Source organism: Phalacrocorax aristotelis, chromosome 7 (genome assembly GCF_949628215.1).
Source record: "Phalacrocorax aristotelis chromosome 7, bGulAri2.1, whole genome shotgun sequence".
In the NCBI taxonomy this organism is placed as follows: domain Eukaryota; kingdom Metazoa; phylum Chordata; class Aves; order Suliformes; family Phalacrocoracidae; genus Phalacrocorax; species Phalacrocorax aristotelis.
This window is the reverse complement of record NC_134282.1, coordinates 24,596,589-24,870,794: the sequence shown is the minus strand read 5'-3', so window position 1 is coordinate 24,870,794 and position 274,206 is coordinate 24,596,589. Positions and strand designations below refer to the sequence as shown.

Genomic DNA, 274,206 nt, shown 5'->3' with positions numbered 1-274,206 from the left:
CTTCCTGGGGCAATGGTTGTGGGCAGCAGCTCACAAGGGGCTTTGCTGTGCACGACTCTTTCTTTGCCATCAGCAAAGCAACATGTCCGTCCCCATGTTTGCCTCCCTGAAGGGGAATGAAAACCCCAAGTGTCTGCTCTGGCACCCTGCAGTGCGCCTGTGGCCATGCGTGCCTTGGCCACCGTGCACCGCTTTGGAAAATGGGCATTTTCTGAGGCTCAGGGGAAAAGCTGGTTGCCTGACATGCATCTAGGAGAAAGGGGACTACAGACATCTGGCAAATATAATAGTTCTCCGGTCTCATTCCTGCTGATCTAAACCAGTGTGAATTTGCACTGAAAACGATGAAGCAGTGCTAGCATGGAGCCAATGTATGTGAGAGGAAACTCAAGCCCCGTGTCTGCAGCTTGTATTTAAAATGTGTTGCCTGCGTGGATTGCTGTGTATGACATGATTAAGATAACACATCGTATAGTGCTGGAGCAACATGAAACAGCGTCTGCCCTACCTGACCTTTCCTGTGTTATTGGAAGCTCATTCATACCCAAAGCACATACAGTCTGAAACAACAAAAGCATGTGTACTGCTATTCTCCCGCATGGGCTCAGTTTACTGCTGAATATTGTCACCTACAAAATATTCCTGAGCAGGAGAACAGCTTAGGTGATAGACAGTACCTGACCATTTTCTCAACACAGTTAAATAGTTATAGGCTCTGGTCACAGCTGTTCAGCATTATGCTGCTGTAGAGCTTCTACTTTTCTCCCTGACTCATCCCATATGAGTTCACTAGATCTGGAAGCTGGAGAGGCCAATAGCTATATATTTACATGCTATCTGTCATCTTCTTCAATGAACAGCCTTAAGCCATCTGGAAGAGTCACTAAATTACTGCTTCATATCATGCCAAAATCCTCAACAGATCAGAAAAAATGCTCAGAAGTGCATCCATCCAAATGGTCTCAATTCTGCAAAGACTTATTTGTTGTGAATACTTCTATGAATTTGTCTTTGAAGTGTGTAAAAATCTATCTTCTTTCCCTCCTTCCTTCCCACCCTTCTTCCCTCCTTCCTTCTTTCCTTTTTCTCAAGATCCAATTATAACTGATGATGGGAAATTCTTGCCTACAGATATGACCTTCAGGCCTAGTGTCCCACATAGGCAGGGCACATCTAGGACTGTCATTGGAAAGCAAGGAAATGTAGCACGTTTTAGCAGCTTTCAAAATGTGTCTCAACTTTGGGATTTACAATTGTGGCAAATGCTACTTGCTATGATGACAGGCTGGGTTAAAAAAGTGGTTTTTCCAAGAAGGGAAGTGTACAGAGCATGTCACTGCTACAGCCCAGACAAGTGTCCTTTCCAGAAGGGTCCCACCACCACCCATTTGGACACTTGCTCCAAGTTGGGTGAGGTCTGGGGCAAATTGCCAGTTGCTGATGAAACCTGTAACTTTCTGTCGCTCTCAATTTTTTTTTGTGTGTAAGAAGAACGAAAGCTGCAAAAGATTTTATTTGTATTCAAAAATATATATTTTTTACATCCCCAAGCAGTTGAATGAGAACATGAAACATAAAGACATAAAGAAAAAGAAAAAGAAGCAGAATGCAACAATTTAGGTGAAACCAGAGAAATCAGCCTAAGTTCGGCATAAACACATTGGCAGAAATGTACCCCATCCTAGATCTAAGGAGATGACTAAAGATAGAAATGCCTACTCTATCTTTTAATATTACAGTTATTACTATTTAAATCAAAGCAGCATTTTGATCTTCAATTTCCCATGGTTAAAGAGAGGTGCTTTTTTATCCCGATCTGTGAAGAGATTGGATAAGAGGCTTGTCTCTCTTCTACTTAGTAACAGGAAAATGATGTATATTGAAAAAATATTTTTGAAGCCAAGTTGTCAAAGTTTCAAATTTCTCACTATGTAACCAAATCTCGCAAGATCCCAGACCTTGGAAATAAGGGTCAGAGACTTTTTTAGGTTTTCCCACCCTTAATATTTACATTCACAAATGCTTCTCAGTGTAAGATTCTGAGAAGTGATCGGAGTGATTTTCCCGTGTTTGTTTATCCATGTTGACACTGTGGCAAGCTAGCTTATGAAATAATAATGAGGCTATTTCAGTGTAACACACAAGGAATTGCACTTTTCATATAGTTCCAAGTCAGATGGGGCTATTTGTCATTTTTGTAGCTGAGCTGAATCAAATTGCTGCAACTTTAAACCTCTATTGCCTTTTCCACTCTGAATTGCATTATGGAGTTAATTTAAATTACTTCAGGAAACAGCAAAGGTATTGGTGGTGCTTCTGTTGACAAAAATGTACCTTGGAACATTAGCCAGGTTGCACACATATGGAACTAAGCACTGGACCCATACAGAAGATGAAATCCTGGCTTCAGCAAAGTTAATGGCAAATCTCCTTTTGACTGCAGTACAATCAGGCTTTCTGTCTGTCCTTCCAGAGAATGAGATAGGAGGTATTAACAAAAATAATAAGGTGCTAAGTCCTGAGTACACAGTCCCCAAATGTAATTTGTTACATGGTGGCAGCAAACTTGAGACCTTCACATAGCCGCTTGTTTTGCATCATAAGTTTACCCTTTTTCTGTAGGTCTTAACACAGAGTTAAGGTCTGAAAAGGGGGTTTTGATGAGAATAGCATAGCAATATATTGAATCTTGAGAATAAATCACATCAAATAATTCTGAAAGTACTCTGCCCATTACCAATTTCACCCACAAGAGATGACAATATTCTTTTTTTTGGTTTATAGCCAGCACCCATGAAATCACAGACCTTAGAAAATGCCCTGTGATTTATGTCACTCATGCAGAAAATGCAGGCAGCAAGCTACAAATGTTCCTTGCCTTGCACCTGTGGGTTACTCAGGTGGCATGGCAAAATGGCTGCATAATTGCCCAAGGGAGTGAAGAGAGTGGGGATGAGAGTGGGGATGACAGCAGAGACCAGGGTCTCTGCTCTGCACCCCTTGTTTGCCTTAAGTTCCTGTTTGTGCTTCTTTGAACTTCCCATGTGCAACTTTTTAGAATGAAAATCTACAGGTCCTAGAGCTGTCCAGAAGCTCTGACTGTTCTTCTCTGTCTTTGATGCTAGATGCCTATTCTGACTGGTTTCCCACATTTCCTGAATTTGGTCACATCAGCATCAGGAGGACACAAGCAATCACAGGGGTGTTCAATCTTCTCCAATGGCTGAACCGAATAATGAAAGGCATATGTATTCCTGTTGTGAAGTTTTTCCCAGCCTTCCCTAAGTAATTGATGTCAGCATTGATACACCACTTTTTGCTGCAGTGTTTATGGTAGGTTTCCTTTTTAACTGTGCTTTCATTTTTCCAATTTCCTGCTCTTAGAATCTTGTCCAGTAAATTCCTTGTTTGGGCTTTATGGACTTTTTGATCATATTTCTTAGAAGATAATTCTTCTGGGATGTCACAGGTGTGGAGAAGCTCAGAAGAATTATCATTGTTGACAAGATGTTTGACTATGGACAAGTGTTCCTCATTAAGAACAGGTTCTATTTTCTACTTATAATAACAAACTTCCTGCACACTCCAGTTACAAGGAAATGGCCTTATTTTTATAAGCACATGTTTATGTTTGAAGCCAGCAAGGGGCTTATTCCTTCTCTGGCCTTTTATCATGTTCATGCTTGCTTTCCCTTGCCCTTGCTGAGCTTTAGAGAAATTCCTCTCAGTACATCATCAACCCCTGACGCACAACAAAACAAAAATACCTTAAAAATAATATTGTGTGGTTGCTGCAGACTAGCACAGACTGCTGATTCTACCATACCTCCACATCAGAATCACACAGAATCACAGAATCACAGGTTGGAAGGGACCTCAGGGATCATCCAGTCCATCCTTTCTGGGAAGGGCACAGTCTAGACAAGACGGCCCAGCACCCTGTCCAGATGACTCTTGAAGGTGTCCAATGTGGCCGAGTCAACCACTGCCCTGGGGAGATTATTCCAGTGGTTGACTGTTCTCAATGTGAAGAATTTTCTTCTGGTGTCCAATCAGAACCTCCCAAAGAGCAACTTGTGTCCATTCCCCCTTGTCCTCTCCATGTGACTCCTTGTAAAAAGGGAGTCTCCATCTTTGTAGCTGCCCCTTAACTACTGGTACATGGTGATGAGATCCCCTAGAAGCCTCCTTTTCTCAAGGCAGAACAAACCCAGCTCTCCCAGCCTATCCTCATATGGCAGGCTTCCCAGTCCTTTGATCATCTTGGTGGCCCTTCTCTGGACCCTTTCCAGCCTGCCCACATCCTTTTTGTATAGTGGGGACCAGAACTGTACACAGTACTCCAGGTGTGGCCTGACAAGCGCTGAGTAGAGTGGGATAATGCCTTCTTTATCTCTGCTGGTGATGCCCTTTTTGATGCAACCCAGCATCCTGTTGGCCTTCTTGGCCGCAGCAGCACACTGTTCGCTCATGTTGAGCTTCTTGTCCACCAGGGCCCCCAGGTCCCTTTCCACAGAGCTGCTCTCCAGCCAGGTGGATCCCAGTCTGTGCTGCACTTCTGGATTATGTTTTCCCAGGTGCAAGACCTTACACTTGTCCTTGTTGAACTTCATAAGGTTCTTCCTGGCCCCCTCTTCCAGCCTATCCAGATCTTCCTGCAGAGCAGCTCTCCCTTCTGGAGTGTCTACTTCCCCCCTCAGCTTGGTGTCATCAGCAAACTTCATCAGGCTACACTTGATCCTGTTATCCAGATCACTTATAAAAATATTGAATAATGTTGGGCCCAATATTGATCCCTGGGGGACTCCACTTGTGACAGGTTGGCACTTGGAAAAGGAGCTATTTATCACCACCCTTTGGGTGCGGCCTGTCAGCCAGTTCCCCACCCACTGTGCAGACCACTTGTCTAGGCCATAACACATTACTTTCTCCAGGAAGAGACTGGGGGGGACTGTGTCAAAGGCCTTGGAGAAGTCCAGGTAGACAATGTCCACCGCCCACCCCATGTCAACCAGGCAAGTCACTTTGTCACAGAAGGCCACCAGGTTTGTCAAACATGATCTGCCCTTAGTGAAGCCATGTTGGCTTTTCCCAGTCACATGCTTCATTTGACTTGTGATGGCCCCCAGGAAGATTCATTCCATAACTTGCCCAGGGATTGAAGTAAGGCTGATGGGCCTATAGTTACCCGGACCCTCCCTCAAGCCCTTCTTGTAGATAGGGGTAACATTTGCCTTCCTCCAGTCCTCTCAGACATTCCCTGTTCTCCATGACTTCTCAAAGATTATGGAGAGGGGCCTTGCAATGACGTCAGCCAGCTCTCTCAACACCCTTGGTGGACGGTGTTGATCTGTAGAGGTCAAGCTCCTGTAGTAATTCATGTACTAACTCTTCCTTCACTGATGGTGGGTCAGTGTTTGGATCAAATGGCAATTTCGTTCCCAAAGCCTGGGACCCAACAGCGTTGGTAAAGATAGAGGTGAATGACGACTAGAGTCATCATCCCACACATCCTTGGTTCCTGCTGGCTTTGTCCTTGCCTTGCTTTATTAATAATCATTCCTGGTTCTTCTGCCATGCTAATCATCTTGCAGCACTTACACCGATGCGTATCTAATGCCTAGAGCTGTAGCATGAATTGCCTGTGGTTACCAAGAAATGCTCCCACAGAGCTCTAAATACAGCCTGTGTCTCTTGGGTCTCATTTGAACTTTATTTTGTTTTTCCTCTTAGTGCCATCTTTACCAGCCTCCCTAGCTGAAACTTGGTGCAGGTAACGGCAAGCAGCTGGCACGCAGGAGCAATCCAACTGAAGTGAGTGGAGTTGTGGGAGAACCAATTGTCCAGATAAGTTACCTGATGACACACAGAGTGAAGACAGTGGAAATCTAGACTTCAGTCATTTCTGGCTTAAATCCTGGCAGAAGCCATGATTCAGTAAATATTGAAGCATGTATTTAAACATCCAACTTATCCCAATCCCTGGTCAATAAGGCATGTGCCTGTGCGTTTAACTTTTTTGCCATGTTGTCAGAGATGGCTGTTGGTTGCTCTGTTACCGACCTAAAGCCAAGTACTCCGCACACTTTCTGCCTGGCTTCGGACCACTGTGGTGGTGTTTTGGAAGAAATTAAGATTTACAGGCATGCTGCAATGGGAAGATTCTGAGTCCTGGCCATGCTGGCTGCACCCTCTCCCAGTTCTGGAAGCCGTGCTCCCCTCACCCCTGGGTCTCTAAGCCTGGGCATTATCCCCTTCCTGCCACCCACCCTACACACTGTGTGCTTTCAGAAAGGTCTCACCTGCTCTTAGCAAGGCCAGTGTACAGAATTATAAAATATTTTAATGCAAAAACCTCAAACTCCTGTGATTTTTTCTCCTTATTTTCCATAAATCATACTCTAAGATCCCTTTGTTGTAAACAGAATCACAGAATCACAGAATGGGAGGGGTTGGAAGGGACCTCTGGAGATCATCTTGTCCAACCCCCCTGCTTCAGCTTGGACACCTAGAGCAGGGGGTACAGGAACACATCCAGGTGGGTTTTGAATGTCTCCAGGGAAGGAAACTCCACACCATCCCTGAGCAGCCTGTTCCACTGCTCCGTCACCCTCACAGGAAAGAAGCTTTTTCTCATACTGAGGTGGAACTTCCTGTGTTCCCACTTGTGCCCATTGCCCCTTGTCCTGTTGTTGGGCACTATTGAAAAGAGCCTAGTCCCATCACCCTGACACCCTCCCTTCAGATATTTATAAGTCTTGAAAGGATCCCCCCTCAGTCCTCTCCAGGCTAAACAAACCCAGGTCTCTCAGCCTTTCCTCATAAGGGAGATGCTCCAGTCCCCTCATCATCTTGGTAGCTCTCCACTGGACTTGCTCAAGCAGCTCCACATCCTTCTTTAACTGGGAGCCCAGAACTGGACACAGTACTCCAAATGTGGTCTCACTATGGCAGAGTAGAATGGGAGGATAACCTCTCTCGATCTGCTGGCCACACTCCTTTTAATGCAGCCCAGGATATCGTTGGCCTTCTTGGGCACAAGGGTACAGTGCTGGCTCATGGTCAACTTGTTGTCCACCAGCACTCCCAGGTCCTTCTCAACAGAGCTGCTTTCTAGTAGGTCAGCCCCCAGCCTGTACTGGTGCATGGGGTTGTTCCTCCCCAGGTGCAGGACCTTGCACTTGCTCTGGTTGAATTTTGCTAGGTTCCCCTCAGCCCAGCTCTCCAGCCTGTTCAGGTTTCGCTGGATGGCAGCCCAGCCTTCCTGTGTATCAGACACTCCTCCCAGCTTGGTGTCATCAGCAAACTTGCTGAGGGTACGCTCTCTCCCATCATCCAGGTCATTGATGAATATGTTGAACAGGACTGGACCCAGCACAGACCCCTGGGGAACACCGCTAGTTATAGGCCTCCAACCAAACTCTGCCCCATTGATCATGGCCCTCTGAGTTCTGTTGTTGAGCCAGTTCTCTATCCATCTCGCTGACCACTCATCCAGCCCACACGTCCTAAGCTTGTCTATGAGGATGCTATGAGAGACAGTGTCAAAAGACATGCTGAAGTCGAGATAGACAACATCCACTGCTCTCCCTTTGTCGACCCAGCCAGTCACGCCATCGTAGAAGGCTATCAGCTTGGTCAAGCATGATCTTCCCTTGGTGAATCCATGTTGACTGTGTCTGATAACCTTCTTGTCCTCTACATGCCTGGAGATGACCTCCAGGATGAACGGCTCCATTACCTTTCCAGGGATGGAGGTGAGGCTGACTGGCCTATAGTTCCCCAGGTCCTCCTTCTTGCCCTTGTTGATTATTGGAGTGACAATATATGTAAACGTGAGGGGTTTTTTTTATATTTTATATATAAAATATATATTTTTTAGGTATTACTGTGTTTTGCGCCTGAAAGGGATGATAGGTTGACAAAATCTTAGTTTCCTCTTACAGCTTCAGAATGGTTAAGAATGGTCACGGATTTTACATTACACCCTGTTTATTTCCCTTGTATCAACCACCATTACTTGTTTTTAATCTTTTGTTAGGGACAAAGAGAAGAAGGCTGGGAACTGGAACGAGGGGGGATGCATTTAAATAATATATAGTTTAAAGTGTTAAATGAGGCTTTTATTTTATTGAAAGCCCACACTCATTTTGCCCTTAGCAAAAAAAAAATAATCAAATAACAGAATTTCCCACAGAATGGCATTTCCACATTTTGAGCAGCTCTCACAGCAATATGTACCTCAAAGCGGCATTGTGAGCCTGAATTAATTATGGCTCCATCCTCACACACACTGGGCTCTCTGGCCCCAGTCCAGCAGAGCACTTAAAGCGCGTGTTTCTCGCTAGGCATGTGAGCCGGCCCGCCGCTTTCATAAGGTCCCTCTGCCTACCTTTAAAGTTAAGCATGTGCGTAAGTGCTGTGCTGGAGCAGCGTCAAAGGAGGCAGCACCTCACAGGCTGAGCCCTTCATATCTCCAGAGCATCTTCAGTCTTCAGAAAAAAGGCAGTGCTGTATCAAAGAGGCATATGTTTACACATGGAGCTGTATGTAAACCTTAAAATGTAACCATGTGAGCCTCCACAGATTTGATGTACCCACACTTGCTTTTTTTTTTTTAATAAGCAATATTTAAAATATTAGCGCTTCAGAGTTGAGATAAAAATAACAGCTGTGTCCTTCCAGATGGGAAGGAAAAAACAGGCAAACAAGCTCACACACACACAGAGAGTGAAAAATACTTTATGTTAAATGATTTATAGACTATATCTCAGGGTGCCCCTGTTTCGTGCAGATGAAAACGGGCATTTTATAATCAGTGTGATGATAAAAGCATAAAGAAGCATGTGAGAACAAGAAAAAGGGAGAGAGAGGTGGGCCTAACTCAAAGCAAAGGGAAAAAGCACTGATGCGAGGGTGGGCTCACATTAACAAGATGATGGCAAAGGTACAGGAGTGAGAGTCATTTGAGGAGCAGTATTGCTGGTTCTAACTAAGCGGGGGGGTGAGGAAGGGAGGTGTGCATGGTGGGTATAGCTAATCATGTTCACAGTGTTTTGGTGATGTCAGGAGTGGATTACATGTATTGGGCTGCAGCTTCCCCTGCAGCTTCAGAGGGATTAGGAATTGTGCTGGCTCAGGTACTGGGGAGGTGATGGGACTCTCTACTGTCTCCCAAACTTCTGTTTTGTATAATGAGGGCAGAAATGACACAGGATCTTTGCCTCTGGGCTAAGTGAAAGGAAAGCCGCATAGTGAGCAGGGACATTTTATATGAAAGGTGAGGGATATTCCAGCAGCTTGTTCAGTGGGAGTCAGAAACTAATGTACAGGCCAGCTAAGCTGAAAAAGAGAGGTTTGTGGTTTAGGGTAATCCTTGCAATACCTCCTGGTGGTCAGCCTTCCTCCAGGCTGGAAATGGTGAAAGGAGTAGAGACACCAACTGGGTTGTACAAACACCAGGCAACATGCAGTTTACAGAGGAACCCATGCCTTGCACTAGAAATCGGGAAACAAGCCTAACTGACAGAGATCTTGAAAGATGCCCCCAATTATTAAGAAGTACAGTAAGGAATGGATTCTCCTTGTCCCTTTATTTTGCCCAAAATACTCCCTCTCTGCTGGATCTTGAGCATGGCCAGCCTGAAAAACAAGTAAGCACCACTTGTTACCTGTTCCTGTTTTGGAGTGCTGCTGGGAGGAGCACTGGACCGTCAGTGCATGCCCGCTCCCCTGTGTTGGGGCCAGAGCTGGGCTCAGATGGGTTGTGGATGGGGACAACAGCATGGGACAGGCCACCAAGGAGCTGCTGGGAAGGCACAATGACATGTGGAGGCAGGTGACAGCACAGTGCAGGTGAAGCCCTGCTCAGAGGGAAGTTATGTCTGGACCATGTGGGTCAGTGCCTTTACACATACTTATGTGTGAAGCGATGAGTTGACTAAGCTGTAAATACTCAAAGAGCTGTGCTTTACATGTGCTTGTATTGGAGTCCCCTTTATCTAGGCTCATCCTTTACTGAAGGAAAAGGAAAGCAGAGCACTTGGGCACCAGCTGCCTTGCACAAAGTGGGAGAAAACAGTGCCCTTGGGAAGGGAGATTCGGGATGCACTGCCATGCCATGTGTCACCCAGACCAGGGAAATCAAAGCACTGGCAAGAATTCAGCAAGAGATGAAAACTCCTGCCCTTTTCTCCCAACGGCATATGACAGCGCCTGCCTGGCTTCTGGAGGCTGACCCTAAATGCTGCACAGTTCTAGCACTGGGTGAGACAAGCTGCCACACGCCTGCAGCCATGGGACCTGGTCCAGTGCCACTGCAAAGGCTGATGCTGAATGAGAAGGGCACAGGCCAGGCAGACAGCACTGCCTGTCTGTATTTTGTACCGTTTGCCTTCTAGTGGAGGTCACAGGCATTTGCCTTGGAAAGCTTACAGCAGGGAAGACAGGCAAAGAAAGCTTGGGCCACAGAGAAATTGCCTTGGTTCAGCCTCCAGGCAGTGTTTAGTCTTTGTTCCTGTCCTGAGATCCCACAAGCACTAGAAGAGCCACAAGTCAAGGTGGGGCTTAAGTTCATCATGTTTAAAAGGGTTAAAGATAGATATGATCATGATTTTAGATTAAACATATCAATAGATGTGTAAGCACCTTCATGGTTTTCCAGGATTGCATGGGAAGACATCAGCAATGCCAGGAGCTGAACTTGACTTTGCCGAGGGCTGCTCTGGGGCTTTGGCAGCGCCCTCACCCTTTCTCTCCCAGCTCATCCCTTGCCTCCTTTGGACAGATGTCAGCAGTTTGTTTCTGTTCCCTTTGACAGTCAGACGTGTTGTCAGGGCCCTGAGGGCACTAATAGATACTAAGGTCCGTGAGCAGCTTCACCTGGAGGCTACACCCACACCCCTGCCCATGGGCCCAGGAGTTTACTTAAGTTCAACTCAGGGCTGTAAATCCTAGTCTGAGCTCTGCTGGGTTGCTGCTTTCTAGTTCAGCTATAGTTATGCCTGTGTCTGCTCTGTGGATCCTACCTGTATGTTTGGGACCCTGGCCCACAGTGGGCTCAGGTGAGTCACTGCTCAGCACTGCCTTCTTATAGTGGCTGATGGAGCACAACTGGAGGGAGCAGGGCGTCTGGGAAAGTGGTAGTGGCTTTTCTGCCCCCTTGTTGCCATAAAGGTGAACAGTGCCTGAAAAGATGATGCAAGATGTTCCTGGTTTCCTTTTGGGTAGGAAGAAACTGTGATGTCTCCTTCAATCGCAAAACCAGTCTGCTGCAATACTTGGTAAAATGTATCTCAGGAAACTAGAGTGGTTAGGCAGAGGAGACAGCTCATGGCTGAGTTTGACAGCAAAAAGGTGGTGTGCAGGAGGAGGCTGCAGGGAAAAACAGAGGATTATAGACTACAGAAACCCTGCCTGGGTATGTAGGGATGGTGTTGGGAAAATGAAAGCTCATCTGGTCTGCAAACTGGCAAAGGGTTTCAAGGGTGACAAGAAGCTCTTCCACAACTGTGTGAACAGCAGAAGACTCCACAAGGAAGATGTGGGTCCAGCTGTGAAATGAGGGGGGTGTTTTAGTGATGGTGGATATAGTATGATGGTGGTGCTTGGACCTTCTCTGTCTTGGTCCTTGCTGAGGAGGTCTCCTGGGCCTTTACCCTATACACAAGGCATGGGGCAAAGAGGTCCTGGAGGCAAGGGAAGGAGGATGCAGACAGGGATCCCCAGCTAGGCAGGAGGGAGAGTTTAGGTGGAGCTGAAATGGTGATGATGGAGTACCTGCTCCAAACCTCCTGGGACCCGAGCTCCACTGATCACCTTTGGTTTGAATTTTAGCCTGTCCTTGGCACTTCAACCTCAGCTTCTCACATATTCCCAGTGACACCCTTGCCTAGGTAAGCACCTCAATACTGAGGTGAGCTGTGGACAATGTGCTTAGTGTCTGTGTGATTTCCATGCTTGCCAGGCTGGTGATGACCACTCTCCTCCCCATACCTATGGCTCTGCTCCTGTGCAGCACTGTGGTTCTGGTGCTCAGGAAAGAGGGAGCTGGGGTGCAGCTCCCTCCTGTGCACATAGCATCCCACAGCTGCCTCCCTAGGTGTGTGCCCTGGATCACAATGGGCTAGGTGCTTGTGCCTGCAAGTAGTGTCAAAGCCGTGATGCTCTTCTGGTGGCATTCCTGCTCCCTGGGCCAAAAAGAAGCTGTGTATGTGTGTGCAGTGGAACATCCCCTGGGAAGGGGGGTGCTCACCCCGACTGCAGAACTTGGCCTCTGGAGCATAAGAGTGGGAGAGAAAGGGCAAAGGGGGTATAGTGTTCTTTCCATGGGATGAAACTTGCAGTGGAGGGTATCAGATTAGTTTAATATATCTGGTCTGGTTTAGTATTCAGAATACCCTGTGGAGTTTCTGCTTGGGGGTGGGGGAGAGCTAAATACTGCTTTCAGTTAATACTGCGCTGGATTCTGCCAGCCTTACTCATGCTGACTGGACCTGCACTTGGTACTTATCTGTCTGAAGCATCCCACCCAAGGTGTGAGTCCTTCTGTAGTATTTTTACCTTGTTTGATGGAAAGAGGAGCTTTTGATCGTTGAAGCAATAGAAATAATTTGCAGTGACTCAGAGATGACTCAAATTTGTAGAAAGGAACTACCTAAATCCACCTTTTGAATCTGTAGTGCACTGTAACCTTGACAGTATGACTGGGTGTCATGATGGTGACACTGAGCTGTACTGGAGAGACTAGAAATTGGGGCTGACTTTTATTTTTTAATTAGAGTCTTAAATAGAGCACTGACCCAATAGTCCCGCCCCCCCCCCAAAAAAAATATTTGGGGGCTCCCCTTCTGCTGAGCAAACAATGTCAATGCTATAAAACAAAGCCTCTTGAGGTAACATCTTCCCCACACTTCCGAGATGGAGTTATCACCATTGTGATTTTGGCTCTGTTTTTTGTTATCTCCTGATGTAGCTTAGGCTTCGCCCTGATTCTACTCAAATTAAGTCTGTGACCAACAAAATACCAAACGCGAGAAAAGTCTGAATACCTGGAAGTGTGAGCAAATCCTGCGCTTCTGAGTTGGCGGTGCTGCAGAGCGGGGATCCCGGGCCGTGGACAGCAGAGGGTGCCAGAGCCCCGCGGCAGCAGCCCCGAGCTGGGCTGTGTCCTGCCCGGGAGCCTCCCGTGGAACCGGGAAAGTCCACGGCAGAAAACACATCGCCAGCAAATACAGCTTCCCTTACTTCATGCGGACTGTCTTGCTCCACGTGAACGAAACGAACTTCCATACCAGGGCTGTGGTAAAGCTGCCCCGCAGATACATGTGGCTTGATTTCAGTCAATACTGACAAAAAGTGGCATTAAACTGAATACTGAGTCATATAATAGTCTGGACTGTCAGTCAAGTTCAGACGCAAACTGATTGCAAAGCAATGTGTCAAACACGGGCTACAGGGAATGATCATCAAATGGTGAACTACATAGCGATAAGTGCTGCAGGCAAGAACTAGTTAGGGAAAACAGTTTAAACAGTGCCTGTGTTTAACTGTAAGCATCAAGGAATTTCAGTGTGTCAAAGCCAACAAAGCTGTTTTAAAGATTAATTTATTCCATTTGGTAACCTATTGTACTAGGTTCAGTCTTGTTCAACCTCACTAGAGTTTAGCACATTACTCCAAACTAGAACCTTAAACCTCTAATAACTCCTCTCTGTGAAGTGGCTTGCACAGCTTGGTAAAACCACTAACTTCAAAGGCTAACTGCCTGATCAGAATAAATAATACCTTAAAATAGGCTAGCTATAAGGCTAAGCTCTGTCTCTAATATATAAGGCAGTGGCTACCTGGGTTGCTACAACTTACAAGCTCCTAACGCTGTGCAGGGTTTGTTCTTCCCCTCCAACTGCAGTATTAGCACTGATCACTGTTTTCCAGATAAAACTGGGTCAGAAAAGAACTGCCTTTCATTTTGGGATGGTGACTGATAGTCCTCACCCTTTCAGACTTTAAAACAGCAAACCTTTAAGATGGAGAAAGAGATTTATTCCCTCCTGACAGGCATGTGACCCTCCTTGGCTGCTTTGCTTACCTTGAGGTAATATAGGACCCAGGAGACAGAGTGTTCCCAAATCTGCTCTGCTCCACAGCTGGGGATGCTAGCCATGTGCCATCCTTTCCATGGCACTGGCATAGATGGGCTATGGTGAGTCATAGGTGTGCAAAGAGAAATGATGGGCACTGCTCTGTGGTTGCATTCCTGACTGCAGATGTGACTCTTCCTCTGTGCCCTTCAGGTTTACTCCTTAATGCCCAGCAGAGTACAAGTTTCCAGTTATAGTGGCACTTGCAGGTGAGTCACAGCCCAGCTCCCCCCATGGCAGAGTGGGTACAAAGCTACAGAAAGGGCAGCATGGCGTTTGTGGTACCCATGGTGCTGGCTGGCCAATGAGAGATGAGGCCACATGCTGAGCCAAAGTGGGACTCTTGCAGTTCTTGGGGTTTTTCCTCCCACTGACCAGGCAGGGTGACTGTTCGAAGCCATGATAACATCCCAACCCTACTGCAGGCTTCACTGAAGACTTCTTTCCCTCTCTTGCAGGACCAAGAGAACACAAGTGCCTGAGCCTTGTCCTGGAGTAGCATGAGGGACACTGTCTCCCTGGTGCAACTGCTTCCTACGCTGGCAGGCAGTTCCTCCTGGTCCATTGTTAAACCTTGTTTACAAATTGAGTTTGTTTCATGAAATGCTGGAAGTCTGAGGGGAGGTAGGATGTGGATGCTGCTTGTAGTGCTGAGCAGCATCTCCAGCAGTGAGCACACTCCGTGACTGCACTCTTCAATCATATAGTCCAGGTCAATCTATTGAACTTGATAGAAGCTGCCTCCTTGATAGAAGTCTTTCAAATGTAGACCTCTCCATTTGCAGCTGAAACAACCTCTTGATAGCTAGATGGTCTTCCTGGGCTATTGCCCTGCTTCTGGGTAGCCAGGTCACTGTCAGCATGGCAGGGCACTGTACAGCACTTGTTCCCTTCACAAGTGGCTTTTGGTCTGGCAACTGCTACAATGATACAGCGCCTAATGCAGTCTCATTGATTGCTGGTATCAAATATACTAGCAACTTGCTCAGATTTCCTTAATGAATTTTTTTTATAATCAAGCCCATCTCTTCATCAATCTGATTTAATCAACTTTATTGTCCATAGGGCAGAGCTGCTCATAGGCAGGTATAACTGGTGATATTGAAGTAGCCCCAGAGCACAAAACAAAAGGAAGAAAAGAGCTGGGGTGTAAAGAAGCTTCTGCCCATCCTACTAAAATCTTTACATTGTTAGGTAACAAAATATTTATTGCACTTTTATTTAAAGAACCATCTCTGACAAATGAAAACAATAAACAGCTGCTGATGACTTAATAGCTTAAGTGTAGCTGGGGCTTTCAATTAATCTGAAAAGTGATTTATTGTGAGTATATTTCACAATGGTGGAACTTATTGCTATGCTACATCTAACCATAATGGTAACGGGAAAAATACATCCTCTCTTGAGAGCTGTGAAAGGGCTCAGTGACCAGTTTGTTAGATTCCCTGCTGAGTTCAGTCATCTGTGGTTGTGCTGAATAGCTGAGTTTGGCTATAGCAAGGAACTGACCAATTTTTCAAACAAAAACAAAAAAAAAAGTGCGCCTTGGAAACAAACTTAGGCCTGAGGTGGGTGCAGGAAGGGAGAGGACAAGTCCTGGATGCTCTGCTACCAGAACCTGGGTGCTGCTGCCTCTTTCTCCCTGCAGCAGAACTGCTTGGATGCAAACATTCCTCGTTGCAACACCTTCTGTGGTGCTAAAAGGCATCGCCAGCCTTGCCTCCTGAGAAAACAAGATGTAGGCAACCAAGTGGACTTGCTGGATCTAATATTCCATTTTGCCTATAGCAAAAATAGTTTGAAACCATTAGCAAATTCTAACCCACTTCGGTGGCAGCCTAGATGTGAAGTTCCTATAATTCATGTGAAAATTTGCGGATGGACAGTGGAAAAAATTTATTGGTGTCAGTGGTGGTAGGAAGGGAGAAGTCTGCCTGTATCTGTTCTCTGCTTGTGAAGGAGCAGCTGCTTGACTGGTGAGCAAGTGCAAGCAGCCTTGCATGGATGCTTGAGAAAGCCAGACCTGGTGCTTGGAGCTGGCAGTGCTGACCTGGGAGGGAAAGGGGCAGTGGGGGAGAGCTAGAGCCCCTTGCAGGAGCTGAGGATATCAGGGTGCTCCTGGGGAGAGGCACTGGGACACCTGGCAGGAGCATCTCATTGGGAGCCAAGCTGCACTAGTCCTGCTGCCAGTGGAACTGGTCCCTTGCTTTGGTTTCACTACCTGCTGCTGCATACAGCACTGCCTGCTACCTATGAACATCTGGAAACTCATCTGCATCTACAAATATAACCTTTCTTCAGATAGAGGTTAAAATGATAAGTTGAAATAAATGTGGATGGAAACACTTCGTTCTCAAGTCTGATTTAAGTGTAGAGCTACTCCTCAACTCTATGGTTTGTAAATATGACCTTCACCTTGACAGCTAGTTCTAGTACATGTGAAAGTGGTTCATTTTAACTTGGCTATCTCTAACTGCACCACAGTTATTCTGTTAATTGATTTGTAACTATACCAATCCATCTGTTGTGTCTATCTTCAATTGCTTCCAAGGACTACTATAATCAGTACGATCAACCCAGTTGCTGGCAGGAAAAGTGTCTGTTCACAAGAACTGGAAACACGCAATATTTCAGTAAAACAGTCTGGGTCAGCCTGGGAGCTCACCTGGCCCAGCAGCAGAGACACTTGAGAAGAATAAGACAGAGCAACAGTGTGGTGCTACTTGGTCATGCTCCCAGGCCAGGCTCAGGCACTGTGTCCTTGATGATAATACATTATGATGAGACATGCCACAGCTTAACTGTATTGCAGCCCACTACCTTTCATTTTGAACAAGCCATTGCCAGACTAATTTAATGTTTCTGGTTGAAGTCAAGGTCTCTTCATCCCTTTGCTGGCCTGAAGAGTTCCAGTCTGCTTTAGCTGGTCCTTGACTGTGAGGTCTCCTCACCCCCTCCTCTGTGTCTTGTCTTGTTCTATCCTGCCGTTCCGTGATGGCAAAACCAAAAATGCACGCAATATCCAAAATGGGAGCAACTGTGGCACAATGGCATAGTGATGCCTTGTGTTTTTTTCCCTCTCTTCCTATTTGATTTGCCTTTTTGTCTGTGACTGAGCACTGAACAACATTTTACTAGAACTATCAGTTGTAGCCCCAAACCTAGTTTTTGAGTGGGAATGATCAGATACCATGGGCCTTCAAAGTTGGAGGTATTTCCCCAGATACCTTATTTTACATTTACTTTTTATTGGCCATTTTGTCATTCAGGTGTTTGGTACTGTGAGGTCCTCACCTGATTCTTCCTTGTCTGCCCTGGGCTTTACTACGCTGGGCAACCCAGCATAGCCAGAAAATTTTAGTTTCTGTATTCACAAAAGGGGAAGCAGAGCTCAAAGGAAAGAAAATGAAGCTGTAAATGCCTGAAAGATCTAGAGTAATTCACATCTGTCTGAGCAAAGCACATTCTAGTCACATGAATCTCCATTTGATCCATACTATTTGGGCCAAATTGCTGGAGGAAATAATCAAACATTTGTGTTTCCCAGGGATGGTCTATATATCACTGCAGTTTGTTGTTTCTGATATGCAAAAGTGTTGCAGCCCTACAGAGAACATTTTGCCTGGTCAAGCTGGGACAAAGCACTTCAGATGCAGCTGTAAGTGCTACTTAGTTTTTAAATCAGTTCTTACAGAGCTCTGCATGCATGTGCTTTTGCCTATTGATTAAATAGGAAATATCCTGTTTCTTTAAAATGGAGTGCAGGGTTTTTTTCAGTGCTTGGAGGATTATAGAAATTTTTTTTGTGTGTACTACCAGTCTAATATAGCTATTGAGAAAACAAAGGCATCCATAAACTCACTTTTTTGTATTCCTTCACCTTTGTTTCTAATTAATCAACAATGAGAGCTGAATTGCTCCGCAGGCGTCGGCTCTGAGTAAAACAGCCCATTAGCAATGGGCCCACCGGAAGGCAGGCTTGCAGGGCTGGCAGCTTCAGGACTGTTCCCCATCAGGGAGTAAGTCACACAAAAAACTATGCTGCCCAAACTGCATTCTCCTATTCCCAAGGGAATATCCTCAATGTTCCGATTGCTTTCTGCCTCTGACAGAGCTGACTGATGTATGTGGGATTTTCTGGCTTTGAAAGCCTTCTACAAAAAGTCTGTATTGACTGGATCCTCTTGGGACAGGTGGGTGGGAGAAGGTCACTAGGATCAGCCCCTTCTATAATGTAGCAAAGCTTTCATGAGTCAGTGCCCTTATCTAAAAAACTTTATGCATTCTTTGGAATAAGCTACCTGAGAAACTTGCTGCAAAAACATGACAGTGTTTTGAACTAATAAGCCTTTCTGAAAAAGAGTAAAACAGTGAATTTCTTTCCAAAATTAGTAGAAATTAAAATACTGGACTCTTTCAGCAGCTACTCTGTTAAGTGCTAGAGTATCTACTGAAACATGGTTGCTGCTGAGCCAAATTTGCACTTACGGGCACCACGGCATCTCTAATTACTGCTCAGCAGTGAAGAAGACTGCAGGGCAGCAACTGTTAGTGGAGGGCTTTGCTAACTGATCCATACCAGCACTTGCACTGGGCATTGAGTGTTGTTACTTCAATTGACTGCCTTCTGTGAGGAGTCCAAAAAAAGGAAAGGGGTCCAAGAGCAGAAAGAAAGGAGGATATGGAATGAACGAGCTTGCAGTGTGTTACAAATACTGCAGGTCAGCACACGGTGTGCTTTCTGGTTTGTCACAGATGTGATGCTCTGCTTGGCACACTGAACCCACCATGCGCAGTCCTTTGAGCAACTGGAGCAGTGTTCTCCTGTTTAACATCTTCTGAATTATAATGCTGGATCCAGCTCATCAGTTCTTCTGTAGTCCAATGCTGTGTTTAAGACAGACCCAGTGGGGGGAAGCAGTCATGTACAGCCACAGAAGCCTTGGTAGAAAAGGGATTAAAATTAACATTTAAAGCAACTGTACCTCTTGGCTGTATCCCCTGATATAACTGCTTTAAATGCTAATTCCTATCCTCTTTTTATAATTTCCTAGGCCTCCTTTAGCATGGAAACCCTGAGAATTTATTTCCATCTCCAACTGATGCTTTAGCAAAAAGAAAACTTTGATATGAGTTGAACTGAAAGCCTTCAGGTAGAAGACTGTCACACCTGTGATCCCCCTAGCTCTGGAAGTGGGTAACTCCAAGCTTCAAAAGACAGTAAGAAACTGCAAGGGAGATAGGTGTAAAGGTCTATGTCAGCGTAAGCCTCAACAGTGACATGAATTCTCTTATTCTCTTAAGATCATCCAACGTTGTAGCAGACCACATTGGGATCTGAGTGACTCTGAACCTGATAACCTCTGTGACTTTGTCATCTTCCTACAGCACTCTCAATTCCTCGAGGCGACAGCTGCGGCATGTGGCTGTGTCAGGAATGGCGTTATTTCCCTTTGTCATCTTCTAAAACACATTATCTCACCTCCCACTTGGAACTATACCTCCCCTATCGACTCCCAAAACAAAAACCTACTGATGGATGTGCACAGAAGTAGCTTTATGCTAATTATTTAATTACAGCTAATGACTGTTTTGTGTGTATATTAGCATATGTCACCGCTTCTCATAGTTTATTTGAATATCATATTCAGATTAGGCAGTGAAAGGGGAAAATGCTGTTCGGCTTTGCAGGCAGTGCTGGTGGGTAGACCCGAGTGCATAGCTGCACCAAAGGGCTGCACCAAAGGACTCCACCAAGCAAGAGAAGTGCCTTCTCCCACTGGCAGCTGCCGTAGCCCAGGAGAGTGGGGCAGAAGTGCTGGCATTTTGTGGCTGATATAAGACCTGTCCTGCAGGCCTAGGAAATATTAAACAGGAGGATTAAAGCCTTTAAAAGATGGAACAGGTTCTGCTTTCATAATATTTTTCTTTTCAGCCTCCACAAGAGTTGGCACAGCTTGGTGTGCAACAAAGCATTCTTTTTTTCCCTTGCTCAGAACATCTTTAATTAATTCTTGGCAGAACTATCTAGCTCTGCATGTAAATAGGAATAAACTCCAGCAAAGCTGGCGCCTCCTGCAAGGCCACTCACTTGGGTCTCTCCACTCCAGGACTTTGCGTGAGCGCGCAGACCTTCCCTGCGTGATACTCCTGTAGCAGACAAGTGGATGTGGTAGAGCAAAGGCACCAACGTCAGGACTCACACACAGAGCTAGGAAATGCAGGTGTCTAGAATTGAGATAGATACATGATTTTGTAGACCATAAAGGCAACTGAAAAATCCCAGCCAAGAGGGAGAAGATCAGATCAGCAACTGCATGATCAGATCATCACAGCATGAATGTAAGCAGTAAGCTCTGCACTGATGTTTCAGTAGCTCCTTTCGAGAGCAGAGCCACCTGCAAACAGTTGCCAGTTTTGGCAACATAACCTGAACAGCCACATCTTCTAGGAGCATGGAAATACCCACATCGCCCCATGATTCGCAGAGATCTTTCTGCTACACCTTAGTCCCTGGCCATACCTGCTGCCATCAGGAGTTTTGTGATAAAAGAACATCAATCAAGATGTACACGTTGATTGAATATTCTCCAAACTGTGTCTCATCTCCAGGTTTCTTGAAGTGCTGGATCCATTCAGCAACCTGCACAGATCGGAGCCCAAAGCACATGCTTGGCATTGGGAATCTTTCCAGGAAATCAGCATAATGTGAAAGTGCATTTCAACGCACCTTATTGACCCCCTTTGAAGGCCTCAGTACCTGCACCATCACCATGGCTGAGGTCATTGGGGACCTACTTCTCTGCTTAATGTAAGCCAATTGATTTCAGTGGGCACTCGGAGCTCACATACACTTCAAGATCTCGATTTTAAGGATCCCAAGTAAGAACATAAATCAGTGTCAAGTGTTCGTGGGTTTTGTGACGCAGCTGGAAAGGGAATTCAATATCCTCTTAGCAGTTTGCTCAAATAACATATCTTAAAGTCTATTTTTCTGAAGGGCTAGAAAAAAATCAAGAGGGCAGCAAAGGCAGTAATTGCTGAATTTGTTTCTGGAATTTCTCCCTCTGTCTTCAAAATACAGAAGCATTATTGCCAAAGTTCCTGATTCCTTTGCTGAAACTGTCCACCGTATCTTCCATGGACAGTGCTGAAATATAATGCAAACATTATGCAGTTAAAAAACCTCTATGTGAAGGCAACAAAATCAGATTGGTGTATTAACTTAGTGACGTTTACCTCCATTTCCCCCCACCCTTCTTTAAACAGCGCTGCTATTTTATGGCAGAAGAAATCCTTTTGGAATTTTGTAGCTGGCTTGGAGCTACAGACCTCTACTACTGCAAGAAGAAGAAAAGGGGGGGGAGAGAGGTAATTTCTAAAGCGAAATTAAATTATCCACAAAATAAAATATTTCCAAAGACACTTAATTTCATGTCAGTTCAGTTGCCTTTTGGATTTATGCCACCGAAATATAAAATATCAGTACATACTTCAGGACTCTGGTTCTTTTAATACTCCGTGTTGCAGTTCAGAAATTGTAAGGAAATGTAATTGGATCTTGTTATGCCTAAATTAATAAACAATCTGTTTTGGAACATATTTGTCTAATAAAAGAAGAAATAATAGACTTTCCATAATTATTAATCTCTTGTAATAACCCCAGCAGTACGGATTATTTTTCGGAAGCACGTGCAGTATCTTGCAGAAAAGATGACATTTATTAGCACACTTTTCTTCTGTATGCTGATGAAGATCCTAACAGGTAAGATTACTGCTGAATTTATTCTCATTTATTTTTTCAAGCATCCAGAAATATTTTGTTACTAATACAGCATCTTCTATTTAGTGTCAGATATCGTTCATGTATTAATCACAGCTGCTCTGGCTGTTAGTTAAGGGTATTTGGTTTGTAGCACTGAGTGACTGCAAACAGGGAATTCCTTATTCAGCTGCTCAAGAAATAAAAAACATTTGGCTGTACAGAGGGTCTTCTGAGTGCATTAAAGAACTTGTCAGCTTCTGGCTACACAGCAAACTTTTTATTAACTGAAAGTCATTCTGTGCGGGAGCTGGTACTGATGAGTTTCCTCTTTATCTACAGATGCCCGATCAATCCAGGATGGAGATGGTAATTTTTAATGCTTTTCTTTCCTTTGTATCACTAACAATTAGAAGAGATATTTGTAACTCCCAGACCTGACCCCCAGCAGCAATTTTGTCAGGAACGCTTACTAACCTCAGTGGGTTGTGGAAGTGCTTTCATCTAGTTCAGATGGAGGAAGAAGAGTGAATTTTTAGAAAATTCTTTAAAATTGATTAAAAGCTGACATACTAATGTCTAATAATAGAGCTTAAAGGTTAAAATTTACAAATTGCCACAAATCCAATTAATGTTGGAATAAATCCCTTAGAACAGCTACCCTGTGGTTCATGTCACTTTGTGTGATTAGCCTGTTGGATTAGTATTTGCCTTTGATTAAAAAAACGTTCAACAACCTAATGATGTTTACACTGGCTTACTAATGATTATATTAGTTAACCCCTCTGGTGCTTTCAGACAGAATTCTTTCTGAAAATGAAATTGCATAGAAGTATCTGCAATACAAGGTACGGCTTTGCTGGTGTACATCTTGGTTAGTATAACTAGCAGTATAGCCAGCAGCATCCCAAGTGCACAGATACAAATATGCAGGGAGAGTATTATAACAGATATGGAAAGTAGAAATACATATATGGAATAAAAGCTAATATGATTACTTTTAATTCAAAACATTTTTCCCTATGCTCCATTGTATCTCCTTTTGTCTCTAAAATACTTTGAAAGCATCACCTGTATTTTCATAAGTGTAAGGGCACTATTGTATTTGTGCACAGAAAGTATTTCTGTGGCAACCTCTTAGACAGTCAGTAGAACATGTGTCAATCTAAAAATAAAACAGTGTTTAGGCAATATCCTGTTGCTGTCATAACCAACAGTTATGGTTTTCTTTCACACTGGGCCAAACAGCAAAGTGAATTTAAGGTCAGCTGGTATAAACACTGAATTCTACTCTGCAGACAGCATTTGGCTGGTTCATTTGATTTGTTATATGCCATCTGTGTCTGTGCGCTGCAAACTTTACTCTGTAAAATTAAGCTCTGACAATAGGATTGTTGAAGGCTCTTAATTCCCACTAAAGACCCTGGTCCCAAGCTGAGCCTGGTGAGCGGAATGGCTCCCACTTATTTAAATAGGCTTTAAATGAAATAACAATACCAGGTTTTTTAACTTTGCTGCACAGAAAGACATTTGTAACTATGTGGTCTCAGCAAGTGTTTACATTTTATACATGCTTCTGTGTTTGCCCAGATTTGGGCCCAAGGGTGGTCAGCTCCTGCATTTTCAGAATTGCTTTTGCTTGCCTGCTGAATTAGAAATCTTGTTTCGAGGAGTACCTCATGTTTTCTCAGATATTCCTAGAGCAGGCAGAAATGTCTTCCAAGTTGCAATGCTTTCCTCCTCCATTTCCTCAGCCTGTTTCCTATGGACTGCTGAGGAGAAGCACGACTCTGCAGTCCCAGGCAATGCTGGGGCAGCAACAGACCCAGTCCCCAGGAGCCCCGGGGCAGATGTTGCAACCTTGGTTGCTGCTGTACTCAGCCAGGCTGCCTTTGAGCTGAGATGGTGGGGGAACAACTGCCTGGCTCTTTTTCCTGGCAGAGCAGGCAGCTGCAGGGGCACAGCATAGATATTGGCACCTTATTCCTTATGTTTTTATATTGGGCAGAGGAAATGACATGGAGGAGAAATGGGGTAATATGACTTTAACCTGTAACTGTTCCTTGCTTTTAAATACTCATCTGCCTTGTAGACATTAAAGCAGCCTTAGGAATTCCTGAACTGTCCCAAATGCTGATGGTGTCCCTTCATTCTTGCTCTCTGTCTCATCCCATCCCATCCTTCCTGGTGCAGCTGGAGCAGAGGGCACTGGCTCCATCAGGTGAACAGCCATCTTCTGTGGAGCAGGGCACAGAGGGCTCAATGGCTCTGCCTGCCTCTGTCCTGCCAGAGGAGACCACAAGCCCCCAAGAGGACATAGAGCCCCAAACCATGTTGGCTCGCAGGACCAAGATTTCAACAAAAATTCTTCATATTATAGTAATCTGCATATTTATTTTTTTTTAAGATGTCTACCAGAGATCTGCAGCCTTGCCGTACTGGCCCTTCTCATCCAACGATTTCTGGTCCTATGTGGAGTATTTCCGAACCCTGGGAGCCTACAACAGGATTGAAGAAATGGCCAGAACCTTCTTTGCCCAGTTCCCTTCTGGGAGTCACCTTGGCTATCATGTCCCCAACCACGAGCACTAACTGCTTCGCTCATTTTTGCTAAAGCTGGTGAAAAGATGTTTAAGCAAATACATGGCTGCGCAAATGCACCTGAACTGCCCTGCAGCCACTTATTGATACTCATAGCAGTCACACATAGTATTTCATGCTTTAAATCAATCTTTTCTTTTTTACAATTTATGTTGTGCGAAATCAATAAACTCCTTGATTCTGTTGTGCGGTTTTTGGAGTTTTTTCACACATAATGCTTGCAGCCTTGACTAAGGAAATGGATCAGTATGTGTTCAGCTGTTAAATACCAGTCCACCCAGTCTGGCGGCTGGAAGGACCACCAGTATAATTCACAGCCACGTCCCTTGCAGGGTAACTGCTCTCACCCACCAGCGCCTTAACTGGCCCGGCGCCATTTTCCTGCCTTCAGGCCCGGCCCGGCAGTTGCCGTGGCGAGGAGGGCGGGGTGAGCAAAATGGTGGAGAACTCCTCGCCATGGCAATGGCGGGACCCGCCCCCAAGGCGACCAGAGAGAGGCGAGTCCGCCGACCGCGCAGAGCGGCACCCCGCCGGCCGGCCCGGTAGCGGAAGTAGGTGGCCGGAAACGGCGGAGCGCAGGGAGGGGGGGAGCGGAGGTGCCGCTGCCATGAAGCCGGCGGTGGATGAGATGTTTCCTGAGGGAGCCGGTCCGTATGTGGACCTCGATGAGGTGAGGGGGCGTTAGGGGGGCTCCTAGGCCGGGTGGGTGGTGGCTGGGCTGTGCCGTGCCGTGCCGTCCGGCCGCGGCCCGGCGGCGCTCAGCGCCTGCTTTCCCAGGCAGGGGGAAGCACGGGGCTGCTGATGGACCTGGCCGCCAATGAGAAAGCCGTGCACGCCGACTTCTTCAACGGTAAGAGCCGTCGCGTCCCGGGGGCGGGGGTGTAGGAGGTGGGAGCGCCGTGGGAGCGCCGTGGGCCCGCCGGGTACCCGCTTCAGGAACGGAAGGCTGTCAAAACAAGCCGCGCTGTGTTTCTTTCTAATCTCACGTCGTCGGTGCCTGGTAGTCACTAAAGTTCTCACTAACCACGCTTCTAGTAAGAGCGCTTAGCGTTTAGTGATGCGGGTGGGAGCGATACAGTGCCTGTGTTCCTCCTCTCGCGGACGTTTTGGGGGGTTTAGCCTCTTAATCGCTACAAGGAGAAATGCCTTGATCTGTTTGCGTAACAAATAGCTTATATTAAACGTACAAATACATATAGAACCGTGGACAGGCCTTTACAAATTGTCTTTGGTTGTTACTACTTTATAGATAATTCTTTAATCTCTTAAGGTATGCATGTTTAGGTATTCAAAGCAAAATAAAACTTTCGTTTTTATATGCTTTCTGCATTTGAAAGTCACATCTGTGCACATAAGTATATACAGCTGCTTTTAGAGAGAACAGCTATGCATCTGGCCATTGAGGGGTAGAATATACAACACCCTACTAAGGTGGAGGTTTTTTATGCTTCTTAAGAAATATATTTAGACATGTCAACAGTGAATTTCAGATATGATATTAAATCTGGTTGCTGTGGGGATGTGGATCTCTCAAACTGGTATTCATTCTGAAGTAAAGTAGGTTTCTTGTGTTACTCAAGACCTAGAATACAGGAGAAAAAGGAGGTTCTGCCATGATACACTCTCAACAGTTGTGAGGGACCCAGCTTTTTGTCAGAGCTAGCATTTTCAGGGCTAAGTATTTCTATAAAGTTCTACTGCTTAGTTTGGTATTATATTGAATTGGTAGTTTAGGAACGAGTATTAATCCTCAGTTTGGCACTTATAAGTATGGCACTTACATGTTCCTTCTGTAAGAATAAAGACTTGGTTTCAGTTATGTTGTTAGTTTATGCTCAATATACAAAGACGAAACAAAACCAAGTAGTTACGAGTAGTTCCCAAAGATGGCTAGAACAGCTTTGATTAGCGGGACACATTTCACTTGTCTGAGAGAGAAAAGTTATTAGCACCTTCATGGCAATGAAATGTTTTTTAAGGAAGGGATTTTTTATCAGCAAATCACAAATGCGAATGTCAACCTGCAAAATTTGTAAGCATGTGCTTGAATACTATGACTGAAAGCCAGAATTCTGCAGCAGCGTCTACATCTGAGACTGGCTGTATGCATAAAGCTAGTACTTGTTTAGCTCTGTAGTCTAGGAATCATGTTTGATCCACTCTGAATGTGATGGCTACTTAATCCATGTATAAAAGCCCCTCCTTTGAAGCTTTACATTGCTTTAACAAATTTAGTTGCAAAGCTTGTATTGAACAAGTTTAATTTGTGTGTGGTAGAGCACATATATTTGGGTCTGCCTTTCTTTCCCCTTTCTCTCTTGCCACCCTGATATTACACTTATAGTAACTGATGGTACAGTAACTCATTCACTAATTCATCCTCATTTCTGTATTTAATCCAAATAATTAAAAACTGTACATGTGGAATTTGTGTATATATAACAGTTTAAACTTTTAAGGTTAATTTTACCTTATCTTATTTTTCTGACTAGATTTTGAAGATCTCTTTGATGATGATGACATCCAGTGAACTTAGTTGTCCAGCTATGCAGTGCTGAGATGTGGATTTTTCTCTAGGATCACCTGTGGTGTCCATTATTTATTAAAATAATCAAAACAGGAAAATCACAGAGGGGGAGAAACCTGCATAAGCTGCTTGGGGAATATGAAAACCAGATGGTAAAAGATAACTAAGGAGGGAATTGTGGACTGTTATTTCTAGGAAGCTGTGTTTAGATTTTTCTTAAAATTTTACTTGCTGATGTGCTCATTCAATAAAATACTAACAAAAACTCTCTCTGGGATATTCTTTGAAAGCAGATATTGCTGTCTTCTGAGGTGCCTTAGAGAATGATTTTTTAATTAAAACAGTCACTGTTACTTTTGGATATTATATAAAGATACACAACGGGGCATAATGCTGCTTAGAAAAGTTTTGTTCATCCCACAGTGTTGCATTATCTAGGGCTAAGGTGATTGATGTTAATGAATAGTCTAACTCTCCTTTGCCAGTCGCTCTAAGAAGAGTGTGCCTCTTCCCCTGTTTCATGAGAGATATTCAGCTACCATCAATACTTAGCTTTTAATCTAGGAAGCACAGGAATAAAAAGCAGCAATTTTATCTTGATATTTTATGCAAAGAAACATTCTTCGTCCTGGGTCATGGAAGTGCTTGAGTTTAAAAATGTAGTTTCAATCTTGAAATTGTGCTGTGTAGAAAGAAAATAATTTTAGGATTCTTTTCTCCTGCAGCAGGTAATCTAATTATTCATACTTGTATGTACAGGGTATATGATTCAGTCTGTTAGATACTAATTGAGATTTTGACACAGGTTTTCAGAACACTTTTAGAAATGTTTGATTTTGCATCCTTCAGTGACCAAAGTGAATCTTTGAATGAAAGGAACAGGTGAGTTTTTAGAATATTATTTCAGAGTCAAGAATTTAGTCCTGTCTAATCTTAAGTGCAGTCTGTATTTCATACATTGATCACAAAAACAATACTGTGACTGATCTTCTTCTAAAGACTTTACACTACTTAAATTTTGCCTGTAGTGAAACCATTTCCTCCCATCATTCTGTCACGTGTTTTTGCTTGGTTTTGTATTAAAAAAGGAGATCTTAAATGTAACAGTAAGTATGCTAGGCCCCTGAACTTAAAAATGTAAGCACAATGAAAACAGTAGCACTGTCTTTTTATTGTGTTCCTGTACGTTTCTTGACGTCCTCTGTTTCATCATGCAGTAGATGTTAAATCAGCATTCTGACACATACTCTGCTTAGTGTCTGACATTACAGTGTGTCCCTGAAGGAACAGTCTTGCTGTGGCAGTCTGCTTTTCCTTTTTAGTGCTCGCTTTGCTTAAAGAGGAACGGACTTCAAGCTTTCCTCATTGAAACCAATGTAAGCATTTTGACTGAGTGGTAGCAACTGTGTTTGGACTTTTTCTAGCTTTGGTGCTGTGTTTTCTCCAAACTAGATTTTGAGAAATGTGCTGCTGTCAGTAAACAGAGGCTGCATTCTGGTCAGGTGCAAAAGGTGAAATAGATGTAAGAAGCAACCCTTGTTTCCCTTGCTTTTTGAGCTGCTTTCTTTTACTGATGCCCAGATTTCTTAAGACGGGCACCTTTGGGTTTGGAATACTTCCTCGTCCTTGTTTTGTACAAATTTCTCCTTTGTTTTCCATTTGCCTGCCCTAAGCTGTAAGAAACTCAAGCCTTAAGTTTGATCACAGCAGCAGCAGTGTATTCTATGATACAAATCCATCTTGAATAGTTGCTCTTCAGTATGAATGGTGTTCCAGTCCCATCCACCTTCTTTTTCAAGATAGTCAAAACCTCAGTGAAGCATTGGTTTGAAGGTGCTAATGGTGAATAGTTCTAGTTTTGTAACGTCATGTTGCTTGATCAAAACATGGAACCTATCTTCATGAAACTGTGTGGAGGCCAAATAACGCTTGTGGCCACCACAGCCTAAAAGCCAAGAGTTTTCATCCTGGATAGGATATAGCTAGCCATTGAAGGTAGGTATAGCTAACTCCTATTTGTGAAGCTTTCGCATCGTGATGTTTCATGTTAAAAAGCAGCACAAGTAGTACTGCTGGCACCTGGAAAGTGTGATACGCCTGTCTGTAAGGAAGGAACTTACTCTACGCGGTGTGTAAAGGTGTTTGGGTTAGTAAAATTCTTTATGAAGAAAGCTGCTGAATTTCACAAATGCTTTCATGTGGAGCTGATGCCACTCTGGCTGTAGCTACTGTGAGTTCTCTGGTATTACTTCCCAGCTGCTAAGCTTGCACTTAAATCTGATACCTGATGTGGATTTGTTCTCTCTGGATGAAGTGAAATGAAAGGGAAGTTCCTCAGAGGTGAATGGGATGATACAGAAGGTACGTATGCTCTATATGTCTGGAGTATGAAGTTCTCTCCTTTGCAATGAGATTGGGTGAGTGTGTATATAGCTTTATATTTCTAAAGAGAGCTCTCAGTGGGTAAGAACTCTCATCACGAACTATAATTTGTTTGGGTCCCTTTTGGGACAGTATTAATATGGAAAGGCTAATCTGAAGAACAAAATACCCTTCACCTTCAAATGGTTTCTGTTGTTATCATTTGCTAAGACTAATTAGTCTGCAGGCTATCAGCCTGTTGTCGGGAAATAATCACAAGATGTCAATCTCTAATAAAAATTTATTTAAAAGGCATTTGCCTTCCTTGGCCATTTCATTCACGGAGCTTTGATTTCTGTACTTTTTGTGGAGATCAACACCACTCATAACAGATGTTTCTGAGTGAAAGAATAAGCCTGTTCTAACAGCATTTTGCACACATTTAAACTGATGTATATTTATGAGCTGTTGGGTACTGATCAGTATTTCAAGATCCAAATAAAGGCTCTAGTCTGAATAGATTTATGGAGGTACTGAGGTTAGTATCATGAATTGTCCTACTGACTTCAGTGGCACAGCTGGCAATGTATAAAGCTGACCTTCTGCCTGAGTCTTGGCAGGATGAGGTCCTAAGTACTAAAATGCTTTAGAAAGGGTGCGGCCAGTTGTGCAGCATGGATGAAAAGGAACGGCTTCAAAACACTTAAATGTCAGCCCCTTGCCTTTGATACATTCGCAAGGCCAATTCTCTGCAGGAAACTGCTGTCACAGTATATTCTTGGGAATTAAAATGCACAATCTATTTTGAGCTGAAAATAATCAAGTCATTGTGAAGGAAGGAAGGTTACCGCACTAAAGGAAGCTGGCTGTCATCTGTGCATAGCACTTCTGCAGTGCTTTTTCTGAGCTGGCTACCAGGTGAGCAGGGGAATCCAGTGCTCCATTGTGCTTCATGTGAGCAAGAACAGGCAAGCTCAGACCTAGTGTGGTAGTAGTGGGTTTTCCTTGGTTGCTTTGGAGGTTTTTTCCTTAGTTAACTTCCAGGGAATGAAAAGGTTTTCCGTTCAATATTTTACTTCAATAATTGAATTGGAAGGTGTTTTTATCAATAAAGAAGGAATTGATTTAGATTAATAAATGGACTTCTTGCTGCTTCCCCAGGGTGTTGGGAAGCTAGCAGGCATCTTCCTGCTCTCAATATGCAGTTGTTCAGCACATGAAAACATGCTGGACAGATGACAGTGCAGCCCTGTTCTCTGTGAGTCCCCCTGTCAGTGATGGGGCTGGAATGCAAGTGTCACATCGGGCTCTTGGAAAAGCACTAGCACAATGCAAGTCAGTCCTTGGGAGCAGGGATGGCATTAAGGACAAGGATTTGCTTCCATGTTTTTACTTCGAGATTATTTTTTTTTCAGTTTGACTTTTGCTTGCTCCAGTTGGCCTTTGCCAAGCAGCAGGGTCAGAATGCTAATCCAAATTACAACCTTTTTCTCAAGCTACTACAAGGAGTTCAGAGCAGAGGGAGGGAGGAGCAGAGCCTTCTAAAGCTTTTAATGTTGGAAAATAGGGCCTTTTTGGTGAATACTTTTTTCTTATTTATGGAAAAGGCAGTTTGCACGTAGCAGGTTTCCAGTCAGCTCTAACTTTAGCTGTGTTCACAGCATCTGGTCTGCAGAGATGACATGTATGTACAAACTTCACATAATCCTACGTGAACTCATGAAATTTAAACCTTTTGAGGGAATAGATCCTTTTTTGTATATTGTTATGAATAAACAGACAGCTGAGAATGTCATGTACGAGTTGGATGACTGAGCAAGGGAATAGATATGAACAAGGGCACGTCACAAAGCATCCCTGGTACAGACAGGAGCGGCCCCTTCCAGGGGAGTATCAGAATCCCCCTGGCCCAGCTGAGGATGCTTCATCAAGGACACCTGCAGAGGGGACTCCTGTGATTGGACAGTGATTCTGTCCTGTCGGACAGCTTCCTTGTCAAAGTGTGCCCCCACTCATGGCTCCCAACAAAGCCTGCTGAGCAATGTGCTGCTTCGGTCTTTTGGTCTCCTACTACTTTGAAGTTGCCTCTGCATCGCTGCAATATAGGTACTGTGGTGTGGGAATGCCCCTTCTCTGTGTTTCACCTTGTCTGGGACGACAGACCCACCTTGGCCTTAAAACTAGAATGGCTTCTTGAGATATCCCTGTCAAGGCAGCGGAGAAGCTGTGCTGTCCTGACTCCTTTGGGCAGAGCACTATGTTTTCACAGATGTCCAGGGGATTGGACAGATCTGGGTGTGCTGGTTATACCCCCTGTCCTTCCCTGCCTGATTCTCTAAGGGATTTAGAGAGGAGCTTCAAGTGCCCCCCTCCGTGATGCCTCTCCATAAAGCTGTCTTGCTTCTTGGAAGAGATCCCACATATTGCCTTGTGGGTGGGAATCCTCTGATATGCTACAGAGGAAGAAATAGATGATGTTTAATGCTTCCATGTCCCTGGGAATAAACCTTTCTTTCCCCTTGGAGTGGCTGGAGAGTAACAAACTGCATCTGCATGTGAGGTCACACAACTGTCCTCAAAGAGCACTGGTGTTATGTTGGGCTGGTACCCTGGGATGAGTCTAACGATGAGCTGAGGGTGGGTTTGCTGATTTACTATGCCATTGCAGGCTGAGTCTTTTCATCATGTACCTACATCTAGTACAAACACTATAAAACCATCTGGCAGCCTTGCTGCCAGCCTGGGTATGCTCAGGATTGGTTTCCTCCAGAGTATTTCAAAGGGTAAACTTTAATGGCATTTCCTGCATAGAAGTACAATGGCTGATTAGCTAAATGTAGTGCTTTATCCTGATCCCTCTGCCTTCTTCCATGCTGACAAGCCTCTAGCAAGTTTATACTTCACAAATAAATACAAGTCTTGCAAGCAATTTATCTCTTGGAGCTCTTCATGTTTTAGTGCTGCTGCTATTTGTATTCCAATTAATTAATGGCACAAGTGGTTACACGGGGTTGAGGCACAGTTAGGCTCAGGCTATAGTCGTGTTTAAAAGGGCCACGGATTTTTTTGCACGTTTTCCCTGCTGGATGAGACTGGCCAGTCTCTCCAGCTGTAGTCATGTTATTTCTCCCGAATTGTTAGTGCAGTGGCTCAAATCTTTCACTGGGGGATGTTCTGGCTTTCTGCCTTCAAGAGATCATGCTGCCTTCCTGCTGTGATTCTCTGAGCAGCAAATAGAGGGAGAGAAGAGTCAAACACAGCTGTCAAGACCAAAGGAGCTGAGTGCTCTCTTTACAACCTGTTCTAATTACAAAGTGGCAAATACAACCTCATTCTTCATATTGGTTGTTATCTAATAGGAGATTCTGGCAATGTTTATGCCCAGAGGCATTCCATTTTTGTGCCTGCAGCAGGACATTAGTTTCTAAAAGGAAAACCAGCCATTTAAACCTGCCGCAGCTAGAGAGGCAGTGAATAGCGAGACCTAACTTTGTACTAGCCACCTTTTGTCAGGATTGATTAAAAAAAACCAAAAAAGCCAACCCCAAAACATTTCAATTTGTTGGAGGGCAGGTGATTCTGTGCCCTTTCAGCATGCCAGTGTCATTCTTGGCTCCTTCTTTACAAGATAATCGTATATTCAAAGCACTGTGCAGACCTCGGGAGCCAGCCCAGCCCTTGGGTATGTGCCTATTTTGTTCAGGTTTTCCTACCTCACAGGTTTATGAAGCATGGAGGGAGAGTGAAACCATAGCAGCTCAGTAATGACAAAAGGCTGGATTAATTAGGGACTCCCCTGAGCTTGTCCCCCAGGACCTCATTACCCTCCTGAGCCCTATTTGCAGTTCTCCGCTAAAAGCAGTACAGGGCCAGCATGGTACCCTGCAGCTCCCTGGCCTTGTGCTTCTCTAGTCAGCCTGGCTGTGTGCCCTGGCACAGCAGAGCCAGGGAGGTGGAGGTGATATCCATAACTCATGCAGGGATTCGGGTTGTTCCTGGGCTTTAAGGACTCCTCACTGGCTTACAGTCTGGTGGGATAATTGCTGGCTATGCTCAGCTGCTGCTCCTGAAGATTGTTAGCACATTTTTGGCTTGCTGAGACCCCACATGCAGATATCTGCAGGGGCTGGGCAGCCTCAGGAGGCAGTAACAGAGGTGCTAAGGACAGTTTCAGGGCTTGACCTGAAGGTGGTGTTGCTGAGAGGTTTTTTTGTTTTGGTTTGGTTTTTTTTTTTTTGCCTGTTCTGCCCTGTGGCTGTACTTGCTTTGCTGATGGAGTGAGCCTCTGTTGGGAGCATTTGCCCTAGGTGAGCTAGGAGGGGGCTGATTGCTGCTCATGGGGGTGCAAAGTGGCTTTCTGGGTGGTGGCTTAAACTGGGATTTGGTCCTTGTTAGGGAGGTAAGTGTGTGTCTCTTTAGCTGAGTTCTGCAGAGCAAGAGTCTTACAAAGATTTGAGGTGAAAGACTTCATAAAGTAGTCCAAAACCCTAAACAGAGGGCTTTGATCCCTATTTCCATGCAGCAGGAGCTTGCCTTGTTCACAGACTGCTGCCTGGGCTGCACTAACTGGGGGGCTGGTCTGTTGTTTTGCTGGTTTTCAAGGTGCCTGGCTGGGACATGCATGAGCAATGCAGGCACCCTGCATGGAGCACCCTTTTCCTGAGCGGGGAGCTGGGATGAAGGCAGTCCCTGTGCTCACATCCCAGAGGGTGGGTATCCTGGCAAAGCTGCATTTCAGTATTTATGACTGACAAGGGGGAAAAGCCAGTACACAGAAAGCCTTGATGGTTTTCTTTAAAACCTCCCAAGTGCTTTGTCTTACTGTCTTTACAGAGGTTTCTTGATAAAACACACAGCATCAAAAGGATGTGCTATTCTCAAGCAGGATAGCTCTGTTTGATTAAGATTTTAGCCTGGGATTCAAACCCTGAGGTTTAACCTTTTAAAGGGTGTTTGAAAATATCCTGTAAAAGACAGAAGTCTCTGCTGTGCTTTGGGCAGAGAGGAGATGAGAGGAGGCTTGTGCTGGATCCGCTCTGGTGCCCTCCTGCCCTGTCACAGGCCTGCCCTGGGTTACTGCATGGGCAAATACTCTTAAAAGGCAGGTGCTGCATGAACCAGGCTGCCCCCTCCTTTATGCATCCTTGCTGCTTACAGTGGCAACAGTACTTCTGCTCATCATAGCATGTATTTGGCACGTCACTGCCCTGGTTGTGTTTGGAGTGCTGTGCGGGGTTTGGGAGAGAGTCCTTGCTCAACGTATTTACGTGAGGGACCCAGTGTAAGCTGAAGACTGCATGCTGTGTCATGCACAGGTGGGAGGAACTGAAATGAGGTCCCTGTGTCAGCCCCTGCAGTGGGAGAGTGTGGGGCGGCTCATCAGCCCACAACTGAGGAACAACTGGGCGCTTTTGATAGGAGTCATGTTCCTGTTTTTCTGCATCTATTTTTGGTGAAACAAATATGTCCCTCAGTGAGCAGCCTGACTCCTGCCCTGACAGTGAGAGGTCAGCCCTTCAGCTCCCCATGCTGGAGCCAGAGTCCTCAAACACTTCCAGTGCTGAAACCCTGCTTGATGCTCCCAGGGAGCAGAGCACTGCAACCCCCTGTGACTCTGGTTTTGATGTTCCCACACAGCATGCAAGGAGGCAGGTGACTGCGCATGGGGCTGCTGCTCACAAGGGAATTTGGAAAAGCCATTTCCAGGGTGATAAAGAGGCTGCATATTTAACAAATAAGGTTAAAGACTTCATGTACAGCATTCTTGTGGAGCTTTGTTATCTCATGGTCTGTGATAATGTGCATATATGTACATACAAGACACATATTCTACTCATATATGAATATAGCGGTGACTGCAATATTGGGTAACACTTCTGGATACACAGCCCCAAGCACCCCCACCCTGATGGCTGTGACAGGGGAAGACCCAGGACCAATGCCAGAACCAGGCTTTGAAACAGGGACTTCCAGGCTGGGTCTCTGCTGCAGGGCTTGTTTTGGTCCTTCATGTAGCTCTCTGCCGTTCCACTACCATGGTGGCTAAGAGGCTGACCAGGAGTCAGTGGTGACCCTGGGCTTCTCCAGACGTGCTGATCATCACCACAAGGTCTGACAGCATCTGCAAGCATCCCGAATGGAGTGAATTTTGATGTGGGATGATGCAGCGTGCTAGCATGGGGTTCACTGAGACTTCACCATGAGGGCCAGTGTGGCCCAAGTTTCTAATACGTGCTATGTTTCTCGCACTACAGCCATGGTGACTTGAGGTAGGAGATGCTGTTGGCCTGAGTGGAAGTCGTATCAATGTGGGTCATGCTGGTGATGGGACTGTTTCAGGGGCTGGTGGGAAATCCTGAACTCTGCCCTGGCCTAAAGCACATAGCATCAGATATTCGTGGCAGTGTGAAAAGCCATGTCTAAGCCTCTGAGTCCTGGTCTACAGGATAAAACTGTAAGCATATTTGCTCCTGCTGTGTGGCAGCAATGAAAGGAATAGTTTGTTTTGGCTGCCTCTTGGGAACTAGTCTTTAAATTAGTATTTCCTCCTAGTGTTTATCCTAAATGCCTCTTAGCACTTTGGTTGCTTCAATTTTCCCTGCCTTCAGAAAATCTATCTGAAGATATTTGAAAAAAATACTGCAAAAGCTCTGACTTGCTTCTTTCAATTTAAGCCTCTTGTGCCACTTGATTGAGCAACTGCTGCATTTATAAATCTCCCTTTGTTTACGGATTAGTTTTTTTGAGTTTGTTTGTGCGTGTGTTGGGTTTTTTTGGTGTTTTTTTTTCTTTCTCCCTGTTCCCTTCCTATTAATTCACACAATAGGAGCAGGGTTTTTTCACAGCATGATCAGGGTTTTCCAGCATGATCAGATTGAGCATTAGTTTGGGCCTTGCTAAATCTAGTATGCTTAAAGCCTCTCCCTCTGGCTGGCCAGTCAGGGTGGATTCAGGCACAGTGGTTTTGATGAAACAGTCTGGAAACCAGAGCTCATCTTATCCGAAAAGGAGGAAATACAGTGCAAGGTGGGGAGATGCTGAAGCCTTGGTGAGAGGTAGAGGGTGGGGAGTTTCTTGGGAAAGCAAAAGGAGGGTGTCCCTGTGTGTGCCAGCCTAAAGTGCTCCCACCTTGCTGGCAATTTTTTTTTTTCCTGGGATGTCTGGCAAGGCTGGAATAAAATCCCTTTCTTAAAACCCTTCCCAACGACACATACAAAAATGCAGGCCCATTTTCATTCAGAGGAATCTTTTATTGTTGTTATTTCTAATGTGGTAATGCACTGGAGTGTAGAAAATGCTGCTGCTGTTGGAAGTAATCTCAGTTGAAGCTCTTAAAGCTGTTTTGTGCTTGTAATAACTCATTAGTTCTGATCTGTGTTAGCTTGTTCTGAAGCTTAATGGGAGTCTTCTTTGAATGTATCTGAGAAGCCATCAAATCTTCTTTTAGCTAAAAGTCAAGCAAGCTCCTTGGAGAGCAGTTTGATGGGACTACTGCTAATCTCAGCCTTAATACTCTTTGACCAGTAAGGTAACTTTGCCAAGAGCTGGGGCAGGTCCTGGGGCTGTTCATGGCATGAGCCTGCTAAACAAGGGAGGTTGCACCACTACCTGAAGCTCTGCCCATCTGGTGTGCAAAGCATTGCTTATGGCACACTTGTGGTGTGGAAAAGTAGAAACATGGTTGCTAGATCTCAACTTCTGACTGCACTTGGGGAGCTATTCAGAGGAGAGATGGGACAGGATCCTGCCAGCTTGCAGATGGAAACTGTAAGATGCTGCTTGTGTGACCCATGCTGGTGGCCTCTGGGCGGAACACGTACTTGTGCCATCACCTCCAGTGCCAGGGGAATGATTTGGGAATGGACACCTCCACCCTGGGGTTCCCTCTGCCCAGGATCCTTGAGAGACCTTCTGCTCCCCCGTCAGGCACAGTGTTTGTAGGGTTCCTACTGGCATTTCTGAGCATCACAACTGTGCAGCCAACACATCTGTGACCACCTCAGGACCCCAGAGCCATGCGGTCAATGGGCTGCTTTTGTTGTGTAGCCTCACTGGTGTTCGTAAGGCTTTTCAGATAAATCAAAAGAGTAGATCCCTGCCCTAAATGAGCATGCTATCTACATTAGAGGAAATTATAAGGGATAAACACAAAAGGAAAATCAAAGGATTAAAATCAATGAAAGTTAATAATCTGAATATATTCGAAGATCTGGGCTAAAGAAGGGAGACAATAAACCATGGGTGGAAGTCAAAGGCCATAATAAGACAGGGAGTTACGATGGAAAAAACAGAGCCATCTATTCCAGCTGAAAACAAGAGCAGAAATGGCTTTCATCAATAGTCTTCTCCCTCTTCTACTCAAATTTTAAAATGCTGGCTAAAATGTTTAAATGTATTTAGGTAGTTTAAAAAGGGAAATTTAGAATGTGATATTCAAATTTAAGCTGTTTTTTTTCTCTTTGCAGTTTTAAATGTAAGAAAAGGTTAGCCCATCTTTAGAGTTACCTTTTCATGATGTGGCAGGAGTGGTGTTTGACTTTGGGCCCAGGTTTCCACAAGGAGAGCAAGAGCTGAGGTAGGAGTGAACTCTTGGTCCCATGGAAGTCACTCATGTATAACCTCACTGACTTTTCAGGTAATAGGGTCCACCCTTGGCAATTGTTGCCCCTGCAAAAGGCAATTTTCTTGTAAATACACTATAGCTATAGTTCCAGTGCCCCAGAATGCTGTCTGGGGTTAAGCCACCTCCTCCTCGCCTATGCAGCACCCCTTGCTTTAATGGGCATCCAGGTCTGGGTACAGGAGGAAGCCCATGAAAGTGGAATCATTGATGTTGTCAGCGTAGATGCCATTGTTGTCCCCTTCCCCGTACACCTGAAGCCAGACCTCATCTCCAGCGTTGAGGTGCAGCAAGACGGAGCCACTCGCTTGGTCAACGTTATTCTTCTGGAACTGGTCATAAGTGAAGATCACTGCCTTGTCCTTCTTGTAGAGGCTGACCTTGACATCTGTCAGGTAAACTGTCAGGTGGTAGGCGAAGTAGTACACACCAGGGATGCTGCAAACAAACTTGCCGGTGCTGGTGTCATAGTGGCTCTGCTCGTTGTAGAAGATCTTACTGAAGCGGATGGGGACATTGGGGTGGGGTGCTCGCTCCGTCAGCCCCACACTGAAGGCAGAGCGGTAGACGAAGGCACCTTCACCCTTCTGTCCTGGGTATCCGGGAAATCCTCTTGGCCCTTCCCGCCCTGGGAGTCCTATTTCGCCTTGGTCACCTTTGGGGCCTTGCACACCTAGGGGACAGAGTGGGGATGGGGAGTTGTTTGCACTGTGCTGGCAGCCACTATCCACCAGCCCAACATGTGGAGGGGGCTGTGGCATGAGGATCTGCTCGGCAGCATGGGGCAAGAGGTGGTGTTCCCTGAGGAAAGGCTGGATGACCTGAACACCCCCCATGAGCTGAGTCAGTGAGTGGAAATCCCGCTCACCCCCCGGGTTGTGTGCAGAGCTGCTGAGAGCAGCACATTTGAAAAAAACATCATTAATTGGAAAAACAACCACCAAACCAAACTCTTTGACATGGGATGTGGAATCTCCATCCCTGGAGGTACTCAAAAGCCATCTGGAAAATGTTTGGGCGTGGCCCTACCAGATGTGATTCCTGCCGGGGCTGCCCACAGGCTCCAGCACCAACATACCCCCTGCTCCTCACCAACCTTCCTCTCCTTTCTCTCCCTTTTGTCCATCTTTTCCATCTTTCCCGTCCCGGCCAGGGAGCCCGTTGTGACCAGGGTAACCAGGCGCTCCTCCCATCCAGTTGGCACATGGCATTTTGGGGTCAGGCTGGACCTCCTCGGTGCCCACCTTTGTGCAATGGGGTGCCACCAGCAGCAGCAAGCAAAGGAGGAAGCCTGCTGGGACCCTCATCATTGGTTCTTGATGTGGACAACGGCTTTGTTAGCTCTAAAGATTAATGGGGCGGAAAAAAAAAAAGTTAAGAAAACCCCCACCCTTGAATAATGGAGAGGCCCAGAAGACTAAAGTTTGAATCAACATGTCCAAAGCAAATCAGTTCTGCTCACCCCAAGGGCCCCTCTGCATCCAGCATGATGCTCGTGTGAGCTCCATGAGCCAAGACAGAATGGGGCTCCTGGGAGCACTGTGGACCTCAGCCTGGGAGCACATCCAGCATGGGGAGGAGTAAATGCCAGAGTTACTCCCCTGGGGCTCACAGGCTCTTTGTATGGGCACAGATGTAGCTCCTGACTGACCATGGCAGATGCCAGCGTATCCATGGCCGATTTCTTTGCAAAGCTCTGCTCAATTAGCCATGATATGCTCTAACTTCTGCCTGGCTGAGCGAGCAGCTGCTTGGAAGTTCAGGTCTGGCAGAGTCTGTCTTAAAACCTCAGAAGCCTTTAAATCACCTGCTCAGCTTATCACTGCATGTAGAGCTCACTAACCTGAGCCTATTTAGTGTGAACAGAAACTACAGTCAGGCTTTCCACCTCTGAGCAACTGTATGGAATAATGATACTGTTGGGTTTTTTTTTTCTACCCAAATTATGATTTTGGATTATGGGAAGACAAGTTGCACAGCACTTAGGCACTGTAGGGTCATATTCTTTAATTTAGTCGCTTCGCTAGTCAGAGCAATTAGTGAGGCCCCCCAGAACCAGGTTGGTGATGACACCCTACAGCCAGCCTGGGGCTTTGTTTTGATGCTCCCAGAAATCATGAGGACCTTGGTGGGCTTTGGGTCAGCCTTTTAGGAAACAGATATTTTAGAATTATTATTGTTGTGTGATGCTGCTCCCTGGGCAGAAATTATACCCTGGAACAATAAAGTTATCCTGTTATGAGGATTGTAAGTGGCATAATAGGCAATAAAAAGTGAATAACAGCATGGCCATTAGAGTCCCTCAGCTCTGTAATTTCCAAGAAAAATAATATTTCAGAGCAATTCCTTTGCAGGGTTGATTTTCCTATGCAAGCTATTTAAATATAATATTTTAAATTATATCTTATTAGGTCTTGTGTAGTTGTTTCAAAGGAAGAGGTTATTGTGATTTCAGTTTTTGCAGGATATTGGGGGAGGCTTTGAAGAAAACTTCAAAGCTCTGCTTTATGACCACAACCAGAACCTTAGGCAGTGTTCCTGTGTCTCTGCACTTTGGGAGGCAAAACGTCCCTTTGCAACAAGGGATGTAGCACTCGCCCATGAACCAGGGTGGACAAGTGAAAGAGATGTCTGTAAAATCCTAAAAGTGGCTTGGTTTGGCAAGCAAGGGTGTGCGTATTTGGGCACCCAGTGACATGGCCACTTTGCTATGTCCCAGTGGATGGCACTAAGCAGAGGGACCCCTGACCCCTACCTGGGTCCCCTCTGGCTTGGCTGTGTGCATGCATCCCTCCAAAATCAGCATGGGCTGTCTGGGGGCATCTAACTGCATGAAAACATGCTAGTATTCAATAAAAATCTGCCTCAAAATTGTGTTTCTTGAGTTGTTTTTTCGTGATTTTTTTGGGGTTAGTTCTGTTTTATGCTGCCTAGAACTCAAATATCACCAAAATTTTAGCAATGTGTATCCCAGAGCTAGGTCTTCTGCTGATGCAAAATAAAACCCTCCTTTAAGTTCAAAAGTGGTGCAATTTTGAGGCAGCCCGAAGCAGGGCTGCAGGGAGCTTTCCTGACAGATGCCTGTCCAGCTTGCTCTGAAAGGCTCGAAGCGGTGCCTGTCCCATGGCACCCCTGTGTGGCTTTTCACTGCGGACACATTACACAATCTAGTTTCCCCCTTTCTCATAGGAAAAGTGTTGTGATATGCAAATAGAAAACTACTTCTATTACTACAGTGTGAGTCAACCACAAGTGGTTTCCTTGTTTGAGAAACGAAGCAGTTCTCTGGCATAAGGATGTCTTACAAAGGGAAAGGTTTAAGCTAATACTGCTGGGTCTGAGCTTAAGCTCTGGTTTAGGTATGATATCCCTTTCCTGTATCTTTCCCATTTATTTTTGTCTTTCCATCTGATGCTCAGCAGTGTAAGGCAAAATAATCTGCTATATTTGAATGTCAGTTGTACCTTTTGGACAAGTAATAGATGCACTAAGTGCTCTTGGTGGCTTTCGGTTAATAGAGTAGCTTCCAAGGGAATAAAAGCTCATATGCATTATACAAAGCTTATTAATTTATCAGCAGAAATCAGCATGCCATCCATAAGAACAATGTCATTCATCAGTGGTACATAGTGATTCAGACCATGGTTCAGAATTTAAATACTACATAACTCTATTTAAATATTACATATTTACATATATAAATAAAAGAACTGTTTGCACAAAGCATAAAAAATTCATCTGTTTTCCAACTCCAGTATTTTCTTCAAAGGGTATTAACCAGGGGTTTGGCTTGTGTTGATCTTTTTTTCTTTTTGTAATTGCTTGTAGCATAGTTTTTGCTGAAGTTTCAGCAGTGACTTGCTCCAGGGGGCCCACACCTCTGAATCTGGGTGGTGCAGGTTTCTGGCAAGGAGCTGATATGACCCAGGGAGACTTGGGGCAAACCCAGTCTTCCCGGGAGTCTTTGAGGAAAGAGGTGACTCGAAAGGTACCAGTGCAGTACTTGCTGTTATAGCCATGTAGTTTTTAACTGTTGTTCCTGACTACTTTTGATTTAAGAGTTTTGATCTCTAAATAGTGTTTCCAAAAACAGGAGTATGAATCTAAGGGAGATCAGCTATTCTTGATTTAAAATAGTCACTGGCTGTTCTGAGAATAACTCTAAGAAAGGGAACTTCTCGCGAACAGAAAAGTCTGTCTGTCTGATTCAGCCCAAAAGAAGAGAAAATCCTGAACTTAGTAGGAGAAAAAAAAATCATGCTTACCAGCTGCTTTGAGTCCTAGTTGCCTTGCTGCAGTCTCTTTAGAAATGAAGTCTGGCTACTGCATCACTATCCCTAAGGGCACAGGGAGCTGTCAGCTCAGACACTGCCTTTTCCATTTGCTGTTGCGTGTGCTGACCTAAAAGTTGTGTTTTCCTGTTAATTTTTCCTGGCCATCACTTAAGTTTTGGACCACTTATATAATCTGGTTGCACTGGAATAGCTTACAAAGGTAGCCTTAATGGGGAAAAGATGGGTTTGGGAATTTGGTAGGATCTGAAGGAGCAATGGTTTGCTGGAGAAGCACATGTGAAAACCTGATCATCCAGGGCTGGGCTTGTACAGCACAAAGCTCCTGCTCCATGTAAATTGGGAAATGTTGTTAGTAACTGATGGATAAAGTGTGTCTACAGTCTTGCATGCACTCAAATTTTTTTTTTTTTTCCAATGTGTTACTAAATGAATTATTGTGTGAAAAGTTTTCTCCTTTTAATGGCAAGGGCAATAGTTCCTGCCTGGAGGCTGCTGCCGCACCAAAGAAGGGCAAAGCTGCCTGAGGCGAAGGGTAGTGCTGGGGGAAGAGGTTCATCTTAAGCCAGCCAAGCACGAGCCAGCGCTATTGTAAATCGTCAGAGTAATTTCAGCCCTCTGATAGCTTTCAACCTATCACACGTTTTGGCTTTAGGTCAAAACAAAGTCTTTTTTTTCCCCCTGTGTCTCTCTCCTTCCAAAACAGAGGTTGAACTCAGAGAGTGGAGGTTTTACTCTCCATCCGCTCTGGAGCAGTTCAAGGTTAGCTAAGCGTGCAAACCTGGGCTCGCAAAAAATAGTGTGATGCATGTTGTTACAGCTGGGTGTGGGGAGCGGTGCTGGGGAGCTGGTGTCCTTGGGAGAGGGGAAAGTCATCCAAGTGAATGCCAGCAGGACAGTATCCCAAATTACTGAGTTGATGTAAAGACCTGGCTATCTGGAAAGACTAAAAGGATGTATAAATCAACCCATAAATTATTTCTTACAGGTAGAGCTGGGAGTCAGCAAGGGTGAATTTTGAAATCCTGAGAAGGGTGCAGAAGGGAGGAGCCACAGGACGGCTGCTCGCTGCCTGCCTTATTTTGGTCAAGCCCTTAGCCCAGCATTTGAAGAATTTGATTTTTATTTTTGGGGGGATGATGCTTTTTCCATGCAATGTTGAGATTTAAAACAATCCCTCATGCAACCCCAGTAAAATATGACAGAGATCTATTTGGATCTGTTGTTTTCCTCTAGATGTGATTTGCTAGAACCATGTGTGTGTTTGTGTGCGTGTGGTGCCAATGTTTCTGTTCAAGTCTCATCTCCTGAGCAATGAATGGAGGAGCAGGATCTTGGAACTGAAATAGGAACTTTTTTTGCAGTGGAGATGAGAGGTTTTCAGTTGCCTCTGCCCAGGGTGTGAGCAAGACAAGGCTGGTTTCACTGCCAACTCTTAGCTTGAATACCAGAATGCATGATTGGGGTATTTATTAGGCTGCCAGGACTTTAAAATTGGACCTGACATGCTTAATAGGTAGCACTGCAATTACCTCATGGCCTTTCAATTCAGTTGTTAGGAAAATACCACAGTGATAAATCTTTCAGTGGTCCATCAAACAGCCTCCCAAACGTTATCCCTGCCTCCCAGAACAGGGGTGGAAGTTTATCTCTGTGGGTACAATCAGCTGATCAACAAACCCTGACACACTCGCTTGTGGTTATGTTGTCTTACACACTTGTTTTGCGAGCTGGTGCTGGCTCCTGTTCCCACTGCAGAGGGAGATATTGTTCAATCCAATGAGCTACTTCTGCCTGGGTGATAGGAAAACAAGGTGACATGCAAAACCTGCCACCAAATGCAGACTGGATGGGCAGTGCCCACAGCTGAGGTGCTTAGAGGCAGCAGCTCATGTTGGAACTGGGGGGTCTTTGGCACAGAGAAAGCTGCTGTCCCCAAGTCCTGCAATACCTTCTCCTTTCTGCACCGCAGTCACCAGATCTCCAGGGCAAGACATGTTGCCCATACCTAACTCGGCTACAAACCTTGTGCTGAGCCTGACCTTGCTTTCTCTCTTGGATGTGATACAAGCCTGCAAATAAGAAAAATACGAAACCAACTTGATGGATTGTGGATCACAGCTTTCACTAAGAATTAAAAATAAGCGTAAAGTTATGTTTAGCCATCTGTAAACAGGAATAAAGTAGAGCAGGAGGCTCATTATCAGCTGTGCTTCATCAGTGCAGTCACGATCCCTGCTGGTGCGATTTGATGGGTGAAAAGCCGCTTTGGCTGGGGGAAGTTCAGGATGGCTGCCTCAGGAGGAGGTTGGTGGCTGCCCAGGCCAGCCTGGCTCCATGGGCAGGATCCGTGCTGTGGGGGCCAGATGACACCCCAACTGCCCACTGTTGTCCTCCCCCAGCGGGGTTGAACCAGCACCACCCCGGAGCCCAGCCCATGGGATCCCTTGTCCTACTGGTCATCCCTTCCTGAGGCTGCTGTGCCCCCCCTCAGCGCCAGGGCTGGGGCTCCTCCGCCGGGAGCTGTCCCCTGCCCTGCTTGAGCTCACTGTCCCTCCGGGACGCCTGGCCCGTCCCTCGTCTTTCTGCTGGCCCTGGATACTGCACGTCCCAGAAACAACACACATTCCCCACTTTGCTAAAAATGGCAAAAACTGTTTATGGCATTTAGCAGGCTGGCTGACAGGCTGTTACATGCTATTTTTGTGCTGCCCAAGGCTGTGTGCAGCAGAGGGACCACAGTCTCCATGCCAGGAGCACTGCTGGCTCTGTCCCTGGTCACCACCAGCACTCCTGGGCGAGCCGGCTCACCACTCCATGGCAGCCCAGCCAAGTCGCCTGTGCAGCCAGACAGACCCTGTGCCCATCCCCGCTGGTGCTCCATGGACACCTGCATCAGGTGCAAGATGGTGCTGAGTGCTGAGGAGCCAACTCCAAAGAAAAAGCAGTAAAATGGCCTTTAGCACTGGTGCCGCTGTCAGCAAGGACCTTAGCCAGAAACTGCAATTTTCCATGATCCCATGCATTGCTGTGTGCCCACCCCTTCCCCATATAGCATTGTACTTCCCTTTAGCAGCTAACAATTTATGGGAAAGAGGAGTTCTCTCCCTGCGGGCAGGCTGGAGGGTGTCAGCCTGGTCCTGCATGCCCTTGGGGCTGCTAAGCCCCTTCTCCAGCAGCCTGGCTCCTGTGGGCTCTGTCATGCTGGTGGGTGCACCTTGTGCAGCATGGCATTGGGCTGCTGCAGCCATTTGCATCCCCCACAGTGCTGCTGGGGAGGCACGAGGGCCATTGGCATGGCACATGGTGCAGCCACACCTGTTACAAGTTCATGGACCCTGATGTTCTCACTGTATTATCCTACATGAGCACAGGGAGGTGGCTTAAGTCCAGGGACAGGCCAACCTGGCAGCAGTGGCCAAGGAGGGCTGTGCAGATGCAGTGCAGGTTGTGCTAGCCTGCAGGAGGGGACAAGAGCTTTATGGGGCCATATGGAAGCCTAGAGGAGCTGCACATGGTGGGTTGCTCACCTAAAGCGATGGTAGCACGGATAGGGTGGTGGAGGGGACAGGTGCCCCATGGGTACATGCCATGGTGGGGATGCTGAGCCAGCATTTGGGGCCACTGGAAGCCAGAATTGTGGAGGGGACGCACCCTGCTTGGCCAGGCAGGGGGAGACCTGGCCCTTCCCCGGCTGCAGGACCATGGGACATGCCCAACGCCTTTGCTTTTGCAGGATGAATCCGTCTGCTTCTCGGCAGCAGGGTTACTGATTTTTCAGCCCGTTTCACATGGGCAAACAGGCTCCTTTTTTCCCTGCAATGGCCAGCTCGGGCAGAACAGCTCCAACAGACTTGAGCAACAGCGTGTTTCTCTTCTCCGTGATTGCAAATAAACTTCCCTAGCCTCAGGGGATCCCTGTTTGGCTCCCGGCGAGGGATCTTGGCGCAGCAGGGTTTCCCATACCAAAAGGGACATTGAGATGTATTTGCTAAGGAAACATGGCTCTGTAAATACTGCTCAAAGCTCCTTTTATTAATGTTATAGCTGTCCTAGGACACTTGTTTCTGCACTGGTAGTTTGGGGCGCTGGTTTGGCCTCACTGGATTATGCCAGGGAAACGCAGCCAAGTGCCCATGTAGGGTGTTATGCATGACTCCATCCAGCTCCCCTCCACCCTCACACCAACTTGCAGCTGAGCCAGGTACTGGCTTCTTTCAGTACAGGCTGGTCTTGTTCTGGGACTCATTCTGGGCTGGGAAAAGGCTGGGCAGGGAACAGAGTAACAACCTCAGTGATCTGGTATGCAGAGCACTCCCCTGCAACATCCCCTGCCAAAATGTCCTCCACAGATTTCACTCCCAGCAGTGACTGCATCTTTCCGACGAGGCACCTGAGAGTGTACCTCTGCCCAGCTAGCTCTCCCCTTCAGCCTTGCTCCACAGGTTGAGCTGTTAATGAGGTATTTAAGGAGATTTATACTTGCCAATTAAAATGACACCACATTGCAGGCAAGGAAGGAGAGCTTGCAGTTGATAATCACGCAGCCCCCTGAACTCTACTTGCATTCATCGAAAACACATTTTTACAAAGTAGATAAATTATTTATTAGAAGAACATTTCTGAATGATTCAGGCACGGAGGAGCGCAGTTTCCTTTGCACACATGAATTTCCTCATTATCCAAGTCAGCCAGGCCCCTCGGCTCTGAGGTTTGGATAATAGATCGTGCTAACCACCCTGGCACCGCACGCCTGGCCGAGCACCGCCTCAGCCAGCAGGACCAGGGCCTGATTTACAGTGATACCCCAAAAAGGGCTGCTGTTCACTCAGTGGAGAGCACCAGGAGGACACACCAGGGTTTCCTCCAGGCATCTCAGTAGAGATGTTCCTGCAATTTCCATCTGCTGGACCCAGCCAGGCCCTTTCCCCTTGGCGTGTGTGGGCTGTGGGGTGGAAGGGAGCCGTGGCCCCAGCCAGCTGAAAACAGAACGGAAGAGAAAAACTTCAGTTTGTTTGGGGCTTTGTAGTATCAGTGCAATGTGGTGGCGGTAATCCCAACTCAACTATCCTGGGCTCCCTGGTCCACATTACTCTTCCAGCCTTTTTAAAGGGGTGTTTTCCCCCCAGTCCCCTATTTTTTATTAGTTCTGGTTGCTGAGGGGCAGCACTCACTGCTCTTGATTTGGGGTAACAGTGTTGCTGGGGTGTCTGAAGGAGCTGCACAAACACGACGAGTGTATTTTTTCTGGGTCTGATGGGAAGGGGGAGGGGACATGCAGAGCCCTGTAACCCTGAGCGGTTTTGCAGAGACTGTACTGGGGCACAGTGCAGGCATCAAGGGGCCACAGGATGCTGGGGCCACAGGATGCTGGGGTTTCAGGATGACCCCAGCTCTTCCCACAGCAGCCAGTTAGGATTTAGGACTTCTCACAAGCGGATTTTCTTTCCTTCTCTCTGTCCCTTCCCTCCTTTTGTCCCCCGTTGCAAACAGGACAGTTGCTTTCACTGCAGGCAGGCGTGTGGGTGCTAGTGTACCTGACTCCTCCAAATGTGGCCTCAGGCAGGCAGGGTGCAGGCAGGGCTCACTTGGCTCTGTAAACTGCAGCCCTCGTCTGCTGTGTTTGAAAGCACTGCCTGGTGACAGGCCAGCACCATCCACATGCACATCCACCCCGCCACTGTGGTGAAAGTCATGAGCCAATGAGTGAGATAACACCCTCCATCATGCTTTTCTTTGCTTTATATAAATACAGAAGAATAATTTTTGGCCATTATGGTTTTTCCATTCACTGCAGTATTGATCCAGAGCCCTGCTTTTTGCAGCATGATGGATGTGATCACAGGGCAGTGGGGCAGATGGGGTGGGCACTAGCCCACTGGATTTTGGAGTTGTTTTCCCTGTGCAGGACCTTCCTGCATTGTCATTCAACTGCCAACAAGACTGTATTGTCAGGCCAGGAGACCAGGCCCTGTGTACCTTGCGGAGGGTGTGTGCTCAAATTCGATAATACTTGCTTCAAAGTACCAATGAGGTGCTAAGAATAACAGTTTGCTTGTTTCTGTCATCATTTATAAATCTAATCACTTAGAAGTGAGGGTGTGATTAATTAAAGGTGTTACGAATCTTACATTATCTATAAAATGAAATATTGTGGAATGAGTGATGCATATTTCACCAAGAAATTGTAAATCTGATAAAAAATGATTACTATGCGTTTTTACTCCAGGCATTTCACGGTATAAATCATCATGAAGTGCTCTTTGGGAAGTCGCAGAGAATGATACATCCATGGCACTTTTGATAGGGCATTTCTTTGTGCTTAGAAGAAGGCACTTATGGTTGCTGTAGGGCTAATAAAAGACTTACGATGCCTTCAATTATTCATTTTTATAAGTGCTTGTTCTCCTGACCTGAAGACCCAAAACCACACTGTGACTGGTTTTACCAGTAAACTGTTTTTCTTCCTGGAATCAAATGACTTTGCCTCCGCTGCAGACTTTGCCTCTCTTCCATATAAAAGACAATGTAATTTCACTCTCAGCTATCACAACATTTTATATGTTTCTTGCTTTGGAAAGCACCTTGCCATGTGGCAGCCTGGCCAGCTGACCCGGCAGCCTTTGTTCACACTTGGGCTGCAGCACCTTGCCTCGTGTCTGCCAGGAGGTTTATGTGCAAGCTGGAGAAGCAGATCTGGCAGCCAAGAGCAGACTGAGGGCCTCAACACACTGTCACTGCAGACATGCTGAGGAACTTTGGAGGATGTATTCAAAGCATTGTGTTCACTGCGGTAGGCTGTGGTCAGCAGCCCCAGTTAGAGCTTCCTCCTTCATGCTTGCAACTCAGCCTGGGCAGAGGAGCACTTCCTTCAGCGGCAGACAAAAATCTTTACAAATGCACATGCAAAACATACAGTGGTTCGTGTCAGTGCCCCTGAGCTGGTGCTCAGTCACGGCAGGATGCCAGGGACCCTCTGCTCCAGGTGCACAGCCATGAGACCCTTAGTGTTGCTCATCTGGGCTTTGCAAAAGCCTAGTACCCCAGCCCACACAGAAATTCTGTGGGATTGGGCCCCCAGATGACCCACAGGCAAACTAGATGTTCTGAACCCTCTTGCTATCACACAGCAGTTCCTGCCATGCCCCCATGGCTGCCCTCCCCAGGCAGGACAGGCACCCCAACTGTGAGCCTTGGGGTACCCCGGCATGCCAGGCTGAGATCCTGCTGCCTTAGCATCATGAGAGCCTCCTCCAGCAGAAGACATGGAGCTAGACTGGCAGGCAGGAGTGAAAGTACTTCTGTATTAAACCATATTTTCTGGTGTTCCTTTATAGGTTTTTAATGTGATTCGTATGTCCCCGCCTGGCCCGCTGCCCACAGGCAGGCACTCCCCTTCCTCCTGCTCCTTGCTGCAGTGTTTTCTGTGGATTAGGTTTAACTGGATAAATTAATCTCCTTTTGTATTTATAACCCCTATGAGGGTAGTGTCTTTAACAGGGACTTTCTTCTTGTTGCTTTGGCAAAGCAAGTTCCAGCTCCTCACTGTGTTGACACCGAGATTCTCTGAATAGCAAAGACAGAAAAGGAAAAGGATCTAAGATGTTTCTTTTTTTTTTTTTTTTTCCAGGCAGCTACATGTATCCACCTCACAGAAAATTCCCCCCAATACTTCAGTTTTTTATTTTTCATATGCTTGCATCCTGGAGGATCTAGCTGTGAAGCATGCTGGCTCACTGATGGAGATGGGGACATCAAAGAGTCTATTTGACAGGAGGAGAGGAGCAAGAAAGGGGCTTTTGCTTCTCCACAGACAAAGAGGAAAAATTAAGGAAATTCAAAGAATCAAAATGAGGTATGATATAGGTATTCATCATGGGAAACACCCCAGTACCTGACATCTGGGACTGCAGTGGGTCTATACTGACCTTACAAGTGGTCCAGCTAAAAAGTGTAATTTAATTTCTATCATGGCAAAAGCCATTCCTGTGCCTGATCAAGACTGCTGACTTGAGGCAGGAATGAGTACTTGTGGCATTGCCTCATTTTCCCAAGGCAGGGCAGAGCACAGGTGCCTGCTGACCCTGGGCTCTTTCCCAGCCTGCTGGCTCTCTCAGCAGAGAAACCCTTGAACAGACTTCCCCTTGGTGGCTTTGGAGGCGACTGCTGGTGACACGCAGGGGCTGGGACATCACCAGCACTGTGTGGCTGTGCAGCATTACCACGCCTTCCAAAAACAAAGGTTTTACTTGCCCAGGCCAGCAACAGCTCAGGCAGGTGATGCTGGTGCCATTGCTGTCCCTGCTGGGTTTCTGCTGGCACGGGGCAGAATCTGGCCCCCGACCCCCATGGCTTGTTTGTTTGTTGTCTCTTGGCTTGCTGTCCACAAATATTTTCATCCACTGAACCACAGATAATTGCTTACAGCTCCGCCATTTGGGTTTGTGATGAGCCTGCAAATGCCAGCATGTATTTGCTGGAGATAATCAGGGCACTTTTGTGCTCAGTGGCCTTGTCATCTCTCGCTCTCTCGCTTTTGTTTCTGGGCTTTGTTTGTCTCCCACCTTCCCTTTGGTGTGCAGTGCCTTTTCTGATACGTCTGAAAATAATTGACTTCATATCCTGGTCATTTTTTGTATTTGTTTCTGAAATGTAGGAAAGCGGCATCTCTGCAAGTGTTCCTTGGTGATTGCTGCTCATGCAGCATGTGTCTTTATGATTCAATTAAAAATGTGATGATGTTTCCCCAGCAGGCCCTGCCACCATCCTGGCAAAGCATTTTCTATGTTGATAGCATTTTCCAATTGGCGAGTGCAAAATATTATAACAGCCTTTCCCTTTGGGACGGCGTGCTCAGGCTGCATTGTAATGATTTCAAAATGCAGAGTGTTTCTGACACTCTGAAATGGAGAGAAAGAGTAGCCCCAAGGCCATTGCTCCAGCTAAGCATTTCTCCAAGACTGAGATTACCTGCTTTTTGAACTGGAATAAATACAACTAAATCAACCATAGTGGCTCATCTTCTCTCTTCCCTCAAGAGACCCCTAACACCTCATGCAGGACACACAGGCCCCTTTGGCTATGCAGGCCCATGGGCCCTGGCTCTCCTGCTTCCCACAGCAGCTCTGCCATCTGCAGGGAGGTTTCGTACATGCTTACCAAAGAGAAGCACTGACCATGTTGCATTGCCCTAAAGAAATGTTCGTTCTTTGTCCTGTCAGGTTATGTCTAGGCACCAGAGAGACATTTCTCAGGGGGTGTATGTATGGGCAGGCTGGTTAGGCTCTCACAACCTCCTCCTGTCATGAAGGAGACCTGAGAAGTGGCCCCTGCACCAGCTGCCTTGGACAGCCCACACCAAGCAGGGGGATGTCAGTGGGGCTTGTAAAGCATCTCCTCAGCATCAGACTCCCTGTTCAGAAGCTCCCTTTGACTCCAGCTCAGCAGGGATCAGCAGGAGCTATCTCCCCTCCACGTAGTCTAAGGACAGCTGAGTGATGCGTATCATACCTTGGCATTGTCTCCCCTCACCATATTCCTGCTGTACATTGCTAAGGGCAGAGACCTAGTCAAAGGAGACAGCCATCCCTTCAGCAAACCTCATAAGGAAACCTCTTTTACTGCTGGTGATACCTCTCTACTCATTCATCCCTCCCCATACAGAGCACTACCAGACTCTTCCCTGTGCACTATGTACGTGTGATTTATTTCTCCATGGCAAAATTTTTATTTTGTTCCATGCTTCTGCAAATGAGCCTTGTCACTTGCAAACACAACAGCTCTGCCCACAGGTAGGCTCTGCCGTGGCCTGCCTTTATTCTCACCATCTGCATGCTCCTCCTGACCATTTTCCGCCTTTTTGCTTGGCGTGGATTTTGCAAGAAGCATTTCCTCAGAGGTCCTACTTCTGCCCTGTTTTGACACGTCCCTGTGGTTTCTGTACCAGCCTGCTGCAATATCACCAAGCTTTCCTACCCAGCCTTGCAGCCCCTCTCATTCACAGTGCTTTGGATGCTGCCCTGTTCCAGCTGTGGCTTTCTATATTCAAGGAGGGATATACTGGCAATATGTTCCTCCCTTTTACATTTCTGAGCCCATTACAACTTGAGTGAAGGATTTCCCTGTCCTCCAGAAGAGCACATTTAATTTGGCTGTTTCTGTGCTGTGTATAAAAGCTTCTGCACAAGTTTCCTGCCCATGTAGTTTCTCTTAAATCCAACTTTTTTCAAAGTTTAATTAATCCGTGAAAGCAATATCTTTAAAATCCATGTAGCACAGTACAATAACCTGCTTACTGTTCTCCACTTAGCTTCTGAACAGACCTACTGCCTCTGATTTAGAGGTATTAAATAAAAAACGTGGCTTTTATTCATTTTCCCTGTCAGGCTCTATCTGCCTCCCTGAAAAGCTGAAGTTTTCTCTTTTCCAGCTGTCAGAAGTATTTTGGGGAGGCTGAGGTAGATCAGATTTTATAGCTGCTCTCTTCCACATTCTGCACCTGCCATGTCTGCTTTTCCCACGTTTCTACATTCTGTGTTTACACCCACACCTTCGGTAGGGCGCAGCGTCACAGTCACCAGGAAGGACTTTGCAATGGGATTGGGATGAGTCATAAAATAGGGAAAGATCTGCATGTTTCTCTCAGGCTGCTGCCCCTGAAATAACAACAGCTGCTCTAAACCTGAACCACCTTTTAGCTGGAGCCTTCCAGTGTTTGCAATCCAAACCCCTCACAGATGGGGCTGCAAAGACAGCCCCCTTCTATAAATCTGTACATCTCTGCTAACCCTGGCCCTTTTGCTGGGCCTCTGTGGGTAAATACACATGCATGAGGGAATAAGGCCAACTGCAGGTGGCCTTTTGCCAACATACTCAAAGAAGACTCGAGAAAAGCTTGACTTTTCTTTCAAGGCAGGTGCTGTCAAGGCCAGATCCCTCTTTCCAAATGGACACATGGAGGGGCCTCTGGTGTTCATCCTGCTGTTGTGTGGCAAAGGCTGCTGACCAGACATCTTCCCCTCGGTGATATTTGGCTTCACCACCCCCTGCAGGAAACCAGGGGCTGAGTCTCCTGGCGGAGGACAGCAGGGGATGCACCCTGCCACCGTGAAAACAGGAAGCGGTAAAAGGCTAAATCTTTTTTTACAGCTCAGTTGACTATTGAGAAAATAAACAGATATCTGCTGTTCTTATCTAATAGTAAGTCTTTTGCTTCCTGTGTTATTGTAGGTAATGCAGAAATCATCCTGTGAACCTCATTTCCTTGAGATCTTTTCTTAATGCTCAGCTTCTGTTTTTGCACACGCTTATGTAAAAAGCTCTCAGGTCATATCCTATTCTAAAGTCATGTCTTGCAAAAGAAGAGATGCAGGAGATGTGGGCTGAGGGGGATCAGGGATAACTCCCATTTAGAGCCGCAGTGTTTGTGGATTAGCAGTTGGTGTCTGTACAGCAACAGATGGAAGGATAAAGCTCCAAAACAGGTGGAAAGGACAGTTACCATGAACAGTCTCATCTGCACTGACAAATGTGTTGAGGGGCAGAGCCTGGCCTGGGGACAGCACACCTCACTGTGCTGGCATCAAGGGAGTGGGTGTTGTGCACGGACAGACCGCTGAGACGGACAGCTCCTGCAGGTCTGCAGGCTTTGCAGGTGGAAGAACACCCTTAAGGATACCCTTGCAGACTGGAGTAGCTGGGTGTAGTCTGAGCTTTTCTCTTGTTAAATGTTCACAAGCATGCATGTTTTCTTCCTCTCTGGTCTGGGAGATTTCTAAGCAAATAAAGGTGGTGGAGGATGCAGGACAAGGGAGGGCTGTGTTCCCAGTTCTCTGAGCTAGGCAGCCTGCAAGGGCAGAACTTCTGCCCTTCTCTTCTAATTATAAATTTAGTTATAGCATTACCTTTTGAGGGGAAACTTCATCCTTGGGGGTCCTGTGCTCGTGCAGACATGCTGGGAGGGTTGGTGGGGAGCATCTGCTTGGCACTGGGAGCGGTTCATGGTCTGACATTTCCTGTGGCACTTGGATCCACGTCACTGCTCTCCTCCCTCCTCCTTTTAGACTTGCAAGCCATCTCCCAGCAGGAAATCTTCCTTTGAATGGCAGCCCCCAATTCAGGATGAACTGCTGTGCAGATCTTACAGGGATCACAAGTGTGAGTGGTGAAGGCTGACACTGGACCAGTCCAATCTCCTTCCTTGCCTTGGTGCTGTCTACATGCAAGTACCTCAGGAAGGGTGTGCTGCCTTTGCTGCCATCCTGCCCTCAAGAGTGGGAGGAGAGGACTTGGCCTGAAGCGTGCATACTTCTGCATCGGGTGTATAGCTGTGGGAAGTGGGAGGGGATGAGGAACTCAGAGGATCCCGAGCTTCTGAGCTGGCCATGATGGAACATCACACTAGAGAGTCACCAATTCTCACTAGACAGGGACTTGGCCTATGTCATTGAGGGAAATTTTGTGGCAGTGATTCTGCCGAAATGGAAATGGGGCTGTTCTCAGGTTGAAATGGGCCATGAGCAAGCAGTGAAGCCAACCTGGCAGGGAGACCGTAGGCAAGAGGCAACAAGCTGCATGGGGCAGGAGAGGCATCGCTGAGGAACTGCAGGAAAGTGCTTTAGAAAGCAACATTCACAGCTGAAGGGGGTGGTAAGAAGGCAGGCATAAAAATAACATGCAGAATGGTTATGTGGCATGGAGGTAGGATCAAGCCACAAGCAGCTGAGAAGCTAATGGTGGGCAAGTCCAGGCAGTAAAGGAAGAGAGCAAGCATCAGAGATATGAGAGAGGCACCTTGCAAGACAGTGTGGGTACAGGGGCTGAAGCATCCCTTATTAGAGGAAGTGGGAAATATCATAAAAGAGAGAGTAGAAGGTTGCTGTAATAACTGTAGGGATAATTAAGGTGTTAAATGCATAAAAGACAAACATTGACATGGCATTAAAAATAAAATACATCGAGAAAGCATGGGCCAAGCAGGGAGCACCAAAAAAAATGGTGAAAGAAAATAGGTACAGCAGTCATGAAGAACTATGATCCTACACATTCAAATGGTTATTGTTAGCACTATGAAAACTTAAGGTGAAAATAACTGGGACTAGTCTTGCAGAAAGCAGTGGGTAAGACAGACTGTTTTAAGAATAGGCTAAAGCTCTTCTGATGGGCCATTCATGCTCCAGTGGCTGGAGAGTGAAATGGGGTAGGAAACAAGCAGGGAATTAAAGATGTTTGCCATCCTCCTCAGCTTTAGAAAGATCCCTCTTTTGGTTTCCAAAGAGGGATTACAGTGAAAGCAGCAGCAATCACCTGGTGTTGCTAGTGTGAGAATTATAATCAGAGACATGCAGGGTGGGAGGCTCCTGCAATGCTCAAGAAGTTGGAAAGAAGGTGGTAGTTTTAAGTCAACACCAAGAGCAGCTGGTATCTTTGTTCAATTTTCCATGATGTGTTTAAACCTACTGCATCAGGTGGTCCCTCCTCTGTATGGAGAGGTACATCCTCTCTGCATGAAAGCTGCCAAGGAGGACACAAGGCGCATCCTCACCCTGCCCTGCCGCAGGTCCCCGGCAAAACTGAGTGGGCAGCTACAAGTGAGGGGATGAAGAGCAAAGGGCTGTTGCTTCAAACCAAGGTGTGCAACTGCTTTGCAGGGATGGCTGTCTGAAAACAGGTAGTAGTCATGCTCCCCTGTGGCATCCTCTCACCTCCTTCAGGGAGCAGGGAACCATGCAGGGATGTGGGAGGACCAAGGCATGGGCAGCATGGCCATCAGCCTGTGGTTTGCAGGGCGATGGGAAGAAGGAAGGTCTTCTTTGGATACTGGCCCGCAGGTGTAACCAGAATAACCTAGATTTCAAATATTTTATTTCTGTTACTTTGATTAGCTCACCTGCTGGTGTCTCAACGGGAAGCGCTGGGTATCTGCTGGGTCTGTGCTGCACCAATTGTATGGCGTTAGTGGACCCACACTTCTGACAGGGGGATTAAAAATCTCTCTGAATGCGCTGCTCCTTTTTTTTTTTCCTGCTTTTGCCACCTTCTTTTGCAATTCTTTTCTGAGAAATCCAGCAGTCACATAATAACAAGTGCTATCGTGTGAGTCCATCGTAAGCATGGTGAAGGACTACTATTTCTGTAAAAAAGCATCCATGCTTTGAATCTTAAAGAGAGAAAACTTTAATCAACCCTGTCATATAAGGGGCAACGATGGGGAATTTTCTGGGAGTGGTGGGCAGGAGGGTAAGCACCTCGCAGCAGAGAGGAGCCTTTTCTTGCTGGTGTGAGAAGAGAACAGCAGGGCCTGGCTGCTCCTGCAGCACTGGCTGGGGAAGTGCCAGACCCAAATTGGCTAGTAATGATGCAATGTTGAAAAGGTATTGAGGAAAACCCTGTATTCCCTGCTGCTGCTGGTAGAGGCTGAAAAGGAACAGCCATTGGCTTGGGGGATGCTACCGCCTTGTGTAAATCAACTGCCATTTGCCTTGGACTCTTAATTGGCACCACACAGTCAACAAACCCCACAGGAGAGGTGGGTACCGGTGGCTGGGAAGGTGTTTGTGTGCTTAGGTTTGTTTCCTATGATCAGACTAGGGCAACAAACATCTCTGCAGCTGCATGGTGTTTCTTGTCAGACACACAGGAGTTGCATGGTTGGCAGTTACTGGAGTGACAACAGACTTTTCGTCTTGGAGTATTTTGGAAATCAGGCCCAAAAAAGTGTGTCTTGATATTAAACTACGGTAATAGGCTGGCAAGATGTCCTGACAACCTCCATGCTGTGCTTCTAGTAGAAAAAAACCTCTAGGTATTTTATTAAATTACGAGGTTGCAGGGCTCAAGTTGAGCATGGTCTCAGTCCCAGTCCTCGCTTTGTCATATGGGGGTTCATTTGGAGTAAATTCTGCTGTGGTGCTAAAAGTGCAGCCAAGTGCCATGAGCATCGACACTCCTGGAGAGTGCCTTTCCAGGCACTGCTGAAGCAGGCACTGTGTGAGCTTTTTAATCCTGTTTTGGATGTAGAATAAAAAGCCAGCATGTCTGACAGTTGAGTCCTGTTGGATATCTTGCCTTCCCTGCTGTACTTTCTCAGCCAGGGATTCAAAGTACCTGTCATCTTGTGCATACCATGGGCACAGGACATGCTGTAATCAGCATTTCCAGCACCCTTGCAACAACCTCTTCTTGCACTCCTTCAGGAAACGAAGATCAAGACTGAACATGAAAGAATTTTATTTGTATATCTTAAAAATCCCTGAATAGCAGGCTCCAGAATCTGAATGGAGTAAACTTGTGTTTCCAATGACTCATCACAAAATGAGAGACCGAAGACCTCTCACTACACCACCAGTACTCTGGAAGTCTTAAAAATGCAGAATCTGTGGCATGTTGCTGTGTTGAGCAATACCTCACTGTGACTTCAGCAGAACTTCTCGCACATGTGAGCATGGATCAACATGGGTAGGGCTGTAAAATCTGTCCCTGAAGTTCCACATTTGCAACTTGAAAATGCAGTTAATTAGTTCGCAGCTCAGTTCAGGATCTTAAAGTGTAAAGTGTATTAAGGATGCAGGTATGATAATTAAACTATACCCAGTGAACGACACATGGTGAAAACATCCTGCTGCCTCCCTGCTAGGGATGGTGGAAGAGCAGTACTCTTTCCAGTGCAGCATTGCACAACATCATGTAGCTGATAATGAAAGTGTAAAATTTCTTTCTGAAGTAAATTCAAAGCACCATTCTTGATTTAAAGTAAAGAAGGCTGTCACAGAGTAATATAGGGTTTGAAGAAACAGGCAGGAATGGCATACATTTGGACCTTTTAAGGTCAGTTGGCTTGTCATGAGTTCACTAAAAAGGAAGGTAAGCAATGATTTCCTTTCTTAAAGCTTGTCTAATACATCCTTTAATTTCAGCCCTGCTGTAGGGAGTCAGAGAACTCAATTAATTGGCATGACAACACCCTGAAGTATGGAGGCTGGTGCAATGCCCCTCATCTCTGGCTCTCTTTTCTATGGATGATGAAAGGGGAGAAGCTGATGCCTTCTGGTAAGCAGAGCCAAAATCTCTGGTTCAACCCAAAGTACTCCTATACATTGTGGTCGCATGAAGGGTACAAAACCACTCTACAGTCCAGATGAATCTGGAAATGGTGGTTTCTGCTGAGGCTGCCTTTTTCTGCTCATTGTGTTCTGAGTTTTGATATATCTTTAAAGGTTTCTTAGATTTACTGCATTGAGTTCAGCTCAGATAAGGTCCTAATTCTTCAACTCTGCACATATAAACACCAGGTAGAGGATGAAGTAGCTATGCTGGATCCACTGTTTCTTAATTCTGAGGTGGAACATCCCCTCTATAGGAGGCTCATAGAGCCCCCTTGCATTTGTCTGGGACTCTGAGGAGTGGTGGGGAGTTTTATGTTCTGATGAGAACTACTTGAAAATGTTTTGTTTAATTTATTTTTCAGTTAACTAAGTTTTTTTGCTGGGTATTCTGTTTTGTTTTGTTTTGTTTTTCCCTAAAAAACTTAAGAATAATATTTTTATTAAATTCCATCATGAAAAACACTTCAAATTGAGTGGTTTCCATGTTGGAGTTCTTGGTTTTCGTTAAAACATTACCACTAATGGCAGGTGCTGACAGGATTGGCTGAAGTGTCTGATCAGGGGTCTGCCTCTGGAGTGCCTTGTAATGAAATGGTTTAGTGCACACAGTCTAATTACTATAGACTGACATGAAACAGGATGACTCAGACAACCCCAGACCAAGCTCATTTGATTTTTGAGCCATGTGGTTTGTTTGCATTTCATGGGGGACAAGAGAACAAAACTAAAACTTGCTTGTAAAAGCAAGTTTTACAAAAAGGCTCAGAATATTCCTCTGAAAAAAAAAAAAAACAAACCCTGCAAAACTTCTGACATGGCCACAGTGCCCTGATGTGCTTTTATCTTTGACCCGTGATGGTTTAAAGTACAGAGAAGAGAGTCAAGGGGTTTGGTGTGCTACTACTTCAGGGCTGTGCTATTCACCTTTACAGAGAAGACTACTGCCTTCCACCGCCCCAAACCCAAACACTACCCCAACTACCCCACACAGTGGTAGACCAGACCCTGTGAAAGCTCTTCATGAGAGAAAATTTTTTCAGGAGAAAATTTCTGCCGTTGCATGGACTGAAGGCATTCATGCACGTCCCAAGTGTGCTGGGACTTCTGTGCAATTGGTCTGCCCAGCACATGTGGTTTCCCCGTGGATCAAGGAGAGCCAGGTTAGGCAACCAAGGAGGCAGCAACTTATTGTCATAGAGCTATTAAAAGTTTAATCAGAAAGTTAAGGAATTGAAGGTGTGACAAAATATTTTTTCCAAGTAAAAGGCATTCAAACCCACCTTTATAGGCCTCTCAGTAAAGGAGTATTTAAGATAGATTCCTTTTAACAGCCCCGTAAAATATTTATCTATTGTTGCTGAACTTTAGATAAAAGGAAAAAAAATTTTACAGCAAGGGTGGTGAAACACTGGCACAGGTTGCCCAGAGAGGTCGTGGAGGCCCCATACCCAGAAACATTCAAGGTCAGGCCGGACGGGGCTCTGAGCAACCTGATCTAGTTGAAGATGTCCCTGCTCACTGCAGGGAGGTTGGACTAGGTGACCCCTAAAGGCCCCTTCCAACCCAAACCATTCTATGATTCTATGAATCTAATATTAGCAGGCTCGGAGCACAAATATTAATCACTTCATTGAGCTTGTCTGTATTGTTTCCAGCAATGCAGAGGCAAATGTACCCCTTCTGTGCTGAGACAGTCATAACTAGAAGCTGCATGAATACGGCCACGGGGGCAAAGCTGTCAGCTAGCAACCTACAGACCTACCTGCTTCTTTCTACTAAAGCCACTGAGACCACTGGAAACGAAACCCAATTTAGAATCCGTAACGCTGGGACAAGCAGCAGCAGCAGCTGCTGATGCTGGGGGTGGTACAAGAGTCTCTGAACTGGCCTGGGACGTGGCTGGGACAGGACAAGAGTGTGCTAGGACAAAAGCCTTCTTTTTATGCTGTTCCTCTTTCAAGGCTGGCCATCTCTTTAGGGTGACTAATGGAGAGGAGTGACTATGACTCCTAGCGCTTACCCTGTAACTGCTTGTTATTCTGCAGTGTAGGAAAAAATTACTTGGATGAAGATGCTGACGCCGGCTTTGTTCTCCAGAAAGAAGCACCGCCAGAAGGTAGGAGTCATGAGCCTGAAAAAGCCAGCACAACTCAGCACATCCCTCTGGAATTTGGATTCTCTCCCCCGTTTCCTCTGTGGTCTCCTCTGCAGTCTGCCTCGGGGCATGGCAAGGTGAGTGGGCGAGGTTCGCCCCACAGAGGCTCCTGGGCTCCAGCAAAGATTGCTTTCGGTTATCTGCAGATTTTGTAAGAGTTTCCAAAGGTAGGGGAAGGTTTCCCTCCACCATGGGTGGTCCTTCTTCAGGCACCATCATGGTCTGAAACCTCAGTACAGCGAGACGGGAGGAATGAACCGGGTCAGGATGCGAGGGGGGAGTCCTTACAGTTGTTTGGGGCTTGCTTTACTGGCCAGGCAGGTGAACTTTTTTGTTACGCTCCTTCCTGCAAGCAGTGCAGCACAAGGGGAATCTGAAATGGAGCTGAGAACCACCAAGAAGCGGACTTCTGTGAGAGGGGAATGGGTGGAGGGAGAGGCAGAGAGCGAGCCTGTATGTTACCAACCTGGAGTCCCAAAGGGGCAGGGCAGGAGGCTTTTGCCAGCTCCTTGCACTGACAGCAGGTGCCTACCTCTCTGCAGTCTAAGTGCAAATGGACTGCGAAGATGCCCAGTGAAAGACCTCAGCCCAGGCTAAGACCTTTCAGGCAAACATCCACATAAACATACCACAACTAGTGGTAAATGTGGGCTGGCCAGCTGCCCATCTCACTTATGTCCCTACTCAAAAGCAGTGCAAATTGATCCTTCCTTCAGGCTCGGTGTAAGGTTTAACCAGCTTTTAAATATTGGGAAGTGCCCTAAACAACTTGCCTATGCAGGAATGCACCTGCCTGCTGCGAAACCCCAGCTCCAGTGCCGGTGCTCCAAGAACAGCGCTCTTGGCCAAGGGTCCTGAAGGACACAGGGTGCCATGCAGAAACCTGCCCAGGACCCAAGCCCCATGCCCCACAGCCTTGCACAGGTGAGCAGGCTCTGCCTCCCTGTTTCTCCCAGGCAATGCAACAAACCGCTTGCAGGGAGCACCCTACTCAGCTCCTCTGTAGCTGGGGAGGGGCACCAGCTGCACTGTGAACGAAAACTGTGTCTCCCTCAGGTGCCTGGCTCGGATTGGTACTGGCCATAATGGGACCATATGGGGAGAGCACAGTGTTGCAAAGTGAACACGCATTCTGCAACAGCACTGTGGGTTATTTCTTTTTTGGAGGTTTGCTTCAAAATACTTTGTATGTTATTGCAGATGTTTCATATGTTTCATGTCCTCTAACGTCGGAGAGCCCCTGGGAAGACCCACTACTCTGGGAATGGAGAGGTCCGTGTGCAGGGGAACATCACCTGCTGCCAGTGTGGGAGTAAGGCACAGTGAGATGCCAAGCCTGGGCACAGACTTGTAGGATATGACCCTAGACCAGAAGCTGTCTCCTTTCAAGGTGGAAAAACATGGATACACCCCAGAAACAGTTTGCTTGCTCTTTCCAGTTGAGCAGTGGAAGCGCAGCAGCCAGGATAGGTACAGTGTACCATGTCCTGCAGCCCCAGTTGCCCCCCAACAGGGAGTGGCACCGATTTAAGCAGGACCCTGTTCTGGCTCACATAGCTAGGGTCTCTCCTGTTCCAGAATTCAAGCATTTATGGTAACACTATTCACCTTACTTGCCTGGAGCCAAATGCACATAACTTGGCCAAATGCATTTGCTCACATCAGTCCTTGCTTGTGCTTGTATGTTTGATGCAGAAATAGAAGAGGCTGAAAGCGGTTAAAGCCTCAACCTAGTTTAAACCTGAAAGCAGCCGTGAGCCGCATTTTTTGCGCTCTGGGCTGCAGGCAACCCTTGGGCAGGCACCCTGTACCGCAGGCACGCGTGGGTACTGGGGCTGGCCAGCCAGCTCTCCTGGGGGGGGGACAGCAAAATAAAGGGCCGGGAGAAGCTGCCAGCATCATGCTGGTGAAATCCTGGTATGTCCGCTTTGTATGTACCAAATAAGGCGGCAGGAATCAGGACAGATGGCCGCTTTGCCGGGGCTAGTCTCCGCCTGTAGTTACAACAGGGCTAAGCCTACTTTCTGTTTACTTCCACAAAAAGTTGCCCGAAGGCAGGCGGGCAGGGAAGGGCGCTGTGCGCGGCCACGGAAGGGGTTCTGCGGGGGACTAGCAAACTTTCTGCCAAGCAAGTGCACCGCCGCGCAGGGCTCCCTCCCCTGGCGCCGGCCTACCTCGCAGCGGTGTCACCGGCCTCGCGAGCGGCGCCGGGTGCCGACACCTCCGCCGCCGCGGGGACGGGGCAGCGGGGGCGGCCGGGCGGCGCCCGCGGGGGCTCGGGGTCTGCGGGTCTCCTTCCTCCGCAGCTCTGCCGTGGCGGGAGGCGGAGGATGAGGATGCTGTGGCGCCGCTGTCCTTTGCCGAATGACTCGTCCTTTCCAGCAAAGCAGCCGTCCTGAATTTTTGACCAGGCTTTACAGGTGCCAGCCCCCCCCCCCCCCCCGCCCCGGGTACCTTTCACTGCCTAATACCCCTCAGCTCGCTTCTTACCCGTGGCGGCAGCGCCCGCCGGTGGGCGGCGGGGCGGTGGTCCCGTTCCCGCCGGAGGCCAGCCGGGCTAGCGGCGGCGCCTCCCCCAGCGCGACGGCCCCGGCCCCCCCGCCTCAGCGCAGCGCCGTTAAGTGCCTCGGCGGCAACAAAGGCAGGCGGCGGCGGCGAGTGACTGACTGGCGGATTGACTGACTGAGCGGGCGGTGAGCGACGGACGGACGGACTGACGGAGGGGGCGGCGGTGGGGCTGGGGCCGCAGGTGCCGCAGGAGGGCGGGAAGGGCCGCGTCGCCGCCGCCCCCCCAGCCCAGCTCCGTGACCCACGGGGGTCTCGGCGTGGCCGGACCGGGGGGCGGCTCCGGCGCGGGGGGAGACCCCCGGTCGTCTCGAGTGAGCGGCGCTGGGCGTCCCCTTGTTTGACAAGTGCCAGCTCCACTGCGGCGTAACTTTATTAATTCCTCCTGTAATTTTTTATTTTATTCTTATAACCCCATAAGCATGAACTTGTAAGCGGCAGTTGCTCATGGCCGCGGCTGCCCAGGCTGCGCCGCCCCGGCCCCGGCCGGACAGCCCGCCGGGCGCCTCTCCCGAGCAGGGGCGGGAAGCGGCGGGGCCCCGGCCCCGGCGCCGCTCGGCGGGGCTTCGCCGGCAGAAGCCTCGGTCGCTGCCGGCCGCGAAGCCTGCCTCAGTGCCGGCACCGAGCGAGGTCGGGCGGGGGATGAGGCGGGTAGTGCCAGCGAAAAACGTACCCTGTGCCTCCAGCTCCTTCCTCTCCTCCTGCTTGTGCTTCTTCTCCTCTGAATTTAACTGGTCCTTGCTGGCGTGGGTCAGTCCGCACAGACCTACGAGTTGTAGCAAGGGATATACGCTATAAGTAATTTTAGAAGTAGCTGCATTCATTTTTAATAGTTCACAGCAGGTCAGACTACAGAGGGGAAAAAGAATATTTAACGTGTTTTCTGTGTTGCCATGCATTAGTGTATTATTTTGGGGCACATCTCATCTGCTCTATTTACGAGCACCCCTGCAAATCAGGTTGGTGCAAAGGGACCCTGGAGGTGAAAGGATGGAAACTGCTGCTGCTGCTCAATGCTGTTCCTATAACTGCTTGGAGCAACTGGATCTAATCACTGACATTGTCAAAACAGAGATATCTGAGAGGGAAAAGGTGCCATCACACTAGATGTAGTGGGAGATTTGCTTGGCTCTGATGGAATGAGAAACCAGAGCTGCCTATTAATGTGCAAGGAATGAATATAACTTGCAATGAGGGACTCCTTCTGTAGCCAGCCTAACAGGATTTTATAACTCTCCTTACACAAAGGATTGTGGAATAGTTTTCCTGAGCTGGGATAACCTTAAATACATGGGAGTACTGTGATGCATGCCTGCGCCATCCGTCTGCTCTCAGAGGGGAGTCAATGGAAGGAGACCCCAGCAGTGTGGGGCAGGCTTATCTAACGTGTATTACTGAGGGGAAAAGGGGTGGCTTTCTGGCCGCAGCGTTTGCTGCAAAACTGGTTATTGGCCTTGGTCGTGGGTGTCTTGGAGAGTTGTCCTCATCGGCTAAGGTCCAGGGCAAGATAAGGTAATGAGTATACATCCCTCACACTTCATAACTGTGCCCTTTTGCCTGGTGTCACGGTGTCAGGGAAGGTTTAAGTGAAGCTTTGAGTAACAGAGGAGTTTGTATAGACATGAGTGATGCTGAATGTTCCCTGGGAGGAAGAATATTACTAGGAAAAATCTTCCCCAGAAGGCCCCTGGGACAGAGGCCAAAGGCGTCTAATGAGGCAAACTTTTCCTATTAGCTGCAGCTTTTGCTGTTGGAAGGTAAGAGCTTGGGGGGCTGGAGTCAGCAGACACAAGGACCTCGGAGGGCAAGCAGCCTTTCTCCAGATTTCCTTGGCTCTGAGCAGCCGATCTCCTTGCCTCGGCACAAGTCGCTGCTTTGGAGGTGGTGCAAGTGCTGAGTCTAGACAAACAATTCGTTTTCTTCTGGTTTAGCTGATAAATAGGTTTCCTGCTGCTGGAGGTAATCATGCTGCAGAGACAAGCAGCTCCATGGTGCCGAGGTGTGTGTGCTTAGGGAGCTCCAGCACAGCCACCGTGGGTGCTGGGAACAGCACAGCCTTGCGGGGCTGCAGCTTGGCTCCAGGGAAATCTGTCCAGTGGCTTGCTTTCCTTTGTTTTATGATTGCTTCCCTTAGGTAGCCAAAATATTGCGGAAGGAGCTCTGTTTTGGGCTGCATTCATATGCAGCAGTGGTGACTTAGCATGGGCTTTGTAGGCATGTCATGAGGTCCTCTGCCTAAATGTGTGCCTCTGGCAAAAGCTGTGGCTAGCCTGAAGATCCTCCTTTGGAGACGGACAATTTGTGCAGTGAGCATTATTAACAGTGCTGTGGTGCTGCGGTGCTCAGCTGTGCATGTGTGTGTCTTGCTGACAGCAAATGTGAGGTTAAATTTCAGACAACAAGAAGAATATATGATCATCTTTACCCAGTTCTTGGGCAAGCAAATATTTGTTGATGAGGCTTTGATAAGCAGGCTGCTTGCTGGGTGGCTATTGTTTGTTTGCAAATACTCTGTAACTTAGTTAAATCCAAACTGCAGAAATGAAGGTATGTTGTCGTTCACTGAGACCTAGTTTTCTAGGGACAAAATAGTCAAGTACTTAAGTCTTGATTTGAAGCGCTTGCTGGCAGAGTCCTCTATTGCAGGAGTTGGAAATGCATGGGAGGAATTAGAGAGGCCGGTATGAGATGGCTGAGGGTGGTCTAATGAATGGCAAAGCAGATGCGGCTGGTAATGTTTCATATCTTTAACTCTGTCCCTGAGACTGTGGTGCAGGATGAACTTGGCTGCAGAAGCAGATTACTGTGTATTCAGAGGCTTATTTCCCTGCCTGCCTCTGTCAGAGGATAGATGGCCTGCTGAAGGGCAGCCCTTTGCCAAAGGTAGTGCATGCATGACATGACCCACGCAGGCACCTTAACCACAGGCACTTGGAAAGCACGCGTGTCTCTCTGCTTCGGTGTTGCTCCAGGCTGGAGGAAGAGGAGGACAATAATGGGTGCTGGCCAAAATCCATGTCAAGAGCCCTTTGCTCTCAGGCTGGCTGGAGCAGATGAGATGTCTGAAGTCAAGTTGTTCTACCTCCTGTGCTTCTCCTAACTCACTTGGTCTGTTGGATTGCCAGCTTTTGAAAAGGCAGAAACAATGCAGCAGAGTCATGGTCCTCCTCCATTTCCAGAGGAGAGGCTAAGCAGCACGCGCAGCCCTAGGTGAAAATGTCATTTTCCTGTTCTAAACTCGACATTCATAAAGATCACGGTAAAAGATCTTGCAGAATTGTTTTGATGATCTTTTATGAAATGCACGGACCTTTTCCATAGCCCTTAGATTTTGCTAGTGACGTAAGATGTAAATCACAATTCTGCACAGGATTTGCAATCAAAGAGCATTATGAATCAATCTGATACTTTGTCTTAACCATAGCCCTTCTTAGATTGCTGACCTACATATTATAGCTTTTGCTATAACTGCTTTGCTGAGGATGGGCTTTGTTTCTGAGTGTAAGGTGTCCCAACTGCTGGAGATCTTTGTGTTTGGAAAATGTTTTCATTGAGATTATGTAGAGATCGACTAAAATTCCGGTTGACTTCAGACGTGCTTGAAGTCTGCTGCTTGACTGATAACTTGTCTATGAAGAGTGAAATATAAGTGGTTCCTTCAGTTTTTTAATCAGCACAATTATAATTAAAAGAGCAGAAGATGAGATTATTTCAGTACAAAGTACTTTTAGATGTGTAGCCAGCAGTTCTCGTTATCAGATGTTCTAATCACTTGTGTGACGAAAAACCTTGGAAAAATTTCTGTGTTTGAGCCACTTGCTTGTAGGTATAAATCAAGGTTTGTTGCCTTTCTGAAACATGCATTGCAGTTCAGCCTTTAGTGAGATGTGAACCCCAAGCTTCCTCCATAAAATCCCTCCCTGAGGTTCGCTGATGGTACTGATATAAATACATGTCTCCTTATTCCACTCACAGGTGAGTTTTCCTTCTGCTTCTTGGAGTAATGAGGTGAATGATGGTCAAACGGAGGGTCCAGAACTGGGTCTCTGAAGCAGTGATTTATCTGTTTTAAAAGCAGCACTTAAGCCTGTTCCAATCAGCTGTTACGATTTCAGCTCTGCAAGATAGATCCATTAGTTTGAAAGATGCTGGGAAGCAGCAAGAAGCGCATGTACAAGCGTGTGTGTGCTTCCCAGTGTGTACCAGTAGACTGCACATGTGGTTTTCGGTGTGTTCACTGGTGTCGGGGTTGATAAAGGTTCTTTCAAGTGGAATGTATGTATGGCAACATGTTCACCTGCAGATCTTGGGTATGAAATCTAATTTGGACCTATGAGCTACGAGGAGCTCATCTGTAAAGGAAGTAACAGGACTGTGTGATTGAGAACCTCTGTGCCACGTGGGAGGTCTGTCCTCTAGTTTTTTGTCTCAGCAGGCCCTAAGTAGTCCCTTTGGTTAGCTTGGGTTTGCCAGTCCCTCAGCAGTGTTTGGAAGCTGCCTGCTGAGTTTTCTGCCTTGTGTGCGTGGCTTGGGGTGTCTCTAAACTTACAACTCTGCCAGCAAGTTGTCAGATGATCTTAAATACTTGCTCATGATCTGTTGTTCACCAGTTATCACAACCTCTGTTCTCAAACAAAGGTTGCACAGAAAGCTGCATCACAGCATCTTGCTTATTCTTACATCCTCATAGCTCAAAAAAGGTTTGTGAGATCTTTGTTTAAAATAGAAACATTGCACAGAATATCCTTTTACCAACAGGATGCTGAAGGGCAGGGAGGCTTCTGCTTTTTCACATTTACTCATGTGCCCCAGATGCCTTTGCCTGGGAACGTTATGTCTGTACAGGCAGAATAAGAGAGCTCTTTGCCAGGCAGTGCTAATGTTTCTGTGTGCTCTGATGTGTTTGCTCTGGGAACTGGCAGCTACTGAAAATTAACTGAGCAAAGCTGCTTGCTGATACGTACCTCAGTGCTGCTGGAGGAAGCAGAGAACCATCCAGCACAGGATGCCAGTCTGTCTGAACGTTGCATACTGATCTTTGTTCATCAGCTCCCAAGGTACTGGCAGGCGTGTTTGTCATGGAGCCCGGGCTTGTGACTGGAATTCCTGGGAGTGAGAGAAACTGGAAACAAGCTAACGCTCCCCTTATAAATATTGCATCCATTCCCACTTACAATGGATGAAGCAGTTTGCATTTTCAACTGCAAAATTTTGCAAAAAAATAGAAGTTGTTGACAGCAGTGATTAATTTTTAAAATATGCATTATGGCTTGCCCTTTGTATCTTTGTAATACAGCCTTCACTGATTAGAAAATCAAAGGGTTTCAAGTCAGCCTGACAGTGTTCCCTGGATTTTCTGCAAATACCCTGAGTGTGCCAGTGGAGTCCCCTGCCCGTGGGGAGTGTGTTGACACTCAATGGGATGGGATGACAATAGAAATTGTCATGGCAATCTTGCAGCAGTGATACTACTTTCTAAAATGGATCTCCTGGGGACTAAAGGAGATCTGCGGTCATGGTTCCCCCCTGCAGATGACTAATCTCAAGGAGCTGCTTTTTATCTTGAAAGAACGTTTAACTCTCAATACCGTAGTAATGAGTTTTTAGGTTTTTTCTGAATTTGTTTGTAAGGCAGAATCCTCAGGAAATGCTGCGAGCGGACGGGTAGTCTAGAGCTCCCTGTGCCTTCTGAACAAAGCGGCTCAAGCACAGAGCATCTTGAAAGCAATTGGTTTTTATTATAAATAAATAATCTTCTCTGATTGCTCAGAGGTAATACCTTCATGCTGTGAGTTGCATTGCCTAGCAAGACTGAAAATTTGACTGTGATCCTTTGTTAGCTAAGTTAGGATGTTATGTTTGTTTATTTGAGTGGGTTTTTATGTTTTGGTGTTTTTGGTTTTTTTTAATCTCCTTCCCCCAAGGTATAGTTCTGCATAACTTAAAGATTTTGCTTTGGTCCAGGGATGGATAATCACTGTGGTGTTCCTTGATTGTCCCTATGACCTGACTGTAATCCTGCCATCCTTTGTGCTTACAAGGAGTCTTCAGGAAATCAGAGATTTAGATGTACAAGATCATAATTGTTGGGATAAAACTATATATTTTTGTTTTGCTTACATTTTTGTATAAATTTGTATTAATATCGCACCCAGCTCTTATTTCCCCAGCAGAGATTCAGTGTAAAGAATTGGTGGGGGCTTGGGCAGTTTGTGAGTGAGTCTATTAGCAGAAATAGAGAAGAGATGGAAACATTGTGTTCTGGCTCCTCTGTGCTGATTTTTCACGGGTGAGTCTGGCTGAAATACTGTATATGTTTTATGAGAGTCTGGAAGGTGCTGGATGGATTTAGCTCTCATCCAGATAATTGCGTCTGTGAATTTGAATTTCGTTTCCTATTAACAGCTCTTCTTGCAATCTTGAAGTTCACTTTCACAAATGCTTATGTCAATGAAAAAGTGGAGTTTTCTTGGGAAGATCATAAAAGAATGACCAGTTGTGCCTTAACAAATTCCTTCCAGAGCTTGATGGCATGTGCTTTATGGAGTCTGTAACTCTGCTTAGGAAGCTGCCTCGTGCCTCTCTGAACAAAAGACACTGTGGTGTTTCAGGCTCTTCAAACTTAATTTAATGTGTGTTTAAAGAACAGCTGTCTTGAATCTGGCAAAATGAGTAGTTCACCTGTGGATTGAGGAGTCTGAGAAGGTGATGGAGAGTTGGCGTTGAGCAGCGGCCCAATATATTTTGCACGTAGACTGCTGCTGTGCTGACTGTGCTGAGCCGGCAGCAAGTCTGTGCGCTCTGTATCAGGGATCTGGAAAGTGCAGAGAAATGGGAAAGGAATCTCCTTTTATTTAGATTTATCTGCTGGTTTTCAGAGCAGTCACTACTTGCTGTCTTCTATTTCATTCTTTTACGACGTAGCGTGGTTGTGGACTGGGAATATTTTAGGTCCTGTGGATGCGGCTTAGCAATTTCAAATGTGGTTAGAAGTGCATTTTTGAAAATCGAGGGGAACTCCTTCAAGTCTGAACCTGGGGCAAAAATCAAGTTAATTTTAAAGTGTGGTGTAACTCCCTTCTGCCTTTCTGCTCTCAATTTTGGAAAATTCTTATCGCTTCATAAAAAACTTTGCAAAACACCCGTCTCTTTCGGATGGACACTACCAATGCATTTCAATGAACTACATGTTTTAAGGTTGAGAATTTTTCCTAGTTATTATGGGAGTGCAATTGAATAAATATTTTTAGATATTCATGGTTTGTTTACTTAGATGGATAGATGATCATATACTTGCAATCTAAGGACAAAAAATCATGAAAGGTTCATTAAGGATTAGTTCTAAAACTTGATGTCAGAAATAGTGTTAAGTTTCAGCGTGGACACTCTTAATTAAATTTAATTTAGTTCATGCTGGAAGTGAATGGAAATTAGGGAAATTTAAGCTTACCGTAGCTACAGATGTGAGGGTGTACCAGGGTTATTAATGCATATTAACTCATACTTTTAAAATTCATGCCTGCCTTTAAATTGGCTCAATTTTTGCCATCTGTCTCTATGCAAACAACGCTCTGGAAGCCTAACTCTTTTTAAGGTATCACAGAAATGCTGTTCTCACCCCGCTATTTCTTTGCAACCTTGGAGCTGACACTTTATGCTGCGTGAGGACAGCAAATAAACCCCTGCAGGTGATATTTCAAATGCTTAATTTTGTGCTTAAAATTAACCTATTTTGGTTATAAAACCAAAACTAACTATTAGGTTAATAACTAAATAACAAGCATCCATCTCACTGGTGCCAGCATTTCAAATCTGCACAGTGTTCTCAGGTGTGAACATCACATCTTGCCACATGTGCACTGAAGGAGGTCAGTGTGGCAGTGGGGTGGGTGCCGCTGAGGTTGCAGGAGCAGGGGCAGGAAACTGGGGTGGCTCTATCACAGTCACTTCTGCTCAGAGCTCAGCCCTGCCATTGGCAGGGTTTTAAGCCGAGTCTTAGACCAGCCGTCTGTCAGAGTCCTTATCGGGTAGCACTCAGCCTTCTCTGCTCCTCAGTGGTGGTCTGATAGGCAGCTGAGCTTATAAAACTAATCACTGCTGTCAGGAGGTCTCAGGACTTTCTTCCCAGCTTCCACCCATCTGCATCTCCCCTGGTTGCCATTAACTCCCTAATCTGGAAGAAAACAAACCGAGGGTGTGATTAAACATTGCACAGTGCTCCCAATAAGCAGAGGAGCAGCTGTGGTTATGTTGCCAGCCCACTGTGTGGCCTGATCATGCAGCCCCAACATGTGCTGTTCTTGGCCAGCTGGTGCTTGGAGGCTGCTGGACAGTGTGGCCCATCATTTCTGCCCTAAGCTCACCTGCCAGGATTTTGGTAACTGCAGACTGTGCTGGGGGTGGGGTTTTCATGGTTAGCTTTTTCAATGGCTGGTTCTTTTTCTAAAGTGGAAACACTCAGGCTGGGCCAGAAGATAATCGTGTCCTCCTTCTCCCCATCTGAGATTGCCCCACAGGCTATTGTGTGTTTTAATACTGTGTGTCACAATCTTGCAGTTGTTTTAAAGCATTTCTTAGATGGGCAGCCTAAAGAGCACTTTGCAGGCGTGCCCAGAATGTTGAATCTGCACATCTTTTTGCTTGGCCAAATACCTGGCTAACCATATGCTCCAAGAAACCTTTTCTCTACAGTATTGTTCCTTCTAGCCCCTCTCAGCTCCTGCCAGATTCCTAAGCGGCTATCTCCTAGAGGGCTTTGGGTCTCTCTGGTCCTTGAACATCTTTAAGCCCACCCTACATCCTTCGCTTTCTTTCTCTTAGGTTTCATGAAAACAATCTCGGGGGGGGGAGCCCCCCAAAAAACCAACACCCCAAAAAAACCCCAAACCAAACCACCTCCAAATGTCCAGATACATTCTGCCTCTCTTCTCTGTAGTTATACTTCTTATTTTTTCCCCAAACTGAATTTAGCTGTTGGTGTTACCAGTATTTCTAATGAAAATTTTATAGCTGGATACCAGGAGACTATTAGCTGTGAATTTATGCAAAAGGTAGGTGTACTGGTGCAGAGTAGATGAGCTGCAAAAACTATGCCCTTAAAACATGCTGGGGAGAAGTTACTTTGGTGTTGCTCACTGGAAAAAGAGCAGTTCTTCAGCTCTGATTTGGGGAGAAGGATCAAGGAAGATGAGTTTATCTTGAGCAAGATGGGTTTGAAATGAAAATGTTTGTACTTGCAGTACCTTGTCTAGGGAAAGTGGTGAGAAACTTCTGTAAAGCTGCTAGGTGTGCAGAAAGGATCCTGCTGGGGTGTTGCCTGGGTGAAGCTGCTGCTGGGTGGAAGAGATTGGATTAGTCATATTTGCACAGGTGATCTTCCTTCATGGCCACGATGTAGCTCCTCCTGCTTTAATGATGGCTGTTGTGCATGTTGGCTGTCTTTCTGTTAGTGCACTGTGTCTTGGTGAAGCGTGGGAAACAGTCCTGCCTGAACTTGCCTTTCAGGAGATGAGTTTTTAGCTCTGTTCATGGGAACACGGTACGATAGTAGGGGATTTCTTTGCTAGCATATCTTGATAATGTCATAACTTGGGTATATGTTTCCCCAGGCACATGGCCAAGAGAGCAGTTAGAAACTGGATTTTCAGTTACCGCCCTTGAGGTATGTAAACCTGTTCCTGGTTAGCAGGGGTTGAGGTCTGGCAGCAGCAATCACATCATCCCCAAATCCCCACCAAAGGTACCACCTTAGTGCCTTCACTGCTCTCTGCTTTCTTGGCTGTGGAGTCACCCTTCTGCAGAAGGGATGGCGTTTGGGCTTCTGTACCTTCTGCAGTGTCATTGAATTTGTCCAGTGTTTGCAAAGGCCTGTTGCTCTGAGGTGAAGTTGGGCTGCCTAAGCATAAACTGGCCTACTTATGTGTGCACCTGGAGTTAATTGCAGCAGTCTGCAATGGCCCTGGGCTTGTCCTAGAAGTTGGTTTAATAAAAGGGAAATGCATCTGTAATGAAAGTGGAGGGACTTTTGTATTTCCCCGGGAAACTGCTGCCTTCTGCTCCCCTAGATCAGCAGTGGTTGGCATCTGAATTCTTTCTCCTGCAGTATTGTGAAGAAATTGAGTTGAGTAAAGGTCAGCGATAGCTTGTTAAGCTGAAGGCCTCAAAACCAAGCAAAGCTACATCCCCTCAAAATCAGCGTAATTCATGGAATTCCTGTAGGTTAGCCTATGTTCACATCTTTGATTTTTATTTTTTTATTATAATTCATCTATAAGAAGGTTGCATTTTGTAGCAGGGGTGTATTCTAGTAGCATCAACCATGACAAAAATTTATATATAAATACAATAGTTTACATTGTAGAAATGGCAGGTTTATCAAGTATTATTATGTCCTTGTGCAATTGTTAAGCTGTCAACCTGAGCCTCAATAGCAGGAAGAAAGGATTGCAAAGCTGGGCTCTCAGAAGGCAGGATAGCCTTTAAGTTATTTATACAGCCCAAATTTGACTTGTGTGTGCTACAGCTTCTGATTGCATGGTTTCACAGCTGCTTCTCAGCATGATGCTGCCGTGCTTGTTTTGCACAACAAATGTGTATTTGTGGTTGGTTGCTTTGTTCTTGTTTTTTTTTTTTTCTTTTTGCTACTTGAGACTGCTTTACTCATTGCACGGTTAAACCCTGTCCCAAAGACATATGCTTCTCTGTAGTGCTCCTCATAAACGTCTGAGCATCTGGAGTTCGCAACGTGTTCATTGGAAAGCATCTCTGTATAGATGGCAACCTGTGGCATGCACGGGGTACCCAGCCAATTTTGGGTGCTCATCTGGGAGTTTGCCAGGATCTTGCTCCTTTTAATAATTTCTGACATCCATGAAATACAATTCTGGTGCTGAAAACTCAGCCCATGTGCAGACTTCATTATGGTTCTGACCTTCTGTAAGGGTCTGGCAATAGAGATAAGAAAAGTTTATTTTATGATGTTTGTTTGGTTTTATAACAGCTCTAACAGAAGCAAGGCAGGAATCACTTCTGCCTGGCAGCTTTGATTTGCACCTCTCATGGCACTTTATCTGGCCTTTGTATCTTATTTATGACACTTTTTTTTCCTAACTTAGTGGGGAAAAAACCCAGGCAGAACCTTGCTTCAGTGCTGTCATTTGGAGAGCGTTTCTGCCGTGTGAAGGAAGTACACTGTGATAAAATGAGGTACAGGTTTATAATGTCTCTTTTTTTTTTTGTTTTGTTTGGTTGGGTTGTTTTGTTTTGTTTAGTTGGTGGGTGGGGAAGAGAAAGCTGTTATGCCAGGGACAGGGCTCCTAAGGCCACCACACAGACTTCTGCCGCTTGAGTGATCAGTGGCTGGCAGCAATGAAACAGTTGTCTTTATGGCTCATCGATGGGGAGGATTAAGATGCTTTGCTGCTAGGTTGCATGGGGAGGATTTGTTGGCTGGCTGGCACTGGTGATCTGGGGAACTGTGGGCTCTGTCAGTGGCCCAAGAGGGAGGCAACTACTCCAGCTGGGACCTCTTCTCCAGCTTGTTCCACACCACCACCAGCTCCTTGCCTTGGTCTTCTTTATTGACCAGTCCTGGTCTGGAACTTCTCAGCCCCTCATTCTGGTTCTTGGCTGAGCCCTTGTCTGGGCTTCACGTCCCACTCCCCTGCATCAGGTAGGCATCGCCTACCCAGGCTCCTTCATTTGTCACGTCTTCTCCTCATCTGACTGACATGAGCAGTGGGTACCGCTGTCTCCGCTAGTGGTGGTTTGTGTTCATGTCCCTGCTTCCTTGCAGGACACCCTGCAGCAGTGCGCATGGGTGCTCTCCTGGCCGTGCTGGTACCCTAGTGTTAAGCCACTGGTGAGAGGGAGCTGCTGCACCACTTGGCCTGGGGGCACTCCTGGATGGTGCACTGCTCTGCAGTGGTTTAATGATTTTCTATTTAACCGTAATTAACCTGACAGGTAGGGTTTTGATTATTATGCTTTAGAAGAGTTGTGGTGGCAAGATTGCTAATTTTGGGGTGAATCAGGATTAACAATTAAGCAGTAAACAAATACCATTTCTTTTACAAGAACACAGACTGCAGGATGTTTTCCTCTGCTAAAGCAGCTGTCAGGCAATTGGTTATGCTGCAGCTGGTAAGGTGGGAAGGAGAAATAATTTCTCACCTATGGAAAGAAAATAAGCCATAAGTCTCTGCCAGCTGCCAGTGGGAGGGATGCTCCCTCTGTGGAATGATAGTGGAGACTTGCTGCCTCCTCTTGCCTCCTTGTCCCACTAACCCACTAGTGCACATACTTGTCCCACTGGAGCCTGGATGCTACTAGGGTATTAATTAATTCCCTTCAGGCAGATAAACTGGTACTAGACCTTCAGCATCCTCCAGTATCTTTCCATACAGATCTTCTGTCTGAGGAGGGAAGAAGAATTAATGATAAATTAATGATAATTTTTACAACATTGTTGTGCATGAGGGGGTAATTTTCAGTCCTTACTTAATCTTGGCGTCTTCCAAGGTATCTTCTCTTCAAGTAACTCTCTCTGGTATTCCTGGTAGGGCAAATGCTTGCCCTGTAGAAATGCTGTCTTGATGAATTTGTCAAACTCAGGCTTGACAAGAAGGCAAGGGGACCTTGCAGTGCTTGCTCAACTGCCTGTGCTCCTCTGCATCCCTCTTCTCTCCTGTTTGCATTGTTTCTCTAATTTAAACATGCTCCTACTGCAGGCCATAAAGCCTGGTGTGAGCGCAGCCTGAAGCAAGGGGATCGTGCTGATCTTGCTGGCTGGGGATTTCCTAGCCTGGCATGTATATGTGCTGGGCCTCAGGCTTACCATTACTAATCCAGCCTTCCTGTACTGCATTACAGCTGTCCTGTGTTCTGCCTAAATTTCCTTGCCTGAGGGTGGCTTGCTTTAATTGCTTGCTGTGATGGCTGACCCCTTCCTGGGTGAGATGGCTCACAAAGGTGCAGCTATGCGGAGGTACGCTGCTGGCTGGGAGAAGCGAAGGACGTTGTTTTTCAGTCTAGCAGTCAGCTCTTTCTGTTTTCCTCCCCTTTGACCTAACCCTCAAGTGTCATTTAGTTTCATTATTTCTCACTGGGTGAGAATCTGCACCAGCTGGTGCTGGTGGGAGCTCAGCGCTCATGGTAAGGCATGGCATGACAGTGTCTTTTGCACTGAGCAGCACCCTTCTGTTTTCCTTCTTTCTTGCTTTTTACCTCTCTCTTTTGCTATCTTCCTCCCTTTGCTCATCACAAAAACTTTGCAAAGCCTAAGCTTACCATTTCCCACTATTTTCCCTCCTCTGCTGTGGTGTGCTGCAGTGGGTTAGGGTCCTTGGATGGTTGAAGCTGGCAGTTAATTTGGCATAATAGCATATTAGGACCTCTCCTTAAGCTGTGAGCACTTGGGTTCCCTGCTGAAAGCAGACGGCTGAGCTGCTGGACTCAGGGGTGAAACATGTGCAAGGCCATGCACATACACTGGAAACCTGCCCAGGGCAGTGTAATTATGGGAGGCAGCGATTTTTGAGCAGGCCATGTGCTCTTACTTGCTAAACAGTCTTGTGATTAATATCTCATTTAAGAGGATTTTAGAAAACATGATGCAGCTACACTGAGTTTCTTTTAGAAGTAGAGGAGAGGTTAGAAAAATAAATTCTGTAAAGGCTCTTCTGTGTTTCCAGCAATGGTCATCAATTAAGTGCAGTGCATCACTGCTCCATTGCATCAGTGTAGGCAGTGGGTTTTGCTATTAATGGCTCAGTGGCAGAGGAATCTGCAAGAGGGGCTTTGCACATGCGTTTACACAGGCTGCATTGCTCAGTTCTCCATAGCGACCCAAACTCCAGTGCCGAGGGCAAGTTCTTCTGCCCTGACCTCAGCATTACCAGCTCTCCCTGACCCTAGCTCCTGCTGTTAGACTCAGGGGTGTTCTGCAGCCAGCAGGTCTTCACCAGCAGATCCTACCTTCAAAATAAAGCTCTGTATGCCGTTTTACCCAAGCACAAGTTATGTTTAAAGGTGTTGGCAGCGGTTGTTGGTCTTACCCTGCACGCCCTTGCCTGTGGTGTGGGTGCAGCAGCATCTACAGGCTCTGGGCGTTTCTGTGTCACTGACTTGCTGTGTGGTCCCAGCTGGCGGTTTAGTCCCCAGTTTAGTTCCTGATAAGTCTAATGTGGCTGCCTAACATCTCCCCCCTAATTTCTTTCCTAGGCTAGAGAACTTGATTAAAAGGGAAATGGGAGCGTGAAGAATTGCATGCAGAGCACGATGTGATCCCCATGGTGGCATCTCCTACAGATCTTACCTGTCAATATGCTTCTGTCTGGAAGGGTTTGACAGGGACTGTTGTGGACAGCAAAGGGACCTGGAGATGAAGGTGATGACCGTGGCTCTTCCTCTTCTGTTCCCCTGCCCCTCTTCTCCCTTTCACATAACTGCCGCAAGAGCAGGTCTGCTGTTGGCATGTTGAGGCCACATACATTCAGAGGCACTGCTGTTTGCACTGGGGCTGTCTCATGTTGCATGCAGAGTTGGGAGGACGGTAAAGAAAACGGGAAGGGTTCTCTCCCATTCCCCTTGCTACTATCCTATATTTCCCTCTTAAAGCAAAATAAAACATTTATTCTCGTTCTTATGGGAGCCCCTGTAGATGTTGATACATAGTGGTTATGCTCCAGAGACACATGTCTAAGATCTTGTGATTATTCTGACTAGCATAAAATGGATGTGTGCTGGGGCTCACTTCAGATAGGGCTTTCCTCAGAAACCCTCTGGAGATATTGCTGGTGGTGCTAAGTTAGAGTAATTAGCTGGCTGCTTTCACAGCTGACCTCTGCTGAACATGCCTGAAGTGCTTTTGTTGCTGGTGCCACTACTTTTGCTTTCTGTCATTCTTCCCTGCCGGTATCCTGCCCCTTATCACAGCACCTATTGAATATTCCTAGAGCTCTGCGCTTCAGTTTCAGGCCCGATGAATCCAATAATTGTGTGAATGCTGCTACCTTTTGGCATACAATTAATGTGCACCATAAGGTTTTGATCATGCAAAGCAACACTCTTGGGCAGCCTCAGACATTGCAGCGACTGGGGAAGGTGGTGATGCTGGGACCCCCCCCTATTCTCTTGTGCATGGGAAAGCTAAGTTGGTGGGGCACATTTTTAGAGGTGACTGCAAATACAAGTATTGAGTTTATACCTGTTTTGTTGTGTGAAGGAGGTTTGAGAGGACCTGGTTGTATAGCTGCTTCTTTAAATCCTTTACTTGGTAGCATTAAGAGTGCCAGATGTTACTCCCCACTTCCTCCTCTGCTGGAAACATGCTAATCTCCTCTCATCTGCTTAAAACCTGAATCTTTAATACGGAAAACGCACCATCCTTTCTTCCTTTCTAGCCAGGGAACGCTTCTCCCTCCCAGTGTTGTATTACTTTCAGCATTGCAAACTGAAACGCTTGGTCTAGGGTGATGGAGCTCCAGCAGCCAGCCTTCCTGGGGCTGCTGGATTTTCATCCCCAAAGAGGGCAGAGCACAGCCAAAATTTGCACAGGTGTCAAGACAGAGCAGTATGGGGCCATGGGAGCTTTGGCAGGAGTGGCAACGTGCTGCTGGAGGTAGGTGAGTGGAAAAGAAAGAGTGTGGCACAGTGCCTTGGTCATCTTTGGCGAATACTCTTTTCACAGGGAAAGAAGGTAATTAAGCTGGAGACAGCTTGACTTCTGGGTGGGTGGGGTTTAGGTGTAAAACAGAGGATCAAAAAAGCAGGTCAGCCATGTAGCTTCACCCCTGTAAAAATTGGTTTGAAACAAGGGGATTTCTTAAATTTTCTTCCTTGTTCCTCTGTGGAAATCCTCTGCTTGCTGGACAAAGATGTGTCTTGGGGTGTGGCCTCAGGTGGGCTGGTGAGATAGCAGGATCTTGTGTAGACATGGGAGTCATCCTCTCTCATCTGGTGTGGGAGCCCAGGGCAGCTCTGTGTGGATGTGCAAAGTACAGATATGCAGCAGGGACTGATTACTATTATTTTGGCCTTGGTTGGATGCCAGACAGCTGAAACCTAAGGCCAAGCCAACCTCTCAAGCACAGGTTCACTTTTAGTGCGGATATTCCTTCTCTTAACATGCTTTGGTAACACTGAATTGAAGAGTTAGTTACCTTCTATTTGTGCCAGGGCAAAATTTTTATCCCCTTTTGAAATGCTCAGAAGTCTTCCTGTTGAACAGCCAAACCCAATCCTATTACTAACTATGGTTTCAGACGAGGCAACCTGGTTAGGCCTGGCTTGTAATATGCAAAGGCTGCTGGGGGCGTTGAATATTTAAAAACCAGCAAAGTGATGTATTTGGTCTGTGTATCTCAGTCTGCCCAACCCTCTTCTCAGCAGTTACGCTGTTTAATATATTAATACCTGAAACAGAAAGGGCCTTTTCTCTTTCCTCCTTTGGGCACATCTGAAATAGGGAAGTAAAACCAAAAATAGGAATGCACACCCCAGTGCTCCCATGTAGCTGTGTGGAAGCCTTTGACCCCTTCTCCTTTAGAAAGTGGCTTGCAGCTGAGCAGACCTGTGTGTTGGAGGAGAGAGACTATTGATGTGTGGGTCTAGACGGTTGAAGGTGGAGTTCAGAAGGACAAGGATGTGCTTTGGTGTGTTGCATCCCAGATTAGCAATGGTTCTCCAAGGTGGATGTCTAGACCAGCGGAGCATGCTCAGCAAAACTTCGGACCACATACTAAAATACAGTTTCCTTTAATGATAGTAGGATGATGCATATGTAATTGTATTGTGTAAGATTAACAGAGTAATTAATTCTGTGTAGTTGATGCTGAAGTGCCGTGCCGGCCCGTCTCCTAGTTTTTGCTGCAGTTTTGCATGTGCTTTAGGGATGGCTCCACCAGCGCCATCAGTTTGGAGCAGCTTGCTTTATCAGGAGTTGGCTGTTGGTGTGTGCAACTCTGTGACCACTCTGGCATCAGCTTGTTTCTGCATGTGCAAGGCTTCGGTTGTCTTACATGCATGAGGCCCATGCTACATTACACTATGGCAGAAGACACCTATCTCAGACATTGCTTCACGCTTGAAGCATGCTGTGGGACTCATGCATCAGCTCTTAAGCATCTTCGTAAGCCCAGGACATGAACCCAGAACAGGCACTGCACACAGGGAATCTGGGAGAGATGGGAGAAAAGCTGACCAAAAATACAGATAAGGAAAGGACTTCCAAAAAGAAAAGTTTGTGGAGGGTGGGCGGAGGGCTAGAGGTGGGTATATGGATCTCACCAAGGCAGGAGGGCGGCTGCCTGCCACTGTACTGTGGGGAAAGGCCATGGAAATTAGGGCATCCCCTTGTACAGTGCTGATGCTGGAAGGGGCGTGAAGGGCCTTATGAAGGATTTCCCATCAGGAAGAGGAGAGTCTTGGAGATGCAGACACAGTAGGAAAGCACCTGGTTCCTCACGGGTAAGATATATATATCCATGTCCAGCCCTCCTCCCCTACTCTACGCAGTGCTGTGCATCCTTGGTATCTTAAAAATAGCTCTTCTAAGTACTGCTGCAGTCAGAGGAGTGGTTTTGTCAAGCGCTAACCACTAGCACTGCCATGTGAGTGTTCAGTCAGACAGTGCAGAGCACAGTGCTTTCATGTCTCCTGGCAGCAGTCAAAGGGTTCAGGGGAGCTGGTGCTTCTAGACAAGTATGGGAAACTTCGCCTGTCTTCCCTGCTTTCGCATAAATAATTTTTCACCTCTTTGGGCTGTAATCTGCTGAGATCTCAGAAAGAGCTCTGATGTTTGGTCAGCTTGTAAAGACCTTCCAAAAAGGGCATGGGAGGTTAGCTGAAAGTGTACTCATTTCTGAAGCATTGGTGCTCCATCCTATTCAAGATGGCTACAGATAAAGTCTTATGGAGATCCAGACAAGCTACGGCTTTATACACAACCCAAAGTGAGAGGAACCTAAAAACCGGGCAGGCTTGTAACTTTTACCACTGTGCTTTGGAAAAAAATTAAAAATTATTGTTCCTAACAGACTTCAGAAACAGTCATCAGATTGATACATTTTTTTGAACTAGTGATATCTATATTTAATAACTTCAGAATGAGGAAGAAAAATTCAGAGAAGATGACTTGTAAAAGTAATTTCCCTTGATGACATACAACTCTGACCTATATGCCCATTGGACAGCTTATGAAAAAGCTTTTATTTCAGCAATATCAATTTCTTCTTCTATGCTGAATGCCTTATTACCTAATTAAAAATAGATGGGAATGGGTATATAAGTACATATTTATACATATTTGTTATATATTGGAGAGAGATACAGTGGAAGCAGACCTTGGCTGAATTGGCCTGATTCTTAAAAATAAAAAATAAAAAAACCCAAACAAAAAGACCAATGAAATGCAAAATATTAATGCCAAAATAGTGTGAGAGAGCTTTGCTAGGCTTCTCTGTCATTTTTCTTTGCTTCGATATTGGAGTGTTAGAGCTACGTCTACATGAGAGGAGATACTTTAGCAAGCATACCCAGGGCTTGGGGGTTCTCTGCCAGTTTTGCCTCAGGGGCTACTGGTATCACGGCCTGAGGATGGAAAAGAAATTGTGAGCCTCCTGTCAGGAGACCCCAGGATGGCCAGGACTGTGTACCTTCAGATGCCTGTGCAAGCTTAAAGCATGGTGTGGTAGCAGCTGAGCTCCCATCCTGAGAAGCTGGAGGGGGAGATTGTAGAACAGAGAGCGAGGTACACTGCTGGTAAGGATCCCTTCAGCAAGAAGAGGGAGGAAGGTAGAGATGGTCACCTAGAATCAGCTCCCACGAGACTACAGTGGCATTTACAAATAAAATACTTAAAAACTTGTTCCCTAAAAGCATACTGGAATAAAAGTAGGCAGGTTTGCTTAAATAAAATGAATGACTAACTTTTAACCTAGAGCTAGATCAAAAGGCAGCCATGTTTAAAGTTCAGTGAACTTTAAGGCTAGTGTTTGCCACTTTGAGCTTGGACCAGAAGTTGAGCAGTAAGAAGAAATGGCCTTGTGTCAGATAAATTGGGCGTGAGGTGGCATAAGATCACCGTTGCAGTCCTGAGCACTGTGCAGGATCTTACGGCATGTGAGATCACTGCTGTGTGAAAGCACCCTGTTCTTGCTCTAAAGCAGTTCTGCATGGTGTCCGCACCCCCTGGGGCATCCTGTGAGTCACCCCCAGCAGCTGGCAGCCACCGCCATGCACGTGGAACATCTCGGCTGGATTTTGCCAGGTCCCTTGTTTGCATGGAAGTGTGTCTGCTGCCAGGATGTGGATGGTTTTAGCACTTGTACTTATTCATGCAGTCCATTGAGGTGTTATTGTTAAGAGATGACTGTAAAGAGCGTTTGCCTCACTGCCTCACCTTGGAGACAAGTTTTGCAGTGTTCTGTACCTTCTCCCTGGTTTGTAAAGGTTTGTTGCAACCAAATGTCAAGTGTTTGATGCTGCGGTGCAACGCAGATTTCATTAGCATTGAAGTTGAGGGCATCTACTTCAGTGATGTACTTTGGGTCAGGATTTCACCATTGAAGCTGATCTGCTGATTGCCCCCGTGTGTACCGTGTTTCCATCCATATACTGTGAAGCAGTTTCTGATCAAAAAGGGTTTGAGTCAGGTGAAATGGAAGAAGAAGCAGCTTTCAAAGAATGGTCTAACATCTAGTGGTTGCACCAGCTACTTGGGTTACTGCATTTCCCAGCAGCAGGAAACCAACAGAAGTCATAAAGAACACCCCCTCCCAGTCGTTGATTTTTTTACATCTGCCTTTTTTGAGCTTCCCTTTAGGAGATTTGCTTGGTGAAGAAGATGAAGTTGGGATTGGCAGCGCTATGGAATGGCTGACCAGAGGATAGAGCTGAAGGATATGGTGAAATGCTGGAAGAGATTCAATATTTAAACAGAACCAATTGGTGATGTTATAAAAAGAAAAATTGCAGTACAGATAAACTTGGGTTTCTCTTGGGACATGAATTCTGTGAATTAATGTTGTTATATGTGTGCTCGTCTCAGGGCCCTCCAGCTCTTATGGGCTAGTAAATGGCTCCATTTTTAGCAGTTATATTTGGAAAGCAAGTTGGGGGTGAAGAGTGGAGTGTTGTAACCAGTAATGGAAATTATTGGTGGTTGAGAATGGCCTCTTCTGAAGCCATCTATTCAAAGCACAACAGATGCCCAACTTCTATGTTTGGGGGGAGTTTCCTTCACAAAGGAAGTCTGGTGTCTTCATGGCCAGGTGGCACTCAGTGGATAGGAAAAGAGCTGCGTGCTTGTGTGCAGGAGTCAAACTCTTGGCAATAATATCCCCCTCCCGTATCTCATCCCTCCTCCAATATCTTATCCCCTCTTCCAGCGAAGTGCTGGCTGGTCCTGGGGGAGACAGGGTTCTTTCATTGCTCTGGGAGGCTCAGAGGGCTTTTTTAGGTTATACGAGAGCTTTCTAAGAGTGCTGAAAAGTTTTGTGCTAAAAGTAGTATGAGAGCCAATATCGAATGGAGGAGATAAAAAAATGTCTGGGGCCTCCTTTACTGCTTTAGAGAGTAACCTATGTTTTTGTTGGAATTATCTGTCTAGGTCTCTTCCTCCATGCTCTAAGTTGCTACCTGGCTTTGGTGAAAAACACATTTGTGCTGAGATTCATTGGTTGTCTCGCTTTTTTCCTGCTTTCTCAGCCACTCTGTTCTCTGTTTCGTGCACCTGGTTTGGTGCTGCGCTGCGAGCCCTGCACGCTTAGCTGGTCTGCCGTCGTGCTGTGTGTGAGGCTTGCACGCTCAGCCCCTGCTGTTTACACTTGCTTGTCTGCAGGGCCTTCAGAGGTCACTTGCAGGTGTGTCTGGCACAAGCGAGATGGAGGGTGGCTGGCTCTTTCTACCCTGGCACTACATAAACCCAGGGAAGATGGGCCACCATTAGTGACACCCTGGGAGAGCAATATCCTGGAGATTCCAGGAACTGTTGCTGCTGTGGGTAGTGGCACAAGCAGCCAGAAATAACTTGGTCAATAAGGCAGTGCTGCGGGGTTGGCAGAATGGGTTGGCATCATTTGCAACAGAGGCACAAACTCCCGTATGCATGAAATTTCTGTGGCCTTAAATACCAGAGGGAAGAGAACAGCCTGCTTCAAGGGGAGGCATGTGTTTCAGATCCATTGTGGATCCATCTAGTTGCCATCTGCAAGCTCTGAAGTGCAGACCGTAGGAAGCAAGTGATGTGTTGGGGGACAGGAGCTGGGTAGTGCTTTCTAGGCTTTACACCTGGTTTTCTGATAGAGGAAAAAGCAGGCTAAAACCACTTGGAGTAGGAGATAACAAATAGGGTGGAGAGACACCAAAACGGCCTTTATTTCCTTTTTGGCCTCTCTGAACCTCAGTAAACTTTAAATGTCTTGCAATTTCACAAGCATGTTGTTTTCCTTCCCTGAGCAACTGTGTAGCTTTGTTGTACCTCAGATTACTTGATATCATGCAGAAAACCACACTGATCCATCTCTTGGATGTCGTTTAGGAGTTTATAGCTGGAGCTGGTGCTAGGCTGTGCCTGTCCTCCATCCCACCAAAGAGTAGGCATTGCACACCTGAGAGGCACCTGCTCGCTCCTGCAAGCAGAGGACATAGTCTTGAGTTTGGGTAGGAGGTACCATTGAACCTGTTTTCCTTTCCTGAGCATCTGGAGGGGATGCTGAGGAAAGAAAACAGCAAGACGGTTTTAAGTGAAGGCTCTTTCAGGAAAGTTTCATTAACGTTTTCTGTTTTTATAAATACATATGTGAAACTTTGAGGGGGGAGGAGTGTCTTAAGCTCTTTAAATGTCCTTAAATATACCTAGGTACCCATATTTGTGCTATATGATTATATTGCCTATGATTCATAAAATTGAATTTTATTCAGGCAAGCTCACTTTGCTGGTGATGTTCTTGTGGGCTTATTAGCAGTAGATACATTTAAAATTATGCTACAAGGGGATAATGTTACCAGATGAATAATCAGACTTGTGTTTAAAAAACACTGTAGCACTTGCTGTTATTAATGTCTGAAGTCCAGCCACACTGTGAGCTCCCTGCACAAGGACATGACTCGCTGACGTGCCTGGGCAGAACACGTATTTGACATCTGCTACTGCAAATATTTGACTTCTGGGAACCTGGCTGCTGCTGTGACAATGAGTGATATCTGGGACTTTGGGGTGTATGGATTCCTGCGTATCTGCTACCTTGGCTGCTCTGCTGCAGCCTGATGCTGAACTTGAACAAGGGCTTCCTTGACAGCTTGTGTTGTGTTATACCCAGCTTTCCTCTGATCATTTTGGTCTCTGTTTAACCAGTGGAACTGATGATGTGTGGTAGAAGCAGTATCAATTTAGCTTACCTAACACCATGGCTATGGAGAGCGAAAGCAAGTATTTTTGGTTTGTGGAAAAACATCTGATTATTGTAACATGGTGTTTTTTTCCACCTCCTTCTCTGTCAGAGACAAAATAGTTAACTGTAATTTTGATGTTTCTATTTCTCTTCCATGCCTCAAGTTCCTTGGATAGAAAGGAACTATTTCAATTTTTGCCAGGTAAGTAAGTAATTGAAGTGCTTGTTAAATAATTTTTCTTACAATTTCTCTGAAAGTTATTTGCTTTGATGGGCTCTAATGGTGTCTGTTCTAATATTCTCTTTATTGCCATTGGGACATGCCTTTTTTTTCTCAGCACCTGATACTTTTTGATGAACGCTCTTGACATCTGTATGTCTCTCTTACAACATAAACTATGGATCTCTTAGTGAAAACCAATTTATTTTAACTATAATGCAAGAAGTGTTTTGCTTAACATAGAGGGGTTTGAATAGTGCTTTCTAAAGTCAGTGGCCAGAATCCCCATTTTACTTCTGTCCTCCAGTGAAGTTGGTGTGGTGGGGCGCTCCTGTTGAGTGCCAGCCCTGCCATCGCAATAGGGGTGAGATCTGGGTATGAAGAGGAAAGCCAAATCTCAGTAGCGCTGCTGGACCAAAAACTAGCAATGGCAGAGGCACAGTTCTGCAAGTTTATTTCACTGTATTAGGTTAAATTGAGTTAGATTATTCTCTGAGCAAGTTGGAAAGAGTTACTGCTGTCCCTCTGGGTGAGTAACCCACCAAGCAAGAAACATGTATGTGGTATTCTCCACCATGGCATGCCTTGATAATTACTTTTTCCTGTTCTAAGAGTTAAATTGTCCTTCACACACCTGCAAAGGACCCTGCAGTAGCCTGTTTCTTCCGTAGCCAGCAGGGTCAGGGACTGTTACTGTTGGTCCAGTGCAATGGTTAGAACTTGTGGCTTTGCAGAAGGAGAAGATATGGTTTTTGGTGATAACCACTTTCCTGACAGTGTTGGAGTGAAGGGTGGTAATGTGTTACACTTGTCGGAGCTGAACGTCGGCTCTCTGTCAATGCCAGTCTCTGAACGGGTAGGCAAAGGGACAGGAGGACCGTCCCTTTCACAGCTATTAGAGCAGCATGGTAGTGCTGTAACACTGTTGAATCCCTCCTTTCCTCTCTCGTTACATCACTGTTGAAGATGGTTCCTGTATGTGTGTCTTTGCGTCCGCTGCTGGTCTGGACAGGAGCGCAACAACAAAGAGAGGCTTACTTCTTGGGAAAGCTGCTTCTCAGCCCTGTGGGTGCTGCTGGGCCTACTGCTTATTGCTGCAGCCATAACTGTTGGGATGTCCTTAATTGCATGTGTTACCTGGTTCAGATGCCTGGTGCAGATTTGTCATCACATGTGTCATTCTTGCTAACATAAAGTGGTTTATTACAGCTGAGCTCCAACAGCTCCAAAAGCTCATGTACTTTGTTTGAGACCACGCTCTGGTAAGGACTGGTCCTCGGCCAGAGGTGTGCAGGCATCCTGCCAGGATGGCAGGAGCTAGAGATGGGAAGCCACAATAGCACAGGTTGCCTCTTGCCTCGGGTCTCAGTGGCTAATGGTGATCGTGTGGTTTGCAGGTGCCTGGCAGAGCATCTGCGGTGGGTGAAAGCAAAACTGCAGCTTTTTAATTAGGGCAGAAGCGGGGGCATTGTGTAGCTATGCAGACCCACCCTCCAAAACCAACATGGGACTTCAGAAAAGAAGGGGAATAAAGGGCTGATGTAGCCAGAAATGAAGGTTTCTGCCTTTATTAAATCACAACGTTTGTTGACACATAAAACCAAAATGAAACACATGCTTAAACTTTCCCCTGTGCCTCCCCCCAAAATCTGCTGCCTCTCCTGTTCTCCTGGAGGATTTTTTCAGCTGTGACAGCAGCATGTTTTTTCTGGCACATGCAGAGATTTTTTAATGAATACAGGGCTAATGGAATGATTTGTTTCGTTAGCAAGTGACTTGTATAGCTCCTCGATATGTAATTTGAAATTTAACCATGTTCTTCACCTAAAACACTTGTTTTCCTCGTTTTATTTTTGTTTTGTACAATTTGGTGGCATCGGAAGCACTTACCTACATGTATGGATCAACAGATGTTTTATTTTCACAGCACAGTGATGTTTTGGAAGAAATCCAGAAATTGCTAGAAGCAAGTCTTCCCTATGTATGTATTTACAAAATTGAAATACACAGTTGAATTAACAGGCCAGGCTAAATAAAGTATCGGATCTTCTGAAACTCGGCTACAGAAAGCCTGAACAAATCTATTGTCATATTTCATCTGATCTATTGAGTACGTGAAAAGCATAGCTTTTTCATTTGCTAAATGGTATGATCATAGTTTGTTTAATACTATTAGGACTCTTGATATTCCCCAGCCCCACCCCCCCAGAACAGGAATGGGGAATTTTAAGAGCAGATGTGGATTCGAGGTTACTCAAATCCCAATTTTTTCTCCTCTTCAGTTTCCTTGGGCATCCTAGTCTATTTTCAGTGGAGGGATTCCTACCCTACACCTCCATGTCTTTCCTCTTTAGGTATCTTCACACATTTTCATGTGAACTCATTCTGCCTCTGCTACTAGCCACTGCTTTCTTCGCAGGTGCTTCACAGAGGGTGCTGCGTGGAGGAAAGGGTTAGTACTGAGAATGTAAAAAAAAAATAATAAAAAGGTGTAGTTGAAGTATAAAATGTTCATATGAGGGGGCATAAAAACATTCAAAAATACACAGCAAAAGCTGGGTACAAAGTTTTACTGGTTTTTATTTAGGTATGGCACAGTTGTGGGTACAGATGGAAATGCATAAATGAAGGAAACCTGGAAAGAAATGTAAATGCTCTAAGTTTAAATATGAAATCATTATCACATTACCCAAAAAAAAGACTGAGTAACAGCTTGCTAAAGTAAAAAGCTTCTGTGCATGTATCAGTGGCAAGAAAACTGCAGGTGGACAATGCTGTTTTATGACCGGAGGGACCAAGGAGAGTCATAGCAGAACAGGTGGATGTGCTCCTTGCTTGTGCCCATCCCCAGGGGTTGCATCTCTCAAATCGTCATTTAAAATAAATGAAAGGTGTTATTTGACATGATTGCGTTTGAGAGGGACTCTGGTGGGATCCACTGCTTGAGACCAGTAAGCATAATAAAAATAAATAACACCTGTAGAATATGTAAGAATTAATGGCAAAGTCTCATCTGTTTGCAGAAGAGTCACATTTCAAATCTATCTGCCTGTTTCCTCTTCACTCATTCTCAGAAGTTACTGAACCTGGAGCGAGGGAAACAGCCTGCTTGAATTTTCAAGGTTTTGGTGAGATTGCTTGGTGAGGAGCCCTCAGGCGAAAAAAAAAACCCAAAAACACAAAACCCAAAACAAACCACAAAAAACCCTAAGCTGTCATGGGATGAGAAGGTTCCTGTCCTGGTTAGTGACTGCTTAGGGGAGTAGGCAGTAGGTTGCAGGTAACCAAGTAGTCAGGTTTCACAACATCACAGAAGTCCCACAGGGATTTGCTCCAAGATCTCTGCCATTGAGCGACGATAATGGATCTGCAAAGGAGAGGAGGAAGGGCTAGGTTATAGGCTTGGCTGGCTTTGTCTTCAGAAGGCTGCCAGAACCAGAGAGAACACTGAGCAGCCACAGAGGGATCTGACGATCCTGGGTGGATGGGTAGCGCAATGGCAAAGGAAGCCTCTGCTAGCAGGGTTAAGATAATGCTTTTTAGTCGTATTTTATTCCTGCCCTGTGCTGGGGACAACTCTCAGTGAGTCAGTGCTGCTTGCAAAATATCCTGAAGTTGTTACTGACAGCCTAGAGCTCACACCTTAGAAGTGGTCACAAAGGGAGATAGAAGTGGAGGAAGTTTCGGAAGGAAAACAAGGCAGTCCCGTTGCTATGTTGTGCCGCTGGCCCACGTGGCCTGAGTGTGTGCAGCTGGGATGTCCTGGTGTGCCTGCCTCGAGGGATGTTCACAGGCTGCAGATGGTGCTGGGGAAGTTGACCAAGAGAGTCAGAGGTAAGGAAAAGCTGCTGTGGAGGGAGGGATTGGAACAAGCAGGATTCATCCTGGAAGAGCAACGAGTGGGGAAAGGAGGGTGCTGCAAGAGGTGGGGTAACCATGGACGGTGTGCAGAGAATGAAGGCAGAAGGATTACTGTTGGTGCGTTTGCTGGTGTGAAGCAGAGAGAGGAGGGGATGTCTCTGTGGTGTGCAATTGCAGAATTCATTGCCTTAGGTTTTTTGGGAAGTGTGAGTGGTTTCAAGAAGCAATTAAGCAATTGTGCAGAGGATGGGCATTGGTACAGCTGATGACAGCTTTTTGGAAGCTGTGTGCATTTACTGGAAGAGAAATATATTCATAAGTTTGTCCATACTTATGTGGTTTCTCTGTGTGTCTTCTGTTGGTCACTATAGGAGACGGGTAAAGGCTTGATAGGCTTTTTGTTTAATGAGGTGAAGACGCCGTTGTTAGCAGCTTTTGGGTAAATCTGCTGTGGGTTGTGGAAGTGGGGATTGCTGAACGTTCTCTGCCAGGGTACTACTGGTTGCAGCTCCTGGGTGGACAGCAGCATCTGGGGCACGAGAGGCGGCAAGACTTTCACACTGTTCTGTACTTTGATGGTTAAGACCTGAGTCCAGTGAGATACTCGGACAATAAAGGTTAAGTATAAGAGTGTGTGGACAGTATATAATTCCCTGACTGCTTTGAAGATACTGCATCACTCACTTGTGCTCTGCACAGGACTAATTTACCCCCAGAGGACTTGCTGTGTGGGCTTAGCCTGCCTGCTAGCCAGCCAGCGCTGCACCCCATGGCCGCGTCAGGCGCTAGGCTTCAAGAAGGCAGCAGCTATTTGTTTAAATATTTTTATAAGTTTGGGGGAATTTTTTTGTCCTTTCTTTGTTAGTACTCATAGCTGACCCCTTGTGCTTTGCGTAGGTGATAAGTTTCTGTCACCTACAGAAGAGCACATCTGTACTGACTGCTGTGATACAGAAGCATGTACAAGTGGCTCATTTAAAGGTGTGGAAATGGAGTACCACTTGTGGGCTATCCTACCTGGCTGGGAAGAGCAGCTGCCTCCCCTCTCTACAGAAAAGGTTCAGTGGTGGAATGCTTGAGAGGGACCTCATGTTAGGACACTACTTGTGCAAATAAAATATAATCATATCATGAGAAGTAGTAGTAATAGTTTAGCTGAAGTGGAGTGAATCCATGGTGAACAAAAGGTACATTGAAATGTTATGGCTCTGCTAAAATGGCCTCGCTTGCAGAACCTACTTTGCCAACTTAAAAATCAAAGCAAAATAACTGTTCACATTGCAGCAGGATGCACAGTCATCAAAGGCGGGAATCACATTGTGCTGAGTGCTGAAGGTGAATTTTCCAGGTTCCTTTGTGTGGCCTGGGGAGGAGAGGAGGTGGTTGTGACTTGTTGGGCAACCTTTGCTTTGTGGCATTGGGAAGAGTGTCCCAGCAGTACCATGCAATAAGCTGTAAGGCTGTTCTATCACGATGAACCTGCCACTCATCTAGATTATCATAGCCATGGGAAACAGAAGCTGATAGTACTGAGATGTGCCTGCTATCACCTACACTTGGAAACCTGGCAGGAGAGGCTTCTGAAGTCAAAAGCGTGGCAGAGCACTCCAGGGCCTGGAGCAAAGAGCTCTGCATTGCAGGGCGTCTGGGACATCTCCTGTGGCGTGGAGGCTCTGTCCTGCCTGTGCAGATGATCATGGTTGAGCTTTCTGGAAGCCAGACCCTCATCCTGTGTAAAAAAGTACAGCGTGAATAAAGTCAGGTTGGGGGCTGCACAAAGTGTGGTTGGAGGGAGATGTCTCAGTTTTGTACTAAGATGACACGGGACAACTCTTATTTCGGTGTTTCTCTCTTTCTCTCAATTTGGAAAACATTGCTGTCCAAGTGTGGTTTGCCCACAGAGCCTCTGACAACGTAGAGGTTGACTCAGCGGTGCTTTCCCCTTTAGCAAGTGGCTTTTGCAGCCTCCTGCCCTCACATGGTGCTCTGTTCCTCAGGGCACCAGGCAGACACTGAGCAGGCTGGCCCCCTGTGTCTCTAGCTGCAGAGGGGACGGGGAGGGGCAGGTGTGAGTGTGTCTTGCAGAGACCACAGCAGAAGAGGGCAGTAAACACCATGGGGAACCTTGTGTTAACTCCTTGCAGAAGAGAGCGCAGCGATGTCCTGCATTCCCTCCTGAGAGCTCGTGTTCCCCTGACTGCTGTACCTCTGTGAAACCATACGGGCCAAAAAGACTTCAGCATGTGTTTCTAGAACTTGCTTTTCAAGCAAATGAATAGTGAGATGGTCTGTCAAGGCAGGGAAATTATTTAAATAAAAGCTAGAATTACTTGTGCTTCTTGAATCTTTTTGTTGTTGTTGTTTAAGAACTGGAGGTAGAACAATGTCTGCTTTTTGATTGTGGGGTGCTCTGTAAGAAATCAAGTTGAGTTCCTTATTAGAGTTAAAAGAAAATATAAGTAGTCAGTATTAGGATGCTTTAAAAATTTAGTATTTAATCCTGTAAAGGGTAGCATTTGTAATTTAGCTTATGTGGCATTGTACTGACTCAAAGTTCCTGCAAGGCAGGCTACTTCTTGAATTGTATAATACGCTGAAATTTCCCTTTCTCTCACTGCATATTTCCTTGGTAGGGTGAAGCTGTAAAGTCTAAAATACATTTGTCTATTTTGTGAAGACCTGTGGATTAAGATATATGTTATAAAGCAACTTCTCATGTGGCTTACTTGCTCCAAAAAAGCAGAGAGTCTTCTCTGCCACTGCATTTGAGGAAGAGGGCAGGAATCACCCAAGAATAGGCAGTAAGATATTTCCCTAGGAAAAGCTGGCTTTTGCTTTCCTTTCCCCTGTTTATTGTGTTGATGAACAACTTTGGGATTTTTCCTTGACTCTTTTATAGGTCTATCTACTGCCAGTCTGGTGGGAGCATAGAGCAGGCAGCCTGCAAACCAGTTCCTGCTTTAGCTGAGAGTAGACTCCAGGCTAGGAGGGAAGGTGCCCATTTTGAGTGGGCATTTAAGTGTTTAAAAGGCTTATGTGGTGTTTAATGTGTTTGCTGCTGACCCTTCCAGGCCTGGGTAACAGCTTTTGTGGGTCTGCAAGGCTTATCTGAGGAAATACTTGCTCATCCCCAGAACCACAAGGTTCTTCCATAACAGGGGTTTTTCTCCCCCCCTCTTTTTTTGCAGGTGCTTCTTGAACTCTTCAGTGCATCACAGAACTGTTGTGTTTTGGGATATCCTGCTTAAACCCTCAGAAGAAAATCTGCCAAAAGCCAAAAATGACTTGAGTTGGAGAGCTGCTGCCTTATTGACAGGTAGTATGTTGGTAGCTCAGTAACTTCTCAATGCTGCAGCTTAGCACTGCTTGCTTTCAGCAAGTTGCTCAAGGAGGGAGTTGTTACTAGTGCCTCTCTAGGACGGGTAGTGATCTGTATGTGTTTGTCTCCTGAGGCTCACTGGGACACCTGCTGTCTCTATACTGCTCCCATGTTCTTCGACACATCCCGGAGCAACCACATAGGGAAATGAGCAGCTGCCCTCCTGGCTTCTGTAGTCCCATATGCTGGTCATGAGGTGTTCGTGCCTCAGTATATGTTTCCTACACCAGCCCCTTGTGCTGTGTAGGTTGAGCTGCCCTTTAGGCACTCCTTCTATTGAATTGCCCCCTTCTATAATGTGATGGGGGCTGGAGTGTCTGCTAACGTGAGGTATCGCAAAAGAGAACGGGCAGTGCTGTACAACAGAGTCGGGCTTTGCTTTCTCCAGCGATAACTTATCTTGAGTAATGCTTATCAAAATGCATTTATGAACCCAAACATGCCTCAGACCCTACTGTGGATTAATTGGCTCCCTGCAGCTCTATAGTGAGATTTCATGTTGGGAATGCACTCAGCCCACTGCAGGTTTCCAGAAGTTTCCTGTGAAGTCACCAAGTGTGTCAGTACCATGAACCTACAGCTTCCCCCCCCCCCCCCCCCGTTATATCCTCATTATGTGCTTCTTTAGTGTTCATGCCTATGGTCAAGTAGAAGCTCAGTTCTGGAAATGGTAGTGGTGGGATTTGAATATTGGCTGGCTGAGATGGGAGGTGAAGGAAAGCAAAGTGGAGACTTACCCTGCTGCTGGTATGATGCTGGCTGTGTTAAACTTGACTGTCACTTGTGGAGGGGAATAGAAGAACGGTTTGAATGGCTGTGGCCTCAGATCACCATTACATAGCATGTGATATCTAATAGCCAGCTCAAGTCTCCGTTTGAGGTGGTGGACTTTGAAATGAGATCTTTAAATGACCTGAAATTTTAAAATTGCCCCTCTGCTCTCCCTCTCCCCTCCCATTGCCCACACACTGATACTTATATATAGACACATGCCTGTGCGTGTGACCCTGACTGAGATGTGTTCCTTTCTCCCAGGACCAACTTCCTGCCTGGTGTTCAGTGTCTCATCTGGATGCACCGTACACTATGGTTCACATCAATGTGTTGAAAAAATTAATGTGTGTTCTTGTGGTGATACTGGTAGCTCTGACAGTTTGCCTGTGGAGAGAGACAAGAAGAAGCTACTACGTTCCTTTCAAGACTGAGAGTGATGATTTTCAGGATTTCAGGAATTCAGAAAAATGGAACCCACTTAAATCACAGGGCCTTTTCCGTGGAGCAGCCAGTGAATTGGGTCAGTTACCCAAAACTTGGTTTAGCAACATCAACAAAGTAAAAGGTAGCACCCCTGTAACAGCCGAAAAGTCCAAGAAAGCAGCAGACTCTGTGAAGGTATGGGATAAGGACAGTTCATCCAGAAATCTCATACCCAGGCTGCAGAAGGTCAGAAAAAACTACCTGTCCATGAACAAGTACAACGTGACTTACAACGGAAAGAGGAACGCTGTTAAACTCAGTCCAGAGAAGCTGCTCTGCCAGCTACGGGACAGGGTGAATGTGACCATGATACAGGGATCGGATGGTCCTTTTGATAGCCCTGAATGGCAGCAATACCTACCAGGGAAAAGCCTCAATGAAACAGTGGGCCGCCTGGGTCGCTGTGCTGTTGTGTCCTCAGCAGGGTCTCTGAAATCATCTCATTTGGGAAAAGAGATAGGTTGGTATTTTTCTATTAGCATGAAGTCAAATAACATTGTTTTATAACTTATGCTGAATAGAAGTAACCTACTGTCATGCTCTTACCAGTAAGTCTCTGATGTGGTCGCAAAGGTGTTTAAAATAAGTTGAAATGTTATCCTTAAACTTCTTCTAAAGTTAGTGAATGTTACAGCCTAGGATGAGGTGGGAGTAACGATAAGATACTCTGTCTCTGAGCGTACACACCACACAGTGTAGGCTCCTTAAGGTGCCCCGGATCATAGTGCCTGTGAGCTTTCGACCTTGGGCAGACCAAAACAGGCAATCCTCAAGGGAGTGGAAGGGTTGTGTTGAGCTGGTGAATTACAAAGCAGCATGTTTTGATACCGGAGTATTTTGTGTCTTTAAGAAAGCAGCATGCAGGGGAAACCAGCTCTCCAGCCATCAACTCAGGTTTTGTTCTTGGCATAAAATCCTCCTGTACCTGTAGTTCCCTCAAATTTCTTCATTAATTGTTGTTTGAAGCTTAGTTAAGATTCATACTTTGCTGAACTGCAGTTCTGCTGCAGGAGAAGTTTTAAAGCCTGTGGGTGTTCTCTCCAGTGGAAATTGTTTGCAGACTTCAGTGTGTTTGTAAGCTGTCTGTTGGATCAGGTCCCTTTGGCCTGCACTAAGCTGGAAGTAGCCTTTATCCTCTGAAATAAGTAGATAGACAGTCCTTTAATAATCTATCCATGAACAACCTGGGCAAAGCCTTCAGAATTGTAGTTCCCAGATGCTCGTGGGAAGGTCAGGCTTTTGTTTTGGTAGTTGTTCAAAAGTTTGCCCCCAAACTCGTGTGTGCTCCACAGGGCAGGTGAGCGCAGCTGAACAGTTGAAGTTGAACAGTCTGAAGTGTGTTAAAATGCTATGAAAAATGTGATGAAAGAGGTAGTGGTGGTGGTTTTAACCAGGATAGCATTGCCTCCTGGTAAAAATTGCAGGTGGGAGTTGGTTGATATAATTGCTTCTGCCTCTTACAAGTATTTGAAGCTAGGTAGGTCAAGACTTGGGAAGCCAACTCTGAGTACTTTGAGTACCTGTCTTGGCTTATTTAGGTGCCTCTCGAAGTTCAGTAGCTAAAGGTTTTTGCAGAAGTGACCTTCTGTTGAACACTTCTCTGACAGAGCTGGTTTGTGCCCAAGGGTGTCTCTGTTAGACTCCAGCATACTGATAAAACTGCTCACTCCTCTGTAAGGCGACCCTCTCAAGAGCTGAGGCTGGTGTTTACAATGTGTTGTCATGTAGTCCATGCAAGCGCTGGATTTGGTGTTAGAGCAGCCAAGGAGTGCAATGGGCTGTGCTCCGGCTGCGGCACAGCTGAAAGGACATCAAATGTGGAAAGCCATTTCACTGTTCCTACAGCCGGTCTCTGAGCCTGTCACCTAAACTGAAGCACCAGTTTGTTCCAGACCACAAGGGATGGATGTTGGAAAGGTCACTATGTAATGTGCCCCAAGGTAAATGCCGTTAGCCCCTGCTCCTGTCCTTGGCTTGCATTCCTTGCACCAGGCTCACAGACTTTAACCTTTTTGCTCAAGCAGTCATCTCTGCTAGTAGATTTTGAAGAGTTTTGGACACTTGCAGCCTTGAGCTGGGCAGGGTCAATATCAAAGGATTCAAGAGTATTCAGTGTATTTATGTACAGGGGTTTTTCCTCCAGTTTTGACCTGACATATTTCCATGCAGGAAAAGCAATGGTTTTTTTGGAGGAAGGTGCCAAAAAGGTATTACATATGACAGGCTTAAAATGAGGCATTTGCTTAGATAAGCATGACAGATTGCCGAATTATTATTCCTTGAATGGCCAGGAAATATTTGTTCTGTATAATCACATTAAGATACCAAATGAGCAATTAGTCAATGTAAGGGAGGCTGGCAGAGCAGAATGGGGAGAAACTTGTAAACAAGCAGCTCATATCTTACTGGGCTCTTGGTGTTATTGTAGGTTATGAATTGCCAGTGAAAAATCTGATATGGGAAATACCAAGTGCAGCACAACCACCTGGAGGCAGAGCGCTTCAGAGCCCCAGCTACCCTGCCTGTGCATTCATTAAACTCTTTTTAAAAGCCAATTTAGGGCATAATAACTCTTGGTGTCTGGCTGAAATCATGTGGGCAAATTATAACCCTGTACTCCATTGGTGCAAGGTAGGACGTGGAGTTAAGGGTCTGTAGTGGTAACTACAGAGCTGCTTCTCAGTGGGGACGCGTTTTTTTCAGAAACACCACCTTTCTGGGTTTTGTGTGTTGTTTTAGAAGGCTCTAATCAAGATCCCTTTGTCCATGAGAATAAAGTAGCTGAGAAACTAGTCTTCACTGCCAACAATTGCTGATCCTCCAGCATTGCTTCTGAGAACACCCCTGTTTTCAAGAAAATGATCTCAAAATGACCCAGTTCTGGACCAGGCGAGTACTTCTGCCCTGGCTGGGGACTCAGCAGTTCCCCAGCTGCAGCTGGTGTAAGCTGTGGTCTTGTGACCTCAGCGCAAAGGCAGAGAAGCTGGTCCTGCTCCTGCAGCTGAACACCTGATCACATAAAAGGCTTCCTATCCAAATCTAGCCAGTAGCTATGGAGAAGTCGGGGTTCCAGGGTGATGGGCACACATGCCCTCTGTGTCACAGCAGCCACCTGGCTCCGTGCCTTTACAGTAGCCTGGCTGACTGTGCTGAGGCAGAGGAGGGTGCTGGAGGAATGCTGTGCTATCTTAAGAGATTATGCCAGCAGAGGAAAATGTAGTGAATCCCAAGGCATGTAACAAGCCGTGCCTGTTAAATGCACAGCAGTGGTTTTATTTCTGTAATGTGGGAGGTATGCTGGCAGGCTGAAGCCAGTTTTGTTTTTTCCATTGTGGTTATTATACATGTTTCTCAGGCTGGTCAACATCCAGGCTGCAAGAAGGGTTGCTGGCTCACTGTTATTTCCTAGTTTCTTAGTTTGCAGCCAGCCACATGGTAAATTAATTGTATATCAGTCTTATCTCCTGGTGAAGTGTTTGGAAGGAAGAAGAGGGAGAGGGAGGGAGACGCCACACTCCTCTGTGCAGAGGAAATGTGAGGGCTGTGCTCTCCGCTGGCCAGCAGACTATAGTTTTGAAAAATTATTTTTTAAAAGTGTATTAATCATCAGGTTAGACTAACAACTTCTTCCGCAGAACCTGGCATGGTAGTTCTAGTCATTACGTGGAAAGTCTCCAGGGACTAGCCAGATCATATTAGAAACAGCAGCAGATGACCTATTACACATCTCTTCTGTTACTCAAAAAAGTGTTAGCTCACCAGTTTTCTCTCTCTTTTGCTTTCAGACAGCCATGATGCAGTCTTGCGATTCAATGGAGCTCCTATCAAGGGGTTTCAAGAAGATGTGGGGCAAAAGACAACAATTCGTCTTGTGAACTCCCAGGTAGGTCTGATGAACGTGTGCCAAATGGGCCAAGTGTGGCAGAGCTGCATACCTCCCCTGGGAACTGAATGACAGCCTGAAATAACAACATTCACGGGGCCTCTGAGTTCATCTGCTGCTGGGAGTTCTTTCAAATCAGTTTGGAAAGAATAGAGCTTTCCATCCAATTTCTCCAGTCCTTAGCTGGTGGCCGTAGGATAGAGTCATCCTTCCTTGTGATGGGGGACAGTTGGCAAATCTGAGGTTACTGCAGTTAAATTAGCAGTAACCTAATTTTGCTAATTTTGCTAGCACGTGCTAGCAAACCTGCATTAGCCTGCCTGTAATTTACAGCAAGCTCAAGGTAATTTGATTTTTGGCTTGGCTCAAAGCCTCTTTTTAAGTTCAGGAGGGCCAGCTGTGTGCTTGCTGGTGTGCTTTGGGAGAGTGAGGCAGGAATGGCACCACAGCTCAGCTAATGCTGCTCAGCAAACCAAGCTGTGTCAAGAAGTGGGTTGTACTGGCCCCAGAGATGGCTATGAAGAATGAAGCAAGTTTATTTGAAAAGAACAATGCTTCTTTTCTGCCCAGTGATGTTGCAGACATCTAGATAAAGCATTAACCAGGGCTGGTGGGTGGGTCAGAGGGACCAGGACCTCATTGCAGAGCATGGCAGAAAATATGTTTTAATGCAAGGCATCGCTTAATCAGTTAAACTCTCCTTGACTCTTTCAGAGATCTTTCTGGGTATGAGGCTGTCCCTCTGATAATTTTCTTTGGCCTTCAATAGCCTTTGAAACAGTGGTATGAAACCATGTCTAGCAATGCAGAATCACAGAATGGTAGGGGTTGGAAGGGACCTCTGCAGATCACCTCGTCCAACCCCCCTGCTTCACCAGGTACACCTAGAGCAGGGGGCATAGGAACACGTCCAGGTGGGTTTTGAATGTATCCAGGGAAGGAAACTCCACACCATCCCTGAGCAGCCTGTTCCACTGCTCTGGCACCCTCACAGGAAAGAAGTTTTTTCTCATATTGAGGTGGAACTTCCTGTGTTCCCACTTGTGCCCGTTGCCCCTTGTCCTGTCATTGGGCACTATTGAAAAGAGTCTAGTCCCATTGTCCTGACACCCACTCTTTAGATATTTATAGGTATTGATGAAATCCCTGCTCAGTCTTCTCTTCTCCAAACTAAACAAACCCAGGTCTCTCAGCCTTTCCTCATAAGGGAGATGCTCCAGTCCCCTCATCATCTTGGTAGCTCTCCACTGGACTTGCTCAAGCAGCTCCACATCCTTCTTTAACTGGGAGCCCAGAACTGGACACAGTACTCCAAATGTGGTCTCACTATGGCAGAGCAGAGGGGGAGGATAACCTCTCTTGATCTGCTGGCCACACTCCTTTTAATGCAGCCCAGGATATCGTTGGCCTTCTTGGGCACAAGGGTACAGTGCTGGCTCATGGTCAACTTGTTGTCCACCAGCACTCCCAGGTCCTTCTCAACAGAGCTGCTTTCTAGTAGGTCAGCCCCCAGCCTGTACTGGTGCATGGGGTTGTTCCTCCCCAGGTGCAGGACCTTGCACTTGCTCTGGTTGAATTTTGCTAGGTTCCCCTCAGCCCAGCTCTCCAGCCTGTTCAGGTCTTGCTGAATGGCAGCCCAGCCTTCCTGTGTATCAGACACTCCTCCCAGCTTGGTGTCATCAGCAAACTTGCTGAGGGTACGCTCTCTCCCATCATCCAGGTCATTGATGAATATGTTGAACAGGACTGGACCCAGCACAGACCCCTGGGGAACACCGCTAGTTATGGGCCTCCAACCAAACTCTGCCCCATTGATCATGACCCACTGAGTTCTGTTGTTGAGCCAGTCCTCTATCCATCTCGCTGACCACTCATCCAGCCCACACGTCCTAAGCTTGTCTATGAGGATGCTATGGGAGACAGTGTCAAAAGACATGCTGAAGTCGAGATAGACAACATCCACTGCTCTCCCTTTGTCGACCCAGCCAGTCACGCCATCGTAGAAGGCTATCAGCTTGGTCAAGCATGATCTTCCCTTGGTGAATCCATGTTGACTGTGTCTGATAACCTTCTTGTCCTCTACATGCCTGGAGATGACCTCCAGGATGAACGGCTCCATTACCTTTCCAGGGATGGAGGTGAGGCTGACTGGCCTATAGTTCCCCAGGTCCTCCTTCTTGCCCTTGTTGATTATTGGAGTGACATTTGCTTTCCTCCAGTCATGAGACACCTCTCCTGACCTTTCAAAGGTGATGGAGAGTGGTTCAGCAAGAACATCCTCCAGCCTTTTCAGCACTCACAAGTACATCCCATTGGGGCCCATGGATTTGGGAGGATCCAGTTTGCATAGGTGATCTCTGACCCAATCCTTCTCAGCCAATGGGAATTCCTTTCTCCAGAATTTTATCTCTCTCTCTCTCTGTGGGCTGAGATGCCTGAGGGCCAGCCTTAGCAGTAAAGACCAAAGCAAAGAGGGCATTCAGTTACTCCACCTTCTCTGCATCCTGCATCACCAGGGCCCCTTCCTTGTTCAGCAGTGGGCCCACTGCATCCCCAGTCTTCCTTCTACTGCTGATGTATTTAAAGAAGCCCTTCTTGTTATCTTTGACATCCCTCACCAGATTTCATTCCAAGTGGGCCTTGGCCTTCCTCGTTGCATCTCTGCATACCCGACAACATTCCTATATTCCTCCCAAGTGGCCAGTCCCTTTTATCACATACTGGAAACCTCTGTCTTCCATTTGAGTTTCACTAGAAGCTCTTTGGTCGTCCATGCAGGTCTCCTGGCTTCTCTGCCTGACTTCTTCCTCCTAGAGATGCACCAATCTTGAGCTCAGAGGAAGTGGTCCTTGAATATTGACCAGCACTCTTGGACCACCCCATCCTTCCAGAGCCCTAGCCCATGGGATTCCTCCAAGCAGGTCTTTGAAGTGGCCAAATTTGGCCCTCTAAGGTTGTAACCTGACTCGTTGCCCTGCTTCTACTTCACAGCATCCTAAACTTGACCATCTCATGGTCACTGCAGCCAAGGATACCCCCAACTCTCACATCCTCAACCAGCCCTTCTTTATTTGTTAGGATAAGGTCGAGCAGCACGTCTCACCTTGTTGGTTCCTCCACCACCTGCATCAAAAAGTTGTCCTCCATGCTCTTCAGGAACCTTCCGGATTGTGCATGGCTTGCCATATTGCTTTTCCAGCAACTGTCAGGGTGGTTGAAGTCCCCCATGTGGACCAGGCCCTGCGATTGCGAGGCTACTTCCAGCTGTCTGTAGAAGGCTTCATCAACTTCCTCTTCTTCATCAGGTGGCCTGTAGCAGACACCCACAACAGTGTTGCCCATATTTGGCTGTCCCTTAATTTTTACCCACAAGCTCTCAACTTGTTCTCCTTCCACTCCAAGGCAGAGCTCGATACATTCCAGTTGCTCCCTCACATAAAGAGCAACTCCCCCACCTCACCTTGCTGGTCTGTCTTTCCTGAAAAGCCTGTAGCCATCCATGACCCTATTCCAGTCATGTGAGCTATCCCACCATGTCTCTGTGATTGCCATGAAATCATGGCTCTGTGACCGCGCATAGACCTCTAGTTCCTCCAGTTTATTCCCCATGCTGGGTGCATTGGTGTTCAGAAAGGTGCTTGAGCATACAGGTTTCCCCGGAGGGGCATACAAGGACCCACTATAGGCATGCACACCCTTGAGGTGGTTGGTCTCCTGGTTGCCATTGCATGAGGCCGACATGGCACCTTTATCACTTCTCAGGTTGTCCTGTCTTATTCCCTCATTGGATGAGATGGCATTAGCATTGCCAGTTTCTTCCACTCCCCCCGAGTTCCTCAGTTTAAAACCCTCCTCACCAAGTTTGCCAGCCTGCTGCCAAAGATTCCCTTGCCCCTTCCCGACAGATGGAGTCCATCCCTCCCTAGCAGCCTATAATTGTTGAAGAACATCCTTTTGTTGTAAAAGCCAAAACCCTCATGTTGACACCAGCCATGTAAACAGGAGTTGATTTGTATTATTTGCCTATTTCTAGTTGCCCATTTTTCTCCAACAGGTAATATGGAGAAGGTAACTTGGGCACCAGTATTTTTCAGTTGCTTTCCCAGGGCTTTATAGTCTTCATTAGTTTGGCCCAGACTCTGGCTTGCAGCGTCATTTGTGCCCACATGGAAGAGTAGCAGAGGATAGTAATCAGCGCTTTTGACAAGGTGTGGCACCCTCTCAGTGATGTCTTGGATCTTAGCTCCCAGAAGACAGCAAACCTCTCGCGACTGCCTGTCAGGTCAGCAGATGGGTGCCTCAGTGCCTTTTAACAGAGAGTCACCCACTACAAGCACTATGTTAGCAGGGTTAGTAAGTCACCCATTCTGGATCAGCGAGACCCACAACAGAGATTGTTGCTGCTCTAGGAACTTCTCAGAAAGTGTTTGCCCCTTTCTTTCATATTACTGTTACACTTCATGTTTGTCCTTTTGTGGGGGGAGAAATTTTCAAGTGTAGGTATACAGAGAGAAGAGGAGATAATAGTGGCCTGTGCTGATGAGAGAATGGAGGGGGACAGTAAAATACCAAATAGGCCTGGATTTGTTGGATGAAAGACCTGTTGCGGCATTGGAATGCAAAGTGTGAGCACCTCCTCACCCAGGAAGAGGGGGAGGAGGCTCTATAAGCAGATGAAGACTGGGGGTGTGAGTGGGGGAGAGATAAGGGACTGAAGCATAGCTTTTGTACTCCAGAACCCAAAAGGCAGTTTCCTTTCCTCATCCCAAAGCTGAGAATTATAGGCCTAGAATTTTGTCATCTGCATCATGTGAGGAGTCCATGGGTGCTGCTGTGTAACAAGGTTTGAAGTTTCTCAAAGCAGCAGCAGGAGCTTGGCCATCCTCTTCAAAGGCAAGATGTGAAGCAAGCTTTTAACCATTTCCGCTAGTTCATTTTGCACGTGTTTTGAAGTATGTTCTTGCTGCTTGTGTGAAAGCTGTTGCTACCTCTTTCTGCTCTTGGGTCTCGCTTTCTCCCCTTGCTGCTGTGCTCTGTTGTGCTGCTTGCTGCATCTCGATTCCTCTGCGTTAAACCACGAGTCGGATGTGGGACAGTTTGTTGTTTCTGAATGAATCTGTTTTTAGCAGACATATCTGGCTGCTGAAATCCTTCTTCCTCTGCCCATTTTGACCTCTCAATTTTTTTCATCTTTCCCTTCCGTGTGTATTTTTATGATGGTGTTATATTATTGTGATATGAAGTCATTTACCAGCAAAACCATGTATGTAACCTGTGTGATGCCAGGGTTATCTGCACAGGGAGGAGGGTCACAGTATGATTGTACAGCTGTAATATAGCAGTAATAACTCTCTGGGTGGCTGCTCTTATTTTGGACTAAGTGTATTTACGACTATGTTGTTATAGTGCTTCTGTTCTCCATGCAGATCAGCCTTGCAGCTGTGGGTGACACTTTTAATCTGTTACCATCCCCTCTGAATGGAGATGCCAGCTTAGAAAACTTCAATTACAGGGAGAGCAAAATTGTTGCAGTTTTTGAGGCTAAAGTTAACTCAAAATACAGCATTGATCTAGCTGCTAAACAGTGCAAAAGATGTTCTCCATGTGAATAGTGCAGGAGTCTTTTTTCTGGAGTTTCTAAACTGAACAGCTCTAATTGCAGTCCCCGTTATCTTCAAGGGTAACTGGATCGGGAGCCTATTTTTCTTCTGTGTTTTTGTTTACGCATTTAATGGTTCGGTGCTGTATATAGGCAGGGATGACATTCTAACCTTCTTGTTAGTGGGGTTGCCTGAATGCATTTTGTTTTCAGCTGCTTGCAGGCATCATGTACTGGCTGGACAAGCTGTAATTAGTTCTTGTTCTGGGTTTGTCTTTTCTTATGTTGTAAGTGGTAACTGGGAGCAAGGATGGAATTGTGACTTGGTTGCTCTTACTATTGATCAATCCTTGGTCTCTTCCCAAAATGAAGGAAATGGGATATCCTCAATCTAATCTGTCAGAACTGGTCTGTATTGAGTAGTATCCCTTTGGCATGTGTGGCCAGTGGCCCAAAGTTGCTGAATAACTATTTGAAGATCTATTTTTTTAGAAAAATTTGCTGACCAGTCTCTAGCATGTGTCTAAGGGTGCATGGTTCTAACAGTAAGGTGGGGTATCTTTTACATCTGTGTGTATAGAAGAAGATTAATAGATTGATGCTGGGGGCAGGGTGCGTGCTTGAGAAATTTGAGATACTTGGATCTGAGGATAGGCTTGTAGGTCTACAAGCTTGGTAGTGGTTCTAAAGAGAGATATTATTTAACCTTGCTTATTTTCTTAGACCTCCACTGGTTCATCAGTACTGCTTCTTTAATGGCATGTTTTCTTGCAGTCTTGTGTAAAACATCGATTTGCCCTGGGAAAGTGCTCACATTTTGCAAAAATAAGGGCTGAAGAGTGTGCCGGGGGGAGTGCCAATGTCATTCTGTAGGACACAACTCCTTTCTGCAAGCTGACTGAGGACCCAAGTACCTCGTTCCCCCTAGCCCTTGTTTACAGTTCTTGGCTGGCTTCTCGCTGCCATAGAGAGCACTCTGCTTTGGCTGCATTTGCGGTTACTGTCACTAACAAGTCTGCAGGGAGGAAGAGAAAGGAGATAGCACACCAATGGAATGGAGTAAGGTTGTGATGGGAAAGGGGAGCATTCACTGCAGTAGCTGGAGAGAAGGAACTCATTTTGATATGGTTAATAAACGTACTAGGAGGGTAGGGGCTCTGTTAGCAGGATACTTGCTAAACAGGCAATTGGCTAAAGAACTAATTAACTAGGAAATCAATAGATCAATTAACTAAATAGGATAAAAAAGCTGGGCAAGATAAATAAGTCATGTAGCAATTTAAATGAATTTAACTACTTGGAAAGAATCCGTCTCTATCAAACAGAACAAACAGGCACTAAAGGTATCCGAGGAGCCAGATTCTTCCAGCAAATGAGTTAAGTGACTGATAGGCAACTGGTAGTGCCAAGGACCAGGCTGGTGGTGTAGGGAAAGAAACAGGAAATGCTTTGTGGCTGTGGGGGTGTTCCCCACCTGGCTTCTTATCCTTCTGCTTTTGTGCCTCTCACAGCTCTCTAGGGGTTTGTGTGCCTCTGCCAATTCACATGGCTTTGCTTGGCTGACCTTTTCTTTCTTTGATGCTCAGTCTCTCTTGAAGCCTCCTTTCACAGGTTTTGCATCAAGAAAGTTCCTGAAAGTTTCTAGCCTTTAAATAGAAACAATGAAATGAAAATCAAGTGCCCTGTTCCTGTCCTGGTGCAGTGCTCCATCCCACTTGTACCTGGCTAAGGGGATGGCTGGTGTCAGGTGCCATGCCCTCTTCTTGCCTCTGCCTCTGGTGTCCACAGACTGGAGGCAGAAGTTCACACCTGCAGCATTGCACGCTCTAGCTAACAAGTGGCTTAGATATTTTAGCTACTGTAAGGAAATGAAACCAGGCAGTACACGTGGACAAGGCCAAAGCCTAATGCAAGGCAACCCTTCTTGCTTTTGAAATAATTCACATCTGGGCTGGCCAGACCGTCCTGGTGCTCTGGTTATGGGGACAGCCAGGAAGGCAGCCTGCTGCTGGGGGTAGCTGGGATACTCAGGGATCAATTGGCTAGCTCTTAATTTGATCCGTGGAGAAAATCAGGACAAATGGGGGCTGATTTTTATGATTATACTTTTCTTCAACAGATGTTTACAAGCTGTGCCTGTATGGGTTATGCCTTTGGGTGGGGAGGGTAGGAGATCAGTCCCTGTCTCGTTTGATTCTGGTGATTTGCTTTTTGCTGGAGACCTGGGTTGCCCCCAGGTGTCATGAGGTGTCTGGACATTTGTGTCCAGACTGTAGAGGGCAACTTCTCTGTTTGAACCACCTGGTTTTTTTTCATTTGGGAAAGCCTCTGGTGGAGTAGTCTCTCTCCACTGATAACTGTCTCTAGCCGGTGTGCTTTGCTGTTGTGGTGCTTTCCTTCTCATTGCTGCTCTCACAAATTCAAACCTCCTTCGCCTGCGTTGCATCACCCTGCTCTGGAGAGGCAAGGTGGGGCTCAGTGCAAGGGTCAGCTGGGGTGCCGTGGTCTCTGGTGTCTTGCACTGGTGCTGTCACAGAAAGTTGGCCCAGCGCTGAGCCCTGGCTGCCCGAGTTCCTGCTGCTCAGAAGAAATGACTCACGTACAGACTTTTTTTGGTTCAAATGAAGGTTCTTGATAAAACCAACAGTGTGTTTGCATTAGGGTCTTTCTGGATTGTCCTGGTGGCTGGTTGCAGCAATTAATGTTCCCACCCGCTGCTCATGGTTGTAGCGGTGGTGTCCATTGTACAAGCTGGATCACTGTTGCGTTAATGGTAGGAGTCTGAGGAGTGGCTAGGGGGAGATATTACCATTGAGTCACGAGGTTCAGACAGGACCCCCTTGCTTTCTAAACTCCTTCTCCAAGAGGAGTCTAGGTGCAGCTAAGTCCAGTCTTAGTCTCAGACTTAGTCAACAGTTTATTTTCTAAGGGTTGTAGAGTTTATCACTCATCAGAGTATTTGTTGTTAGTAACTAATTTGGCAGATGCACAGGCCGGTTGTGTTCAATGAGAACGATCACGGCTGGATTAATGAATAGTGCAATTTATTAAAGCAACAGATACACAGGTTCTTTGGATTACCAGTGGTAAGATTGCTGGTAACAAGACACATAAACACCAAAGTTATGAGTACACTGTTAGGCTACAAGTATGCTAAACGAATATGAGGCAACTCTATGCAATGGAGATTTACAGGGCGACTCCAACGTCGTAGCAGTTTACGCGCCTCTATACAGTGGAGATTTATGCAGTGACTCCAATGCCTTAGAGATTTACGCAAAACAAATATGAAGCGACTCTAATATGAAGCAAAGCAACTCTAATACATTAGATATTTAAAGTGACTCTATAGAGGTTTCCAGTCTTACCCAAAGGCATCCCAGTTTGGGGGAAGAGAGGCTCAGCCTGTTGACTGGTCCCAGAAGTCAGAGTGGTATCTTCCATAACACCCTCTTTCTCTTCACACATTTTATACTATTTCTTTATCTTTCAGGTGGAGCTTGAGTGACTCTAGTCATACGTATCTTTATTATGGCTGGTATAAAATTTCCTCGCTTTACTTTTAAAGGTGTAGACTAGGAAAATTCAAAGCACTTGCCCAGTGAGGGTGGTCGCACCTTAGGGGTGGGTAACTTTTGGGATGGAGGTGTGTTTTGCTATTATAATGATATTATAATGAGCAGAGTTCACCATAAGGACAGCGTTTTGTCAAAAGTATGACAGACTGTTGGCTGCAAGTATGCAGCGTACCAGCTCCATGGTACCTTGAGTTCCCATTTATCACAGAGACTGGCTGTGATGCCTCCACACCGTTCCACCCTCCAGACAACTCCTCTTAGAGTCAGTACACCAAGTTCTCCTGGCATTGCCAACATCTAAGGTTACTACAGAACTTCCATGCTATGGATTGCTCATGTATCAGCTGCACTTCATCTTGAAAGCTTCTTCAATGCAGCACCTTTTCTAAAAACATAAGTTTAATTTCTAAGTCACCTCCAGCAATTAATCCACGGTCACTCTGTAGGTCCTGTCCTTGTTTTATTACTTAAGGTGGATAGAGAAAACCTTGTAAAGCCTAATGGTAATTTTTCTTGTGACCCTCCACTAAATCCTTTGCTGCTAGATAGTACTGGGGTAGGTGTTGGAAGGGCATTGCTGGGGGTTGTCTCCTTGCCTGCGTGCAGTGGGGCATGCTCAATTACCAGCAGTGGGTTGGCTGTGGCTGTATTCAGGTATGTTTGATGGCTTGGCTGTCTGCTAATTCTCACAGCATACCATATATTATTGTATTTTTTGTTGATATTCAAGCTTGTTACTGTTGAGGAGCAGCAGTTCCTGAGGGAAGTGCTATATAACACTGGAATCTTAATTGTCTGGGATCCAGCACCATATCATGCAGAAATTCATGAGGTAAGGGTGAGTTTTCCATAAATAAAATCAGATTCATATGCTTTGAAGTACATTTGTTAACCTATTTCCTCCTATTGTAGGCAATCACTTATTTTAAGGCCATTCTTGTTTATCTCTCCATTATGTATATATCAGTATGTACTTCTGAGAGTATCCCATGCATGGGTGCTCCTAGCGAAACTGATCCTGATCCTGTTCCTGATCCCTGTGGAGGGCCTTAGGCCAAGTGTAATGGGTCACTACCTCTACTTTCCCATGGGCTGCAGAGAGGAGGTCACTACTGGCCACAGCAGTTGTCATCTCATCAGAGGATGATCTCCTCTTTCTGACAGTTGCTGTAAGATTTACTGATGCTCGATGCTTGGATATTTCAACCACCACTCAGACATGAGATATACTTGATGCATTATGAATGGACTGGGAGTGTTTTTACTGAAATGGGAAGTTTTAGGATGCAAATCAGCTCAGCCTGTTTTAGGAGGGTGTGCTGAGGACACTTGCCTGCAGAATAGGATGCTTTGTACTTCAGCATGCAGAGGGGTTTGGTTCTGTAACATTTAAGGCAGACTTCTCAACATCATATGCTACTGGGGGGGTGAAGAATGAAATTAGACAAGATGATTGATCTCGTTAAACGGTCCTTCACTGCCGAAGAGAGGAGACTTGGGTTTTTTCCTGCTCTATTCACTGAGTCAAGTCACCACAGCAACCCAAAGGGCAGGTGAGGTGGTGGGGGACAGAGGGTGAGTGTGTGTAGGTATAGCAGGACCTTTTACCCCTGGCAGCAGTAGATTCACTCATCCTCGTTTCCCATTGGTTATGGGAAAGAGTGGGCTAGAAATAGAGTCTGACTTCTTGTTTCTGTTTTCCAGTGGTACAGAAAACCAGACTATAACTTTTTTGAAAGCTATAAATCATATCGTAGCACACATCCGGAGCAGCCCTTCTATATCCTGAATCCAAAAATGCAGTGGCAACTCTGGGACATTCTGCAGGAGAATTCCCTGGAGCATATTCAGCCTAATCCACCATCGTCAGGAATGCTTGGTAAGATAATTGCCCTCTAAACTTCTTGTTTGTTTTGCAGGAACTCTCCATGATGCCTTTTTCCAAGACAGCTACAGATTTATGTTGCTTATCAGAGTTGCTTTTACAGTGTTTGTCTTATGCCAAAATTTAAGCTTCCTGTCTTTAAAACAGCAGCTCAGTTGTGTTAAAGTGGTTCGTAGCACCCCTCTGAAACAGCAGTTACAAACATGGCCTGGTTCCATGTGGAAACAGGAGAGCAGGTTGCAACATCGAGATGTTCTCTAGGATTTCTAGCTTCTAGTGCCAGAGCAGTTCCTATGGGATGCGAGAGGAAGGATATGGCTCCTGTGGGCTAAGATCTTGTCAGGCAAATAAATCTGTTTACCGCAAATGAAATTTAAGCGCTTGCCTGCTATGCTTTCCATATATAAATATGGAAGAAAAATATATATAGCTGAAGATCTACTGCGGGTCTGGGGATGGTCAGACTGAATAGTTGCCCTGAAAAGTTTGGTCATGTTCCCCCTGATTCAGCATGCTAACACCTTGTTTGTCAGCATGCTAAATCCAGCCTCTCAGCAAAGGGGCTCATTTTACATTCTGCTGTTGCAAAGCTTTTCCTGCTTATTGGAGAGCAGATCTCAGACCAGCTGAATAAAAAGGAGTGAACTTCTCAGGAAATTCACATATATTTGAAATCACAGCGTAGATGTATGGTCTTGTTTGCCACGTGGATGCCCAAGTGCTGAATGGCTTCAGCCTTTCCTCTGCTCCCATCACTGCTGGGACACAGGCACCCTTCTCCCTCTGTGTAAACAGTCACTTCTTATTTTTGTCACTCAAACGTCTAGTTTTCTTCCCCAACCTTGCTCTTGCCCAGCCCTGTTACATCACTGCTGGGATATATGCAGAACAACTGCATAGCAGCATAGTCAATGACAAGAGCAAAATAGTTGTTAACTGGAGTTAGGTGTTTGAAGTTTGGGCCATGTCAGACGGCAAATTCCTCTGTGGCTTAACACTGGACAAAGTTACCTGCTTTGTAAAACAAGTAACCTTGCCAGACTCAGGGGCACAGACAAGTCTCAATTTGCAGCTCTACGTTTCGTGGAGGGCCTAATCATGAATTAAAATTGTCATTTGAAAAGGTGGATGAAAACGTGATTCAAATGCCCTGAAGTTAAACAAGTGGTTTCACAGAATGGGTTCTTCTAATGTCTTGTAACCTGTGTTCCTTTGATCATGCATGGTCCCTGACACCTCAGATATGGAATGGATTTTCTGTGATATTATACATTGGTTCTGTTTCCCTAGTATATTCTTGCTATTTCTTGCACTTGAAAGAAAGGTGGCCAATAACTATGGCTTACTTCTGATCTGGCCAGAGCTGACAGATCTGTGCCCAGCACTGGTGTGAATGTCCTCAAGTGGTTCATGTGTCTGTCAGAAGACACAGGAGGGCAGCACTGGTCTGCTGCGGGGAAGCTGGGGGAGCCTGAAGAGCAGAGGCTGTTCAGTCTTTGCAAGCCATCTCCAGGCACAGTCACTTTGATATCCCCTACATTCACAAGAGGCAGGTGGGGCAAGATGAAGATCTTATTACTGCTTACCCAAGCAGGTTTGAGATGGGCTGTTTGGATCAGCTAATAGTAGTGCACGGTTGGCAGATGCCCACGTTTCCACGAAGGTCATGGAGAATTGTAGTGCTCTTAAAAATCGGCCTTTTGGCGTGGCTACTGCTGAAACAATCTGCTGTAATCAAGTCAATCATAGGCTTTGCAAGAGGGGGATTCAGAAAACAGCCCCTTTTGGCCAGACATGTTTTCCCCCCTTCTTGTCTCAAAGTTCAGAAGGGAAATCCTTCCCCTTGGAGCTTGGATGCTCCTTGCTGACTGCCTGTCCTGCTGGAATGTTTAATTGGTTCTCTGGTTTGACACAGGGATGTCTGCTTTCTTTCCCTCCCTAGGCATCGTGATCATGATGACACTCTGTGATGAAGTGCATGTGTACGAATTTCTCCCTTCCAAACGGCAGACTGACATTTGCCATTATTACCAGAAGTTTCACGACCGTGCCTGTACCATGGGAGCTTACCACCCCCTCCTGTTTGAGAAAAACTTGGTGAAGCATATAAACCAGGGCACAGATGAGGACATCTATACTTATGGGAAAGTTACTTTGCCGGGCTTCCGAAACGTGCATTGCTAGCAGATGAGTTTTTAGTGTGTTTGGGAATTTTTCTTGACTGTCAAAGCACTTTTTAAATCAGGGTTGTCATATTTGTTAGGTCTAAGCACTGGTGTGTTTTGACAGCTCTTCCATGTTGCAACAATTGCTCTTAGGACTTTGTTGCCTAACTTCTCCCAGCTGTTAGGCGGTGTTAATACATTGTGGTATGTCCACACGGTATCTGCATGAGCCACTGCAATAAATTGGCTCCCAGTGGAGCCAGGCTCGTGCAGCAGGTGGATATCTCTGTCTTCATCTCAACCAATTATGTATTTGGGAGACGCAGGAGAGGCTTTCTAAGCAGAGATTGCACAAGTCAGGATCAGATGCTGAATATAGTTTGGTTTGCTTCAAAGTGGTTATGACAACCAAAAGTCTGGTCCATTGAGAAACAAAGAAAGTGATTCAAAACTTGTTCCCATCGTCCTAGATGCTCCTTGGAGCAGGGCTGATTTATGGAAACAGTGTAAAAGCTGTGTACTGATAAGTTAAAATCTTAGTCCAGAATATTTGATTTTATAAACAGTTTGTAAAATAATCATGGCAACTTCCTTTCAAATTGTAAGACCTCTGAAATTATTTAGGTGGCATTTCTGGCAAAGGAAGAGGGAGGCAATTCACAATTCAATGATTCTTGCAAGACTTTTTAATGTTTTTACTTTTTTTTAATCACTTAAAATGAATTTTAGTGACTATTTACTTCTCCAGTACAGTGCTGTCCTTGGTACAGAAGCCTTATTTAAAAAATATTTTGGGGAAGGTGATCCAAGGCACAAGTGGGAGAACTCGGTACCTCTTTCCAGCTCTGTGCTGGTCTACCTTTGCAATTACTGGCAAATTACTTGCTGACTCATCTCTGGTAATGGAAGTGGCACGTAGCTGCTGGCCAGATGAGTTCCAGACTGAGGTAATCTCTCAGTTGCTGCGTGTGTTCTGAATAGGTGGGGAGCAGATGAATGCATTGCCCCCGTGCTTCATGAGTGGTGGGGAGGGAGAGTGTGCTTTGCTTCTCATGCTGAAACACAGGCAGAGTTGAAAAAGGCAGCTTTTCTGTCCTGTAGCGGCATGGTGGAAGTAGTAGCTCTACAATCTCTTTACATCAGTGAGAACACTTTCCCTATCCTCTTCCATACTGATGTGTTTCATGATGTCTGTAAAAGCCTTTTCTTCTTCCTGTTTTGAATAAATCCTGTTAAGTCATTGGTCTGTTCTTGCGTTGGTGAAAACAGTGTAAATGTCATTGCTCCATGGCCCTAGGGACTTGTACCAGCCTTGCACCAGCACAGACAGAGGTGGGAGGGGAATTGCTCACCTTCTTGTTTCAGTAAGTCCACAGCTCTTGCCCCATCTTGGTGAGAGGGCCGCTGCGGAGCTTTTTCCAGCTCTGAGGCTGGCTTTCTGCACACCCATCTGTAGGGATGGGTTCGATCTGTCAGTGTTTACAAATTGTATGTCATGTCATGTATATATGTAAAAAAAATTCAGGTCCTTACGCTACTGCTCAGGGGCGCTAGGACAAGAATGCAATGAAGCCCGTGAGCAGCTGTGTCCTGTTAAGGATTCATTTTCACCCTTAGGGAAAGAGAGAGCGAATGGAGGAAAAGCCAGCAGAGGTTGTTTGGGAGAGCCATAGCAAACTTCTCTCCATCTCCACTCTTAGTTTTTGATGGTCCTATCTCTGGCCCTTGGATCAAGGTGTTGTCTGCCACAGCAATTTGCTGCCTTAGTATGTGTTTAGTTAGGATTTGAATAGCTTCTGCCTTTTTTCCTAGGCTGTCTCATTTGTTATTTCTCACCGTGCTTTTTTCCTCCCTCTCCCCAGTTGGGGTGATGGGACCAGCCACCTTCCTCAGCTTGGGCCATGTAGTAGATGGATGGTACGTTGCTGCAGGGGAGCAAGCACAGCTCTGGGAAGCAAGCACAGTCTGCCTGCTCTTCACCTGGGGGTCTCTCAAACCACCTTCTCCTCTGCAGTGCTCCTGCAAGAAGACAAAATGTCAAACTGGCTCCCCAGGGTCTTTCAGAGCCCTCAGTTACTTACAGGCAATAGTGTTGCACTGGGTGTGAAATTTCAAACATTATGCTAACAGTTTTAGCTAGATCCAACATGAGATTCATTTACAGTCTAAACAGAGTTTTACAGGAATTTTGACAGAGCTTAAAATAGGCCAGTGTTAACCCTCCTTTTTATTTTTTCTTTTTGGCTGCAAAGATCCAAATCTAATATCAAATGCAAGCGATGACAAGTCTGGTATTTAGAAGAGCCAAGTTTTAAGTTGGTGGGCAGTAATAGCTAGACTGTAACGAAAGTGTTATCCCTCCTGCAGACTCTAACTATTTCCAGACCGTGAACAGCTTTCTATCCATGTGCAAAGCAGGAAGAGGGCAACACTGCCCTTTCCAGTTAGCCACTGAAGATCTAAGTCCTGGGAAAGATGCTTCATAATGATACGGGAAAGGTGTGGGGGAAGGTCAGCAAGTCTGGGCAGGAGATGATTGAAAGGATTATTTTAGGTTTTGCTGTAGGAAAGATCTCTCCTCTTGATTGTGGTGTTATTTCTGTTTCTGAATATTGCTTAGAAATACTCTTCCTTAGTCATAACTTCGTAACTCCTCCCTGCAGTATAAACTAATCTATAGCACTTGCAGAAGCTACAGTCTTTGAAGTACTGAAAGGGAAGGTGACGGGAACTCTAGCTTAGTTTCAGAGAGACATCGCCCCTGAATTGTCTTGACTTCAAGTTTAAACTGCGTTATCCAGTATTCCACGTGTTTCTGCCAGTGTGCTGATTAACTGGCAAAAACTATATTTTAGAATACAGTGGATTTGTTGATAAACACTGTCAAGATATCTTATTTCTGAGTGTGGGCTCTTGAGAGCACATATTGGTCCTTGCTTGCCATTTTGAAAACCTGTTCCAGATCTTAAAAATAGCTTTAAAGACCTAGAATTCTAAAACCAGAGACAGTTTCTGGAGGAAATATAGACCTTTGATAGGACTTGTGATAATAAAAGATTATAATTTATTTAGACAAGGCAGTAGAACCTGATTCATTATGTTAACACATTAGGAAGTGAGAGGGTTTTTTCTCCATACTATAAATATACCCATTTTACAAGAGTCTAGTCTTAAATATATTAACATGCAATATGGAACGAAGACTGGTCTTGATCTGACACTCCAGCTGGAAACTGTTTCTTCCTCTTTGTCTTTAGGTGCACTAGCGAGCCAGGGGCATGGGCATAGAGAGGTTATCTGGTAAGACTGGAGCCCAGAGGTGGTAATGCAGCTGTCAAGGGCTCATGATTGGATGAGGAAATGTTTGGGCAATGTAAAAGCAATGACAGTATGTTACTGGCAGTGGAACATTGGATTTCATTGTCTTTGAAGGAGAGCTTTCATTGTCTAGGCTGACAAAACTGCCTGTGGTTTGTTGTTTTTTTTGTTGTTGTTGTTTTTGTTTTGCTTTCCCTAACGGGCAGGGGGGAAAAGGGAGAAAAGTCCCAGATATTCAAATTGTATGCACCTGAGTCAACACACTCTCCCTCACCTCCCTAAGAATAGAGTGCTTAAGTGGGGACTAGATCCAGCAAGACACTAGTGTATCAACAGTGGTTGTTAAAAAAATCACATTCTGGCACTTCCTAGAGCTAAACAGTAACCACTCCAGCCACATATTCCTTTTGTTTTCTGCATGTGCACCCAACTAAAGGTGTGGGTACAAGCAAGATGGCTTATTCTTCTCTGTTGTGTACCTTGAAGTCTGACACTCTTGCCCAGCACTGGGTGCTTGTTTTCACTTGTGCATTGTACCGCTCTGGCAGAGAAACGCGTTCACTTGCTTCAAGTGATGATAAAAGGCACAGTGCAGAAGCACCAGGCTTCATTTTGGAGCAGATAATTTGTGCGCATGGCCATATATAGCTTATCCTAGCAAATGCTTCAGAAACAATGTCACAGGGATGGAAATGCCCTGGTGCATTTACAGGGGAGATTAAAGTGGGAAAGAGCTTGAGGGGGCATGGGCATACTAACCTGGTGTCCTGACAAGGGAGCCACCTGCAGTCACCATGTTCAGCATGGCATCACCTGGAACTAATGAGCCCACCAGAAAATGCTGGGAGCAGGCTGTGAACCAGCTGGCTTTGTACCTCACTCTAGGTGTCTTTTTGAAGACAGAACTTGCAAGGAAGAGGATGTGCTTGTCTCTAGTTTGTTTTTAGAATTCAGTTGAAGGAAAACTGTTAAGTGACCCTCTCTGCTCTGTAAGCAAATGGATTCTTTTCTTCTTGAACTAAACTCAATGAGCTGCTTAGCAGCCTGTCTTGAAAGGTATGGAAAATGGGTTCAATACATAAGACTGACCGATAATCCCAATAACACAACCGAGGGAGACCTGGAGTCTCCTGGAGTTTGTAATGCACAGCTCATGTCATGCACAACTTGTCTGCTGCTCTAGAGTTAGGTATAGAGGGCTTCTTGCAGAGGATGATACTGGAGGATTGCAAACACAGCACCCTCATGACATCTCCGCTGAAAACGGAAGGAGCCCTCGCAGGGGCCAGCTTTCACACTCCATCTTTTGTGGCTTGGTTTGGTGCAAGTAACTTCTAGCAGAAGTTTAGTTAGACCTCTTCAAACAGAAACAAATACTTCCCAAAAAACAGTGAACTTGGCTTGCTGTCTCCATGCCAGCTCTGAGCATGCTGCTGGTTTTGAAGGTCAGTGCACACTGAAAGCTGCATTTCTGGGAGCAAAACCAATTTGGAATGTCTTTATTTCTAGTCATGCAAATACCTTGCAGTGCTTTTCCTGCCTGGCCCTGGCATCCTTTACAAAAACAGTAGCAAGGCACTTCCACGAGCCAACACCATTTCAAACCTGTGACAAACCCCTTTTCAGTAGATGCTGATGGCTGTTCTGCATGTCAGAAAAAAGTTAAAATTTTGGCATGGGGATGTGCAGTTTACAGTTTCACGGAATTCTAAAACCTCCTGTGGATTTGTGAAGCTCCTGGGGTGGAAAGTAGTTTGCTCTAACAGACTAACAGGAGCTTTCAAAATCTCCATCTGGGTTTGTTACTCTATAAACATAGCGGAGGTTATCTCTATGTCCTCTCTGAGAAGGTAGATTTGGGAGGATTCGTGGGGTCATGGCTATTAGCACATGAAAGAAAAGATGACAGTTCTCAGTGGTGTGAATAGGCACACTGAAGGAGGATGGACGACATGTTGGCTCTGCTGTACCAGCAGTCCTCCTCTCCCTGCGTGCTCCCACTGGCCCCTGTGGCTGTGCCTGCTGTGTGGCATCAAGGCAAATGGGAGGATGAGCTTCTATCCCCTTTGGCACAGGGGACACAAAAATGGTCAGTAGTGTTAATTCTTCTGCATGTCCCATTCTGTTGGAGCAGGAGAACCTCAGAAGAGGGTCCTTGTAACAAGGTGATTAAATGAGCCAAGCTTATGCTAATCCTGCTCCAAAAGAGCTCTCTGGTGTGTGTTATCACCTGTGCCAAGCCTTAGTAATTAACACGGAGCCCTCAGCAGGTGGTTACCTTGTACTGCTCTGGCCCTAGACCGCTTCGGGTCTATAAATCTAACCTGTTAAAATGTGGAGTATCTGACTCCTGCTTTAAAACTGAAAGACAAAAAATAAATGCTAGGGCCCTGAATGGTGAAACTGATACTAGCATTTGTAGCACTCATTTCCATTCTCAAAAGAAAATAAAAATAATGTGTGTGAAAGTAGGCTATATTTTATTAAAAGCCAGTTTTAGGTACATGCAGCAGCATAAAAAAAGTGATGTGTCCTGGCAGCAGGTTTGAGCTCTGTGTTCAGCTGGTCTCTAGCTCTGCAGGTCTACAGTGGCTCCAGAGATGCCAGGTGTGTGGAGTGCTTTTTCTGCCCCGTGATTTCAAGACTTCTGTAGTCTTGCTCAATAAGCTTTGAAGCTTGAGGTGTCTTTGAGCTCACCTCACACATGAAATGGGCCATTGCCTCTGAGCTTCCATATTGAGCTTGTGTCCAGGTCTGAGCTCTCCCTGTGGCCCGGGGGGTAGACACAGTGCCTCTCGGTCTGAACCATTTTGGTTCTGCCACCATGTGGAGGTGACACAGCTGTAGCTGGGAGCAGCTGCTTTGCATGTAGTGATCTGACTGCAGGTACTGGTGAGGCGTGCCAACAAAAAGCGACAAAATGGGTGTGTATTCATAAATGAAACCTATGGAGTCATTGTTGGATTGACTTCTCGTTGATCCTACCCAGGTTCTGCTGGGACACTGGGTGGGGTTGGCTGGGGGGGTGGGGTGCTCCATACAACCCATATTACAACAGTGCCAACATCTGGGTTGCTCTTCTCACTAATATGAACCTCAAATAGGCCCTCTGTGCCAGACCAATAAAATCATGTCCTCCCCTAGCTGTGTCCTACAAGAAAGGAAGGAGGTCTCTCCAGACCTCAAGGTGTGTAATGCAAGCAAGGACAGAATGAGTGAGTGTGGGTGGGTCTGGGCTACATAAGGACACCTGCGTCTGGAAGCTGGGCTTTGGTGCAGGTGTGGTGCTCCAGGTTTCATGGTGAAAGTTTCATCCAGCTCTGCATGCCAGTCCCTTGTCTTCTGATGTCCTCCTGCCTGTATACACTCAAACCAGTAGAATTCTCATTTATTCATTGTGTTAATTTTGCTCTCTTATTTAATAATGAAACTTAATGATGGTACTATATACAGCGCTATCGTATGTGGCAAAGAATGTACTTTTTTCATTGTAGTGAAAAAAAAAAAGGCAAATGAGTAGCCTTGGTGGTATGTGTGAACAAGGAAGTGGTATGTCAAGAAATCAACTATTTTCCTTGCTGTTTGCCGTAAGATGGACAATACAGGAAACAGCTTTAACTTCAATTCATTTTGTTTTCTGATATAGCTACTAATATTAAAATTAAGCTTGTGTTGTCCCCTGCTCCCCCCTTTGTGACTGACTCCAGTCACCCTACAAGTGTTAATGGCCAGGCTGCATTTCATGGTCCCTGCAGGCACCCAGGGTCCCCTGCACCGCTGAGGGGTTGTGTTTCACCCTACTGCACCTTTCCCTGCCCTGGAAGGTCTCTGGGGGGTTGGAAAGAGATGGTGAAGGTCATGAGTATGTTTTTCCTTTATGAAACCTGTGCGTAGTGGTCTAATCCCATCATCATCTGCTGTCCATCCTGTGTTGTGAGCAGATGGTTTCTGTAGATCTGTATTGGATATTTCTGTAGCCTCAGTGTTATGTGTATGCTTTAGTTGGTAATCTTCCACTGTAAGCAATAAAGCATCTTTGGAAAAGCTGATACACAAATAAATAGCAGCTGAGCTGATACCATCACCTGAAGTCATACTTTGTTTTTGTGAAGTGTGATTTGCCAGAACACCCTTCTGTTAACTGAGGCCTTAAATGCCCTGCTGTACCCAGCTGTAACGGTGAGTGGGTGGTCACAAGGGAGTTGCTCAGAGAAAGAACGATAAATAAATACAGAAAAGTTCTTAAAGTGGGTCCAGGAAAGGTCAGCCTTATGGTTTGCTGGAGCAGATGAAGCTGAGGTTGGTAACACAGTGAGAAGATTTTTTTAAGGGTGGGGAGAGGGATATGACTGTAAATGGATTTTCAGCTACTTAAAAGAGAAAGAGGTGGTGTACAACAAATACGTGTAGGAGCACATGCACACTGCTTTCAGCATAAGGAAATGTATGTGCGGGCAGATTTTTTGCTCTGCACAATTTTGCATTTTTCTCTGGTACAAACAATACAGAGGCGAATACAGCTGTATCTGTTACAAGAGCCCCATACTGCATCTTTAGCTTAATCACTCCAAACTCCCCAAAGCAGTTGGGAATGCCTGAGTACTTTCTTGCTTGAGGTTTTTTGTTGTGATGAAGTTGCATTTCAAAGCTCTTCTCTATCAGCAAAAACCAGAAACACTTTACATTCTGCTTCCAAGGAGAGCTGAGGCAGCAGGGATTTCTCAGTACAGGGTTGAGAACTGCTATGTTTGTGGAAGCATGGAGTCGGTGAAATTGGTCTGACCCTGTGCGCAAGAGAAACACAACAGGAGTCATTCAGAGTTTGCTTGCTCAAAGTGTGCTCTGGAGAGTCCCTGTCCACGCCTCCTCCCTGCCCCCCCCCCCCATCCCACTTAACTTCAAGGTAAAAATTTGCTCTATAGTTATTTGTTAATGTACCTTTTGCTCTGATGCATGAAGATAGTGATCTGACAGAGCAGATTACAGCAGTTTCCAAGATCACAGCCCTTAAGAACAGATTTTCCTTTGAAGTCAGAAGGTGTTTACTCCACTGAGAGCAGCACTTGGTGCTTGTTCGTTCGTCAAAGGGTAACAACAAACTTAACAAGCATCAGGAAAAGTAACCAGGAAATGGCATAATTGATGAGAAGAGCAATGAAGTAAACTTATGGAAATTTTATATGTATTTAAAAAAAAAAAAAAAGAAAAAAAGAAAATCAGCCATATCAGCCATACATCGAATGCGTAGAGTGCTTGACACACAACTTCATAGCTTCATACTCTGAGTTCTAGTTGGCAGTCATGAGGGTCGTAACTCAGTGTGATTTTGCTGCATTATTAATATTTTAAGGCCCTTTTACTGAAGCAAATATGCAGATACGCTTTAGAAATCCTGTAGTGCTACAGAAACTGTTTCCATTTGCAAACCTGAATAAGGCCTTGCCTGGTGCAGAAACTGGAACAATTCCCCTCGTGTAATTGATGTGAGGACCCACTGCTGCATGAGGAGACTGCAAGAAGCAATTTTGTGCCAATGTGCTGGCTCGCTTCTCACTGAACCAGATTTTTGACATTCAGTGTGATTTAAGACGTCTGTTCTTGTACTGTTGGGGCTCTGCTGGCTTTTATTGCCAGCAAAAAGCTGCAGAGCAAAGCAGTAGTGTTTTAAGTAAGAATGGCAGTGAGGGGCATTCCAGGCTCTGGGGATAACTTTTGACATCTGAAGGGCTTTGCTATTGTATGTGCTTCCTGCAGCACAAGTTTTCCCATAATAGTGCAATATGTGACCAGATTGCATTTCTGTATTATATGTGTGATATTTGTTAGTCTGATGTATATTTATATATTAATTTTGAAGTCTGGGAAAGGTCATTAATCTGTTTTGGTAGCAGATAAGTGCCTATGTGCTACATTCAGACCCAGAAGCTGGAGGGCTGTCATGGGCTAAGATTCTCTGTATTTTGTGGCAGTACGTTGTCAGTCATAAGAATTTTTATTTTTGCCACATGTAGCCTCCCTTTCTTGCCTTTTGGGATAGGATGGAAGTCTCTGGGTGCTTTTCTCATACGTGTATTCAGTATGCCATTACGAGGATGGAGCACAGGTTGGAATTTGGGTACTGGAAGCATTTGCACATGCTTAAAATGTGAGCAAGTATAATCAGTGGGAATTTTCACACTTAAACTAAAGGACACATGAATGAAAATTAGTTTCTTTCAGCTACTATTTAATGAATTCCATCTGCCTTAATTGAGTTCCCAAGGTCAGTGCTTCCAATCCTTTCAAGTTGTCGTAGGTTGACTGGTGCTTTCACTGCTGCTTCAAAGAAGGTTTGACTGTTAGTTTTGTAGTACTTGAAGTAATTAAAGTTGCTAGTGTAGCCTAAAACTACCCTTCTAATATCTGTACCACAGCTTATCCTTAGTTTCTCTCTCAAGATTGGTCATTTGATGCTCTTCAGTGTCAAGCTGCAAGAAAAGAACTGCAGAGCAGTGGAGTAAATATTACTCCATTTACTCCAAAGCAATGGGGTAAATATCAAATGGAATAAAGCCATAGCCTCTCCCCACACACAACCACAAGCAGATACTTCCCACAGAGAAAAATAGTATTTAAAAATGTATTTTTAAAACAGTCTCTGGTATGTATTACAAAAAGTTTCACAGCTGCATCTTTCTCATTACAAAGCTAAGGAATCAAGTATTTATAATGAAGGGTGACTTGAATTATTTGAGAGCCTTGAAAAACCTGGAGCCTGATGGTTTTCTCTTCTGAAGAAATTTAGCATTACCTCAGAACAGTAGTTGTACCGGTTTGAGGAATTTGCCTATCCCTAGTTTATTGTAGTTCAAATGCCAAAATGATTGCAACCCCAAATACTTCGATGTACGGCCAAGGGGTGTGGTGTTGCAATGGCACATGAGCTGGACCGTGGATGGGGGGAAGAAATGACACACCATGGATTCCTCTACGTTCTCTTGGGGGCTGCCACGTGAGAAGCAGGGAAGGTGCTGCCACCCCCTCCCCCCCAGCCCCTTCTGCCCGCTGCCTCTGGGGCAGTGGTCCCAGCTGCGAGGGGACTCTTGGGGTGGGGGTTTCCCCTCTTCCTTCCTACAAGCATATGGGAGATATACTGTTGTACAGGGTCAATAGTCCTATGTTCCCATCTATTTTTAATAAACTGGGAGGAAATTACACCATTTTAGTATTCATCTCAGCCTTTTAAATATATGCACATGGCTCTACCCCTCTTGCACAATTTTTTTTCTAATTATAATTTTCTAACATACTTTCCTCCTGGAAGCCAAAGTCATTAACATGTATCCTCCCAGGACTCAATGCCTCTGTTCATCTCTGAGTCACTTTTCCAATTACAAATTAATTTATCCAGTATTGCTCATTCCTGCTATGAGCAGTAATGAGAAACACACCAGTCTTAGACTGAAATTTTTGAAGGGAGTAAGTAACGTGTCCGTGGTGTATCTGTGGGGTATGACTTTGAGAGAGGTATATTTATCAAAACATGCTGGATGTTTGGGAAGGCAATTGAGGGAAGTGTGATGACTGATTTACCCCAAGGACCTTTGCAGTGTGGAAATGGGACAAACCTCCAGAGTGCAGGGGAATTCCCCAGAGATTTGGTGCCTATGTGTCTTCTCCCCCTTGCTTCCCTCCCAGTTCTTGGGGTGCCAGCTTTTAAATTGGCCTCTGCTTTCTGTCTGCAGAAAGTTTGCTAACCTATCTGGAAGAAAATACAGTTTGCCGAAGGCATCTAGTGCTCTGATTTACAGATCAACCACAAACTTGCAACAGAAATGGCTTGTTATCTGGGTAGCTTGAGATTGCTCTTTCCTGGTTATGAAAAATGCAAATACTTACCTCTTTGTGTTATTCAAAAGAGAAAATGCTGTTAAAAGTCTTCATAAAGGATATTGGTGGAAAAAATGAATGATAAAAAGTTGTTTTCACCACAGTGAAATCTGCAGTGTCTGTAGCCCAAACCTTGGACTGACTGGCAGGAGTACCTGCTGGAGCAATGGAGCTGGTTGTGCTGAAGAAGTCTGCAAGGAAATCGTATGCCTGAAACACGGGGAAATGGTATTTGCTTTGGGATTGTCTGCCAACACAGAGAAATCCCATGAGTCAGTAAGTTGATATCTGAAGGACATTGGCACATGAACCTGCTGTGCAGTTGGGGTTATCAGTGAAAAAAAAAAAAAGCTAAAATCCCTTTGGGGTCACTTGAACTGCAGCGAGGATGCAACCGTACTGTGGCTGCACATTGCCCAAAGACAGAACTGGTATCTGACCTCAGGAGCTGCTTATTAAAAGCTAATTATTTAGGAAGCTTTGGTTTTGCTTGCCTGCATCTCAGTTACTCTGTAAATAAACTCCTAATCGATGGGCTTGGGTCCCTTCATTGGGTTGCACCCATTCAAGAGAAACAAAACCTTGCAGAGCTTGTTGGTTTCTGTAACCGCTTCACTCTTCTGATCTGTTCCAGCAGGTCTAGATGGATTTCCTCTATCCCCTATGTCTTTATTACTTCATTCTTACCTGGAAGCAAACTTGAAGAAGTACAACTGAAATAAACATCCCCTCTCTTTTCTTGGAAATGCATTTGCCTGTTCATCAGACATGTCTACAACCTTCCAGGTTAATGAACAACTTTCTGATGCAATGTGGGGGTAAATGTCACCTCTAGTTTGGTATCAGATGGAAGGCTGAATAGATAGAGGCGTTTCCCGCTGAGAGGGGCTTGGAAATTTGTACAGTGATGAACAGCCTTGATACAGATGTCCACATCAGGCAGCTGTGTGCTGCATGATACTGTGGTGTAGGGGAATAGACAGGGATCGGCGACTGGAAGATCACGGGATGTGACGGAAAGATAGACTCCTCCCCATAGGAGTGGCAGGAACAGGAAGCGCAAGAGCTATCTAAGCGTGTGACGCAGCTAAATAAATGGACATTTTGCATCCATCATATTGATGTCTGTGCATCACTGTCCCCAGGGTGGGTAGAGCCCTGTGTCCCGGAGATATGCGGCCCAAGATAAGTTCTCCCATAGAAGCGTACAGCAGCACTGCGGTGCAGGGTCTTGGCCAGCAATGAAGCAAGGGGCAAGTGCCCCTCTCCAGGAGCAGTGAATCACTGATGTTGCTGAGCTAGTTTGTGGCACCAAACCAGGAGCCAGTGCTCCTAATTTCATTAGTAGTTACAGACTCAGCTACAGATATTTTGGTACTGAAAAGCCTGTCTTATAAATTTTATTCTCATTGATTTACTAGTGTGTCATTGTGGTTTTTTGTTTGTTTTTTTTTTAATGGAAAGTCATTATCTCTTCAGGCAAATGATACTAAGAACAATATGTAGAAGTAAGGTTGAATGGAGCTCTTACTGTTGCTTTGATTAATCAATCTTCCTTTGTTCCATAAACATATTTTCAATTTGTCATCTTCAATGTTTTTTTGTAAAGTGAAATTATTTTATGATAAAGTACTGTGCTGTGTTAGATAATTCTGATAATAAAGAAACCTTGGAGTGTTAGTTGTCCTAACCGCATGCTCTCAAACATTCTTATATTTTCCTTAGACCTTTTGTATCTAATGATACTCTTTTTAGATGTATCTTACATATGTTCGATCGAATAACCAGCTAATTGTAAAAGATGTGGGTTTTGTAATGGATTTGTACAGATCCAGCTATCAAATGTTATGATGAGAAGGCTAATGTGGGCACAATTGCCCTCCTTTTTCATGCTTTGCAGTAGAAGCATGAATTTCATTTAGTACAGTGAGAGACTTCAACTTGATCGAACAGAAAGACTTTTCCACTGAAAATTAGCTGCACTGAAAGAAGAGGTGGAAAATTATCTGGATAATGAGAATATATTAAGACTTGAATTATTTTATTCCAAGCCTTTTTTTATTCGCTTTTGGTTCAGGAAGAACGGCAATGCCTGGTAAACAGGAATTAAGAAGAAACATCCTATAGGGATACCTTACGTGGTGATGGCTCACTATAGGGTTTCTCCTGCCTTTTTCTGCAGTTGTTAGAGAAGTCTGCCTTCAGATGAAAGCAGCATTAATGAATGCCTTGCTGCTCTTGGGGAACATGGCAAGTCAAGTGCATGGCTTTTAATACTGTACTGAAGACCAAATCTGAGCACGTTCAGTGGAGAAGTCCAACTCCACCCAGCATGAGTGGAGGCTCTTGGAAACCAGGCAAGCATGGGGCCATCTGGTAGGCATTTTCCTTTCATGGTCAAAGCCTAAACCCAATAGTAAGTTTTAGGATAAGCCTTGATAAAAAAATTCTTCCTATTTTCTGCTTCAGTAAGTGCCAATCAGATGAGGCTGTATTTGCCATTAAGGTGTTATGTAGATTAACCTTATGGGTTTATTCTGGTATTTATAACTGAATGTGTTCCCATGTTCGGATTAAACAGGTTTTATCTAAGTTTACCATAGCTGACTCTGACAAATGGAGTGGCTTTGGCTTGTAATTGCTTTATCAGTGCAGTTCCATTTATTTTTAAAGAGGCTTGTTCTTAACGGTTGAAGGAAAGCAACAGCTTTTGTTATATTGGTTAATCAAATGCTTGTTAAAATCCAGGGGCCTCTAGTAGCAGTAGAGTGCTTCTTATATTTCTTTTATTTCTTATATGGTTCCTGAGATTATTAACAGGGGTATAAAAAATTGAGTCCTTCAGCAGACATCACTGTATTGTCACCAAGCTCCAAGTAAGTGTTGATGAAATTTAACCTGCTTGACATTTTTTTCAGTGCTTTTGTTGGTAGTCCATAGGCAGTTGCCTACAGCCACCATTAGCTTTCCCTCAAGCATGCTTATTTGGAGGTGTTAAAAACAGCTAAGCCCTTGTTCTCAAAGGTCAAATGCCTGAAGACTTTTTTTTCCTTGCTACTTTTGAGCCTGGGTTAGGTTTTCATGGGTGTCTGAAATCCCGCTGTAAAGGTTTGCAGCAGTTTAAAGTCTAATGAAACTGCTTCCTAACTGCCTCCTGGGGTGCTTGGACACAGGTTTAACAGCAGCCAAAAGAGTTAAATAGTAATGGGGATGATTTTACCAGCTCAGGAACAAATGGGCTTATATAAGTCATAAAAGCTTCTTATAAGACATGATCATCCTATTGGGAGGATCCTAAACCTCTCATCTTTATTTATACTAAAAATAAAACTGTTATTACAAGACATTTTCTACTTTTGAAATGGAAGGAAATTTTTTTGTTATTTGCTAAATTTATAAGTGAGTTATCTTGGCTTTTTTTTTCTGTTTTCCTCTACCTCATTTGTATTGCAGTTGTAAGTTTACCATTTCCAGATAAAAACCATGATTGATGTTGGGTTTTTTGCAATGGAAGACTCTGATGTGACTAAAGAGTACCCACTATTCCCTATATCGTGCACTGAGGGGTCACTTGAACCTTGACACCTCGTATCTGCAACTGAGTTGGGAATCTTATTTTAGCCTAAGCACACTGCTGCTGTTGTCTGTGCTATGGCAGGGCGCTGCCAGGAGTGGAGACCCTCAGCTGAGGGAAGGGCCCTGTGGGGAGCAGCTGTGGAGAGGTTATTATAGGTCTTACCATGGAAAAAGATTGTGAAACTTTCTGCTGAGATATTTGAGATCTCAGTGCCTTTCATGCTAATTTTAAACTTTAAGATGTTTCTCATGGACTATTTATTGACTGGTTGGCTCTTCAGAGGTCCAGAGGGACTTCTTCTGTAGAGCAGGCCTGAGAATTTCACTTAGGGAGACTAGCCAGGAACCCAAGTCCTTCATTTTTTTATAGTCAAATGTAGAGTTCACTGAACAGGCTGTATTCTGCACAGACTTAATGCAGCTTCTTAACTTAGACTGACCGTACTGAAGCTGAGGGAACTACTCAAAAGCCTTCAAGCGAAACTATGTATGTGTGTGGGACTGGGGTCAGAGATACCAAGAAACTCCAGTATCCCAAAATCTGTGCCTTTTGAAAACTGGGCTGCTGGGTTATTTCCTGAGTGAAGATCTTCTGCAGCTGGCATGGTCCTAAAAAGTTAGGAGGAGGCCACATACATCATCACAGACCAAGAACAACTCATTTTGGAGAGGTCAGTTTTCATACCTGACTTACTTGGTGTACACAGTTGTTTCCTCCCTGGTTTCTGTTATGATAAGGTCATTCTAGAAGGCGTTATGCGGGAATACATCAAGTTACCAACTCTATTTGGGTTGTGTAGATGTGCAAGATAGGATCTTTTTCCTCTGTGTAGGAGTCGCTCCAGTTTGATGTGAATGAATTACCAAACCCGGGCAGCTCCCCAAAGCAAAGGCAGGTAGTTGGTCATATAATGCTTGTATCAATCTATTTCCAGTTTTTATGATTAAATGGGACTGTGTGCACTTTGACTTTAATTCCCTTCTATCTTTTATTTTACATCTTTCTTTTAATAGATACTGAAATTCTTGCTCCATTGTTCATCCAGTTTGGTCTGTGTAACTGTGTCAGCTGATAATTTGGAGTGAGTGAAATAGGATCTCTGTATTCATTCCTCCCGTGTCTCCTTTGTAAGGATGTTTTTCTTCTTGGATCACAGCAACTGCTGCTAAGAGTGTTTGTGGCTGGCACTTAGTGCATTTTCATACATTTATATCATAAGTGTGACACTTGAATGAACCCTCATCAGTGGAGCTTTGTTCAATGTCTTTGCCTTCAAAAGCACTCCAGGCTTTTAAATCTCATACCTGGGAGGTATTTTGCAAGGGTTCATTAGGCAAGAGCAGTAGGCTTTGATTTATTTGATGAAAGCATGGTTATTGTGTGTAACGCTGGCTGCTGTGGGACTGAAAGCAATGAGAAGTCTCATCTTTTAGCAGCATCAAGTGTGACATGGCAAATGCACTGCCATTAGAATGTAGTAACAGGCATCGTTTGAGCTTGTTAACATCTTTGGCTTTGTTTTTGTCTGTGGTTATAGCTGTGGCTTAGCGTACTGTAGGCGTGCAGCTGGGTCACGCTGCCTTGTACAGAAGCCATCAACAAATCTGTGGTGGTGCCTCATTAAGGCTTCAAGGTCTGGAGCATCTCTAGTGGCTGGAGGAGGCCAGCCCTGTGGCAGGAGCTTTCTTCCCACCCATGTGCCAGTGTCAGTATCGGTGTGTTGCTGGTACAGCTGTGGGGTGGGGGTACACAGTACCGGAGCCAGTGCAGAGCTGTGGGGGCGAGCACTTCCCCTGCTCAGCCCAGCCCTCTCTGCTCGCAGTGGTCCCACTTCCAGGCACCTTGTTGACACTCCCCTGCAGCTTCTGTTGAATATCAAAACCAAATAAATACAATGGTGTTCACCTCATGGGAGGCATGGGAATGAGCTGGCAAGAGCAGAGGTCTATGCTGGATACTTGCCCTTTGACAGCCAGAGCTGTGGTGCATTTTGCAGATTAAAGAGAGGATGCTAAGGGCTGGATCCAGGCATTGGCAGGGTAGGGACTGACTCTGTCAACAATCCAGTGTTTGCTCTTTGGAGGACTTACGGCTATATGAGGATATTCCGGAAAGTTGATCTGAATTAACTTTTTGAAAGTAGATTGTTTTAACTTGTGTTAAACCCTCGTGTGGACTTGGATTTCAAATAGTTTCGCTATACTGTAATTTACTTCAGCTTAATTTTCTCTTAAAGTGGAATAAAGGCTACTTACTCAGAATTCAAGCATCTTAATGCAGATTAACCAATTCACTTTAAATCTGTGCCTCTTAGTTAACTCAGATCGATTTCCCTCTGTGTCTCTGAGCAGGGAGGTCCAAGGCCCCAGTGTCCTGTAACGTGGAACCTCTCTGCCAACCAGAAGCAGCTTTTAAGTGAAGGGCTTTGATGGCTTAAAACTGCCTCATCTTTACTTTTTGCCCTGCAAGAAATAGCCTTCCTCCCTGCTGGGGAACACACATTGCACATTATGATTAAAACCACCATTGTAATTAAAAACTGTCTACACGACACCTTCTGCTCCACTTACAATTGGAAAATCCTGTGGAAAGACCGGGGGAAGCTCTCAGTCTCTATCATCTTTGTGACGAATTTCACTGGTAGTCTCAATGTTGCTGCTAATGTGTTCCTTTTTTGTTTAAACCACAACTGATAACTTACACTTTATGCAAGAGACAGAGGGTTCACACCTGTATGTGCATCTAGCCTTCTGGCAAAGTACATAAAACTGATCATGTATTTTAAAGTAAAATTACATATAGAGCAACAGCATTTAATGCTGCCTCCTCTTTCCTTCTATGAAAATGGTGTCGTTCTGCTGTAATTTGTCCATCTGCTATCAAATTTTCTTATATGGTAGAAAAAACCCAATAAACTTAGAAACATTTTTGGGGAGCTGTGTGTTATTTTGGTTACCAGCTGTGTGACCAGAGAGTGCCACTTTTTTGGGGTGATGTTCTCTAAGGCCTGTAGGAAAAAATAGCCATCTATCCTAAGTAGAAGACAAAATCAGTCACTGTAGCAACTGAAGTAAATGTTAAGCATGCTAAATATAGTTCTCCACTGTCACTGCACTATGTAAAAATAACTTGTACACCAGCTCTCTACCTTTCTGGGTGTGGTCCTGTCTTATTCCTGCACTGACCAAAACTGCCCTGCTGCTTATTGCTGTGAACTCTGCAGAATAACTCAAGAGTGAGTGCTGCCTGTCCCCTCTTGAACACGACCAGTAAAAGCAAATTTCCTTGGGAGTTACCTCCCTGCATCTCCTGCAGGTCTTTGTTCTTCTCCCAAAGGACTTATGCTTCTTTTTCTTCTAACATGAGACCTAGGTCTTTTAAAGCTAAGATGGTATTTATGTTTAATTCAAGGTGAGGGAGAGGGTGACAGAACTGATTTGCTTAAAGAAGTTTCAGACTGGACCTGAAGCAAGCCGTGAGAAAATTCCCATCAACTAAAAAGACTTTAGGTCAGGCACTGTTTCATCCTGAAATGGGCCAACACTCAATCCAGATATTAAAGGAGAGAGTATTTACAAGCTTTTTCTCTAATGAGTATGACATTGTTTATGCCTCTGGTGGGTGATGTCTGATGTATCCCATGGGTCAGTGCAAGGCTCATGTGTGTACATGCTGCAAACATGGTGTTTGTGCTGTAGATAGGTACTATAATCATCCTTTGTTATTCTTGGCTGATGCTAAGGAGATTGCTAAAGAAAATGGGGCTACTTGGAATTGTTTTATATTAATTTCCTCTTGTTCAGTTTAGCTTGATTCTTAGATTTACATCCAAATACTATGTAAAGTCTTTTGGGACATCCTAGGGGTTTACAAAGGATTGTTTCTGCATGCAGTGAAATGCCTACTTTCAAAGCTACGAGTGTTTCCATATCACAAAAAGGGATGTAAAATAGTACTAGGAGCAAATTTTCAGTCGCTTAGTTATTTTTCAGATTTTGGAGGTGCTGAAGAGAAGATAAGAGAAGGCTGAATGCTTGACTGCTTGTTGAACACCCCACAAAACTGCTTGTTACGATGCTTGATCTTGAAAAACTTCCAGGTAAATTGTTATGAAATGATCAGCTCTTTTAATGACAGCCATTGCGGACAGCAAATTTACTTGCTGAAATCAAATGATGAGTTCCTCATAAATATCAGAAAGTATAGGGCTGTGTACTTGTTGAAAAAAATGGGATCTGTACCTCCTTTTCAAGGAGAAACTCACCCCTCACTTTAGAGGTGTAAGTTGTAATCTGGGGTTTTTCTGTTTGGTTTTGTGTTGTTGTGCTTGTGGTGGTTTTTGTGGGTTTTTGGTTGGGGGTTTTTTTTGGTTTTTTTTGGTTTTTTGTTGTTGTTGTTGTTTTGTTTTTAGTAAAATTGATACCACCTAGATTGTATTATCCAGCAAATTGGTTGAAGTATCCCAAATGCAACTATTAGCAGCATAAATAAAGTGCAGCTGCTGTCCCTCTAGTGTCACATATTGGGAATTTTGGGAAGGCTATGGTAGTGAATTATGCGCCTGAACACTTTGATGTGTGAAGCTGGACTCCTGCTGGGTTTCTTGTGCTGCTTCAACATAAAACTACCATACTCAGAAGTACGGGTGCTGGGCACAGCCTGCAGCTGGTCAGTTAAACCACTCTGATCAGCAGCGTTGAAAGCCCAGCATGGCCCTTCCCTTCCTGTGCACTTGAAAACCATGAAGGGCAAAGCAAGCATCCTTGAAAGAACAATTTGCATGGTGACTGGATTATGTGCTTAATGCGTTTTCTGCTGAAGGGGTGTGTGCACAACAAAACCTTTCTGTACCTCTCAGTGCTAAAGCCTCTTGGACCTGCTGTTAACCTGGATCGTACCTGCCTGTGCTAACTAGTCTCCCGTGCTGCTCGTTCCATATCTGTGGCACTACCTCCTATTGCAAGGCTAAATATAATTTCTATGGTAGGCTACATTAATCACAGAAACACACAGAATCACAGGTTGGAAGGCACCTCAGGGATCATCCAGTCCAACCTTTCTGGGAAGGGTGCAGTCTAGACAAGATGGCCCAGCACCCTGTCCAGATGACTCTTGAAGGCGTCCAACATGGCCGAGTCAACCACTTCCCTGGGGAGATTATTCCAATGGTTGACTGTCCTCAATGTGAAAAATTTCCCTCTGGTGTCCAATCGGAATCTCCCCAAGAGCAACTTGTGTCCATTCCCCCTTGTCCTCTCCATGTGACTCCTTGTAAAAAGGGAGTCTCTGTCTTCTTTGTAGCTGCCCCTTAACTACTGGTACGTGGTGATGAGATCCCCTCTGAGCCTCCTTTTCTCAAGGCTGAACAAACCCAGCTCTCCCAGCCTATCCTCATATGGCAGGCTTCCCTGTCCTTTGATTGTCTTGGTGGCCCTTCTCTGGACCCCTTCCAGCCTGTCCACATCCTTTTTGTATAGCAGGGACCAGAACTGTACACAGTACTCCAGGTGTGGCCTGACAAGCGCTGAGTAGAGCAGGATAATGACTTCTTTATCTCTGCTGGTGATGCCCTTTTTGATGCAACCCAGCATCCTGTTGGCCTTTTGGCTGCAGCAGCACACGGTCAGTTCATGCTGAGCTTCCTGTCCACCAGGAAGCCCAGGTCCCTTTCCACAGAGCTGCTCTCCAGCCAGGTGGATGCTAAGTGTAGACAGAGAAAGCTAAATCCTTTTCTGAAAGTGGATTTTTGTTATTGCTGCTGTTATTGCACGAAGCAATGGGAAATTATTTTTGCCTAAGGTTTGACAAACTCCTTGCCCTGGAAGAAAACTGAAGGCTCCCAAATGTTTAGGAAGGATTAGAAACCTTTTGGGGATATACCGTTTTTATGGTTATTCTTTCTGGATTATGCTGAGCCGTGGCAATCCATTTTCTCAAGTTCCTATTCCCGCTACTAATTGCTACTGCAAAATTTAGCCTCAAGTTTTCTGTCAAAACTGTTTATCTCTGAAAGTATGGAGAGACCAAACTGTTCTGTTTGCACATAGGAGATAAGGCTAGCAAGGTGTAGCATGAGAATCTTTTTATTTACAGCTACAATGTCTTGCGTGTTTCCAAACAGCATTGGTGCAGTTACAAGCCTCTTGCTGGAGCAGAGTTGCAGGTGGTGTTTGCCACAGGTTACAGGGTTAATGGAACAAAAACTAGCAATTTGTATTGAAAACATAAATATGCATCACAAGCCACACACTATTTAACACCTGAAAAGGCATCTACCAAAGCTGAATTTGTATCCTGAAAGAAGACAGAACAGATTCTTGCATATATGAAAATCACGAGTCATATAGTTGCGGAATTAGTGCTAGTGTAGACATACATGTTAAAATTGAATAATCCACCCAGGCACAATATTGGGGAAAGGAAAAGATGAACTGAAAAATTTCTGGTGTGCTTTGTAATCTGAAAATAACAAAGCACCCTTTAAAAGTGTGTGCTTGGGAATAAATAGTTGGTGTGGTGTATTCATTAGCAATAAGGGCATCCGTTGCTTTGATTTCATCCACCTCAGTAAAAGCCTCACTTCATGGGTTCAGCTTCTGTATTGAAAAATATCTGGTGTTATTTAGGTTATTACAACAATTGTGGTTTAGGAATAAAAAAAAGACCTAGCAGATTGTGCAGTAGTGAGTGAGAATATGAGAAGGCTTTTGATAACATTGCAAGGAAAAAATAAACCTGCATCCCTGGAAGGAAACGTCAGCTTACGACCACCTGTAAAAAACCAAAAATATCTATTTGAAACAAAGACTCTTGTAGCAATGTGCACAGAGTACTCCATGGTGGTAAGGAGGTAGAGATGGAAACCAGTCTGAAGGACATAGTAGTGCTCTGCTGTGCCAGCCCTCCTGCTGGCAAATGCCCTCTGACTCCAAGAGGGCACGTCAAGGGCTTCAAGTATTTGCTGGTAAAATTGAAGGTTTAAGACCTTTGAATGGGAGTGGCTTTTGATTGATTTGAGTGCATTTGGCAGACTCAGTGGTGGAAGTGGAGATGCAGGGGCTTGCATCATCTTTGGGGCTGTTTAGAGACATCCAGCATGGGCTGCTGGGGAATCTGCAGATCCTGTGAAGGTTTTGTGGCAGTCATTTCTCAGTACAGCTCACTCTTAAATGCAATACTTGATTTTAAGGTTGTTGACGGTCTGATCTGGGGATAGATGTTTTTACTTCCAGGAAAGAATTACAGGCAGATTCCTGCATCCTCACTGCAGGGCAGCTGCAGCTGGAGACTGTGCTAAGTCCTTCATGGTTCGCTTATTCCTGAATGTGATACATGACATACGTATAGGGAAAGATCTAACATGGGCAATTTGAAATGGATCCAACTCATGCAGTGATCAAAAAAATCCAGTTAACTTTTTTCCCACATTATTCATTCACCCAGACCTCTGCATTTCCTGGTTTTGTCTTGGCTAACACAACACACACGAAGCGCTGTGATACCAGTTTTTGACAGCTACCTTGGCAGTGGTGTGGATGCACTTCAGTGTGAAGCAAATCTGAAAAATGGCATTTCCATGTAGTTTCGGATTTGAAAAGCAATTCTCCACAGAATGGTGCTACTTCACATTTTCCTTCCCACTTGGGATGACAAATACTGTCAAAATATTGGGATTGTGCTCAGAGTTAATGAGGAAGAAGGTTGTTTTGTGTTTATTTTTTTTTAATTCTTCCTCCAGCTGTACTTCTGCATCTTTCCAACACTTTTCTGTTTGTAGAAGATACCATCTGTCACGTCAGTTCCCAAATATGGTCCAGGAAGAAGATCCTGTAGAAGGTCCCCAACTGCGACTATTCTGGGTAAAAATACACTGTACATGCTGCTCCTTAATGCCGCAGGGTTTCATCTGGTAAAAATGAATGCAGCTGCACTGCTCACAGCCTGCACTGACTGGCCCGGGCCTTTTGGCTCCACAAATACTCAGATAATCACACTTCTAAAAAGAGCTGGAATCACTCTTGCTTTTGTCTTAACATAAATGGGCAGATTTCCAGAGGTGAGGGCTTTACCCAGCTGAGTGCTGCGTATTCAGAGAGTTGTTTGTTTGCTGGATGTTAAGAGGAAATTATTCTTTGGTACAATAACTTTGTAAGCTAATAATTTTTTTAAAAATCCCTAAAATACTTGGTTTCTCAAGCTTCAGCTGCAATTTCTATACTTTGAATCGTATCCAATATATGCACTTCAAATTTTAGTAGAGCTTTAATTCATAGCTGCAGTTCTTCATAATCAATTCAGGTTTGTATAAGGTACAGTATAATCCAAACCAGAGAGAGACTATCTGCAAGTTGATAGTTTCCCTGCTGGAGCATAACCTGTTTCCCTCTTTACATGCAGATAGTTTCTCGGAGTTACTCTGCAGCAAGGTGCTCTGGATCTCTGTTTCATTGTTGTTGGGTTTGGGGTTTTTGTTTGGTTGATCTTTGGCAGAAAGTCTTTAGAACATGGGGGCTTGGGGTTTTTTAAAAACATTTTTCTAGAGGCATCTGTGTTTTTTATTTTCTTCCAAAACTCCCATAAAACTCCCAGTGTTTGATTAGGGAAGAGTCTTTGAGAAACAGGGAAATGGCTTATTGGTGAAGCCGACCTCTGAGGAAGCAGACAGGCAATTCTTCATTAGAAACAATGCTGCAAACTGAGGTTATTTGGCAAAACTCTCACGTCTGGACTCAAATGCACCAAACACAGTGGCAGCCTGTGACGTTAGCCCAGCAGCCTGGGTCAGGCGCTGTAGTGAGCCACCAGCGCAGCTGTTTTAGCTGTTGGGGTCTCTTCCAGAGGTGGGTGTGGGTTCCCAGCAGGGTCCGGGCTTTCAGCCAGGGCTGCCCGGCCGAGGCAGCCGCTGTGGGGCCTGTGTCACCCTGCGCCTGCTGCAGCACATGGCAGGACCTGGGTGAGGACTTCTTGCTGGAGTTCGTGGTGGCTTTTTTACATCTCAGAAGTGCCAAAAAGCACCTGTAAAACTATCACATGCACGTAGGGAACAGCAAGTTAGCCGGAATTTTATTCTTTTCACTTTTTATATGACAGGCTTCATCTTATGGTCTTTATATTCATTTAAGTTCCTGGAACAGTCCTGAAAAAAAAACATGGATATAATAATATTTTCTAGTAGAAGTTTAATTGTTTTGTAGAAAAAACACGTGCTTGCGCTCAGTGGGAGTTCATGCTGAGGTCAAGGTCTCTATAAGCTAAGGTGGGATGCTGTCCTGGGGAGCAGGAGCTGGGGGACAGAGTTCCCTGCATTTTCCCTTCATCTGGGCACACAAACCAGGCACATCAATGAAAGAATAATAAAGTCAGTGTTTCATGAAGGCAGTGTTAGCACCACTGCAGTATTTCAGCACTACAGGGGACAGGTGAAGTGCTAAAATCCAGACAGTGCATTTTGCCTGCTTGCAGATTGGATGCTGTATTTATCTGGGGGCAGTTGGGGTTTTAAATTCATTTTTTAGATCAATTTATATTTTCATTGTCCCTTTACTAAAAAGTAGTATGGTGGGGAGAGAGCCAGAAATTAAGTTTTTGGTCAGGCCCGTAACAGTTGTCCTGTGTTTTTATTTAATGCAAATATTACTGACTATAAAGCAATATAGATAATAGAAAGGGCTAAATGCTTTTAAGCCTGTTTTCAGGTTTGTAGGAGCCTGTTACCTGACTGAGCTGACTGCGTGCTTGGACACAAACATGGTCGGTTTGCTGCGGCACAGAGATTTTAGGGAGCACTGACAGATCACTTGTGCTAGCCTGTGGTCACGGTATTGATATATCCTGTTACTAAAAGCATGGTAGGGATTGAGCTAATTGAATTGCCAAAGAAAGCGATATTGGCTGGTTTGATTTGTGTTTGACCAGGGAAAAGATGAAAAGTTGTGTAATGTGCTTGGTTTAAGCTCTCAGATGGGGTTCAACATCCAGTATTCAAGGGATTTTTTCAGCTGCATGGCAAAACATACTGTGCATCTGAGAGTGGAGGGAGTCTGTTGCATGAAGTTAAGGAAACTGTCTGTAGCAGAAGAAATACATATTTTGGATTTTACAGATTGTCTGCATGGCCTCCCTACAACTGCAGAGTCAAATCCTGATAGCTGATCTCTCTAGGATCAAGGGTTCTAACTGACTTTAATGATAATTCTCTGTACAACACAGCTGATAGCGACAAGCTCTGACAACTCTTGCTATCAACAGCCAAGTACAAAATCATGCAGCTTTTTTGTCAGCAGACTTGCTTGCTGGGGAAAATTACTTTTTAAAAGTTTCACACAATTTTTGCATCAGCTGAAATTACGTTTTTAATGAGAAACTGAAATTTCTCAGGAATTAAAGACTTTCTTTGTAATAAAAACAATTATCATTTTTTTCATCAGCCTCTCACCACTGAGCACTGAAATATTAAGCAGCTTGAAAACTTGTGGGGAATATTGTCTCTTTTTCTGGGTTTTGCTTTCCCCCCCCTTCCCCTCATAGTCAAAGTCACATGGGTGTGTGAGGCCCTTATCAGCCATCTTTCTATAGTTGCTTAATCCCCAGGAAATTCCTGTTACAGCCTGAGAGTGTCTTTTATCTGTTTAATCTTCACCTACCCCTTGCCTGGAGACATTTGCTTGATGTGAATGTTATTTTATCTGGCCTGCTCTCTGATTTTATCCAGCCTGATCAGAGATTTCTGAACATTTACCAAAGTAGGATGGGAAGCCTGGACATAGAATTCTTTTAGGAATACCATGAAATTATAGTGAAATAAAAGCTGCATCAGTTATCAAGGTATCTCCTATAGATTTCCATAGCATCAGGAATGCTGTCGGTGTTGAACATGGTTATCTGGGTGACCAGCATCTCCTGTTTGCACCATAAATAAGTCTGCCTGGCACTCCTGTGTGCTCCCCCCAGACCCCTGGGAGGATGGGTGCAGCCATGGATGCAGTGCTTCTCCCTGTCTTTTCTCAGCCCTGAGTTTGCGAAATGCCCCATGAATATTTTGCAAATCAAAAAGGCAGCAGGGATGCTGCCAGAGAAAAACACCCCGGTTTGGGTATAAGGGCAAGGGGATGATTCTGGTGCAGGTCTCATGGTACCATACCGGCTGTAACTCCCTGGGTGCTGGATTGCTGCTGACAGGTGGGTTTTCCTGCAAGAGCCTCTTTTGCCGATAGCTGGGCTGGCTCCTAGCTAGAGGGTGCTCTGATGCTCATCGGCATAGCTAGCTGCTATCCCAGGGGCAGCTGGCAGTTACTCGGGTCAAGAAAACCCCCATCTCAAATCTCAAAACAGGAATAAAGCTTCCGAGACCAGTTAGATGATTCAGCAGCCAAAAAGGTCAGACGTCTAAAAACTACATATAAGTAAACACCAGCGGTTTGAGTGCTGCATGAACAAAACACAGTAGTTCCTGGGAGTTCCTCTTGTGACCATAGTTGTGGAACTTAATTTAGGGATATGAAAAACATTGACCTGCAATGTTAGATAATAAGACAAGGCTGTGTGAGAACGTGGATGTGATGGAGAGGGCGGTGGAGAAGAGATGGAGGGAGCACTGAGTTGTTGTGCTGAAATATAACATGAGACAACACAGGTTAACTTGTTTGATTATCTTGTGTGGTTCGGGGTTGTTTTGATTTTGGGGTTGGTTTTTTTTTTGCATGGCTTGCTGAGGAATAAATGTCACTTTATCCTGCTCTGTCCATCCTTCCTCTCTGCACACAGCTCGCTTTTGAACTAGTTTTGGAGCCAGATCTAACAGAGGAATTAGCAATGCCACTTTTCCAGATGAGTTTTATGAAGAGAGGCAGCTGGAAAGAGGTGGGAGAACTAGAAAGAAACAGCAGAGTAAGCTGAAGGATCTTATAATCCACCAAAGACCCCTCCCTGGGCACTGCCATGAGGCGGAGCCTGTGTTTCTGTGGCTCTGCTGCTTGTAGGGCAGCCTCTGGGCAGCCGCTTGGTGTGGGTCCCTTGCACAGAGGTGGGTACAGCCCTTGTGCTCGCACACAAGTCAGAGGAGCAGTGAGCTTCTGTTCAGGGAGCAAAGCTGTCACTGTTAGCACAAAAGCTCAGATGTTTAATATGAAGGATTTCACACGTGTGTGAAACATTGAAACAACCTGTATCAGCATTTTGTGATCTGAGGTGCTTCTACTGTCTTCTCTCAAGTGTAGTGAATCTCATAGTATTGACTTCTTGGTGGTCTGTACTGAATATAGAAACCTGAACACTGATCACTGCTAAATTACTAACTGGGCACTGAAAACCAAGTGACACTTAGGAAAAAAAATACAAACCGAAGTACATACCTAACCCTAGTAGTAAAATTTTATGGTGAACTTAAGGGATGTATTTGACATGGATAAATGCTATTTAATTTGCGTCTACCTGCTGCCTGTAAGTAATCTATTTAGTAAAAAGATTAATTAAGAAAGCATCTGTAGAAGAGATAACTCCTCCACACAGTATGTGTTGTTTCATAAAGCGATCCTTCCAGCCCATGAACATATTAAGATTAGTCTGTGATTTTTAAACTGTCTCTCTTGATTTAACTGGGGTTGCATGTGTTTGAAGTGGTGCACAGTTATCTTTGCGGGGTGGAGACTCTGGCCATGGGAATGGGTCAGGTGCGGAGCAAGCTGGTGAGTGGTGAGTGAGCCAGACTTCTTCATGTCTCTGCAACAAGATTTGAGCTGAGATGGCAGTTACCAGTTAGCTCAAGACTTCAATCTCTCCCCTGGGTACTGGGATCAACAGGTCATGCTGCTGCAGATTATAAGCTTGGCTCAGGCTGTGCTGCTCCTGGGCACGGGAGCAAGCCTTAGCACGGTAGTAAGCACAGTGAAGCACTAGCAGCTGTTGGTCTGTTTGGGATGGTAATATCTCTTCAATGTTTTAGACAGTTTCATGAGAGAATATGTTTTTAAAAGTAAATAATAAAGGAGAAGTGAAAAAATTGTTGAAGTTGCAGGGAAGAAGTCAGGGAGTTCTGAAGGAGGCTGAGCATGAGCAGAGAAAGCAATGTACTCCCCCGAGCTGTTAGTGAGCAGGGCTGATGGACAGTGTCACGGAAACTTTTTACTCCCTGGGAATTTCCTATGCCCACTAAAAACACCCAGAGTTACTGCCAGACTTCAAATCAATCCTTTGCCATCATCATTTGGTTTCAGGAGAGAGTGAGTGACTTACTATCTGTGCTTCCTAACAACTTCAAAAAATCATTTCAAGTGGAGGATTTTCTGGACTCAGAGAAACAAGTTATCCACCAGCTGTAATACCAGAAATGCAAAGATCAATGAAATGTGGCTGACCTAGTGCTGATGGAGTGGAGGATGGTTGAGGGACTAGACTAGCGCTGATGCTCTCTGTTCTCTGTGGATCTTCATTCATCCTCCCTCCTCTTCTGAACTTTTATTCTCTGTCCCTGCACAAGGATCTACCCAAGCTCCTGTGCGTTGTGCACTGTGCATCACCTTGACATTTTTTCTTGTGAGCAGCGTTGCATTTTCTTAGCTTGCATAAAAAAAAGTAGCCTACTGGGAGGGGAAAGGGGAAGGTTTCATGATTTTGAAACCCTTCCTGTGCTGGATCATGAGTTTCCCCCTGCCAGGTGTGGGACTACAGCTGGGACCAGCACATGGTCCTCCCCCTCCCTGAGTGGGGGGAAGGGCTTTGGTGAAACCCAGCTGTCTCCAGCCCGGCAGGGAAGTTGCACACATCAGCTTCCCTCTCCGGTGCAGTTGACACTATTTGCAGAAATCCCACGTGTTGATTAAGGGAGGGTATATTTTCTAGTTTGGCCATTTCTGGGAACTTTTCAGACAAAGTACAACCAAGTCCACCAAGAAAAAAATGTGCTTTTTGAGCCCTAGGGACTAGTTAGCAGCAGGAGGATGAAAGAAAAGCAAATACAAACAGTACTGTAAGGGGCACAAAGCAAGAAGGAGTTATAGGGCCCATTTTCACTGGTTCAGGAAAAAGAAAGGAGAAATCTTTGCGCAGAGTGGGTCACAGAGGAGAGGGTAGATGGCCTTATAAAGCTTTTTCTATTCTTCATGTCTATTTTATCTAGTGAACAATTTTCCTCTCCAGAAATCCTGACAGCCTCCTGACTGTACAAGACAGAATCTACCTGAGGAGTGTGTTGGCTTAATAAATGTGAGCTAATACTGTGTGTGTTTCAGGGAATGCAAACTTGGGTCAGCCAGGGCATTTCAGAGCAGTCAAACAGACACAAGTCATCATGGGAGGGTCTGTCTTTCCCCCCGTGCTACTGTGCGAAGTCTCTGGCATCCTCCTGAGCAGGCAGCAGCAGGGGTGGAAACGTGACCCCAGATCTGCACAGCTTCTTTAGTCTCTACCTTGCCTCAGCTCACAGTTTCCATTTGAGAGGCTGTGAGGGGTCGAAGACTGAAAATGACACGGCAGTCAAATCCCAGTTGAGGAGAAATAGCCCTGGTGCCTGGGTATCTGCACCTGAGGTTTCTAAGGGGAGAAAAGTAGGGTCAAAGCAAAAGTCCTACCAGTAGTGATGCGCCCAGCCAAGGACAAAATGCTCTGAACCTAGGGGCCAGTGAGGCAGGACAGGAGACAGGCCAGAACATGAAGAACAAGGGTTTGAGAGAACTTTCTTCCCTGAATCCATTGGAAAGTCAGCAGCTGAATTAAACTGATTTACAAGAGGCTCCTTCTCTGGACTTCAGACTCACGTGTACTCGTAAGTACATCATGCTGTATACAAATACTGCTGTCTTATGCCTCACCCTTGTTTCCTAGTTTTCAGTATGTTTTGAAAATTGAACCTTTTACTGGTTGTTGCCTGCGAAGTGCTGCAGTAAACATGAGAAACTAACTATTACAAGCAGTTTTATGGGGAATCCAGCGGGATGTATTTTAGTGCTGGAAATCACCTTGAGACTAATCAAAAAACCAAATCAAAACTGTTCAAAAAGTAGAACACATCTGTAATTGCCTGCTGAGGGAACTCAACTACCAAGTACTTTATAAATATCCTGTTAACGTGCAAATAAAATCTTTTATGATATTTGTCTGTGATTTAAAAGAAAAAAGGTGGTATTTGCCACTAGGCAAATAAAGTTGTTAATCAAAATACTTCCATTAGTGAGAGGTGAATATTTCACTCAGAGACACCACAGGCATCAGTAGCTCAGATTTATTCACCAACATCTCAGATAGAAAGCTCACATTTATCTTCTTGCATTGTATTTCACAGAGTTGATATGAATTCGGTATGACATCTTGCCTGTGTTCAGGTTTTTTGAAAGTCTGCCACAACTTGGTATAAAACTTTACAAGATGTCAGGCTGTATGATGAAGTAGAAACAGCGGGATTGGGGCACATGAGTACAGGGATGGGGATGAAAGAAGAGTTGCATTTTGCATCATGTGCGCTTGATTTTTAGGCTCCTGGGAAGAGCCACTGAAAGGCATTGGCAGCCGGCTGCCAGGGTCCTTTATCCCCACAAAAAAATGCCAGTTTCTTTGTGCCTTCCTGAGACCCTCCTGCCCGCCCTTGCATGCCAGGAGACACCTGGGGTAGGTGGTGGGTGATGGTTTGGGAGTGGCACACCTTGAGGAAAATGAAAGCTCCTTTTTTTCTTGCATTGATTCCTATTGATTTTAGAAAAGGCAACGCAACAACCCTTTCCTCTTCCTTCAGGTAAGGTCAGAGAAGACAAATGTTTTCTGGATGTTTTCCAGATCAAAATCAATCTGGTCTGAGGCTGGGTGTGAGAGGAGGACTCGGGAGGTATTTCCCATTTAATAACCTTTTCCAGAGCTCAGGTCACAGGGCAGCTGGTGTAATGCATGGTCTCCACATTTCTTTCTGAATATCCTGATGCAGCATGACGCACAGCTAAACAGGGAGGAACAGCTGCTTTTTGTCACTGGGTTGAACACTGATGTGAAGCTAGTGGGTGCTTCCAATGGTGCATGTTCTACCAGCACAACGCACCCTTCTCAGGCAAACTTGTATCATGTATTACACTTTTTAAGTATTTTCTTTGCTGGAATTCGATTCTCTGTTTCTCCTAAAAATGATCTTTTCAGTTTTCTAAAATTGATGATGCCTCTGTGTCACTTGTTCCATATGTTGCATGTGTGGTTCAGTGTACCGAGTTAGCAGGATTAGGGAGCTTCATCTCCAGTGTAGCTGGAGGCCCTGGTCACATCTTGCTCTTACAATGATGTTTTCACGTGTTTTCCATAGGTGTTAATTTTTACATGGAAAACTAACAAAAAGGTCTAGAAGAGTTGGGAATCTCTGCAAACATGTGCCATACCCAGTTAAGGTCCTGACCACGTTTCTCCTGGGCTCTGTTCAGCATTCAGTCCTGCCGTGGGCAGGCAGCAAAGGCGGGCATTGGGAACTATTGCTGAGTAGTGAAAAGATAGTTTCCCGATGGGCTGGAGTCACATTCCATGACAACTTACGTGAGCAGAAAGAAGGCTAATGTACTGGAAATGTTACTGTGCATTCATTTTGCATGTAAGCTGTCCTTTTTGTCTGAGAGCTTACCGTAATGATCTTCACTGTGCCCTTTCCCGCTAAAACTCAGCTGAAGCTTGATCACAAAGATGCCAAACACTGGGGCCAATGAAGTATTTAATCCCATACATTATATAGGTATTTCTATACGAGCTGATGGAATATGCACTCTCTTAGTGCAACCCATGACTTCAGGGGTTTGCTGGATGCTGTAGGAGCTTGTTACGCTGGCTGTTTGACTCTGCCTAGGACATTATAAACCATGATCTGGCTGTGCTATGTATTAACTTCTGCTATTAGACAGGATCCATGGTGGAGGTGGCCATGAATGCAGGAGAAGGGCAATCCCTATGCTGAGATCTATCATTTAATAGCTATGTTACTTTACATTTTCTACTACAGAGAAGCACCTGTAGATAGTGATTCAGCCTGCAGAAGTGATTAATTTGTCTCTTTTTTGTCATTGATCTTTATTGGGAACTTACACATCTGTCTTCCTAGTGTAGGAGCGCAAATGCTCACAAATACAGCATTTGTGTGATGTGGCGCTTAATGTCACAGAAAGAAGGACATGGATGAGAGACTAATGCAATAAAAACAGGTTTAAATAGAGATCACCGTGGACACAGCAGATTCCTGGTTGATATTGCTGACACATACTGTACAGAAATAACAGTCATCACCTTGCTAGGAAAGTAAAATATGCATTTTCAGCACTGGATATGGGAATTGCTCGGTTACATCCAGGAACGGAGAGCACAGCTGAGTATATCCACGTCTGCCTGGGATGTTTAGCCACAAAGCTGCCACTGGGATTAATTCCTCAATCCCCAGGATGATCTGAGAATATCAGCTGAGTGACTGACTGTTTTCTCTTGTTTTTTGTGAAACCACCGTAATATTTAGAGCTTGGAGAGTTGACAAGGACACTCACGGGACTGGAAGGATGATGCTTGAGATAGAGGGGAAAAACACTCAACCAAACTGTGTGTGTGATGGCCTGAGCACACCAGCTGAGGCCCCTGGCTTATGTGAGCAAAACTGCTGTATTTCCCGAAAACAGGCAGCACAGACACCCCTGAGCTGTGGCAGCAGCTGAACCACCTTCAGACATCACTGCCTGTCCATCAAGAAATAGTGCCTGAGAGCTATGAATCAGATATACCCAGTTATACTCTGCTCTGCTGAATAAATGGCTGCAGTTACTTGAATACATACCAGAGAACCAGACTATAACCTAATAAAGTTGCAAATAGATTGCATTGCCTGTGCATTAAAGGTCAACCCAATTTCTTCTAAAGTGGATGTGAGACTTCCTAATGGTCCCTGCACATCAGCTTATGCCCTACTTTTAAGAATTGATAAATGTAAGTAGTGGGTTTGCAGTAGGTATGTTGGAAGCTTCAGGGGAAACTCAACCCTTTGAAGTGTTACTGTGCTGTCCTTGATTGATGCTTGTAACTCAGGTCAGGAGATCTATGGGCAGGCACATGCATACATCTGTCTGTTGCCTGGAAAGGGCTATGAGGTGCTTAAAATGACATCCTGTGCACAAAGCAGGCTGCCGAGGGAGCCTGGTGAGTGGGGACAGGAGTTCCAGAGTCCATGAGACCTCTTGGCGTGAGAATAGCCCGCCTCCCAAGCATGGGCTCTCTCAGCAAAGGCTGAGCAAAAAGAAATGGAAACCCAGCAGAAAGATTCAAACAGTAAGTCAACAGGGTGCTTACAGAAAGGAAAGAAGTTAGCCTCGGAATCTATTGTTGGGGCTTAATGAGAACTTCCTTGAAGCTCTGAAACAGTGAGCAGTGATACGGTGGCTGGTTTAACAGCAGCTCGTGGTCTCTCCTAATAAGAAAAAAGTTTTGCTTGGAGAGGAAATACCGATATTTATCAAGGAAAATAAATGGCTGATACTACCATCCAGAAATGTTGCAAGATCAAGTTAGATTTTATTTTTAAGGAAGTTTTTTTATATCCCTCCTAACATCTGAGTCTTTGAATTATGCTTAAAAGTTTCTCACTGCAGTCATAAAACCTAGAAACATGTTACCCTCATTCATAACGAAAATATTTTCATATAATCTTTGATTCAAAGTTTAGGCTTTTTAAAAATTCCCATGCATTGAGTGCCTTGTCATGAAAACAAGAGTGAGAAAAGCAAGTTGCCAACTTCATATTATATTTCTGTTTTAATGCTCATCCATGAGATGAGTGCTTTGCTCCTGGCAGACCTTGTGCTTTTACTCCACAAAACAGATTTTACATCAATGTAACAGTCTTGAACGCAGCAGGTCAGACTATAGCACAGCACAGGGAGAGATGGGGAAGAGCAAAGCTGGAGGCAGGGCTTAAAATTACTTGAGACAGAAAGCAGCAACAATGCTGGTTTGTCACTTGGAAACTCCTGCACCCCAGATTCCCTGCTTACCTGGTCTAGATCTAGTAAATTAACATATCATGAGATCTAGTAGTATCATTGTCCAGATGACAAAACCACAAATTCCTTCATCTGAGTCAAAGACAAACCTTTTCTAGTGCCCCTTGTGCAACACCACCTAAGCAAGGTCTCAGCTTGTTGGGGTCCAGGTCTTTTGTGTGTGCAAGAGGGTAATTACTAAGCTCTTCAGTGCCTTTTTTAGATATATATTTCTGTATGCTAGTCCTTTGGGTGTGTGTAATTCCCTGTAGAACCTGTGAAATGGAAGAGGTTTATCAGGTCTCTGAAAGTCACAGAAAATGCACCACCACCTTCTGCAGGGACACGCAGAGCTTCCCCATTCTGCCTTTGGTGAAACTGGGAGGCTCTTCTGGCTCCTGAGCAGCCCGAGCACAACTGAGCTAGCAGTGGGGAGCAGAGATGGAAACTGATTTAAAATAGTTGGTATTAGTTTCAGGGGAAAAAAATGCAGTTATTCTTAAGGTTGGGAAACTTTCCTCAGCATTTCCAGGAAGGACGGAAGTGTGCCTGCAGGTGGCGGGTGAAGGGCTGTAAAGACCTTTGCAGTAGCAGTTGCACATTTCTTCCATAACCATAGCATTCTTTGGCACTTGGTTTCTTGCCTTGGACTAAGTGTAATTTTATGGATAATGGAACACCTTATGCACAGGGAGGACAAAAAACATCTGTAAGAAATCACTTTTGTCTCAAACCACTAATTAATTTCAACCAGAATTCCGTCCTTTTTTTGCAAAAGAGATGTAGCCTGAGGAGCTGAGCCTTGTGTTTGGATTCACTTAGGAGGTGCTCTGCTTTCCCTGCTCAAGGTTTCTAGTGTCACCTATGCTGCCCCTGTGCCCACTTGCCCAAGTAGAAATTCAAGAGTGAATGTTTACGCAGCTAAGAAATGAAACGCTCTCTTCTGAGGGCATGTGAAAATGCAAAGAAATCTTCAACCAGATGAATACATTTTTTATTGTTGAAGCTTGATAACAGTTCACATAAGCGATCTATTTTCCAAGCCAAACATTTCCTTTTTCCCTGCCTTTTTCCTATGCTGTTTTACCTTTCACTCCCTCCATTATTGAGACACAGTTTGGGCTGACCTGAGCATCTCATTGCTTTTGGAGTGCTGTAGACTTCCACTTCACTTGGCTGTGCTACAGGGGAAGGGAATCAGATGACAAATGTTATGACCGTTCATGATGGGCAGAACATCTTGTGCTCCTGAATCCCACTAATGCTTATGCATCAAATTGTATTTAAAAGCACTCAACTTCAACCTTAAACACAGTATATGTTCATATACCTTAATGAGTTGGGTTTATGCCAGAATATCCCAAGTTTGCATGTTCATATGGAGGGGACACTAACAGCTCCCTTTTGGTGGGTCCAAATAAACTTTTGGCCCTTGGGCTGTGCTTGTGGTGCTGCCCAGCTCTAAGAGTTGGGTGAAGTTTTGCCTCTGCAAATCATCTTTTTTTTCTAATAAATGAAGACTGTGGAAAATCTCCCATGGTAAGTGTATTAACAAGAATGATACTGTGGAAATTTGGCTAAAAGCACTTAAAGCTGGCTGTAACCAAAAGAAGGTGGTCTTGGGCTGTGTCCCAGTGGAAGGGGATCACACAGCCCCTGCAGGGACCTTCATTACGCAGGCAGAGCGACCTGGCCCCACCATTACTGATTGCTTTCTAGAAGCTGTGGTTTCCAGTATTAATGCAGACCTCTGCCAAAGCTTATAGTGAGGCAAGAGGGGAGAGAGACGAGAAGAAATCAATTTTCATCCACTGTGCTGATGTCTTTCACCTCTGCTATAGTAATTTTTTTCATGTCTCAGAGGGCTTGGAAGGTGCCAGATGAGTAATATGTAACAGAGAGAGCTCTGTGGCTCTGGTGTGCCCTCAGAGTGCTCACAGCATCCTTTTGCACTCACCTCTGCCCTCACAAGGGTGCACCACATGATTGATTTAAGATTAAAGTTTAAATCTAAATTCAGTTCCTCACTTGCCTTTATAAACACAGAGGGCTCCATAACTGTAGGAGAGGTCTTGTAATCACTGAAAGGGGTCAATTATTCATTTTAAATATCAGATTATTAAAATAATTCATCGTGGTTGATGCTTGCAAAAGCTCAACTACCAAGTGCAGGCGCAGTGCAGCGCTGCTTGGAGGTTTCTGAGTTCTAAGCATCATCTTGTCCTCCTGTTGAGTTTTCTGTAACACAGTGTGCTTCTAGGCTTTGGGGCCTTTAATTGTGTAAAGCAGAGAATATTTACAGTTCAAAGGAAGCATGTCCTTTGGAATTATTAATCTGCATAGCACATCTATCAGTGAGAATTAATATTAAAACCTTGCAGCACCACTTATGTTCACACTGGTTTGGTTCCCCTCCTGCTTCTTTCTTTGATGCTTTAATCAGTAATGACTGTAATGATAGCACATTCTTCTCATTGAGAGTAGAGGTTTTCTCAAACTTGTGATTTCTATCTACAAAATCAAATATTAGCAGAATAGGAGCCTCAGGATACGTTCACCCAAGACTGTCCAGAGTGTCCTCGGGGTGTCCAGGCAGGCAGGGTCAGTCCCGGCACATGGCAAAGCCCAGACATGATGGCTGCTGACAGCCATGAGGAAAGTGTCCTGGTGCCCCCTCTTCCAGGGGAGTGGGAGGCTCTGCACTGGTCTCCCAAAGAGCACAGGCAATAGCTGTGCTCCAAGATGGTATGTTTGAAAAGCAAATTAATGGAATTAGTGCTAGTGTATGTGATCACAGCTAAGTATATCTGTGTAGCAGCTCTGTGCTCATGCACTCTTAAGTCAGGCCTTTGCAACTGCAGGATGTCTCAGAGAAGGCTCTTGGGCTCCTCTGTGTGGAGTGCTAAAACCTCTTCTGCTAGAGAAGAGGGAGCCCTCTTTGTGAATGCAGAGAGCTGATAATGTGGTTGTGTCTGTTTTATCTTCCAGGACACTCAGGTACAGTATATTGTACTCAGGTACAGTATTTCAGCAGCCACTGAAACCTGGCTGCTATTGTGGAAAACCTGTGGTGTGTGGGATAGAGCTGTATGAGACTTGAAACGTCTCCACGCTCCACGTTAGTGATTTGCTCTCCTTTCAGTGCCCTGCAGATCTACCTGTAGTTGTCTGAGCTTGAAGAGCAAGTGGGAGCCCCTTTGGGTGCAGGGGAGGTCAGTCACAGTCCTCCTATAAGGGTGAGGCAGTGAGTCTCACTGCCCAACCTGAATTTTTGTGATGTTTTTCACCACCAAACCTAGAAGACCAGCCATTAGGCTGAGGATTGATGGGCAAGAGGGTGTTCTCCCAAGCCAACTGCTAATGAGAGGTAATTTGCATTTGCCTTGCTGACTTAGGGGGACTTTAACCAGTGCTTCAAGGACTGCTGTGAGGGGTGCTTCTGTAGAAAGAGGTAGGTGGGGTTCACTCATTTGCTGAGCCTCCTTGTTAATTCTTGTTTTGCCTGGTGATAAAATAACTTGCTTCTGGGGGCAAATTTCTCCCTTCTTTTTCCCACAGCACACTTTCCCTGCAGGTTAGATGGTCATGGGGTGAAACGAGGGCAGTGATGGGGCAGAGAATAGGATGGACAGAAATGCTGCCTGGTAGGTAGCACAGCAAGGGCCTGGGCTGGCCCTGCAGTCCTGTGATAGAGTATCATGAAGAGCCAGCAGAGGAGGAAAACATGGCTTCTGTTGCTGATGGGGTGACTGTGCTCTGGGAAGAAGGAAAGTGCAGCTCAGCCCACAGGGCATTGCTGCTCACTGCTCTCCTGCAGGGTGAAAGTGTGGTGCAAAACTTAGCTTCCCTAACTGCAAATGCTTGAACACTTCACTTCTGAGGTTTTGAAGCACCTGCTGAAAAATATTGGAGCTAGAGGGAAAAAACCAAAAAGCTCTCAGCAGCTTTGTTTTCACCTAGAAAAATCCTTAGCGTGTCTGTCCATCAGGTAAGTGACTGGTTTTGGACAAATGTCCACTGCACACAAACACAGTGGCAGAGCACAAGGTATGTCCCCTCCAGCTCTTTGGAGAAGCTGAGGACAGTCACTGTGCCCTGCCTTCAAAGCAAGTGCTGTGGGGAATCACAGTACCTGGGGGTAGAAGTGTCACCCCTTGCTTCAGAGCCGCTATGTGGCCTGTGGCCCTCATTGTATATGTATTTTGTGTTCAAATAGATGTCTGATTTTCCAGGGCCCATGGTTATTGCTGCTAACGGAAGAGTTCCTCCAGCTCTGAGAAGGAGCACTTACTGCAGATGAACGTGCAGCAGAGACGAACCAAGCATGGGCAGCTGTAATGATGAGCCAAGTATGAGGAGCTCTAATGAGCAGAGTTCCTGCTACCATTCAAGCAGGACAATATAAAAGCATCTCACAGTTGTGTTTTCACTGGGATTGAAGTCATATGAAGTAAAGAAAACCAATTCCTTGGTTATTTTCTGTGGGGGTGGATTCTCTTGTTTCTAAAGGTGATTGCTCTCTTCAGTCACTGGGGCTGCACTGTTACTGCAGGCTCCTCTGGGTTTAGCTGTCTTAAGACTGATTTCTCTTACCTGGTATCTGAAGCATTTCAGTGTTTAAGCTTTAATGCTTCCTGCCTTTGGGAATGTGGTTGTCTCACATCCTCAGTTCATCTCAATGTGTTCTGGGTAGGCACTGAAGCAGCATTAATAACGCTAGATAAATGCTGGAGGAGCAGTGTAATTACCCTTTCCCCTTCTTGCCAGTAAAAGGGAATTGCTGGCAAAGAGTGCCATTTTCCCCGCTTCCTCTGCCCAAGCTGTATGAAACTATTACCCCAACATTAAAAACAGTTGGACGTGCTAATCAACATAACAAAATTAATGTGTAACAAATCAAATGCCTTGCTGCATTTCTTTTTCCTTTCCATAACATTTGAGTGACCAAGGGGACAGAGGACTGATGGAAACCCTGCCGAGATGCTATCTTTTCCTGCCTTGCCTGTGATTACTGCTGGAGCAAAGGTGCTCAGAGGGCCCTGTAGCCCTGCCCAGGTGGTGAAGACTGTACAAGCCTAGATGCACTTTAAGACCTTATCGCTCTCTACAACTATCTGGAAGGAGGTTGTAGTGAGGTGGGTGTTGGTCTCTTCTCCCAGGTTACTAGTGATAGGAAGAGGAAATGGCCTCAAGTTGCTTCAGGGGAGGTTTAGATTGGATATTAAGAAAAAATTTCTTCACTGAAAGAGTGGTCAGGCATTGAACTAGGCTGCCCAGAGAGGTGGTGGAGCCACCGTGCCTGGAGGTGTTCAAAAAACATGTAGACATGGCACTTTAGGGCATGGTTTAGGAGGCATGGGGGTGTTGGGTTGCTGGTTGGACTTGATGATCTCAGGGGTCTATTCCAACCTTGATGTTTCGATGATTCTGTGACTCTGTGTGACTATTTCTGCAGCGAAGTCCCTGACCTGCCTTTGGTCCATGTAGCCAGCATGTCTGACAGTGCTGGGGAAGAAACTGTCACTTGGGGCTGTGCTCTGCCCACTCACCCTCTCCATGCCAGCAGCCAGCATGTGTGTTGGCATGGGTGCTCATGGCTTTGGGCATGAATGTCCTGTGGGGCACTGGTGCTGGGTACCTGTCCCCTGGCTGGCGTGCAAGTGCCAGCTGGTGAACAGGAGATGGGGCTGCAACCCTGCCAGAGAACCTGACCTCTCATGGGCTTTGTTGCTTCACTGCTTTTCCTTTTCTGTCTGAGGGGAAGGACGTTCTGGCAGGGTGGAACAAGAAGGGGAATTGAAAGTCTGGAAACTGGTCAGATTTAGAGTCTGAGGATTAAATCACTGCTAAACCCTCCTTAAACCTCAGGAGCTTTACGTCACTGCACTTACACTACATTTATGCAGATGTAACTCAACGCAGGGCAGGAGTCTGAGCGGAAAAGAGAGTATTGAGCCCATGTCCGAACCTCCTAGGATGAACTGTAGTTAATAATTCAGAGGTACGACTTCAGATTCATTTGTCTGATGACAGAAGAGTAGCAAGTCAGTGAACTAAGAAAAAAAAAACCACACTGCAATATAGTGACATGAAAGCAGGAATTGATTATATTTGCGTTCTGCCAGTTCATGTGAAAGGAATCTGCTGAGCTTGTCAAAGACTCTAAATAATGACCTTTTTGACCCCTGTGCTCAACAAATCATTTATTTTCAACAAACATTTTTAAGGTCTTGTGCTGACTACAGCTATTCTGAAACCTGGTAGCAGAATGGTTGTCTCCTGCAAGTTTCATGGATGCAATGGGGGAATTGCTGCCTGTTTGTCACTTTCAGTGATCTGGTTATTTCCAGTGGGGGACTTGGGATGCAGACCACATTTGAGGAGACAGTTTACCCAAGCAGGTATGTACTTGGCATCTTTACACCCCATGCCCCACAAGGTTGGGTGTGCTGGTGAAACAGGAATGGCCATAAAGATCTCTTGCTTCTCCAGGATATCTAAGAGCTCCGGGTGAACCTAACATTGGCTTTGAAGTATTTGTACTGGAAGAAATCCCAAATTATCATTTTTGGTAGCCCGTGAATTGTTTGCATCACTGAAGTTGTCTTTGAGTCTTGTCCACGTGCACTGTTTCTGCTGGCTACAGTGGTTTTGAAGCAATAATACGATAGACATGGCCAAGCTTTTTAAACCAGCACGGGGCTATGGATGGAGCTTTCCTGTGCTGCCCAGCTTCACATCCCAGAGGGTTTCCCTAGATGTGAGAAGCCACCTGCGTGCTTCACCCTGAGCAATGAAAAGGGTTGACCTGACATCCTTGAATGCTGCTCGGGCTCCTAGGACCTCCTAGGGCACCAGGCTGTGGGAAATAAAAAGTGGTTGTTCCATTTGCTTTTCAGCTGTTCACAGCTTGCTCAGGGGTGGTTGCAGGCTGTCTCCCAGGCTCTATTTCACTCTATAATTTTTATGAAGGTCTAATTTGATCTGAGCTCAGGGATTACAGCTTCCCTGCTATGGCATGTAGTGTGATTGAGATTGTGTGTATTCATCTGAAGCTACCTACTCAAATATAAGGGAAATAACACACTCTTGAGACTCAGCTAACAAAACTAAGGCAATTATAAATCAGCCTTGCTCTTTGCAGCAAACCCCAGTCGGCAGGGTTCTGCTAGCAGCTCCATTATGGGAATGGGACTGGCCATGGGAGGCAAAGCTGGCTCTTGCCGTTCTGCCGAGGCGCTGCAGTCAAGCCCCCTGTGCAGGAACCTCAGGAAGGAGAGGTAAACGCTCACACCCAGCAGTCTGCCACTGCACAACTTCATCATGCTTTACCCTCCCCCTGGGTAAAGCAGCTGCCTTTGCTTTCACCTGGGTCCTGCACAGTGCTTCACAGGGAAGGTATGAAATTATTACAGAAGCAGAATGACTTCTCAGAAAGGAGATAATTGAGAGGAAAGCTCAATGTGTTTGGAAACCTAAATACCCCTCATTTCCTAAAGGTTATTTTCAGTATTCAAATTTATTGTCAGCAGCATACTGTAAGAGGTTCAAGCTCCATTGGTATTCATTTGAAATGGCTCAGAGAGAATCCTCCCCTCTGGCTGTTGCCTTACAGCCTGAAATGAGACTTGCGGACAAAAATGGGTCCTCTCTTAGTGGTGACAATCTTCTTCAGGTTTAAGAAAACTGTGAGCTTGAAGCACGACAGTAGGAACTGTCAGCTGCTTGCAAGCAGCACAGCAGAGTATGAAAGCCTGGACTGAGTTGCAAGATTTTAAGCATCGCTGCATATCTCCTGTGGTGACATTCATGCCTGGTTGAAACCAAACACCCTGATCTCCCACTACAATTTTAATCCTGCAAGTGGCACAGATAACCTCAGTGAAGGGAAGGTATTCACAGCAGGAGTTGAAAGCGTGATAAAAGGCTTAAAGAGTATTGCCTGTAATTTGGTATCTTCTAAAAGCACAAACGACTGTTGTTCAATTCCTTAAATATTTAGCTTGCAAGTGAAGCTTATTTTGTTCAGTCTTTTCTTCCTCCCTCTTACACATGCCAGAGATTTTGCTGCTTCTGTACCTGCCATGGGGGAAGCTGAGCAGCAGCGTAACTGGCCAGGAGAAGCCTGTGTTGGCAATGGGCATGCTGCCAGAGCCCAGGGGCTCACTGCCCATGCAAAACCACTGCCCACTGGCTTCCTCTTGTTCTCCGGCTTTCCAAATGAGCTCCTCAGCACCCAGCCATCTGTGCTCAGCTATGCCCAGGTGTGTCTGGCAGCACCATCTGGTTTTGATTTCCTCTTCATGGAAACCCCTGCTTTGTGGAAGGATAACCCAGATCCAGATGGAGGTGTGTGTCTGGCAAATCGGCTATGATGGTATGGTAGAGGCTGAGCCTCAGAACCAGCTCTTCTCCTGCATACTGGGGCTTCAGGAGTCCCATCATGCAACAAATAGAGCGTGTCACATGCACAGACTTTGCACAAACTGCAGAAAAATGGCTCTTCCCCTTCTGAGAATAATTTTCTTTATTTCCCAGAATGTTTCCCAAGTTTTTGGGTCCCTGCAGAACCAGACAACCCAGAAGAGACAGCTCCTGACTTTCACACTCATCACCCCTGATGAGGGATGCAATAGCCCCTTGGCACCACCCTGTCCCCTTTCCATACCACTGGGGTCACTGGAGGACCAGTTCATACAGCTGAAGGGGCACCATCACTCACTGGGTTTGCAGAGGGCTCTGCTAAAGCTGCTGAGTCCTGCTGCTGCCTGAACTGGTGGCATACTAATGCTCACCCTGATGGGAGTGTCCAAAGCTGTCCTGAAGACAGATAGCTCTCCAGGGCCTAAAATTCACTTGTAACCTGATGGATGCATCAGTGGGAAGAGTATTTAATATGAAAACTTACACTCTTCAGTGCTCCCACCTAGGTGAAGCCCCAGCAGAAATAAAGACTCTGTCTGCTGATGTGTCAGACAGCACAACCTTCCTGCAGGGAATAACTCTCCATCCAGGGTTTCTTGCTGGTTTTTGCCCATGGAGGAGCTTTGGAAAGGAAGAGCCTCTCCTGCAGGCACTACTTGCTCCAGCCTTGGCTTCTGTGACTGGCTTGCAACAAGCAGCACCTCTAAACCAGTTTTTCTAGCTTCAAAAGATGGAAAAAACAGATTCCCATGAGAGCCAGTCCCCCGCTTACACTCAGGGGTCATGTCCATGGTGGGGCAGGAGCAGCTGCTATTCACGGCAAAGGGTGACCAAAGAGGACTGAGCTTGCTGTGGGGGGAACGAAAGGTATTTGTAATGAGACAACAGGCTGGGAAAGGCTGAGAAGGATTAACTTGAATATCTCCACTGATTTGATTTAATTCTGCCCAAAGTCCCAGAGCAATAATAAGTTTAAGTTAAATGTTCACACCTGCAAATGTGGCTCATAGAGTGATTTTATCTAATTCCCTCTTACCTTTCAGGTGCTCACTGCATGCGCTGAGACAAAGCCAGACCTCACAGCACTGATGGAGCTTGTGCCCAGCCTAGGGTAGGCTCCCGGAGCGCAGGGGCCAAGCATGGGGCTGTGTAGGGTGGGGAATGCTCACTTTGTGCCAGGAGAGAGTGGGTGGCCTGGCCTGAGCTGCCTCATCCTTGCAAGCCCAGCCCTTGCCAACCTACAGAGGTTGGTCCCTGACAGAGGGGGTGCTACACTCACAGGTCCTCTCCTAGCATCGCTGTGTCATGAGCAGGCAGCGCTGGTGCATTGTGCCCTAGGGCTTGTGGGTAAATGCAGATGCTGTTCACAAGAAAACAAAAATTTGTGCATCAGCATTTCCAGCTGCCTGACAGTGGCAGCCCTGACAATGTTCTGTACCAAATGATGCATTGAGTGGGTTAGCACTACTAAAAGCAAATGTATCTTGGGAATAGATTAATAGCTGGTGGACATTTATGGATTGGCTTTGTTTTGTGTGCAAGGGGTAAGCTTCATGCCACAGAACTGCCTTACAGTTTTTATTTGCTCAACTCCAGCTTCTTTCTTTGCCTGGGTCCTGCAAGCAGCTGGATTATATATGACTTACCTTTTTAGCACCATTTTTTTGCAGGGTTCACTCTTATGCTTTCCGAGAAGAAGCACTGATCTTCCAAAATTAGAGCTCCCACACCCTCCACTGATTATACAGCCTCTGAACCCGCAGGTGATGCTCACCTCTCCATAGGCTTGCTGCAGATTTAAGTCGTAGGACCAATTGCATCAATGTAGATAAGTCCCTTCTAGTTTTAATTAGGGATAATTGGGAGTATTGAGTGGTCTGGCAAACCTCCCTCATCTGTGAAGCTGTCATAGGGACTTCCAGCTGCTCATACTTCAGTGTGACTTTGAAAGCCCTGGTAGACTGGAGCCTGTCACCAAGTCACAGGAGAGCTAGTTTCTAAGGGTGGCAGCACATCTGACTGCAGAGAAGTTATAAAGGTGGAAAATGGTGGTCACTGGTTTCTGCTTGGTTTCTGGTCATGGCAAAAAGGCAGTTGAGGAATCTACTTACCTGCCTTATAGTGCCCAGCAGTTTCCCATATGAATAAACAATAATGACAAAAGGGATTAGAAGGCAAAAGGTGAAAAGACATATGATGTAGGGTGTGTTGTTGGCATCCTTTGAATGCCACTTCATAGAGCATGTTGTCCCTGGTCCTTCTGGCCCATAACTGCTCCATCCGAAAAGGGTGGGTGTAGTCCAGACCAAGGAGTACATCCAGGACAGGACAACGCCTGTCCATGTTTTCCTGTCATTTGTGGTATTGGCCTCTGTTGTTCCCATCATGATGCAGTAACGTTCGTAAGAAAGTATAGCCAGGGCAATAAGTGAGACGATGCCTGTTTCAAAACATGCATTTGTATTTGCAGAAATGACTGAATTAAGACTTTGATCTGTCTCCCAAAGTGATACCTCAAGCTAAAAATGAGGCTGATGGCAGTGACTTTGGAAACCTGGTGGGCAATGACTGGGGCTGGAGGTGTCCTAAGGGCAAGAGGTGCTGAGAACCTGACCTCACTCACTGAAAGCTGGGGAGTCTTTAAACACGTGCCCAGCCAAAGCAAGTTAGTTATAAATGCTGATTGATAATTAAGCACATCTGCCTGCATCTATACATATGTGTGTGTATGGCCTGCAGCAAAATCCTGGTTTCTCTATCAGATTTGGTGTTGGTGCACCTGTAAGATTTAAGGGTTAAAGTTTAATAGCTATTATTTGCCCAAATTTCAGGGCTTACCCAGCTTCGCAGGCTTGTTTAAGCATCACTGCTTCAGCTTGAAATTATAACATTGGTTCTTTGCTTTCTGGGATTTATGCCTTCTCCCAGATATCTTTTTTTTCCCCTGCAGGGAAGGTGTGTGAGGAACAATAAATGTTGATACCCATCCTCTGATCTCTTCACACAACCTTCCCTCCTTGCCCTCTCCCAGACATTACGGTCTCCAGGAACCTTTTGGGTGTTTTCATACAGCCAGATATGTGCTGGAGACCTGCACAAGCCCCCCAGACCTGTGCTGTGCTGGACCTCGAGAACATGGTGCTCTCACAATGAAATGTATGTGAGCAAGAGCAGACACTGTAGAGGAACAGGAGTGGCTTTACTTATGAAAATTCAGTTGTTGCAGAGAAAAGAAAGATGGTTCTTTGAAAGTGGGAAGAAGGTGTGTGTCACTGGAAGAACCTGCTTCAATAAAACTTCCAGTGAGAGCCAGAGAGCTTTCCTTGAAAAGCATTTGTAAGGAAACCACAAAGTCAAAATAAAGATCTGTGTCTTTTGGTGATAGACCAGAAAAAGTAGAAAGAGCATAAGGAACATGGGTGCTTTGTTGCTCAGGTTTGAAGCAAAACTTGATTCCATGGGCAAGAATCACAGCTCATTAAAAAAATGCTTTTCATAGCTAAAGAATGAGGACAACTTTAATAGTCAGCAAAAATACAAATCCTCCTTACAGGGCAAGGCACCTCTTCTGAGATGTGGAAAATGGAAGGTGCCCCTCTGCCTCTGCCAGCAGTCTGACACACCCACACCCCCCGCCTTGGGGAAGCACAGCCCTCCACGTTTTTCATACAGATTTATTGCTCTGCAGTAAGAAATCAGTGAAGATTAAAACTATGTCAGGAAGCCAACTGTGCCAGCAAATGCCCTGGTGTGCCTCAGCATGGCTGTGCAGGGTGCAGGTAGCTCATGAGCCCTTGCAGAGACATTTATGGATCTCTTGCAACTGGGGTGCTGTCAGCAGATATGAAAGGGGCGAGAAAACCCCTTAGCAGCAAATCAAAGATTTCTTCTGCATACAGGAATGCAGGGGGGGAGGGGGGATGTAATTTCTAGTACTGATATTAGAGTTTGTAATTTCACACATGCACACCTCCCATCCTGCATTTTGGAAGTGACGCTGGCAGGTGCAACTGAATTTAGCTGGAGCTGGTGGTTAATGCTGACATGCTCTGTTTAAACTTTCCTTGGCATGTGAAGGTTTTACATAAACAAAGCTGTCTTGCTACCCTGTATAACTTTATCAGGGAGAGTGGTGGCGGCAAACATCTAAACCACTGCTGCAAATATATCTCTGGAGTGGTTGTAAGTGGGGCGAGTGTCTTGCAAAGCAGCAGTGTGCAGCCTGGACACAATGCTAAGCTGTTTTCCCCAGGTTGTTCAGGTCTGTTGCTGGTGGGCAGAGCGATGACTCTACCAGTAAAGCTTCTGACCTGTATGAGTGCTAGCTGGGGGACAGCCCCATTGATGTGTGTCGATGTCGGCAGTGTTAAAGGAGGCTGGGAGAGATTTTCAGCACTGGGAAGCTTGAAAAATATGAGATATTGTTAAGCTTAGCTCAAAGTGACATTGTTCTGAACGTCTGTTTCTACAGCTTAGGAAGTACTGCAGAGCTGGGAGGATGATGCAGGGGCAGGTCTGCATAGTTGCTCTCCCTACAGCCCCCTTGCCACCTCCACCACACCGTGGGTCTCCCTCCATGTGCCTGGCTGGCAGGTGAGGAAGGGGCTGGGTAAAGGCAGAGGGGCCCAGTGGATGCTTTTTCCTGCTTACCACCCTGCCTTGCTCTGCTAACATGTTTGCCTTGCCTGGAGCCACACCAGTTCCCAGGAGCCAGAGCCCTGCACTCCCTTCTGCATACCGGGGTGCTCCTGGGGTCCCTCTGCACCGACACTGCAAATGCCCCACCACGCAGCATCCCAGGCATAGGGCTTCATCTGCCCCTGCCTCACTTTTGCTGCCCTGGGGTGAGTGCAGAGGCAGGTGCCACAGCAGGTGTGGGCAACACCATCCCAGCCTGCCCAGTGCTGCCTGTTCCCACAGCTGGGACCTGGGGTCAGGCCTGAAAGCCATGAGATTTCAAAGAAATCACGGCTGCCCACTCCCTCCATAACTGTGAGAAACATGCACTTGGCAGCCTGAATGAGGAGTCATATTTAACGCTGCCTGCTGGGTTATGAGTTTTTTTCAGAAAAACAAAGTTAGGAGAGTTTAACCCCAGCCCTGAGCCTTTTGCATCCTTGGGGAACCGCTGCCCACATATAGACGTGCCCATCCCAGGTGCCCTGCTCCCTCTCCAGCATGCACCCACCAGGACAAGCACCTGCATGCCCCTGCTGCTGAGTTTGGGGCTCCTCAACCTCCAGGCTAGGTGTCTGGCAAGGAGCAGGGTGCCATTTGGGCACTGGGGGAAGAGCAGAAGTGACTGCTGAGAGCATCAAAAATATTTTCCACCAGTCTTTACTGGGAAAAAAATAATTAAATCCATACAGTCCCAATGGTTTCTCTCTCTGCTTCATTGCTGATCTTCTGCTAGAGATCTTTTCCATCTTTCCTGATGTGAATAAAGAATTAATGCGCTTGTCCTGAGAAATTTGCACCTCCCCACCTTAATTTAGGATTAATTTCGATACAATGAGAGCTCTGTTATGCATGTGATGTGATGATTTGTGAGTTTTGCTGGCAATGCCCTTGCCCTCTGGGTTGGGCCAGGCCCCTGTGCCCTGGGCTGTAGCACCTCTCGCCCTGCCAGGCGCCGGGGGGGGCCTGTGGTGCAGGTGTGGGCGCTGGGGGCACACTTGCCACTTCTTGTTTGGCACTTGGCATACATTTTTGGAGTAAGTTAGAGGTAAATTTAGGGCAAGTTTTCAAGCAGAAGTGCACCTGATTTCTCTTCAATCCGCTTTTCCATTTTATTAAAAAAATAAAAGCCTATTTTGCTGCCAGGCTGCCACAGCAGTGGTGTGTCCTGGAGGTGGGTGCCAGGGGCAGGGGCTGAAGCCAGCAGCAGGTTTTTTTCTTAAGTTTGGTTAAGTTTACCTCTATTGTAACAATGGCCACAAGATGGCACAGGGCCCCTCCTAGTACGATGCGAATGTGCTCACCGGAGAAATGGGTTTTTCAGGTTGCCTGAATCCAGGCTGAGTGAAAGCTGCTTGAAAATGAAATCCAGTCATATGATGCCCATGAGACCTGGGCTTCAAGCCCTTTCTGGGATTTGCCAGCCAGGCAGAGGGTAGCCCGCACCGCATCTTGCTTCAGCAGGTGCAGAGCAGCCCTGTGACGGAGGGCTGCGGCGATGCTGAGGGGCCTGCAGGAGCCGGAAGAAGGTGGTTTTCAGTTCAGCATCTTGCTCAAGGGCTCTTTTTTGTGGGGCCCCAGCTTACACATAGGGATGGGTATCTTTTCATCAGTCTGGGAGATGCCTGTATTTGCTCTTGCAGGCTGGCTGATGCAGATGGTGTGGTCAGCATCCGTGTGCTGGAGCCGTGTGGTCACCCTGCATCAGCTCTCGCAACAGACCATCACCAGCTGGGGAGTGCAGGGCATGCAGCTACTCAGGGAACTGAGAGGAGAGTTTTCTGGGGGAGCAGAAAGGCAATCTGCAGGGATTTTGCAGTCGGTTTGAGGGCAGGATCCTGGCTACCCAAGGAGATTACATTTCTGTCGGTGTATGCATGAGTGCCTGCACTGCAGCTCAAAACGTGGCATTAGCAGCTGCACAATGTGCAGGCAGCTTTGCTGTGCACCATTGTGTTGAACAGCAAGTATCAATGTCCAGCTAGTATCCAAAAATGCGTTTCCTACACAAATATTTTGATAATGTTTGATAATGGTCAGGAAAGAGATTGAGCCAATTCCTACTGCTTTTCACCACTCTGTGGTTTATGGTTCCCGCTGGCACCTGTCCTGTACATACCTTGTCCTGTTGTGGAAATGCAGCCTGTGTTGTCCAGGCCCTTGGCTGGTATTTATGGGTCAGTAACTAGATAGTGGAGATGTTGACCAGTTGTTACCCAGAGAGTGGAAGACTGCTGGGAGGCAGACAGGGTGTGGGGGTTTGGCTGGAGGAAACCCAGAGTAACTTCTTGCACTGCTGTTTTGAGCTATTTAACACAACACCACGCAGCAAGTCCTGCAAAGATGATGCGGTGGCAGTACAGCACAGGGACTGCGATTGTGGGCACTCCCCAAGGGCCATCCCCTCGCTGAGGACCCGCCACAACATTCGGCCCGAGGGGCTGAGTGAGACCCTTGCAACCCCAGTGATTCCCAACAGCCCAGAACAGCAGCAGCAGCAGCCTTCAATAGCAGTGAAGTCAGCAAAATTTGTGATAAATTATCTTTTCTCTTTCATTAATGATAAGAGAGGTAATAATCCTCCTACTGGACCAATTACAGCCAGTGAAAATATGGTAATGAGAATAATTCCCATTGCCAGTATTAGAAGAGTTACAGTTTACATGAAAAAAGAGGCTTATGTGAATAGCGATTATTATTTTGTACATGGCTCTCTCTTGTCCCAGCTATTCTGATCTTGGAAAATCACAGTGTAATTAATCATAGCAGATTAAATGCTGCAGGGAAACAAATGGGAAATTATGTAGAAGCAAAACTCTCGTTGGTTTTTGACTTAAACTTAGGCTGCCTGTTGCAAAGAACATATTGCCTGCTCCATTTCCTTCCTGCTAGCTCTTTCTCGCTGCAGCCAGAAATCAGTGTAATTTCCCCAAATGTTTAGCAGTCTGACTGCCTTCTGGGTGTCTCCCTGGCATTGCACAGCTGAATCCGTGTGGATTACGAGGTAGCTTCCCAGTTCTTTGGGGTGTGTATTGGGGAGGTTGGGGTGCTCTTCTGCTTTGTCCACCCTTGCTTGAAAAGCAGTGGTAGGATGTCAAGAAACCAGATGGAGGTTATGCCCAGGTATCTGCTGGAAAGTCATTGCCCCAGCTGTGCTGGGGTCAGTAACCATAACGCCTACCAGTATTCCCCTTGCCAGAGCTGAACATCATTGTCTGCCAGTAACATGTATATAAGCTCCTCTCACCATTAATTTACCTTGTCCTGGATGCCTGGACTCCCTAATTCCAATTACTGCACCAAAATCCAGCATTTCTTGCCCTTCACCCTTTGGGTTTGGCCAAACATGGTAATGAGGATGGGTTTTGGCTAGCAGATCAGCCTAAGTTCCTCCAAAAGCCACTCCTCTAATGGCTCTAACAGTTAAACATTTGATATGTGTGAAGGATCATTTGATGTTATCTGTCTTTTTGCTATTGCAGTCCACAATGATCCCTCATCTTTATTCCCCAAAATAAAGTCTGTTAACTAATGAGTTTCCTAATGATTGTGTGAGTAATTCCTGTGTGAACAATTGCTGCTCTTTTTGCTATAAGTCGGCAGGCTTAGAATAGACTTTTCTATTTGGTCCTTTTTATTCTCATTTCAAATTTTGGGTTTGTATTTTTTCTTTCTTCAAGATCTTGGGTTTTGGGTTTTGTTTTTTTTTTAATTCTTCATAAATCATCATCTCCTTGCAGGGCTGTTAGCCCCAAGGTATTTTAATGGGACTTGGTGAGTTTGAACAGTGCAATGAATTGGCATCATCTCATTATTTTCATATGGAGCATCATAAACATCTGTTACTGCTTTTAGGGAGCACTCTTTAATGACATCCCTACTAGATTTTTGGTAGGATTTTAGTGAGGTGCTGAGTGCCTAGAATGACCTATTTTTTTAAGTACCCGAATGCTTCCCATGGGATCTCTTTGAGTTGTCCCCTCAAAAGAATTTTGCTGGTTCTCTACAGAGGACTTTGTCTCCAAATTTGTTGCTGCTGTGAATGCAGCAGCTTTGGTCTATTTACTCTTTTCTAGCCAGTAATGAACAGTTAGCGAATTAGAGTGGTTTTAACTAAAACTGAAACAACAGTAGCCATGGATAGTAACAAAGCCTTTAGGAACCATATTAGTTAGCAGCCAGTTCCCCCCAAGTTAGCAGGAATGGTTTGCAGTGTGTGGACAAATGGCAATAGCTGAAAACACATAGAGGCAATGGAGATTTAATTATATGCTCAGGACAACCTTTGCTTGCGGTAGAGCTGTCCTGGGGCACAGCTACAGCGATGCTGCTCCCAAGAGTGCCTGTGGGGAAGTGAAGTGCTGGCAAGGTGAAGATGGGGGGAGGCAGGAGCAAGCGTCTGTGCCTGCCCTGGAGGTCCCTAGCTGGCACGGTGTGCACCGAGCCATCCTGCTGCCCACGAGCATGCGTGCACATACACACACACACAGAGTTTATCTAATTCCCAGAAATGCTTCCCCATTTAAATGAGACCTGCACTGGGCTGCAGGTCCCTCTACCACACCTTTTCTTTGCCTTTTGCTGGTTTGGTGGTTGTTCTCTAAATAGCCCCAGATGCTACATGAAATCTATGTGGCTTCCAGTAATGGCTCTGGTTTGAGAATGGTCCGGAAGATGAATGAGAAAGTCATGCAAGGAAATAGTTTGAGGTCTGCTTGATTATACTGAGTTTAGAGGAACCTAGCGTACCTTAGCTCTGTAGCCGCAGGCCCAGCTCTCACCACAAGCTGTAAGCAGCTTGTATCATTCTGTTTCCCGGTCTGTAGTGTTTCAGATGTTCAGCTGCAAAATGTTGCTCTTGGTTGTTTTTATTAGTGCATAGCTGTAGTCTATGCCTCTCAAGGCTTTCAGCTTCACAAAAAGATGGGGCATTGTGGAAAGGGTGAGCACAGCACTATCATCCTTATGGAGCTGGCAGAACTGAGAGATAGTGTCCTCCTCCATGCCAGGAAGGAGTCTGGCAAGGAGAGTGTGACTCAGGGAGCCTGGAAATTAAAACTGATGGGTATAAAACTGGAAAGAAGGTTTTAATTTAATACTGACAGCAGCTAGACACCAAAAAGATGACCAAAAAGCAAAACAAAAAAAACTCTTCATTGCTTGAGCTTTTAAAGCCAATATCATCTGTCTGAAAGAGGACCTGGTGCAGAAACAGGGTGTTCCCCATGCAGAAATCTCAGTGGGAATCAGGAAAAAGCTCTGGATATTTGGGTTCACTGACCTCTTTCCTTGCTCTGTGGCCCAGGCAGGCGGCTGCACAGCAGGTAAAGCTCCCCCGGCACAGCTCGAACACTACAGCAGGGCTGTGACATGACAGGGATCCCTAGGATGCACTGCTGTAAAAAATCTATCTTATAAAATTGGTCACTGACACATAGATTCACAAATGTTGTTGTCTCAAATGTTAAAAGAGTTAAATCTTACTTTCTCCTGTTTTTTCTTGTTTTCCTTCTTATGTGCCTGGTTTTTCTGTACAGGACTAGAAAAATCATGGTCCCAAAAAAATTTCTAGTCCACCACCAGCATTCATAGCAAGAGGTCCCCGAAAAGCCTCACCAGTCCGTCCCCTCTCCCAGCGCCCCAGCAGAGGACTTCACAGAGCAAAGCATTAACCCACAAGCCATGTCTTTGCAGGGACCACTGTATGTTTTGGGATGCAGAAAGTGGTGATACTCTCCACTCGGGGCTGGGAGACCCCAGCTTGAGCAGCAAGGCTGGATTCGCGGCAGCAGGGCAGCCAGGGCAGCGTCAGGCAGTGCAGGAAAATTACTGGCATTTAAGGCAGTTTATTGCATTATTTGCCCTATGATGGGTCACGAAAGAGATTGTCAAAGAAAAGGGTAGATAATAGGCTGTCAAAACAATGAAAAAGCTTAATGGCTTTTTCTTCACCTTTTCATTTCAAGGCCTATTAAGGCTTCTGGAAGTGCACTAAAAGCCAAAGAGGCCCCTGCACTCTGACTGTTACAGACATTTCCAGAAATTATTTTTTCAGAACTGGAAAACGACAAATACAGAGGGAGTGTCTCCCTTTCAGCCATCTGATGCTGCTGGGTGCACAAGAAGCTGCCCCGCTCTTATGGCCATGGGCATCCCTGGTGCCACAGATGCAGCATGGTGCTGGTGCTCGGGGGGGCACTGGCTGTGGAAGTGACTTGCTCAGAAATTCCCAGCTGAGTTAGACAAGGCCATTTAGTAAGCTACCATATTAATTGCTCACCTCTGCACACTCATGGCTGCAAAACCTGGGTGAACATTTTGAGCCTGGTGTCAGCTGCCCCTTTCCACTTTAAAGGGTACACAAGGGCCATGGCCACAGCACTAAGTGAAGGTTTAGGGATAGGTGATGAATCACCAGGGTGTCCTGGGGCACTCCAGCCACATGCAAGAATGTAGACCCCAAGAGTAATTCTGGACCTGCTGTGTAAATTTTTTTTGTCCAACTGCAAGTATTTAAGATGTCCTCCGGCATGTCCACACTCCCCAGCAGTTCAGTCTAAATGTCTTACAGTATGAGAAGATGAGTGTGGTCCTGCAATACCGCTTGGATTTTTTTTCAGGACAGCTATTTACAGTATGTAGGAATTTCATTAAAAGCAGGAATATTCTCTTTAAATATTGGTGCTACCAGCTGTGCCAGGGTTGGGCTCATCACGTGGTGCGGCCTTGGGCACATGTACAATGCCGGGCACTGCTCGCTGGTAGTGCTGCTTGTGCTGTGTTTTGACTAATGCCAGTGATGCCAGTGAGGCTGTTTTCAGAATGGGGGATTTTAAACTCCAAGTTGTTTCTTGCAGGAATTATTTTTACTGTGTAGGACCTAAAAATAGCCCTGACCAGGTTTGGGACATCAGGTGCTCCAGCGTTGGTATGGATGACTGCATCCCTCCCAGGTATGGGCTGAACCTTTCCCTGGAGAGGGGCTTGAGGCTGTGGGAGCTGTATGTACCCAAATGTCAAGAGGAAACATTGCTCTTATAAGTATCTGCCCACACAGATTGGGCTACTCCAAATTTTGGAGAGGATGCAAATTCTTGCACTTAAAAACTCAGTCTAAGATGCAAATGATGACACAAAGTTAAAAAAATTACCTCCAAACACCTAGTTCAGACATTATTTTCCCCTGAATGCAACCTTCTGGTGACCTGTGTCATTATAGCATCCAACAGGATGATTAGAAAAATAGTATTAGTAACTGCCCACAGAGCTACTGCAACATAGCCTGCAAGCAAAATGAAGATCAATCACTGTTGAGAGGAAAAAAAATGCAATGATCAGAAATCAGGAAAGCAACTCAAGCAGAGATGTCCTGTGAAACAGGGTTTTCAATGAAATGAATGCCATTGAGTGGAAGGGAAAGGAGGAACCACTTTTTGAATTAAGCATGTGTCGTGGTTTAGCCCCAGTCAGCAACCAAGCACCACGCAGCCACTCGCTCACTCCCCCCTGGTGGGACGGGGGAGAGAATTGGAAGAGTAAAAGTGTGGAAACTCATGGGTTGAGATAAAGACAGTTTAGTAAGTAAAGCAAAAGCTGCATGCAGAAGGAAAGCAAAATAAGGCATTCATTCCCTACTTCCCATCAGCAGGCAGGTGTTCAGCCATCTCCAGGACAGCACGGCTCCATCACACATAACAGTTACTCGGGAAGACAAACGCCATCACTCCAAACGTCCCCCCTTCCTTCTTCTTCCCCCAGCTCTATATACTGAGCATGATGTCATATGGTGTGGGATATCCCGTTGGTCAGTTTGGGTCAGCTGTCCCGGCTGTGTCTCCTCCCAGCTTCTTGTGCACCCGGCAGAGTACGGGGAGCTTGACCAGTGTAAGCGCTACTTAGCAACAACTAGAACATCTCCACATTATCACGACTGTTTCCAGCACAAATCCAAAACACAGCCCCATACTAGCTACTACGAAGAAATTTAACTCTATCCCAGCTGAAACCAGGACAGTATGTAAGCAAGTTGAGCAAATTGTTTCTTCCCTGTTCAAGCAGAGGACATGTTTTTGCTTGGATTTACTGGTACCAGGTATTTCTGTATGAGGATCTAGGTCTATCCAGCTGTTGAAATATCACTCTGGATTTATGCTATTGTAGGAGGGAACAAAATGCAGCCTGCGTTTGGTGCGAGGTGCAAGCATTTGGAAAGGTCAAAGGAAAAAGTGTGCTTGGACTAGTCCTGGAGAGGAGGGCTTCTTCCGAGTGGTGGCTTCTGCTGGGGAGAGCAGTCCTCTGCTGCTCAAAGTCAGTCCAGAGCCCTCTACCTCTGCATTAACATTCCGCAATAGTAAAAGGAAACCATCTTCTGGGAGACTACAGTTTGGCAATGGAAAAAAAAAAAAAGACGAATGGATGTGGGGGCAGTGGGTCACAGCAGTGCAGGGTGCGAGGGTGGGAGGACTTGGGGCAGGGTTGGTGCTGGGGTGGCTATGCAGCTTTCCCAACCCACCGTGCCCACAGCTCCCCGCTCCATCCTCATCCTGGTTTAAGCGCTGCTGACAGCTCCTCACCGCAGGGCGTGGGCTTGCTCATGCTGAAGGAAAGCCTGTCTGTGCGGCTGGTGCCCCTTCGTCAGTGTGCAGAACCCATGCAGTGGACCCTGCCGTGGTGTCACTGCTGAGGGGCATCTCACTGAATATACGCTGGTTTACATGGCTAAGACAGACAGGTGTGTGATCACAGTCATCTGAGCTCAATGTCCTCCTTCCTATGGTGACTAAGGGTTATGGGCACATTAATAGTAACTGTGTTTTAGCATCCCAGAGTTTCAGTAAAACAAATGTATAATTCTGACACCTTGTAACAAGGTAGAAAATTGCTTTAAAAATTAATGTAATTTGTGGAGAAATACTTCCTGTACATGCAAGTTTTTAAACCTGAGTCTAGGGTGGGAACAATAACTATCACAGCTGACTTTGTTGTATGCCTTCTGGTAATACCAGAAGAAGAGGCTGATTTTTCTGTGATGTTTTACTCCAGGGAGGAGAGAAGAACTACTAGATGAGGGATTTCATCTGTGTGTGAGACACTGTAATGTGCTCAAGGCCATGGTGAGTAGCGTGACTGCACATCTTAGTTGAAATGCCAAAAAGATACTGATTCAGTGAAATAAATAAGGCATGTTTGAGGGGCTGTGGTCTGACGGAAAGAAGCAATTGTCTGAAGTCGCATCAACAACTTGCAGGAATACATGTGGCCTCAGAGGTTCCTGCTGCTCTCCATAAAGTATTGCATTAGAGGGTGAATTTTGGGAGTGCATTTTACACCGTGCCAGCAGCAGATTTGCTCAGAAACCTCAGGTTTCAGGTGGGAATTCCTCAAGCATTCCTATATGTGCAGCGGCATTGCTGTCAGCAGCAGATGGAGACTCCCAGCAAGTAACCCCAAAATGTTCTCTCACCAATGGTCAGTGCTGAGCTGCTAACACAGGGAGGGCTGCTCAGTGCTTTAACCCATCTCAGGTCTCTCAAAGCAACTGGACGAATGGTAGCAGAGTTGGTCACATCACTGTTTCAGTGATGGGCCCTGCTGAACAAGGAAGCCAGCAGATAGATACCTGTGATGTTTTCCAGGATCCTGAGGACTTACCTTCTGCAGAGATGTGCACTACCAAGTCTCTGTTTCATCTGCAGCTGAGCATTGGGTGCCCTTGCTGTTCCCTCAGCTCCTGCTGACCTCACAGGAGGTCTTTAATTCTCCAAAAACACCAATACTGTGATAAATGAGTATTTTAAACCATTGAAAGTATTTTAAACCATTAAAACTAGGGAGATGTAAAGGGGGGACCTAAATAGTCTGCTGAGACTATTATGACAACAGAACTTAGGCAAGTCTAGAAGTCACTTGACTAACACCAAGTAAAATCCTGCCCTTAATAGGCAGAAGATTGCAATGAAGTCATAAAGATGTGGTTTTGGTTTTTATTTATCGGCAGGCTCGAGGTCTGTATCACTAGCATCTGGAAAATGTGTTGTGGTCAGATCTTTGCACAAGGGAGCTGTGTGGAAATTTGCTGCTTTCCTGAGCAGAAAGCTGTGGTGAAAGGCTACCGCACAAATGAAAAGTCATGGAGCAAAGCAGACAAAGCCCCAGCCACCAAAGGAACATCATCGTTAAATGGGATCCAGCACAACTTTATGGGTTTTCCTTTCCTCCTGCGCTCCCTAACGCCTGCAGCTCGCTGTTCTGCACAGCCCTATGCTTGCCTAGTGCTGATGAGGGCCGGGGAGGAGAGTGGCCACCAGCACTGGGTGGTGTCTTTTTGGCCTAATTTCCTGCCTAAGTTTTCTTTCTTCTTTTCTAGAAAACATGGAGTTCTTCAAGTGGGAGGCCCACTGAGGGCATGGGTGTGCTGGCACTGCCGTCGCATTTTCAGGCTTGAAACAAAAGGCTGCCTGTGGCATGAGGGCAGGAATTTTTAAGTGTTGCGCTGCATTGAGTTCAACGAGTAGTTGGACGACACAGAGTAAATGAGTGATTATGTAAGAGTGAAAATGCCTTGATGCACACCAGTGGCTCTTTATGAGTGCATTGCTTTCAGCTCCGCTCCATCACACAATTTAACTGTGAGACGCCAAAAGCCAAGATGTCCAAGCTCAAAATTAAATTTCAGGGGCAGAGCCTGGAGCTGAAATTCCCACATCACTTTTTCCTTGCTTTGTGTCCATGCAAAGTGGAAGTATGCCTGCCTCCCAGAGCATGTGTTCATCAGTCAGATTCATATTCTTTGCTCTTCTATTTTATTCTCTGAGCATAATATGTCAGCCAAGCTCCAGAAAAAGGAAAGGTTGACATTTATAGATATGCTTCTCTCTCCTGAAAGAAAAGCAAACAGGTACAACTTAATCTTTCAATCTAAAAGGCAGTCCTGAGAACATTACCAATCAAGCCAATCACTGACATATTACATTTTCTATAAATGCATAGACAGATGTACACCTCACACCACCCAGAAGGCTCAGGGCAGAGTCATTTCCTTTAAATCCCATTATTTCAATTACACAGTTTAATTATATTGAATGCTCGGTAGCATACACAGGAAGGAAAAACCCATTTGTCATCATTAGCTGGTGTGCCCTCCAGCCCCAGCACTTTGGAACTGTGTAATGTTATTGACAGATCTGGTGTATCTCTGATCGGAAACAAGTATTTAGCCACGTAATCCTTGACAAGACATTGCTCTTCACTGGAGCCGAGACAGGCGCTTACACTGCTCATGAATTGTAACTTTACCTGTCTGTTCATGCAGGAGGGATGAACAACATGCCTAAGTCCTTCAGCACAGTCCTGTCATGTCCTTGGTTAGCTGGGCACGCCTTATGCCTCACGCACGGTTGGAAACTGATGGTGTGCATGAGGCCAGGCAGGGCTTCACACCTGGGTATAACTCATTGGCACTAATAATCTCTGCTTAACCTTCTTCTCTAGCGTCAATTAGCTCATGGACCTTCTGAAAATACTGAATCAAAGGGTGAATGAGTTGTTCCTAAAATTTCATTTATTCAACTTATCATTAAACTTTATTTCTAAATTTGTTTTCCATCTCAGGAAATAGAAACAGATCAGAAGAAACATTTGCTGATGAATGTTTTTGAGATCTGTGATAAAACAGCAGCTTTTTGTCACAAATGCATTACCTTTCACAAATTATGCGAGATGGGTTTGAATCTAATCTGTCACCTCTCCTTTGCTGATTCATTGCTAGTTCTTAAATGATGGGATAATTTTCTTTCTGAAAAATGCATGTTTATGGAAAACTCCCTCTGTCCCCATCGCCCCCTCCCCCGCCCCCCACCCCCGCCTGCCCTGTACCTCTGTGAACCCTCTGACTGCTTTTCTGCCTCTGGCCTCCCACAGCAAAAGTTTCACAGTATTGCAATATTGATGTATTGGTTCTGTATGGCAGGGTATGGTCATTTGTCCATAAAGGCAAGATGCTTGAGGACATGGGACCCCAAGTGGTGACTTTGAAAATGAGAAAATAGCCCTATATCATTAGCTTTTGACTTTTTTTTTTTCTGTGCTGTTTCTATCTGTTCCAGTTTGCATGCCTGTGGGTGCACATGCACCGTTAGCTCCAGGTTAGCTCATGGTCTTGAGCAGTGCTGTGCTTAGAGCCACCACCGACCTCAGCATCCCAGAAAGGCTGGTAGTGTGCCAATTAGCCACCCCTGCACCTGGCAGGCAGCAGCAGGTGTGGTGCCATGCCCTCTGTTAGCTGGTGCAGAGAGCAGGGCTGAATGTGGTGACAAAGTGAGGCTTTCTTGTATGTCCTGTGGAAAATGCCACCACGTGGGGCAATGGAGCTATTTCCGTAGGGGACACCTCTCAGCTAAACCGCATGTTCTCATCTGCATCTATAAAAAACCAAGATGTAGTGTAGTTTAGAAGACTAGTGGGAAAATAAGCGTGGGAGATGAAGGGCAATGAAACCAGAGGGCAGTAAGTTTTAAGGACAATTTTACTGCAGGAAATCAGTGTATATACATTTCAATCTAGTTTATGCCAGTAACACTTAAATGACCAGGAACAAAAAAGCCCATGAGCAAAGTCCAAAAATACAGGTAAAAGCCTCTCACACTTGCATGTGCCACACTGTAGGAGTGATTGCTCCTCCTGCTCTGAAAGTGCTTCTGTTCAACTGTAGAAACAGGGAGGATAACTACAGGCAAATTCCAGACCGCTTGGTGAAAGCAGAAGATAAACTGGTTTGTTTTCCCGGAAGCAGGACAAGGTCAGGCGAGCATGTGTTGCAGATACCAGATCTACCGCTGCTCTCTGTTGCTTCCCATTAGCAAAAATCTTTTTGTTTTTTTGTCTGGCAGTGGAGCTCTTGAAACATCAGGTGTCTCCACCCAAGCACAAGGCGCTCAGAAACAAAATGCTTCTTACATTTACATACTAGCAAAAGGGTTTTTTTCAGCTCAGGAAATCAATTATATGAGTCTGTAGCATCAACATTAATGAGGCTGAATAGGCTGATGTACAGCCTGAAGAGTACTAAATGATCTGTTCCAGTATGTGTGCAGGTCATACGTAAAATTCATTCAAAACAGAGGCACCTGTATGATATATTTCTACAGCACCATACAAGTGGGGTATTGCTGCAGCCAGCCCTTGAATAAAGCACGGCTGGCTTTACAAACAATACTATCCTTACATCATCTTCGTTTTCCTCCTCCTTGGACCTGTGAGCATAAATTGTAAATAAATTAAGCTTTTAATTTGGACTTTTAATAAGGTAAGGACCTTCCACACCCAAAGGATTGCACAACAAAGTGACCTTTCAAATCGATATTGTAGAAAAGAGATGCTCATGGTTGAGGGGTCGAAAGGAAAAAAAAAAAAAAAACCAAACCAGTTTAAGAGTGCTTTTGCCTTGATGCCATGGATAAAGTGGTACCTTCAAGGGTTACCCAGGCTGTCTCATGAAGGCTTGCAGCATCCCATGTAGGAGTTCCCTGTTTCACAGCACAACCAAGCCCACATCAACTACCCCTGCTTAGTGTACTATATTTTAGCAAAACACAAAGAGATGGAACTGTATTGGTTTAGCATCCTCCAGCACTGAGATTTGGTAGAAGACTGGTGAAAAAATGCCAGGAAAATATATAGGTCCTCAGGAGGACCAGGCATGCACAGCCTTCTCCTGTCTTCCTTGGAGTAACAAAGCCCTGTGTCCAGGCTAGACACCCTGCTTGCAAGCAGGTGCCATTGGCCTTACTGGCACAGACCTACCTTCTCCTGGTGCTATTTGGCTGCCACCATCTAAGATACCCTCTCCTGCTGTGTGCTGGTGGAAGCCTGGCCACTTCTGGCCTTTGCACAGGGTAGAGCACAACAGTCCTGACCATATGCCCAGCCTGTCTCCATCTCTGTCCCCACACCCATGATCTTCTACCCCAGCCACCTCACCCTCCTGGCCTACATCCCAATTTGGGGCTCTTTCCTAGGCCACCACCTCCAAATTAGCTGCTCCTCACCTGCACCTCCAACCCTCTGCCATGAAACACTCCTCCCTCCCTTTGCCTTCCTCCATGTTCAATCTCCTTCTGGCACTGGCACCACCTTCTTAGTCCTCACCACCAACTGTAGCCTCCTGCATGCTTGTGGTGGCACACAAGGCTGCGCCAACACCACTGCAGGAATCATCTCTGGAGAAGCTCATCTTCTTCTCTGCTTGCCAAAGGCCGTACCCTGCAATCCAAAACAATGGATGCTGCCACCCAGGACAGGGCTGGTAGGGTCTGTCTCCTGGGGCACAGCCTGGTCTCCCCAGTCCATGACATGGGGCAGAGGTCCTGGACAGGAAGCAGTGCATGTGAGTCCAGCCAGAGATGGATCCCACCGCACCTACTTCATCTGGTCCTTGGGGCTCAGTGCTAGGACAGGTGTCACATGACACCATGCTGTGTCTATCTGAGGGGGTCACCAAAGCATCAAGGTGCTCAGGGCTTTCTGCCTCCTCACCTAGTGGAGGCTGGGCAGTCTGTCCTGCTGGAAGCAAGGCTAGTGAGAGGTACATGTCTCTTCAGATCTTGATTTTGGACTGCAGCATCCATCTCATCTCTGTCTTTGAGATGGAAGGATGCATACTCGGCCATCTCATCTCCTACGTGCCCTCCTAAGACCTGTCGTGGTTGACAGAGTTTGGATGGACCCTGCTGACAGAGCCTGCTCAGTGATGACTTAGGCTATGGACAGGGTTTCTTCCACAGGCTGCCCCAAACTGTGTTCAGGCCCCCCCCGCCCAGGGAGACCTCTGTGCTCTACAAGCAGCAGCACAGGTGCCCACCATGTGGGCCACACCATCCTACAGGAGCTCTCTGGCCCCTACCATGCAGTGAGACAACCACAACTGTGTGTAGGTGTGTGACCTGTGAGTCACCACTCACCCCCGTCCCGTCTTGCAGGGCAGGGCTCAACTGAAGCTCTTGTGCCCACCTTGCCATGGAGGGACCTCTCTGAGAGTGACAGACAGTGGGCACAGCTGCCTTGGTAAATACGGCAGTGTCAGTATGCACAGAGGCAACCTGATTTTCACTTGTCTAGCACTGACTGAGACAGCAGGACATGTTTGCAGAAGTGTGTATGTGGCAACCTGGGTCTTTCCTATGACCCATTAGCCACTTCTCAACACAATAATTTGCTGTGCTTCCCGTCTGGAGTACTGCCCTCCAAAGGCTTATGCTTGCATCAGGGGCTCACATGACAGTCTTGAGATAAAAATGCCCTTACACGAAGGCATGTGTGTCCATTTAAGTGACAGGTAGGATTGGAAATTGACCTGAGCTGTGATGAAGAGGAAGTTTGAGATCAGACACACCAGGGCAATAGCACTGCACATATACGCCATGGGAAAACCTGATCTGAAACACCCTCACAGCTGCCTGGCGTGTTTCACATAGGAGCTCTGCCTAGTGTGGCACAGGCTACACTCGGTCCCTTCCACTACTCATGTGATGCCATCTGTGTGCCTCCCCACCTGGCACCCTGCCCGTGCAGGCTGCCCTGGCAGCCCACACCTTGCCCAGCCCCATGGCAGCATCCAATGCTGTCACCTTTTCCCACCTCGCTGCCCCACTGTTGCCCAACTCCACCCTGCAACGGGGTGTGCAACAGCTGCTCCGCAGGGGTGCAGGAGTTCTACAGGCTCCAACTCCACAGCTCTGCCTAGGTGACAGATCACATGTGCAGCTATGGCGGGGGATCAGCCTCTCCCCACAGTGCATACCTGGCCTTATCGCAGTGAGGCCATGTGCTCAATGCCCCCAGCAGCAGACTCCCAGGAAGGTGCAGTCTGGCTCCTAGCTGTGTTTCTGCAGAACTGACACTCATGTGACTAATCTTGATGCTGTCTCACACTCTGTGGATACAAACACACTTATCAACAAGTCTCCCCTGGAAGAGTAAGCACCATGCTTTGATGGTTGCCACTGAATTGTTTCTATCATGCCACACCATCCCACACTGAAGCATACTGACGCCCCCTCACGAAGCCCTGGGAAGGTATTTGCTCGCTTCCCAACTAGGCTGTGGCTTGTGTCCACTTAGCATTTCAGAGTTCAAAACCATGTCTACCTGTTTGGAAGATGGGTGTCCCAGCCTTTCTGCTTCCCCTCATGCATCCACTCTGCAGCGTCAAGGGGCTGCAGCAAGGACACTCGGTGCAGCATTTCTATTTGAAGCTGCTCTTGCCCCAGGCACTATACCCAGATTTTTGGACAGTGGCACATGAAGTTGGAGCTGGCATCTTCCACAGGAAAGCTTAGCCTGCTCCTTTTATTTTCCCTGCCCAAAGTAATTTTCTACTGCTGCTCATGTCTCTTTTTACAGCCAGGTCTGCATGTGAGCTGGCACTTAAAGTGTGCTCTTCCCTTTAACACTTCTGACTTACTCAGAAGTCACCCCTATCATCAGGAAAGACAGGAAGGACCATCCAGAGAACTACAGGACAGTCAGTCTCACCTTGATCCTTGGGAAGGAGATGGACAAAATCATCTTGAAAACCATTTAAAAGCATACTAAGGACAAGAAGGTGATTGGATTTACAAAATCATACCTGACCAACTTGATAGCAGCCTCTGAAGAGATGACTTTGTTTGGTGGATGAAGTGAGAGCAGTGGATTGATGTTTACCCTAACTTTAGTGTTGAAAGCCTTACTGTCTCCCGTAATACCCTCACAGATGGACTGATGAAGTATGGGCTAGATAAGTGGACACTGAGGTGGAGTGAAAACTGGCTGAAATGCCAAGCTCCAAGGGCTGTGATTAGCAGCATAAAGTCCAGCTGGAGGCCAGTCCCTAGTGGAGTCACTTGGAGGTCAAGACTAGGGCAAATAATGAAGATGCCAAACAATAATGGCCTGGCACTAGGACAGAGTGCACCCTTGGCAAGTTTGCAGATCATACAAAACTGAGGGGAGTGGCTGATACACCAGAGGGTTGTGCCACCGTTCAGAGGCACAATAATGGTGGAGAAATGAGCTGACAGGAACTTCATGGGGTTCAACAAGGAGAAGTGCAAGTCCTCCACCTGGGGAGGAACAGCCCCAGGCACCAGTAGAGACTGGGACTGACCGGCTGGAAAGTAGCTTTGCAGAGAAGGATCTGGGATCCTGGTAGAAGCCAAGCTGACCCTGATCCAGCAATGCGCTGTTGCAGCAAAGGCAGGTAACAGCATCCTGGGCTGCATGAGGATAAGCATTGCCAGCAGGTCAAGCAAGGTGATCCTTCTCCTCTACCTACCAGTGGTGAGACACATCCGGTGTGCTGTGTCCAGTGCTGGGTTCCCCAGTGCAAGACAGACATGGACTTATGGGAGGAGGTCCAGGGAAGGTTCACAAAGATGATTAAGGGACTGTAGCATCTCTCGTAAGAGGAGAGTCTGAGAGAGCTGGGACTGATCAGCCTGTAGAAGAGAAGGCTTGCAAGGATCTTATCCATGTGTATAAACACTCAATGGGACAGCGTAAAGAAGACAGAGCTCTTCTCAGCAGTGACAGTGAGAGGACAAGAGGCAGTGGACACAAACTGAAATACAGGAAGGTCCTTTTAAACATAAGAAAAAATGTTTAATCTCAGGGTGATCAAACACTGGAACAGGTTGGTCAAAGAATTTGTGGAGATAGCCTTGAAGATATTAAAAAAAACAGATTGGACATGGGCCTGGGAGCCCTGCTTTGAGCAAGAGGTTGGAGTAAACTTTCAGAAGTCCCTTCCAACCTCAGCCACTCTGTGGACAAAGCCATCATCCTGGGCTGCCAGTCAAAAATAACTCACAACATCAGCCTCTGTTTGGGAAATGCAGCTGTAGCTACCACAGGCAAGCAGCTCCCACAGCCTTTCCTTTGTTTCTGTCTTTACACACCTTTCCTGTCCTTAAACACCTTCAGTGATGCTCCAGTCCCTCTTCTGTGCTGCGATCCAAAGAGCTAATGCAGAATTTCGTAACAGTGTGCTACCCTGCCCTCTTCCACCGTAGCACCTCACAAATGCCAGATGGTATCTGAGGGTCTTATCAGCATGCGGTTCAGAGACATTTTACGTGGCTCCTACCTTACACACTGGTGGCTGTCCTCCATGACAGACAAACGTGGTAGAGCAGAGCAAGTGGGTCTTATCTTAAGGAACTGCTGTTGTATCCTCTCCTCTGCACAGCCCTGCTGGACAGCTGTGCTGCAGCGCTGCTTCTGCTTGATGCCACCTGGTGCTTCCTGAGCCAGGGATACCTGGGCCACATCGGCACCCTGACCTCCTTCACCCACCACATCAGTGCCTGCATGCTCTCACCTCTGAGCCTGAGCCAGCAGGCTTCTCTTCTCTCACAGCTTATGCATTTTAATAGCCAGTGGCATACCCATCCTGCTATTTTATGAGCATCCAACCACCATTAGCATCACTGCAAGGAAGTATTGCAGCTCATTAGGTACTAAGGGTAAGTGGGCAGCAAGATGATTCCCCACTAACTATATTGCATGCTGATTATTGACAGCAATGAAATAGCCCATCACAGAGCCCTTTGGGCTTACAGCTCTCCCCCCTCCACTTCTGTCAACGCTGGGTCAGACAAGTGAGGCTCTTTGCCATGCACGTGAGACACCAAGGCTTTGGTTCAGTCGCCAGCCTGAAGCTCTTGGGTACTTTGGCTGTACTTGTACTCAAATAGAAGTGCAGGCTAGAGCCCTGCCGCTGGCCCCATTGTAGCCATCTCCTGCTCCATCCCTGCCCCAGGCACCAAACCCATCCCAAGGGGCTGTTTGTGTGCAGCAGTCTCCATCTGAGCAGGGTTGGAGAGACTTTCTCCAGCCTAGAGAGCCTACACTACGTGACAAGCTGATCAGTGTGCCCACCTCCCCACCTACAGCTGTGCAAGTATGACTCAGTTCAGCACTCAGCTGGAGGGCCCTGCACCTCTAATGATGATCCAATAATGATGATCGCATCTACCTGACCTTGCTTAGCTTAGGTGTCCGCACAGCATTTCAAATCCACAGCTGCTGAGTACCACTGGCAGCCGTTGAACACACCATTTTAGAAGGTGCTTAATGATGAGGTGCTAGACCTCACTGGAAAGTATTACCACTACTTGGTCATCAGATTGACAGTCAAGACCGATCTGACATTGAATCTTCTTCTGCAACAGGAGGAGGAGCTGCTATAGAAACAGTCAAGTACCAGTGAGCTGTTGGTGCCAGGCCCTGCACATGCAGCCTGTGCCTATCCTTCAGCCCCAGCAGACCCTGCTCCTCCTGGCCAGGATGTGCAGCTACACAGCCCCCATGCACCCTGCCTCCAGTGGAACCCACTGCTGATTTTGTGGCATTAAAATTACAGGTAACATCATTGTTTCTTTCTCTCTTGCTCTCTGTGAACTTCTGCTCAGGGTCCTGCTGTGGTTGAGAAGTGGCAAAGGAGGCTTAGACACCTAGTTTCTGCAGGGCAGTCCCTGCGATGCAAAGGTCCATACAGCAGGTAGCGATCATTGAGCCTTTCAGTCTCTGTTCTTACTTCAAGGTATTCTCTGGGTACTTTACCTTTACAGCATATTACTTCCTAACAGCAGCTGGGAACTGGAAGCTAAATTCATCCCAACATGGGAATAAAGTTATTCCAAAAGATGAGTATTTTGTCTAAGTGAACCCTTCTACCCACTTCCAGGGTCTTTCAAAGCAGTTCCGTCATTAGGGTGACTACATTACTGTTTTCAAGGGATGCAGTGATAGATAAGCCTCAAAGAACACAAGTTTCGAAAAAGAAAAGAAAGAAGTGCTGTGCCTTTGATCACTGTGTTTGAAAGCTGTGAACAACACAGCAAGGTTGGAGCAGGCAGTTTCCAGGTTTCTTCATGCTGTTTGGAAACAGAGCAAAGCCCCTCACTTAAGTGCTGTGGCAGGGCCCTCTCCTAGGGCTCTTCCACCATGGAGGCACTTTATCTGCTTCCCTCCCAGGTCAGCTTGCTGCCCAGGGCACAGCCAGCAGTGCCCGTGGTTAGATTAACATGCGTGGGAAGTACTGCCCTGTCCAAGTCTATTCTCATACCTGTGCAGCATATTTATTAAATCTTTACTGACAGCTACCCATTTAATTTATAGGAAAGCTGGTGAATTTCAGGGCAGTTGATGTGGAGGTGGCAAGTTTGAAGGCAGTTAATGCAGAAGATGCCATGCTGTACCCCATCCCTCCCACCCCATTTTCCTTCTTCCTCTCCCTCTACTCAGTTCCAGGTCCCTTCCCTCACCCACCCCAGCAGTGTCTCTTGGCTCCTATGGTGTCCTTAGTCATTTCACCCTTTGTTCCTCTGGTACCTGCTCACTTCTGAGTTCCCCGCACAAGGCAGGAAGATAATTTTGCACGCAAGACTCCCGCTCAGGTCCAGCAGCTTCCCCACAGGCACCCTGCTGGGAAATACACTGGGTGTTTGCCACCACAGTGCTACTGTGACAGCCACTGTGCCCTCAGCCTCTGCCTTACTTCTCTTCCTCCAAGCTGCCTGTTAAGGGTCTGGAAGGAGCCTGCTACTTCTTGAGCTGCTGGAGGAAATGAGCCCAGCCCTGGCCTTCCTCCCCAGCTGGCCACCAGCTTCCATGGTGGGGGAAATGCACATTCCACAGTATTACTGACCTTGTCAGTCAAGCCCTCACCTGTTCCTGGTCCTCTAGAGGCAGCAAGATACTGTTTTACAGCTGTCTCCATCCTTTTCTCAAGGCTATAGGTTGCTACCTAGCCCATCTGACGCTGCAGCCATCTCATCTACCCCACCATAAGCATTTCCAAAGCCACAGGATATGCTAGCTTATCAAACTGCATCTCTTCAAAAACATTTTGTGCTCAGGCATACCCTATCTGTGCTATGTGGCCTGTTTCAAAACCCTTTGCTCATTTCCTCCCTCCTTCCCCCAGTCTCTGGGCTGCCTTTTGGCCTGGAGCACTTGCAAGCCCTGAGCTGCACCAAAGCCCCACAGCAGGGCAGGGCAGTGATGCTGGGAACTGTGTTTGGGCCACATCTCCAGCTCCAAAGGCAGTGACAGCCAGAGCCCTTTCATGCTACAGAGCACACCAGCATGGTTTGTCTGCACTGTACTTCAGCACAGAGGCTGCTGCTGGCATTTCAGACCAGGGCCAATGAAAAGCAACCTGGGCATCAGCCATGACAGCAAAGACATCTGCCTCATGCAGTTAGCAAGCATAATGATATGCTTGATATGATATGCAGCTCTTGTTGTAAGGTGTTTCCCTGCTACTACCTACTGTAGTTCAGAGATGTTTTCCATGGTGACAGCTGTCAAGCTTCCTCCCAGGAAGCAGGCGACGAGCAGCAAACCTTTGTTGGGAAACTCAGACCTGAGCACATAAGAATTGTAAGAGAGCTCTACACAGGAGTCATATTAATGTCTGCTAGTGCCCAAGACACTTACATATCCCTCTAGCAATTGTGTTATTTGTGTGTTTATCGGTTACTTCAGAACAGAAGTCTGATTTTGCAGGCAGTGCCCTCACCAACTGACCATAAGGACTGCATTGCTTGCAGGGGCAAATCATAGAATAGTTAGGGTTGGAAAAGACTACTAGGATCATCAAGTCCAACCAGCAACCCAACACCACCATGCCTCCTAAACCATGTCCTGAAGTGCCATGTCTACACGTTTTTTGAATGCCTCCAGGGATGGTGACTCCACCAGCTCTCTGGGCAGCCTGTTCCAGTGCCTGACAACTCTCAGTAAAGAAATTTTTCTTAATATCCAATCTGAACCTTCCCTGGAACTTGAGGCCGTTTCCTCTCGTCCTATCACTAGTTACCTGGGAAAAGAGACTGACCCCTCACCTCACTACAACTACCTTTCAGTTGTAAAGAGTGATAAGGTCTCCCCTCAGCCTCCTCTTCTCCACACTAAACAACCCCAGCTCCCTCAGCTGCTTTTCATAGGGCTTGTTCTCCAGACCTTTCACCAGCTTCATTGCCCTTCTCTGGACATGCTCCAGCACCTCCATATCTTTCTTGCAGTGAGGTGCCCAAAACTGCACACAGTACTCGAGGTGCGGCCTCACCAGTGCCCGGTACAGGGACACAATCACTTCCCTGCTCCTGCTGGCCACACTATTCCTGATACAAGCCAGGATGCTGTTGGCCTTCTTGGACACTTGGACACACTGCTGGCTCGTGTTCAGCTGGCTGTTGACCAGCACGCCTGGGTCCTTCGCCACCGGGCAGCTTTCCAGGCACTCGTCCCCAAGCCTGTAGCATTGCCTGGGGTTGTTGTGACCAAAGTAAATAGCTGCTTAACCAGGCATGTTCAGTCATGGTGTCACTTCCTACATCTCTGAAAGCTGTAGGATTTCACCAGCTCCCTCACCACTTCACTCTCCTTTTAGAGTGGTAAATAATTTCTTTTAAATTAAAAGGTTAAATTCTTTCCAAAGTGCATTTAGGTCCAAGTGGAAATTCAGTGACATATTCACAGAATCACCAGTTCAGAGAATTGTTCCCTGTGCACATCACATAGAGCCACTTTGCACAGAATGGGTTCTGATGAACCCAGATTTTTATCAGCCCATGAACTCATGATCTTCACGTAATCAATACTCTTGTGAAACATCTAGTAGCCAGTGTGACAGAGGCTCAGTACCTACTACTCACATCTGATGGGTTTCTTGGGGTAGCAGGATGCCTGCCTTGAGCATCTAATGCAGCCTTTAATGGCAAATTCCTTGTTTTGCACTAGTGTTTCCTCTTTCAGGTGTGTTTTTCTGCTTTACATCTGCAGACTCATACTCTTTCCTGGAACAAATGGGCTTAAAGTTAGGTTAATCCTTCCATCCCCATTCCCTTCCCAAGGACATGGAAAGCAGCATGTCTCACTCACTCCCTTAGGGTTTCAAGCATGCCTTTGGGATGCAGGAACTCACATTCAGCTCTGATTTCCTCAGCTTGGAGCAGGAGCTCCAGGTTTGCAAGGCAGCCCAAAGACTCAGAAACCTGCCCAGTTAGAGCCAAAGCATAATGATGTCTATCTACTATGCCCTTGAAGTCCTTCATCCCCCTCCCTAGTTTGTCTCCCAAGCCAGTAGAACTGGTAGAAGACCTTTTGCTTATGGGTTCTGCTGGGCTTTAGCTTTGGTTGCTGCAATCCCTGCCTAGCTCAAAACAAAGCTAAGGGTAATTTTACCTCATTTGCACAGCCTGGCTTAAGGAATTAGTGTTCACCTTGTCACAGGATGCCCTCACTATCTATGGGACTCTTCTAAGTGCTATTCCACCTGTTTAATAAAGGCTGTCTGCCATGTCCTGTTGGAAGTGTAGCTTGAGATATATACTCATAAACTGCATAAACATAAACAAAGTCTGACAAAGGATGCATCCTGGTTAAAGGCTGACTGAGAAGGCCAGCTTTCTAGATTCAAATTCACATTCATAACAAAGTAAATATTTACTTAAATACCCTTTTTTATAGAAGCCATGCATCTGTTAAGAGGTAGGATGAAAGTCTTACCAGGTCTTTTCCCATTTCAGGTGTCAGGACATCATACAACATCTACACATCAGAACAATGAATGTGTCCAACAACTGCAATGGCACAAATCTAGAACTGTATCACCATGTTCGTCTCATTGAATTTGCTCTGTATAACCTAATTTTCTTTTTTGGAGCACTATTTAATGGCCTTGCCCTCTGGGTGTTCTTCTGCAAGATGAAGAAGTGGACAGAAACCAGGGTGTATGTAATCAATTTAGTCTTTGCAGACTGCTTCGTCATCTGCACCTTGCCTTCCATGGCTTATTTGCTCTGGAATAAGTCAACCCGAGATGACCTCTGCCAGTTTACAGAGGCAATGTATTTTGTCAACATGGTAGTGAGCATCTACATAATTTCATTTATCTCCATCGATCGATACATTGCCATAAAGCACCCCTTGAAAGCCAGGACCTTCAGATCTCCATCAAAGGCTGCCCTCCTCTGTGGGCTTCTGTGGGTCTCCGTGATAATTGGTGTCACCTTACATCTTTGGCAGAGAGACACAGCGCTCTGCTTTCAGAAGGATACCACCGCACCCGCCTCTCTGAGCCTGCTTTCCATTTTCTTCGTTTTTACTCTTCCATTAGCAATCTTGACTTTTTGCTCCACAGAAGTAATTAGGAACCTTAAGAGACATCTGAACACAAATTGACCAGAGGAGAAATTAATCCAGAAAGCTGTTCACATTATTTATGCAAATCTGATTGTATTTCTAATATGTTTTCTGCCAGCCTACCTTGGGCAACTTGCCAGGTTCATAATGGACAGTGTCGGAGCTACCTGTTTCCTGCTCCAGGTTATGAAGAGCTACTCCTCTGTGACAAGGTGTATTGCCACATCTAACTGCTGCCTGGATAGCATCTGCTACTACTTTGTGACAAAGGAGTTCCATGAAGCCCTTCTACTGCCCAAACCCAGCACTGAGAAAACAGATCAAATTTACCCCTTGGAGACACACACTTGCTAGGGGCGGGGGGGGGGACACAAAAAACATCAAATCCAGAAAACCCCAAAACAACTCTGTACCATCAAGAGAAGACACAACTTCAGCATTATTGGGATAACTACTGCTCTTTCTCTCTAGGGAGATCTTTGTTATGTATAGCATTACTAAGTTAATTGTGATTTATACACTCTGCTTCTATTAAACAGATAAGTGATTTCACAGAGATGTGTAAAAGTGTGTATGTAGTTGCTGATTGTTCACATGTCTCCATTCCACCCTCCAGCACCTATTTGTTATTCTTACAGGAAGACAGGTGGCCCACGTATGCCTCCCTGTTTTACTTCATTTTGCAGCTAAAGTCAATTGATCCATATTGTCAGCACGTACAAAAGAATATATCATGTTTTACCTCATTGTGTATTTCAGGCTGTTTGCACTACTAAAATAATCCAGTTTATTTTTATCATCTCCCTTTGGTGGGCTGGGGGGTGTGGTTCAGACGGTACCAGAATATTACTAAGTACATGGCCTTACAAAACAGCCTAGACTCTGCTGACTGTCCTTCCCCTTCAAGTCAATGGGTCAGACAGATGTGAAGGAACACTTTTAGGATGAAAGCAAGACTTGTCGAGCGCCATAGAAGCACAAAGTCCAGGAGATTTCAGAGCTGAGTCCTCCTGCCAGCTCCCCTCCTGCTGCACTGCTGAGCCCTGGCACAGAAACACCTCCTTAGAGTAGCCGTTCCCAAAGGACTGCTGCTCCCACCTGTGGGAAAGCCCTTTTAACTCTTTCTAGACCTTTGCTACCCATGCATTGCTATTCCCTGGGTTTATGTTGTGGCATCAGGCTGGCCCCCAGGTTCACCCTTCTGGCCACAGCTCAGGGTCACAATATCACCGCCCAGCTGGACACAGCTGTGTCTGGGTTTCTGCAGCCTGCCCACATCAACACCCCTAACACTTTCATGGGGGTAATGCATTTGTCCATGAGTCAGCAGCCTAGAAAAGTCAGGGGAAGTGGGGAGTGGGTTGACCCACCTACATGTTATACAAATGCTCCCTAGGACTGGGCTTTTTTTTTTCTAAATACTGAAAAAACTGCAACATGGCCTCTGAGCTCTGCCCAATCAATGCTCAGAGCACTCCAAGAGACAGTGTGGGCGCCTTTCCTGCCCACTTGCGCAGTTTCGCCTGTGACCAATATCTGCCTTCAGGGAGCCCATGGCTGCTGCTCAATCTGCTGTTGGCACCTTCGGGAACATGAGCTCAGGAGACATGAATTAATGGAACAAATTCTGAGGGAGTCAGAGTCTGGCTCCTTTCAGCTGGCTCACATAGATGGGACTGCAACCGCTGCAACCAACAGACAGCAAAACCCATAAAAATTACTATAAAATACCACTGGGACATGTTCTTAAACATGCTTCTAAAGGTCCTGACACCTGTGGTGTGCTCACTGCCACACTGGTCTCTTGCCCATGCCCGGTTGGCAATGACTGTCATTACCAGCTTGGGCCTTCCAATGATGCTGATGAATAGCGTTAGCCGCCTGGCTGCTTTGCAGAGGACAAGCAGGCCCGTAACGTCTGTCACCTTTCTTGTAAAGACACCAAAAAGAAGCATGCTTGGTTCCCTCACCCTGGGCTCACTGTGATGGGGTGCACAAACACCAATGTTCTCCCCTTGGAAAGGCCATCAGCCCCTGCACTGCTGCCTGCCTGGGGCATGCTCTGCAACTGCATCAGAGGCTGCACAGGCTGCTGTGCTCGCTGAGGGACATTTTGTTGCCAGAAGAGCAATTTGCAATCATTATGGTTTTATTTCAGAAATTATTTGTTTTCCCATGACTGAAAATATTAAATATTAATGGCTAGCTTATGTGAGGTGAGTGGGGGGAGCACAGACTGGGTGGAAAAAATGATGGTGAAGCACTAACCTGATGTGAGTAGAACAACAGAGGGCACCAGAGACTCGACCATCCCAAAAAGTAGGTGATAAATGAAGCACTTTTGGGGAACAAGAGTTCATTGCTGTGTTTGAGCACTCCTGAGCTGCCGACAGCAGGCTCCCGGGCAGCTGTGCCCCGCATGGAGCAGCACCCTGCACCGGCACCCTGCACCAGCACCCTCGGCCCTGACAGGCCTCTCCTGCCAGAACACCCACGTCTACACTGCAACCTTTCTGAGGACTAAACCCACCGTCAGCCCCACAAAAAGCAGGTAATGTCTTTTAATTCTTCCCACATGGGTGTGTGGCAGTGAGCTCTGCTTAGTACTTCAGTGTGTGCTTTCTCACCTCTTAACTGAAGCACTAGCCAGGTCTGCCTGCTTGTTAATAGACAGGTCAGTCCTCAGCTGTGCACAGATGCCTCAGTTTTCTTCTGCTTTCATAGCTCTTATGCCTTACTGTTTTGCAGCCACTTGTGTCATTCAGGGGGGTCTTCCTCCATTGCTGTGGCTTCACACCAGTGCTTCTTACCATGCCACTTCCACAAGGGTGGAGACACCTGGCTCCAGGCACACTGTGGCATGGGAACTTGGGAACTGCCACCAACTCTGTGCTAACATGGGGGATTCAATGGGGCTGAGATGCCCAGCCCAGCCCAGAGGGCTCAGCTGCTCCTTGGGACAGTGCTATGCAAGCAGAGAGTGGCTTTTTCACTGTAGGATGACCATGGTAGGCTGGCAGGGAATGGCTGCAGGGTAGGTGGTACCACATTGCAGCCAAGGACCTGTGAGGCTGAAAGCCCAGGAGAGCCAGGACACTGGCTGTATGTTAGCTCCTCCATAAATTCCACCCTAAAAGTGACTGTACCCCTGTGGTTCAGTAATGCCGTACCAGTTCTGGTGCTAAGGCAGGTGCTATGCTTTCCTCCATGATTGCCAGATCCATCTTCCAGTCTTAGACACTAAAAACTTAGTTCATGCAATCAGACATTTTCACTACAGTTTAGATGTTGATGCTTAGAAGCAACTTATAAGGCAACGTATTTATAAGAGATTATAAGAATCTGGTCATTTTCGTTTCCTGCCTCACTGCAAGAACTTCCTTTATCAGTTGCAGACTAAGTCTGATTCATCCTCCACAGCCTCCCTGCTGGTAGAAGTTACCCTGAAATATTTAAAGGAATACCAGGAGATAGTCTAAGTTCTTGGGTTTGTGTTTTCTGCTCTAGCAACATTTGGGCTTCCTATCTTTGAAGACTGAGATCAGACACATGTGCTCACTTTCCCTTCTTTCTTGGAGACCTGTTATCTGCTAGGGCTGGTGGTATCCATGCTGAGCTATTTCTCCCCAGCATGCCACAGCAAAAGGAACGGGTTCATGCTTGGGAGCAGTCTGCCCAGAGCAGGCATCCACCTGCCAGCCTCAGCAGTGTTCCTACTGCCCCCAGGAGTAAAGCCACCTGAGCTACCTTATGGCTGGTTCACAGGCCACAGAGCAAATCCATGGGGTGGCTTCAGCAGCAAAGCAAGGGCCTTGGAGGGCAAAGGGGGAATGCTGCCCAGCTCTGCTTCAGGCTGTCCTAAAGCCAGTGGCTCTCTGATAACCACAGCAGCAGCAAAGATAAGGGACCACAAAAACTATCATTCTGCTTTGCAGACCCTTTGCACTCAAAATGTGCAAATCAGAACTGGATGGAGGGCAAGGCAGGCTTAATCCCATAATAGTTGCAAGAGAGAGTTGCCTATGTGTTTTTGTGTAGCTGGTGGTGAGTGGCAGTGTTACTTTGATGGTTGAGTGATAGATGGTGCTGATAAACCATGGAGCCCCTCCAAGGGCTGCCTACATATGCAGTGCATATGAGAATGGGGACACTGCAGCACGACCCAGACCAGAGGGCCTGTCCCCAAGCTCAGTCTCATGCCTGCACCCTTTTCTTGCAGAGACAGCCCAACATGGCCAACTGCACCGACAACGATGACATTCTGCAGAACGGCACTGTGCTATTTCAACTTATCGTCTACACCCCAGTGTTCTTTTTGGGGGTCCCACTAAACATGATTGCCTTCTGGGTCTTCTGCTGCAAATTCAAGAAGTGGACCGTGACCAGGGTGTACATGATCAACCTCATGGTTGCAGACAGTTTCCTGCTCTTTGCCCTGCCTTTCCTGGTATATTTTAGCATGTATAAACATCCCGTAGACAATCTGTGTTTCACCATACAGAACATATATTTTACAAACATGCCTATGAGCATCCTTAGCATCACTCTGATTGCAATTGATCGATACATTGCAATCAAGTTCCCTCTAAAATCAAAGATGTTTCGATCCCCACTGAAATCGGCTTCTATCTGTGGGTTTCTTTGGATAATACTGATAATTTATTCCTACTTGCGTCCAAAATTTAATAATAACAATGAAAGTGTCTGCCTTCAGAAACAATCTATTCAACCTAATTATTCATTATTATTTTCCATTATCTTTTGGTATTTTGTCCCCTCAGGGATTGTGATTTTTTGCTCAGTACAAGTTATCACATGTCTCAAAAAGAAGATGGCCACGAGCACTCATGAGACAAAGTTACTCCAGAAAGCAATCCACATTGTTTCTGTGAATTTGTGTGTGTTCCTCGTATGTTTTTCACCTTTCTACATCACACTGCTCTTGCGGTTTGCAGTGGATGTTGCTGGAGCTTGTTCTCTGCTCTCGGAAGTTAGAGCCTCTATTCGGATCTGTGCATGCTTAGCAAATACTAACTGCTGTTTGGACGCATTTTGCTATTACTTTGCAGCCAAGGAATTCAAGGAATTTTCTTCTCTGTTCCCCACTAATATATCAATGAGGTCCAAGGTGGACCAAATCCAAGAGTCACAGCCACCCACAGACCAAGTCATAACATAGTGCAGTGCACCATAGGTGTTAAGAGCCACAGTGCTGCTGAAGTTTTGAGGTAGATGGAATGGGACCACCTACAGTATTTGCAATCATTGTAGGTATAGGTATACCTGCAAAAGGGAGTATAGGCATACCTGCAAAATGGGACAACCCCCTCCAAGGGGGCTGATATTAACTTGAATTTTGTCCTTCTGTCCTCAGTGACTTGACTCCAGCTCTGACTATTGTCTTGGATTGTTGTATTGCAGTTTCAGGCATCTTCTGGTCAAGAGGGAGTGTCACATGGTATGGAGAATAGATTATAAGGCCATTGTCTCCACCACGCTCTGATTTGTACATATCATGCAGCTAAACATAGGAAACTAAGCACCCTTACAGCAATACACAATACACTTCTAGTACTGTAATATATATGGTCACTTAAAACAAAGAAAAAGACCTTATACTACAATGCCAAACCTAATACATCTGTGCTGCTCACATCAAAGATTATTTCATGCTCTGGTATTGCTGGTATTTCACTGCAAGCAGAGCAAAAGTGCTGTATGTGCACATGACCAACTTAATCGTTGCATGCTGTCTGGCCCTCATTCTGCCTTTTAAAGTCTCTTTTCAAAGACAGGAAAAGATAAAAGAGACAAATAGTGCCTGATCTTAAACATATTCTATTGCTTAAGGAGATGTGTGAGTGTTATCACCCTTGTATGCTGCAATTAACTATCCTCAGAGATCAAGAGGCTAAGTGACCCCATTAGCCCATTCTCCTTCATGGTGTGCTGTGAATCTTCATGACAGTCATTACTTACATGTCCAGGGAAGTGGTCTTAACATTACTTACATGTCCACGTGGTCTTACACTACTTACATGTCCCGGAAAGTGGTCTTCAGCAAGGAAAAAGACTTCTGTTTTCAGAAACAGCACAGAGGGCCTTCAAAAACACTTTTGGCTCTGGGATCCCCTTCTGGGATTTTGCATCTTGTTGGTTATAACGAATGCCTGTTGCAAACAGATTTTTATGAAGATTTTTATTATTTTGAAAGAAGATGAAGATTGATTCATATCAACCTGTTATCCTACTGTTAATCCAGAAAGCAAACAACCTACCTTTTTGCAAACCCAGTCATGTTCATGTTTTCTCACTGTTAGTATGGGGCACCTCATCCAATTTACAGTGGGCTCCAGTTAGGTCATCTACTCCAAAATACAAAACAGTAATGCTTTTGAGCATGTGACCTCAAGTATAGGCCTCATAGTACAGCAAATACTAACTGCTGTTGAGATGCCATCTGCTACTGTTTTGCAACCAAAGAATTTCAGAGCACTTTTCTCTTACCCAAGTCTATAGTTTTTAAATCAAGCCAGGATCACAGACAAGGCACTCTATTAAACTGAACAGCTGCCATGGTTTCACCCCAGCCAGCAGCTAAGCACCAGAGCCGCTCGCTTACTCCCTGTCAGTGCCAAAACCAGTACAACAGCTGCGCTAAAGAATTTATAGTTGTCATTCCTACTCATACCAAGCTTACTGCATAGAGAGCTGTATGAAGTGAATGTTTTTTCTTGTAAGAAGCAAACTAAGGTCTCCTGCCATTCATATTCTAAATTTAAAAAATTAAGTGTCCCTTTTTCTTATTGTGCAGTAGAAACTGTTGACTTTACAATCCCTGTCATCACTAAGTAGTATTACTTGTTGTTTGTACTGAATGCTACAAAAACAAAAAAGGAAACATTCTTTTGCAAGTGAAAATAATGCTCTCATACTAATATATCTATAAATAAAAAAAACATTTATTACTGTTATACAGAGTCCTCTATTATTAACACCAAACCTGTACTGGAGATTGAGAGAGAAGACTTAGCTACCTGCTTAAAAGACCTACCTTACAACAGGATAATTACAGTGCAACCCAAAGATGATCAAAGATGAGCAAGGAACTTTCTGATTACCTGAAGAAATTATTATCTGGTATCAAGTTATAATGATGTTTGTGATGGGTTTCTGACACCTTTCTTCATTCTGAACAAAACCTCAGCTCCCTGCGTGCTCCCAGTAAACGGAATAGATGAGTTATCAGCACCTGGGCCATATCAAACTACCAGCCATCATACAGCACTGGAATAGCAATCCATGAGGACAGGGACATGGTTATCCACAAATCTTTCCCATTTCCTAGCACAAGAGTCTGGCTAACGATAGTGGGGAGCAGCAGCCACAGTCCATCAGCAGCTCCAACAATCAGGGCTGGACCCATTGCATTCTGCTAACTTTTCAGCAAGATATAATCTCTCTGTCCCTTAAAAGAAAAAAAAAATGTTAATAATGGCTTAAACTTTAAATGAGCAAATTGATGCTGCAGTCAAAATTTAGGCTTGAGAAAGAAAAAAATGCAAGGAAAAGCCTACAAAGTAATACAGAATCTTGCTTCTAAGTAAGTAGCCATCATATTTAGCATTTTTGGCCCTTCTAAACAGCAAAGGCAGGGGCTGGCATTAGTGTTCTACCTGCTTGGTGACATTTGGGCAGACGTGAAACCTGAGTTCTCACCAGAGAATTGGGCTCCAGCAGCACTCCTCTCCCAGGGGCTGGAGGACACATCCTGGAGAGTTCTGCATTTTAGCAAGTTGGGTGCTGCTTTCAGGTTTTGGAGATATTTCTGTGGTTTTGCTTTCTCAGTGCAGCACAGTTGTTCCAATTGCCAGCATTGCCCAGCAGTCTCCAGGGGACTCTGCAAGCACCAAGCAGCTGTAGGGAGCTGGGAAGCACGGGCTTTGCCATGCTCTCCCTGGCAGGTTTGCACAAAGATACATGGCCAATCCCTTCAGTGCTGATGCTGCAGGAGTACAGAGAGGGCTACAGTACAGAGGGTCCTGTGAGTGCGTTATGTGCCATGGCTCCTTTCCTGTGTCGTGCTAAGAAAGGGAAAAGTGGAAACAGTCTCAACAGCCGGGTTGGTTATTGTGTGAGGTTGATTCAGTTAGCCTAACACTACCATTTCACAGGCTTTCCATGCTAAAAATAAGACACACATTCTGCTCCAAACCCCATAGTTCTGTTTTGGTCAAGATCTGCTGTTCTAACATCACTTCTTCCCATGAGAAAGCCAAGAAAAAACCACAGAGGGCAGAGGCATTGCAGAACCCAAATGCCGCAGGGTAGAGCAGTGTCCCATGTCCCTCTTGCATGTGTGGAGGGGGTACCAGTACCTCTCTCACCTTGCCAGAGGCCCTGTCCCACTGGGACGTGCTAGTGGCTCTAGCCAGCAGGGCACTGCCTCTAGGAGGCAAAGGAGACTGAGAGCTTCCCTGGCTGGGAAAGGAGGCAGGAGTCCATTGAATCTAAGATGTCCTGTCTATTAGTAATCTGTACTTGGAGCATGGAAAAACCTTATGAGAAGGGCTTTCTTTGGCTGGGAAACAACCTCAAGCAGGACATCAGGCAGAGCTTACAGGGAAGGAAAAATGATTGTGAAGAACAGAAATAAGTCTTAGAGATCAAGAAGTATAAAGATCAAATGGGTCTTAGCAAATCCTTCCCTTAGATATGAAAAGCTACCTATATACACAAATTACAAGCAAAGAAGTGAGATCACCCAGTACTGCTGATGATAAAAACAACAAAAATTGTCCAGGTATGTCCTGAAAACTACCCCATTACTTTGTCACAGCTTTCAATAGGGATGAGGAACCTGAGAAGTCCAGAATTTTAAAGGAATTGGCCCATGAAATCTCACACTAGCAACAATGCTTTTAAATAAGTCAGTCAAAATAGGATTGGGGCAGAGCCCACCACACACAGTCCCTTCTCTAGGATAGGGGAAGAAAGGGAAGGGTCTGGCCAGTAACAGCTCTACTACGTGCAGGCCTGAAAAATGTGCAGTTTCACAACATGTCTGAATAGCGTTAAATGGGAAGGAGCAAATATAAAAGCAAAAGATAAGTGCTGCTTCACCTTACAGGAGTATTTTACCTCACTGGCTTCTTTCACTAAGAAAATCACTTTTCCAGCCAAGGTGTGGTAGACATAGGTGTCAGTAAAACGTCCTTTGGAGCACGTTGTGAGCAGTAATGTACTTTGTACAGGCACTGGCACTCAGCGGTGCCGTAGGGCCCCAGATTACCCTGCCAGAGAGCTGACAGCAAGGAAGTGAGAAAACAGCATGCGTGTCACCTGCACTGCACCACATGGTAACAGCAGTCACAGGGCTGAGAACTGCAGAGGCAGTGGAAAATACCGAGTGAGCATCATTGGTCCATGGCAGAGGTGACAAAACCAGTAACTGGGTGTAAGAAGGGAGCCATAAGCAGCTGAAAGAGCCTAGAGGGTGGCTGATGGGAAGCGGAGGTGGAGAGAAGCATGAGGACCTTGACCCCACAGTGTCCAGAAATCAGATAGAGACCTGAGAGCCACACCAGGAGACATGTAAGTTCTTTGCAGATAACAGTTCATCATAGCTTTGCCTGCTGGTAGCTGGTGTTAAGTTGCTCTGACATATCCTGGTGAACCTGCTGATCACAGCCAGTGGCTTTGTGCCTGGTGACATGGTTTGACCCTCCCTTGAAGCCTCACCAAGCTGACGGGAGATATAGCTTCTCTCATCTGGTGACCACAGCACCAAGCTGTGAATGGGAAGCACCACACTGGAGAGATGCTATAGGGTGAGCTCTCTCCAGGCTTGATGTTGACTGCTCATAGTTAATACCAGTAGCGATTGCCTTGATGTAGACAATAGGAGTATGTGCACAACACTTGAGGATGATGCAAAGTGAAGGGTTTTCTGTACAGTGGTGAAACTATCACAGCCCAGGAGCTGGATGACTGAAAACTAAAGTACCAATAAGGACCATGACATGAAAATGATGGTTCGGGATCAACAAGCTAGGTATACTAATAGGTCAGTAACTACTTATAAGCATCCACCAAGAAGCAGCCACAAGAAAGGCAAAAGCTGTCCCTGGAAACTCAGGAGAAGTATTTAAGCAAAGCTTTATACTGACGATACACTGGCAAGAAATTAATCTCAAAGGCTGGTTTGTCATGTGCAGACAGACAATGCAGAAATACTCCTGAAGCTGCCCTAAGATAACCTGGAAAGTGGGAAGAAGAAACTTGTTTGCCCAAGACAGCAATTCAAGGTACTAACAGCAGGACCTTTGAGCTTGTTGATCAACCTAACCGAGCTCTTCTTGTAAATGGATTGCAATGGACAGCCAAGGAGGAGCCCCTGGCCAGCAGGCACCTGCAACCGCAGAGCAGTCATAACATCAGCAGGTCACAGGGTCACAATGCCATGTTTTCTCAGAATTGCTGGCTGATGCAAACTATGGAAGATGAGAGAAATACTGTGATTCAGGGTGAAACCCGGTCATAATAATAATGTGTCTGCAAACCACAAGCCTCACTTCTCCAACAGCCTGTGAATGGGTCTGGGGGTCCATCAGGGCTGCTCTGTCCTGGAGCTCAGCAGTGTGACAGCAGGTGGCAGTCCCTGCTCCAGCCCCATCAAGAGTGGCAGTCTAGAAGGCAGAGAGAAGACCTCAGTACTCTCGAGGGCAACAAGTCCCTTCCAAGCGATGTACACAACCTGTTGAGTGAGGAAAGTCAATGAGCATTGCCCAGTGAGACATCAGGCACTGGAAAGTAAATCAAAGGAAAAACCCAAAGCCATTCCATTTGCTGGAGGAACCACTGCAGGGCCGCACACAGAGAAGCATTTCATTTTGCTGCAGGGCTATTGCAGGCTTCTTGGTCAACAGGGTGTGATATGAGCTGTGCATGTGGTGACAGAGGAAGCTCAACCCTAGGGAAATACATTGAGGATGGGCGGGGGTGTTTCCTCTGCAAGCGTTGCTACTGTCACAGCCACCAGCAAATGGTCGTCACAGGACACCTCACTGGTCCCGTGCCAGGAGTACTGCTAGGAGAGCTCATCGTGCCTGCGTGCCGTACTGCAGCTAATCTGGAGGAACATCCACTCTCTCCGAGGACAGCGAGTGAGCAGGTAATACCTCCTGGCTATTTGCTGACCTGGTTATTTGTCCAGGCATTGCCTTTCCCCAGCCATGGTGGGATACCAAAATGGTGGTGGAGAAATTGAGATGGCTGGAGCCTGTGTATTTTCAAAGGCTTATTTTGACACTGGCCACATTAGACATGTTTTAGATGCTTAAGGGCTGTCTCAGCATTTGCTAGATCTCCTTGTTGTCTATTATCTACCCTTATATCTTCTGGGCTCATAGCTCATAGCTCATGTCCAAAGCACAGAACTGCTGAAGGTATCAGCTGTAACACATTCCCTCACCTCCAAAGAGGTGTCCTAGCATGATTCCTCAGCAGCATGATTTTCAAAGCTAGCTGAGACCTGCAGGTGCAAGTAGATGCTGCAGCACTGCCCTAAGGTTTGTTTACTTGGGATGTTTTTGAGCCCCAGGAACTGGCACCTGTGGAGCCATGTTCCCCTTGCAGGGAAAAATCCAAAGACATCTCAGACCTCCCAGGCCTCTTCTGTCTATGAACACTTGCACCTGGAATATACTCCTGAATTAACTCCTTCAAAGCAGAAAGGCAAATAGCAATATTGCCCTTAGATCCAGGGTGATAAAATTACTCACTAGACCAGATACAGCTCATCTTTCTATTTCACGTGGCTGTTGATCACATTTCTTGCCATGGCATCGCTGGGATTTTTTTTCTTGGAATTGCAGCAGATTGGTCTAATACTTCTGAGACAAAACCCAACTTTCACAGTCCTTGAAAGGCAGCATGCAGACCCCAATACTTTGATCCTTGCTGCAGCCCACTAAATGCTTCTACTGAGTACAGGATTCAATGGCAGTTAAAACTAATGAGAGATATAGTAATAATTGCTCTATCACTAATGAGAAGTGATACAGAGACAGCTCAGGACTGGAGAGGACAGCTGTCCTTTTGCTGCATATCTCCCAGAGCATTTTGAGCTATGAGGCTGCTGGCTGGCTTCTCCTGAGCGCCACTATAATAGAAGGGATGAGAACTGGGTTTAGGCATCGCCTTTCCATTATCAGATGGTTGTAACAGCCCACATAACTCCTAGCTGCAGGATACCTGCTGCTGCCTGGTCTGAGTCTGGCCCTAAACAGAGGCCCAAGTGTTCTCCCTGCTGCCCTCCACAAGCAGTCTTCCCCACATGCGACCCAGTGAGAACCAGTGCTTTTCTCTTCTCCACGACAGATCAGGCTCGTGTCCCACTCCCTCCCTTCCCGCTAGGTACCCCACAGCCAGCTCTGCTCTGCAAAGTCATCTCCACAGTTTGGTTTTCACTGTTGGTAAAGCCCTGAATTATCTGAATTAATGACCAACACAGTTAAGAGTCTAGCTTCTAAAAGGTTTAATCTGCATTTGCAGGAACTGTGCCTCTTAATACCCACAAAATGAACCTCAGCAACTGCAGTATCACAGCCTATGAAAGCTTTCCGCTTGTCCAGCTGTGTGTTTACATCCCAGTTTTGCTTTTGGGCATTTTGCTGAACGTGTTGGCACTGTGGGTGTTCTGCTGCAAACTCCGCAAATGGACAGGAACCAGAGTATACATGGTCAACTTAGCTGTGGCTGACTGCTTGCTGCTCTTTACTTTGCCTTTTAAAACTTTATCCCAGTTCTATCAGCTGAAGGTAGGTAGATGGTGCCTGGTTCTGGAAGGTGGCTATTTCATAAACCGCTTCATGAGCATCAGTATCATCACCATCGTAGCAGCTGATAGGTACCTTGCAATCAAGTACCCTTTGAAAGCCAAGGAACTGAGGTCACCGCTGAAGGCAAGTTTTGCCTCTGGATTTCTTTGGATAGTCATCATCTGTGAGATGTCCCTCATTAAAAAGTTAGAATACCGAGGACAAGATGAATATTGCTTTGAAAAATCTTCCGTTAAACCCTCAGTGACCACACTGTGTGCTGTTATGGTAGGGTTTTTCATACCATTGATCATCTTGAGTTATTGCTCCATACAAGTCATTGTAGAACTCATGAGAAAGAAGAATGAAAACTGTCACAAGGAAAAGTCACTCAGGAAGGCTGTCTACATCGTGTCTGCAAACATGTCTGTGTTCATCGTATGCTTTTTACCCCTTTACCTTGGGCATCTCCTTCGCTTTATAATGGACTCCATCAGCTCCAACTGCTCTGCAATACAGAAGGTTAATAATTTTGTTCACCTCGCATCGGTCCTTGCAAACACAAACTGCTGCCTGGATGCTATTTGTTACTACTTTGTCAACAAGGAATTCAAGGAAGCCTCTCCCAAGCTAGCAAAGTCCAAATGCGAAGCCATTGAAGAAGCTGAAATTCAGCTCCCATGCATAACACATTAGTGCAAAGCACACGCAGCACACATTTTGTACTTGCTATGTTCAAGTTCAGCTGGAACTCAATAGCAGACTTTCACACTTCCTTTTTGTGTGAGTGGAATGGAGGGACATTCTGCTAATGGGAAGGATTTAGACACATAAAAATTAGCCCTGATTCAGACAACCACAGCAGTCCAAATCCTGATGTAATGATCTAGGCTGCCACTGATAATTCTCTGCCTTATGCAAATTTGAGTAAAATGATAGCTTTTCCCTGCAAAAACTGTCTTTCATTTTCCCAGAAAACCCAAAACAAGTACAGCCAGTGGTAAAGGGGATTTTTGTCCCTCCTCCCACCTTGGATATGTTTTTATGCAGCTGTAGCTGTGTTAAAGAAACAGAGGTTATTCCAAATATCAAAAAAGAAAAAGAAGTCAAAACAAAACCGCCGCAGAAAAAGAAAGGAGGATGTTTTTATAAGTCACAAATGTCTTGTTTTTTAGTTGCTAATAATGCACAATCACAGTAGCAGAGGCAGATTTAGCCTGCTTTAGACAAGTTAACAGCACCATTCACACTACATACAGCTACAAAATGGTCATCAATGGCAATACAAAGTCAGAAGAAATTGCTATTACTGGGGGAAAACTTTACATCAAAAGCATTTGAGTCAAATGGCATTAAAGCTACTATCCAAAGAGTTGGGGTGGGGCAGTGGGAATAAGAACTCTGTATTAGGGATCTAGTCAACCTTGTAATGTAAATGACTGTCTAAAGAAAGTGGTAGCAGGTTGTTCCAAAGTGTCCAATATAAATAAAGTCGTGTTACTCGCAGAGTGTAGCCTCTTAATGAGTTAAATGGAAAAGGTGGGGGATTGGGTGGTACAGGATCTGCTCCGCTATCCATCCCCAGAGGGACAGCCCATCTCCCTGGCTGTCCAAGCAAGGGGCAGGGGGTATGAGCTGCACGGAGACTGGGATTTTCAAAGGCAGAAGGATGCATGCCACCCTGTGGTGCCCTTACCCACAAACAGCTAAGTAGGTAAAACCACTAACCTTTGCTAATGATGCTCAGACAGCTCCTGTGTGCCCCAGGGTGGGTCATACCAGGCATATACCTCCAGCCACGTTTCCCAAACCCAGGCTGGGCTTTCATCTCCCTGCACATACTGGGCCAAACTTTGCTGCCACCTCAGCAGCCTTACAGCCCCACTTCCAGCTCGGCCTTTGCATCTCCTCCTACTCAAGGCACATGCCAAGAGGAAGAAACCTTGCTGCAGGCAGCAGTTGAGCAGAGCCCTCCATCCACCTGCCCAGCAAAGCCCATGACACCTGCGCAGACCAGTAGCAAAGCCCTGACAGCTTCTCAAGGGGATCCAGGCTTCTCAACATGCTTGCCACAGATTCAGGCAGAAATGGGGAAATCTGCTCTGTCAGCACCAAAAACCTGAGAACAGGATCTGGCCTTCATTCACTGCATAATGGGGAGGAGCAGTAGACGAGGCACTAGTTGCAAAGATGAACTTTTAAGAAGGATGGTCCCTCTTCTACCCCTACATTTTCTTTGAAAAGATCAAAGCAGCAGTGACTGGTGCTGTGCATGTGAAGATGGGTATCTCCTCCTAGCTCAGCCCAAGGTGTAGCATTACCCTGGCAGGGATTACACACTGCTCAGCCTGACGCACAGGGCTCACACTTTGCGTTCCCCAGCCCTGTGTGCTAATGGGTCTCCTGCATTGCTGTAGTAACATATGCACCTTTGTGACTTATTTGATGGACTGCTCCCAAATAAGGCTAAACATACCTTTAAGATTTCCTCCCCAGTATGGGATTTGTGTGCTGAGAGTGCAGTGATTTGAGAGATTATCTGATTGCCAGTGTGTTTTTCCTACACCTCCAGTCTCACCAACATGGGTGCGAGCTCTTCAAAGATGAAAGCTCTGCACAAACCAAACTGCTATTTTAGATGCGCAGGAAAAAAACATACTACATTAATTATGTGGGTGGAGGAGATACAAAGCTGCCTACAAAGCATTTCTGAGCAGATTCTGCTAAGCTGTCTCACTCTGAGTAATGTCCCTTCCTCCAGCAGCCCAGAAATACATACCATGAATGCTTGGCCAAAGATGGCCAAAATTCCTCACCACTGAAAACTCACACTAAAGCCTCTGTACAGCAGTGAGTCCTCAGGTGCTTACTGGGGTTTGGAGAGGGAGAGAGCATCAAAGGGGCTGTGGGGGAGAGTCAGGTTGTGCCAGTACAGGATGGTGGTGGGCAGGAAGTGCAGGGATGGTCCTCACTGCCACAGCAAGCCTCCGCAGCAGCTCTGAGCAGGACCGTGGCGGCTTCTAGTGACTGCCCAGGAGCAGCTGGTTAATGAGGGCAAAGAGCCAGAAAAGCATGTTTCACACCCAGAAAAGAGGTGTGATAAAATCCCTCTGACATAGGACCAAAACCACTGTTCTTCACCATTTGTGCAGGGTCTAGCCAAGTAGAGGGCAGTCAGGGATTCAGATATTCTGCAGCTGAAATATATGGCACAAGGACCAAGAAACCCCCTCAGGCTCCCCAGCTACTGGATTATGCTGTTCTGTTTACTCACTTTGTTTTTTGCTTTTTCCACCTGGAGCTTTTGGGCTGATTTCGTAGGAGTGTCCTCTAAATTCGTAGCCCACCTGGCCAAGCTCTCCCACATTGTACAGAGAAGAACTAAGGGATGCATTAAGCAGTGAGGAGGCAGCAGCAATCTACAGTAGTAGACATTTCTGGTGGGTTCAGCAACTCCTGGAAAGAAGGGGGATCTGAGCACTTGCCAATAAGATACCGATTCCTCCACCACTGCCTGCAAGGCAAACAGCCCCCACCCCAGCTAGAACTTAATCTGGCTACTGCCATAAAAGACAATAAAAAATGTTTCTATAAATACATTAACAGCAGCAGGAGAGCTAAGGAGAATCTCCATCCTTTACTGGATGTCGGGGAAACACAGTAACAAAGGATGAGGAAAAGGCTGAGGTACTTAATGCCACCTTTGCCTCAGTATTTAATACTAAAAGAACAGTTGTTCCTGGGTACCCAGCCCCCTGAGCTGCAAGACAGGGACGAGAAGCAGAATGAAGCCCCCATAATCCAAGGGGAAATGGTTAGTGACTGCTACACCACTTAGACACACACAAGCCTATGGGGCCTGATGGAGTCCACCTGAGAGTACTGAGGGAGCTGGCAGAAGTGCTCACCAAGCCACTTTCAATCATTTATCAGCAGTCCTGGCTAACTGGGGAGGTCCCAGTTGACTGGAGGTTAGTAAATATGCCACCCATCTACAGGAAGGGCCAGAAGAAGGATTCAGAGAACTACAAGCCCATCAGCCTGACCTTGGTGCCGGAGAAGGTTGTGGAGCAGATCATCTTGAGTGCCATCATGCAGCACGTACAGGACAACCAGGTGATCAGGCCCAGTCAGTGCGGGTTTATGAAAGGCAGGTCCTGCTTGACTAACCTGATCTCCTCCTATGACAAGGTGAACTGCTTAGTGAATGAGAGAAAGGCTGTAGCTGTTGTCTACCTAGACTTTTTACTAAAGTCTTTGATACTATTTCGCACAGCACTCTCCTGGAGAAACTGGCTGCTCGTGGCTTTGATGGACATACATTTTGCTGGGTAAAAAACAGGCTGGATGTCCAGGCCCAAAGAGTTGTGGTGAACAGAGCTAAATCCAACTCTATGTTGCTCTATAAAAACAGGCTCCAGAAACATCACATTTCCACCAAAAGTCATGTTGCACCAACAAGGGACTGAAGGACCAGCTTTTCTCAGTGCCCCAGCAGAGAGACTCTATACCACATCTCCACCACAGAGATGTCACATTTCAGAAGGGTAGGACAGCATCACACACACCCCACATGGGGATCACAGCTCCTCCGTGTTGCCGCAGCTGTTTTATGACCTGCTTAAGCTAACATGTTTACACTTCTGCCTGTCACAAAGGCTATTCGGTAATTTCTTCCAAGAAGAGCCCTGGGTGGCGGAAGGAAGGGGACTGCATAATCTAATCTGGTTTCACAGCAGAGATGCAGCAACAGACTTATTGCTCACAAGGTACTGCAGGCAGGGCAGGGCAGCAAAGGCAGAAGAAGGTCATGAGTGATCTTGGGGCAGAAAGGAAGAGATTCTTGTTTAAGCTATAATTTTATGGTAAATTAGATCTTTTACTGCTGCTCACTTCCTTTCCTTGCTATTACATTGGTGAATAGAAGAATGTGACTTATATTCAATACCTTCCTAATCTCCCAATGGCAACTGAGTAATCATGAAGAATCAAGCCCTTTATTTTATCACTTTGCAGCTGCTCACTTTCAGATTCTGGGCACCAACCACACCAGACTTCAGTGGCATTTAGCATGTCCTTAGGGGCTGGCTTCCAGTTCCCACTGCTGGTCAGCCCCTGGTCACCTGCAGTGCCATACTATACCTGGGGCCAGAGCAAGCTCTGCACCTGGGGGGAGTGCACTTGCCAGCCGTGGCCCTTCACCATCACTGTAATCTTTGCTCTCTGCCACTGCAGTTACACGTTTTCATCTCAAGTGACACAGCTACATTCACAGCATTTTAGCAGTTTTAGAGACGGGGTGGGGTTTGGCTTCTGTTTTGTTTCTGAAGAAACAGAACTTTGAAAAATTTCAAAGGTGCAATAAACTGTACAATGATAAAAGATACATTTGACTTCAATAATATACCTGGAATTTTTCTCTTTTACTAGCTGGCTGGACCCAAATGGTTGATTTTGTCCCTTTGGGAAGAGCAGGTGCTATTTTGAGCAGGCAGAGAGCAGCAACAGGGGATCTCACCTCCTGGAGGGATGATGGTCTGCAGCGGTCCCAGCTCTAGAAGAAGGGACAGGGGAGCTCAAATACCGCAGCACTGCTCTAGGTATGCATGTTTGGGGTCTTTTGTTTTGTTTTTTAGGGTTCTTCTGTTCTCACCTCTCAGATCAGGGACCTCAGGGCTATTTCAATCCCAGTAAGGAGGTATCAGTAGAGGCAGATGCTTGACCAACTTCTCCACTAGGTAAAAAACAATCTAGGAAATGGAGGCCCTGCCAAAAAGTTAAAAGTTCCCATGGAGTCAATGCACACCCCTACATCCAGGTGCCCATCTCCTGCTGGGCTGCCCAAGGCAGGGCCACCCCAGCACCCAGCACCCTCCTCCCTGGACACCTGCTGCCTTCCCCCAGCAAAAGGCAAGTGGATCCCACCACCTGCCTGCCTGGGACAGGGATCCTAACCAGGCAGCCTCTCCCAGTGGTTTTCAAAAGAATAAAACAGAATTTTGGAAAAAAGAAGAAAAGGCCTCACATGGAGACGACAGCACAGCAGAAAAAGCACTCTGTTTCAAAAAGGGGTTTCACAGATTTTGCATTTAAAGGCACACCCCAGGTCCAGACTGTGCTGCTGGTGACAATTTATCTACATGATCATTGTGAGGCAGATTTGAGGTGGCCATACTGAAGCCAGTTATGAAATCCAGCACATTTCTATTTTTTGATCAATTCACACTGGCTTTATTTTTTGCCAATAAACCCCAGGCTGATTTATTTCCACTGGTATATTTCACCACAACCCACTCACACCTTACTCTAGTTTCCCTTGAAACATCTCCCTATTTAACTCTTGAATTTTTTTTTAATTATTTTTTGTAAAAGTGACTGAAAGAGGAATTGCTCTTCTGCTTTCAGATAGGGCCACGTAAGCCAGATGCTAAAGAGCATGAGTCACTTTTGTGCTTGGGCCAAGTTTCTTATTTCCAGCTGCACAAAGGCACAGCATATCAGTCAGCATATACAGAAGAGAGAATTCTCAAGAGCTTCTTCTCCTGCACTTAAAACCTCCCCCACAATTCTGGCGAGCACACTGATGGCACAAAGGTTTCTTCTGATGTCCCCAGAAGAGCAATGGGGACATGCAGCTTCATGGCACAGTGCACACAACTGCAACAAAACAGCCCTTCTTTGCTCCATCGCTTTCGGCACTGATGGTGCTGATTTGCAAGCACTGTCCCCAGCACAGGGACTGGCCTGTCCCTCCCCTCTGTGCAGTTTGTACCTAGGATCTGCACTGGAGGCATCCCATCAACCTCTCCTCCACGGAGGGATGTGCAGGGGAGCTCTAAGAGTCTTTCAGGCCCATCTGTGATGCAAGAAATGTCCTCCCTTGGCTCCAGGAGGTGTGCATGTGCCTCCTCTTCCTCCTTCAGACTCTCTGGCATAGGAATCCCCCACCCCAGTGCTACTCCCTATGCCCAGCCTGCCCCAGGATCCTGCTGCAGTTGGAAACTGCTTTATGCCTTATATTGTTGTGACAGAGGAAAGAAATAGGGGTACTAGACCCACATGAAAATCTAGCTTTAGAAATTGCTGTATTAGCAATTACCCTTCCCAGAGAGTGAACTGTGCTGCACATCTCTGCTTTCTTTTTACCTCTTGGAGGCTTTCCTTCTTCAGGTGGCTCTGTCCTCAGCAAAACCCAGTGCTTGGCAGGATCACCCAAAGTCTCCAACTGTCCAGTGTCACTGCAGTATGCCACAAGCTGGGATGGCCTGCCTACAAATGGCCATGCAGGATCCAGCTGCTCAGCAAAACCACCCGGCCTCCCCTGCTATCAGCTGCAGAAACAATGGGTTTCTCCTCCCCTGGGAAAGGCTGGACATGACCAGGGTGAGCTGGTGAAAGAAGACAGGCTACTGAAGCTGGAGGAAGTGGGGAAGGTCCCATGCCTGCAGGGCAAGATTTTTCCAGAAGCCTTGTGATATCCCCAACCCAGCCTGAGGGTACCCAGCACAGTTCTCAGTGAGGAAGCTCATGCACCACAAGAATTTCCACAAATGCAAGGAAAAGAGGTAAAGAAAGAAAAAAAAATTTAAAAAACCAACCAACCAACCTAACCAACAAACAAACCCCAAACAACACAAAAAACCAAAAAACCTCAACAAGAAGCTAACTAACCAATCCACTAGCCATAGAAAAAGTGACTCGCGTATGACATACATGCATGGATGTGCAGAAATGTGCCCACCAAACACAAAGGAAAGAGGTGTGCCTTAGAAAACATGCCACTACTTCCATCAGTCACTTAGACTCATTCTTTTAAGGTCTTGGGGATTCTTTTTCCTTTTTTTTAATCATCATCATCTCCTGTAAATGACCCCAGAAGCAGCTCAGCCTTTCCAGCAGTCATAGGGACACATACTGGTGGCCAGAGCTCATTGCTGCCACTCTGAGTTATCCTGACCAGTCCTGAGCATTTAGCCCCAGTATGGGCCAGTTGTCCTTGCCCAGTGCATTTTTGGTGTGTTATCAACTACAGCAAAAATGATCTGATAGAAAGCAAAAAAAAAACCAAACAAACCAACCCACCAAAAAAAATTCCCTGAAACCAACCAACCAAAAAACCCACCACAACAACAACAACAACAAAAACCCCTTTCTGCAAGAAGTATCCGACTCTCATCTGTCTCTCTGGCATTTTCTCACCCACACTTTCCTTTTTTAAGAAAAACCATTCCTAATCTGAAGCCAAGATGGAAATGTAAGAATTGTTTATTACAAAAAGGACCACCAAAGTCAGGGATCTTTTCATAAGGCCTGGCTGCCCTGCGTACCTACCAGCCCAGCTGTCAAACACATACTGGAAGCGTGAGCATGCTGACAGCCTGAATCATCACAGTGAATTTATGCCAGGGCAAAAGTTGAAACCACAGCATGAGGACTTTTTTTTTAACTGTGAACTTGCAAAGTGCTGAGCTGTGCAAGCCCATTCCTTTCTACAGAACCTTTTGCTGCCAAACCACCAGGTGCTCCACTGATGCTATAGATTGTGGCACTGCTACGAGGCAGGGACATAATGAAGGATAAGCAGCAGGCCTGGCACAGAGCAATATTTTGGCAGAAATGCATGCAAGTTAGAAAACATACACTCTCATCAGCAAGGTGAATTCACAGATAAGAGCAGTAGGTGCCAGAGCTTTTCTCCAGGCCTGTATTTGCCCTTTTGTTGTTAAACATGTTTATAGGCCATGCTGATGCAGGTGGTAGGGAGCCTTGGTTTCATGATAATGCAGTGCTTTTCTATAAAAGCAGCATTTAGTGCTAATTTTGGTGCAACCTCACCCACCTTTCCAGTGACAGCAAAGGCCGGTCCCACCTATCCCAACAAGTGCCAATGCAGGGCCAGTGTGGTTTTTCGAGGCCATTAATCACCCTTGGCTCAAGCAGGCACTGGGAAAGCTGAGACTCAGAAATCAGACTGTCATGGTGCTCCATGAAGTCCCTTCACTGCCACAGCTTAACAAAACAGTTCATGACTGAAGAGAAGAAAGGCAGCCAAGACAGGAAGGTGAGTGGCTAATAGACCCCAACCAGCAATCCTCTTCCCCAAATGGAGCAATGATTATTCAAGGTCTGCTCCTCTAACCCGTCCATGCGGGAGTGACAAGCGCAGCAGGAGAAAGCCCCTAGCCCCAAGGGCCAGGTCCCCCTCTCTACACCAGCATCCCTCACTGACTCTTTCTATTACCAAGCTCTATAGACAACTTGGCACCAACCCACAAAATGAAGGAGGAACCATCTTTCGTCTTCCACATCTGACCTTTTGCTTCTCCACTTTCTGCTAGAGTACTCTGTTTCTGATCAACAAACCCTATGCCATTAAATTATTTCTAGCAGATCTGACTTGATAAATGACCCATACAAGCACAACAAACCCTAGATGTCAGTAAATTAGGGAAGATCAGTCAACCAGAAAGCTCTCACAGAAAGAGGAAGGAAGAAGGAAATATCTGAAGATTCATTTTAAGACAACGGCTAAAGAAAAAGTCTCTGTGAGTCATCCTCTATCATTCTAAATCCTGATTTGAAAAAAACCAAACCCATTGTGAATACAACCCCTCAGTCTCTAGTTGAAAAGTAAATTACACATCAGTCAGCACAGAGCTGAAATACTCCCTTTTTCTGGTTTCGTCCCTGTGTTGTTTGCTGGTGACAAAAAGTAGCGGTGCAGCATAAAGGGTGTAAGGGGAACAGAAAGCAAGTAAGCATCTAGGAGAGACATAGCAATGGAGAAATAGCCGTGATTGTGACATGCATGAGGGGAAAACAAAAACTTGTCCATAAATTTAGTTCCTGATGCATTAGGCTTGTAAAACTAGAGAACTTAGGATTTTCCCATGGCTAATATTTCTGAGCAGAGCATTGGTAGTTTACTATATATCTTTTTTTGTATAAACTGCTTTATTTTCTTGAACTCCTGATTCTAAGATATTCTGCATGAACCAGAACGTTTAGTAAATAGTCTCCAGATGCTAAGCTGCCTTTTCAAGTGTCTGAAGGAGTTATGTTCCCACATAATGCTCTCTGGGTCTTTTGAAAACAGCTGTCTTCATTCACTGGTAGTCAGAGCTTCTTCCTTTGCCTCAGATTTAACTCTGCTGCACAATATTAGCCATTTCTGTGAGCCTCTAGGCTCCCCCCATTAGTACAGAGGTCTTGTTTGTAGGCAGCCAGAGAAAATGTGCAAGTGCATGAATTCACCACCTCTCCCACACACCATGAGGAAGTGTGTCTCACATGGAAATAAGCCTCTCACAGTACAGGTCACCTCCCCAGGAAGTTTTTTTCCAGTTGTAGTCAGGCTGGTAAGAAGCAGAAATCCAGCACACTCCATGCTGTCCCAGCCCTTGCTACAGCTGCAGTGCTGTCTATCTACAGGATCTGACTCCAGAGAAGACTGGATTTGCAGGGCCCTGTTGCTACACTCCAAAGCTGGAACACCATTCTTCCTGTGGCAGGCTGGAAGCCCACCAGATACTTTCCCAGGATACTGCAGCCTGTAGCTTAGGAAACCTCCTAAACCAGGGATTGCTTCTTTATGTAAAATGGCCCATCAGGGGCTTTTCTGCCTTCCATAAGCACACAGAATTGCTTTTTATACCCATAAAAATACTTAAAATATTAACAATCTAACCACACAATCAACATCTAGCTTTCATAGTGTAGTCAGTATGTCCCTGTACCTGCCAGAGCTTGGTGCAGTTTTGCACCAGGCAGAGCAAAAGGCGTCAACTGCAGCCAGCACCCAACAAGTAAATCCTGAGCTAGATACTGCTCTGAATGGAAGACATCTGCACTCACCTAGAGCTGCCAAAGCTAAGAATTGCTCTGGAACTCCAGAAGGCCCAAGCCACGCTGTTATACTACAGGGCTGCACAGTAACTGTCAAACCACTAGAGGGAAACCTGACCTCTCTCTGCAACAAAATCTCCAGCACGCGGGAAAGGGGAAGGGCAGACGGTCACCTTAGAAAGCAGTAAGAGGTGGTTTGGGCCAGACTTCTGCTGGGGAGCCCAAGAGAGAGTCCCCAGGAACCTATACTTTTGCTCGGATGCCTGCAAAGACATTTAAAAACACTCATGCAGCAGTATGTCTAATGCATCTGGAAGAGAAAAATAACTTGAAAACTTATTTCCTAAATGCTTTTCCTCATCTTCCTTTAGCCATTTTCTTCACTCCCACAGGAGCTTGTGCAGGTAGCTTGGGAGACCTCAGCTCACCTCAAAGTAAAGTAGATGGGATTTGGAGGAAGAAGGAAACTCAAGCTGGGGTTAAATGAAAGGGAAGGGGGAAAGAAACATGGGTGTGAGGCAAACCATCCATCAGCATAAGGTTTGATACTTTTGAAATGCATTCAGCTCCTCTGAAATGCCTTCATACTCATGCTCTCACTCTGCTTACTTCCATGAGCAATGGGATGGGAAGCAGCAACTAATCTCAACCAAAAAAAGTCATTTTTCAGTAGAATTCCCATTCTGCTTTAGAGGACTAATCTAAAAAAAAAGAATAATTCTCACAGATGTGTTTCCACCCCTGGTGATAAGCAGGAAGGTGCTAAGTCCCCAGCTCCCCATCCTACTCTGGGGATGGGCATTCACTGAAGAGACAGCCCTTCTCCTGCAGCACTCCAGCTCATGGGACAGTTCTCCTTTTGAAGACATGTTCCTGCAAGGATGAAGCTATTTCTTTAGGGCAACACCTCTCCCATGTGCTATCATTGCAACTGGCCACACACTTCCCCTTGCTGGAGCAAGAGAGGGGAAACTGATGTGTTTGGCTTCTGGAAAAGCTTCGGTCTGTGATGAAAAACATCCTGCAAGCAGAAAAAGAAACACTGAAGTGGTTTTGGGAAGGCCCGGCATGTTGCCATACCTCCAGAAGAGCCTCACAAAAATGGTATTTTCCTGTTATTTTCAGTCATATGGGCTGTGTATGCTATTAGAGATATCAGGGATGTTGGAGTTATTGGAGACAAAGAGTTTGAAGGTGATATTAGATAAAGACTTTGAAAGTGGACTGTTCAGTGGATAAGGAACTGGCTGGATGGTCACATCCAGAGGGTAGTGGTCAATGGCTCAATGTCCAGATGGACACCAGAGACAAGTGATGTCCCTCAGGGGTCCATACTAGGATTGGTACTATTTAATATCTTCATCAATTACATAGATAGTGAGATCGAGTGTACCCTCAGCAGGTTGGTGATGACACCAAGATGAGTAGTGCAGTTGATGTGCCAGAAGCATGGGATGTCATCCAGAGAGACCTGGACAAGCTGGAGAGGTGGGTCTGTGAGAAATTCATGAGGTTCAATGAGGCCAAGTGCAAGGTCCTGCATCTGGGTCAGGGTAACCCCTGGTACCAGTACAGACTGGGGGATGAAGAGATTGAAAGCAGCCCTGCCAAGAAGGGCTTGTGGGTACTGGTAGATTAAAAGCTGGACATGAGCCAACAATGTGTGCTTGCAGCCCAGAAGGCCAACCATATCCTGGGCTACATCACCAGCAGCACAGCCAGCAGGTTGAGGGAGGTGATTCTGCCCCTCTACTCCCCTGTGGTGAGACCCCACCTGGAGTGCTGCATCTAGCTCTGGGGCCCTCAACACAGAAAGGACATGAGGTTGTTCGAGCGGGTCCAGAGGAGGCCAGAAAAATGATCCAAGCCTCCTGTGAGGGCAGGCTGAGAGAGTTGGAGTTGTTCAGCCTGGAGAAGAGAAGGCTGTGGGGAGACCTTATTGTAGCCTTCCAGTACTTAAAGGAGGACTACAGGAAAGATGGGGGCAACCTCTTTTGCAAGGCCTGTTGTGACAGGACAAGGGGTAATGGTTTTAAACTAAAGGAGGGTAGATTTAGACTGGATATAAGGAAAAAGTTTTTTACTGAGGGTGGTGAAACACTGGCACAGGTTGCCCAGAGGGGTGGTAGATGCCCCATCCCTAGAAACTTTCAAGGTCAGGTTGGACGGGGCTCTGAGCAACATGATCTAGTTGAAGATGTCCCTGCTCACTGCAGGGAGGTTGGACTAGATGACCTCTAAAGGTCCTTTCCAAACTAAACCATTCTATGATTCTATTTTAACCCGGCTGCTCTCCTCAGCTGAAACCACTGCAGCAAGCTGAAGTGATGCATGTGGCCCTCAGCTAGCACCTGCACCAGCTCAGGCCAGAGGCAACAGTACTGACTCCAGAGGGCTGGGGCCACTGGACCCGGGCACCTTTCGCCACAGGTGAGTACACCAAATTGCAAAAGCACCTGGCCACAGGGGTGTTTTGTGGCAAGCAACTTCACAGGATGAATCAGTCAGTGAGGCAGTATCATGTCCTTTGTATGTGCCTAAAGTGATGTTGATAGCGTTAACACCCAACAATGTACATCACACCTGCTTCCATCTCATAGTCATTAAGCATTTAAAAAAAAAAAAGTAAATAAAAGTAGTATTCTTTCTTGGCTTCACAAGTTAACAGAGGGAACACTGGCAGGGATGTTTCCAAGCCTACCAAGATGCTGGTTTGACCTCTGACACTTAAGACCCCAGATACCCACCTCAGCAAAGCAACAACCTGTGAGCCAGGACATGCATTTGACATCACACACAGGAACACAGCCCCAGACAGACAGATGTCATCCCCAGCCTTGTCCTGCCTGCAGCTGGACACCCACCGTCCCCGCCCACAGCAGAGCCCGGCCCCAGTGCACACAGCAGCCTGTGTTTGCCAGTAACCTAATGCAGCACAGCTGTCGGTTGAGAGCTCTCAGGTAAGTTGTTAAAGTGCCTTTTCCACAGCGTTGCATCTGCAGCCCTGAGGCTCAGGCAGCTCTCAGCGCTGTGAACTAGTGACCCCTGCTGACAACAGCCCTGAGCCGGCATCAGCCCCCCACACACTGGCAGCCCAACACAGCCTCTGTTGCTGCACCTTTCTCTTCCCAAACACGCACCCCAGCTCTAAGCCTGGCTCTCCCACACATTTGCCTAAAAAGTCTTGTGCCTATGACACTCCCTCATGTGGTCTAGATGTGAGGGTATAGTGAAGATGCTGCTCAAATGCTAGAAACACTAGATGAAGGGGCAACACATAGAAGTAATGCTCTGACCACCATTAATTTACTTGCAATGCAAGCAGCACACTAGGGCAAGCTCTCATCACTAAATTTCAGCATGACAGAGCAGAATCTCACAATGATTCTCATAAACTTACTGTTAAGCCGGTATCTTGTTTGCATCTATTTTCTAGATTCTTTTTCATGTTAGAAAAAATAAACCATGGACAACCAGGAGAAGAGTGACCTAGCTAACAATTAGTAGTAAGCCCCAGGTCTGTCATCTATATTAACTGCAGCTGGATGGTATTTCTACCCTTTTCTTTTACAGCACTAGTGGTTTTGGCTGCAGAATAATGCATTTAAAAATGTTTAGACATCGTTTAGTAGAATGATACAAAATTATATACAAACGGTCTACCTTCTTTTGCCAGGCAAAGATCCATGCAATGGACACTAGCTTTTGTAATATCAGAATTAGCAGTGAAAATTAGAATACCCCTTAGTCAACTGCAGAAAATTATAGCATAAAATAAGATACAATTTCCCTTACCTCAATTTCCAGCCAATATCCCAGAAAGGACTGCTTCAGTGAAGCTTACTCTTGCCTATAGATGACACATGGTAAAGAAGCATCTGAAGAAAATTACATTAATTCTTTTTGCATCCTTTTTTCTACACACCCACCCACCCCCCGCCCCCACACACCCCTTTGTATCTCTCTTGCTGGGTTTCTTTTTATAGAGTGCAATGATGCATTGGGGAACTCCTGACTTTCAGTCAGCTGTGGCCACTGCTGGGATCGGGGATCAAATCTCTGCTAAATTAGGCATGGAGTAAAGCAATCTAGTGATTATACCACCTGGTAAAGTGATAGCATCAACTTGCAGAAAAAAAGAACTCATACCAAGAAAAGAGTTTATGCTACTCTGGGATTACACTGATGCGTACTCAAAGTTCAAAAATGGGGCATGACATGCATTGCAGAGAGGCAGTGTAATGTCACAGCCAGGCACCCTGGGGCCCCTTGGGTGGCTCCTATTTCACCCCACACCTGACAGGGTAACTCTGTCAGGGCAAAAGAGATGACCAAATTGTGTCTTTATGTTTAACTAGTGACTGATTAACCCATCCCCCAGGCCAAAAGTGCCCTCTGCTGCTCAGCACCAGAGGAGGCCTTAAACCTTCTCCCACCATAGCCCTGAGCAGAGCTCTGTGGGGCTCCGTCATGCTGGCCGTCTCTGGCACCACTGCAGGCTGCAGCTTCATCCCATGGGAGCAGAGGGTCTGACCCTGAGGAGATGCCCAGCACCCATTTCGGCAGGGTGGCAAAGGCCTGAGTTGTGACCAGACTCTGCAAGGCTGCAAGTCCCCAGCTTCCTAGCTGAAGGCATCTCCAGGGAAGCTTTGCTCTTTCAAGCTGGGAGATGACCCTCAAGCTGTGATCCAGGGTGTAAAGTCGTGCTGTTTGAGGAATACTGCAGATTTAGGGTGGAATTGGAGAAACAGCTGCACATCTGGCTGGTCGCCATTGTATATCTGGGTGCACCAGAACAATCCCAATTGGAGATTTAGGCTCAGTGAAATGATTTGCAAAGGAACTTCTTCCTTTGACCTAGAAAATTTAAGCCCAGCATCACATCTAAAGCCCCTTTTTGCAGAGACCAAAACAGGTCATGCTTGGTGCATGCATATAAGGTAATCCCTGGAATCAGTGAGGAGTCCAAAAGCACAAGACCTCAAGGCAATGATACAATTAAATTCCTGTGTGATAACCTACCTTCACAAATTTCTTGGCCACCTCAGTACAATCCCTGAACAGCTACTCTGGTCTTAGCAATCGCCCTTCCCACCCATCACAGGAAGAAATGGGGAGTATTCAGAGCAGTCTATTATAACAGCACAATAGTTTTTTTAGTAGAGGCTGGCACTTGCACTCAGCTCACACACCCTTCATCCTACTCCAAACAGATGAGGCAGTCCCTTAGGACAATCGTGGTTTGTAGCATAGAAAACATAGGCAGTCCCTGTTGGAGAAAGCTAGCTAGCCTCCACACCTAGCACAGGCCGACACACCTCTAGCTGGATGTGAAGAGATAAAAGTGCATTTTTAAAGTGCACAGCATCCCAGCTGCCACAGAGACAGACAGACACACACACACACGTTGCACCTCTGGAGGCTGGCTGGACCACTCTAGGCTTCAGATAATTGCTGGGTCTTTCAGAGGCTGTGTCAACAAAAATTCAGAAGTTGTCACCTCAGGCTGATATTTCCGTAATGTGGTAAGAGTACTTGCCAAAACTTCTGTCCCTTAAAATCTTTTTAAAATCTTAGCTTTTGTCTCTGTTCAGGGAAAAAAAAAGTCTGCATGTGATTGTGTGACAGTTTCTGCCATTCTAGCATTAGTTAATTTGAGCTGTTCTCATCTGGTTTAGGCTTTTCACTTTCTTGCAAATTGCATTCTTGATCCCTTTCATGTTATGAGGCTTTTCCATACAGGTTATTTATAGAAATACATCTGTGCTAAAGTAAAGGGACCTTTCAGCATTTCAAATAAATCTCTAATGCTTGGTTTAAGGCAGAATGCTAGAAGGTTATCATCGTAAGTGGCATGATTATACTCAAATGAAGTGCAGTTTTATTTCTGAAGCCATTCATTCACTCTAACTTGTGTATAAAGACACTTGGCTATGGCAGGCAGCCAGAACAAAGACAACCATATTGACTTAGCTAGACTAACTTTACACATCAGATGGAAATAAGTATTTAGCCACCGTTAGGCTCAAACACCACAACCTCTCTGTGCACAAAGAAGGATGAATTCCCACCCAGCAAAACAAGTCAGAGTGCCTTTCCCCCTTGGGAGCCGGGTGGGCTGGCAACACATTGCAGCATCCCTACCTTGCTCCCCCTTCTGCAGTATCCAAAACCCTGAGACCAAGATCCACCAGTTATATTTTAAATGCTAGCCATATGCTGATAGCAAGGGCAGATAACCTACATACGAAGAAGAAACAAGGTACATCTGATTGAACTTACCTCCATTACTATTGTCTTCAGACACCAGATTCAAGGATGGCCAATTCTCCTCAAGGCAGAGACCCCTTCTGCACTGGAATAAATAAGGAAATTTGCTTAGTTGCCCTTTCCAAGGGGGCACAGACAAAGTCAAGTTTTCAGAGACATTTTTTCAGCAGCATAAAACAGATCTCTCTCTTTCTCAAAGGCTGGCTATGTTATTAAAATAAAAAGCAGTCACCCAGGACAGATTAGCAGAGATGAGAAGAAAATAAAGCTCGTAAAGTAAATGTGCATGCAACCCACATGTACAACGTCATGATTGTTAATAAGTCATAATGACATTGATACACACAAAAATATATAAACACTTATACATTTCTTTTTTTTATAACATATGGGGAGAGAGCGCACCACACAAAGGAAAAGTAAAGTTCCACCTTGATGCCTCTTGTCCAACTTATAGATATAAACTACCCCAAGATGGCACTGTCGGGTAGCATTTCCTCTACCAGCACAGGCAATCACTCAGAACTATATCTTTGAAGTAATTGCAGGGATCCCTGTAAGCATTGTCTTAAACTTTCATTTTTCTTTGGTTCGTTGGTTTTTTGGGTTGGTTTTTTTTGTGTTGGGTTTTTTTTTTTTTGTCTGACTAGCTCTTCCTGGGTACTTCTATTTCTCAGCAGCACTCACTCTATCTCCACGTTAAGCTACTCAGCGATTCAAGTAGGGACTTCAATACCCCGGGATCTGTCAGGACACCTTATGGAAGCAGCGAGCTTGACAGCAATTTTCATACCCTCAGATCTAAGTGCCAAGATGAGGGGACACAGGCTAGACAGTCTACACCCTGCCAGTAGGCTTAGACTTGGCTGTGATGGAGCAATTCAATTTGTGCTAGTCTGCAGTAACCTCAAGAAAAACACCAAGCTAAGCAAACATGCGAGCCATGGACATGCCATCGTCCAGGTGAGACAATACCAGTAAGAGAAATAATCCCCAACTTATGTCTCAAATAGCCTTGTCCCTGGGACAGCAGCGTTCATTTTTGGCCATACTGCAAGGGACCAGAGCTGGTCCTGCTTCTCTGCAATCCTTGGTTACATAAGTTAAAGTGGGAAAGACCTAGAATGCAAAGATGGCATGCATTAATTAAACAGGGCATGTCTCAGATCTGGAAAATGTTACTTTTAGGCCAATGTGTGATTTTCATTTGATTCTAATCCATTGCAGTTACAGGCTTGAGAGTGTTGGGCTTCCTGTCCAGAAATGCCAGTCCTTACACTGGGAAAAGACAGATGAGGAAAGGTTAAAGGAAATTGAAAAAAAGGCAGTTTCCACATAAGTCAGCTCTTTTTTCAGTACAAGCTATTCAATAGAAATGGGTCTTTCAGAAAGTCAAAGCATTGAGAGTGCATAAACCCTGCAGATGAGGCAGCTCCTACCCCCTAATGCACAACTGTCTGCGTGAATGTATAGGAATGACTGTGTAAGGCACAAGTGTGCGGTGCGGCTGCTACGTTCCTGCACTGGCATCCTTCTGCGCCAGACTGTAGTGGTGGTTGTTGACTTCCATCTGTCTGGATGGAAGATGGTGATGGTCCAGTCAACAGTGCTCAGGTAATACTCAGTATAATGAAAATGCAAAGGAAATAATTTTTATTATGTGTTTCATTACCAAATGCAATGCAAAGGCTGAGAAAAAAAAATTTTCCTGAGGAGAAAAAAAATCTAGATACACCATTTATCACAGCTTTTATGTTCTGTAGTGTAGACGGGTCAGCTTAACATGAATCTCTGATCTGATCACTGCCTGTGTCAGGAAAAAGAATAGCATGCAATAACCACACATTTCCAACTGGAGTGGTGACACAGAACAGAGAAATATCTTATTTCCCTGCAATGTAATGTTATAACCCACAGGAGCCCAAGAGCTCAGGAGGTCTGTCAAGAAGCCATATGCTGCTCACGTCCCAGGTTTGTATCCACACTGCTGCTAACCATTAGTTCCTTTTACTGGATGATTGTGAAATTTGCTGGTGGTTTTCTTTGAAACATTAGGTTTGTGCACACCTACCATTTCCTTTGGTAGTGCCATTGCTCGGTGAGCACAGTATCTTCATTAAAAAAAAAGCTTTTCTCTGTTTTGAGATCAACACAGCAGCGTCGCATTTTTCCCTTTCTAGAAGGCGCCTCAAATGATAGAGTCTGTATACGTGCCATGGAAACACCTGTACGAATTGCATGCGTCTTGGTGGACAGCAACTGCTGTGGGCTATGCTTCACCAGCGCCAGCTCAGCTACGCCAAGCAACCACAAACGGTCTTGACTAGTAGCTGGCACAGGTGGGGCGTGCTGGTGAATCTCATGGAGCATACTACAAAGCACATTTGTGCAGGAAGCTCTGTGTCTATTCTTACACAGTTTCACTAAAGCTGACCTTGCATCTTCACTGGCTGCTCCTTTCTACAAACACCCAAGAAAAGTTATAGCCTATCAGTACGCCCATGACCAGAATTGCTTTTGGCCAGATGCAAGCTGTTCCGTCCCTGCCTCGGAAAAGGGATGGACTGGCCATGAAACACATGTCCTCACTGGCATCTGGGTGACATTGGCTGTCTCTAACCAACCTTTTTAGCTCTGGAAGACCAAATTAAATTATGGTAAACTAGATAATTTCAGCTCAGCTGTAGACTGTGGGTCTCTGAAGTTACGAAGGAGATGCCACCCTGCATGCTTGGTGCCCTGTTGGTGAATTTCTGAATCAGATACAGCTGAAGATATTCTGTACCTTAAAATATTACCCTCACAGTTCTGCTCACTCAACCATACTAGCGTGAGACTGGCTGCTCACCAGACTGGCCAGTTCCTTTCCTCTCAACATACAACCCTAAGAAACCTCTGTAAGATTTCTCAAATGTATTCAGAAACAAATCTACACTTACAGCTGGCCAGCTCCAAGAACAACTGCACCTTTTGCTCTCTCCTGGACTGCCTTTAAGGGTCTCTGCCTCATCCTGGAGAGACTGAATGTCACTGTTCCCCGTAAGATACAGCAGTTGCCAGGTTTCCTGATTTCTAGTTTTGCAGTCTCCTGCACTTGCTGCAAAAAAGTGGGTACATGAGAAAAAACACAATGCCCTAGCCATCCAAGGTTCCCAACTGTGCAGTTAAATAGCTTGAGATTACTTATGAATGTGAGAAGAGTTCTGAGCAACCCGAAGAGCACTAGTGTGAAGCAGAGGTCTCCAGATAAAGAAAACACTGTATTCCAACTCACATACAAACAACAATTTCTAAGCACCAATGAAAATTGAGCTTGTTCTTTAGACAGAAAGATCATCAAGGTACATCTTCGTGTAGGTGACAACATCACAAGCTCTTTGTGTACTTCTCCTTTCCAGGAGTGTGCTGCTGCTCAGCTGGAGATAGATGAGTCCCCAGCATCTCCCCTCTTAAAAGGCGGCAACCGATTCCTTTTGTGGTAGCAAGCTGTGGTAGCCTGCTCAGAACAAGACAACTTGTTAGGTTAACTCCCTTTGGCCAGCCAGTTTTTGAAACCTTTAAACACACACAAAAATGTCAGAAACCAGTCACAACACAGCATAGAAGATAACTCAGGTCTGGGCTGATACCACTGCGTTCAGCACTCTTCGCAAGAACTAAGAGAGTTTTTCACCCACCTCCTCACTCTTTACCAGGCAATGTCTTTTCCTGACTCTTTTTGCTCTGGATGATTAAGTCGTGTTAGCCAAGAGGATATTTTATAGCTGTCTGTGGGAACAGCAATTCACACATGCCTTCAGAGTGGCACAGAAAAACATTGGACCCTACCTTTGAAATTCAGTTCATTTGCACTTGGGCATCCTAATTCTAGATCTAAGACCCAGCTTACTCCATTCTGGCCATTAAGTACAAGCAAACACATATTTTAGACATTTGTGAAAGCTGAACTGCAAAGCTGCTTTGATGTATTTTCCACTAAAAAAAAGAACAGCAGAATTCATGATGCTGTAATGCAAATTAATGTGGTTTTGCTGTATGAACATGTTTCCTCTGAAGCAGATTTTGATTCCTTGAAAATGTTAAGCGCAGCCTGCTATCGCCTGGCTTAGTGACAGCAGCACTTACTGCACCTAGAGGATAAAAGGTGGAGGAAGCTCACCAACCTCTACAAAAAAAACCCAAATGAGCAAACAAACCAACCACCCACTCATCCTTGCCGTAAGTATTATAAATTTTTTTTCATACAATTCCTTTTAGTTACTCAGAGTTTGGTTTAGGTTCTTCCAGTCACTATTCATTTTCTAGCTGGAACACAATGTTGAGAAAAGGATAAAGTTGATATGATTGCTGTCTCTATGCAAAGGAAACAATATACATCCAGCACATTTCTGTAGTTAATTAAAAAAAACCCAAACAACAAAAAACCTGAAATAAACAAAGCCCTTCTCCTTCCCATTGAAAACCTCAGAGCATGCTGCCCCCTGAATCCCTGGAATTCAGCATTTAGCAAGCAGAAGTGCTGGGTGATAAAGGCAGTGGAGTACAAAGGACTCACTGAAATAATTCCTGCTGAGCATATTCACGTATAGCACCTGGTGGGAGAAATTGCAAAAGCAGTCACCAAAGAGACGGGGGCAAACAAGCTTTAATTTCTCAGCCAATAATCTATCTGCAAGTGTGGGAGTGAGTCATTCATAACTTGCCCTCATTAAATATGCTCTAGATATTATGCTTTGAATTATCAAATCAAAACGGCTAATCGGCAAAAGAAGGACTTATATGCAGGTGAACAAATTACATGCTTACCTACAAACTATGAACGCACACGTATCACAAGCAAATTGCCAACTTAGCAAACATGCGGTTGATGTGTGCAGAAATGCTGATTTTTTTTTTTTATTAGGTCTGCTGCACTAGGTGATACTAAGTGGGAATTTCACAGGGCCACGTGGAATGAACCTAGTGCTGGGATTTAAGGCAGCACAAAGTAGAAAAATTCATTTTTAAGCTAAGTCTGAAATATGCCTGCGGCGAGAGGATTAAAGAAGCAACCCTACTTCAGCTGCAGTGTGCCACAGAATATTTTATTCAAAGGTCACACATAATTGTAGGGTATTTGTTTTCTGCTAATATTTAGTTGCACTGTTAGATTGCTTTTCGTGCTGCTGGATTAATTACAGCCGATTGCTGAGACTTTTAGCTAGCCCACAGGTCTGAGAAGACAGAAGTTGAAAAGCCCTTGAAACCTCCCAATTCCATTACATGTTACCGCAATGATATGAATCATGTTGGCTTCATTTCCTCTGCCACATGAATTTTCTCATGAGGTTTACCCAAACTTTGTCTGCGTTCTGCTTTTTTTTTCCTTCAAATCTTATTTTAAATGAGACAGCTAGAAAAAAAAAAGTGTTAAGAAATTGCAAGTTTTTCTACTCCTGGTGCTGCTTTTTCTGCAGGAAGTGCAGAACTTCCCCAGAACGACCAAATTACTTCCAAATCCAGGTGGCAATTTGAAAAACGTCACTTAGAGCTTTTTTTTTCCCTTATATTTACTGCTGCAGCAAAGGGTTGCAGTGTGCAACGTAAAAAAGCGGTCCACAAGTCAGGAGAGTCCCTCTCAGCACTAGCAAGTGTGTTTCACACTTGAGCCAGAGGGGTTCCAGAGAGATACTCTATGCGCTCATCCATATGAGGTGTTCATATGACACACATAAGCCCCTACTTAGTGTTTTATTCTTCTGCCAGTCTTGTTGCCTGGAGATAAAATTATTACACATGAGATTGTCACATTGTCATCAAATGGCAATTAACTTTTTTTTTTTCAGTAAGTTATGTCGCTTTAGGTAACCACAAACATGTTTGATGTCCCAGCCAAGGCCCAACCAAGCCACAGCTGGCCAGGGCCTGAGGACCCCAGCAGCTTTGGGTCCTTTGCTATGTTCCACCCTTGACCACTGTCTCCTGAAGACAGGAATGTATGAATGCCCTCATATTCCTGCTGTTCACTCTCTGCAAGCACAATTACCTTTCCAAAAGGTGCACATAGCATGACACCTCCTAGAGCAAAGGAAGAGCTTCAGATTCCTTCAGGAAAGTCCTATTGATGGAAAAGCCTTGAAAGCTCATTTCAAGAAAAGTGTGTCTTGGTTACTATATGACTCACATATAAGACACTAGTTTAGTGCTCCATATACCTCACTCCTCTTGCTACTAAGCATTTGTTTGCCAACATGCAGTCATGAATCAAACACCTGAACTGGCTAAAACTGGCACATGCCCTTTAAATAGTTTAACAGCTGCATGCAAGTTGCTGTATCTTTCAGATTATCTGAGTGCTAAACTACTGACCACCAGTATGCAAATTGAGCAGAGACTGGGGAAGAAGCCCTATTTCTATGACAGCCTCTCCTACAACTTTCCACTTCCCCATCTGCCCTCCACCTCGAGGAATACTGGGAAATTTGCAGGTAGCCACCACAAGCCCATAAAAGCTCTCAGCTGCTTCACACCAGGTAAAGTCCAGTCCAAAACCAACCCTAGCTTCAGAGACAAACTGCTCCCCACCTTACCTTGACTACTGAGTGGAAACAGCTGGGGATTCAAGTCTTCACACTCTTTCACCTTCACTTGTCTATATAAAGAAACATAGAGTGTGTTTTGAAATAGGAAAAGGAAAAAAAACACAGTAGAAAAAAAGGAAGTGGTTATACATACCATTTAGTAAGAGGTAAGAGTAGGGTATGGTCTGCAAGCAAATGCTCTCATGCTCTATATAACAACCTGGACTGAAGCAATGCTGCTGATTTGCTTGCTGGAGTTCAGGTAAAGTAATTAATATTTTAACTAATAACTTAATTTTTCAATAATTTAATAGCAGCATTGATTGTAGATCACTACTTTTAAGCTAGTTGGATGATTATTACTTATAAAAATCAGTTAAATCAAACATGTAGTGTTGTTTAGAGCAGAAAAAAAGATTTCTGCTTTAGTGATACACATAAATATATTTAGTTACAGTCAAAATACTTAGAATAAAATTATAAGAAATTACCCAAATACAGATGAAATATTTGGCAGATGTGGGACTTACTGCTCTTCATTGCACTAAACCATCCTACCCTTCTCCTGTGCATCCACAAAGAATAATTTATATTTAACATCAATAATGTTCTAGAAAATAGATATAAACAAAGTCTGCTTCATAGCAGTATCATTACTTGGTTTGTATAGATTAGAAGGGTAATTATGGTAAATGCTGTAAAAGTCCTTGCTGAAGCAGTGACCTGAATTTTCTTCATTCCTCTTTCGTAGTATAGCTAGATTAAGAAAGACTGCTTTGCTGTGTTCTGTCATCTGATTATCATTTCCTTACTATTAAAGCAACACCTACACTTACAGTAAGTTATAGATTTTACGATGAGGATGTTCCTGCTAATGAAGGTTTGATGGATCACAATATCCTTAATATGTTCTCCCCGGTTTGTGCTAACATACAGACTTGTGTGAATCCCAGCTAGAGCCAGATGAACTTGGATCTGAACTACAAAGCGGAAACCATTCACGCATCCCGCTGTGCTGCAAAAAACCTAGTGAAGCCAATACTGTAAAACCTTGTTGTTCCATTTCCTAGGTCAGTACACCTTTGCTGCTAGCTCAGTGTGTTAATTAGTGTAGTTAATTACACGTTCTTGTGTTATCTTCTGGCTTCTGGAAGTTGTCTGAAACAATCTTAGAGCTGCAGGCAATTCCTTCAGGAAACTTGTGGAAGACAGAGGAATTTTCTTCAGAAGACCAGAAAAGAGTAAACATGGCACCTGTCTCTTAAGAAGGTGGAAAAGGAGGAGCTGGGAAATGGTAGATCAATAAGCCTGGCTTCAGTATTTGGAAAAATATTGGAACCACCCACCAAAGAATCTGTTTGCAAGCACCCAGAAGGCAATACCGTGGTAAGTAACAATCCGCACAGATTCATGTGAGAATGAAATAGAAGTAATTTTACTCTATTCTGTGACACACTGACAGCACTGGGGGATGGGCTGTAGGAAGGGGGAACAGGCTTTAAACACTAAAGAAATTCTCATAAGCAAACGAAGGAAACATGATCTGTATGAAAATTCTATCTGATGAGTGACTACCCAATGAGATAGTAATCAGTCTGTGCTATACAGGAAAGATGTATTTGGTACAGTTCAGATCTTTCAGATTCAGTATCATCAGTATTTTTATTAATAATTTGGACAATGCAGCAAAGATGATGCTTATGAAATGACGGCAAGGTTATTTCTCAACGAAAATGAACATTCAGATTATTTGGGGCAAACATATCACTCAGTGTGAACTGTTTGCAAACAATTCCCTTGGATTACTCAAGATATGAAATTTAAATTTGAAGGCAGGCAAAATTATTTTAAAAAATCAAGTTTTTTAGAATCAGGTGCTCCATTTGAGTACTTGAAATTACCAGTTTAAAGGCTGGGTTTTATTTTCTTGAAATTTAGTTTAAATTTTCTTGAAATTAGCCATTTTCAAGAGTAATGTTATATGTAATTTTGTACTAATTAATTCTAAAAAAAGCATTCAGTGAAATAGAAACCCAGTAAAAGTAGAATCAAAACTCATACTTTGAAGAAACATCACAAGCAATTTTCTGGTATATTTATATAGCACACAAAGTGCTGGATTAACCAGTGTAGTCACTCCCCAGAAATGTTTAATGTCATCTCATTTTTCCCTAGCTAAATGGATGCCTCGGTCACAGGACACACACACTCACACAACAGTACAACAGCCCTATTTCCCTTCACCTGTCCTGCCTTAAGGTGACAGCAGCATCTGCCTACAATAATCCCTGTACACGTGGCACCGATGTGCCTCCACCTTTAGTGGAATTATCTCACACCTCACATACCACAGTCACATGATTTTCTAAGCAGCTGCCACACATTGCTGGCTTAGAGGGATTGACTCAATCTCAGATTGACTAACAAACCAAGGTTTTGTTTTTGTTCTCATTTCTGACAGATTAATCCACTGATAACAATCAGATTTCTTTTTGCTGTTTCCTAAATTCACAAAGCTGTGACAGTCCCCCTCGTGCGGCTCAGTCCACTCTTCTGGAAGTGGCAGTCGGATCCGGCCACTGACCAACAGCACCTCCCCGCAGGTCACACTAGCTCCTACAATGGGATCACTGGGGAAACACTGCCAAGGCGTAGTCTTGGTGAATCTGTGCATCCCCCTAGTAACCTGCATCCAGCCTCTTTGTAGTCCTCATCAGCTTTCTTGCAACCATTTCCTCACCTACTTAACAGCCCTTGTTCTAACCCCTGTTGTTTCTAGGGCTATTTGGTTATTTCTAGTGCACTTTACTGAAATGCAAGTGCCTTCGGTCTTCAGCCTTTTCCTTATCTGAAAAAGCAGACACTTAATCAAAGAAGATAATGGCCTGGCAAGATCTGTCAAACCCTTATTTAGTAGTTTTCTTTAAAAATCTGTATGAAGCTTTGACTCAGGAGTTATAGAATTGCTTTAATCATATTTTGCACTATTTCCTTCAGCAGATAGACTAGATTGATCCTCTTCCAGATACACTAATAACATACATCATAGCAATTACTGTGTTGGACCTATGTGCCTCTTCTTTCTGTAGTCTGAGCTGGAAAGAAACTGTTTTCCCTAATACGAGCATGTTAAGCTCCGAGTGCATTCTGTGTTCAGATACAGTTATTCCTATTATCACTCACTGATCTCTGTAAGTCATTCCACTCCTAACCTGCAGCACAATATCAGAATCCCTATGAAAAGCAGAGGTATAAGATTTCACAAAACCCAAGGCCATCTTGTCAGTTAATATTTAGCAGATCTTCCTGCTCTCCATCTCTCTCTATTTTTTTGTATTTTAGCCATGTAAACAAAAAATGTTTCATTGTTTTTATGTTTCTTTAGCAAAGCCCATCTCTACCTCGTAGTGGTTATGAGCTACCTGTCACTTTTTGCCCTCCAAAGCAGAGATTCCCCTCTTGATCAAGTTCTTAAACCTCTTCACTTACTTTTAAAATTTATTTTGAGCTACTTGGTTGGCTGAGCTGGACTGGAAACTTTAACTACCAATTTCTTCTCCTTCATTAGGATTTTTTGTGATTTTGATTTAAAGAGATTATCAAAAAGCAATTTTAAGGCATAGTTTGTTAAAGCATATGTATATTTTTAAGAATGGTGATAACACTTATTCCACAAAAATTGAACTTTTTTAAAAGAACTGTATTATTAAGATGTCCTGTCCTCCATTTGCTAATCTTTACCAGATTATCTAAGATAATCAATAAATTTAAATTACTTGCAAACCCAAAATTTAACCAATGCTGAAAGTTAAACACAAGCTAGAAAATGCGCTTACTCAACTTGCACCTAGATAAAAGATCAGTCTTCTTAAGCTGATCTTCTAAAACGCTGCATCTGGTAGAAGCACTCTATGAAATTAAAACTTCCATATAAATGCAGACGTAGTAAAAGCACACCAGCAAATGCTACTCATGTGTAGGGAAACATGGATAAAGAAGTAAAATCCTAGCTATCAGTTTGACCTGCCTTAATATGGAACAATAATTACATTAATTTCTGTGTAGCGAAGGAATCAAACATTAGTGTTATGGAGGTTCCAACAGATGTACAAGTCACTAGAGATAGCCAGTATGCTTTAGAGTTTTTGGAAACATCTGTCTGAATGGGTCAGTCTCTTCAATATCTGAATGGGATTATCTCAAAGGGCATGGTAGTCAGTGGATGCTGGCTATCTGCCATTAAGGATCAGGTTCCTTTATAACAGATCAAGCCACTCAGAAACAGAAAGCTCTGTGCTTGAAATGAGGATTCACTTTCAGTAACAGCCAAAACGGAGCAAGTGTATAGCTCAAAGCCAAAAACGCACAGAGTTGTGTTTGAAAGTATCTTTCTCTGATATATCAAGGCATTAACTGGGAACCATACACATTTCCAACCTGTTCTCTCTGTTGTTTTAGGGGAGAAATGACCAACAGCAGCAGGGAATGCAATTTTACAGCCATCGATGGATTAGCAAAGACCCTGCAATTGGGATTCTCCATCCCCATCTTCATTCTCGGCCTGGTTCTCAATGCTGTGGCCCTCTGTGTGTTCTGCCGCTTTTGGAAGAAACAGACCAAAACCTCAGTTTACATGATCAATCTTGCACTTGCAGACATCTTGCTGCTTCTCTCACTCCCACTCAAGCTTTTCTACTCTGTCCAAATCGCGCCCGGACTTCTGTGCTCATTCATAGAGTCTCTCTATTTCGTCAACACATATGGCAGTATCTTCATCATTGTCTGCATTACTGTTGACAGATATCTCTGCATAAGGAACCCATTTAAAGGTCGAGCTAACCAATCCCCCAGATGGGCTATCTTGATTTGCTGCTTCATCTGGGCAGTAGCTTGGCTCTGCAGCATCCCAATATATGCGTTCCACAAGAAATATGAGTCTAAATGCTTTTCCAACATGTCAGAACAGGCATGGAGTACCCCCCTCATTGTTCCTTTGGAAATCTTTGGATTTCTGATCCCACTAGCAGTGATGGTTTTTTGCTCTGCCCAAAACATCTGGATTCTTCTGAATCGCAAAAGTCAGGATGAAAAGAAGGTCGAAGGCAGTGGCTCCTTACGAGTCATTATCATCAACCTCATCGTTTTTTTGGTGTGCTTCACACCTGTCCACCTTGCAATCTGCCTACAGTGCCTGGTAAGACAGCAAGTAATAGTGGACTGCAGCCTGAAACAAAACATCAGCTTCTTCATTCAGGTGTCAATGATATTAGCTAACCTGAACTGCTGCCTGGATGCCATCTTTTATTACTTTGCTGCAAAAGAATTTCGTAAGAAAACACGCCTGGAAAAGGTTATTGAACTATGTCCTATCTTTAAGCATTGTGCCACATGATGGTACTGCCTGTGGTGGAAGAACACCTCTTCCTCAGCTCCCACTTGCCTCATAGGACACTGACAGCATTATCCCTGACATAGCAGTAGGGTTCCCTTGGCCATGGCAGGGAGGGTGCAGGAGAGAGGAGGGCAATGTATTTCTGGTGAATGTGAACCTGTTTCATTTTTTCTTCCCTTTAAACATGAAAGAAGAAAAATGTTGGAAAAAAGAACAAGCATTAGCAAAGTGACGGAGTCACACCAAAAGAAGCATTAACCTTGGCAGTATCTACTAAATGGGAAAGGCTTGCCAGAGGAAAACTACCCAGATCACTGGAATGCCACTTAAAATCAGCCTTTGTCATTGCTGCACCAGTTTTCCTTTAGCTAACGGGATCAGAAAGCTGTTGCTAAGGGCCAAACATAGAAATAACTATTCAAAATCTTCTAACTTAGAAAGTATCTGAGAGTTAAAAGGCAGTATCCGGCCCAAAGTCTGAGTTTGCTCTTTCCTTCTGTAAATCTTACGGGTCACTGTCAGAGCTCATTTGCTTTGAACAGCTTGGCCAGCCTGGGATAATAGTGAGCCGTCCTCCTCCTGTAAGCATTATACACAGGTCAGGGCTGCTACACAGGACAGCAGCCCCGGCTCTTCCATGGATGGCAGGCTGCCCAGTATACACCCCCAACAGAGTATCTTGGGTACCAGCAATTCCTTGAGCCACAAACATTTCTGATTATCTTTGAGGAATCAGCATGGTTTTCTTCTGCAAATTTAAAACTGGTTTTGCACATGAGAACCAAAATAAACCCTTGTCATACAGCATGTAGTAAAAGACTATCTGATGAACTGTATTTCTACATTGCCGTATTTCTATTAAACATGTAACACAACACATGCATGAAATTCTTCTGTCTTCTCATTCCTTCTTGGAGAGGGTAATTAGGGAAGTAAGCCCTGCATCACAGAAAAATAGGGAGCGCCTGTCTGACATACTCCTCACTCCCAGCTTGAAGACTGGACCAGCTCTATCCACCTCATTCCCTAGAGAAGTCCTTCTAGACTGTACTGTACACTTCACAAAACACCTCTGGACATGCCTCAACCCTTCTCAGTCGGCACTGCTGGTATGTCACCACCCTTATGCCATTTGCAAGTTTGGCTCTGAGTCTAAACTAAAGGTTTCCTTGTTGCAATCTAAGCCTACCATTTAAGCTTGACATGGTTCATGGTCTTAGCCAGAAACACTTTCACATTGAGAAATCCATTTCTGTGCCTTTTAAAAACAACTGTAAAAATGGGTTTAGATGGCTTCTAATCAGGTCTTCATTCTAGGGCAGATGTTCCCTTTATTCAAAACAGGAAAAGCAATTACCTTCTGACTGGAGCAAATTAAAAGCAAAGGGGGGCAGTTTTGAAAATACAATTTGCCATCAGTTAATTTTCACAGAAATGATTGATTGTGCAAGCTGGGCAGTGGCCACATATCTGATACTGGGCCTAATGTATGAGCTTTTTAAAACTTGTTGGTACTAATACTATGACCACAGCTGAGACACGCAAGGAGCTCAGAGGCAAAGAAAGGTTTTTATCATCATCTTTGCCATTACCTGCAGAAGGGCAAGAGGAAGAACTTTCCAAAACAGTAGGTTTTCAAAACATTATTTGCTACTGACTCGATTATTCAGAAACTTGCTGCCTTTTCAATATGAGTTAACCTTTCTTTCTTGTACCTTTCATGTTACTTTGCATATGAAATATATGTGTGAGAAAGAACATGTTCTACTAAATAAACTGTATATATAAAATGTATGATTTGAAAATACATTTTAATTCCCCAAACTGACAGCAGCATATGATTCCTATCTACCTACTTCATCAAAAACTTCTAGCGTTTTCCCCTTAAAACAGCTTAAAACAGAATTAGTTGGAGATTTTCCTTCCCAGGAACTACCTCAGGTTTATAACTATGGCAAACAAGAACTAAACAAACAGTAATAAACAGAAAAAATAAAAGCAGGAAAGACGATCATAGCCAAAAGTCTGGATAGTTTAATACATTTTCTGTGGAAACCCTCTGCATAAATTCTTGACAATCCCCCATGAAATCCCCTACAATCTTTCCTCCAAAATGCTCTGAGTTATTGCTTTTACGGTTAGCTGACTATCTGAGAATTTTTGTTACCATCGCTGCAATTTGTGACTCTGAAAAAACACAAAACACTACTTTTCAAGCTGAACTTACATTTAAGTAATACACTTAAATTTTGTCTTTGACCTGCAGCTAAGATTACAGTTCTTTCTGAATCAGAATTTTACATACAGGCTCCTCTATGAAATTTACTGTTAACTCTGGAGACGCTCCAGCTGGTTGTATTTTTATATCAGGACAAAAAGCAATGGAAAACCTCATGCAGCTTGAGAAGGTGCACAAGAATTTTGTTAATGAATAAAAATTAAAAACATTTGACATTTTAAAAACAACAAAAGCCTTCCTGAGACAATACACAAGTTCACAATTTCTATTTTCAGACTGCACAACACAAGATGTTTCTTCTCTCTTGATGTTATTCCTAATACACAATAAAACAATAGGAACCTGAACGTGAATTCCTGTCATACCCAGGTCTCCTGCCAGTGACTCAGTTGTACTGTAAAGTCAAAGAAGTATTGTCCTGGGGTGGGGGGAAATCAAGTGCTAACCAAAACCACCCAAAATAATGCCTATAAAAGTTGCATTTTCAGTTCTGCTCTCTTCTGTGAATTGAACAAAAATGAATGCGATTAACCACAGTCCTTAAAGAGCAGCTTAATTTTTTTAGAACACCCAGGGCAGAATATTCACAAAAAGTGATTTTGTTTTTACCCAGTCAAGCTTCTCCAGCTGGGCCAAATCCCACAAGTCTTCACAACACAGGAGAGGGTTGGCTGCTCTCAAGGGTATTTTTATCAGTAGCAGATTACTCCACCAACATCCTACAACTAGCATTTTTTTTCAGTACTGAATGTGATCCCCAAGCTGTATTTTGTAGACTCACACAGCAATTGAAGATGGTAAAGCATAAAAGCAGTTTGGACAAAAGGAAAAAAAACAGAACCAACCAAACAAACAAAAAACCCCACCCAAAACCATAAAGGGTTTGTTCCACAAACTCTTTTCCTGTCCTTTTGCCTGGTGGGTTATATCTTCTTCTGTCTCCCAGACCTGCCTGAGCACTGAGCTTCAGATCAGTGCCACATCACTAAATTCTAATGCTATAAAAGTACCATCAGAATGATGCTGGACTGTTTGAAAAGTAATAGTGCCCCAGAAGTCCCTTTGAAATAACATATCTAAATGATTTTTAACAAAAAAAAAAAAAATCTATGTAAATTCAACTAGTTTAATAGTGAATAGAAGATCTAATATGGAATTTCTCTTCATGTCCTTCATAAAACTGCTTTTATTTTACTACTTGATTTATGAGCTGGAAGGCCGCTGAGGGAGGATCCAAGCCTAGATCAAAGCACTGATTGTCTCCTGCCTTCTAGTAAGGGGACATGGTGAGCATAAGTGGACACATGCCTTGTAGAGGTGGTCCAACATCATTCCATCATGACTGAATACATTAGTTAAAAAACATAAACCAGACAGTTTTTCCATGTGAGAACAATCAGCCACCATTTCTTCCAAAGCTTTTCTCACAAAGAAAGCCTAATAAATGTCACTCGAGCAGTTTATCATATCAAGTAACCTCACATGTTCAGAAATCTGCAAAGTGAGAAGAGCAGCCGCCTCACTGCCAAAGACAGCCTCTAGATCACAAAATGAAGTTGAAACAGGTTTGAAGACTGAAACTGATCTTCAGAGAGATAGCGTCCTAAACCTCACATCTTTGTGTGCTGCTCTAAGCAATATTTCACTCAAAGGTTATTCTCCAACACCTCAACTTAACCTGTCCAAAATGCACGCAAAGGAACTAAAGATAAACCGATGCTTCTCAAAGGTACAGACTTCTGCCTCTCTCATCAAAATGGTTTTGCATGTTTTTTCCCCATTGTGTTCAGCACATTTTCCACTTTAGACTAATTCCTTCCTAGGAGTCTTGGGTACACCCTCCATCCTTCCACCCAAATGCAAGGAGAGGAGATGTGGAGAGGCAGCATCCTCAGAGGAACTGGCGAGTCTAACAGGAGAAAATAGAGACCCCACCAGCCCTGTGTACAAGCTTCCCAAGCTGATTCTGGCAGCTGCCATGAGAGCCTGCAGGGACCTGCTCAGCACTAGAGCAGCAAATGACAGTAGCTCAGACAATCCCTTTATGGAGCCAGGATGATGATGAGAACTTGGCTGCTGCACACCAGCAGGGGACTTCAGCCTTCCCAAGGGGAACTGTCTTTACAAAGAGAGGCAGAAGTGTGCTTGCCCTCAGCAAGCTGAAAAGAAACCTGGCCATCTTTGTTATTTACACAACAGTACAAATGGGAAAGCTGGCTTGGTTAGATTTCAAATTAGCATGCTTGCTAGGCATGTAGAGAAACACAGAGACAAGCTACACACATGCACTCTGCTATGGCTGTTCTCCTAGCACTGCCAAAATATGGAGCATGGAGAGAATAGCACAAAGGCTCAGCTACCGGAAGGGGAAGCAGCTTCTTCTCTTACTCTCTAGCCCACCGCCTCTGTATGGGGGAAGGAAGGCCCAGAGGAAGAAGAAAAGGGGATGCTGCAGTATGTAGTGGAAAGTGGTAGTGCAGAGGGTGAGCCGAGCCTGCTGCCATGGGAAGGATCTACCTGGGCAGCCCAAGGTGGCTTCAGTCCAAAGATACAAACATGCTCCTGGAATAAAAACCACAGTAGGTACAGAAAGCCCCTTTGACCTTTTGATTTTATATATCTCCCTAGAGGTATCCCTCGATTGCTGCATGTGTGTGCCTGCCTAGCGCTCTCGAAAGTCATGCCCTTTGCCACTGCTTCTCACATCACAGCTCCCACCTGGCCCTCACACAGCATACAGACCCTGCTTCCCAGGCAGAACAGGACTGGGCACTGGGCACACCATGTGGTGTCCATCTTTACTCAGCAGAGGTGTCCACTGTCACGGGGTTAATGCTGAGACAGGTCTGCATAGGCTGGGGATTCCTTCAGCTATAGTGACTGCTTTTGAAAACATCTAAAGCTATTTCTCCTGTAAAGGTGTGTGGGTGAGAGAAGAAAAAAACAAAACCAAAACTCAACTATTTTTTTAAAGTTAGGAAACATTAGTCTATGGAGAATATTAGGTGAGGGGTCCTGTGCTGCTTCTAAACACACAATTGAAAGGAGCTTCAGTTGGCCAGAGAGCTGTTTGCACTGGAATATCACTCCTAGGGACTGCTTGCTACAAAATATCACTGTGTGATGAGCTTCGCAGTTCTGTTACCTGAGCGTTACTCAGAAAGGTCCAGAGGATAAAACTTGGTCCTTCAGCACAGACATGTCAAGTTGACACAAGCAATTTTCTGTTTATCTTTCTAACATCAGGCCAATACAGAGACTAAAGCAAGTGCCAGCACTGAAGCACACCTCACCAGGCTAAGAATAGTTTTGTATATACATACATACATACATATATATATATATACACACACACACGGTGTCTTTCATCTGAGGAAGTCAGAATGACTGAAGACCTGAGATCCAATCCTCCAATGCACAGACTGCTCTCCATCCAGTGCGGAAACATGGGAAGCAAAAAGGGTGAATCAGACAGCCAGTAGCCAAGCAGGTGGTGTAGCTCAGGTCCTGCGAGGCAATTTTGTGTCCCTGGGGTGGCACAATTCATTGCCTTTGGCCCTGTTGGAAATTTTGCTGTCATTTATTTAACTTTAAAATACCTACAAAATAAATGTTTGTAGCACTCACTGCAGGAACCATGCACTTTAAATTTACTTATTTTTTAAATCACTGCTGTTTCTGCCTCGCCAACAGGTCAGAGGGATGGCACTGCTTTCTCCAGCACTCATTGCTCCAAGGTGAGGACTTACCCTCCCGGGAGTGAACTCAGCTACCACTGGACTGCACACACCACAGTCAAACAGACCTGCAGTAAATCTGCTCTCAGGCACCAGGATGTCATCTATGTGGTCTGATGTATACTGTCTGACACACTTCACTGCAAAACAAGAAAACCTCACCCAGCATCTGGCACCTCCTCCACACCGTGCCCAGCCGCTTTTATACGCGTTGCCTGTACCGAAGGTCACTGTGCTTACTCATTTAAATCATGAGATGCAGAGCCATAGGGAGGCAAGACACACTTGCAGACCTTGCGGCAAGTCTCAAAGCTTGCCTGAGATGCGTTTCAAAGCAACCACGTCCTGCCACTTATCTCCTCCTCACTCCAGCTCACCACTTCTGCAAGTCCTCTATTAGCCAGCGTTACAGGCCCCAGCCCTGGACCCATGTGCAATAGCCAGCTTCCTGTGGGGCAAGGAGCATCCCACAGGCATGAGAGATCCTACCTTGGCTAACAGATGCTGCCACCATGGCAGCCCCCTTGCAGCCTGCTCCATGGCACTCAGCTCAGGCCCAGAAGTGCTGCGAAGGGCAGGCTGCTGCTTGTGAGCTATTATGTTTGTGCGAGGTTTGAAAAATCAGTTGGTTTCCCCCTCACTTAACGAAGCACGACAGCTTCAAGCACAGGCAGATTTCCATGTTGAAAGAATAAGGGAAAAACTGCTTTTTGGTCCAGTTCTAAGGCCCTAGTCTACCACTTCCCTTTTCACGTTTCTGAGACCTGGAAAGCTACACTTGTAAGTACACAAAAGTTCTTGTTCCACAGTCAATCTTCATTCAGACCAAAAGACTGCATTTACCTAGTTCAGTGCGTGGGTAAACTCCTGTTGCAGTTCTGGAAACTGCAAACAACAGCATTGATGCATACAATTGCCACATCAAGATCAAGACTAAAACCACTGTTCTCCTTTTAAAAAATGCAGCTTTAAGTAAACACACGAGACATTCCAGTTAAAGCTAGCAGAGAGAGCAGAGAAAGGTTGTCAGCTGTCTGGTCATATGAGCTCTCAATAGATATATCTCAAAAAAATTATAATTACTTTAGCTTTTGTACAATGTGCTGAAATTAAACTAAGTTTTCATTTTGGCCCCCGTAGCAGTGCCAGGGCTCAGCGTCTCTTTTCAGTTTCCCAGAGGTTCTCTCAGCAGCTGTATTTCCTAGCTGCATTTTACCACACTGTAAAAATGCCACGCTGCCCCCTGTAAAACACCTGCTCCCACCTCAAACGAAGCACCCTACTGCAGTGCCAAGTAAAGAAACTAATGAGGCTCCCTCAACAATCGGTGAAGAGCCTCTGGCTCTTTTTAAAATCTGGATTTCCCTCAACAAGAACCAGTCCATCCTCCCCAAGGACAGAAGGCTGCTAGGACATCTGGGCTCTCAGATCACCTATCTGTGTAGTCTGCATCTGTTAGATACTTGCATATCTGTAGCCTGCAGATGAAACCATACAGCTGCTTATTAGGCATCTCTGCCACCCCAATCAACTCATTACTGAAAAAGATGCAGCCAATCATTATGCCAAAAGCTATCTAAGCCCTGGAAAGAAGACCATGCATGACTGCCCTTGTATGTTATTAAGAGTTCAGTCATTAGTATCTGTACTAAATCTACTAATTGCCTGGTGTTACTGGAAAAAAATGAAGATTCCGGTGTTTTTCTGAAACCGTTGATCTATTTACTTACTGAGTAAACATAACTATGATTTGTCTCCCCTTTGCTCAAGTTTACGTTGGCTGGGGAATTTTCCTCAGTATTTCCTAGAATCATATCAATGCATGTGGAATATGCCATTTCTTTTAAAAGATTGTAATACCTCAGCTTTGAGCCTTTTACCGAACACTGACTGCCTTTTCTCCGCTCCTATACCAAGTCTTTTCCAAAGGCAAGTAATTCCAGTTCAGTAAAGTTAAGACTCACTCCTAGTTCCTACAGCAGTTGAAAAAAAATGCTGAAACAGTGTAAAGTCATGAAAATAATTGTACTGAATTCTTGAAAATCTCTGTCTCTCTTATTCCACTGCATTGTATCTGCTGAAGTGTGCCCAGCACATTACAGTTCCAGTAAAATCAGAGAAATCTGTGTACCTCCAGCTCTCTCCTAACTTACTGAGATCATACTGCAAAGCCGGGTTCTGTGACATGAGTACCTTGAAACTATAGGAGAGCATTTGACTGGTTGAAATACCAAAATCTGAACTGTGGCAAGTGTCATCTTTATTTGGTTTTGGGTTTTGGGTTTTTGTTTGGTTTTGTTTTGTTTTCTGGGTTTTTTGGTTGGTTGGTTGGTTTTTTTACATAACACCAAGAACTAAGCTCAATAAAGACAGTAAAATTATTACAGAAAGGCTCACCTTCATAACCTGTTTGTCTTTACGCTTTTGTAGTAGAAACACAAAGACATCCTGAGAATTAAATCTTTTTCTTAAAAATAGACAGCATGATTCATTTTGAGTCACAAACTTCTCAAGATGAATCTAAACCACATTTGCCAGATTCACATAACAAAACCGGTTCTTTCTACTGGTTTGACTTCTAGTGCTGGAAATTCAGCTTGGGGACGTCAGCTGGATCATTTCGTATTTATACATCTCTGTCAAACAAATTCTGTGCTGGCTAAACTTCGTAGACTCCATTTCACTGCTGTTTACTGGCAACACTCAAACATGAGAAAGGACCAAAGCTGATGCTACAGCTAGAGCCGTGCCAGCAAGGAAGCCAACAGCGTGAGAACAAGCACATGCTCCCTTTCCACGCTCATGCTGGAAAGCAAACGCCTGCTCTCTGTTACACCATTATTCATTTAGAGCACAGCCTAATGCTTCAAGTGTCATCACTTGCAGATTTCAGTCTAACTCAGTGGGAATTGCCCCTGTGTTGGCTCAATACTGCAGACAGGAGAAAAAGAGAAGCAAAAAAAATCCATCAAATAAAAATACTCTGGTGTCTCCTAAATGCACCAAGTACAAGGTCTATTATGTAAAAAAGGTGTTCAGGATGATCTTCAGGACAGAATTCACCCTCACTGCTTTTGGCCTGACTCCAGCAAACCAACCAGTGAGAATTCTCTCTTACGAAAAGCTGAGAAGATTTAACATATAATTTTATCACAGAGAACACACATCATACTCTCTCTCCCAGTGTCCAGTAGGTGGGAAATCACAGAGAGACTTATCCTTACTTTCGGCCTTTAGCTACATCTTGCCTCCTGCTTTCTCGCCTTGAAACACCCTTGGTCATGTAGCCATTGTTTGGTTTTTTTGTCTCCTGCTTTTAAGCTGCTGTCTCTTGACTTTCTGCTGCATTCTTCCTGCAGTTTGATCCCTGTACAAATCAAGAGATGTGACCAGATAAATCTTTCGTCCTGTTTGCACCCAGTCCATCTAGTGACAGAAACCCTTTTCAATGCCAACACCAAATGTTTTTAAAATTAATTAGAGCTCAGTCTCGCTGATACCATCGCCAATCTTTGTTAATGCCAGAGCTAGCATTTGCACCAGGGACTCACCATCATTAGTCTAGTCTTCAGGTCCCTGTTTTTTCCATCAACACTAAAGAAGGAACAGTCTGCTGTTCCCTTAAATTCATTTGACTGGAAGGTGGAGAGTGTACCCATGAGCTTCAGTGAGATCTGTAAGTGCCTTATGTTCAGAGATATATTAGCAGGAGGCACCTTAGCTTCAAAATAATTACAGACTATTGTAATTTCTAAAGTCTTTTAAAAATAGTTGATTATTTTTTCCTTAAGAGTGGGTGCCTACATGGTTGGGCTTTTTGCTTTTTCTTACTGTAACTAGAACTCAGGGAACCAAAAGACTAGCCCAAAGATGTACAGCCATCACCTACCAAGATCAAAGGTGTTGCTCAGCTTTTTAACCTAGCCAGACATGAAGTCACAACCAAATTTTAAGCATCATCATTAAGTGGGCAGGTTGTTTCCTTTCTGCCTGGCGGTGAGGAGCAGTGGGACAGCACGTGGGAACATCAACTGGCCATACCCTCCCAACAGAGTGCATCCCTCTGCACCTGTGTCAGGTAAGCAAAACGGGCAGCCATGGAGAGCCAGGCTCAGCCTGAGCGCCAGTGCCCTGGCAGGTCTGCAGGGATACAGCCAGGCTGGGGCTGTGGCCAGCGGTCATGGCAGCCTCAGCAAAGCAGGGGGCTGCATGCAAGTGTCCCCCAACTCTGCCTCGTATTGCTCCTCCACAGCAGCCTGATTTTGGGTTACAGCTCATCCCAGGCACCCGCTGCCAAGCTCCATTTGAAGAAGAGGTTTGGAGAAGAGGAGGAGGTTGCACAGTCCCTTGGTGCACTCAGGGCCATGACAGTGACACAGCTGAGCTGTGGTCCTTTTAAACAGGCCTGCTAGCGCATCACACACAGGTGATGTCGTCTGTGATTCACCTCTGTGGCCAGAAACCTCTGTAACACCAGGCTGTCATGAATCATAAGGTATTGAAATTTTTCAAGTTATTAAAGATTTCATCTCAACTCTTCTTCTGTGATGTGCTTGCATGCTTCTTTTACACAAGTATATCCTGGAAAGCAGTACTGAAGTTGGGTCATGTTGAAAGCCAGTCCCAAAAGGACAGAGTATGTAACACACACTCGCTGCATTGACAAGACCTGGCAAAGAGCTTCAAAGCAATACCTTTGCAAAGGTCAATAAGTCAAAAAGTACATATATTATAAAACAACATTAATAAACCACTGTCTGCTCCCCATCACCATGGGCAGCCGAGATACAAACACACACAATATGATCCCAGGAGCACTTTCAATCTCTCAGCAAGTGCAGTTTCCTATGGGACAAATGCTGGGCTAACTATGCTCTTCAAATGAAATTTCTTTCATTTTTTATGTGACTGTACCATCTAGAGTACCAAATACATCACTGTCTTCCTCTAGATCCTAAGGTAATACCAATCACTCCAAATTTTAACATTCTGGGCAACATATTTCTGCCCCTGAGCATGGCCTCAGATGAAATGCAAACCCTCTTCCATTCCTGAGCCTTGCACTTAAAATTTGGCTCCTTAACCCTACATTTCAGTTTTCAAAACTGGTTTGTGCCTCAGTTACTGAAATTGAATATGGTTCCTTACCGAGCTTTCCCACTTTGCTTGTCCTCTGAACTCCACTTAATGTAGGAATTCATCCCCCAGGCCAGGGAAAAGAACCACTCCTCCAGCACCTGCAGTGGTCAGTCTGAGCTGCTGTCCCCCTCCTCCTGCCCCACAGGCATCCTCTGCCGTCTTCCACCTTGTGTTGTCCATTCAGGGAATCGCCTGTCCATGGAGCTCTTTCCCCAGGCTTGATACTTGCTAGAAAGCCACAGCTGGGACTCTTCAGAGAATCTGCCTCAGTATTGAGATTTCCCTCAGCATTGAGAAAAGCCCGTTTCTTTCTGTACATTGAAAGGTGTGGGATTGAGTGACGTTTCTTCTCCTTTCTGTGAGCTGGGAGACCTGAAGATGTTGTATACGCCTGGGGATGGAGAACATGATGCTAAGTAAAAAGTGAAGATCTGGGGGTAATGAAATGACTGGTGTGCAACAAGAAAAGAACATGAAAACCCTGCCTGGGTTTTCTTCTCACTGGAAGGTTCGCTGCACAGCACCCAGACCCTTCCCAGTCACTCACCTGGGTTTGCCTTCAGCAGCACAATGCAACCTGGGTGTCTCTGGTACCTTGGCATAGGAAATGGACCTATCTGACATGAAATTAAATTGAATTAAATTGAATATTGAAGTTTAATTAAATTGAATATCAAAATTGAATTAAATTGAATGCTGAAAACACCTTAAAACACAGCCCTTTACCACAGGCAGAGACATTTCTGAAGAGGAGATCACCCATCTGCAAGCACGGCCCACCATGAGGAAGGCGCAAGGTGGCAATATTTAGGCTCCCACAGAGCCAGCACGGGGGGGCCTGCCTGCTTTTCCTGACCTTCTGTTGGGCAGCAACTGGCCCTTGGACACCCTGCAAGCTGGAGGGGGGGCTAAAGGCAAGCTGTGCTTCCTCTGTGCCTACATGCCATGGCAACGTACAACCTGGTTGTGAAAACTCAGCTGAAGGCAAAACAAAACCCAGCACTCACATTCACTCTGTGGTTCCAGTGCATACAAAAATAAGTGTCGTGGTGTAACCAGCATCAAGGTAACAAATACAAATTTTTTTACAACAGCATCCCGCACCTCTTTTTCTTTTTTTTCCTAGCCTGTTGTTTACGTGTTGTTAGGACCAGGCTGTAAATCTCTGTCCTGCTGAGTAGCAGCTTCCTCTGCCAGGGGTCACTTGGACCCACTTGGACATTGGTGCGGAAGGTGCTATCGAGCAGAACAGTGGTAAGCCACAATTATATAGTGCGTCCATTTGTTTGTGGGGGAATTATGATTAAATTAGTGTGCATGGGTTTTCCTCCAAGCACATACCTTTCTCCTCAATCCAGAATCAAAAGCAAGATTTCGCCTACACAGAAACAGTCAATATTTCTTAGTTTGATAAACCAGGTCATGTTAAAAGAAGGAGAAAGCAAGCACAATAAATACTTACTTTAGGATTATTACTCTTTTTTCCTTCTGAAGAGTTCCAGGAAGAGATTTGGCTAAAACGTGGCAGTCTATGTATATGCAATTAAACTGCAGTTTTTGCAGCTTGGACTCATCTTGACCTCAAATTTGATCTAACTTTTTACAAATCTATGAGATACAAAAGGAATAGAAGAAACAATATTCTGGATCCTGGAAAAATTTATTCAGAAGAACTAGGTGTCACCACTGCAAAACATGAACCAATTGTCAACTCTGCAAAAACTGAACTGTGGTAGGAATATTTAAAAAAAAAATTCCTATAGTTAAAGAAAAAAATATTTTAACATTGTCTCCCCCTCCCCCTTTAATTCAGATCACAAGCCTGACTGCTAAATCAGCATCAAAGCTATAGCCCTTGTTAGTTCTTCTTCAGTGGTTGTGGTTATTTATAAAGAAATGCTCAAGATCAGAGAAATTTTATGCTAAAATGTTTAAATACTCGACTTTAGAACTGCTTACCAGGAAAACAACAGGAAAAGGATGTGGCCTGATAAATGCTTGTAACAACTTCATCAGTGTTATATTTATTCATATGAATTTGATTTCAGTAAGAATTAATAAATGTGAGAAGTCTGAAGTGTACTCATATCACAATACAAAATTAGCAGTTAAACAAGCTCCATTTTCAGGCAGGAAGACAGACATTTTTAAACTCACAGCAAATGCTGTCCACTAAAAGCCCTTTAAACCTTTCACTGAAGGTGCAGAAAAACAAACAAACAAACAAACAAACAAAAAAGGCACAGAATGGTGCAGCCTTAGTCCCCACATACCAACCTCTGAGAAAAGCAAGAGATGGCCAGTGAAACAGGAGGGGGGAGATGGCATGAAGGAGAGGGAAGGAGCAGGGGCTCTCCCTTAGTTTAGTAGAAACCCAGGTTGACGCGCCATGTGGGCCTCTTTCTATAGGGACTACATATCTGGCTATGCGTACATACTATAGCATACAGTTATCTATAGATACAAAGGCTACCTTAGAGTACAGGTGGCATGAACTTCTCCCTGCCCTCGTTCTGCAGGGCAAGAACACCCTGTACGTACCTGCAGTGAGGACAGATGGAAAAAACAAGGAAAGCACATAGGGGCAAAAAATCCCTCACAATTTCAGCTGAATCACTGTAAAAAGGTAAAAAGTCCAGCAAACCTCTTTCCTCTGCCTTTCCCTCCCATTACGTCTTGTCTCTCCCCATAGTATGTGCAGACAGCAAGCAGAGGCTCCATCGCTCCTGTCTGCAGCAGCCTCTTGCAGCTCTACAGGGTTCTTTCTTAGAGAGAAAAAATAGTAAAAAATGACCCTAAATTTGGCCTTACAGAACTATTAGGGGTGCAAGAAAGCGTAATGGAAATATCAGCCTAAGCAATAATATGGAAAGCCTTTACCTGCAAATGTGATTGAAAATCACCACTTCCACAGTGGGAAAAAAAACAAAGGCAGAAAAAAAAAAACCAAACCCCAACCCACATTCTATTAAATTGCATTTCTTCTTGTCTCAAAGCCAGGAACTTAGTAGGATTCAATAGAACACTACAAGGATGCAAAACAACAGGTATTAGAAAGAACTTCTTCCCTTAAATCAGGTTATTTAAAGGTTATTTCTTCAGACAATGCTCAAACCTTTCTCTCCCCAGACTTTGCAGTATGAGGGGCTCAGAGGATTAAACATGCCACTTGCTGAGTGCTTTTCTGAACATACTTTTAAGTCTACTGGTTATGTCCTGAATGTGGTTCGACAAATGCTTGTCTAAGGACAAAATGACAGCAAAACTATTCTGTTCGTATTGCCCCACAAACATTAAATCTTGCACATTCCTCATTTTATAGGTAAACCAACACTGAGGGGATTATTCACAGTGTCAAACCACAGGGCTGCTGGTTGACCAGCTTCTTAGGGCACTTTGGTCCGTTGCTTTGGTTTACAACAAGCACTGGTGCCAGACTGCAGGGCAGGAACAAGACAGCGACTGCTGCACAAACGGGCTTGCAAAGTCCTGGCCAATGCATGCATCAGGGTCCCTGGCTCCTTTCCTGACTTCCCACAGAAGGGCTCTTCTCTGTCCCATCCCATAGGGACCTCTCCTTCCATCAGCCTCGGTACCAGGCAATGGGAAGATGTCCACGTGGTCATCGGCAGCCAAGAGGGCAAACCACATCCTGGGGCGTACCAAACACAATATAACCAGCCGGTCAAAAGAGGTGCTTATCTGGCTGTATTTAGCGTTGGTGCAGCCTCACCTTGAGTACTGTGTGCAGTTCTGGGCCCCACAATTTAAGAAGGATGTGAAGTTCCTTGAATGCATCCAGTGGAGGGCATCAAAGCTGGTGAAAGGGCTGGAAGGCATGCCCTGTGAGGAGCGACTAAGGACTTTGGGCTTGTCTAGTTTGGAGAAAAGGAGGCTGAGGGGTGACCTCATTGCTCTCTCAGCTTCTTGAGGACAGGACATGGAGAGGGAGGTGCTGATCTCTTCTTGGTATCCAGCATGAGGACGTGTGGGGATAGTTCAAAGCTGCACCAGGGGAGGTTTAGACTGGACATTAGGAAGCATTTCCTTACCAAAGGGTGGTCAAACACTGGAACAGGCTCCCTAGAGAGATGCTCAGTGCCCCAGGCCTGTCAGTGTTCAAGAGGCATTTGGACAATGCTCTTAACGACATGCTCTAACTTGGTCAGCCCTGAATTGGTGAGGCAGTTGGACTAGATCATTGTAGGTCCCTTCCAACTGAAATAGTCTATTCTATTGTATTAGTCAACAGCTTTTAAAGGGACTGGTGTTAAAAATAGGGCTGCAGATTCAGGGTTCCCTTTCTGTACCCGAATGCAGTTACTGCACAGTAGCTCTTCTGAGAAGAGAGAGCAGCTCAGAAGGTAGCTCTTGCAAAGGTACCTAATGTCAAATGGTAACAATGACAAGGGACACAAAGCCATGAGAAGTCTTCCTCTTCCTCTGCCTTTCAGCTGAACATGAAAGGAATGAGGGAATGGACTTCCTTCTGCATAAGCTTCTCACTGTTAGCAATCAACGCTATAAAAAACAGCACCTCAAAAGAAAAAAAAAAAAACCAACACTTAAATTACTGTATCAAAGGTAAGCAAACTACAAATGTGTGAAAAGGAAACAAAAACGTGCAGACTTTTCTATGGTTTGGAGACATGTGGGATGCCGCACATATATTTCACATAGGAGAAGGCAAATGCTTAATACCACTGCTTAAAAGCAGTCTAAAAACCATCAGCAGCACTGCAATAGGCTTTAGAGTAACCAAACTGGTGTTTAGCACCCGTGCATGTCATGAGAAAAATTGCGCAGGCAAGTCAAGGCAGGGTGTAAAAAGAAGAAAGCCTTCCGCTAAATGCACAAGAGACACTTGGCCAAAACCTTAAATATTTAAAAGTACAGATCCTTCCTTTAAGCTGCATCATCTTAAAAGGAATAATAATGGAAAAAGAAATTATGATTTATCAGTGCTCAGGAAATTTTCATAATCTAGGTGAATAAATGGTAAGTGCTTCTGCACAAACATCATACCATGAATACACTTAGAATAGTGCAAGATCTGTGCAAAGGCCACCACTTCCTGAGTTCAGCTACAAAAAAAAGGAGGGAGAGAAAGATATTCTTGTCTTAATCCTTGCTGAAATCTGCACAGAGTATAACTGCAGAGACACTGTGCTTTTATCACATACACACAGCCTCACCCTAACTAAAATGTTATTGAAATTAAACAGAAAGACTGAAAGATTCAGATTAAGTGATCACATATATATCGAAAATGACATGAAATCCATGTTGTCATATTCTTGATTACTTCTTTTGCATGTTACTACATAGTTTCATCATAGTTTCAACCCTTACTAACTGAGAACAGTTAATTCTGAATATGAGAGGGCAGACATACAAATTATTTCTGAAGAATGTAGGACTTGTGGAAGGGGTGTGGACATCCAGACAAAATTGATGCAACGCTGTCTCTCCTGGGCTACAGACAGGGAGCTGGGCCCCAGGAAGGAACAGCCCAAAAATAGTGTGCTGCTACTGGGAGAGAGGTATCTGGATTTGGGAAACCACACTCCATTGCAGGTGTCTCATATCGCCTTTGGTAAGTCCTTTTGCTTATATCTGCTTTGATCCCCCACATGTAAATTGGAAAAGATAACAGACCCTACCTACACCACCAGCGTGACAAGAACAGTTACATTTAGGAAAGGACAGAAAACCCCAAACTTGACAGTATCAAGAAGGCAAGCCTGCCACGGTGTATTGCCATGTCCTGTGTAGACACCCAAATCCCCCTAAAAGCGGTGTGGTAAGGCACCGCAACCACCACACCTCATCAGCACAATGCTCAGCAGAGATAATATTTGATGAACAGGTTGTAAGGTTAGTGAAGCACCAAACTGACGTGTCCAATTATGCATAAAACAAGAAGAGAGGGGTTTTCATTAACAGCCAAAGCCTCTGTGATACCTCTGGTGATAGTGAAGTTAAATCTTACTAGTACATTATGATATAATAAACATATGCATTGTTGCTGGCCTGTTACTGTTATAGTAGACCATGAGTTGACATTTGGCACAATAATGGTCCACACAGTTTACATAATGAAGTAATAGAGCAGGATACAGAGAAAGCAAAATAAATTTTAATAAAAAAAAATTTTTTTAATGTTTCCATTTCCATCCCCCCCAAATAAGTCTTTTGGAAATGTGTAATTCTGTAAAAATATTTCCTTTGAGGAATATATGTTATCAATACAAATTCAGGGAAAAGTAGTGTTCCTAAATTCTGACTGCCATCACTGCATTTCTAACTAATTCATCTTTTCATGTTAATTATCTAAATTCAGAGGTTTGCTGTCTTTCAACTTCTGCTACTTTAGGAAGACCAGAAACCGTGATTCAGCTGGCAACCTACCTGCTTTTTCTGTTAAGCAATTCTAAGAAACAAACTGCCTCTACTGGAAAATTTAAGTTATAGTACCATGCAATTTTTTTTTTTTTTTACATATTCCTGAAGAAGCAGTTGTTAGGTAATATGGTTCATTGATATCCAGCAAGTTCCCTAAAACACTGAAGATACATGGATAAAACATTTTTGGTATTTTCAGCATAAAGATGCTAGAATTGTCTGCTAAATAGAGAAGTGCGTATCGTGTCCAACACATGGCATATATCTGTAAGGCCTCAGTAGAAAAACACTGGCAGATATGGGAAGAGGAAAGTCTGGAACCTAAGGCAGACTTTAGAAAATACGGAAAACTTGATCATAAACTGCTTACTGTTAGAATACTGTCAGCAACAGGAACACAGCTTCTTATGCTCTTCCCCTAAACATCAACTGCTGCATTCAGTCAAAGGCAGGATGCCATATTAGAAACACTTCTTTTCTCACCTAAAATTACTCTTATGTTCTTCTTCATTATTTTCTTGTAATGACATTCAATGAACCTGCCATGCGTGCTGCCATAAATATGCCTAACAATTTCTCATACACACATGCTGTGCCATTACACAGACCCCAGAAACGAGGCAAGGAAAACTGACCTTTCCTATTAAGAAGAAATGGAGCTGTGAACCATGTGGGTTTGATCAAGATTCTCCTAGACACCACAGGGCATACCCCAGAAAGATGCAGTTCCTTGGCTATGTGAGCAGCCCATTTGCCTCAAAATGTGTATGAGTGCATTTTGGAAAGGAGGTCCAGTTATACAGTTGCTTTCCTAGAGTTGTACATGCACTTCAGCACTGTGAAAAATAAAATGAGATCTCCTTGATCATATTCAGTAACTGATTTTTTTTTTCCTCACCTTGCAAAATTGCAACTGAAGTGCCTGTCTCATCATGCCAGGGGAAAGGGGAGGGTCTTATGGTTTGGAGGTTTGTATGATCTGTTGGGAAATAGCTGATTTATGAAAATGCTGTCTCAAGTCTTTAAAAGGTAATTATGAGTTGAAGACCAGTGTAGCTAATAGTTTGAGTAGGAAAAGAATATATAAAAATACCTTAGAAATGTCAAAATGACTCAGTCATTAGGCTGGGAAGAAGCATATGCCGTGATGTGGTATGCAGGACCCTCAGCTGGGGTGCAGAAGTCCTGCTTGAACACATACTCTGGGGAGTCAGAGAATAACTAAAAGTGCAAAATCTGCAACAAAAGAGACAGATCTCCACCAACTTGTCGCTGTTGGTGCTGCAGCTTGAGAGCCAGCAGAATAAGGATGTAGGGGAATGAATGCCTGAATTGCCTGGGCCTCAGATCAGAATGCAGAAGATTTGGGAGAAAGAGTTTGTTTTCCTTGGAGTTTATTCACATTTCACCAGTTTCAGATTCCACCAATCTCAGAGCACTGACACAGAAAATATCCACCCTGCTGACCTGGCCTCAGGAATCTCACAGGAACACCACCAGCTGATTTCTCTGTAGAAACTGAGACGTGTCTCTCAACAAATACTAGATCACTTCAAAACTGAATATGTCAGGTCTCAAAGAGAGGATCAGCCTACCTGGTCTCCCAGGCAGCAGATTTAGCTCCTCAGTGTTGAAAGGACCCTTTTCCACTGGGACACTCTTGGTTGGTGCCTCCCTCAAGTTGTAGGGTCCAGAGGACACAAAACACCAGTGAGGACATTGCCTGGGGTCAGACCTCTGTACTTTTCACAGCAGCTTCCTGGCTGTGGCCTCCCAGCCTCGCCAGCACCCCATAGGCAGTACTTACGGTCACTTCCTCTACAGAAAAGCTCCATTTCGGCTATTTCTGTGCTTTGGCCTTCTCTGCCCAGCACCATCAGAGCTTTTGACTCTCCATTTTCTCATCACTCCTGGGCTGTACACAGTCTGGATGGTGGAGCAAACAGAGAGACTGGTGAAGACAAGGAGTCTAGTGCTTGGTTGGTGGAGGTAAGTTGTGGGATAAGCTGTCTGAGCTACAGGATAAGCTGTTCCTCCTGATGACCAACCACACATAGACACAGAGACATCAGAGGGCTGAAGCTGTGTTTCTCATTTCCCCTGTAGCCACGAGATGGAGCAACTCAATAACAAACGGCTCTGCAGACCCATGGGATTTAGGTGATGGGACATTTCATCCCAGATCTGACTCACCCAGAGGCTGCAGGCAGCCCTGGTGGGATACTGCAGTGGCCTAAGGTGAGTACATGGCCCATGATCCAGGGCGAGCAGAAGCAAGCTCCAATAGCGTCCTGGCCTGTGTCCCAGGTGGCACACAGGGAGAGGCTGGTGTTCCTGGGTGCCACCCAAGTGAGGTCTCATAGCAGGACCAAGGAGCTCAGACATGCTCTCAGCCCACCATGGCAACCCTAACCAAGCACACTCTAGCAGTAAAAGCTTCTCCAGGACCGTTCCAAGGCTCCACACATTGCTCTGTTGTGGCCCATGTTGCCCAACCTCCTGCTGTTTCCTTCTGGCTGGATTCCGAAACCTCCTCCCCAGCACAAAGCTAGAGCAGCTCTTCAAAAAAGAGAAAAATCCAGGGGCCTGGAGATATAGGAGGCGGGGGGGAGTGAATGAAACTGAAAAGTGGAAAAAACTTGAAGGGCATCTGGAAGAAATCAAGGAAGAAATCAAGGGGATCACAGCAGTGGATGCTCTCTCTTCTCAAGCAGAGCAAGTATTTTTCTCACTGGTTAGACTCTGATTTAGGTCAATAAAAAAAACCACCACGTCTCCACTGCACAGCCCTGTGGTGCAATAGTTAATGATTTAGCTCCTAAACTGGAAGGATCTCAGTAGCACCAGCCCCATACTGACACTCCTCCTGAAAGCCAGGACTAACAGCTGAAGAGTCATGACCGTGGCACTGCTGTCTACGGTGCGGTCAGGTGTCAGGGCAAAGCAACAGATTGGCAGTGCCTTGGGATGGATGGCATGGCCCAGCACTGCAAGGAGAAGGTCGGCCTCAAGGACAAGCACAGGGAATCAGCAGAGCTTCACTGGTTGCCACCAAGGGATGCACGCATGGCCTGAAGAGGAGGCCATCTGTGTGGCAGCAGCGATATACTAGCAAATCCCAATAGTAGCAAAAAATACATGTGGAACAGCTCCTTCATTAGGAAAAAAGGAACAAAATGCATTCATCAACTGAAATTGCATGAAGCAGCAGGTGCTTCACACGCTGGTGGCATTGGTGAGAAGCACAGCGGCACCAAGGACAGAGCAGAGTTTGCAGAGTGCATTCCTCTTCTCCCCAGTCTGCAAGAAAAGGGACAGCACAATTGGCCTTGGGAACTTGGTGAAAAGTCAAGTCCCATTAGCACAGAGTAGGGCCTGTGGCGAGAAAAGAAAGGTACCTTGGCTGCCCACAGCTTCCTCACCCCTGCATCACAAGTTAAGCTATTAATCAACAGTCTGACAGTTCTTCATGGACTATACCAGCGTTTCCATTATGCTGCTCGCTCAGTTTCATTTTCCTCTCAGCATCATTCTTTTTCACCCTTTCAATTCTGAAGTGGGAGGAGCCTTCACATCTTGTCCCAAGCACATTTGTACCCCCTGCATGCCTTCCTGGCCGTTTCTCCTCAGAACTCTCCCTAAAAAACTCACAAGGATGTTTGCTGGAAAAAAAAAACAAAAAGGTGACCAACTGCTGGTGGTGGCCAGACTATGACATGCCAGTGCTGGCATTGCCACTTCCTCATCCTTCCCTTTCTGAAGCATCTTTCTCCAGATGTGTAGCCATATAGGGCTTTCTGCAGCAAGCATGCCCAGGTAGGCATGCTTCTGGGCAGCCTCTGGAGGGGTGGGCAGCACTTAGGTGGCATGAGAATATGAGTATGGAAGAGAAAATGAGAGAGAAGTGAAAGCTTCAAGTGCATGAGGGAAAACCTTGAACAGTGAAGAGAGAACATCTCCTTTGAGCACTGGCGGCTGTATCAGGACTGGCACACACAAATCCAGGACTGGGGCAGGAGCACAGAGGGCACTCTGGCAGCTGGGCTTACATCCCATGCTTATGGCAGCCTCAGTTCCTACCACCCAGGCTGGCTTGGGCCCCAAATGTCTCTTCATGGTAGTGGTGCCTGCCTGTGTTGTGTGGGGTTTTTTGGGTTTTACTTTTTTTAATGTCCAAAATGCAGTTATGGTCACACCACCATCACAGGATACACAGAAGTGAAACCTAGCTGAGGAATGCAATAAGGTATTGTTCACTCACACCTTCGTAGAGTAATTTCAACTAAAACACCATGAGGAAACCCCCAAGAACTATTTTTTCTCTCGCCTCCTATCCCCCAACTCTTTCACAGATGCACAGTTTGAATTCAGCCAATACAATCCTCAGTTCTGGTATTTAAGGGGTATGCTGAGGACCAAGCAAAACTACCCTCTGGCCTTTCTTTCTGCCTTTAGTAAGAAGATTGCAAACACATACACAATGGGCAATAACTCCTTTTTTTCCGCCCATTCCCCCTTGAACAAAATCAGTGCATGACACTCTCCATAGGTATATTCCCTGCTCCCTAGGAATATAAACTGATTTAAGAGTGACCTTTGCTTTTCAAAATACCAACTTGAAGTGAACATATCAGATTACCACTGAAAATCAATGATCTCTTTTTCCTTTTTGGTGTCATGGAAAGGGAAGCAGTGATAGCGATAGCTCAGGAATTAGCTTAAAGCACATTTTGACAGCTAACGCTACCCACAGATGTTACGCACAATCAATAAAACCATGTCTTGTAGAAAAAAAAAAAAATCAGAGAAAGGGCTGTAGGGCCATAATTTCCTTCTCTGTTAGTGGAGATTATTTTGAATGGGTGACAGAGATGCTAGCCCCACAAAGCCATCTATTTATATCCTTAAATGAGCTGTGTGATATTATATACATAGTGTATGTATGCAGACACAGCACAGAGAGACTGATGTAATGGAAATATGTGATGAAACGAAAAGCAACAGCACTTCGTGCTTTCTGACATCCTTAACAGCAGTTACTTTGCATGCAGCTCACTCCATGGGATGGTTTTGGCTAAGAAAGAGTTAATTCTCTTCACTGTAGTGGCTAAGCCACAATACTCCACCACCTTAAAAAAAACCACAACACTCAAGAATTCTACAAGCTGAGAAGGAGAATAAGTCAACAACCAGAGCTAGAGACAGCCCAAAGGTAAGATGACAAGAGAGAATATTTCATTGTAGTGAAACCTTGCCTTAAAAGCTTTCTTCTTGTTACAAGATCTGAAAACTAAGTACATTTTACATAACACATTTTACCTATAGCATGTCTACATATTACTTTTTAAGAATGAACAGAGCTATCCTTTGCATTTATGCTTTAAATCATTGTTTTCTGTTTGTTTAGAAATCTACACAACAGACTCTAGCCTTTTTATCATAACCAGATTTTTCTCAAGTGAAAGTCTTGGTAAGAAACTGAAAGACTTTTTCTCTAGACCCTAGACACACTATCATACCCGCCTTCCCCTCCCTCCCCTCCCCCCCTCTGAAGAAAAAAAAAAAAGGACTAATGAAATCTCCTACGGAAGCAATGAAGTAAATATTTACTTTTTAGGAATTCCTTAATTAACTTCTCATCCCTTTGGCTCTCAGTAATGGTTCCTTCCCAGCATTAGACTTGCACTGCTTCACTTGATGAAGGGGACTCAGCAGGAAAGCAGCATATTGGGCTGCCAAGCCTAGGCTACCCTCTTGTACCAAGCAGTATCTCTGCCCAGGTCATCATTGTAATCCCTCATCTGCCATGGGTGACCTGTAGCTGGAGGTTCAGGGACCCAACCCAGCTCCAAACAAACTCCCCAGCCCCATGGCTGCTGGGCGGTTTAACACCCAGGCAGTGAACAACCTGCAGCATAACAAGGGGTACTTCTCCCCTCCAGCCACTCAGATCCCCAAGCACTTCACAAACTCAGGCTTTCCTGTCCTTTTTCATTTAGGCAAGGGAATTTCATTACTTCCCCTCAAACTTCCCTCAGTCCATCACAGTTGGCAGCAGAGCAGGCGCTGTTGTCGGGGTTGCGGCCCTCCCGAGCCGTGTACCCCCATGCCTTACAGGCAGCAGTGCTGTGCAGGGAAGGAGGCTGTTAAGTCCTTTAAACAGCCAGAAGCACTTCCTACTGCAGGTACCCAAATAAAAACTGTACCTGCTAAAGCAGGACAGAAGCTGCAGATGGGTACCTGCACCTGACACCACCAGAGGAACACTCCTGCGCCCACAGCCCTGCCAGCACCCCATTCTTCTCATCAGGCTCAGTTTCTGGAGGTAGTTTTCTCATTTCTGTAATGTAAACTAGTAACTTACAGAATCATTCACCTGGCATCAGGTAAGGAGCAAACAACCAACCTGCTCTCGCTTCCTAACAATAACTGCTATTTTTTAAGTAAGAAACAAATTTCCATTTTCCTGATTCTAATCCCTCTCAAACCACAGCACGGGAGAGCTTACCTCTGAAACACTTGGGAAGTGACTTGATCTGCAGAAAAGGAACTTCTACTGCGCAGTTGACAACCAGTTGACAAATCTGAAATAAAACAGCATCAAAATCAGCAACATGTGTAGGAAAGGCACCAGGTCAAAGTAATAACAATTATAGAAGAGCAGACGAAAGTAATTTCTGTGGACTGATAGAAAGATCTTTGAAAAGCTTTATTTACAGGTTACATTTGCTGTGATAGAACTGGCTGGGAGAAAGGACCACGTATTCTTGTGCATTTGCATTTATAAGTGATTCCAGCTGAGACCAGCATTGCAGAAACCAATGAGAGCCTTCCTGGTCCTCATCAGAAGAGTCTGAGGGCAGGATCAAACCAGCACCCTTCCTATAAAGAACGTAATTACTTCATGACCCCTGCTCAGAGGGTCCCTACCTTGATGTTTTTAGGCCCATCTTTGCAGAGGAGAAACCTGCTGCATGTTTGCTGCAACCCCTGTCTCTACAGACAAATTTATCTGCCATAGTAAGTCCAGCTGGTTTAGGCAAAGGGCTGGGTTCTTAAATTTCAATTCTTCTTCTAAAGACTTAACTTCTACTAGAAATAGCCTGTTTGAATCTTTCCACCTACCTCCTTTTAGTAAGATTTTCAGAGGGGCCAGAGGTAATCACACCTGTCCTTTGCCCAGTGGTGGTAAGAGAGAGTGCAGGTTGGCAACAACTGTTTGGGATCTTTACATTAATAAATACGGGGGACCCTCATGCTCTGGGCTCCCCAAGGTCTCATACAATAACTTGAATCAGGAAATTTGATCCAACTAATTGCCTCCATCCCCACAATCCAAGTAATCCTAGAAATCAGGGGCTGCTACCCTGGCTCTGCAAAGAGTTTGCATGACTCTAAGGGGATGGTGCAGTCACATCTATACTCTACCTAGCCTAAATTACAGGGCAGCACAGTTTGGGGTAACAGGTAATGGTGCAAGTAAGGCTTGGACGCCAGAAAGTCTTAATCCTCCTTGAGGCACAATCTTGCCCCAAGATCCCTTAGCACTGAGCAGCTCCCTGTTACTGGGAGCTGCAAATCAGCACACAGCAGCCTGAGAGGAAAAAGCATCTCCAGGTCTGCAGACACACAGAGACATCGCTGGCCTTTGTACTAGGTCTTAAATGTGACCTGAATCCTTCCTTGTGGTGAAGGTGATTTTCTTTTCTTCCAGCATACTTAGAGATATGAATGACAGCCCTGCCGAGAGCAATATCAGCGTTACTGTGGAACTATTCCAGCTCATCATGTACATCCCCACGTTTACCCTGGGACTGCAGTTCAATGTGATGGTTCTGTCATTCCTGTTTTTAAGGTTAAAAGCTGTCAGAATCTACAGTCTACATGATAGTCCTTATTTTCCTGGATACTTTGCTGTTTACTCCTACTTTCAAAATAATTTCCTACCACCTTCAGGACAACCGGAACTTGGGATCTGTGTTTTGTTCCACCTTGGAGAGTCTTTACTTTGTAAACATGTATGGCAGCATCCCCATCTCCCTCTATCTGTACAGACCAGTACATCGCTATCTGGCACCCTTTCATGGCTCCCACCCTGTGATCCACCAAGAAAGTTGCTATGGTCTATGCTGTCGTCTGCCTGGGCACCTCAGTTGGGACAGTCTCTACAACTGCATAAACAGGGCCACATCATCTCATCCTGCTTCCATAATTTCTCCAAGAACACGTGGGAAAACACAGGCCTGTTCAGCGCCTTGGAAACTACCTTCTTTGGCAGCACAACAGTCATGATCTTCACTGTTCGGACCATGGGGTGTTTGAGAAAGCACAGAAAACCAGACAACCCCAAACACACACCACCAGAGCAGAGAAGACAGTGGTGACAAACCTTGCGGCACTTTTAGTCTGTTTCACACCCTACCATGTGGCATACTTCATGTACTTTTCGGTGAAGCACGAGATCATTTGCACCAGCTTTCAGCAAGTGCTACAAGACATCATTTAGGTCACCCTTTTCTGGGCAAACCTGAACTGCTGTCTTGATGGGGTGTGTAAAGGAGTCCTTGGAAGATCCTTACAAATCAATGACAAAACAGCCAGACGAAGGCCTTGACCCACATGCTGCGTGTTAGTTACCTGGGATGATGTGTGGAGATGGTTTTGTGGAAAGTACAGGGTCCTGAACCACTTACCTAAGTAATTTATTTTAAATATTCAGATGTGAAAATATTTCATAAGAACCAAAACTAAGTCCATTCCCAGGAGACTGCTCCCAACTTTTTTTATTTCTTTCCATAATGTTCTGTGTTAGCATTTATGGGTAAAAAGAAATGGAATTATTTCCTATAAATGATGATGCATATCTCTTTAGAAGTGATTCCTCTTTAATTTGAAAAAAGAATTGTTCGCTTATGTGGTACCATCTTTCAGCCTCCTGGTCTATATCACACCTGCAAACCTTGCCAGGCCTTCAGTCACTACAGATCTGGGCTGCTGAGAAACAGAGACTTAGAGTTTATGGTAAAAAGCTTCAGACTAAATTCTGTTGCCTCACCTGCCCTGATCATGTGTGCTCATGCCTGCATACATGCATGCCTGTCAGGTTTAGATTTGCACATACTATTTAAAAAAACTTAATATTATTGTACCTCTAAATTCAAAGGCAGCTTTAGGTTAACATGGGTATAGCAAGATCTCTGTGTCATTCTTCCACTGTCTGACTTGCTTTGCAAAGTGCAACACTTGTTTTAGCGACAGGTCTTGCGCCCACCACAACCCACTTCTAACTAATATTGCCACTAGCTTAAGTTCCAATATAGCTCAGATTAATTGACTGTTCCAGGCTTCCTTATCAGCTCCTCTCTTGCTTGCAGGCTTTTATGTGTTCCCTCCTGCTTGGTTACAAACCTAGTTTCATGAACAGAGCCAAACCAAACAAGAGCATGAAATAAAAAGCCTGAGTCTAATGTAGTGGCAAACACAGGAATCTGAAGGACAACACACACCTTACTGGGGGATAAGGTAAGAGTAGCCCTTGTCCCTGAAGAAGCAGCAGCCAGCAACACAGAATCCCGGGGGGAAGCAACCTTTCAGACTTCGGAGGAAGCTGAGCAGTACTGCTTCCCAAACAAGGCAATAAAGAATAATCCACCAGCAGAAGCCTAACATGCCAGTCAGTTACTTCTTACAGAGCTCACAGGCATCTAGATAAATTGAATGACAACATGCTCCCAGCCTGGAGAGAGGCAGCTTGATGCTCTGGGGGCCCCCATTGCTGCCCCTGCTGCTACCCTGGTGGCCAACTGCTACTTTCCTAAGCAGCGAGGATGATGACAACCAAAGCAATTACTTTTCATATTCACGTTGAGATGGATCCTTACAGTATATCTTCTAGGCAGAGATACTAATCCCAGACTTTGAACTGTCTTTTCTCTGTACACTTTCGAGAAGGATAACACACAAACCATATATTGGTTTCTTCCCTGAGCTAGTGACTTTGCATGTGGAGATTCTAGTCTGTAAATTGAAATTTTCTGAAGTCACTATATCTATATATGAGATTGTACAAAAGAAGTCCAGTTGCTGAGGAGGGAAACACTGACCTGACATAGATGTAAACGCGTGCTGGTGTTTACAAAGTCCTTTTGGCATTCGTCTGATGAATTGTGCTCCTGAGGATACAAGGACTGTGCATTTATACTAGCTCTGTCCCGGTTATGTCCAAGTGCATGCAAATAAAACCCATCAGGATATCCCAGCAAGAATTCCCCCTCCATAGCAACTGCCATTTCCATTGACTCTCTCAGTAAATTCAGAAGATCTGAGCAGCTTCCCTGCCAGCAGACACTGAATCCTCATTAACTCCTTGTTCATAACTTTTCCCTTAACTAACCGCATTTCAGTAGACACAAAGGTTTTACCACTGAGATTTCAGACTCCTTTCGGAAGAAGAGTTAAAAAATAATAGAAGAAAATAGTGCTGATGTAGATGATTTATTTTATATTTCAAAGCAGTAGGCCATGCCAGGAGGGCCTCCACTTTAACTGGTAATGCCTGAACATAGGGAACAGGAATTTTGTCAGCACCTCAGGAGGCAGAAAATGCTAAAGTATATGAGGAAACTGATCTCAGCCGCATTTCTATAGCCTGAGGCAGCTCCATTAGTTTTACTGACATGACTCTGGGCTTACACTGCTATATCTGAAACTAGAAGCTCACCTGTAGTTTTGTGCTTCCTGCTGCTCACCTTTTTTTCCATTTTTAAGTGTGCTGGTTCTTATTTGTTACGCTGCTGTCCTTGGTCCCATAGATCATAAAGTAACTTGCACTGTAATTTCATTTAGAGTGCTGGTAGACAGTAGCAAGATGAATACCAAATTTAGGAACGTTTGTCTTGACTACCTCCCTCAGCCGTAACACACTGCTTAGAAGAGGCAGGGATGTTGACCAAATTAAGCATAGTTAAAACTGTATGAGGGACAAGTTTAAAGCACTTGAGGCATTTCTTCTTCTCCCAAGCCTCTCACCTAGGTTTCCCCAGCAGTTCTGGCCATCGGTCTTTTTCTAGAAACATACAGGCTGCGGTGTGGAAAAGCTACTACATCCCCATGGACAGGGTACAGCCAAGCCCCATCAGAGCCCCCTGTCTCTACATATAGCTCACAGTGCCTCTGCCAGCTCTAAGAAAGCACTAATTATCAGGGCAGGGTAACAACTTTCATTCTAGATTTCTGGGGGAAATGTTAATTTTGCAAAGGCAACATTTTCTCCTCAAAAGTTCTCTGCTGGATCTTATTGCTTCTAGGCCTCTGAACATTCACTTTCAAGGTCAAATCTGGTGTGGTCTGATCCATTCTCTTTGCTCAGGTGGGTAGCTATAACAGTTTTCATTTGTAGGGCTTTATATCCAAATCACAACACTGAGGATCTAGTGAGACTACAGAGATTTCTCTTTGGACCAAGAGAATATTAAAGAGAGTGCTAAGAAGTAACAGGAAGAAAAATCTGAAAATCTGCAATCAAAAGATGTCAGAGGCTTTCCAGAATACAGGTAATGATTCATCTGAGGAAAAGGAGAAAGCAAAACCCAGGATTTTTTTGGAAATTATTCACCCCCTAAGAACTGAGGGCTCATTCCTAACACATACAGTTCTTAGCTAAAAATTGTTAGTTTATTCTGAAAGAATGAGAATGGGGGCTAGAGAGCTGTTACAGAGCACTTTTTCCACTCACACTTGTTTTGCGTTTGGATAGTAAGAGGGAAAGTTTAAACCAGCACTGAAAGCATAGTGGGTCATAGGAGGTGGTGAAGCTGCTCTGCTGGGGAACTTCACCCTTTGGGCCAACAAACCCATTTCATTTGAGAGGCCTTTCACAAATTGCACGCTGAGGCTGCCGGCTTTCTTGCCAAGAGAGCTGCCTTACAGACAGTCATGCATGTATCGTATTCACATAAGTAACTTTTCTACTCACTTATTTGCAGGTGTCACTAAAAGACTGGGCATGTGTTTCAGCAGCTTTGACATTTCACATTTGAACAAGCCAAATGTCCTATTTCCTGCAGACTCATTCACCTGGGAAAGCAGTAAAGCTCAAACTTAGGTATCCACTAACTCTGCACGTGTCCTTTGCTTTCCAAATTTCTTTTCTTCTAGTACAGCTATTACCTTGTGTTTCAGGCTCAGGAAGTATCTGTTTAGATTGGGAAGGAAAAAGGTTTAAAAGAAAACATCACTTATGATATTTGCATATAACCACAGAAATCCCAACCAAAGCATTCGTCTCCCAAACAGAAAGAATCAGCACAGGTACCAGCCATGCAGTATCTCCTACAGATTTCACTCTTGCCTTTTATGTTTTATGAAAGATGTCTACATACAATGAATGGAACAAAATATTTGCCATGAGCAATGCCACATCCGTGGTCAGTGATACTGAGAAAACCCTCAGAAAAGTGAGTCTCAAGAGAAATGCATAGGCTTTTATAGAAATTTTCATATGCATATGCTCCTCTCAAAGTGGTTTAAAAATTTCTATTGCCACTAGAGAGGGTTAAAATTGTCCTTCGTTTTCTCTGCAGAAAGACAGCACCATGAGCTAAAGATGAATTAGTAGTATTCTAGACGCTGGGGGGAAGCCCTCTGAGAAAGCTCTCCCAGACAAGAAGTGTGAAATAGTTAATTTTGCTGCGAAAGTGTACTACAGATAGGCACCTGTGGAATTCACATCCCAGCTCACTTCACAGTTACTTCCCCTCACAGCAAAGCTGTTTGTGTGCTCTTTTCATCTGCTGCATTTACTGGTGGTATGAGATGGAAGTCTCACAAAGAAGCAAAAATGTCCTAAATGACACAATATAGTGATGGAGCATTCCCATTGCTGACCTTGGTGTGATGAAGACACACAGAGCCCTGGACGTGTCTGGTCTCAGTGGGAGGATACTCTGACTCTCAAACTCAACCTGCGCAGCTTTCTCCCATATTTGCAACTGGCCAGTGCAAAGCTACAATTCAATCAAGTGCTCCAGCTCCCCTTACTCAGCCCTATCTTCATCCTTCCTTCCCTTTCACATGTCTGTCTTCAGCTTTTTGGAGGCACTGAATTCTCTAGAAACGCTGAGTCTTTTCCCTCCCCTCGGGTTTCTTGCTCACTGAGAAACTTCTGCCGTAGCAACAAACTCTAATGAATCAGTCAGTATCTTTAGCCACTGTGAAAGGCAAAGGACACCTACAACTCCTCTGATTATCCTTCATTTTATCTCATTTACTCTTCTCATTCTGATTTTTACATGCTATCACTCCATAAGAACGGCATTTACCACATTGTCTAATATGATTAAAAAAAATTGTGTGGGATACTGATACAGCCAAAGATCTATGAAGAACCAGAAATGGTTCCCAGGAAGAAATCTGAATCAGTACCATTTGCAGACACCAAAGGATGTAAAACCTGTATGCCACAGATTCCTATTAATCCTTCTCTCTATTCCAAGATAAAAAAGGGATTAAATTTGGATTATACTTGAAAGCAAGTATCAGCAGTTCAGAATTATAAACACTGCCAGGCAATTGTTAATCCAAAGATAAGCATTACAATCCCAGGAAATCCAGTTTAGATTACACTTTAGAGTACACCAACACAATCCCAACCATACCCTGTTAAGTATTAACTTTGTGACTACAAGTAAAGCCATCTCCCAGAGACCAGCACCTAACCTGGTCCCACTTGGCCAGCCACAGCATCTGAGACAATGAAGGACACTATTTGAAATAGCTTTACTCAGTTTGAAGAGGAACATAGAAAAACACAAGTAGTTGCAAATAGCAGAGACCAGTCTGACTTCATTCATGCTAGTAGGAAGTGCAGTAGCTCAAAAACGTTGCAGCTGGAAGGGGGCAGATATAAAGGAATGGGACGTTCGACAGACCAAGGTTGGTGTGGCTGTAAAAACCCTGCAGATAGATTTCTTTCCCTCATACAAAGTAAAATAACTTGGTATTCATAATAAATATGTTTACGGATACCATTTTATATGAGTATTGAGAAGGTAAAAGGAAGCCTGAGCTATAAAATGCTCTTCATCTCACTCTGAGCTCAGGCTCTTGCTGCCACTCCTGCCTGTAGCTGCACGGAGAGAGACCTGTTGGGACCTTGGGGCAGGACCCTGTTTGCATGTTTGCTCCTATTTGAGATGCCCTGGTGTATCCCATCCAGCCTCCAACGCCAAATCTTATGGAAGTGGGCTATTCTGGGCCCCTCTCACCTCTACCTGTCTCTCACTGCAAAAATCATACAAAAAGAGCCTGATCACATTTAATGCAAACCCACAGCCTGACACACCTTGCCTTATAATTCCTCAGAAAAAAACATTTAGCCTACCAGGAGTGGGAGGAGATAATGCAATGGGTTGGACACTGGCATTTGTAACCAACTCCATGCTATAATGGGAAGACAAAACTTAACCCTGGACTCAGTAGCAATAGTGCCCCCCGCCTTTGCAACACAAAATACAGAGGCAAGAATATGTTCCCTTGTTTTGGAGCAATAGGGTAGAAATCAAGCAATATCAATGAGTCATATCATAGATGTAATTTCTGGACATAATCACACTATTCACATTGTTATTACACTTCACGCTATTACGGGTTATTGCTCTCAAATTAGCTTGTGTCAATTGCCTTGGGATGCCCACATATACCTATCAGAAAACATCTTTAAAAGACATCCCAAATCAATCTCCCACTTCTTGGCAATCAAAAATCTGATTCTGTGGGTAAATATACCCATTCTAACATTTAGTCTGTCAGGTTGTCTAACTTGCACAACAGAGCAGCTAGGCTCCCGTACTGCAAACTATTTTGTTTGCATCAGATGAAGTGTTTGTTTTTCCAGAACTCAGCTGCATACATCCAAGAACCTTATTTTCGACATCCTTCCTAATCATATTAGGTTTACGATCCAGCTCCCACCTCATGTTTACATGTCCTTTTAACGCAGATGCAAACAGAAGCATGTAGGTCACAATCTTTGGTAAGAAAGTTTTGGCAGAACTGTTCAGGGTACAAATTATTATTTTCTTGGATAAATACAAAATGTCAAAGCAGCGAAGCTTGAAAGTCATTCTGACAAGGAGCTGAGAGGAAGGAAGCACTTTGCTGGTCAGTTTGAGGACACCTAGGAAAGCCTTGTGACATTTTGAGTATTAATGAAGACAGCACAAAGTCCCATTAAACAAGTTTCCCAAATCCAACAAGATGAAGAAGCGGCACCATAAGCCTATGGCAGGTGACTGTCATGGTTTTTGGTCAGTTTGAATCTACTCTTTCAGCTGTGCCCCCTCCCCTCCCGGGTTCTTGTGCACCCGGCAGAGCATGGGAAGCTAGAAAAGTCCTTGACTAGTGCAAGCACTACCCAGCAACAACCAAAACATCTGTGTGTTATCTCAACATTGTTTTCATGCTAAGTCCAAAGCACAGCACTGTGCCAGCTGCAGTGAAGAAAATTAACTCTACCCCAGCTAAAACCATGACAGTATCCACCCCTTATTCCATATCATTTACATCGTGCTCAGGTCCCATACTATCCAATACACTTTCAATAACCCCTACCCACCTTCTCATCCTTTAACAGGATATACAGATTTCATTTATCATTCCCCTAGCCTATGGACCACCCCTGTAAAACGTCTGTGAAATGTCCATTGAGTTCATTTAGTCCATGACTTTGGGTTCCACCTATTGTACGATTCTTTCAGAGAGGTGCTGTGTGTGGCGTTGGATTGTTGCATACTGAAGTCAGTCCTCATTCCATCACTGCTGCACTGTTAGTCCTTGTTCTATCACTGCTGCGCTTCACTTGGTTCATTTGAAAGTTCATTTTTTTTATTAATTTGGGAGATTCCCACCATGATATCATTGATACGGCATATAGCAACCATAGTAGTAACGACACACAACATTATATAGCAATTAACAGCATACCAATCAGTTCATTGTCTGTTTTCACCCAAAATCAAATCCCCTTGAGGAACACATCGGATTTCTCCATCCTCTTGCATCACCCACCAAGTGCACCCAGGTCCTCAAGCAAACACAATCCCACAAATGGGTTTACCTTTGCCTGAGGCAGGAATAACCCAGACTGTTTTCCCCAACATATTTTTTATGTGCACTACAGGGACTCTATCCCCTTCCACAGTACGTAAGGATTCTGACTGGGCAGGGCCAGCTCGGTTGGCAGATCCCCTCGTGTTGACTAACCAGGTGGCCTTTGCTAAATGTGTATCCCAGTGTTTAAATGTTCCACCCCCCATTGCTCTCAGTGTAGTCTTTAATAGTCCATTGTATCTTTCGATTTTCCCAGAGTGTCCTGGTTTCAGCTGGGATAGAGTTAAATTTCTTCCTAGTAGCTAGTATGGGGCTGTGTTTTGGATTTTTGCTGGAAACAGTGGTGATAACGTGGAGATGTTTAAGCACCACTTAGCAACAGCCAACACTGGTCAAGGACTTCTTCAGCTCCCCGTGCTCTTCCGGGTGCACAAGAAGCTGGGAGGGGACACAGCCAGGACAGCTGACCCAAACTGACCAACAGGATATTCCATGCCATATGACATCATGCTCAGTATATAGAGCTGGGGAAGAAAGAGGAAGGGGGAGGACGTTTGGAGTGATGGCGTTTGTCTTTCTAAGTAACCGTTATGTGTGATGGAGCCCTGCTTTCCTGGAGATGGCTCAACACCTGCCTGCTGACGGGAAGTAGTGAATGAATACCTTGTTTTGCTTTGTTTCCGTGCGCAGCTTTTGCTTTATCTATTAAACTGTCTTTATCTCAGCCCATGAGTTGCCTCACTTTTACTCTTTCGATTCTCTCCCCGTCCCACCAGGGGGGAGTGAGCGAGTGGCTGCGTGGTGTTTGGTTGCCGACTGGGGCTAAACCACAACACAGAGGCTGGTGCATGATAGGGGATATGATACACCCACTCAATGCCATGCTCTTTGGCCCAAGTATCTATGAGGTTGTTTCGGAAATTAGTCCCGTTGTCTGACTCAGCTCTCTCTGGGGTGCCATGTCACCACAGGACTTGTTTTTTGAGACCCAGGATGGTGTTCCGAGCAGTGGCGTGAGGCACGGGATAAGTTTCCAGCCAGCCGGTGGTTGCTTTCACCACTGTAAGCACACAGTGCTTGCCTTGGTGGGTTTGTGGAAGTGTAATACAGTCAATTTGCCAGGCCTCCCCATATTTATATTTCAGCCATCGTCCCCCATACCACAGAGGCTTTACCCGCTTCGCTTGCTTGATTGCAGTGCACGTTTCACATTCATGCATAACCTATGCAATAGCGTCCATGGTCAAGTCCACCCCTCGATCACAAGCCCATCTGTATGTTGCATCTCTCCCTTGATGGCCTGAGGTGTCATGGGCCCACCAAGCTAGAAATAATTCACCCTCATGTTGCCAGTCCAGATCCACCTCAGCTACTTCAATCTTGGCAGCCACCTGCTGGTTGTTTCGATGTGCTTCAGTGGCCTGACTCTTGGGGACGTGAGCATCAACATGATGTACTTTCACAACCAGGTTCTCTACCTGGGCAGCAATATCTTGCCACAATGCAGCAGCCCAGATGGGTTTTGCCTCTGTGCTGCCAGTTGTTCTGCTTTCATTGCTGTAACCACCCCCCCAGGGCATTTGCCACCATCCACGAGTCAGTACAGAGACAGAGCACTGGCCACTTTTCCCGTTCAGCAATGTCTAAGGCCAGCTGGATGGCCTTTACCTCTGCAAACTGGCTTAATTCACCTTCTCCTTCAGCAGTTTCTGCGACTTGTCATGTAGGACTCCATACAGCAGCCTTCCATCTCCGGTGCTTTCCCACAAGGCGACAGGACCCATCAGCGAACAGGGCATATTGCTTCTCATTTTCTGGCAGTTTGTTATACAGTGGGGCTTCTTCAGCACGTGTCACCTCCTCCTCTGGTGACAATCCAAAGTCTTTGCCTTCTGGCCAGTCCATAATCACTTCCAAGATTCCTGGGCAACTGGGGTTTCCTACTCGAGCCTGCTGGGTGATCAGTGCAACCCATTTACTCCACGTAGCATCAGTTGCATGGTGTGTAGAGGGGAACTTCCCTTTGAACATCCAGCCCAGCACTGGCAGTCGGGGTGCCAGGAGCAACTGTGCCTCAGTACAAACCACTTCTGAAGCAGCTCAAACCCCTTCATATGCTGCCAATATCTCTTTTTCAGTGGGAGTATAGTGGGCTTTGGACTCTCTGTATCCACGACTCCAAAACCGTAGGGGTCGATCTCGGGTCTCCCCTGGCGCTTTCTGCCAGAGGCTCCAGGTAGGGCCATTCTCCCCGGCTGCAGTGTAGAGCACATTCTTTACATCTTGTCCTGCCCGGACTGGCCCAAGGGCTACTGCATGAACTATATCCTGCTTAATTTGTTCAAAGGCCCGTTGTTGCTCAGGGCCCCATTTGAAATCATTCTTCTTCTGGGTCACTTGATAGAGAGGGCTTATGATCATACTGTAATCTGGAATATGCATTCTCCAAAAACCCACAACACCCAAAAATGCTTGTGTTTACTTTTTGCTAGTTGGTGGAGACATGGCTGCTATTTTGTTGATCACATCCATGGGGATCTGACAACGACCATCTTGCCATTTGATTCCTAAGAACTGGATCTCATGTGTGGGTCCCTTCACCTTACTTTGTTTTATGGCAAAACTGGCCTTCAGAAGGATTTGGACTATTTTCGTCCCTTTCTCAAAAACTTCTTCTGCTGTATTGCCCACAAGATGATGTCATCAAAGTACTGTAGGTGTTCGGGAGCTCCACCTTGTTCCAATGCATTATGGATCAGTCCATGGCAAATGGTAGGGCTGTGTTTCCACCCCTGGGGCAATTGATTCCAGGTGTACTGGACACCCCTCCAAGTGAAAGCGAACTGTGGCCTGCACTCTGCTGCCAGAGGGATTGAGAAGAATGCGTTAGCGATATCAGTTGTGGCATTCCACTTGGCTGCCTTTGACTCCAGTTTGTATTGAAGTTCTAGCATGTCCGGCAGAGCAGCACTCAGTGGCAGAGTGACTTCATTCAGGCCACGATAGTCTACTGTTAGCCTCCACTCTCCATTAGATTTCTGCACTGGCCATATGGGACTGTTAAAGGGTGAGTGGGTCTTACTGATGACTCCTTGGCTCTCCAGTCGACGAACGAGCTCATGGATGGGAATCAGAGAGTCTCGGTTGGTGCGATATTGCCGCCGGTGCACTGTTGTGGTGGCGATCGGCACCTGTTGTTCTTTGACCCTCAGCAACCCCACAACAGAAGAGTCCTTCGAGAGACCAGGCAAAGTAGACAGCTGTTTAATTTCCTCCATCTCCAAGACAGCTACACCAAAAGCCCACGTGTACCCTTTTGGGTCCTTGAAATACCCTCTCCTGAGGTAGTCTATGCCAAGGATGCATGGAGCCTCGGGGCCAGTCACAATGGGGTGCTTTTGCCACTCATTCCCGGTTAGGCTCACTTCGGCCTCCAATACAGTTAGCTCTTGGGATCCCCCTGTCACTCCAGCAATACTGATGGGATCTGCCCCTATATAGTTTGATGGCATTAAGGTGCACTGTGCGCCGGTGTCCACTAAAGCTTTATACTCCTGTGGGTCAGATGTGCCAGGCCATCAGATCCACACAGTCCAGTAAACCCGGTTATCCCTTTCCTCCACCTGGCTGGAGGCAGGGCCCCTCTAGTACTCATCATAGTATTTGCCACTCACTTCCTGTAAATATGAATCACAAGTGTCTCTGTTAAGATCAGAAAGAAAATCAGCGCTTCTGCTCCTCCAACTGGGGAATTGCTTACTGGAAACTGGAGCAGCAGGTCTCTTGGAGAAACTCCTCTGAGTGATTGTTTTCCCTTGCAGCTCACGTACCCGTGCCTCTAGGGTCGAGGTAGGTTTTCCATCCCACTTCTTCACGTCCTCTCCGTGGTGATGCAGGTAAAACCATAGGCTGCCCTTCACGTGTATCCTTTCTCTTGAGCAAAGGGATGCTTACTCCTAATGGCTAAGATATTGGTCTGTACTGATGGGGAGCAGGACATATCTTCTGTGAGTTGCTGGACCTCTCGGGACAGTTTCTCAACAGCAGAGACAAGCGAGGAGGAGAGACTTGCTTCATACTCCCAGAGTTTATCAATCAACTCCGCCACCATTGGTGTCTCATCATCTTTCCAGGACATTACTGCCAATGAGTTCCCACGCGTCAAGGGTGTGCTCTGTACAAACTTCCGCCACATGGGTTGTGTGCACTCGGCTTCATCTGGATCTTTGGATGACTGTTGATCGTCCAGGTCACCACAAATCCCTCAGGTACTGGATACCTTTCTCCATGGTCATCCATTTTCCTAGGCGAAATACAATATCTTCTTTGAAGGGGTACCTTTCTCTCACACCTGACAGAAGTCGCCTCCAGAGGCTCAGGGCTTGTGTTCCTTTTCCAATTGCTTTATCAATGCCCCCTTCCCTAGAGAGGGATCCCAGTTGTTTGGCTTCCTTCCCCTCTAATTCCAGACTACTGGCCCCATTATTCCAGCATCAGAGCAGCCAGGTGATAATGTGCTCACCTGAATGATGGCCAAAATCTTTCCGTATATCCTGCAACTCACTCAAGGATAGGGATTGGGTAGTTTCCATTTCTTGTACACATTCTTCCTCTTCCTCCTCCTCGTCTTGTGATGGCCCTGGTTCTTCATAATCTCTTTCTAAATGAGTTGACTTTCTCTTCCAAGATTTCTTCTTGAGTATAGGGGCCACTGATACTGGCACAGGTTGGTTCTCTGATTTAGCTGCAACGCTTGTCACCGGGGTTGGAGTAGTTGCAGTGTCTGTCGTGGGGGTTTGAGTGGCCGCAGTGCTTGTCGCTTTCCTTGTCTTTGTCTTTATAGATCTAGAGGCCTTCTCTTCCCCTTGGGGGTACTGAATAGAGTTAAATAGGGCTCGATAGGCATGGGCCAGGCCCCAGCACATTGCAGTGATTTGTATCTCTCTGGAATTGCCTGGGTGACAACATACTTCCTCCAAATATTCTACTAATTTTTCAGGATTCTGCACTTGTTCAGGGGTGAAGTCCCACAACACTGGGGGTGCCCACCATCTTAGGCATTTGCCCATACTATCCCACATACCCTGCCACGCATAGCTATCGAGCCTTGGGGCAGATCTCTGGACGATATTCTTAAACTGCTTATTAACCTTAGACAGAACTGACACTGTCTGCCAAAGCAATACCACCAAATGTATCTTAACTACCCAAGGATGTTCAAGATACTGAAAAGTTGTTGTAATGAAGGAGGAGACATTATATAAGATGGTAGCTAAGGTGCCATTCTCTATTTCCCCCATAAAAAACCTCTCAGAGGAGGAGGTATAATTGCTAATTGCCTCCATGAGATGGTAGCTGAAGTACAGTAATGGCTTCCATGCAAGACCTAAACAACCGATAACAGTCGAGGCCAGTGTTTTAATAACAGATCTCCCAGGCAAAACATCTCTAATCACTGCAGAGCACAGCAAACTACAAAAACCAACAGCAATTTTTAACATGTACTTTACAAAAAGCATGGTATAGACTGGACAAACTAATATTAAGAACAGATGAATCAATGCTGTGACCAGCAACTGTTATTATCTCAAACCCTTCATGTCCCACATTGGGTGCCAAAATGGACTGTTGTGGTTCAGCCTCAGTCGGCAACTGAACACCACGCAGCCACTCGCTCACTTCCCCCCACCCCTGTGGGATGGGGAAGAGAATCGGAAGAGCAAAAGAACTTGTGGGTTGAGATAAGCACAGTTTAATAATTACAATGAAAATAATAATTATCATTATTATCATAATCATTATTATAATAATGATAATATAGTAAAATGGAAAAGATAAAAACCAGAAACACAAACGATACAACCGCTCACCACCCACTGACCGATGCTGCCCATCCCCGAGCCACAATTGCTTCCCTCCTTCCCCCCAGCCAGCCCCTCCCAGGTAACATACTGGGCATGACGTTACATGATATGGAATATCCCTTTGGTCAGTTTGAATCCACTCTCTCAGCTGTGCCCCCTCCCCTCCCGGGTTCTTGTGTGCCCAGCAGAGCATGGGAAACTAGAAAAGTCCTTGACTAGTACAAGCACTACCCAGCAACATCCAAAACATCTGTGTGTTATCTCAACATTGTTTCCATGCTAAGTCCAAAGCACAGCACTATGCCAGCTGCAGTGAAGAAAATTAACTCTATCCCAGCTAAAACCATGACAGTGACAAACCAGCCATGGAGCAGAGCCATGTTGCAGGTGGACCACTGGAGCAAAGGGGCAGCAGATCAGGTGCCTGTGGTTCCAGGATTCCCAGCCTCCAGGGAATAAATGGGGTTTCAAACATGGCCAGAAAACACACATGCAAATTTCAGTTCTTCAACAGTTACATTTGCTCTTGGAGGACTCTGGGAAGCATCCCTGTGAGAAAAGTAGTTCACTGATGCAACTTACATTTTCTGTATTACTGCACCCCACTCTCCATTACAACCACTTTTGCTCATCTGCTGCTGCGTACTTAATCCACCTGAAGTTAGAAACCCTTTTCTATACCACAATCAGTTGCTGTGGAAATGAGCCCAGTATCTGAGGATTAGTCTAGAGGGTCTGATTTAATTGCACTCTCTGGAGAGACTCAGACTTCAATGGTCAATGTCCAAATGAGGAATAAGTAATAGGGATGGATCAGCTCTTGAGAAACAAAAGGTCCTGTTTTTCATGCAAATAGCATTCGTTAGGAAGAACAATGAAAGAGAAAAAGAAAATTCAAAGACAAAGCAGCAGAATCCTTCTGGGCTGAAGGTTTTCCAAGAGGCATCAGCTGCCTTTTAAACTTTAAACAAAATTTCAGAGCATTTTTAGATTTGTTTTTGCATCCCTAGGTGGGATTTGGTAATGCAACCAAAAGCAAGTGTCCGATTTGCTTTAACTTTCTTTTTGTCACTTAGCTCTTATTCACACCCTTAGATAGGACAATTTTCAACACGTCACCAACTTTTAAAGGAGACAGAAACTTTAAGAAAGAATAAAAAAAGGAAAGAAAAATGCACTAAAAAGAAGAGTGGTGGCACCCGACAGCAGCTCTCCTCGGCAGGTGCCAGCTGTGAAAAGCTCCTTTGGAAGATCTTGGCAACAGCATCCGCGACCCAAGGCAAGCAAGTGCCAGCGAAGACTGGTGGTGGGAGATGGCAGAGGGCTGAGGGAGCGCCTCGCAGCAGGCACTGTGAGCTAACAAGCAGAAGCACAGTAGTCGGCAACGCCTGCTGCGTAAGGCAGAGAGCATTTAAGACCTTGTGCAAAGCACTGCTACATTCATGGGGAAAACTCCAGCCTTAAACTGCCACAGAGGTAAAATGCCAAGAAAAAGGTATATACAGTGACAGCTTTTTGCATAAATCATCATAAATCATGTATTTTGCATGTAATTCTCTCAACGGCTTTGCAATTTTTTCTGTGTTAAGCCCTGGTGACATAAGACAGCTTTTTGCCTTTTTTTTTTTTTTTAGTCTTGCAAACTACACCATTGACATCAGAGCACAGCAAGTGCAAGTCATATTTAACACCCACATCAGGAAGAGCTTGCTGCCACCCACCATTTAACTACGACCATGCCAGCTACTTTTATCACATTTGTTGAAATGACAAAGCAATGACAAATAACAAAGAAATGCCGCCTCCCATGGTGCTGCGCATTCCCTGAGAACAGGCCGCAGCACCAGCCCTTTCTTCTCCTGCTGCTCTCTGCCACAGCTGGTTTGTGTTGTTAAAAAAAGAACCACAAAAAAAAAACAAAAAACCAACCACCCTCCAATACTTTCCTAAATATACCACCACATTTGGGATTTCATCTCCACAAGATGACCTGGGGACCCTGGGGATCCTGTTTTTGTGATGGCCCCTAACAAGGTGGGCAAGTCCAGCCGCAGGCAGACTGCACCTTGACGTGGCAGTCCAAGGGTTTCTTTTAAATACGGACAGCTTCTTTCTCCTCAAAGCCATTTGCCAAATTAAAAAATAATTTCAGTCAGAAAAGCAGTATTACTTTTAAAAGTTTCCTGTACCCAGGAAGGATTTTGCACAGAAATGTTCACAGCTCCAGTGGCAAAAGGCTGCCCACATGGCCACGCTTCCGTGAGGAAACAATATGGTTTTCTACATTAAACTATTTGTTCAAGCTTCCCCCACTTACTTTGTGTTTGGGTGGGCGCTAGGACATTAACACAAGTGAATATAAAGCCACATGTGAGGAGGATCGAAGCACGGGGCATGCAGGACCGAGCCAGCAGCTCCCGCCTTCCCTCAGTGCGGCCGCTGTGAGCCACCACCCCAGCACGTCCACCAGCCGAGGCGAGTCGCTGCCAGCACAGCCAGGAAACCTGTTGAATGATGGGGACCATACAATGAGTTAATTAAATGCTCGTTTATCCAAGCAGCCCATATGCTGTGGCACAGGTGCTGAGCAGCCCTCAGCCCTGCTCGCTGCCTGGGACTGGAACTGTGGTGGTGGTGGCTGCCAAGCGCTCAGAGGCAGGCGTCAGACATGGAGAGCCTCCTCTTTGCTCAAAAAATTCATTCTTTTTGGCCAAGTTGGTAGATGCAAGCAGCAGCCGTCCTGCCCCATTATAGCTTCAGGGAGCTAAGGTTACACTGCCCACAGGTTTCACAGCAAACAAACTGAACGTGCATTAATCGATTTTACAGCTTCTGCAAACACCCCCACATGGAGCTGCCCTTCCAGCACTCATAGCACAAAAGTAGTCGAGCACTTGTTGCTGAAGAAAAATTTGGGGAAAGAAGTAAACTGAAAATGTAAAGACCCACCAAGTCCTTATGGGCTAGCACAAAGCACTGCCCTGGCAGAGGTGGCGTTTCAGAAACAGCTATGCTGGATTAATTCAAATAGTCAAGGAGATTGATACCAAATATTTACCTTTTAGTGCAATTAAACAACTTCATCAAAAGCACTGAATGAAAGCAAAGTGCATTTCCTTTGCAAACCTCATTACAAAATTGACATGCCTTCCTCTTCTGTCTTAACATTTCAACCAGCCTATTCAATACTTGATACCTACCATTATAAAGGCAACTAGGCTTGAGTTTGTTTCTTGATTGCCCATGCATTTCATGGGCTAACACTAAAATACTGGGGCAGGGAGAAAGAGAAAGCATTTGTATGCATGACTTCTTAACTGAATCTTTTTAAAAGGTGTTATAAACCTCAGAGACAGATGGTCCAAAACACTTACTGCAAACTCATCTCATGTATCGGAGGGCCCCAAGCTCCATTGCAACTGTCTGCACTTTTGTAGCACTCATTTTCCTTGGAGAGGTGGATGAGCAACAGTTTTAAATGCTTCCCTTCCAAATACTACAAAATGTTTCTCCAAGCACTTTTATCAGGCAATTCCTTTTCCACTCCTCAGCAGCCCAGCCTGCTGCCGCCAAGATGAAAGCCCCTTCTGGCAGTGCAGGGGACCTGGATGTCTTCAACTGAATGGAGAAAAGTGACCAAAACAGGGCAAGAGACAGAATATACTTAATAGGTCCTCTTTTCCTTCTCAGGTCCTGGGCTGAAGCAGAGGGCAAGACTGACGGCTGTGACCCCTTCAACATGCACCTGTCCCCGAAATACAACTAAGCACCTGATAAAGACCTACTTAAGGGCTGATGGGCCAGGGAGGTATTACACAGCCAGCCAAGGCACGGGGGCTTTGGATGAGGCACAACACTTGTTCCCAACAGTTTCCATCCAGCATGACAGAGGCAAATCCAACAGTCTGCCCCAAAATGTCTGCCATTTCACCGCGGCCATTCAAGCAGATCCCAGGGGCTAAGCGCATTTGCCTTGACCCAGACTCCTGACTTAGTGGACAGTTTCACAATGACCTTGCCCACAAAGGGAAGCACAACACATTTAAACAGAGTTACTGCCAGCGGTGGAGTGGGAAATCACCTGCTTGCTGTTCCCAGCCACATTCATTGCCCCAGGGAAGAGCAGGTAAACCCTCCCACTCTGTGCCTTACTTACACCAGGGGACCTGTGCACAAACAGGTGCTGTGCGTGGTGCTGTGGGTTTCTTCCAGTATTGCTCAATAACCGGGTGTGCTCTTAGTTTTTAAGGAGGAGGTTGTGTTAGTACCTCAGACCCCAGCAGGCAGCCTCAAAGGCAGCGTGCTGCAAGCCCTTTGTGGTATGTGCCCTACAAAGGGACATGAGCCCCCCAGCAAGCTATATGCATACCATGCCACATCCAAAGGGGCATTTGAAATATATATTAAAAGCTCCTTATAATACAGGGAGTCTCCAGTAGCACTGAGGAAGAACAAGGATGGGGAGTGCTTTCTGAAGTTTGGAGTCAGCATCCAGCCCCCTACACCAAGCCCCCTGCTCCACTCCCCCTCAGCTAGTCTGACAGCCTCAACTCTGAGATCTAAAATCATTCCAAAACCAAAAGCAATCAGCTGCACAACCTACAACATGAGCAAGCTGGCAGCATGAGGCTCCAATCCACACAGCCTTCCCGGCTTACCCCACCAGGAGCTGGGCTGCATGCAGGTGGCCGTGCAAGCCAGTCACAGTTAATTTTAAAGCCTGCCTGTAGATGTACGAGTCTGAGCATGGTTTATTCCTCTGTGGGCATTTTTTTTGGACATTTTTGTAGTTTGTATAACAACAAATCAGTCTACTAGACTGCTCCCAAACATTCTACCTACAAAATGATCAGTCCATTTGGAGACCAAACTGAACTCAGCCAAGTCATATAAAAGGCTGCTTAGAGTTGCTATTCCAGCACTCAAAACCAAAACCACAGCTGTGTCAGGTCCAAATGTTTCTCTAAAGGGTAACTCCATTGGCCCATATTTTCCAATACTGCCCCGCAGAGACCATTAACATGGTGCTGCTGGTTTGATCACCACAAAGGCTGATACATATTCAAAATCACTGAGCTGTAATTTTCTTTAATTTCTCAAATCAAGCTTCCCAAATTTCTTAATTATGTACCTTTCTAAGTCACTGCCTGCTCACCCGTAAGTGCTTTCCAGGCCTCCTCAGTACCATCGGACACAGCCATGCCAGCAGGAGAAGGTACCTGGGGACCAGTGGCAGGCTGCACTCCCCAAAACCTCCACAGACTTTGCAGAGGGCAACGCTCTGAAAACACTGCTGATATAGGGCATTTTCAGAAGGCAGCCCCATGTATCCACAGTGCCAAAGCAAATAAGCTTATAGCTTGAGTTTTTACATGCAACAATTTCTGGAGAAGGGAAAAGAGCTCATGAGGATTGACTGTCGTTCTAGCAGTAGCAATCACAAAATCACCATGTGAAGAGAGCGAGAAGTTAACTGGGGCCTGATCCAAAGCCTTTACTATTACTTTACGGAGAACAAGTTGCTCCATGAGTAACAAATGGGAGAACAGCGTGACACCCTAGAGAAATCTCTAAAAGACAACAAATTTTGAAAGGTTTTCTTCAACATTAACTTGTCTTCTATTTTGAAACTTCTTTCCACGGTCAGATCATGAGAATGTTTCAATCATTGCATAACATGATTTCAATTCAATTCAAATACAGATCTAAAAGTTCAAGTATGAAATGACATACTTGGTCTTTTCACATTAATTAATCAAAATTAATAGAATAATGTACCAGCTTCCACTGGAGAATGTCTTTGTGCTAGTGAGAATGGTTAATTAAAGCTGGCAACAAACACATTCCACATTCACTATGAATAATAATATTCCCAGAGGAAATATTCTCAGCAAACTTAAGGAAACATTTGATTCTTGATTCTTTAACCCACCCATTTGTTTTAAGATTTTAACAAGAGGGAAGGAGTTGAAGTGCTGGGAATTGTCAAACAGTCCCTGCACTATGTGCTTTTCCTGCCTGCCTAACACAGTCAGCTCCCGCCCATCCTCTGACATGATCAGCTTACAAGAAGAGGTGTGTAAGCATATATAATCAGTCCCAGTTGCAAGGCTGCCTTGCATGTTGTATCATCTCCACAGTATCTTCCTGTTGCCTCCAGCAGGCCATTAGTTACAGCCCAGTCACGGAGAGGCTGAGGGCAGGGGCTGAGGCACTGGGCTGCACTCCTGCCTGCGGGTGTGTTGTCAGGAGACACTTCTTGGAAGTCATCCTCTGCAATGGGGCACTGTCCCATGCTGGGAGCTCTGCCCCACAAGATCCACCTGGGAGCTGGAGGACTACATGGAAAAGGGACTATAAAAAGGAGGCTATAGCGATGGGAAAGGTCACTTAGCGATCAGCTGAACCTGCTCTTGAGGTAACTCCAACCTAAATCAAGAGATTTTTCTTTAATACAATAGAGACTGTGAAAGCAGCAGCCACAAACTGGCACACAGGGACACCCAACTGGTATTTCTGCTCAGCACTTACCTCCTTACCTGCGGACACAGCAAGTCAGAGCCAGCTGCATTTCAGAGCAAGCAGACCTAGTCCACAGAGAGAAGCAGAACTGTCCTACGTACAAGGGGCCATGTACACAGCAGCCAGGAAAAGCAACCGCCAGTATCACCCCATCCTAAAGTCTGTTTTGTTTTAAAAAATACCAGTCATTAAAAATATCTGACACACAAAGGTGTTCATACTGCCTAACTTAGGAGACCAAGGTATGCAGAAACTCCTAAATTGAGCACTCAAAATCATCCTCTACAGATATCCTTACTCTCAAAGGCTCCTAATTCCAGTATGACAAGTTGGATGGTCCAAAGTCACTCCAAGCTCCAGTTCCCTTTTCAGTCACATTGGGGCCTGCCGGCAGTAAGGCTGGATACTGGACAGAAAATAAGGATCTTTCCCTGTTGGGGTATGAAGCAAATTTAAAAAAGGTTCAGATCAAACTAAAATTAGGTTTTTCTTTTGCTCAGGTTTTTCCAGCACAAAAAAAAACCACCCCAACCCCTAAAACCCAAACCAACCCAAACAAACAAACAAAAATTGTTGACATTTTGGTCAACAACAATGTTTAATGCAAAATGAACAGTGTTTTATTCTCATGTTACTTGACCATTTTAATTCAGCATTTTTAGACAAAAATTGCTTCAAAACAATAAACAATAACATAATTACTAAAGTATTTTTTAAAATGCTTCAGCTTAACATCAGGAAGTTTGGGTGCTTCCACCTACCTTTTTATGCTATTTTTTTTCCAGCTGAAAAAATTCACTATACCTCAACCCATATTTGTTAGTGACTCTCTCCCCTCAAACTCTGCTTTCCATTCATTTAATCCAGAAAACACTCCCTCCAATGGACCTGCAGCACCTATTTCACTGGGACATGAATGTCACCATCAGGAATTGTACTTACCAAACTGATGAGAAACTGGCATTTTCCTGAGACCTGGGACACTAACTTGGGAAGCTATTTTTGGTAGATTACATAGCTTTTTTTCTCTCTGGGAAGCTGTGACAGCATCCACAATACTTACTTTTATAATGCCCAGAGTGGAAATCAGAATGATGGCAGCAAAATGCTCAGGAACAACTTGTGCATTCTAAGGCACATACGTAAGTATGTATAAGTGAGAACAGTCTTTTATTAGCTTGGCTCAATTTTCAGATACATGCATTAGGGAGCCATTTCACAGGGTAACACTTGGCAGATATTTTCATTCTTCACAGCATAAAAGTGGCCCAATGATCCATCTTCATGCTCAACACCAAAAGATGATTTGTGGAAAGTAGCTTCCTGCTGCCCATACCAAGCCAGTGTAGGCAGCATGGCCCTTCAGACACCCCATGGACCAGCCACCCCCCACACCCATGCTGGAAGTGGGCAGCCAACCCCAGGCAGAGCTGCTGCATGGGATGCCTGCGAGCACACAGCTTCCCATGCCTCGTGGCATCAGCAGGCTGGCAGTAGACAAATGTGCTCACTGTCCCTTCCCACAGGACCTAGTAGTGCTCCCACCACCTGCCCAGGAGTATGCAGGACACACCAACAAGATGCATCTATTCCCCCCACCAAAAACGGGTTCCCCATCATGCTGGTGAAAAAAACCAGGTCCTTCAGCCTCCTTGCTCAAGCCTACGTGGTCCATCGTGTCCAAAACATTCCTCATCCTGTAGTCTGTAGAAATCCCAATGGGCTGTGCTTCATGGGATGAGACTGGACTGTGAATGTAGCTGTAAAAGACTTGTGACAAATCAAGAGCTCATTTATGTTTCAGAAGAGACACTGGAGTCCTTCCCCTCAACTGCTAACTGAATGTGTTTCCAGTACATTTTTAAAAAATCCACCAGTCTGGAAGTAGATGCTCCTACAGTTAAACCAAAACTTTTACTTAGCACTGCCTGATAAAGCTAAATAATAACCCCTGAGCTGTACTGCAATATGCAAGTACTAAAAATAAAAGGTAAGTTATATTAGGTGCTAGCTAATATCTTAGGGTTTCAGCTGCATCTCTGCCACACAGTCCTCCTAATGCAGGCTTGATTGCCAAGCTTCTATGTGTGCTACTGTTCAATCAAATAAAGGAGCCTTCTACAGAGTGCGTGAGCGAGATTAGGAAGTAGAACTGACTTATTTCAAGTAACCTATGAGCACGGGGCAATTACAACCTCAGGAAATGAAAAACTGAGCAAAGAGTGAAGGTTCAAAAGAATTTCACAATACAAGCTGGTTTTCTTCACACTGGCCAAGTCTCAAGGTGGCTATGTTTAAAGGTAACTAGATTTACTGAAATACATCAGTCATGTTCTTAATATCAGCATCTCAGCCTTCAGAAGGTGAAAATGTTGAAAGGAGTCAGGTTCCCCATGAGATGACAGAGTTGCGTTCTCAGCCGAGTGCCGATGGAAGGAGAGGGTCGTCAGGCAGAGCTGGCTGGGTCAGCCCAGGAGAAGAGGCCTTGGCAAACATAGTTACTGTAAGATGCAGATCTCTTCTGCAGAACCCCAACAATGGAAAAAGCATCCAGATACTGAAGAGGTCAACGCAAAATGCAGCAAAAGTGACTGTTAACAAGTGAAATGTGAACTTCCTCACTGATTGACTAGTTTTGGAATGAGTAACAGTAGTGTTCAGGAACGGTATTCTGACACTCCCCTACCAGAAGGATTAAAGAGGAGGAGACTGAGCTCAGAACACTATTAGACCCACATTGCTGCATGCAGCGAGAAGAGGGCAGCCCTGCAGAGCTGTCCAGAAGGCAACAGCAGGCTTAGGCCACATGCAGACAGACATATTTCTACGTAGAAGTCAGGCAGCTGGAGAAGCATGGCTGAGCATGAAGATCAGACACCCACAAGCCACCCAAGCAGCAGAGGTATCTTACTGCTTCACAGACCTCAGTTTGGCAGTGAATTCCCCACCATGGGCTGCCCTTGGGTCTCCCAGGGAAGAAGCAGAGGGACAGAGGAAAAGCCCCTCAGAGCCTGCAGGCACAGGTGGGCTCTGACACTGGGGGCTCAGCCACATCCCCACACAGCTCTCCCATCAGCATGGGAGAGAGCCTCCACACTGCAGCATCCTCCCACTGTCCAGCTCTGAGATGCCACCAGGCTGACCCCCCCAGGGCAATACAGCTGCTGCCTCCCACAAGCGACAGCTTTGTGGAAGGCATGTGCTTTTCATTCCAAACAAACACACACTTTACATATCAGAGTTAAAAGATTTTATTATCCCATCGATTTTTTCGTAAGAAGTAAGAGTCCTACCAGACAAAATATACAAAGCATCTTATGTTTTCTTTCTAGACAACTGCATTCTCAACCTAAGAAACAACGACCATGTTAGTTCACCTTAAAGAACCAAGGTTTGTCCTTACAGCTGCAGGATTGCACAGAGTTAGCATATTCAATGACCAGTTAAATCATGCAGAATCAGAAGGAAGGGGGGAAAGGTCTGTATCCTCACCTGAGTGCAGGCTTAGGTTCCTAGAAACGAAGAGAAACGCAGGGCTTAAATTCACCAGTTTGCGGTACTTCCATTAAGCGAACCCATTCTCTGACCCTTCTTGTCATCCACTCCACAATGAAAGGTAAGGGCTAATTGCAAGTTATCACTGGAAAAACACAACACTAGAAAAGCGAATACTCCTCTGGCAGTGGGAAACTTTCCTTACCAACCTGCGTGAAGTGCACGTAATTCTTCATTTTACAACAAGCTTAAGTAGAATGAAACCAAAGTGTCCTCCTCTACCCGTTAAAATTTAATGTTTAGTTGACTATGTTTACACAAAAAAATAAATTCTCAGCCTCTAAGGACATACTAATTCCTATTGCCTTACATGACCATTTTGAGATCCTGTTTTGTTTTCACATAATTAGCTAACAGTATTATTACTTGAAAGTTTTATTCTA

General features: G+C 45.4%; 7 protein-coding genes, 1 long non-coding RNA gene and 2 pseudogenes across 19 annotated transcripts; 9 read left to right on the top strand and 1 right to left on the bottom strand.

Annotated features, from left to right (window-relative positions):
* Positions 1-21,456: 21,456 nt before the first annotated feature.
* OTOS (otospiralin) lies at positions 21,457-24,688 on the top strand. The gene is made up of 4 exons (XM_075098342.1): positions 21,457-21,512; positions 21,808-21,906; positions 22,246-22,272; positions 24,311-24,688. Exons 2-4 carry the CDS (start codon positions 21,855-21,857, stop codon positions 24,493-24,495), a joined length of 264 nt encoding a protein of 87 aa, XP_074954443.1. The 5' UTR covers positions 21,457-21,512; positions 21,808-21,854; the 3' UTR covers positions 24,496-24,688.
* Positions 24,689-25,066: 378 nt separating this feature from the next.
* COPS9 (COP9 signalosome subunit 9) lies at positions 25,067-27,299 on the top strand. The gene is made up of 3 exons (XM_075099329.1): positions 25,067-25,174; positions 25,282-25,354; positions 26,997-27,299. The coding sequence occupies exons 1-3, from the start codon at positions 25,112-25,114 to the stop codon at positions 27,032-27,034; spliced, it is 174 nt and encodes a 57-aa protein (XP_074955430.1). The 5' UTR covers positions 25,067-25,111; the 3' UTR covers positions 27,035-27,299.
* An 8,715-nt stretch (positions 27,300-36,014) lies between these two features.
* On the bottom strand, positions 36,015-42,752 carry ADIPOQ (adiponectin, C1Q and collagen domain containing). The gene is made up of 3 exons (XM_075099328.1): positions 42,278-42,752; positions 39,109-39,355; positions 36,015-38,685 (listed from the first exon to the last, which is right to left on the bottom strand). Exons 2-3 carry the CDS (start codon positions 39,320-39,322, stop codon positions 38,168-38,170), a joined length of 732 nt encoding a protein of 243 aa, XP_074955429.1. The 5' UTR covers positions 39,323-39,355; positions 42,278-42,752; the 3' UTR covers positions 36,015-38,167.
* On the top strand, positions 41,949-51,296 carry LOC142059949 (uncharacterized). The gene is made up of 3 exons (XR_012661547.1): positions 41,949-42,000; positions 49,935-50,159; positions 51,055-51,296. It is a non-coding gene; the product is annotated as an uncharacterized LOC142059949 (long non-coding RNA).
* An 11,395-nt stretch (positions 51,297-62,691) lies between these two features.
* On the top strand, positions 62,692-149,536 carry ST6GAL1 (ST6 beta-galactoside alpha-2,6-sialyltransferase 1). 12 transcript variants are annotated; one of them, XM_075099317.1, is made up of 9 exons: positions 72,741-72,788; positions 74,242-74,332; positions 77,348-77,513; positions 92,788-92,915; positions 94,014-94,695; positions 98,021-98,118; positions 108,026-108,127; positions 109,000-109,174; positions 111,123-112,585. In XM_075099317.1, the coding sequence occupies exons 5-9, from the start codon at positions 94,065-94,067 to the stop codon at positions 111,362-111,364; spliced, it is 1,248 nt and encodes a 415-aa protein (XP_074955418.1). In that variant the 5' UTR covers positions 72,741-72,788; positions 74,242-74,332; positions 77,348-77,513; positions 92,788-92,915; positions 94,014-94,064; the 3' UTR covers positions 111,365-112,585. The 12 variants fall into 12 exon arrangements, with proteins under 12 accessions (XP_074955425.1, XP_074955420.1, XP_074955422.1 ...); XM_075099315.1 differs by lacking the exons at positions 72,741-72,788; positions 74,242-74,332 and adding an exon at positions 62,708-62,982; XM_075099318.1 differs by lacking the exons at positions 72,741-72,788; positions 74,242-74,332; positions 77,348-77,513 and adding exons at positions 62,935-62,982; positions 82,950-83,031.
* A 14,982-nt stretch (positions 149,537-164,518) lies between these two features.
* LOC142059946 (G-protein coupled receptor 35-like) lies at positions 164,519-183,406 on the top strand (annotated as a pseudogene).
* Positions 183,407-184,370: 964 nt separating this feature from the next.
* On the top strand, positions 184,371-189,334 carry LOC142059945 (G-protein coupled receptor 35-like). The gene is made up of 2 exons (XM_075099325.1): positions 184,371-184,918; positions 186,587-189,334. The coding sequence occupies exon 2, from the start codon at positions 186,599-186,601 to the stop codon at positions 187,544-187,546; it is 948 nt and encodes a 315-aa protein (XP_074955426.1). The 5' UTR covers positions 184,371-184,918; positions 186,587-186,598; the 3' UTR covers positions 187,547-189,334.
* Positions 189,335-194,821: 5,487 nt separating this feature from the next.
* Positions 194,822-196,687, top strand: LOC142059523 (G-protein coupled receptor 35-like). The gene has a single exon (XM_075098341.1). It carries the CDS (start codon positions 194,949-194,951, stop codon positions 195,882-195,884), a length of 936 nt encoding a protein of 311 aa, XP_074954442.1. The 5' UTR covers positions 194,822-194,948; the 3' UTR covers positions 195,885-196,687.
* A 26,641-nt stretch (positions 196,688-223,328) lies between these two features.
* On the top strand, positions 223,329-225,131 carry GPR55 (G protein-coupled receptor 55). Its single transcript, XM_075098340.1, has one exon. The coding sequence runs from the start codon at positions 223,329-223,331 to the stop codon at positions 224,253-224,255; it is 927 nt and encodes a 308-aa protein (XP_074954441.1). The 3' UTR covers positions 224,256-225,131.
* A 24,371-nt stretch (positions 225,132-249,502) lies between these two features.
* Positions 249,503-250,547, top strand: LOC142059520 (G-protein coupled receptor 55-like; annotated as a pseudogene).
* The last annotated feature ends 23,659 nt before the right edge of the window (positions 250,548-274,206 follow it).

What these genes read in the sequence shown, in the direction of transcription:
- OTOS (XM_075098342.1), top strand. Translation starts at nt 21,855, where the DNA reads ATGACATTTATTAGCACACTTTTCTTCTGTATGCTGATGAAGATCCTA. An exon ending in GCTGATGAAGATCCTAACAG is followed by an intron (nt 21,907 to 22,245) that starts GTAAGATTACTG and finishes CTTTATCTACAG; the next exon opens with ATGCCCGATCAATCCAGGAT. An exon ending in ATCAATCCAGGATGGAGATG is followed by an intron (nt 22,273 to 24,310) that starts GTAATTTTTAAT and finishes TTTTTTTTTAAG; the next exon opens with ATGTCTACCAGAGATCTGCA.
- COPS9 (XM_075099329.1), top strand. Translation starts at nt 25,112, where the DNA reads ATGAAGCCGGCGGTGGATGAGATGTTTCCTGAGGGAGCCGGTCCGTAT. An exon ending in CGTATGTGGACCTCGATGAG is followed by an intron (nt 25,175 to 25,281) that starts GTGAGGGGGCGT and finishes CTGCTTTCCCAG; the next exon opens with GCAGGGGGAAGCACGGGGCT. An exon ending in GCACGCCGACTTCTTCAACG is followed by an intron (nt 25,355 to 26,996) that starts GTAAGAGCCGTC and finishes TTTTCTGACTAG; the next exon opens with ATTTTGAAGATCTCTTTGAT.
- ADIPOQ (XM_075099328.1), bottom strand. Translation starts at nt 39,322, where the DNA reads ATGATGAGGGTCCCAGCAGGCTTCCTCCTTTGCTTGCTGCTGCTGGTG. An exon ending in GGGAGAGAAAGGAGAGGAAG is followed by an intron (nt 38,686 to 39,108) that starts GTTGGTGAGGAG and finishes TCTGTCCCCTAG; the next exon opens with GTGTGCAAGGCCCCAAAGGT.
- ST6GAL1 (XM_075099313.1), top strand. Translation starts at nt 94,065, where the DNA reads ATGGTTCACATCAATGTGTTGAAAAAATTAATGTGTGTTCTTGTGGTG. An exon ending in TCATTTGGGAAAAGAGATAG is followed by an intron (nt 94,696 to 98,020) that starts GTTGGTATTTTT and finishes TTTTGCTTTCAG; the next exon opens with ACAGCCATGATGCAGTCTTG. An exon ending in TTCGTCTTGTGAACTCCCAG is followed by an intron (nt 98,119 to 108,025) that starts GTAGGTCTGATG and finishes TTGATATTCAAG; the next exon opens with CTTGTTACTGTTGAGGAGCA.
- LOC142059945 (XM_075099325.1), top strand. Translation starts at nt 186,599, where the DNA reads ATGGCCAACTGCACCGACAACGATGACATTCTGCAGAACGGCACTGTG.
- LOC142059523 (XM_075098341.1), top strand. Translation starts at nt 194,949, where the DNA reads ATGAACCTCAGCAACTGCAGTATCACAGCCTATGAAAGCTTTCCGCTT.
- GPR55 (XM_075098340.1), top strand. Translation starts at nt 223,329, where the DNA reads ATGACCAACAGCAGCAGGGAATGCAATTTTACAGCCATCGATGGATTA.